Source organism: Dermochelys coriacea, chromosome 12 (assembly GCF_009764565.3).
Source record: "Dermochelys coriacea isolate rDerCor1 chromosome 12, rDerCor1.pri.v4, whole genome shotgun sequence".
Classification (NCBI taxonomy): domain Eukaryota; kingdom Metazoa; phylum Chordata; order Testudines; family Dermochelyidae; genus Dermochelys; species Dermochelys coriacea.
The window spans coordinates 7,842,917-8,057,812 of NC_050079.1; the positions used below are offsets into that span (position 1 = coordinate 7,842,917).

At 45.7% G+C, this 214,896-nt stretch overlaps 4 protein-coding genes across 27 annotated transcripts; all 4 read right to left on the reverse strand.

Annotated features, from left to right (window-relative positions):
- Positions 1–11,174: 11,174 nt before the first annotated feature.
- Positions 11,175–103,099, reverse strand: NLRC5 (NLR family CARD domain containing 5). 19 transcript variants are annotated; one of them, XM_043495216.1, is made up of 49 exons: positions 103,037–103,099; positions 91,962–92,099; positions 91,020–91,314; positions 88,356–88,421; positions 82,988–83,056; positions 77,697–79,452; positions 76,663–76,746; positions 70,905–70,988; positions 70,728–70,811; positions 68,094–68,183; positions 67,037–67,087; positions 65,098–65,163; positions 60,973–61,056; positions 59,537–59,620; positions 58,871–58,960; positions 57,972–58,037; positions 56,583–56,654; positions 55,106–55,189; positions 49,211–49,294; positions 48,458–48,547; positions 48,275–48,322; positions 47,736–47,807; positions 46,332–46,415; positions 45,188–45,271; positions 43,379–43,468; positions 43,181–43,243; positions 42,282–42,365; positions 39,935–40,018; positions 38,244–38,333; positions 37,456–37,521; positions 35,449–35,532; positions 35,254–35,337; positions 34,241–34,327; positions 33,178–33,258; positions 32,617–32,700; positions 31,516–31,599; positions 30,113–30,196; positions 27,646–27,729; positions 26,168–26,251; positions 25,483–25,566; positions 24,284–24,367; positions 23,121–23,204; positions 21,929–22,012; positions 20,646–20,729; positions 19,937–20,020; positions 17,027–17,110; positions 15,888–15,971; positions 14,367–14,469; positions 11,175–13,867 (listed from the first exon to the last, which is right to left on the reverse strand). In XM_043495216.1, exons 2-48 carry the CDS (start codon positions 92,067–92,069, stop codon positions 14,388–14,390), a joined length of 5,682 nt encoding a protein of 1,893 aa, XP_043351151.1. In that variant the 5' UTR covers positions 92,070–92,099; positions 103,037–103,099; the 3' UTR covers positions 11,175–13,867; positions 14,367–14,387. The 19 variants fall into 19 exon arrangements, 17 of the variants coding, with proteins under 17 accessions (XP_043351151.1, XP_043351157.1, XP_043351158.1 ...); XM_043495222.1 differs by having other exon boundaries at positions 91,923–92,099; XM_043495223.1 differs by lacking the exon at positions 103,037–103,099 and adding an exon at positions 100,222–100,399 and having other exon boundaries at positions 91,923–92,099.
- A 5,399-nt stretch (positions 103,100–108,498) lies between these two features.
- On the reverse strand, positions 108,499–132,162 carry LOC119841065 (cholesteryl ester transfer protein). Of its 3 annotated transcripts, none has more exons than XM_038368043.2 (16): positions 132,015–132,162; positions 123,677–123,791; positions 121,951–122,085; positions 120,847–120,917; positions 118,864–118,951; positions 118,663–118,732; positions 118,047–118,107; positions 115,459–115,550; positions 114,413–114,592; positions 113,073–113,123; positions 110,991–111,158; positions 110,227–110,294; positions 110,056–110,098; positions 109,888–109,957; positions 108,804–108,889; positions 108,499–108,711 (listed from the first exon to the last, which is right to left on the reverse strand). In XM_038368043.2, the coding sequence occupies exons 2-16, from the start codon at positions 123,712–123,714 to the stop codon at positions 108,637–108,639; spliced, it is 1,296 nt and encodes a 431-aa protein (XP_038223971.1). In that variant the 5' UTR covers positions 123,715–123,791; positions 132,015–132,162; the 3' UTR covers positions 108,499–108,636. The 3 variants fall into 3 exon arrangements, with proteins under 3 accessions (XP_038223971.1, XP_038223969.1, XP_038223968.1); XM_038368041.2 differs by lacking the exon at positions 132,015–132,162 and adding an exon at positions 131,229–131,340; XM_038368040.2 differs by lacking the exon at positions 132,015–132,162 and adding an exon at positions 125,326–125,540.
- Positions 132,163–134,748: 2,586 nt separating this feature from the next.
- On the reverse strand, positions 134,749–147,716 carry HERPUD1 (homocysteine inducible ER protein with ubiquitin like domain 1). 2 transcript variants are annotated; one of them, XM_038368822.2, is made up of 8 exons: positions 147,480–147,716; positions 143,510–143,587; positions 143,325–143,396; positions 141,349–141,482; positions 140,388–140,507; positions 139,483–139,821; positions 137,814–137,919; positions 134,749–136,608 (listed from the first exon to the last, which is right to left on the reverse strand). In XM_038368822.2, the coding sequence occupies exons 1-8, from the start codon at positions 147,624–147,626 to the stop codon at positions 136,441–136,443; spliced, it is 1,164 nt and encodes a 387-aa protein (XP_038224750.1). In that variant the 5' UTR covers positions 147,627–147,716; the 3' UTR covers positions 134,749–136,440. The 2 variants fall into 2 exon arrangements, with proteins under 2 accessions (XP_038224750.1, XP_038224749.1); XM_038368821.2 differs by having other exon boundaries at positions 143,325–143,399.
- Positions 147,717–156,560: 8,844 nt separating this feature from the next.
- On the reverse strand, positions 156,561–196,088 carry SLC12A3 (solute carrier family 12 member 3). 3 transcript variants are annotated; one of them, XM_043494948.1, is made up of 27 exons: positions 195,726–196,088; positions 193,277–193,423; positions 190,099–190,174; positions 189,401–189,496; positions 188,309–188,448; positions 187,265–187,375; positions 186,295–186,406; positions 183,981–184,111; positions 182,077–182,161; positions 181,105–181,259; positions 180,327–180,434; positions 179,183–179,306; positions 178,077–178,178; positions 177,244–177,399; positions 176,745–176,844; positions 176,148–176,259; positions 173,125–173,265; positions 172,391–172,497; positions 170,808–170,890; positions 168,762–168,839; positions 168,113–168,214; positions 166,518–166,629; positions 165,034–165,120; positions 164,028–164,163; positions 162,162–162,229; positions 160,280–160,439; positions 156,561–158,754 (listed from the first exon to the last, which is right to left on the reverse strand). In XM_043494948.1, the coding sequence occupies exons 1-26, from the start codon at positions 196,023–196,025 to the stop codon at positions 160,298–160,300; spliced, it is 3,111 nt and encodes a 1,036-aa protein (XP_043350883.1). In that variant the 5' UTR covers positions 196,026–196,088; the 3' UTR covers positions 156,561–158,754; positions 160,280–160,297. The 3 variants fall into 3 exon arrangements, with proteins under 3 accessions (XP_043350883.1, XP_038224199.1, XP_043350884.1); XM_038368271.2 differs by having other exon boundaries at positions 156,561–160,439; XM_043494949.1 differs by lacking the exon at positions 187,265–187,375 and having other exon boundaries at positions 156,561–160,439.
- Positions 196,089–214,896: the final 18,808 nt, after the last annotated feature.

A 214,896-nucleotide genomic window follows, 5' to 3' on the forward strand; every position in this document is an offset into this window, starting at 1 on the left:
CAATGAGCTTCAAGAAGGCAGAGTTTAGCCAATGCAGCAAATTGGTAGGTAAAATCCCATGGGAAGCAAATGGAGAACCGGTGTTAACAAAGTCAATTCAGTCAGGGTGGATGTGGTCCACCCCAATAACTGAGTAGGAGATGTCAATATCAAGAGAGGGAAAATTCCTTTTGTAGTGAGCCAGCCACTCCCAGTCCCTATTCAAGCCCAAAGTAATGGTGTTAAATTTGTTTGCATCTGTAATTTTCACTCCATGCATCTGAAAAAGTGGGGGTTTTTACCCACGAAAGCTTATGCCCAAATAAATCTGTTAGTCTTTAAAGTGCCACCAGACTCCTTATTGTTTTTATGTCAACACAAGTGAGCTAACACTGCTGTACTGACGCAGCTGTGCCACTGTAAAATGGCTCGTGTAGCCACTCTATTCAGATAGGAGAGCTCTTCTGTCGACACAATAAAACCACCTCAATGAGTGGCAGTAGTTATGTCATCAGGAGAATCTCTCCCGCCGACACAGTGCTGTGCACACTACCGCATATGTCAGCGAAACTTATGTCACTCAGGGGGGTGTTTTTCCCCCCACACTCCTGAGCAACATAAGTTTTGCCAACATAAATAGTTGTGTAGATGTGGCCTAACATAGTGAACATCAGTGTAAACGGGGTAGGAGCTGAGGCTAAAATAGGAAAGGAACAAGTTAAGAATTACTTAGACAAGATATATGTCTTCAAGTCAGCAGGGACTAAAGAAATACATCCTAAATACAATACTTAAGGAACTGTCTGAAGAGATCTCTGAGCCATTAGCAATTATCTTTGAGAACTCGTGGAGAATGGGAGAGTTCCCAGAGGACTGGAAGAGGGAAAATATAGTGCTTATCCATAAAAAGGGGAATAAGGATAACCCAGGGAATTATAGACCAGACAGCTTAATTTCAGTATCCAGAAAGACAATGGAGCAAATAATCAAACAATCAATTTGAAAGCACCTGGAAGAAATTAAGATGATAAGTAACAGTCAACATGGATGTGTCAAGAACAAATCATGTCAAACCAATCTAATATCCTTCTCTGACAGGGTAACAAGCTTTGTGGATGGGAAGCGTGGTGGAAAGCAATAGATGTGATATATCTCGACTTTAGTAAGGCTTTTGGTAATGTCTCACATGACCTTTTCATTAACAAACAAGAGAAATAAAGCCAAAATGAATCTACTATATGGTGGGTGCATAACTGTTTGGAAAAGCATACTCAGTGTAATTATCAATGGTGCACAGTCAAGCTGGAAGGACATATCAAGTGGGGTCCCACAGGGATCAGTTCTGGGTCTGCTTCTGTTCAATATCTTCATCAATGATTTGGATTGTGGCACAGAGAGTACACTTATAAAGTTTGTGGACAACACCAAGCTGGGAGGGGTGGCAAGCACTTTGGAGGACAGGACTGGAATTCAAAATGATCTGGACAAACTGGAGAAATGGTGTGAAATAACTAGGATGACAACAAGGACAATTGCAAAGTATTACCCTGAGGAAGGAACAATCCATTGCACAAATACAAAATGGGAAATGACTGCCCAGGAAGGAGTACTGCAGAAAGGGATCAGGGGGTCATAGTGGATCACAAACTAAGCTGGAGTCAACAATGTAATATTGTTGAAAAAAAAACAACCCACCAAAAAACCTAATCCACCCCCCACACTTCATGAACATAATTCAGGGATGTATTAGCAGTAGTGTTGTAAGCAAGATACAAGAGATACATCTTCTATTCTATTCAGCACCGATAAGGCCTCAACTGGGGCACTGTACCCAGAACTGGACACAATACTTTGGGAAAGATGTGGACAAATTAAAGAAAGACCAGAGAAGAGCAACAAAAATGATTAACAGATTAGAAAATATAACCTAGGAGGAATGATTGAAAAAAATGGGTTTTTTTAGTCTGGAGAAGAGAAGACTGAGGGGAGACAAGATAAGTTTTTAAGTATGTGTAAGCAGGGTCTGAATGAACTCTCCCCTGAAAGCTAGTTCGGGAGGGGGAGAGACTTCAGGAGCAAACTGTATTTACATGAACACACCTGCTCTGCATAGGTATCTAGCAGACAGCAGTTGTGTAGCTCCAAGTGATCGGCTTTGGCTGGTGTTGGGCTACAAATCACTTTAGTATGGAATGCAGGGGTAATGAAATTTTATCATCTTCATTGTATGACTAAAGGAGAGCAGAACTGTGCTGAGCTTGTTCTGATTGAGGGGTCATCCTCAGTGAAATGAACTTGCTAAGCCAGGGGCTCGAATGCCAGACCCGTGTAAAAGTAAGAGGTGTGGGGACAGGTGTCCCAGCCAGGAGATGTGGCCTCTCCCCAAAGGTCCCTGGTTTGGTTTAACCTGTTCCTTCCCACTGTTACAAGAAAGAGCTAAATAGACTTAATTAGGAGCCTTTTATTATTTTAAATGCTCAATCAAAGCTGAAATCACTTGAGATGGGGCAGTGTTTCTGCCCAGCCTACAAAGAGCTGAAAATTACTAAGAGACTGGTGTGCAGAGGTCACAGCAGACAAGCAGGTGGCAGCAGAAGGAGACTGACAGTCGACTGGCAAACGAGTCGCTGGTGAGGCGGTGAGCAGAACGAGTGGTTGGTGAGGCAGCGAGAAGCAGCGGCTAGCAGGGCGGCCAGGCAGTGAGGAGCAGCGGCTGGCGGGGCAGCCAGGCAAAGCAAGTGCTCAAATGTTAGAGCAAGCCAGGTGCCTTCTTCCCTGGGTGGGAGGTGAACTCACACAGCTGCGCTTCTGAACCCTGGGTCCTATCTGACCAAGGACAACCACTGTGAGTGGGGTGTGGTGCAGGAGCAGACAAGGGCACAGAAAAGGAACTTTTGGTTGTAGGACTCAAGAACATGAGGCAGAAGGCTCTTCCCCATGCATTCTGAAGTGGGTGCCCTGCTGACAGTTTTATGCTTATGAATCCTGCTTGTGGCATTTTCCCTAACTAATGTCGGGGACTTCCCTCCTTTCATTAAAAGTTTCTTTTCTACACTCAGACTCTGTGCTTGCGAGTGGAGAAGTATTGCCTCTCAGAGGCGCCCAGGGGTGGTGTGTAAATTTCCCAGGTTACTGGGTGGGGGCTCGAGCCGGTTCTGTGTTGTATCAATGAAAAGGAACCCCTAGATATTAAATCCGGCCCTGGTTGCTGCCAGCTCCACCTAGTAGAAGGGTTACATATGTAAAAGGCTGTTGTAAAGAGGAGCATGGTAAACTGTTCTCCTTAATCACTGAGGACAGGATAAGAAGTAATGAGTTTCAATTGCAGTAAGGGCAGTTTAGGTTGGACATTACGAAAAAGTTCCTGTCAGGGTGGTTAAACACTGGAATAAATTGCCCTGGGAGGTTGTAGATTGGAGATTGGAGATCATTGGAGATTTTTAAGAGCAGGTTGGACAAACACTTCTCAGGGATGGTCTAGATCAGGGGTCAGCAACCTATGGCATGCATGCCATAGGCGGCACGCAAGACGATTTTGAGTGCCACTCACATTGCCCAGGTCCTGGCAACCAGTCCTGGGGGCTCTGCTGCCAGCCTGGGGTCCTACCGCCAGTCCCCGGCACCCGGGGTCCCATCTGAGGGCCCCACTCAGCCCGCTGCCGGCCCCAGGGGCTCTGTTGCCATCCTGGGGTCCCAGCCACCGGCCCGGGCCTCTGCAGCTGCCCCCAGCTGTGGCCCACTGGCCCCAAACTAGGGCAGTGAGGGGTACAGACAGGGGCAAGAGGGGGAGCAGCTCAGCACCCCCACCTTAAAGATTGTTCCAGGGCTGCTATACTGGAATATTTTTGAGTCCTGATTTGCTGCTTACATCACTATCACATCACGTGGAACAGCGCATTGTATTTGACATTGTCTGTCATGATTTTTTTCCTCCCCACTGTAAGTTGAGGGGTACATTTGACAAAATGTCAGCTCCTAAGAAAGCAAGGTTAGATATCCATTCATTTCAGCCTTCTTGGACAGACACATTTGGATTTATTCAAAAAAAAGGTCCGACTGTTTGTGCTTTCTGTTGTGAAAGTGTTGTTTGTCGCACATCAAGTGTTCGATGACAATTTCAAATGAAGCACGAGAAAAACCTTTCTTGATGAAGCAGACAAGACTGAATCGATCAAAAAGGTGGTAGCAGGATATGAGAAGTAAAGCAGTGTTTTTAAATGCTTAAGTGTAAGTAAAAATCAAGCCACAGAAGGAAGTTACAAAATTGCACAGTCACAGTGCATTGCAAAAAACAGAAAGCCATTTACAGATGGGGAATATATAAAAGAAGCTTTTCTCAGCATTTCAGAGTTTTGGTCAATGATTTGCCAAATAAAGCTGCATATCTAAACTAAAAGAACTGCCTGTCTCTGCCAGAACAGTTGAGAGACACGTAAGCAAAATGGCAGAAAACATTAAAGAAAAGCAGACGACTGCATTAAAAGACACAGCAGTGTTAAGCGTTGCAGTTGATGAGAGCGTGGATATAAACAACCATTCCCCGTTTGGCAGTTGTTGCAAGATATTGTGCTTCCGATGAAATCCAAGAGGAACTTTGTTGCCTAAAACCCCTGCATGGCACAACAAAGGGGGAAGATATAGTGGAAACTTTTGTAAACCGTTTTGAAGAACAAGGAGTTGACATCACAGAAGTATTTTGTGTGACAACAGATGGTGCTTCTGCCATGGTCGGAAAACAGAAGGGATTTGTAAAGTTACTTGAAGATCAAATTGGCAGCCCGACAGTCAAATGTCACCGTATCATCTATCAAGAAAACCTGTGTGCTAAAATTTCTAATTCAGAGCTTAATAATGTGATGAATACTGTAGTGCAAATTGTGAATGTCCTTGTTGCTTGATCTGCTTTGACTCACAGACAGTTTCAAGCACTGCTAGATGAGATGGACAGTGCTTATTATGACAGGTTTCAGAGTAGCAGCCGTGTTAGTCTGTATTCGCAAAAAGAAAAGGAGTACTTGTGGCACCTTAGAGACTAACAAATTTATTAGAGCATAAGCTTTCGTGAGCTACAGCTCACTTCATCGGATGCAGTGAGCTGTAGCTCACGAAAGCTTATGCTCTAATAAATTTGTTAGTCTCTAAGGTGCCACAAGTGCTTATAATGACATTCCACTTCACAGCAACTTTGGTGGCTAAGTCGTGGCAAGGTGTTGGTGCGCTTTGTAAACTCTTTTGTTGCAATCAAGGCCTTTTTGTCCGAAAAGGGACAAAACTACCCCAAACTGGATGATGACAAATGGCTGTGTAAGCTCATGTTTCTAACTGACATAACACGCTCACCTAAAGGAACTCAACTTCCGCCTCCAGGGTTCAGGGCAAATGGTTCTGGATCTTTATGAAACCTGGAAGGTATTTGTTGTAAAATTAGCAGTTTTTTCTGGGGATATTCGAACTTCGACTTTCCGCTACTTCCAACACATAAAAGAGCTATCGACACGTTGCATTGTCAGCGTCGATGAGATTGGAATGTATATGCAAGAACTGGAAATCAGAATTTTCTGACAGATTTCAAGATTTTCAGCGATTTGGCTCAATGCTTTCTTTCTGAAAAGTTCAACGAAAGCGACTGGGATCTATCTGTATTTCAGTGGATGGGGGTTGAAGATTTTGAAATGTAGCTCATTCAGTTAAAAAGCTCAGAATTGTGGGCACTTAAAGCTACCAAGAGAGATCATGGTATTCTGATCTATTCTGACCTGCCAGTGAAATTTAACTATTTGAAGAAAATTGTGTTTGCAATGCTTTCAGCATTTGGATCCACATACCTATGTGAACAGGTCATTTCACACATGACATCTGTCCTCTGTCCCTCTCAGAGCTGGTTAACAACTGATCACTTAGAAGTCTGTTTGCAGCTTAAAGTATCCAAATACGTGCCAGACATTGGAAAACTCAGCAAGGAAAAGCAAGGGCAAGGATCACACTAAACTGACAAGATCTGCATTTTAATTTAATTTTAAACGAAGCTTCTTAAACATTTTAAAAACCTTATTTACTTTACATACAAAAATAGTTTAGTTATATATTACAGAAAGAGACCATCTAAAAACATTAAAATGTATTACTGGCATGTGAAACATTAAATTAGAGTGAATAAATGAAGACTTGGCACACCACTTCTGAAAGGTTGCCAACCCCAGGTCTAGATAACACGTAGTCCAGTCCCCGTGCAGTAATCCACAGAACCACAGGACACAACCAGTCTCCCCACATCCCACAAGGTTACAACAGAGCAGCTCTTCAATTCCATTGTAAAGTCACTATTCCCAGGGCAGCCACCTGAGAGTCATTAACCCCTGTCCCAGTCCCTTAGTCCCTGTCCCAGGGCCCCACTCTCCAGGCCTGTGATTTCCAAGAACTTCTGTCTCACAAGCTTTCCCCTGTAGCCCCAAACCAGGTCTCCCATGGCCTCTAGGATCCCCACAGCATTCCACTCTCCAGCCCTCCTCATCCTTGTGTCCTATCCCTGTTCAGAGAACCTCTCTCCAGGACCAACCCCTTATTCCTGTGCTCCCCCACTGGCCTCAGGCCCTCTGCCAGAGGGCTCCCTGCAGCGTTCCACTCCCCGGGCTTCCTCGCCTGCGAGTCCTACCTCTGTTCCTGGCATCTACCTTCAGAGTCTGCCTCTTGCTTCTGGGCCTGGCTTGCTCCAACCAAGCTAGTTCTTGTCCTTTGCACAGGGGCTTCTGCCCAAGCTCTCCTGTAACTCAACAGGGTTTCCCAGCTCTGGCCAGTCCTCCAAACAACTTTCCTTGGAGCTCATCACCACTTACTGCTTTCCTTCAGTTCTCCTATAGCTGTTTCCCCCCCGGCCCCCCCCGGGCAACTCCGTACTGTTCCTTCTGCCCTGCCTCCTCTCATCTATGGCCCAGGTATCTTCTCTTAATCCAGTTGGGAGGCAGCTTGCGAGTCACAGGTGCACTGGCCTCTTCCCACATACAGAGCCAATCGCCCCGTGACACCCCATTTGAAAATCCCAGCTGTATTCCCTCTAACTTCTAGTGCAGCGCTGCTTCCCAGGGAGCTGAAACCCTCTATTTCCCTAACCAAATGTTCTCCCCTTTCCTGAGTATTCAGGTCACAAAGGTCAGTAGCAAGAGAAAAGTCCTGACATCCGTGTACTTGCCTTGTCCTGGATTTGTCCTGATTCTTGTCCCAGAGATCCTTGGGGCTGTTCTTGTGTCCATCACATGAAAGAGGTTAGCTAGTCATAGCTCTGTGCATTTCAGACAGAGGTGAAAGTAAGCTGGTCCGGTCCAGTCTGGTGTGCTGGACTGGACTGGCTTCCCTAGGCTGGTGATTTAAATGGCCCGGGGCTCCCTGCAGTGGCCGGAGCCCTGGGCCCTTTAAATCACCGCCGGAGCCTTGCCACCACTACCCCGGGGCTCCGGCAGCTGGGCTCAGGCAGCAATTTAAAGGGTCCAAGGCTCCGTCCACTGCAGGGAGCCCTGGGCCCTTTAAAGCACCGCCCAAGCCCCGTTGATGGAGCCCTAGGGTAGAGGCGGCAGGGTTCCGGTGTGATTTAAAGGGCTCGGGGCTCCCCACAGCGGCCGGAGCCCTGGGCCCTTTAAATCGCCACCTGAGCCCCAGGGCTCCCAGCCGCCTCTGCAGCTAGTAGCTCCGGGGGTGATTTAAAGAGCCTGGGGCTCCCAGCCGCCGCTACCGCAGCCGGAGCCCCAGGGCCTTTAAATCTTGATTTAAAGGGCCCAGGTATTTAAAGGCCCTGCCTCTTCCAGTTGAGGCCACACCCCTGCTCAGGACTCTGGCTTACCAGGTATGTCCTTTAAATTACTTTCACTCCTGATTTCAGAGATAAGGCATTTCCCACAGATGCTGGTCCTTGCCACAGGGCTATGTGGCTATGTTCCACACTCTCAGCTTCTGGTTATTTATTCTTAAATGTTCCCATCTCAGGAAAAAACACCTCCCACTGTGAACTAAGTTCTGTGCTGTCTTCCTGAGAGGCAGAACTCCTGAAACAATAGCTCTGAAATGAGCATACTGCCCATATCAATCTCAGTGGGGCGAAAAGGCTGAAAACGAATGGTAACAATCTAAATGTCAACCCCATGAACTATTTCACTGCTGAACATCTGAGCAGATGCATCCAGCTAGTGTGCTCCTCCTGCAATCCCAAACCACCTCCCATGTCTTCCTGAGTGCCACAGACCTAAACTGTCTCCTTGCCAGCTTCCAAAACTCCAGCTTTCCCTGACGACTTCTATGATGTGGCAACATGTTGTCAGATGGATGACATAGTCTGGCCTATCATAGGCCATTACATTTCACTCACAGTGCTGGAGGCACCCTGTGATGGCAGGGACTTGATTTGGTGAGACATGCTCAAATGATCCTTGCAGATGAGCCACACCCCGTGCTACAAAGCAAGGCAACCACCTCCACTCCCAGGCCTCCTGCCAAGCTGACCTCAGGGAAAGTTCTTTCCTGACCCCAAATCTGGTGATCAGTATGACGCTGAGCATGTGAGTAAGACTCACCAGCCAAGCATCCAAAGGCTTAGCTACATGGCCCTGCAATTTGAACTATGAAATCAAAGCACTAACGCAGTCCTGTTTCAAACGGGACATTTAGCTCGCACCTGCCGTGTCTACGCAGGGCAGTTACAGCACCCCACTGAGATGGATGCAATTCACCTCCTCCCGCAGTCCGGGGCCAGAGTAGAGAAGCCCTAAGAGAGTATTCTCTGTATCCGTCTCCAGCTATGGCTAAGCTCTGCTGCTTCAAAGCCACGCAAACTAACAAAAAACCCAACCAACCCCCCACCCACCAAAAAAAGAAGAATGTATCTGATCAACTGTGCACTGGGAGAGAAAACCTTTCCTGATCCCTGCACCTGACTGGCAGAAGCCCTGAAGCATGAGATTTGATTACAGCCATTGTTTTAATGCAGAGCTGCGAGGGTTATAAGCATATTGAGGGCAATGCAGGCAATCCTGTCCTCCCATGAGGACATGAAGGGAATGAATAGGGGGAACTCAGGGATTCACAGATTCCAAGGCCAGAAAGGACCTTCACAACCATCCAACCCCTCCCCCTCCAATACACATGCTGTAGAACAACTCCCAGAAGCTGGATTAAAGCGTATCTTTTAGAAAGATACCCAACCACATTTTAAAGACGCCAAACAAAGGTGAGTCCATCCCCTGGGAAGCTGTTCTAAAGTTTAATCACCCTCAAAGCTAGGAAACCATCTAGTATTTCAAGGCTGAATTTGTTGAACTGCAGCTTCCAGCAATTGACTCTTGTTATGTAAAACCGGAAGAAAAAAACAAATGCAAAACCCCACCCCCAGAGATCTTCTCCACATGTAAATTCCTATTTACATGGGGAGCTGCACAAAATAAATGGAACTTGCTATGAAAAATAAGCAGGGACTGATTGGATTGTTTTTTTTTCATATTTAATTCAATACAAACCTGAATTTTAAAAATTCAGATGAAGCTGCCATGGAATTTCAAGAGGTCCACAGCCTGGAGAGGTCTTGAGCAGCAATTCGATCCAGCCTGCTGCAGAGTACACACACCTTGACTTTAGACAGGTGAGGTTGGAATGTGTGTGTTCAAAGTACAGTGTCTAGCCCTATTGTATATACCGTACTAGGTTTCTAGAATAGGAACAGATTTTTCGCTATCTCTTAGGTTATACTGACACCTCATGGTTTCGAAGGAATGGGGTTTGGTTTCAGCTCTGTGTATATACATGATGTATATATGATTTGCTTTTGTGTACATATGAAGTTTTCTCTTTTGCTGCTAGAACGACCTTGTGTATGAAGAAGGGCAGTGATGGGCATGTGTCTGGAAGTTGGTCTTGCATTCTATAAGTAGCATGCAGTGTTGTTGTAGCCATATAGGTCCCAAAATATTAGCGAGCCATGGTGGGTTTATTGGACTCTGTTGGTGAGATAGACAAGCTTCAAGCGGACACAGAGCTCTTCTTCAGGTTAGTTCAGTCTCACAGTTAGATTTAAGAGAGGGAAGCAGGAGAATCCCTAACACGAACAGATTTCCCCCCCCAGGAACTCTCTGATTGTTTTAAGTTTTTAAACGTTGGCAGTGTTGCCAACTCTTGCAAGTTTAGCCTGAGTCTCACAATATTTGGTGTGTTTCTTAGAAACCCAACTCCTGGAATCATGTGAATCTCTTTTGTTTAAAAAAAAATGGTATGTTTTTAGCTTTCACTGTTGGGGAAAAAAAGATTGAAACTGTGACCCGAGCGCTCCCTTAAAGTTAAAAATCAGAAGGTAAATAAAAACCTCAAAATTATTTAAAAAAAAAAAAACCTTGTGATTTTTGAGCTAATCTCTTGATGTTTGTGGACCTGACTCGTGACCTGTATGACAATACTGCATTTGCTTAATTAGATTGCAAATTCTCTGGGGCAGGGACCATTTACAGTGTGTTTTTAGGGACTGCTCACCATGCACCGTGTTTGTACAGCACTAGCCAAGCACAATGGGACCCCATTCTTGGTTTATCTCTAGCCCAGTGGTTCCCAAACTTTAACAGCCCATGAACCCCTTTCGCTAAATTGTGAAATCTCGTGAACCCCCTCCTAAAAATGAATATTTCCAGGGATTTAAGTTTCAATTTCCTCTGCACTCCGTGGGGTTCCTGCTGCTGGACCCCGTTGACCGCCCTGGTCAACTGAGCTCGGGCTGCAGGTCCCGCTGACCGCTAGGGCTTGGTCTGCCAGCCCCAACTGCCTGGCCCCGCTCTCCCTGGGGCTTGGGCTGCCAGGCCCACGCGGAGCGCTGGAGTTCAGGCAGCCGGCTCCCCTGCTGATGGGGGCAGGGCTCGGGCTGCCAGCCCCAACTGCCCGGCCCTGCTCTCCCTGGGATTCAGGCTGTCTGCCCTGCAACCGGGTCCCACCTGCTGCCTCCAGTGCCTCGGGTCTTCTGGCTGCCATTAATGAAATTTTTCTTGCAAACCCCCTGTAACGTTCTGCGAACCCCAGTTTAGGAACCACTGCTCTAGGTGCTATCGTAATAAACATGATTAATAACAATATTTATGTTCACAATGTTTTGACCCCTATGCAGCTGTTGTGCATTAATGCCTAAGCACCAGAAAGTGAAAATGACTAGAAACAGAACATGAAAGTAAGTCAAACTGTTTCAGAATCCCAGGTGCTCTTATTTATTCAATAATCACACATATGCTCTCAGTAAAATGCATAAAAATTTGTACAACAATGAATGTTTCCAACCAATGAAAGAGGAAAATAAACTGGAGTAGAATCTGACCCTGTCCAAATGTAGAAGTTACAGTGTTATCAATAAAACAGGCAAAGAAATCTGTTTTTACAAGAGCTATAATTTGTTTTTAGAATTTTTGTTTTACTGAGTGGGTGATAAGAGCAGAGAACTTCTGCAATAGCTGTTTTTGAAAGTGACAAAACTATGATCACAATTCAGTGCACAAAGCAGCAAATGCTTGTTTAAAATGCAGGAAGAAGCCTGCTTGACGTTTAGGTTCCCAGCCTGAGTGTCAGATTTTCAGGCTAGAAGAGACCATTAGAATCAGCTAATCTGATTGCCTAAACTTCTGGGAGAGACTGTGTAGGCAGAGAACAATTAATGTGTCCCACACATGTTCTCAGCAACCTGCTGAGGGCAGAACTCAAACTCACAGATGCTTCTTGGGTTCTGTGGCCACAGCAGATCACCTGGAGCCATCCAGTTGCAGTTTGCTGGGCTGGCAGTTAAAAAAATCCTATTTTCACTTGTAAACTAAGCAAATTACATCTGGAAATATGGAAAGGAAATACAACCCAGATCCACCAAAGTACATGCTTAACTTTGAGCGCATGCTCAAATCACACATGCTCAAGTGCATTACTGAATTTGGACCTAAATATGGAAGCTCAGTGGTGACTTTGGGCTCCCCGCCCCATCCCTTTTCAGAGCATAACCACTTTGCAACCAAATGAGTCATTTAAATTAAAAACAAATATGCACCTTGGGAAATTTAACACTGATCTTTCAATAAAAACAATCACTACTAATACTTCATGGAATAGTGGGAACCAGCAGTACATGTGCTCTTCACTTATCAGCACTCATCGCTCATCAATGCCTCTTTTAATAGAACAGAATGCAGTGTCCAATCCAAACCACTGCTGTAAACAAGTCGATAAATAAATCCATTTCAGAGGTTAAATATTTACAACAACATACAAGTCACCCGCATTGCAACGAATGGGTATAAATAAGGTGCTCAGCATGGCTCCAATCCTGCAATTGGATATGCATGGCAGACCCTTTGACTACATGCTCACACAGATCAGATCACAGGATTGGGCCCATGGAGGGATTGCAGCATTTCATCGAAAACCACGCGTGTACCCCTTCACCTCAAAAAGGTTAGTGCAAATTCAAATATAGGGCCCCATTTAGCATTCCAAGCCCAGCAAAACAATGAAAGCAGGATGAAAATAGGGAACATCTTTCTTCTGGCCCCACCCTGAAATACCTCACACACTGTATTCACAATTTTGTTCTACGCCATTTTGCAGCCTCCAGACTTTGCTCATTATGAAACGGCTACTTTCTCATTGAACCTTGATCTTCACGTGATCAAAATGTGAAGATTGATCTTTGTTTGCTTGACAGTAGGCTGATGTTCACACAGTAACGACAGGTTTCAGAGTAGAAGCCGTGTTAGTCTGTATTCACAAAAAGAACAGGAGTACTTGTGGCACCTTAGAGACTACCAAATTTATTAGAGCATAAGCTTTCGTGAGCTACAGCTCACTTCATCGGATGCATTCAGTGGAAAATCTGGCTCTCTCAATCTGTTTCTTCACTTCAGCAAATGGGTATTGTAGTTGTAAGAATGCTTGATAGAGATCTTCTAGGTGTTTGTCTCTGTCTGAGGGGTTGGAGCAAATGCGGTTGTATCGTAGAGCTTGGCTGTAGACAATGGATTGTGTGTCGTGATCTGGGTGAAAGCTGGAGACATGTAGGTAGGAATAGCGGTCAGTAGGTTTCCAGTATAGGGTGGTGTTTATGTGACCATCGCTTATTAGCACTGTAGTGTCCAGGAAGTGGATCTCTTGTGTGGACTGGTCCAGGCTGAGGTTGATGGTGGGACGGAAATTGTTGAAATCATGGTGGAATTCCTCAAGGGCTTCTTTTCCATGGGTCCAGATGATGAAGATGTCATCAATGTAGCGCAAGTAGAGTAGGGGCATTAGGGGACGAGAGCTGAGGAAGCGTTGTTCTAAGTCAGCCATAAAAATGTTGGCACACTGTGGGGCTATGCGGGTACCCATCGCAGTGCCGCTGATTTGAAGGTATACATTGTCCCCAAACGTGAAATAGTTATGGGTGAGGACAAAGTCACAAAGTTCAGCCACCAGGTTAGCCGTGACATTATCGGGGATACTGTTCCTGACAGCATGTAGTCCATCATTGTGTGGAATGTTGGTGTAGAGGGCTTCTACATCCATAGTGGCTAGAATGGTGTTTTCAGGAAGATCACCAATGGATTGTAGTTTCCTCAGGAAGTCAGTGGTGTCTCGAAGATAGCTGGGAGTGCTGGTAACGTAGGGCCTGAGGAGGGAGTCTACATAGCCAGACAATCCTGCTGTCAGGGTGCCAGTGCCTGAGATGATGGGGTGTCTAGGATTTCCGGATTTATGGATCTTGGGTAGCAGATAGAATACCCCAGGTCGTGGTTCCAGGGGTGTGTCTGTGCAGATTTGTTCTTGTGCTTTTTTAGGGAGTGTGCAAAATCAAACCAAAATCCCAAGTGGTCCCCAGTTTGTTGTGACTATTTTGCCCAGCCTTAGAAATGATACTGGTCTGAGGGAAGCATACATCATATTCAAACAACACATGGGAGAGTATTTGCAATAGGGTGTCAGGTTCTAGCTCCCTACACTGAGATGCAGAGTCCTTCTGACTCACCCTGGTACCAGTGTTATGGTCCTGTATAAAGATACAGAGTTATCCTTCTGACTCACCCCGATTGCCAGACCCAGTGGATCTTATTGGCTTCAACCCAGGCGTATAAACTATTAAATCTCTCTTTGAGGTAGAAGGGAACTAAGGCCAGGAACAGAGAGGGCTTGCAGGGAATAACCTTAGAACAACCAAACTCAGGAGGAAGCTGAGTTTGCGGTTTATATAATAGTTATTTGAGTTAAAAATAAAGAAAACCCATGTGTTCTGAAAGCAGGGCAAGAACGCCACATGCTTGCAGTGTTTATTTTTAGAATTCTGCTTTTTCAGTTTCTTTCAGCTCCTCTTCAGTGCAATTCCCCAGGGTAACAGTAACCTGCCCTACCAAATCAGCTCTTACTCATTTGCTGTTCTTCCTTTATCAAAAGAATGAGAAATGCAATCTTGCATCTTGCTTCGTAAGACTTTCTTCAATGTTCTTGGGTACCGGATTGCTCCAAAGCCTAAAATGACATTGCATGATTATCTGTGGTTAGAAATATCCCCAGATAACCTTCCTCCTTCCTGCTGGGGTGCAGTTCATAACTGTTTGCCCCTAATCCACAGGGGCTGATTGGAGAGGGAGACCTGGACCACTGGCACACACGCTCAGTGGTGAGAGGGGCCTGGGTGTAGCACAGCTTTAGAGGCAGAGCTGCAGCTGGCGTTGGGGAGCACAGAGGCTTGCGACCTGCCAGCTGGGGTGGGATGAGTTGTCTGTCTTGGGGGAGAGATTTCGGATTCAAAAGACAAGGGTTCATTGTGGTATCAGAAGTGGAAGAGCTGATCTAATAAACCCACAGAAAAATATTCCAAAATGTAATGAGAGGGAGAAATCTGGGATGCGGTCATTCCTAGGTGTAGCAGGGAACAGCAAGTGATGCAGGAGTGCTCAGCATGATACAGCAGCAAAATAGACCAATGCCGTTTGGATCAGCTTGTGCAAAGACATCACCTCACAAGACAGGGAGGGGGCCATCTCTCTCTCTCTCTCTAGCTCTGCTGTGGCTGCACTTGGAATATTGTTCTGGGGTCCCCGTTACCAGGCGGATATTGTCATATTGGAGGGAATTCCAAGAACAGCCACAAGAATGATCACAGGGCTGGAGGGACTAGGAAAGATGTTAAATGGAGTTCAATACGTAGAGCTTGGCTAAGCAATGACTCAATTTGGGAGAAACAAAGGAGTCTCCAAGCATGGGAAAGATGTAGTCACCAAGAGCGAAGATGGATTGTTTGTGGGAGAACACAAGGGAGTACAACCAGGTGTAACAAGATGTAGAAAAATGGAAGGGGAAATGCAATACCAGGATAAGCTTGCTGACAGTGAGATGTATGAAGCTGTCTAATAGCTCCCCAAGGGGAGTGGTGGGAGTCCCATGGAAAACCAGAGCAATAGAAAATGCACAATCAGGAGCAATCTCACACTGGGCAAAAGGATGGGCTAGATGAGACCTATGCGGTGGTGTTGTAGCTGTCTCGGTCCCAGGATATTAGAGATAAGGTGGGTGAGGTAATATCTTTTACTGAACCGACTTCTGTTGGTGAGAGAGACAAGCTTTTGAGCCACACAGAGCTCTTCTTCAGGTCTAGCCCAGCAGAAGTTGGTGCAATAAAAGATATTACCTCACCCACCACGTCTCTCTAGATGGGAACTACAAAGTCTTTCCATCACTTCTTGCTATGACTGTTTCTGAGAAGGGCGAGCTCCTCTGTGGGAAAGAGTCTGTCTGGGAAGCCCACAATGTTTTTAGGTCTGGGCCCAATTCAGTGTCCTAATCTGCTCCAGCGAACCCAATGCTGATTGGTCAGTGGGGCGCCATCACCCTTACAAAAATGCTACTGCCCCAAACCCCTGGCGCCACCTGAGATGCGTGCTCACCGTATGACTTGAATTCCACAACACTTGGCGAGCTCCTCCGCTAGCTTTTTGGCACCCTGGGCTGCAATGCGGTTTTTGTCCAGACTTTGAGAAATGGGAAAAGAATGCGAAAATGGTTTTCAGAACAGGCTAGAAAAAGACCGGCTAAGCTTCTGCTATGTACCGCAGCCTGCAATGCTCTGCAACAAAGGTCAGGATCAGAAGTTCTCCTTCCTCCTTTCTCTGTTTGCAAAAGCGAAGTGCACTGCGGCTGTTCACCATGGCCTCAGATTTGCTAGCATGGACCCATGCAGTTATGCAGAACCTCCGTGGATCCCACTCCAGGATCAGTGCCAAGGATTGTCAGGAAGGAACGTTGCAAACACGGCATTCTTGCTAGTGCCTGCGGGCTTGTCTTCACTGCAGCAGTTGGCTCAAGTGAAGTACACTCTGTTTTGAAGTGTGGTGGCTCTCGCTGGAGTTACTGGACTCGAACTAGTCTATCCTGAGTAGTAGTGACCACATATCAAAACATTGGGAGTTACACAGAGCGACTGGATTACCAGCACCCAGTGAGTAGATTAGCTGCTGATAAATGGCACTGTTGCATCTCCACTGCATCGCTAGCTTAAAGCACCACTTGACTCGGGCTAGAGATTTTTGTGTGTGGATGGAAGTTGAGTTCGGGGTAACACTCGAGCTATACCTCGAGCTAACTGTGCTGTGAAGACAACCCCTGAGTCACAGCCAGTGAAACTAAGCATGTAACAGCCTTAGAAACTGACACATCTAGCTGAAAAACCTCAAGAAAATTCCTTATTGAGCCAAATCCTCTCTCTCTCTCTTGCCTTTCATGGTAACTTTGAATCTCACCTAGTAGTCAACTGATATTTCTTTAGTGAATATAATTGCATGTTTACTTGCAGTGCATTATTGAGCTATTAGATGTCTCTCTGCACTGTGTAGAGTTCCAGGCATGGTTCGGTCCCTGGTAAACAAAGCAGACTAAGCAAGCACTCAAGCTGTGTGGAGGCCTGTTTTCTTGTGTCTACAGTTCATAGCTATTTCCTTTAACAAATGTCTCCTATTTAAGAAGGTCTATGATGCCATATATGGAAATTCCCCTGGGGAAATACTTGATATTGCCATGTCACACTCACTCTAGTATCCTCAGCCTTGCCATTCTCGGGAGAACCGTGGCCAGCTCCAGGGCACCTTCATCACCAAGGCTGTTCCACGACAATCTAAATAAAACCAGAAACATCAGCTGGTTGGTCACCTGAGGCAAAGGAAAGTGTAAGCCCTCGAGATACAGCAGCTGCGTTTTGGTGCATCACATCCCATCACATACTAGCACAATGATTTTGGAGACCCAAAGTTATGCAGTGAACCATGAGATTTTAGCAAGGGAAAAAGTTTATTTTGCTCCCACCCTATGGGGAAACTTTCCCCTGTCACAGCCTAAGGAAGCTTTATTTTCCCCTTGCTTTCTACTCTTCCCCTTGAGGAACTACCTCATGGCCGCAATATCTTTCTATGCAAGAACAGAACTGAGTGGGATGCTGCTCATTCTGCGGGCCTGCTGACCCAGGGAGTGAGAGACTAAGAAATCAAGACTCGAGTCTCCTGTACATCAGCTCAGAACATTACAACGAGGCAGCTCCTTGCTCTGTTCATGGTGTGAAACTGTCACAGCAGGCTGCAGCTAATGGGGCCCACAAGAGCACCTGTTAAATTCTCCTGCCTGCCCTTTAATCTGAGCCTTGTATAACAGGATTTCATTTGACCTTTCAGAGGACGAGAGGTTTTGCTTTCTGGTTTGCTACTGAGGGAGTTTTTGTCCTGACTTGAAGGGGAGAGGCTCGGACTCCAGCTGTCAGCACCCGCTGAGCAGGGGGACGTTCCAAATGGTGCAGTGGTGAGGGCCTATGAAAATGGGGGGCTGCCGGTTTGTTGCAGTAACTGCAACTGTTAGTCAACATCATAGCGTTTTTAGAATTGCTGCAGGTTTCCACACCGCCAGCCCTTGGATGCTGCCATCTGCGGCACAGACTAGCTCTTCTGCAACCGGCTCCATGCACCTTGCCGCAATGCAGAGGCACTGTTTCTAGCCTGGCGGTTCACCTTGGTGGCAGGGAGCTCAGGGAGCCGGCTGCAGAGAGGCTGGTTCCTGCCTCTGGCAGCAGCATCCAAGGGCTGGCAGCGCTGAAATGAGCCAACGACAGCTCGGCGTGGCAGGAAGCTGCAGCGCTTGCGGGGGCAGAGAGGGGCTGGATATGCCACGGCTGCCTCTGGGGCAGGGGTGCCCAGTCCACGTGCCCCTGCCTGCTCCGGGTTGCAATGGCAATTCCCTCCTGGGGTGAGAGGAAATAGGGCTGGCTCTGGGGCAGAATTGTGGCTTTGGAGTGATTACAACATGAATTATAAAACAGGGACATTTTGCAGGACCGGGGCCTTATATTGTAACAATTTGCTGGCCATTTAGGGAACTCACAAGTGTCGCTCTGTTGCACCCCATGGCCACAAAGCTTCCCAGTGACAGAAGGATTAGAACTCAGGACTGCCTGCTCCAAAACCAGAAACCAATAATACCACAGCTAAAGGAGTTTCCTTACCCACTAGCAGTATAGGAGCTGTGACACATAGCTGAGCAATTCTGATTCCAACCAATGGAAGGCAGTAACAGGCATACACGCTAACCAGTTCAATACATATAACCTAAGTGATTGTGAATGTAGAAAGTCAGCTGCAAGCGCCTGCTAGACTGTTAGGAAATTTGAAGTTGTCGTAATGTACACTGTGCAAAGTAGATGTAAAATGCTCCCGTTCTGATCTGGTAGCTTTTCATACCCACTTTACAATGGGACAGGGCAGCAGAGAATCAGGACCAGTAACCTGCTTCTCTTGCTCTCAAACAAGATGCCCTGATGCCGACAGTAAGGGGTGTACATTAAAGAGGAAGGTTTGGGTTTCATTTCCACTGACCTGCAATTTCCATTCAGGTTTCAATAAGATACTGTGATCAGGGGCAGCAGGATTGTAGAAATTTTGGTGGTGCCCAGAACCCCCAGGACTCCCCCACCCACACCTGCCTAAGGCTCTGGGAGGGAGTTTGGGGTTCAGGCAATTGGGGTGCACAAGGGGGTGGGGATGCAGGCTCTGAGAGGGAGCTTGGGTGCAGGAGGTGTGAGGTGTCGGGCTCCAGGAGGGAGTTTGGTGGTGGATGGGGTCTGGGGTGCAGGCTCTGGGCTGGAGTTTGGGTGCAGGCTCTGGGCTGGGGATTGCAGGCTCTGGAAGGGAATTTGGGTGCAGAAGGGGTGAGAGGTCAGGCGCTGGGAATGACTTTGGGTGCTGGGTGCAGGCTCTGGGCAGAGGGGGGTGCAGGAGGGAGTGGGTATGCAGGCTCTGGGAGGGAGTTTGGGGACAAAAGTAGGTGCAGGGGATGGGTGGGAGTGCAAGAGGGAGTTGGGGGAGGGGGTGCGGGGTGCAGGATGGGGTGAGGGGTGCAGGCTCTGGGAGGGAGTTTGGGGGCGAGAGGGGGTGCAGGAGGAAATTTAGGGGCTAAAGGGGGTGTTTGCAGAGGGGGTGTGGGTGCAAGCTCTGGAAGTGGTGGGGGGGGGAGTTCGATGCTTACCTGGGGCACTCCCTCCGGCAGCGGCTCCTAGGCGGGGCAGGCTGGGGGGGGGGGGGGGGGTCTCCTCATGCTGCTGTCTCCAGGCCCCGCCCCTGCAGCTTCCCATTGGCCGCAGGGGCGTTTGTGGGCGGGGGCAGCGGCACAACCCCCTCACGCGGGCTGCAAGGGCCTGCCGGCAGCCACGTGGAGCGGGCTGTTTTAAGTCGCCAGGGGGCAGCAGGTGGGGTGGGGCAGGAAACTTTGCTGGAGCCGGGCCCCGGGGCAAGAATATTCCTGGTGCCCGGGCACCATGGGCCCATAGAACTCGCCACCCGTGACCGTGACAGCAAGGCAGGAATGAACGTGCACCGTACCCAAAGACAGGCAGGTGCTCAGGAGTGTGCAATGGATATTCGGGCCCCGAGGCGATCTGTGTATACCCACGCCCTGGACTCACATGATCTCTTCAATGACAGGACAGCGACTGAAGCCCAGGGCAAGATGTTTGGAAACGCCGTCGCTGATTCCACAGAATTTCAGTCTGAAGGGAAGCAGGATTTGGAAATACAAATGGAATCGCTGCCCCCCCCCCATGGCCGGCAGGCAGTTAGTTTATCGCAGGGAAGGTCGGGGTCTGCAATCGCCCCTGGGGAACGTCCCCTCCGCGTTTTACAGCCCACGGCAGCGCGTCTCCCACCCCGGCGCTGCAGACTCCGGCTCGTGCTGCTAACAGCTGTGCAGACACTGCGGTGAGGGCTGTGAAACCCACCCCACCCCACGGCTTCGGAGCCCGAACGCCAGCCCCACTGAGTGTCCACAGCTGTGTTCAGCGTTGTAGCGTGAGCCCGAGTCTGTAGACCTGGGCTCTGAGACACACCCGTAAAGGCCCCACCCTTTGGGTCTGATCGAGGCAGGGGAAGTGCCTGTATATGCCCCCCCACCCCCGCCCATCAATCCGAGGCCCTGCCTGAGGCCAATTCTCCCCGCCCTGTGTAAATTGGAGCAGCCACAGATCACACCCCTGGGCCAGATCCTGAGCTGGCGTCAAGGGGCATAGTTCCACTGAAGTCAACACCAGCAGAGAATCAAGTCCCCCTGGCTGGGTCACCACTACAATCTTGTCCTGAGAACCACAGCTCCACTGTGCCTAACGCAATTCAACTTACTCAATCTTCCTGAGCCGGGTGAACCGTGGAAGCCCCTCTGACAGGGTGCGGAGGGCGCCTTCCCCAAAACCATTCTCTGACAAACTGCAAGGACAATCAGAATGCACTGAATGGTTGTAAGGAGCTGTGATCAGAGAAGAGACACTGGGCTGCTAACACTGGCAAAAAGCAACCCTGTTCCTTAACAAACAGCAGTGCTGAGGAGAGGACGGATGGTCAGCGGCTAGCTTGGGGCTCAGGAACCCCAGGTTCAAGTCCTGGCTCTGTCACAGACTTCCTGTGTGACCTTGAGCAAATCACTTAACCTCCCTGTGCCGCAGTTCCCCATCTGTACAATGGGCACAACAGCACTTCCCTGCCTCACAGAGTGCTGTACGGGTAAATGCATTAAAGACTGAGAGATGGGCCATGTCAGTCCCTAGGAGAGAGAGACGTTGCTTTGTAAAACACACCCTGGATCAATGGTTCACTCTACCCACTTGTTTGCAGTGGGAGAGAATAAGTCAAAGGACCGTCTCTAACTGGTCTCTCTGGGGCTGAACCGGGGGGGGGGGGTTATCTCAACCCTTTGGAAGTGTGAAGACATTGCTGACAGCTTGAAGTGTACCCTGGGGCAGAAGGCAAGTGCATTCTCACACTTACCAGCAGGTGGCACTCTGCTGTCATTTACCTTGAAGAGGTTGCTGACGAATAAGCAAGTGAACAGCATCAGGACAATTTAATTTGATGTCCCTGTCAGGTTTATTTTGGAAAATTATTTACTTCAGATGTAAAGAGTCGTGATCTAGAGGTTACAGAAGGTTCTTTATACTGAAAGAAAGCATCCCAAAGCATTTTCCATTTGCTGTCTGATTATTTTGGGTGTTACCTCCTGTCACACACGGCATCCCACATTTGGGCCTAGGCTGGCTGGCAGATGGTGATGCTAAGGGAGGAATATCCTGATACCAGTGTCGCAAAGAGGGAATATGCAGGGAAGGTCTCCCTGGACACTCTCTGTAACTCAGTTCATGAAGCAGGATTGATCTAAAGGCTCTGTGCATTGCACAGGGGCTTTAAACTCCAGGCCTCAGTGAAAGCAAGTGGAGTTTTGCCATTGATTTCAATGGGGCCAGGATTTCATCCTACATAGTTGTAAATTCTACAAGTTCTACACGTAACTGCATACTATTGTTTGTACACTTAGTTTTACATGGAAGCCAATATATAATCCAGAGAGACAGGCAGAGGTACACCAAGTCCTATTTCTTAAAACATCCCTATTAACTCCCAACCGCACCCACCTTATCTCTTCTAGCTGCTGGCATTCAACCAGGCCTTTGGCCAGCGGCATTCCTCCAAGTGAACCAATGTTATTGGACTGCAGACTGGTGAGAGAAGAAATTCAGACACAAACTTTTCCGAATAAAACTGTAACAACTCCTTTGATATGCGACTTCCTGTCAAAGAAACAGCTGCTTTTCTGGAACTGACACCCAGGATTCAAACGGAATCACTATCTTTGACATTTGCACCCTTCTTTATGAGACCTTGAGAACAGTGACAAACCAGTGATTGGAATGTGGCTAGCCATTTGTACTCTAACTAGCCACCCCAATGTACCCTTGTTCACCTCCATGCATCTGGAGGGTGAAATCTTGACCCCACTAAAGTCAAAACAAAACTCCCAGTTGATTTAAACAGGGCTAGAATTTCACACATAACCTCCCCTTGCTCATTCACAAAGCAGCTGTAGTTAAACAGAGAGATTTAGCTCTGCATGAATAAACAATGGACAAAGATCCTCCCAGTCACCATAAGAAGCAATGACCCCAGGAAATTAAAAGCCGCATGGCACAGCCTATTTGACCTATACCCATGGAATGGGGGAGTTTGGTCTAAAATAGTAGACAGAGAAATTAGGGTCGTTTAACTGTTTTGCTGCTGGGGCACAGCAGGGCAATGTTCTATTAATTAGAGGTTTGGCAAGACTTCCACGTGAGGGTTAAAAACTTAGCACTGCTCAGAGACAAATAAGAGGTGACAAATTAATGAAGGGCCAGATGGATGTGCCTATTTACCCTCTCATCATATGAGAACAAGGGGACACCCATTAGCATTAAAATGTAACATATTCAGAACTGATTAAAGGTCGTCTTTTATACATTTCCTAACTAACCTGTGGAACTGATTGCCACAAGATATTACCGAGGCCAAAAGCTTAGTGGGAATGAGGAAAAGATTTTATGATGGAATGACACTACTGTCAAGACATATGGCAATAAATAGTAATCAAACTATGTTAGGAAGCAGGTAGGTAATGAAACCTGGTCTTGGCAAGTCTTTGTTCACTTCATGCATTTTAGATTTGTTTAACCATGTCACCGATTCATTGTTCTCCTGCTTCCATGTTCAGTCTCTTTTTTATCAGTCCCAGTATTTCCAGGGTGCCCTGCCTCTTGGAATGTGAGTACAGAAGGGGAAGCAAGCACTTACTGAAGGATCTTCAAGTGGCCCATGCTAGGCAGAGAGAGGGAGAGTCTCGCTGCTGTCTTGTCTCCGACATGGTTCCTAGCTAATCTGAAAACAATATGAAACGTTATTTATGATGAACTAACAGGCCTAATTCCTCACTCCCACCCATGTCCTTGTATCTCCTGTTAATGTTAAGAGGAGCTGCACATACTGAGGGTAGAACATAAATGTCCTTACTTAACCCTTTGGAGACTGAATATACTTAGACACGGAAATAATAGTTATGCTTCATAATCCAGGCATTAAACAGTCAATTAAAGCATGGTGTAATTACCCTGTGGTTATACTTCCTGATACCGCTGTGATTACCACTAACTCATACAACCAGTAGGTTAATTAAATAATTCAAATCCTTGTTATTTCCCCTTTATCGACATAGAGATTAGGCCCCATTCCTTCAATCCAGACTGCAGGGTAGAAACTCAGTCAGGATCTTCAGCAATACAGAACAGCCCTCTGCTAGTTGAGCTAAAGGAGAAACTCCATCAGCTCCCAGTAGTAGTAGGCTGCTTTCCTCTATGTGCAATAGCCACTAGATGGGGATGTGACACTGGTGTGTTATGTCACCAGTACCCATGTGGCGTCCTGTTAACTCAACTGACTCACATGCACAGTGAGCTGACTGCACTGTATGACTGGAGCCTTATGCTGTATTTATATTTTTTGATGCATGAGCCTAGTCCAATATCCTACAGTCTGGAGGCTAACTGGGTGGGTTATACATTTTAACTGCAACAGAAATAATTTTCCCCACTCTGGTTAAAGATTTTTATTATTTCATAGGATATTGACACCTCTCTTCTGCAAACGAATAGGGAGTTAGATGAACAGTAATAAATTCAGCGATGGTCCTCGGCTAACAAAGTCTCAAATCATCCCCAATCCCCATTTTTAATATAGTAATAATTATACAGCTTTCATATTTATTTCATAGGTAACACATCAGGCAGATGTGTGGCACACTCTAGGCCCTGTGTTTCTGAAATCCTAGCTATTATTCTATGTAAGGCACAGGCTCGGGCTCCACTCCATTAACAAAGTCTGTACAGCCCATTGATTCCACTGGGAAGAACAGATGTGAAACCTCAGAACTTTGTACCAGCCAGTGTGAATGTGGGACTCACAGTAACTCCTCGACATGCCTGCAGTGAGCCAGAGCCTCCACGAGCGTCTCCCCTCCAGCTGGGCCAATACTGTTCGACGACAGGCTAAAATATACATGGAAATAGGCAGAGTCTGTCAATGGCTAAAAGGAGCCAGGATATACCAGATACAAATTAAGCCGTGGCATGAATGGCGCTTTTGCTGCAGATTGTTTCGTGGCTGAGTGACATGACAGGGAGCACAGAGCATCATAATAACAAGCTACCACTGAAGCAGGCCCAGAGATGCCAATCCAAAGCTTGGCAAGAGACACACAGGTCTCTCCATCAAATAGCTTGGCAAAGAAAGGCTTTCTAATGCATTAGGTTAGACCATCAGAGAGGATGTTACCTTGGCATGACTGACCCCGAGGACCACAATTGCTTCACATGGCAATAAGTGATGTGGCAGGCCGAGTTGTAGGAGAGAGATCTTTATTAAGCATTCTGAGTGGGCAGTGTTACAGGCCAAGGCATTGCAATTTATATGCAAGCAACCTGGCCCCAGCTTATCTTGCCAAGCCCCTGGTATCACACTGAACTAGAGCTACCCGACTCCTCCTTCTCCAGTCCCACTTATTATATTGCATTCCTGATGGCTGGTGAGCACTAGCATGGGGAGCCTATGGCTGCTTTTTCTCTTAGCCGGTATCCCTTTCATGGCCTAAGATTCGGGGCAAATTTCCTTACCAGCTGAAACTGGCCAGAAAGAAATGTCTCCATTTTACCCCCACTTTTGTTAGGAAATAAATGTAGTGGCGATGGGACGTGGTGCTTTGAAAGCCCTAGAGGCTGAGACCCTCCATGTAGCTACAGAACAGGTAATGCACAGGATAGGGAAGTGTACAACATCCCATCAGGCCAACACACCAGGGCATTCATTCCCTGTGGCATATTCAACTGTTGGCCTCTAGGTCTCCAATAACGGGAGAGACTTGTGCTGCTTTTTGCTACGCGGATACTTGTCCGCTAAAAAATGTAATTGAGATTACTGCACGACCAGAACATGGCAGCAACTTTCAATCACAAAGATCCTGATCCAAAGCCAATTGCAGTCGATGTGGGAGCCTTCCCAGTAATGTTTATGCAGGTCAAATAAAATCAGACATGAACATTCCCCCCAACCTTGGCTCTAACTCTAATTAATCCCATTATTCAACCCAAAATATAAAGCGACTCACTTGACTATCTTTAGATTTTGCATTTCCGGCAGGAGCTTGGCTATTTTTTCCAGACCAACATGTTCGATCTTGTTATGACTTAAACTTTAAAGGGAAAAAAAAGCCACATTATGAAAGAAAATGCCAAGTTGCCCACTGAGCGCAATGTCTTGTTTAATCGCTCTGATCTGTTGGAGGGAACCAAAATCATTTCACTATTCACAGCTGAATGAACTTCAAAAGTCAACAAAGTGTTTGTTCTTACTGCATCTTGCGTTAGAAAAGAGACCAAGCTTGGTTGCAATGAAGAAAACTAACCAAAAACAAGGGCTGCAGATTGGATCTAGATTGAAACTTTTCTAGATCTTGGGAGTGCTGGGACCAGTTCTCAGAGACAGTTACAATACACAGCCTCTGATCCAAATTTTGACAGAGGGTATTCAAACTTGGAGTTTCGGTTGAACCCATTATATGCCATTACATGTGCCAGCTGCTGAGCTCGGATCAGACCAAAACTTGCTCAGATTTTGCACCTGAAGTTTTGGTTTGATCCTATCTCTAATTCAAGTAGCCCAGATATTGAGCATTAGCAACCTCTGTAAAACTTGCTTCTTTCATATAACTGCACCTAAGAACATCCCCTGGCTTGAGCTCTATGATCCATCCCCATCATTAGCAGAGAGATTACAAGAAAGGAGGAACCCACTTGATTTCTTCCATATGAGGAGCATTCTTCAGAGCTTCTGCCAGGTGGGAGCAGCCTTCATTACCAATACTGTTATTGTTCAAGCTGGAGAGAATATTCCACACATTAGGCTGTTACTCAGTTCATGGCTTTATAGATAGAGGATGAAATTCACCTCTGTGCAGAGTGGCAGTGCAAGGTTTATGGGCCATCAGAGTTCCACTTAAGTCTTCAGAACAGGGATATAAATGGAATGCAAGTGGTGCATTGGTGTTGGAATTCAAAAAGAAAAAATAAATCTATGCACTGCATCGCCCTGCTTGAAAAAAACATGCTATCATCAGTCTCTGAAACAGCTGCATGTATCCACAGTCACCACTGAACAGTATACTTAACAGTGAAATGATCAACTCCATGGTCTCCTGGAACACAACTGTAATGCTATCGCTACTGGAGATTCTGATGGCTGTGCTAGTGAAAGACTCCTCTGTGCTCCCGCAAAGCAGGAAATTACCATCTTGGCCACATGTTTGTCTATTAACTGGACTTACACGGGAGTTTTTGTGGGCTCACTGGATGCATGTGAATTTTTACGGGTGCATCTGTTTTGCTCAGCTTTGCAAATCTGCCCCTGAATGTTTCCTCTTCTCAGTGTATTTGCTGCGAGGAGGAGGATGGACACTTTTGAAAATTTTAAATATTTTTTAAAATGCTGCTTCTTCATTACTTAGTCAATAAAAGTAGGGACTACCGAAAATAGCAGAGTAATGGGGCAAATACTGCAGCTGCTGATAGCATCCCTGCAGAATTGTAGAACAGTCCATCACCTTTTTGCTAAGATAGTTATCTCTTTATGTTTGTATTTATCTGACCCCCTCACTGTATTATCCCAGGATAGACTGGTGGCAGAGTCTTGTTAGGCTCAAAGCAATGTTTGGCAGCATGGGAAGGATTCAGACTGCAGTACCCGAGTGACTCAGACATTAACAAACTTATCCTCAGAACAAACCTGTGAAATAGGGATGGGATTATTACCCCTATTGCATAGAGGTGAAACTGAGGCACAGACCTGCTCAAGGTCACACAGGAGTGTGGCGGAACTGGAAAAATGAACCTCCATCTCCTGAGACCCCAACCAGTGCCATGTACACAGGCCCGTGCTGCAATGATAGCAGGCCTGTCTACAAGGAGGTCAGACATACTCACAATGGAAAGGTTTCAGAGTAGCAGCCGTGTTAGTCTGTATTCGCAAAAAGAAGGTGCCACAAGTACTCCTTTTCTTTTCACAATGGAAACTTTCCTTCTTGATTCTAGCACAGTGCACAGAACATACGCAGATTCCTGAGGACTAAATCTGCTCTCCAGAGACTACGCAGTAGCTAAGCTGGGCATCTCTGTGGGAAGCTCAGGGAATGAATCACAAAAGTTCCTTCTCTCACTAGTGTGTGTATGGCCCAGCTAACACTACAGGACGTGAAGGCCTGCACAGACATACTTACAGGAGTCTTTTCAGTAAAGGCATTTTGTGAAGTCCTGGCACCAGCATGAGAATGGCCGTGTCATCAAGTCTCAGGGAGCAGAGGCTAAGAGGCAAATGGACACAGGAATGAGTGTGCACAGATCTAAATGAATAGTTCACACACTGTGACCAGTCTGCTAGGCAGGAGCTGTCAAAGCAATGGGAGGCTGAAGGAGGCTAGCGTTAGCTCTCGATGGAAGCCATGTCATTATGTTGATCCGGCATGGTTAGGAAAGGGAAGCCTCTTAACTGTTGTGTAAACGTTTTGCAGCTCTGTATCCTGCAGAGCGTGGGGCTGCTGAGGAGACTGCAATGGGAAATACTCTTTTCTGGAGTTACAAAGACCCTATCCCCCTGAAGTCAATGGGAATTTTGCCATTGACTTCAATGGGCGTGGGATGAGGCCAAAGGTGCATAAAATACATCCACAGCATGAGAGGCAAGTTCTTCATTTCCTTTCAGCTGAAACTGACCCCAGAAGACATGGAGAAAAGAAGAGCTGCCTCTCTGAGACCTCAAGCAATTACAAAGGCTGAGTATTGCAGGGTCATTATTAACAGAGACGGGTAGAAATGTTTCTGACGTAAGAATTCTTCATTTTTGCTTCAAAACCAAAGATACCACGAAAGCATTTTGAGATTCCCTCACCTGCCAATACATTCACTTCTCAATGGAAATTTATGATGAGAAAGTTTATTGCTCATCAACAGGTTGTTTTGTCTGGTTGGTTGTTCTTTGCATTCCCAGTTTTGACTGGACAGCTTAGTCCCATGGTGGGATCCCACCTCCCTTCCCTCCCCCGGCCCAAAATGAAAATGTTCATTTTAGGATATTACCAATTTTTAAAGCAAATAAAAATTTGATAATGGAAAAATAACAGAGCTCCTTATATCAGGGATCACATAGCTTTTGTAACAGGTGGTTACTATTTTGGGAATTTGAACAAAATAAATACACTGATAATGATTAAAGGTTGGCCAATCACAACTAGGTCTCTTTTGCAGGTAACAAATCCAGGTTATAAATATGATTTATTGATACTTGTATGGAAAGTTAATGTATGTTAATAACAATAAAATTTTAAAAAACCCACTGAGATTTCCAATAACTGCTAGAACATCTTCTTTTAAATTGCACATCCTGTTATTTCATTGATGGTCACAACACTAGGGTTTATGTCTGATTGTGTGACATGGATGTCAGAAAATCCATGTATTAAGTGTAGAAAAATGAATATAAGCAACAGTGAATTATCAAAAATAAAACAAAAATCTGTGGAAAATTAGGAAAATAAAATAAGTCAGTCCTTTTAAAAACCATCTGAAATAAAATGTTTTAGAAATTCTTTAAATTTTCTTTTACCTGCTCTCATTATAAAAGGTATTGATTTTTCAATGTTCTTTACAAGAACCAGATAAAACAGGCAGGCTCAAGACACTAACAATTCTGCAACATTTAGCCTGTAAGATCTTTGGGCCAAGGATGTTGTTTTCTAAGGGTGATGCCTCTACAGTGATATGAATGATAAAATAATTTACTTTCCAATCTTTAGGTTGGAACACTCATGACTAGAGCTGAGCAAAATTCTTTGCAATAGTTTATTCCTCAAAAAATGTAGTTTGGAGTCGACTGAACTATTTATGAATTTGGGTTAAATTTGGCAAAGAGTTTTAGTTAGAAAAAGTCAAAACTTTTCATTTCTACTTTTTCAAAAGGAAACATTCTGACTTTTCATTTCAAAACATGTTTCATTTAGAAATTTAGCTAGATTTATTTTAAAAAACAAAACCAAAAAAGGATAAATACACCCAAAAACAAAATTAAAAAAAAAATTGACAAATTAGTTTCAGGTCAAAGATGTTTTGTTTGACCAGAAACAATTTTTTTCTGGATTTTTCAGTTCAGTCACAGAACCAAAAACTCAGTTCTTCTCTTGGCATTTCTCAGGACCATTGTGTCTTGGTCTAGTGCGAGATCTTGGTCTGGGTGCCTTCCTATGGCAGGCACTCCAAAACAGGAGGAGTCAGAAGTGTACCATGGGTGGTTGTACAGCAACACGCAAAAGTGCTTCTGTAAATGCCCTCCCCTGCCACTAGAAGGTGCTACCTTCCTAGATGTGGTGTATCTTCTAACACTGCAATGTGGTTCCTGAGATTACTCCTTTCTGCCGTGGGACATGGGTGTGCACACACACTGCAGAGGTACTGAAGACACCAAATCACTTGGCTTTTACACAGAACTCTGCTCTCCCTGCCCTAATCACACATTACTAATCCTGTGCTGCCCATCCTTAGTTGCAAATACTAAGAAATTCATACTTCTCCCCCAGCTGATGTCTACCAGCCATCTGTGTGGTTACACGCCTCCATGACACACAGCTTGTAAGTAACTGCAGTTTAATCATAAAATATAGACTGGCCTAACAGGGTCTAGGACAATAAACTTACTTAAGCTCTTCAATAGCATGGCATTGCTGCAACCTTGCAACCAGGTGTCCCATTCCGCTTGGCGTAACACTGCTGGACATCAGCCTGAAAAACCAATAACAGCACCGAATTACAATGACTCACATTCAGGCAGTCCAACAAGATAGGAGATATAGGAATCACTTCCCTCACCACTGACGTGCAGCTGCTTCTGGGGTGGAATGCAGAAGTTTTTTATCAGCATAAAACACAACCGGGAAGTTGGGAAGTGTTAACACAAATTGGTACCCACATACTAAAATGCTAAGAGCCTGATATTTCCAAATAGAACCATAGAGGGGAAATTAGATCACCAGAATGTAGTTAGTATTTGGCCAGAGTCCCAGGGCTGGTACTCGTACTTTTGCAAAAAATCCCAAAGGGTCTTTAGAAAGCATACATGGACATGGGATCTTGGCTTTGTACCCAAACATTACAGTTCTGCATTAATTTCTCCCCGTTAATCTTGAATCTTTTCAGAATTGGGGGTCTGCATAAAAGTAAGGACCCCTCAGGGCAAAGCTTTTGGAACGCGAGGAGCCAAAACACATGAGAAGAGTAAGTTTTTGTGATTTCCAGCTCCATTTTACAGACCCAAGAGAACTGGATAGTCCAAAATGTTGGGTGCTGATCTGTACTGACTCGGACTCTCTGCAGGTTTTGCCAACAGCAACAGAGAATGAGTCCCAAAAGATTGTATTGTGCAAAGATACAGTCTATGGGCCTGATTCTCATTTAGCTAAGGCCACTTTACACCACTCTGGGAGTATAAAGGGGCCTTAAAGTGAGAATAGATTATATTTATACCCTTAAGCCCCTTTTATATGACAGGAGCAGAATAAAATGGCCACAATGTACATGAGAATCAGGCCCTCTGTCTTTATATGTTTTTACTTAAAGGAAGGGGGCAGGAAGTGGTAATTTCTCTGAAACCTTGCACCACGACTAAATGCTCAAGTGCCCCTTTCCAAAAATTCACAGAAAAACATTCTAGAACATATGACATGTTAACATGCAGATGTGTGGAAGTTGCAACGTTCATGTCTGAATTCCAATTTTCCTACCCAATGGGGCTGCGGTTTGGTCTGTTACGAAGTGCCAGGCCAGCTATGGAGTTCTGATGCTGATTCAGGTCTGAACTTTTCTGCACTTCAGAAAAGAGCTTTGATCCAGGCTACTCCCAAGATCTCAAAGCTCAGAGAAATCATGAAAATACATGTTTGGATTTAGCCAGCTGCACAGATTGAATAGGAAGGAGAGAATTTCATGGGGGTAGTGGGCTGGGGAAAGGGCAAGTGTGGGCAGTAGGGGTATCTGCTTGGAATGAGCCATAGTTCATGAAGTAGAACATTCAACAGTAACGAGTTTTTTAGATAATTACGTACTCAAACTTTCTCAGCGTTGGAAAAGTCAGAAACGCGCTGGCTAGCATTGCTTCTTCAGCATCGTTAAGATCAATATGAGACCAGCTGCAAGGACGAAAAAGCACATCCTCTCAGCAACACACAAAGCTCTGAACAGCCCACAGCTGCCTTGTCATGGTGTGATGCTTGCAATTGTTCTGGTGAGTTAACTAATCAAGGGCAGCCTGGCTGCTGACTCACATCCAGGTCAACAGTCCATTAAGAAGCACTTCAAGGTATACGAAATAAGCCACATTTGCCCCCTTGTTGTTATAGCAACATAATTGCATTGTGATGCCAAGCCAAATGACCCCCGCATTCCCAGGCTCTGTTCTCCAAGCTTTCATAGTTCATGGAATTTTGAAGCCAGAGGGCACCATTGGATCATCGAGTCTGGCCTCCTGCGTAACACACACGGGGAGGAGCTTGGTTTCATCAAATAGCGCAGCTGTAACCTGAGTCTCTCTAGGTCTGACCACCCCAGGTTTTCTTGCATGAGTCAGCTCAGTCAAGGTGTTTCAAGCACCAACCAATAAAGAGCGAATCCTCAGCCCTAAGAGCCAACCAAGAAACGGCTGGCAGGGAGAGACAGGCCTTCTGTTGTGTCCCCGGGGTGCCATTTGGAATTCTCATACACTCTACAATGGCAGCAGAGCACGTATCACAAAGTGCAAAGCGTATGCGCCAAACCAAGCACGTCTTGCTAACATTCCCACGCCCTCGGTGCTCACTCGCCATAGGGCATGCGTGTCTGAGTGAGCTGTAGCAACGAGCTGTGGTCAAGCAACATGCAAGAACTGCATGTTAGATGGTACGTGTATTGCTGTGTCTAGCCACCTCCTTCGCTGGGGTCACTTAGGGCTAAATTCTGCCCGGAAGTTCACCCCTCTGGGGCTCCCTTTGGCTTCAGTGAGGTTCGACATATGTCAGGGGAGAATTGACTATTGACTACCGTTGCTTCTTCACATGATTTTCCAACTCCCCAGTCCCAGTTTCAGAGATGCATCTACTCTTTCCGTGCACCAGGACAAGAGAAACTATTTCCATCCTGAGATAAATTGTTACACTGCTTTGAGAACTCACCTCAGTTCCTGAAGCTGCGTGCATTTCTCAATAACCCTCTGGAGAAAGTGAATGTGCTTTGCTTCCAGCCCGCACTGGTTCAACCTGCAGGGTGCAGATACACACAAATGCGACCGATCAACGTCAATGACAAATCAACCCAGCTCATGCTTACACAGGGCCTTGCAGCCTGCAGCAATGGCCTTTCCATGCTATATGGCTGGGCTTGGGAGCGGAGCAGAGCTGCACAAATTCCTCCTTGATGTGCTGTGCCCATTCCAAAGTCTGGTGTAGAGTCAGGGGAACATGGCCCTTCCCCACCTCTGGGTACCCATAGCTAGAAGTCCCTGCATTCTTCCAGGCACAAGGACTGATTTCTCTGGTCAGAGCATGAAAGATCCTTGTGCTATCCCTTCCATGCATACCCTTGCAAAAGGAAGTGTCAAGCTGGCCTGGGTCTTAATGTATTCAAGGCTTCTACTTATTCAGGGTACAATAGGAAAGCTAATGAGTTCCTTTATTGGATGATCAGTCAAAGGGAGTAACCTGCAATGAAAAGCACAACCAGATGCATCTCCTCACCTGCTAACCACAGACTCCATCTTCTCCGTTCGACAGGGGAACCCCACGCCCACTCGAAGGAGACCTTTATCTTTTGATATCCTAGGAGAAGATGGAGATGACAATACATCACAGGCCCAGACCTTGCTGGGTGCATGATACAAATTGTTCCAAATGCCCTGTAGCAAAGTTTGTTTCCACAAAATGGGACAGAGCAGAAGAGCGCAGGCAATCAGAGTTTACTTGTTGAATGACTGGAAACCATCTATGCCTAAGGACTTGACAGCATTCGTCCAAAGCTGGTTTCCAAACACAGATTTTTATTTTTAGAAAAGGGATTGAAAACAGCAGTGTGACAGATGGTAATTTCCTGCAAGATCCCAGAGAAACCTTATTGAATTAAGTTAAATCTTACTGAATTGAGTTTTTGGGGTCCATTGTATAAAAATGCAATTGTTTATGTGTTCCTGTAGGCTTGTATGCAACTTTTCTAGAGAAGTGACTAATGGAAATGTTAGGAACTTCAGAGACCTGGATGGACTAAACTTGTCCTGAGCGTGCTAGGTCTGAGCTAAGGCTGTTATGAATTTATGACCATGGAAGAGACATCTGGATAGGGTTTGCCAGAGCCCATGTTGGAGTTGGGGTGATCTCTGTTAAGCTTATTAGCATGCACATAGATTCTTTTATTGTTTTAATTTTTTCTTTGTCATGCTTTTACCCTAAGAATACATTAACTTGCATAGGAAGAGTTGTAGCTTAACTGAAGGCTAAGGGGGTTGGACTAGATGACCTCCTGAGGTCACTTCCAAGCCTTGTATTCTATGATTCTAAGGCCATTATACTGTTGTTATTAGTTTCTGAAGAGAAAGCAAGCAGGCCTGCTTCAGCTGCCTGCCTTTGCTGGTGAATTCACAGCATAACCAGGGAGCTGTGGAGCCTGGGTAGAAGGGAGAGATGTCTCCACCCAAGCGAGGTGACAGCTGGGGACCAAGAAGCCTGAGAGCAAGTGTCTTTCCTGGACTGTTGAGGGGGAATTACAGGCCCTGGATCTGTGACAAGCAGCTGTTCAGGCTCCACTTACGTGATCTCTATAACATTCCCGTGGGGTTGGACAGCCATCTGCAGAAGGCTAGCGATACTTTCATTCCGCACCCATGGCTCTGCAATGCTGCAATTTCAAAACACAGTCAGCTTTGCTTTATTTCATAAGCATCGTTTATCTAAACTACTCCCATCTCAATGCTACATCTCCATATGTGTCTGTACAGCCCTTGGTTCTCAGCTCACCAGACACAGAGGGGCTACCTCGGGGGAGGAAGCACAGTACAAACTGGAAACAAGGAACGTTAACCTCAATTTTTTCTCTTTTTACCCCCAATATTTCTCCATTTTTCCCACCAGCTGCAATGAGAAGGCAGGATATGGTGTAAGACCTTACTCTCCACCACAGGGTAGAAGATGGCAACAGTAACAATGCAAAATACTTTGGGACAGGAAGTAAATAATTAATTATTCAAATAAAATGTTGCAGGGACAGGTTCTTTTTCCCTTTCCCCCTATGACTGGAGAGGTGTTTAACAGGTCACTTCACCTTGAATGGTCCCTTGAGACATGCGTTAACTATTTATGCTAAGCAAAATAGTTCCACCTTATGTTGAGCTGTGACACCCTGAGTACCATTCCCAGACCTGAAGAAGAGCTCTGTGTAAGCTCCAAAGCTTGTCTTTCACCAACAGAAGCTGATCCAATAAAAGGTATCACCTCCCCCATCTTGTCTCTCTAATATCCTGGGTACTGCCAGCAGCAGAGTGCCCCCTTATGCCATGCTGGACACAAAGAGTTTGTCAACAGTGGGAAATAGCCCAGAATAACGATTCCACAGTAGAACAGCTATTGTGCTCTAAATTCACAGCCCCGCTTATTTCACAATATCTTCCGTGTGCAGACAAACGTTAAATCACTGCTGACTCAGATGGCAACTAAATCCCAGCCCCTCTGCCTTCCATACTTAGATGTTATTTTCAGCAGAATTGGATCTTAGCTTATCAGAATCAAAGTGGGTTTGACTCACTGAGCACTGGAACCATTCTGTACCTTATTCGCAACGTCCCCAGACTTTTCCTCAGTGCCCGCAAGAGATCTTCCACCGCCTTGGTTGTCATGTTGTTGTTTGTTGATCTAGAATCATAGATCATTGCAAAGAAAGGTTTCAAAACATTTAAAACCCTAACAAAATATTGTTAGGCAAAGTTCAGTCTATGCCAGATTTCTCAGCAGTATGTAACTCACATGTACGCCGTCAGGTTGGTGCACTTTTGCAGTAGAGAGAACAGCTTTGGCAGGTGTTCTGGTTGAAAGTTGCACTCCGTTAGTCTGAAAGAATGGGGAAGAAAACTGTATTAGTTCCTTCTCAGTCATTAGTCCCTTTGATCCAGAAATCACAGGTATTGCAGCATCTTCTGAGAAAAAAGGAAGGACAGACAACATCTAAGTGCTAAAACTCTGTGAAAAAGATTTTTGGTAAAATCTTAAAAGAGTTCTTTGATATGCTATGATGCAGCCTATTATGATGGTTCTTTTCCTCTACCTTCCACAAAATACTCCTCTGTAATTGAAGCACAGGGATGGATAACTACTGACGATTAAGAGTTAAGAGATGAACAAGGGATAGCAGAGACTGGTGGGATAAAGAATTACAAGAGATTCGAGCTACAGAGGGAGTGTGTGCAGATTTTTCTCTCTCTCATATGAAGGGACTATTATTGCAAGGAAACCAGGAGGAAATATCTGATGGACCAATTTTTAAAAAGGGTAAATGGAATGATCTAGGTAATTATAGGCCTGACATCAATCCCAGGCAAGATAATGGAGCAGCTGATATGGGACTCGATTAATAAAGAATTAAAGGAGGGAAATGTAATTAATGCAAATCAACATGGGGTTTATGGAAAATAAATCCTGTCAAATTAACTTGATATCTTTTTTTGATGAGATTACAAGTTTGGTTGATAAAGGTAATAGTGTTGACATAATATAGACTTCTGTAAGGTGTTTGAATTGGTACTGTATGACATTTTGATTAAAAAACTAGAACAGTATAAAATTAACATGGCACAAATTAAATGGATTAAAAACTGGCTAACTGATAGTTCTCAAAATGCAACTCTAAATGAGGAATCGTCATTGAGTGAGTGTGTTTCCAGTGAGATCCTGCAGATATTGGTTCTTGATACTACACTATTTAACATTTCTATCAATGACTTAGAAGAAACCATAAAATCATCACTGATAAAGTTTGCAGATGACACAAAAATTGGGAGAGTGGTAAACAAAGAGGATTCAGAGAGATTTGGATCACTTGGTAAATTGTGCACAGGCAAACAGTCTGCATCCTAAAATGGCTAAATGTAAATGTATACATCTGGGAAAAAAGAACGTTGGCAACACTTACAGGATGGGGGACTCCATTCTGGGAAGCAGTGACTGAAGAAGATTTGGGCGTCCTGGTGGCTAAGTAGCTGAACATTGGCCACATCATCACACTGGGAGTTCAAGAGCTAATGCGATTCTGGGATGCATAAACAAGGGAATCTCAAGAAGGAGTAGAGAGTTTATTTGGTGCTGATGTGACCACTGTGGGAATACAGTGTCCAATTCTGGGGGCCACAGTTCAAGAAGAATGTTCATAAATTGGAGAGGGCTCCGAGAAGAGCCATGGGAATGAGTAAAGGATTAGAAAACATGCCGTATATTGATAGACCCAAAGAGCTCAATCTATTTAGCTTATCAAAGAGAATGTTAAGGGGTGACTTGATTACAGTCTATAAGTATCTACATGGGGAACAAATATTTAATAATGGGCTCCCTTAGCAGAGAAAGGTGTAACACGATCCAATAGCTGGAAGTTGAACTAGACAAATTCAGGCTAGAAATAAGGCATACATTTTTAATGATGAGAGTAATGAACCATTGGAACAATTTACGAAGGGTCATGGTGGATTCTCCATCACTGACAATTTTTCAAACTAGACTGCATATTATTCTAAAAGCTCTGCTCTAAGAATTATTTGGGGGACATTCCATGGCTTGTTTTATACAGGAAGTCAGACTAGATGATGATAATGGTTCCTTCTAGCCTTGGAATTGATGAATATGCCATTTGTTACAGATACTATATCATGCAATTCCTTAGGATCTAGAGGGCAAAGAGATGCTTTTCATTCTTCTCGCTAAAGAGGGGAAGACACTAGCTTTTTAAAGGAGATTGAAACACGCACAAAATACTCATACAATTACCTCAAAATCTTCCTTGGTTCATCTTCTCTTGTGAATTTGATGAGTGATGTTGCCTTGGAGCACAAACTGCACAGACAAGACCACACAAGTTTAGGATACTCTGCTCTTTGGACAAGTCTCCAAGGGGCCAGACTTTTAGTTTAGGTGCACAACTGCCTGTGCAAAATATGCCTGCAACTGTGTACCTGATATGTGTTTACATTTAGCATGTGTTTGCATGCAACTGTCTTAGGGATTCATTGCATTCAAAGCCTCTAAAATGAAAACTAAACAGCAACTGAAAAATAAAGAACTAAAGCAAGAACCTGCTTAGCAGATTTTAACGTTGAGCAAAATCAGTATTGCCCGTGGACTATACTTTTGTAAGGCATGAAAGAGATAAAAAAACGAACCCAAATTCAGTAAATCAAGGATTATTTTTGGCAGTGTCACATAGAAATTAGAGAATTCTAAAATGAAAATTCAGATTTTCAGATAACGGAGGTGGGCTAGTGCCCATCAGAAAATGTACATGTGTCTATATTTGCACACACAATGCCCAGATTTGCATATATAAAAAGGACTTGCACCTACGGAATAAGGTAATTGCACAGCTAACTTTGTCATTTCCATATGCAAAAGTTCATTTGCATATGCAAGAGTTCATTTGCATACACAAATTTACATTTTGTAGGAATGGGTGCATGCACACAAAAAGTTAAGCTGGCTGAAAATTTGGCCTTTGTAATCAATATATAAACTTTAGGATAATTAAGTGAGAAACAAGAATTAATGACAAGAAACCATACCTGACTTGAACTTCCGTTACATTTCTGCATGTGGAGAGTGTGTTGATTAGATACAGAACTCCATCCTGAGATATTTTGTTATGGCTGAGGCTACAACAATAGAACATGATGATTCATATAGTATTAGAAATCTCAGTTACAGCTACTGTTATATTTGATGCAATTTGGTGCTGTCAGCATAAGGCTATGTCTACACAGCAACTAGACACCCGCAATTGCGCTGTGCCAGCCAACTTGAGCTCACGGGCTGGAGCCTGAGCTCTGGGAGCCTCCCCCCTCGCAGGGTCCTAGATCCCAGCCTCTAGCCCAAGCCCAGAAATCTATGCAGCAATGAAACAGCCCCAAAGCCCGAGTCAGCTGGCATGGACCGGTTGTGGTTTTTCTTTGCTGTGTAGACATAGCTAAAGAGTCTTGTGCTGACATTTGAGAAGAATGAATATTTGCAAAGGGACACTCAGAGTTTTCAAATCTGTGAGAGACTAAAGGGTCTGTATCCCCTTTAATGCTTGTGTGTACCTCCCTTTATGCCTAACATATTGTGGCAAAGTCTCTCCTTCACTGCATGGGCATAACTGCACTTACATGACAGTCTCCTGCCTTTCCCATGCATTCATGGGTTGAGCAGCATCCCCGCCATCTCAAGCCGTATTAGCAGATGGGACTTCCTGCCAGGAAGTGCCACTAAAATAGCAGCTCTCACTGAGAGACTCCACCCACTGCAGAAAGCTGCTGAATGAATCAGGGGAGACTGGAGTTCTCTGTTTATCTGTGGAACAGGCACAGCTCAAGCGCCAGCCAGAGACTCCAGCCCGCAGGGGCAGATGCAGCCAAAGCTGTGATCTCTGTACATTCACAGAACTTCCTCCTGTTTTGTGGACTTTCTCTGCCCAGTGCTGACTGGCTGTTTGCTCCAACCCCAATAGACAGAAAAGAGAAGGGAATTGGGAAGGAGGGTGAGCGGAAGAAGGCAGTGTCTCTTCCCATCACTTTCACTCCACACTTGTCCCGCTTACCCTCTTTTCTCCTGCCTTCTTCTGCTCACCCTCCTTCCCAATTCCCTTCCCTTTTCTGTCTATTTTGCGTATCCCCTTCTAAGTAATGCCTCACCCGCCCCGCCGTGAATCTAACACGACATGGTTGACTAACATTTGCTGCCATCCCGTTGCTCACGCTGCTGGTGTGTTCCACCCCTTTCCCTTGAATGTCTTGTCTATTTAAGCTCCTCGGGGCACGGGCTGTCTCCTGCTCTGTCTGCACAGTGCCTAGCTAGCACAAGAGGGCCCCATACTTGGCTGACCTGAGGCACTATCATAATAATATGATTAATAATCATAATAATTAATAATAAAAGCTTCACAATACAGCCCTACCGAGGGCCTGATCCGACTCCCATTGAAAGCAGTGGAGAGACTTCACTGGGTTTTTGATCAGATTCTACATGACTCACTCCTGACCTGGAGGGACCACCAGGAACAGTCCCAGGGGCAGTCAAATCCCCACAGCCCATTGAATCCTTGGCCTCTCCAATCAGACAGGACAAGGGTGGCCACTAGTCCCACACGTGCTGCTATTTTTTAGGAGGCGAATGTCTCCCCACTCGGCCCCTCCTGTCTTCTGCTGCTTTTGGTGATGAGCTTGAGAGCAGGCGCACCAATGCTCTGAGTCCCCAAGTTCCCAGGGTGCTTTCTTACTTCAGCAAGCGGGAAACATGCATTTGGAGCAAGTGATCCAAGAAGCGTCTCAGCCCCTCGTTGCCGAGCTGATTCCCAGAGAGACTGAAAGGGAAGAGAACAAGGTAAAAAACAATCAACCAAATTCACGTGTGAAATTCAGGCCAGAGCACTCCCTTGCTGGGGTTCCCAGGTACTTCACAGCCAAACATCATGGGCCAACGCCCTGCCCAGCAGCACATGGTGGAAACTAGAACATGGGTGTTCCACAAAAGACATTACTTAGATTATCTACTAGGAAGTTCCTGTCCTGTCACCCAAGTCTCTGGCTAATGGAGCAGAATAATCTGGTACCCTCTTGACACATTACACCGATTGTCTTCAATGAAAGCACAAGGAGTTTGTTCAATGTATTAATCTAAAGGCTCACATGGCGGAAAGCATTTCTTACAATGCGTAAAACAGGCTGCCAATTTACAAATAATAATAATATCTAATTTTACACCCAGGTTCGCAGAGTTCCTTGGGGTCATCTTGCTCCAACCCTCCACCCACTGGTGACTGGGACTTCTTGAAGCCCAGCTCACATAGGAGACTCCACTCTGGGCCCTGATGGGAGCAACACCAGAGATCCTGATTAGTTGCTTCCTCTATTTAAGGCAGAAGGAGGAACAGGGTTGGAAGTTGTCCCTACAACTGGGCTCCATCCTGCTTTTGCTCCTCATCCAGTGCTACCTGCTTGTGTCTCCTGATCCTGAACATCTGTTTTCCTCATTCCTGGTCTCTGACTTGTGAGTCAAGATCTTGGCTCCTGACCTTCTGGTTCTGAACCCTGGCTAGTGTGGGGACCCTCCGCCCCTTCCCCCAACCCTCACTAATCACTAGGCCTGGCTGCCTACATCCCAGCCCTGAGAAGGTAGCCCAAGTCCCACACTGCACCATCTTTTCTCTCCCTCATTACAATGGGCATTTCATGGTATAGTCTCGATTGAAGGGACCAAGAACTGTAGCCATTGGCTAGCCATGTGCAGCTGAACAAATAAAAGCTGAGTTTGTTTACAGTTCTTCTGGGCAACTGGAGCACTGGAAAGCAAAGAGATTTTATACACACGACATTGTCATAGAAAACTACCTCACAAACCTAGCCTCACAGTGAGAACCCTGAGATAACAAAACTATTCAAGTCCTTTTACCAGTCGGGGTCTGATCCAATAACTCAAACCCATTGATTTCGGGAGGAGTTTAGGGTGCTCAGCACCTTGCAGGATTGAGCCGTAAGAGCCGGATCCAAAGCCCAATGAAGTCAATGGCAGGACGCCCAGTGACTTCAATGAGCAGTGGGTCAGGCTCTAAGACAGTGATGTATATTAGCCCAGAGCAGAAGCCTTGGTGAGATCAGGAGTCCCCAGCGCGGTGCCCACCGGTGCAATGGTGCCCGCTGGGATAGTTGTGTGCGCCCACAGGACACCGCGCTGCTGAAATGCTGCTGCCAAGCGCAGCCGCCAGAGAACCGCCCGCCGAAATGCTGCCGAGAAGCGTTGCTGTTTCTTGGCGGCATTTCGGCGGCGGGGTGTCTGGTGCCTGCCACAGTCTTCTGGGATAGGAATGTGCTATTCCCACAGAAAGGTTGGGGACCACTGGGTGGGATTGAGCTGTCTCCTGGGGATTCTGTGTACCAGGAATCTCCACAGATCCCCAAAGATGGAGGGAGTATGGGTTGGACCAGGTAAATGGGCCCTCCGGGTCTGGGTTAGGCCACGCTGAGAAGGCAGTGCAGGGAAAGCTTGCACGGCTCCTGCCTATGCCATTCCTGTTCTGAGAATATATTGAGGAGTTCTGTCTCCTGGCTGGCTGCCCCAGCACCTTTCACCAGCAATGAACTCGGGCGCACACTCCTAAGTTTCCATACACGGCAGACTCCAGCAGTCGCTTTGGGAAAAAAATCCTCACGCAAAGTGTCATTTTTAGGACATCACATCCCACACTTGCTGCTAACCGTTTGCAAGTTCGTTACACTTACCCGCCTCCTGCAATGCAAATGACAGACCTAGAACCCAAATGGCCAGCTTCTGCTGGTGGCCACACACACATGCAGTTTAGTTGTGACCCACCATGACTTTGTTACATAATGGACTCTTACCGGGGGAGGCACCTCTTCTCTAACAGATCAACTCACCCCAGTAAGCATTATGGGTTCCTTTCACTTCTCTCTTTGTTTATCTGCTGTTAGATACTGGATATCCAGACAGAGTGAGCCTATGGGGCTCATGAGTGTATGGAGACACCTATCTCTATCCACCCAGCTTTCTCTCACTGGCTCTGTTCACCTTCCTTTTAAGACCACAGTGGAAATTCAAAGCCCACTTACTCCAGTTCTGCAAGACGGCCACATTGTTCAAGGATTCGGCAGAGTTCCTCAACCTCGTTCTGACCGATGCTGCAGTCAGTTAGCCTGTTTGAAGACAGACGTGTGAGAAACATTTCCCGAGAAACTGCCTTGCACTGACTTAGCCTCTGCACTGAAAGCTACAAATTCCCAGTCGCTTGCTTGTACAGCAGTCTATGGGCAATGCCTGCATTAATTAACAAGACTATGTTGCCCTACCATTGATTGTAAAGATCTTTGCAATATCCATAAAGCCTCAAGACCTCTGTAATGATTATCCCCATCTTTCAGACAAGGAAACAGCTAGGGTAGGACCCACATTTTTAAAGGTGGTCACTGGTTGTTGGGTGTCCATTCTGAGACACCTTGAGCCTGACTTTCAGAGGTACTAAGTACCTCCTGCTCCAATGAATTTCACCAGGAGTTATGGGCACTTTTGAACATCACACACAAGGGTTCTTCAAGCTGAGCACCCAGAATGAGAGGCCACTTTTGAAAACTTGGCTACTAATGACTTGTCCAAGGTCATATGAGTCACTTGCAGAGCTGCAGTTAGAACCCAGAAGTCCTGACTACTAGCCTCCTGCTCCAACTGATAGATTACAAGGTGTTCCAGAAACACACCCTTCTTCTCATGAGACTGGATCCTGGACTTTTGTACAACATGCACAGATACATGGTGCTGCCCATGCAAGGAGTGAGAATAATTCTTATTCCCGATGTTAAAAATATCAGTAAGGATTACACACTATCTGGTGCAAATTTTATCCATGCTGTTATTTAGTCAAATGAGGATTCACTCGATATGATTTCAACAAATGCTAACATTTTAAATGCCTGCAAAAGAAGCAAACTTATAAATAAATAATGTAAGGCCTGACCTGCAGGATGTTTCTTGGCTTTCTATCATCCCCGCTAAATGCAAAGAAGTATTTTCGCTTGACCTGTAGCAAACACAAGCAAAAACACTCATTGCATCCACAGCCACATTCTTCAAAAAGAACAAGGCTCTCAATTCCACTAGTTGGAATTCAATGATGGCTGATTTGTTTGGGAGAGAGGAGGTCTCAGTTCCTTACCTGACTTCTACTTCTCTGATTCGCTCACACAGGTTGAGGGAGTTGGCCAGTAAGAGAGTGCAATTTGGTGAAAACTTGTTATTCCTAATACTGGAAGGACAAAAATAAATCAGTCTTCATCTTTAAGGAAGGTTGGTTCCATACACGTAGGACTTGACGGTCACTTCCACAAACTCACACACAGACATGAGAGGGCCTGGTTTCCAAAACTATAGGCATGAAACTGTGCTTGCCTTTGAACAACTAGATTCTCTACTGCATCAGCTCCAGTTTTATACTGCTGTAACTTCACTAATGTAAAGCTAGAGTAACACAGTGGTGAATCAGCTCCCTAGTTTGCATGTGTGATTTTTTTTTATTGCACCTGCAAATCCATTTGCACGTGTGCAGATCAGGTATCTGCACATGCAAGCGATCCCTTAGGTGGATAAGTGGCCATTTACACCTACACAACTGCAGCAGCTCTGTGCGCAAATGAGTTGCAGATACGCTGACCTACACGCTTGGAAAGTGACTTCTAAGTGACTGATCTCCAATGCTATACTGCAAGTCATTGTCCAAGTTTGGGTCAGAATTCAGGAGTTCATAGCCCTTGTTTCTTCTCGTAGACATTTTGTGGTAGGCTAACCCTAAAAGGTTCAAAGTTTGTGTTCTTTTTGGATAAGCACCCAGGAGCCTGCTCCAAAGCCAATGGAAAGACTCCCAGCGACATCAATGGGCTTTGGATCAAGCCCCAAAGCTTATCAAATAAGCCAAAACTTATGAGGCCCGGTCTAATCTACTCAGTTTTGCTGGAGCATGAAAAAAAATACCCCGCACTCCCAAAAATGTCATAGCTATCCTGACAAAACCCCAACACAAGTCTGCCGACACAAGAGTGTTTCTGTCAGCTTAGCTAATATCATTCAGGGAGGTGGTGTACTTATGCTGGGGGAAGAACTTCTGACAGCTTTCATTGTGTCTGAACTGGGGCAGCGTTTCTCAAATGCGGCCACTGTGGCTGCATGTGGCTACCTGGGGATTTTTCTGCATCCACAACAGCCTCCTGGGTGGAGATTGGGGCAGGGAAGCAGTGGTCCCTCCCTGCAGTGGCCAGCTGTTGGTCCTGGCTGCCTTGGTGTTTGCTGGCACCGACGGCAGGGGATCAGCAGCCTGCACCACACAGCCTCCTGGGGGTTCTGGACAGCACCTTGGCAGACACATGGGGCCAGTGTGTGCTCATCAGGCTTTGGGCTTTAGGCCCTGGGCTCCACCTCTGGGCTTCAGCCCAGGGCAGCAGGGCTTGGGTTTGGAAAAATTTTCAGAGCGGCCACAAGCGAGGGTTGGTGGCCACACTCTTAGACCACCAAAAAAGCTGTTCTGAGAACCCCTGCATTAGAGGGCTCTGCCAGCATAGCTATATCAGTCAAGACTTAGTGTAAACATGGCCTGAGTCTGCAATAATTGGGCTGGAAATCATGAAAAAAAGAAGTGTGGAACCTCCAGCACTTTTGCTTCCTGATGTAAATACATGAGAACAATCTTTCTTGTAGCATTTTGGGATTTGGGGATCTGGTGGCAGCCAGAAACCAAGAGTGGCATCCAACCATATCAGTATCTTAAAAGAGGTTTAGTTTGTGTTTGGGTGTGGAAATAGGAGAGGAATTGGAGTGAGTGAGTTTCTGAGTATTTCTGGACTTGGTTTGCTTCTCCCTATGTTAATGTAGAATGATTCAATGATTTATTAATGCTGGTAGGATATACAGCAGCATTACAATTTCAAAATGATTATTTCATGACATCCGTCAAAACAACAGCCCCAAATTTTACCTCAGTAGCTTCAGATTGTGCAAATTTGGTAGGGACATTAGCAGCCTTTCAATGCTTTGATCACTCAGCGCATTTCTAGATAATCTGCAAAGCCAGGGAGAAAACACATTGCAAGATTAGAAATGACTTGCAAGTTTCACAGTTAGAAGATATTAAAACAATATATTCCTGTTGAAAAATATAAACTAGGCTCAGAAATCCTTGACTTCAAAGGTTTAAGTTTCATTTACTGGAATATGGGAGTTACCCCTTCCAAGCAAAAAAAGAACAACAAAGGAAACTGTTTAGAAATGAAAATGGCTGGATCATTAGTTTTACAGACATCTTTATGGGTTTGATGCAGAGATCACTGGGTAAGAGTCTCTGGCCTGTTCTACACAGGAGGCCAGACTATCTAGAACTAGATCAGAATAGTCCTAAATGACCGTAACTATCTCTGAATTTAGGATAGGTAGGGGAACAGAAGGGTGTGCCTGCACTGCATGTGTCCTGGGGAATTTACACACAAATTATAGAATTCCAGGAAGCCAAATTCTGTTCTCAGATATACTAGGGTAAAACCAGATTAACTCCGCTGAGGTCACGTACAGGCTATCAGAGGGTAGATACTTGTATACTTGTGGTGCAGAGAGCCAGTTGAAGATCTAACACGGCACTGAGATCATGTGTGTGAGGGTAGGAGGAAGAACCACAGATGGAGAGACAGACAATTCTTTTGTGCCTTAGGAGGGGATTCCATGCTGAAGGCTGCAATGGGGGTGAGTCATAAGATTTGCATTTACATGGAGACAGAGGCCCCAAACACTCCATGCAACTAGCACTGAGGGCTGAAGGTGATACTCCAGCCCATAGGCTGGAAGAGCAGTTCTGGCAGGACGAGGGCATTCCACAGTCCTGCTCAGTGACCCTGGGTTGGGAGGATGGATTTCATCACTCCAGGCGCTCCATCTGCACAAAGCCTAGTTACTCCGGGCCAGAACGTCAACTGCTGTAAATGCGTATAGATCCAATGAAGCAAACAGAATGACACTGATTTACACCAGCTGGAGATCTGGCCCGTTGGTTTTATACAAACAGATTTCACTTTCTAGGAGCACAGGACAGCCTGACGTATAGACACACTTACACAATGCTTGGCACTTACTCAAGTTCTGTTAGTCCTGTGCATTTTTCAAGGATCTGGCAGAGCCTGTCCATGTCCTTGGGACTCACAGTGCATTCCCTAAGACTGAAGCAAACAGCATACTCAGGATCCTCAGATTTACCTTCTACAGCAGGGATGACATGGGAAATTCCATCTAGACCTTAAAGCCTCATGTTTCAGGCCAAGCTGCTAGCCTGGGGTTCAAAGCCAATCTCAGCCCCTCTACCTACTGCCTTGCTCACTTCACAAGTGCATTCAGAGTGACGGTTTTGCTGTTCTAAACATTCTGGGCCAGATCCCCGGGTGGTGTAAATGCGGATCGCTCAATTGACTTTGGCGGAGCTCTCCTGATTCACAACAGCTGAGCATCTGGCCCCATGTGATCATACCACTTTGTGAAGAGACTTAATGGAGCTGCCTACTTGGCAATAAAAATTCCTTTGGGAATCAGAACTTGTTTTCCCAATGTCAAATGCCTTCTTGGTTCCCTCAAAATAGGGCTGGGTATATTGCTTTCTCGCTGCACAGGGCTCCCTTAATGAGAGTTAGGGTTACATAACGAGGGAATGGTGTTGTGAGAAAGCATCTGCTTTTCCCTATAGACAGGCTTTCCAAGGCCTTCTCCTTAGCTGGCCTAATCCCCTGCTGCCTCACACTCAACAGTCAGTTACACCTGTACAAAGTGTGGGTAGAACACTAGTGTGAGTAGAGAATTCTGATTCTCACTTTGGCAGGTATAAATCACTCCATGAGAGCAAAGCAGTGGGGAATCAGGCCCTGTATATCTTAGTGATCATGGGAAACAGCTCCAACCAAGCCAAACACTTTCTATACAACACACGATACTGTTTTCTTAGCAAACTAGTTCATTTGAATTATGATTCTGTGTGTGTGTACAGGGGAGGAATAGCATAATACCCTATGGGCCAGATCCTCAGTTGGTATTAATTGTCATTGACTTCAGTGGAGCCATGTCAATTTACATCAGCTGAGGATGTGCCTCTATAGACAAGTATTTCAGGCACCCAGATCTCTTTTCATTCCAGTGGTGGAGGAGCTGGGAAGGTGAGGCCCCTAAAGCAAATCATTTAGAAAGATCTTCCCAAGAAAGCTCTTAGTTTTGGAACAGCTGTGGGCCCGCTAGGTCCCCACCCTTTTTCTCCACCTCTGCCCATGCTCTGAGAGCTGCGACTGGCCAACCAGAGGGATACAAGGCAGCTCTTTCAATGAGAAGCAGAATCTGCCACCCTATCTCTCTTTAGGATGAGAACGAGGCAGTGGACGGAGAGACCCGCTGAGGAAAAACACTTGGAGATGAAGGACTCCCCAAATGATTGTGACCCACGCATGGCTCTTCTGACATTTCTAAATGGGAAAAGGAGCCAGAATGGAAAGGTGCCATACCGAAAGCAATGGTCGTTTTCTAACTGTCGTGGATGAGCCTGGAACTTTCCTGCAGATCTGGTACGGCTGTTCCTGGGGACAGGGGTTTTGATACCATGTCAACTGCACCGAGTGCAAAACCCTGTGTTGTCTATGGGTAGCTGATGCTCCGTGCCTCGGTGCAGTGGCCTCACGCACCAGCCTCCCCTGGGCCATTGTGCACAGGAGCGAAGATTCATGCCACCCCACCCCTCCAACCTCTAGGGTGCCTTACATCCATCCACCACTTTGGTCAGGTGGCTGCCCAGGAGGAAGTGAACTCCCACCCCTATCACCCACTGCGGACCCTGTCACCCCACCCCGCACGCTCCCGGCTGCCCACCCCCATCCACACCACCCAGCTGCTCCCTGCCTCCACTATTCCCAGCCAGCATTCAGAGCCAAAAGGACCCCTGATTTTGACACCCCATGGAAACCACCCTATTGCAACGTGGACATCTAGATACTATGGGGATGGCACACAGGATATGCTTAGACAGACAGGAGGACAGGATCTTTACCTGACACTTTCCCAGAAGATTAAATGGACCGACTGAGCGTTTCCCAGGCTGTAACCAAAAGAGAACACCATGAACACGCAGTTGGGAGAGGTGTGCTCACGTTTCATGCACTGCAAACCAAGGTCACGTGTCTCAAGCAGCATCGCTGATGGGAAAACACAGCAACAAGAGCCCCGAACGTACCTGATGTCTATTGATTTAATATGTTCCAGTGCCGATAAGCACTGAGCTAAACCAAACACAGCACTCAAGGATATCTGATTGCCACTCAGCCTAGAGGAAGAGATGGAATAAAACCATTATTTTCAAAGGATTAAATCCCCATCCTCATTATCATTAATGATTTATACAATGCCATAAGATACAATAGAAATGGTCCTTAATCTGAGGAACTTACAATCTCACTGCAGCCGGGAGCATGCTTCCCAGCTTGCGAAGACAGACACTTGCTAGACAGTCAAGAAAAACTGAGCTGTAGCCAGGAATAGCACTGGAGGCAGCTCAGGCTAGCCGCTTGAGTACAAGCCCACCTGGACCACTGGCTATATACTCGGACGGCTACCACAAGTCATCACCCACGCTACCCCTGGCTACATTGCTATTTTTAGCACATTCAAGCTAGCGTGTGTGTGTCTAGGCGAGCTAAAAAGCACACTCGCAGCTGCAGTGTAGGCATACCCTAAGGGCCTGACGCTCTGCCACTTTGCACCGCCTGTCCACATTTCCATCTGTGCAAATGTAACTCAGTCCAAGTGAGTGTTACACAAATTAGGTGTCAAACACGCCTCTCCCCTTGTGTGTGAGTGGAAAAGTCCAGTTTGATAGCATTTTACACCTATTTTGCACAGATTTAAACAATTATCCACAGGGTAAGTCAAGGATGGGAATTAAGCCAAATATTTCAAACAAGCTACATAATGATGAGTGATCACTTACTTTAGGAAACTCACTGCCTTCAGCTCTGGAAGGAGTCCAACCAGCTTCCCAACTCCCTGGTCTCCCAGAGAGTTATTTGACAAACTAGGATTTAAAGGAAGATATTTCTTTTTCATTCAGAAGAAAATAATATGGTCTAGCTAATACTTAGTCCTGCCATGAGTGCAGGGGACTGGGATAGATGATCTCTCGAGCTCCCCTCCAGTCCTGTGATTCTCTGATTCTATAATATTCATGGTCTGTTCCCTTAATGTCAGTCCCCACACCGGCATCCTCGGATGCAAATCAAAGCAGCAGCTAGCTCATCCAGTCTCCTCCTTGCCTTTTTTGTCAAATAAGTTGACGCACTGTGACTTACGTCAGCCCTACTTTATAGTGTAGTCCAGGCCTCAGGCCTAAAACCTGAGGGGCGCAAGGCCACTGACAGGATCCAGAGCATTGCAACTCTAACTCGAATCCAGTCAAGTTTCCTCCCACTGACTGGAGTAAGTCCACTGAAGTCAACTGAGTTACACCTGTATGAGCGAGAGGAGAATCGTGCTCAGAACTTCCTCATCGTCTGAGGCCTGTTCAGTAGTTTCTGGAATGAGCTGGTGCTTCTCATCCCCAGAGGTCAGATGGCCACATCCATCAGGAGGATCTCAAACTGGCCCTCGTGTTACCAGGTTCAGCAGAGGAACCAAGGTCCCAGACAATGCATGAGTCCATGAATGAGTCCCAGACAATGCATGAATCCCAGACAACGCATGAGTCCATGAATGAGTCACAGACATTGCAACTTTTCTGTTTTGCAAAACATGCTGAGGTTTCAAGATCAGTTTTCATTACGATGCTGAAGAACAATGAGACCTTTCGAAATGTTGACCAAAAAAAAAAGAGCGAGCGTGACTTAAGGTGTTTGTACACCAATGCGAGGAGCCTAGGTAACAAAATGGAGGAACTAGAGCTTCTGGTGCAGGAAGTGAAACCAGATATTATAGGGATAACAGAAACATGGTGGAATAGTAGTCGTGATTGGACTACAGGTATTGAAGGGTATGTGCTGTTTAGGAAAGACAGAAATAAAGGCAAAGGTGGTGGAGTAGCATTGTATATCAATGATGAGGTAGAATGTAAAGAAATAAGAAGCAATGCAATGGATAAGACAGAGTCCGTCTGGGCAAAAATTACATTGGGGAAGATAACTAGTAGAGTCTCTCCTACGATAGTGCTTGGGGTGTGCTATAGACTGCCGGGATCTAATTTGGATATGGATAGAGCCCTTTTTAATGTTTTTAATAAAGTAAATACTAATGAAAATTGCGTGATCATGGGAGACTTTAACTTCCCAGATATAGACTGGAGGACCAGTGCTAGCAATAATAATAGGGCTCAGATTTTCCTAGATGCGATAGCTGATGGATTCCTTCATCAAGTAATTGCTGAACCGACTAAAGGGGATGCCGTTTTAGATTTGGTTTTGGTGAGTAGTGAGGACCTCATAGAAGAAATGGTTGTAGGGGATAATCTTGGTTTAAGTCATCATGAGCTAATTCAGTTCAAACTGAACGGAAGGATTAACAAAAATAAATCTGCAACTAGAGTTTTTGATTTCAAAAGGGCTGACTTTCAAAAATTAAGGAAATTAGTTAGGGAAGTGGATTGGACTGAAGAATTTATGGATCTAAGGGTAGAGGAGGCCTGGGATTACTTTAAATCAAAGCTGCAGAAGCTATCGGAAGCCTGTATCCCAAGAAAGGGGAAAAAATTCATAGGAAGGAGTTGTAAACCAAGCTGGATGAGCAAGTTTCTCAGAGAGGTGATTAAGAAGAAGCAGAAAGCATACAGGGAGTGGAAGATGGGAGGGATCAGCAAGGAAAGCTACCTTATTGAGGTCAGAACATGTAGGGATAAAGTGAGACAGGCTAAAAGTCGAGTAGAGTTGGACCTTGCAAAGGGAATTAAAACCAATAGTAAAAGGTTCTATAGCCATATAAATAAGAAGAAAACTAAGAAAGAAGAAGTGGGGCCGCTAAACACTGAGGATGGATTGGAGGTTAAAGATAATCTAGGCATGGCCCAATATCTAAACAAATACTTTGCCTCAGTCTTTAATAAGGCTAAAGAGGATCTTAGGGATAATAGTAGCATGACAAATGGGAATGAGGATATGGAGGTAGATATTACCATATCTGAGGTAGAAGCGAAACTCAAACAGCTTAATGGGACTAAATCGGGCGGCCCAGATAATCTTCATCCAAGAATATTAAAGGAATTGGCACCTGAAATTGCAAGCCCATTAGCAAGAATTTTTAATGAATCTGTAAACTCAGGAGTTGTACCGAATGATTGGAGAATTGCTAATATAGTTCCTATTTTTAAGAAAGGAAAAAAAAGTGATCCGGGTAACTACAGGCCAGTTAGTTTGACATCTGTAGTATGCAAGGTCCTGGAAAAAATTTTGAAGGAGAAATTAGTTAAGGATATTGAAGTCAATGGTAAATGGGACAAAATACAACATGGTTTTACAAAAGGTAGATCATACCAAACCAACCTGATCTCCTTCTTTGAGAAAGTAACAGATTTTTTAGACAAAGGAAACGTAGTGGATCTAATTTACCTAGATTTCAGTAAGGCGTTTGATACCGTGCCACATGGGGAATTATTAGTTAAATTGGAAAAGATGGGGATCAATATGAACATCAAAAGGTGGATAAGGAATTGGTTAAAGGGGAGACTACAATGGGTCCTACTGAAAGGCTAACTGTCAGGTTGGAGGGAGGTTACCAGTGGAGTTCCTCAGGGATCAGTTTTGGGACCAATCTTATTTAACCTTTTTATTACAGACCTCGGCAGAAAAAGTGGGAGTGTGCTAATAAAGTTTGCAGATGATACAAAGCTGGGAGGTACTGCCAATTCATAGAAGGATCGGGATATTATACAGGAGGATCTGGATGAACTTGTAAACTGGAGTAATAGTAATAGGATGAAATTTAATAGTGAGAAGTGTAAGGTTATACATTTCAGGATTAATAACAAGAATTTTAGTTATAAGTTGGGGACGCATCAATTAGAAGTAACGGAAGAGGAGAAGGACCTTGGAGTATTGGTTGATCATAGGATGACTATGAGCTGCCAATGTGATATGGCTGTGAAAAAAGCTAATGCGGTTTTGGGATGCATCAGGAGAGGCATTTCCGGTAGGGATAAGTAGGTTTTAGTACCGTTATACAAGGAATTAGTGAGACCTCACCTGGAATACTGTGTGCAGTTCTGGTCTCCCATGTTTAAAAAGGATGAATTCAAACTGGAGCAGGTACAGAGAAGGGCTACTAGGATGATCCGAGGAATGGAAAACTTGTCTTATGAAAGGAGACTTAAAGAGCTTGGCTTGTTTAGCCTAACTAAAAGAAGGTTGAGGGGAGATATGATTGTTCTCTATAAATATATCAGAGGGATAAATACAGGAGAGGGAGAGGAATTATTTCAGCTCAGCACCATTGTGGACACAAGAACAAATGGGTATAAACTGGCCACCAGGAAGTTTAGATTTGAAATTAGACGAAGGTTTCTAACCATCAGAGGAGTGAAGTTTTGGAATAGCCTTCCAAGGGAAGCAGTGGGGGCAAAAGATCTATCTGGCTTTAAGATTCTACTCAATAAGTTTATGGAAGAGATGGTTTGATGGGATAATGGGATTTTGGTAATTAATTGATCTTTAAATATTCAGGGTAAATAGGCCTAATCCCCTGAGATGGGATATTAGCTGGATGGGATCTGAGTTACCCAGGAAAGAATTTTCTGTAGTATCTGGCTGGTGAATCTTGCTCATATGCTCAGGGTTTAGCTGATTGCCATATTTGGGTCAGGAAGGAATTTTTCTCCAGGGCAGATTGGAAGAGGTCCTGGAGGTTTTTCGCCGTCCTCTGTAGCATGGGGCACGGGTCACTTGAGGGAGGATTCTCTGCTCCTTGAAGTCTTTGGACCACGATTTCAGGACCTCAATGGCTCAGACATAGGTGAGGTTTTTCATAGGAGTGGGTGGGTGACATTCTGTTGCCTGCGTTGTGCAGGAGGTCGGACTAGATGATCAGAATGGTCCCTTCTGACCTTAGTATCTATGAATCTATGAATCTATGACTCATCCCAGAACAGCTTGGCAGTTAAGGCACTTGCCTAGGGTATGGAAGGCCCATGTTTGGAACAGGCTTGCAAACCTGGCTCTTCCATGTCCCAGCCAAGTGCCCTAACCAGCAGGCTAGTCTAGATCTCTCTTATTCTCTTCCCCCCGCCACCAGAAAACAACTCCATCCTGGGCCTGACTTTCCCACTAAACAAATGCATTTCCACAAAGCATTTCAGGGTTGTCAAAATGATTTTTTGGATGAAAAAAAAAAGTTTTGCCACACTACAGGAGAATAAACTCCCCACTTGCCCCCTTCCTGGGCCAGGCAAGAGGCACATTGGCAGGGCAGTTAGCTGGGAAGGTTGCACTGCTGCCACTAACGTTATACCTGTTCTGTGAGTACATAGAAGACTTCAGTCTCCAGGCCATCCATGTAAATATGTATTTCATTAAACAATAGCAAGGCATCAGTTCCCATCTTCTCTCCTACCAGGAAAGCCATTTAAATGTGTTGCTATGCTGAGTTTGGCCTAGCAGTGGGGCTTGAAATCGCCATTACAACGTACTGCCTCTGATGCAGGCACTGTCCCTCAGGCAACATAATTAAAAGACAGGTTTCAGAGTAGCAGCCGTGTTAGTCTGTATTCGCAAAAAGAAAAGGAGTACTTGTGGCACCTTAGAGACTAACAAATTTATTAGAGCATAAGCTTTTGTGAGCTACAGCTCACTTCATCGGATGCATTTGGTGGAAAAAATAGTAATCTCCCCTCTGTATTTTCCACCAAATACATCCGATGAAGTGAGCTGTAGCTCACAAAAGCTTATGCTCTAATAAATTTGTTAGTCTCTAAGGTGCCACAAGTACTCCTTTTCTTTTTATAATTAAAAGAGTCTCTGTGGTACAGATAGCCATTTCCCTGGAAATATGCAGGCTTCATACCAATGCTCACTTGACTCATTCCTCGGGGCTCTGGCAAGAGGCCTGGGGAAAGTTGCATCAAGCACTGCCCCATCTCAGATAAAATGCTCCACTTCCAAGAACAGTACGGAAGCACACCGGATTCAAATTGGCTTTGTACGTGCTTTTGACCAAGCAACTTGATTGCTTGAATGCTTACAGAAAGTGGTCACTAAAAGATAGTCCGACCACACATTGTTGGGTTCAATGCAAGAACCGCTGGTTCTCTCGCCTGTGTTATACAGGAGGTCATGTTAAATTATCAGAACAGTCCTTTCTGGCTGTAAACTCTAGGAATCTCTGAAATCCTACATCTGTGCAAGTCTACAACCACAAAAACAAGAACCACCTCCCACTGCTAGCAAATGGAATGACCCCTTTTGTTGACACGGTAGAGATCTGTGCTTTCATGCTGAAAATCCTAGGTAAGCCATGTTGACGATCTAAACGTGAGCACCACACCCTATCGTGATTGTGCAAAAGAGAGGCACATTTTGCCTACATGCAAATGAACCAATGGAACAATTTGCTCCAGGCATGTGGTGGATTCTCCATCACTCCACGTGTTTCAATCAAGACTGGATGTCTTTCTAATAGAAACATTCCAGCTCAAATACATGTGAATGGGCTTGATGCAGAGCTTACTGGGCAAAGTTCTCTGCTCCTGTGTTGTGCAGGAGATTAGAGTAGACCACCACTCTTCTGGCCTTAAAATTATGAATCTCTGAACAACTAACCGGGGCCTATAAATAAGGCCCAACATTTAAAAATATTTATTATAAACAATAAATTGCAAAAATACAATTTAGCACTAAAAAATAAGAAGACTCACTCAAGCTCTGATACGCTGCTACATTTCTTCAACACAGTGCACAACTTGTCCAGATCTCTGGGGGGGAAACCACTGTCTGTCAGCCTAAGAGAGAAAGCAACCCCCCCAGCACCCCAAATCATGAGATAGGCTTAGAAATCATGAGATTTTAAAAAATAATAATTTTTACGTTCTTTTCATTGCCTTCCGGTGTTTGAGCCTTTTGTTTATACTCAGGTCACATTTTCCAACTTTTCTCTGCAAATATGAGGATTAGAAATGTACTTTTTCATACATCCAGGATCTGGGGGTTTTAAGAATCCCATGAAACTAATGATAAAATCGTAAGAGTTGGCAATGTTGCCATAACCCAGACAGTTAAACTGCATCTGACTGAAAGAGCGAGTTGTTCTACAAGAGACTTTCATAATCAGATTTAAAATGAGCTCTGTTTGGGAAACATTAAGGTAAATCAGCAAGAGCCACACTGAATTCCAACTCAGCCCTCTGAATACAACCCTGCATAGCAGCCCAGCACTGACTAGTGGATACGGCAGGGGGCCAGGTGACTGAGGTGCTATTCTGAGCTGTGTGACCTTGACCACGTCACATCACTGTTTTGTGCCTCCGTTTCTCCATGTGTAAAATGGGGATAATACATGTATGAAAGTTATGGGTAAAAATGCTATATGGACACTGAGCGTTATCATTTGCTAAGAGATGAAGCTGGCTCTTCTTTATCATTATTTATTTGTATTACAATAGCACATGGAGGTCCTCACTGAAACTGCCCCTGTGAACCCTATTGTTCTCATCGCGGTGCATACACATGGTAAAAGATTCTCACTGTCCCAAGGAGCTTTTCATTTAAACAGACAAAGGGTGAGATAAATGAAGGATGATTAGCCTCCTCTTACAGATGAGGAACCAAGGCACAGAAAAACTAAGTGACTTGTCCAAGGTCACACAGGGAGTCTGTGGCAGGGCAGGGATTTGAACCCAGCTATCATGAATCCTACTTGATAGCTATATCCAGATGCCCATCCTTTCTCTTGACATCCTGCAAGAGATATGAACACACACTGACTTATACAGGTTTATATAGTCTGGATTAAATCCAGACTTGGGTTTGAGTCCAGGATCTTCTTGCAATGCATGTCCCAAAACAAAAGTAACTGACCAGCTCAGCAAAGCAAGTTCCCACCTCTGACCTGCTGGTTGAAATACTAACCACAGGCTCGTTTGGTGAATGAGATCTCATAACTAGACATCAAAGTGGGTTCCTGCAGGACTGCACAAGCACTAACCACTGATCTGCCACTGCAGTGCATCCTAGACTTTACCCCCACACCAAGATGATAACGATAAACAATGAGAAGTGACTCTTCCTTTCAACAGCCTCATCAATGCTATTCACCATTTGAACTTGCATCAGAAATAGTTTTCTCAGTTGCAGACACCAAAGATCTCTGAACGCCCATGAAAAGCATCAAACTACCTTATTTTCCTTGAGACCACAGACTTCTGGCTCTCACCTCCACCTGACTGGTCCCCACTACGAGAGGTATCCCTGTAACAATAAACATGATCAGATCTGAACATGAACTGTTCTCTGAAAAGACAAGGTGAAGAGAAGAACTCCAGGAGTCATATGTAGATAACCAGTCCACAGGGAGCACTCACCTCCACAAGAAGCCAGCACAAAAAGTAAGACAAATTATTGGAAATATACATTGCTTTCCCTTGTTTGTAACGCCACCATGGATTTGCCACCATGATCTACCTGAAAGAGCTTGTCTCTGACCAGCTCATTTCCCTACACTTGTCTAGCACTAGCCTATTCTTCCTTCCAGTGGTTAACCAAATACTTGTGAGAAGGGCTGTTTGAAATTTTTCCATTCAAACTGGTTTGGGGCAGAAATATGGGTTTTGACTGAACAAAGATTTTTGTGAAAAATATCTGTCTTGCATGGAGAAATTTCCATTTTTCAGTCAAAAACAGAACACCCCAAAACTGAAATATTTTGATTCTAAAATGCCACTGTGGTACATCATGGGAGTTGCAGTTCAGGTATCTCTTGTTCCCATTTTTCTCTAGGAGCTGGGCTCTCCAGTTGGACTGTATCTCCCATGATGCAACATGGGCAACTGCCATGATGCACTTGTCACCCCTTACTAAGAAGGGAGACCCTGGTGCACCATGGGAGATGTAGTCTAACCAGGAATCCCAACTTATAGAGAACAGGAGCATAAGGCTCCCGAACAACAACTCTCATGAGGCAAATGGCAGCATTTCAGAATCAAAATATTTTGAATTTTTTTTTTTGCCCAAACTTTCTGAGACCATAAACCTCATTTTCTGACCAGCTTGACTTGTGAGTTATGCATATGATGACCCCAGAATTTACAGTAAGCTGAACTTGGTGCCATTCTATGTGAACATAGCTGTGAATCAGGTTTTGTAACTATTCGACTTGCTCTTCTGTTGTGTAACACAGCTGTGTGGTGTTAACAATTGCTACATTAATGACTTTTTATCTTAGCATAGTCTGCTATGCTTGGGGTCCTGTGGGATGAAATGTGCCGTCGAGATGTAAGACATTATAATCAGGGTGAGGGGAAACAGAGCGAGAGCAGGTAAACTGGGTAGGATGCTAAGAGAAAGCATCAAGATTAGAGTGAGTTGGGCAGCAGAGGGGAGACACTGTCAGGGTACACAGTGTACCCTAATGATCAACTAAATCATACGTTTGGATTCATTCCAACATGTAAATAACAGGAACATTTAAGGAATAGTTCGGGGGGGATTAACATTTCAGCCATGCTCTGACTTGTGTTCAGCACGGACTGATACACAGAACAAAGGGTCTGTTTCCATGTGATGTACCTGGAAAGGGTAGAAGGAAATTCTTTATCTCCTATAAACTTCAGGATTGCAGTTTGATGATGAAGGCTGTGGAAGAAAGAGATGACAAACAATGTCACACCCAGTTCACTGACTACCACTAAGTTATATTTTATTTACTCTTGATAATATTGTGGGTTTTCTCAAAATCACTTAGTCATCACTTCAAAGGTCAATTAAAACATTACCCAAGGCAGCAGTTCCAAGGTCAATTAAAATATTATCCGAGACAACCACCTATCTCACATGACTATACTTGAGTCTAATTATGCAATATGAATTGAATAGTTCAGGAACACTATCAAGGAAAAGGTCCTGTTGAAGTTACTACACTTAACAACACAGAGTCTTGTCTACAGTAGGGAATTTTAATCAGGGTTGCGGAGGGAACCCATCAGTGCTGCTGCCAGTTCAACTGCACCAGTGAAAATTTCTCTCTAAAATCCCCTGCTGCTGATAGAATAAGAAGCAAAAAAGGGGTTTTATGCGGACTCTCTGAAATCTGATTACTGTATCTGATTCTCTGCTAAGGGTTATGGGAGTTTACCCTGAAAAACACTGTTGATTCTGCAGGGTTATTCCTGCTAAATGGTACTGCTTTTAGCTATGAAGGAATACACAGCACTACAGAAATTAGAAGTGGATGGTCATTTAGCCCATGTCCTGCCAATACAAGAATATTCCCTGCCACATATTTTCAGTGCTTGTAAGGATAAATACAGATTGTGAGGCACTCAGATACAGTGCTTGCAAGGGTCATATAAGTACCGATAGATAAACTAGATAGGCTAAAGTGGGCTATACAAATGCCTTTAGATGAGACAGATTAGACAGATGAGATAGATCAGTTGAGTACAATTTCCTGATCTGACTTTGCATACCTGGCTTCAAACTCCACCGCATTCAAGCAGGTGTTCATGGCATTCAACAGACAGCAAACACCGTCCACAGATATCTGGTTGTTACTGACACTGAGAAAGAAAACAACCAGACAAGCAATGATTACCGACTGAAAAGCGTGTGTGCAATAACAGACCACGAAGGAAGTCATTAGAGGGACATGATGAACATTGCTCTCATTGCTGGAGGGGCGGGGGTAGAACACCATGCACATTCTAACATTTAATTTTTTTAAGTGGTCGGGATGAAAACAGCTGGAGTCAGTATTCTTGGGGACAAGGCATTTGATGCTAAACTTCTATATTCTGAAAGGATGAGACTCCGCTTCTGAATGCAATGTTAGAAGCATGTGAGCTACCTAAGATTTCAGAGGTTCCTGGGCCTTCGGCTGCTCCTCTGTATGGGGGTACATCTCACAAGTTTTGGGGGTACATCTCTTGCAAGTTTTGGTGACAAAACTTGCAAGTGTAGACAAGGCCCAAGAGAGGCTTGATTGGCTTCCTCCTGACTCAGTATTCCACCCATACTCCTATGTGAGGGCCAGGAAGGGTGTCAGCTTCCTTCTTGGTGGAACCCTGTCAGCTTCCATGTACAACAGCCATCATCTTCATCACAAGGTAATTCGGGGGGTGTAAGGCAATACTTACTCCAACCGTTTGGAAATATGTACTTTGGGGAGACTCTCTACCAGCTCTCTGCAGCCTTCATCACCGAGTTGGTTACCTGATAAACTGAGGGATTTTCCCATTAAAGAGGTTCATTCTGAACAATGTAAATGACACCAGAATCTCGTCCTCCTACTCCACGCTCCTCTTCTTGTTAATTTTCTTTCTTTCTCTCTTTCCTCTCCTGCACCTAACTCCCCTGCTTGGCCCCAGTAAAACTGTGCAAATGGATCTTTCAGTTTACTGGCAATTCCGAAAACAAAAACCTAAAACAAAATGGTTTCAGGTCAAACCAAAACCTTTTTTTTTTTAATTTTCAAAAAATTGAAAAGTTCAAAAAACGGTTCTGGTTGGGTCCAAGGAAACGTTTCATTTCAACCATTTTGATTGGTTTTTTTAAAATAAAATTAAAGGACATTTTGAAACACCAAGTCATTTCAAACCAAGAACTCAAAATGTTTTGTTTTGAAAACTTTGAAACAAAATGTTTTGATTTTTTTTTAATTGTAGGTTTGTTTTTTTTAACCAAAACAATTTGGCAAAAACCACATGAATTCTCAAAATATTCCACTGTTGTCAAACCTGCATTCCTCCTGCCCCCCCCCAAAATAGTTTTGGACAAATACGTTCTTCCTGCTCTAGTTCCTACATGAAGCGACCTCGGGGGGAAGCTCTCCCCTCAGTGAGTCCACTCTCTGCTTCACATTGCTTCCATGTGTGCTCCAGCCCCAACAAGAATCCTATATCAAAGCATTTGGGAAGGGAATGCGAGCCACAGAAAAACCACGTCAACGGGTGGCTGCAGTCGTGATGGGAGGGGGAAAACACAGGGTAAGAAAGACCCTCTAACCCTAATCCCAGCCAGTCAATGGGAGAGCTGGTGTTGGGGGCGAATCTAAATCTGTGGTGCTGAGCTGGGCTGGAGAATCACCTTGCCAGAGACATTAGATTTCCCTGAATTTCCTATTGCAAGCAGGTTACAATGAAATCTGTACAACCAGACCCTGCCTGTGCAAAAAAAAGGGGGGGGGGCAGTAGCTGCTAGTCCCCGCAATGGGGGAGGGCAAAGAGTGTGGCCATGGCCCTACCTCTCCAGACCTTCCCCACAGGCCCTGGCACATGCATTTGCCTCCCCAGCAGAGCATGGCCAACAAGGCTATTTTAAAATAGGTGTCTCTGGTTACATTCCCGCAGAGCCAGAAGCTGGGGTTTAGGCACCCAACTCCCACTGAAGCTCTCCGAAAAAACCCAGCGTGCCTAAACTCAGCACAACATGGCGAGCCTTCCCCCTCTGGGGTAAGGAACAAACAGTAGGTTGGTGATTTGACATGATTTCTCCCTCTCCCGTCCCACCTGCAGCAAGATCAACATGAGAAGGGACCCTTAGAAGGAAACAAGATCTTTCCTGATGTACTTACTCCACTTCCGAGAGGTGGGCGCAGCCCCTGAGAAGAGCAGTGATCGCCACTGCATGTTGTGAATTGAAGCTGCAATCCTGTAACCTACAGAGAGGAAGATTAGAGTAAATGAGCGGCGAAGACACAGACAGAGCAGGAGGCTGATATCAGAGTGCAGACAGTTCTCGCATCCCTCTTGAGATTTAGGGAGAATTCACATCTGGGATAAATGCAGAGAGGGCCAGTGGATGGGGCAGCAGACTGGGAGTCATCAGATCTGCATTCTGTTTCCGGCTGTGCCAGTGATAGGTCTGGGTGACCTCGGGCAAGCCACTTCACTCCTCTTGTGCCTCAGTTTCTCTAGTTGTAAAATGAGGATAATACTTTGTAAAAAACTCTGAGAGCCTTCTTTGACAAGTGCTATGATAGTGCAAAATTTTATTGCATAGTAAAGCTTCACCATCCTCCCTACAAGGAAGGGAAGCATTATCATTCCCATTTTACGAGTGGGGGAAACTGAGGCACAGAGCAACACTAATTGTAGGTTGTGAGAAAAAGCCTTCGCTTTTATGCAGTTTAAATTTGCTTCATTTCAATTTCATTCTCCATGCCTGTGTTCCTGTATTAGGAGAAAAGTGACTTCTCTTTCTGAATCCCAGGCAGGAGGCATTGGAAAGAGTAGGTAGCTGTTTATTTTAAAAGCCACGTTGAGAGGAAGGGAGCAGTAGAAAAACTCAAATTAGATTCTTTGATCAAAACAAAATGGTTTTTGGAACATAATCTTTAGAACATAGTCTCTAGACTGTGATTCCTTCTTGGCAGGGATTGTCTCTTCTAGGGAGGTTTATGGTGCCCAGCACATGAGGCCCTGATCCTAATTGGGGTTTTGGGGGGGCTACCAGAATATAAATACTTAATTATAATAATACCAATGATGAGAAAGAGTGACTGATAGCAACACTCAGATATTACGGTGATGAGTGATAAGACCCTAGCTAGGATTGAATAGACAAAGTGCCCGATATGTCTTCTCTATACTGTTTATTATCCTGTGTATCTTTATCACCCGATACCAGCCGATTCTGCGATTCCAACGCCCACCATCCATGGAGATGAGAGGAAGCAGGCTGGCTGCTTCCCAGTGCTCACAGACCCTTCTGCCACAGGTGAAGGGTCTGCTGGGCAAGTGCATGGCACAACAACATTGTGATACAAACTGACAACATGACAGCACAATGGACTGTTGTAAAACCACATCAGGTGAGCCTAGCTCACAGTAACTGGGGGCCATTGGTTTGGACAGCCTGGGATTTTTATATTTTAACCAGTCACCCATCTCCATTTCTAATAGGTCTTAAAGAATAATAAAACAACAAACAACCCCTCTGAATGTAATGATTAATACAATGACTGCTTTGCCTTTGTGTGTAACCTGTTCTCTGAGGATCTCAATTCACCCATGGAAACTCAGACATACTTCTATGAACAGGAAGATGAGATTAAATGAGCTGAGTAGAGACAGAACAAGGGGCTGATATCAACTGTTAACAGGCACTTCTAGCATCCATCCCTCTCTAGATCCATCGAGAATTCCCCCTTTTGAATGAATATAAACAGGCAGAGGGATCGGCTACCGGCTTGTGAGTCAGAAGGGTTGGGTTTTATTCTTAGCTCTGCCTCTGACAGTTATGTGAGCATGGGCAAGTCACTTGACCTCTCTGTGCCTCAGTTCCTCTACATAATGAGAATACTTTTGTACAAATCTTTGAGATCCTTACAGGAAAAATGCTATGTGAGTTCAAACTACTATTATATAATGAAGTCACACAATTCCCACTGTGATGTGGGTAATCATTATCCTTCCAATTTTACAAATGGGGAAACTGAGGCACAGAGCAGAAGGCTATGTGTAAGTTGTGAGAAAAAGTATTTCCTTTCATCAGTTTTAAATTTTCTCTCTTTCAGCTTCACTGACTATCCCCTTGTTCTTGTAATCTGAAAGGGTGAACATAAGTGCCTGAGCTATGTTCTCTATGCTGCCTATTATTCTGTGTACCTTTATCATCCAACACCAGCCACAGTGACCCTAATGCTCTGCGAGTCCATCTCACATCGCCATATGGAGGTGAGGGGAAGCAGCCTGGCTGCTTCCCGATGCGCGCCCAGCCCTCTCCTGCCACAAGTGCAGGCTCTGCTGAGCTAGTGTCATGGCATGATGACATCATGATACAAACTTCCCCATGATAACATGACATCACAACGAACACTGTAAACCCGTGTCTGCTGAGCTCGCTCACAATAACTTGGGGTCATTGGTTTAGGCAGGCTGGGATTTTTGTATTTTAACCACTTACCCAGCTCTATCTCCAATTGTTCTTAAAGAATAATAAAACAATAAACCCCCCTGCATTTAATGTTTAATAACAATTAGCATACCAAGCACTTTTCATCCATAGATCTCAAAGTGTTTTACAAAGGAGATCAGTCTCATCATCATTAATATGACTTGTTGCAATCTGTCAGCTGAGGGCCTTAATCAACCCGTGGACATTTAAAAACATTTCTAAGAACAAAAAGATTGGATTAAATGACAAGAATAGCAAACAGAACAGGGAACTGATTTCAACTCCCAATGGGCCCTTCTAGGAATTAGCCCTCTCTCGACCCAGAGGAAATTCACATTTGGAATAGTGTAGTCAGGCACAGGGGCTCAGTGGATGGAGTACAGGACTGGGAGAAAGGAGATCAGTTGTTTTTCTCCCTATAAAGTGGTCATAATACTTTCTGTAAAGTACTTGGGAATCTTTAAAGGCAAAGTGCTACAGGAGAGCAAAATGTTATTATATTGTTGTCTCACACCCACGCTATGATTTATCATCCCCTAAGAATTATCATCCCCAGTTTACAAATGGGGAAAAAGAGGCACAGGGAGGTAAATGATTTTGCCAAAGTCACTAATTGCAGAGCAGGTGATCGATCCCAGGAGTCCAGATTCACAGATACACTCACTTCCAGCCGTCTAACTTGCAGCTGGGTGGTACTGTAACACAACTGTGCTAGGGAACCAGCAAAGACACTTGGAATAAAGTGCTGTCTGTTACTGCCATGGACTCCAGTTTTGGCTTCCTGATCCAGGTCGAGCTTGCCATCAGCTGGCCAATCAGTGTAATTTTTGTAACACTGCTGCCCCCTGAATTTAGTGCTGGTGAAACATGCTGGATTTAATAGGAATGAACATAGAAGGTCAGACCCATGGTCCACCTAATGTGGTACCCCGTCTCTGATAGTGGCCAGCACCAGCTCCTACAGAGAAAGTGGCAAGAAACTGTGAAGTAGGTTTTTACGCAATAGCCAACTCCTAGGGAAATTTTCTTCAAACTCCTGCAGTTAGAAGGTGGCTTTTGCTCTGATGCAGGAGGGTTTTTTTTTCTCCCCTGCACAATGTTTGTTTAAAAAAATCCTTACTGTTATAAATCTGGATGCTCTCATTATCCTTATAACTATCCAATCCATTTTTACTCCTGCTAAGCTCTTGTCCCCTCAGTTATAGATAGTGGCAGGGAATTTCACACGCTAATTGTATGCTGTGTTAAAGAGTCTTTCTTTTCATCAGGTTAAAATTTGATGCCATTCAATTTCATGGAACGTCCCCTTGTTCTTGCATTGTGAGAAAGGGCAGATATAATCCCCAAGCTACCTACTTTACACATGCCATCCATTCTCCTCTTTATCTTCTTATGCCAGCCATGATGGCCACAGTGCTCTGAGAGTCCATCTCCCACCATCACATGGAGGCGAGGGGAAGAAAGTCGGTGGCTTCCCAGTGCACACAGCCCTTTCCTGCCACAAGTGCAGGCTCTGCTGGGCTGGTGTCATGGCATGATGACATTGTGATGCAAACTTTCCCACGACAACATGTGATGTCACAATGGAACATTGTGAAACCATGTCTGCTGGGGCCCTCATTTGGACAGGCTGGGATACTTTTAATTCCTAACCATTTATCCAGCCCTGTTTCAAACCATTCTTCAACAGTAATATCCTCTGCCTTTAACGACTAAGGTAGCTGTTACTTTGCCCATCTGTGCAACCCGTCACAGGAAGATCTCCATTCACCCATAGACATTTTAAGTATATTTCTTTTACCGTAACTTCATATTTATTTGAGTAGCATTTTCCTTTTTACGTGCTCTTCTCCTCAGATTTGGTGATCTGCAAAGAAACAAAATATTTACCAGCCTTTGAAACTCCATCATGAGACATTTGCACTGTTGAGAATATTTTCCATTTACACTGTGGGATACAATACGCACAGGGAAGGAATAAAGCTTTGTTGGAAGAAGTCACTGAGGGAACATTTACACAGCAGCGGGGGGTGTAATTCCCATCTTGGGTAGGCGAACTTGTGCTAGCTTTGATCGAGTTAGTGCGCTAACAGCAGTATGGCTGCAGTGGCATGGGCAGCAGGACGGGGTTAGCCATTCTGAGTGCATACCTAGAGTCTGAGATAGACTTATACTTAGCCCATGCCTCCCACCACCCACACCATCATGGCTACGTTGCTATTTTTAGCATGCTAGCACGATCAAAGCTAATGCACGTATGTCTACCCCAGCTGCAGTGTAGATGTAACTTGAGTCTCTTTCCAGGATTCAGTTCTCTGGCCCAGCATTGCCGTAGTGCAGCTGCATGGGAGTCAGGAGGCTAAGGATTGCTCATTGCAAAGGAAAACGTTCAACTACAGAGCACAGCATGTGACGAAAGGTGCTTTCCGGCTGGGGCATTTTCAGACTGATCCTCTAAGAGAAAAACAAGGACTCATATTTTGCTTGGTATTTACTGACCTAGGGCTAAATCCATGCTGTCCCCATGCATATGCAGAGGCATGAAAAGAGGCAACCAAGCAAGGTGCAAGACATGTTGCACCCTATTTATGCCGCCATCCCCTAAAGAAAAAATCAACATGGCCATGATTCAGAATTGCCTTGCAACCTCTACTGTCATTTACTCCCATGCAAAATGCTACCATTCTGGATTAACAGTTTTACATTCCCTTTTCACAGGTGTAAATGACTGCACGGGGTGCAGGGGAATTATGTCCTATTTCTCAGTGGTGGATTTAGAGGTAGCGGGGCCCTGTGCACAACTTCATTTTCGGTCCCCCCCTCGGGACCCAGGCAAGAAAAAGAACATTCTCTCTGATCTCTCCCCCATTTTTCATTCTTTTTTACTTCATCCTCCTCCTATATTATAAGTAATGGGAAGTAAATGAAAATAAAGTGAGGTACCTTGATTGGGGCAGATGGTTGGGGTGCAGGAGGGGTACAGGGGGTGGGGTCTTGGAGGAAGTTTGGGTGTGGAGTGCGGGCTCTGGGCTGGGGCAGGGCGTTGGGATGCGGGAGAAGGGTGAGGGGGATGGTGTTACCTTGGGCGGGGCAGCTCCCAAAGCACAGTTTCCGGCCAATGGGAGCTGCAGAGTCGGTGCTCAGGGCGGGGGCAGCTCACGAGACACTCCCCCCAGGGGCCACAGGGACATGCTGGCCACTTCTGGGAGCGAAGCGGTGTGGAGGGAGGGAGGCAGAGAGGGCAGGGAGCCGCCTTAGCCCTGCTGCTGGCACGTCTCTGCATGCCCCTTGTGGGGAAGGGGACAGCGGGTCTCCCCCACCAGGGGCGCGCAGAGACGTGCTAGCAGCCAGCCACTTCTGGGAGCGGTGTTGAGCCACCAGCCACAGCATGCAGGCAGCCTGCCTGCCTAAGCCCCGCTGCACCGCCAGCCGGGACTCGGGGGCAGGTTGTCAGATATTAGTTGGGGATTGGTTCTACTTTGAGTAGGGGGTTGGACTAGAGGACCTCCTGAGGTCCCTTCCAACCCTGATATTCTAGGATTCTATGATTCTATGATATTTGTTCTGCATTTTGGGGCCCACTTGCCATTGGGGGCCCCGTGCCACCGCATGGTTTGTTTAATGGCAAATCCACTCCTGCCATTTCTGGAGCCAGCAGTCACCAGTGTCCATGGTAGAAATGACTATTATTTGAATCAGAATTCCCTTAAATACTCACAACTCCAAGATCAATTTCTCACCTTGGGACTTCTCTGGACTGGCCAGAAAAATATATCACGATGGTGTCCTTCCTGCAAGCAAAATACACTATTAGGTTAAATGCTAAAGGATTAAACTTCTTATGCAGCAATGCTCAATAGGGGCCTGGGTCTGCTCTCCTTGAAATGGACGGCAAAGCTCCCATTGAATTCAGTGGGGCTGAATCAACCTTAGAAACGTGCTGCTCTGAGAGCTCTTAAGCTTATGAAGCAAAAGGGAATTTTGCAGTGGATGTTAATCAAAAGAATCACTGGTCTCAGCAAGGCTGGCTGGAAACTTAGGCAGACTGCTTCTTGGGGTTCCCCTTCTCTAGATACATCTCTCATGAAAATAGATCATTCCACTGATTGATCCAAAATGCCATAATTTACGGCAGCGATTTGGCCCTTTATCCAGCTGTGGCATGGAGCAAAATAACACAAATGTTTTCTGCAAGATAAGAAGGGTCAGCAGTGATTCAGTATCACGTGTATTGCATGGAGAAACTTGGAAAAAAGCAAACTGTGTCCAACATGACTTCCTTAGAGCTATACGAGGGATTAGTCTGGCTCCTGGAGTTTACACATGGATGTAAACTAGTTGTAAGATTTGTAATTTAAGTCTCCACTTTACCCAATATCTTGGACATGTGATAATATCAAAACCATTGTTCAAAGACATATCAAGTGCACAGCAATGCAAAGTCTTGCTTTTCCAGTGATTTTCACTGGTTTATAACTCATTTGCACAGACAAGGAATCTCACCGTGTAGATATTGCATGTTTTAGAAACAGAGTTTAAATTATGTTACATATACATTTTACATTGAAAAATCAATGTGTGAAATGAACATGTAAAAATCAATGCCTTCATAATTCCATATTGTATAATGTAACTGAATCAAACTCCATGTTTCAACTTGTCAATAAGAGGAGAGACTGGAACTCAATTTGCACCAATCTTTATTAAGGAGAAATTCTACTGAAAAGAGAAGTCAATTTTTAAAGTCAACAGTTAGAGAAATAAAGGATATATTTCCATAGCATATATTACCAGTACCTTATATGTAGTTCAGTAACATTTGGACAAGTAGTGGCTCCCTTCGCCAAAGTAAGAACAGACTTCACTGAAATATCATTATGGCTTAAACTGTGGATAACAGAACATCACAATATCAGCTGCTTGTATTTGATAGTAAGTCTCTTTTATTTAATACACAATCACTGCTTCTCAACACAAACACACACACACATGCACACACGCAAATCTAATGGATTTGTTGACCATTTAAAACTATACTGTTTGTTTTCAGCCAAAAGACATTTCTGTCTGTTCGCAATTGTCGTAAATATAAAGGGAAGAGTAAACACCTTTAAATCCCTCCTGGCCAGAGGAAAAACCCTTTCACCTGTAAAGGGTTAAGAAGCTAGGATAACCTCGCTGGCACCTGACCAAAATGACCAATGAGGAGACAAGATACTTTCAAAGCTGGAGTGGGGGAAGAAACAAAGGCTCTCTCTGTCTGTGTGTTGCCTTTGCCAGGACCAGAGCAGGAATGCAGGTCAAAACTCCTGTAAAGGGTTAATAAGCAATCTAGTTAAATATCCGTTAGATTCTGTTTTGTTTAAATGGCTGAGAAAATAAGCTGTGTTGAATGGAATGTATATTCCTGTATTTGTGTCTTTTTGTAACTTAAGGTTTTGCCTAGAGGGATTCTCTATGTTTTGAATCTGATTACCCTGTAAGGTATTACCATCCTGATTTTACAGAGGTGATTCTTTTACTTTTTCTTCAGTTAAAATTCTTCTTTTAAGAACCTGATTGCTTTTTAATTGTTGGTTCATTGTTTGAGTCTGTGTTCACCTATGCAAATTGGTGAGGATTTTTATCAATCCTTCGCCAGGAAAGGGGGTATAGGGTTTGGGAGGATTTTGGCGGGGGTTGGGGGGAAGACGTTTCAAGCGGGCTCTTTCCCTGTTATATATTTGTTAGACGCTTGGTGGTGGCAGCAATAAAGTCCCAGGGAAAAAGGTAAAATAGTTTGTACATTGGGAAAGTTTTAACCTAAGCTGGTAAAAATAAGTTTAGGGGGTTTTTCATACAGGTCCCCACATCTGTACCCTAGAGTTCAGAGTGGGGAAGGAACTGTGACAGCAATTCAATTCTATTTTATGGACTCTTTCCAAGGCAATTGCTGCCCCTGAGTTCAGAATCAGGGGCACTTGATAGATCTATAGGATAGTAAAATAGTTATGCACCATTTTCTGCTAAACTAAACACTTATTAATAATGTAGGTGATACAACTGCAATATCATAGGAATTTATGATAAAATATTTAATACTTACAGTATATTTTTCATAGTTTGCTGCAGCAAAATAACAGATGTAAGTACAGCACTTTAAAGAAATACAGTCAAGATAAAAATCTTATGCTTAAAAAAATCTAACCTGTTACTAGAAAAACTCAAAGGATTTTTTAAAAATATCATTTACTTTATTTTTGCTGCTTATTTAAGTTTTGGACTTCACTCAACTTAGAACATCAGACCCTGATCCTGCAAACACTTTTGCATAGGCATAAATTGACTCCAACTGACATCAGTGGAATTGCTCATGAGTAAAGTTATGTACACGTGTAAGAGTTTGAAGGAACAGGCCCTAAAATTAGCTTGGTCTATTTGGTAAATTTCACTCTCTTCTTTTTTCAGTTGAAAACTTGTTTCACTGAAGGCTCTTGTGCATTATGAGGCCAATGCTATTGTGTCACGGTTTCCACTTTCCAGCCTGGCAGAGGCATGTTTGACTCTGATCCTTCTTCCCCCTCACCATATTTGCATACACAAGTACATCCCAAGAAAACATTTTTATTCATATTAGGCTTAGTAAAACTTTGAGGCTGGGGATTATTTTCTTTTTTAATGAAATCTAATTGTACATAGCTTCCTAGATATTAAAACCCGGAGGGACTATTAGATTATTCCCATCAAATTTCATCCTGTTACTCCCATTCTGAGCCCGGTAGCTTGTGTTTGGCTAAAGCAGATCTTCTAGGAAGGCAACCAGTTTTGATCTAGAGACTTCAAGAGGTGAAGAATTCACTGTTTCCGTTGTAACTTGTTCTAATGGTTAATGGAAGGGGCCTCAGGCATTGACTGTGTCTCGGCCTTTCCTATTCCCCAGTGGCACACAACAGTTTAGTCTCCTGAGAACTAAAATGCTTTGGTTTAATTGAAGTCATTGGGCTCCATGATGTAGGGGTATTTGGGTGGAATTTGAGGATCTGTGGTCCAACCTTTTCAGCGGACAGAGGCTAGTTTGAGGCACCTCTGCAGGCCAAACCCAGTAATATGTGCTCTACAAAATGATGTCCTCCATGCGGCGTGACCTCACATGTATTGTAATGGTAAAGTCCCATTGTGCAGAGAACACCATTTTGTAGAGCAGGTCTGCTACAAGTGGGGGCAGACACATTTGGGGGCTGGACAAAATCATCCCACAGGCCAGCCCAAGGGCTGCAAATTGGACTGCCCACCTCCCTGTGAAAAATTTGTGCCCCTGACTGACCCCAGGGACTGCCGGCATTACTTCCTGACCTGATGTTGACCCTAAACTACTTGACCCTTTGACGGGATGATTTGCTTCTTCAGAGATGATATTTGCAATGGACTTAAGTCATTAAATCTCTTACTTACTCAATCATCTTTAACTTTTCCACTCTGGAAAGCATTTCAATCATCTTCCCCATGTCTTGGTCCCTCAGTCGATTGTCTTGCAAGCTGCAAATCAGTTTGCCTGGTTAATATCCCCCACAAATAATTCTCAGCTGATTTTAAAAGCATCGTTCGCCCCCAATAACGCAGATCACTCACTTTATTTCTTCAAGTTGAAGGCAGTTTGGAAAGACTTGTGCCAGGCCAGTTAGCCCCAGGGCAGTGATACTACCACCAGTTAACCTGAAAAACACAAAGCAGATCGAAAATGTCAGATCAATACAAATCCACCAGACTCGTGGCAGAAACAGTGTCTGGGACGTCCCTGGGTTCCACGTCCAGCATGTGACCAGGAGGAAGATGCAGGGGTGTGTGGCCTGATTCTGCTCCCAGTCAATGGAAGTTATTCCCCTGGGGACAAAGGGCAGAACTGGGCTCCAGCATCATCACTTTGGTGTGCATCCATCACAGCTTGCAGGAATTTGATTCCCTGACATTCAGTTTCCCTGCTTTTCAGTCTCTTAACATGCAAGGGAAAGCTGCAGGAAGTAGAGAGGAAAATACATCCCAAACTGCTTCCAAACAAAAGCTCAACAGAGCCAAAATGGAGCTCATCTTTCCCACCCTAAACTCTGTCCACTCCCTTCTTTCTCCAGCACCATGGACAGCACCCTCAGTGTCACTCAGCCCCATAACTAAGATTTAGTCACAAGTATTTTTGGTAAAAGTTATGGACAGGTCACTGGCAATAAATAAAGATTCATGGCCTGTGACCTATCCATGACTTTTACCAAAAATACCCCTGATTAAATCTCTATTTCTGGGGAGCTGCTGCTCCGGGGGGCTTTCCTTCAGTGCTGAGGGTTGACTGCCCCCGGCTGCTGTTCCCTGGGGATCATTCTCCAGACAGCTTCCAGGCACCTCTGGAGATGCTGCTCTGGCCACTTCAGGACCGCTGTTGCTCAGGCAGTCCCCAGGGCGCCCCAGGACCGCTGCTTGAGAACTCCCTGGAGCCAGCCGCACCGGGGCCTGCCGAGCAGTGGCCAGTGCGGCTGGCCCTAGGGACTGGCCGAGCAGCTGGCCCCGGGTTGCGCTAACAGCAGCCGGTGCGGCTGGCCATGGGGTGCCTGAGCAATCAGCCACACCAGCTGCTTCAGAAGTCACAGAGGTTGTGGAAAGCCACGGAATCTGTGAGAGAATCGCAGCCTTACCCATAACCCACGCATGGTCTTCTACTTGGCCCTCTCCCTCGGCCCTCAGGCCCAGCCATCTCGAAGGGCCTGGCTACACTTAAAGCGCTCGGGTACACCCAGGCAGTGGGTAAAAGAGGCCAGGGGAGGCTAAGCTGCCCCAATCAGCCTGCCTGACACCTTCGGCGCATGCTGCCACCGAAGGGTGGGCACCTTGGCTGTGGCCCTACCCACACTCTGCCCCAAGGCCCTGGTCCCGCTCATCCTCTTTCTTCAAGACCCTGCCTCTTCCTGTCCCCACCCCGCCTGCATGGGAGGAGGTGAAGAAGCATGTGCGAGCAGCTGGCTGGCCGACAGGCAGACGGGCGGGTGAGTGGCCGGTCAGCTGGGGTTGCAGGGGCCTGAGGGAGGCAGCAAAGCAGCACAAGCGGCAGGCAGGGGGTCCTCGCGGATGGGGCGAAGAGGCACAAATGGCGGGGGGAGGGGGCCTCGCAGGGCTGGGGGTGGAGCGTGGGCGGCGCTTCCAGGGGAGGAGGCTGAGCAGGGTCGGGGCCACCGTCCGGGGGCTCACAGCCTCCCCACATGGAGGAGTCATGCACCGCTGATGCTGGTACCCCTGCATCACTGCAGCACGTGTGGAGAAGATGTTCTATGCTGATGGGAGAAGTTCTCCCGCCAACACAGCACTATGCACACTACACTTATGCCAGCATAACTTAAGTCGCTTGGGGGGGGGGTGGAATATTCACACCACCGAGCAACATAGTTTTGGCGACATAAGTGGTAGTGTAGACATAGCCTAAATCTCACCACTTCTTCCTGCATGACATTTCTAAGATCCCATCCTTCCTCTCCATCCACTCAGCTAAAACTCTCGTCCAGGCCCTCGTCATCTCACGTACATTCTTTGGGGCAAGGGCTAGCTCTTTGTTCTGTGTTTGTACAGTGCCTAGCACAATGCAGCCCTGATCCAGGTGCTACCAGAATGCAAATGTAGCACTCCTTGCAGGCAAAGCATGGCTCTGCAGCGCTTTGCCTCAGTTTCCCTTCTCACACGCCCCTTAAGAACTTCACACAGTCCAAAAGGTAAAAATCAAATTCCCTTGCTGGGGTTCTACTTTATTAAGTCTAAATAAACTTGAAATAAAATCTGCCTAGCATGTACTTTCTCCCCTCTGATTCAGATGGTAGCCCAGACCTCAGCTCAGGGAGGTAAGGGAAAGAATGACAGAGTTACTAGAAGGGTTCCTGAAGAAAGTGACTGGGGAAGAAGCTGCTGGAGATGTTGCTGAGAGCCCAGTCGTAAAAAATGGGGAACTTGATGGAATAATTAAAATGTGTAAAAGGAAAGTCAACTGTATTACTTATTGTAAACTTTAGTGCCAGGGTTTGCCCGCTGTGCAATCCTGTCAGGAAAGAACGAGATTGCATTCATACCGATTTCTTTTAGTTTACATGATCAAGTGAAGGAGTAAGGCTAATGTTTGCAATCGAGCATGCTTATGCTATCAAGTTAGTGCTGAAGAGGCAGTAAACAAGAGGCACTGAAACCACACAATATGTGTATAAGGACACTTGGCCACAGAGTGGAATAATCACAGATGTAACTGTTCAGCTCAGTTACTCATACCAGGGTCCTATCATGGTTGTTAAGACAAGGAGAAGAGGCATGGAATATTTATACAGTTGTTCCGGCCTTCTGGAGAACAACAGTTTTTGAAGGGACTTTGCATTGTATAATGGACTGTTAAAACAAGTTTAAAGAGCACCAAAGATTACAAAGAGACTTTATATAAATTATATGAACTTTAAACTGGACATTTCAGCAGCTAGTTTGATGTTGATGGAGAAACTGCAAATTAAACAAGCATTAATTGCAAAATTGGCCAAGGGACACACCACAAGTGGTAAACAGAAAGGGACTTGTGGAGATAAGCTGCTGACCAGAGCAGGCCAGTCAGTGTTCAAGATGTGTCCCAAGATGGTTGTACCAACAGTTATGGCCTAACGTGTCTTACACTAACTGGTGTGACAAGATGTATTACACAATGAGACAGAAAAATCCCAGTCTCAGTTGCAAGAATTCAAAAGCTGATGCCTTGTTCCCTGATGGAATGGTAAGAGAGGATGACTCTCCTTTTGGTTGGATATTTTGAATCTTCAGAAGAAGTCAACATGCCAGAACCTCCAAAAAGAGGAACCAAGTTGGACCAGCCAGCAGAAATAGGATAAAACAACTGTTGTCCTTCAGCACATCACTTCTCAAAAGCCGAAGACATCTGGAACAGAGAAGACAGTTCCTGGGCCAGCAATCTCGGAGTCCTCCTGGTGACACCAAAGAACTATCTCAGACAGACCACCTTTAATGTCTTTTTCTATTTTCCAGTAGTTCAGGTTGCCTGTTAGCACACTGGGAAAAGACTATAGCTATATCTATCCTTTACTCAATCTGTGTTTGCATGTCAAGTCCTGCTGTGGACAATTACTGAGCTGAAAGGTGTTTTCTGAGCAAAGACCTAGTGATAAGTAACACAGAGACTTTCTTTGGGAGCTGTGATGGGGCATCTGCCCCACAATGGTGGAGAAAGGGTTAAAAACAGTATTGGGGAGGCTGCGCAGCAGACAACCAATCAGAAGGGGCTGCAGTGAGCAGCCAATCAGGCAGAGCAGGCCCATATATAAAGAGAGCTGCAGGGTAGAGGGGCAGTTCCCTCTTGGGAGCTCAGGAAGAAAAGGACTGGGTCTCTGAAGGGCTGAGGAAACTGCTAGCACCCTGGACAGAGAGCGCCAGCCTGACCGACTGGAAGACTGAAGCCCTGATCCAGGGGCAGAGAAGGTGCTAGGGCTAGGAGAAGTGGCCCAGGGAAAGGGATGGCAGGGGTTGAAGGAGACACAGCGTGTGGCTGTTGCCTAGAGGGTCCCTGGGTTGGGATCTGGAGTATTGGGTGGGCCCAGGTCTTCCTTGCCCCCACTTGCCACTGATGGGAGTGGCCAGTGAAGGGCTGTAGTTTGCCACTGAGGCAAGTGGCTAGAACCTTGGGCTGCAGCTGGCCACAGAGGTGAGTGGCTGGACAGAAGACTGCTGCCCCCCGGGAAGGGAAGGAGAATGGAAGGGGGCTTGACTGGAGGCCTGTGTCCTGAAGAGGGTGCCACAGTCCTTGAGGTGCTGTGGGCCCGGAGCAGAAGTCACAGCGGTGAGACACCACCAGAGGAAGGTGCCCTGCAAAAAGACAGCTAATTCCCAGAACGGCCAGCAAGAGGCACCATAGTGGTGAGTCCCGCCCTGTTACATGAGACAACCCAAATCAGTCAATTGGTCGCTTCCTGAAATGGAATACCTAATTAGTAAGGAAGTATACATGCTTGTGTGTGTGCTGTCACAGAATTACAGCATGCGTCTTTGTTTTGGACCAGGTTCCAACCAAGATTGTTGTAAAGTAGCTTTAAAACTGAACAAGTTACTGTTGTTAACAAAGATTGCAGAACTGCACATCTATCATATACCATAGTTAATGGTAGACTGCCTTTGAAGTTCTAGAATAAACGTAAAATGAGACCAGGGTTGACCTCTTATGCATAGATGCTTGCTATGACAATGGAAGGGGTTTTTCCATCACATAATAAATCCATCCCCTCAAGAGAAGGTAGCTAAGTTGATGGAAGAATTCTTTTGTCAACCTAGCAGAGTCTACACTGAGGCTAAGGTCAGCTTGACTATGTCTCTCGGGGGTGTGAATTTTTCACACTTCTGAGTGATGTAGCTATATCAACCTAAATTTTAGGTGTAGACCAGGCCTAAGTGTGCAAGCTTCTTGTACTGGACTAGGCCTATCAAAAATGTAGGGGTTTATTTTAGGTAGTTAGGAGTGTTAGACAGATCTTGGAACTAAGATAATTCATTGAGAAATAGGTAACAAGGATTTGACTGCTACAGGTCCATGGAGACAATGCATCATGAAATCAATGATACACTTGAGATATATTGATGATATTTTCATCCTCTGGACAGATGGCTTAAACTGTCTTATAGATTTCCACCACAACTCCAACAACTACTACCCATCCATTAAACTCTCTCTCTGTAACACGTTCACAATAGCATCAACCTCCTGGACACCACAATCAGCTTCAACAATGGAACCCTACAGACAACCCTAGACAAGTAACCCACGGATCACCACACCTACCTCCATAGACCATCCTTCCTATGTTGTACAGATATTAGGGTTGGTCAAAAATTTTCCATAGAAATGTGGTTTTACGGAGAGGGTTGTGGGGGGGGGACAAATAACTGGATTTTCAACTTAACTCAATTTTTTGAAGACAGTGTCTCTGTTTTCCTCAAAAAAATTTGACTTTTTTGAAAACCTGAAAACCAAAAAGCTTTTCTCCAAAAAGGAAAGGGAAAGTGTTTCAATCAGCTCTAATAGATATAAAGGATCTTTACAGCAGCATAATGTTATGCAAATCTTTTGCAGCTATCTCCTGGCATTTGGTAGCAATGCACAGAAGGTACCATATACAATCACATTTTTCATGGATTTCTATTTTTGTGCTGCACTATACAATGCAACAGATTATATTTTAGACAACATCAACCAGAGCAAAAGATTTAAAATACATATGACATAAGATGGTGGTACAAAATCCAAAAGGGAACCCATTCCCTATTCCTATTCAGCACTAGAGCAAAGTAAGATGGGTTGACCCTAATATTAAATGCTTACTCTAGTTTCTTCAGACTCTTGATCTTCGGTAAACTTTTGGAAAGAGCAGCTGCAAATTCATCACCATATTTCCTGCTCCTAAAGCTAAAACAATAAAAAAAAGTGGGTTAAACATGATAGAAAAAAATAGAGTTCTGTTTTGTTCTAACATTATCTATGATCCAGCCACTTTATTGCATCATTTTTATTTCTAAACATATTAGTTCTTTAAATGCAATTTCAACATAATCAAATGTACAAAGGGGGAAAGGCTTTATTGACTTGGTTACTAAGACACTTCATGCAGTAGCTGTTGCTAAACTGTGGAGACAGTATGACTGAGCATTCTGCTAGCACTATGATAAAGATAAGTAATTCCTAATTTAAGGACATTTTCAGCTCACGGTTATATCAGTGAGCAGTGAAAATCTGACTCTTAAGAACTGGAAAGGCCTAATGGTTCCTGTGTGTAAAGCTACTGAAGTCAATAGAGTTAAACCAGGGATGAATTTTGTCTGAATGCTTTAAAGCTGTTGGAGAAATATACCATTTACGCTATGGTAAATTAGTAGCACACAGTGACCTGGAATGCATGCAATCTTCAACGTGAACTTAGCATTCATAAAAGATATCAAATTGATGGCTCTGGAGATTGAAGTGCCTACTTTGCCCTCCTAGCCCCCGACCTGGAGGCTGTCAAGTACCAGCTTTAGAGATGCGATGATAGTTCACTCTTAATCTTTGATCTCTCCGCTGAACCTGCCCACTGCAATGGGGCACCTGTCCATTAGAAACTGGACTGAGATAATAAACTCATTTCGTCTACAATATCTTACAGCACTCAGATGGCAGCAAATTTCAGTTGCTATTAGTGCTGGCTGGCTGTGAACCAGCAACCCAGAGGTGAAATGCTTGGGACTTCACAGCTAGATATCTGAGCCCTTTGATGCTAGGTAATTTGGATACCCATTTCCCATTAATTTTAATGGTAAAAGGGCATAGAAATCCCTTCAAAATCTCAATCTAAATGCACATGTCTTTAATGCATTTCTTACCTCAGGTGCTCTATATTTTTACAGCTGGTTAGAACCTCCAAACAATCTAATTCCATGGGGCAGCCTGCAAAATCCAAGTGAGTCAAATCCTGGCCACAGTTAATGATGAAAACCAAAGCTGAAACATCTAGAGGTGTCAATCTAAAGTTTCTAAATTCATACTTGAAATTTAACTGGGACCCAACATGCTTGGCTAATTCAAGGTCTTGTGTTTCATAGGTGCAATGGCACAACTCAATTATCTTGGGTCCCGTTAGATTAGTAGCTGCCAGCTTCTTCAATGACTGCAAGATGGTGGCTTGCTTGTCCCGCACCCACGCCTGATTTTGTTCAGCTAGCAGGGTGAGGAACGTCCTACACTCTTTTGACGAGAGGCCTGAGAGAAAGATGTGAAAATTCTCCATGAATTCAGTCCTGGCTTCACTTTTTAAAGTCCACTTTGACTTCAGAGAGAACTTTTTCTTCAGGTAGCTTCCGTCAACTGAGTTATTTATCATCAGGTTCAGAGCGGCAAAGAATTCTTGAAGACTCAAGTGCACAAAGGCATGGCCGGCCTCTGGGAGGCTGTCACTCCTCTTCACCTCAAAGACAGTCAGCAACCCATGTAGGGAAGCAAACTCTTTCACATGCTTTGGGATATCATCAACATAAAACACAAGCTTCTTCTCTTCCAGGCCTTTCAGTGCAAGGTCACACAGGCCCAAAATGGCCGTCCTGTGGTGATTCAGCTGCGTGTCTTCACTCACAGTGCCCTCTGTCTGCTGCTTACTTATAAAGATGAGGAGCATTTTGATATAAAATTGGGTCATGGTCTGAGGAAGCTCGACCTTTGACAAACGCTTCCTGAGCAAATATTCCAAACAGACGCAGACAATGCAGCACAAGGCAGGGATCAAGCACATGCTCAGAAGCTTGCTGTTGTTTTTCAGATGAGCAATGGCCTGCTCTTTAAAGGAATGTTGGTGGAAATAGTGGCTGGCATACTCTTCAACCTTCTCACGGTCAAATCCCCAAATTTCTGCCAGCAGATCTGCTCTGTTTAACAGAAAGTCAGGTAATTTCTTAGGCCGACTGGTGACCAGCACCGTGCACCCAGGGAGAAGTTTTCCAAAGCACAAATTGGCAAACAGTTCTGATATGGACATAGGCTTGTGGAGGGCAGGGCTTAAACAAGGCGAGGATGGCTGACCTATGTTCCCCACAAATTCGTCCAGCCCATCAAAGATGAACAACATGCGCTGGGCATTCTCCAGGAGGTGCTGAAATACTGCATCAGGGCAATCTTCTGGCTGAAGGAGCAAGTCAAACAAAAGCTCCTTTAAAGTCAGCTTTCTGCTGATCAGATTCAGCTGCCTAAACTCAAAGAGAAAAGTAAACAGAAATTGATGCAAGGCTCCTTCTGCCCACTTCTGGCAAAGCCTATGCATCAGCATGGTCTTTCCCATCCCCGGTTTGCCAAACAGAAGGATAACCTTGGTGGTACCCAAGCTAACGACACTTTCAAACAGGTCTGAGACTTTCACAGCCGTGTCCACGCATTCCTCTGCTTCCTGCATGCCTGCCAAGTCCTCTCTGGGTTTGTCTGCTTTCTCCTTTAGTCGGGAAGCTTTACTCTGCCGGATGACTAGGTTGACGAAGGCTTGGCTGAAAGCTGGTGCCTGTACTTGTCCCAGGACAGCTGTTCCTGCTGCTCTCTCATTTCCATACCTTTGGCACATTGAAGCAATGATGAGATGCCGGTACCTTTCAGTTGAATCTGAGAGACAGAGAGTGTGTGTGAGAGTGGTAATGGGAAACAGCTATATCAGCTTCATGAAAAGTGATCTTCACCATACTAAACACAGTGAGACCGTGGAGCTGTGCCAGTTCATATAGGATCTGACCTGTTGCTTAACCACTGAAATACCTCCTGATTTGTATTGGGAGGTTCATGGTATAAAGTACTTCTTCCCCTCCCCCCCCCCGCTCTATTTGCAAAGTCCATGTGATTCTTTACCTATGTAATTTTTTTTTAAAAAAATCCATGCTTCAACATGCATTTAAAACAATAAATCCATACCAGCAGCCCAGCAATCGCAAAGCAGTATATCCAGCCCAGCAACCCTACACCAAGTAATTAGTAAACAAAGCAGCACTTTTGTGCGACCTTGCAATAGCAAACCACAAGCATGCATAATTGCATAGCGTTATTTGCCAAAGTAGCGTATCTTCCATCCTCTGCCTCATGGACCTGGTTTTATGGATTCACACTTCTCCCTCACCCAGTATGGGGAGTAAGACAAGCTCACAGCTCAAACAGAAGTTATGGGCTTGATGCAGAAATTACTGGATGAGGCTCTCTGCCCTGTGTTTGTGCAGGAGGTCAGACTAGATGATCATAAAGATTCCATCTGGCCTTAAAATCTATGGATCTATAAAATTAGCCAAGGGTTAGAAAATGTCCTCATTAAGACCCCAGTGGCTGTTTCAGAAATACACAAAATAGCCTTGTCGTCTTCTGAGCAATCTCATCAATTTTCTGTATGGAACTCAGCCCAGTAACACGCTGATTAACCCCGAGGAAAGGTGTTCTCTGTTGAGATCCCTCCCAGAGACACTGGACTATTTTTATTTCAAACAAGATCTTAGGGTGTTTTGTTACCCTGCCAAGAACACAGGGGATAAAGGGCAATGACTAGAACCTAACAGGTGATCACTCCCTTGAGGGCAGAGTCCCTTACAGATGGCATCTGCATGTGTTTCTCTTCTTTATTATAGATATTGTATGTAGTGATGCCAATAGTTAAGGTTGCTCGACATTTCCCATTATAAGACCCTTTTTTTTCAGTTTCTTCTAACTTTGCCAAACTTTAGGCTGAAATTTCCTATGCTGGATGTCTGCCTCAGGCTGAATCTTTTGAAAAAAATTCAGCTAAAATGGCTCAACCATTTCTGTTTTTAAAAAAATTCTTACAACCGCATTACTGAGCAGCTGTAGTATAGCCATGCTTTCAAAGCAGCAGGACTTGACATTTGACTTTTAGGTGGCCTTTTGCTGTGCCTGTGGAAAATTTGCCCAAATGTGGCCAAGTTATTAGCCGCCGAAAAAATCTCGGTTCCCACATGCCTAGTAGGACTTTGTTAGCGTTTGGCAGCTAAATTCTCTGAAGGTTGCATCTGCACTGTGGACGCTCCATCCCCTCATAGCTCCTATCTGTGACCAGCCTGCACATGTGCCATCCGCACAGAGCAACTGAGCATGTTCCAGCCAAGGCTGCAAAGGATGAGCTGGACTTCCCGTGACATTGCTCCTCCTGGAAGCTGATGTAGTGGCAGGCACTGGAATTGAGAGCAGGGAGACTCTGCCTCTCCTGTGTTCTCAGAGCTACCCTTGCTCATGTCCAGGTAGCATGGAGGAAAAGGAAGACACAACCTGGCTCAAATGCAGAGAGGTGAGGAATGGGGGTTGGGGAAGGAAATGAGCTAGAGCCAGAAGGGGAGGAAAGAGGCAGGAATAGAAAGAGGCAGAAGATGGAGTAGGGGCTGTGGAGAGGTCAGGATAGCTGCAGAGATGGGACAACAGGTACAGGAGCAGGGGGGCAGAGGAAGGAGTTGGGGGCAGGAGCTGGGGTGTTGATAGCCAGGTTGGTGGAGGGGCTGGAGGGGGAGCAGAAGGAGACAGGGAGAAGGGGCAGAAGAGTCCATAACTAGAGCTTACTTGCCTCCAGAACCTGGAATTGAATTCATGAGTCCTGAGTCTCAACATTGCCTTACTGTCTAGCAAATAGGTGTGAAACATACAGGTAAAATGTGTCTCCATTCCCCTCTAGAGGAAGAGCTGCATAAAAGATAAGTCTTCTACTGCTACCAGCTACTTCATTAGTTTGAATGGTAGAGGATTGTGTTGTGGATCTAAAAATCCCAGCCAGGCTGCTGACCGACATAGAGGATCAGTATGGTTCCACACGATAGAATTTTGCTGGGTTTTATTTTTTCAATTTTTAAATTTTTAAAAAACACTAGAAATTGCATTTTAAAAAAAAACTAAGTTAAAAGAATGTGAAGATTGCAAAGTCAAGCACCCAAAAGTTAGGCAATGCCAGAATTAGGGTTGCCTGTGCAACCTTAACTCATACCCACCTTGTGCATGTGCATTATGATAGTCTTTAATTACAGTCATGAATTTGGATCCTGATCTGGGATCAGAGTCCAGCCCCCTCCAAGCTGAGAGTTGTCTAAATCCAACATTTTGCTTTGCACCCATTTTGGTTTCCAAACAACTCTCAGAGTTCACAATGTGGTGTGATCAAGGTCTTGTTCTTGACCTCCTGAGACATGCCCCCTCTGAGAACACATTAGTACCTACTGGAAATGCTAGCTAGCTCCCTACAACCCCTGCTCTCTCCAGCTCCTTTGTTGCTTCCTATTGTGCACCAATGTAAATCAGCTATAATTTGGCCATTAATGTTTTCTGGGTATTGGTTCTGGCCATATGGACAACGTTGGTGGTGTTCTGTCTCACCTACAGTTTGTGGAAATTTAATTCTTCCTCAATTTCTCTGGGTTATGAAATCCTACAAAGGCATTTTCAAATGTGCCACACTAGCTCTGAAGGCTTATTGGAGTTTTGTATTAAATGTGCATGTTTCCTGAACTGGTTCCCCATTCTAAAAAAAAAAAATAAAAAAATCTTCCATGCATAACAAGCTGCAAGATACCTTCTGGGCAGGTAATTCCTTCAGAAGGTTTTTATTCTAGATTATTTTAATCCATTTTTTTCCAGAAGGGTTTTTATTGCACCTCTGAGCCAGTTTTTTGCAAACATCTTTGTTCTTTTTAAGATCAGTTGCATATGAGACAAGGCAGCTTCTCAACACAGGCTTCCCATAAGGATGATTTCTCAGTGCTTTTGATTTATTTACTGGCATGCAAGAAAAATAATGGGCCCTTGGGTCAATACTGTATGTGACTTATGCAAAGTCAATAACTTGGCATTTCCCCCCAGATAAGTATAGAATCTCAGGCTTGGAAGGGACCTCAGGAGGTCATCTAGTCCCACCCCCTGCTCAAAGCAGGACCAATCCCCAATTTTTGTCCCAGATCCCTAAATGGCCCCTTCAAGGATTGAACTCCCAACCATGGGTTTAGCAGGCTAATGCTCAAACCACTGAGCTATCCCTCCCCACAAAGGAGAAAATCCATTATTGCATTGGCTGGGAATTGAACGCAGGTCAACTGCTTGGAAGGCAGCTATGCTCACCACTATACATCAATACAAACATGCTCCTGTATCGTTTGAGAAATCCACATACCTAATCGTTGCCGTTTAGACTCTTTCTCATTGGGATGAGAATTGCTTCCATGACCATGTCTTTCATGTCCTGAAAGTTGAAAAGCAGCAAACATCTTAATGCAGCACTGTGAGTTTGAGATCACATGGTACATCATCCCATCAACAACAGCCAATCCAAACCCTGCAACTGCTGAGGTAAAAGCATGTGTGCAGTGCAGTCATATGTGGGGATGGATAATAGAACATCAACATAACCTGATTTGTGGGGGTAACACTCATTTGTGCTTCATGTATCAGGGAGAGGGTGTAAATTCTGTCACTTTGATCCCACAGTTGACTGGATGCATAAAAATTTCTGTGTAACATTAGAGGCTGTTTGTGGGTTTGAAATATCTTCACTGGCAACACTTTAAATTAAACGGGGTATTTATAAAAAAAAAAGTGTTCAGACTTAGAAAATGGTTCAACGGATTCTTTCACCATTTGTTAAGATGCACGGTGCTAAGACATATTGATCACCAACACATTAACCAGAAAGAAAAGGAGTACTTGTGGCACCTTAGAGACTAACAAATTTATTAGAGCATAAACTTTCGTGAGCTACAGCTCACTTCATCGGATGCATCGGATGAAGTGAGCTGTAGCTCACGAAAGTTTATCCTCTAATAAATTTGTTAGTCTCTAAGGTGCCACAAGTACTCCTTTTCTTTTTGCGAATACAGACTAACACGGCTGCTACTCTGAAACCTGACATTAACCAGACCATTCTCTGAGGGACTGTTACAAAGTGCACGGAGACTGCCAATATACATTCTTAGATTCCAAGGCCAGAAGAGTCCATTGTGAGCATCTAGCATGGCCCCCTGTACAACACAGGCTGTAGGAACTTCCCTGAATTAATTCCTGTTTGCCCTACAGCAGGTCTTTTAGAAAAACATCCAATCTTGATTTCGAAATTGCCAGTGATCGAGAATCCAATTGTTGCGATGGCCAATAGTCCTCATTGTTCCTTATTGATTGTCTGTCTGAATTTGTCTAGCTTCCATTTCCAGTCATTGGATCTCATTTTCTCATTGCCAGCTAGACTGAAGACAATACCAGTCAGCATCATAAGCAGCACCCACAGTGCATCAGCTGCTTAACAAAACAGTTTGCTTGGTTAAAGTACCTCAAAATTCCTAATTGTAATTTATATCCAGGTTAAAAGCTGGAGGGCTGCCCGGCTAACTGGGGTTTGATCATCTTACACTGGTCCCAATTGGAGCAGAGTGACACAGGCAATTTGCCGCACATAGTGGCGTGCAAATGGATTTCTACCTGAGCACTGGGGCGTTGGCAGAGGAGAACTCGCTGTACAGGTAACATGAGCCATGAAGTGGTAACCCACCAGAGTTCCAAGGACACCGTGGCTTGGAATTGGGAATGGGGGAGCCTCATTCAGTGGGAAGTCTTGAAAGCCTCCTAAGCTCTTTCTTGGGCTTGTTAGAGGTAGCAATTTTTTTCATGCAATCTAAGTGCATATTCCAGCCACACAACAAAGGCCATTCACCTTTAACAAGGCAGACTTGCTCTGGATCAGGGAGAGAGGAGTCCCCCTTATGAGCTGTCTAGTTACCGTAGTGTTTTCAAGTGTCCATCACCACAGTACGGCCAGGCACAGCAGGGGACGGATTCAGTTTTGCATCTGAATTTTCCTCCTTCCGGTTCTTTTTTTTTTTTTTTTTTAAACACTCTTTCCTAAGTAAGACAGAAACCTAATGAAGACTGAGCCAAACTTCCCAACTGAGGACATTCATGGGTGTCTGAAATCAGGCAGAATGAGTCCACCCCACCCAGCTGGGGATGTCGCCTGGCCTCTTGTGGTGGGTGTGTGTGCACAATTCCCCAGCCCCTGACAGAATTGGGTAGTGGAATTTATGAAATCTGACCTGTTACAATGGAACATGGTTACAGCTCTTTCTCAATCTGCACCCCGACCCAAAAGCCTTTCCTTAGATTTCTTCCAGGGTTGGACTCTGCATTTGCAGCCGCTCCTTCCAGCTGTCTGTCTCTCTCTTACAATTTTTGTCTGTTTTCAGTTTCTCTGTTTTCTGCCTTCCCTCCCTTCCATTCCCGCACATGCCTGCTCTAAACAATACTCATCAAACGCTCCTGGGTAGGTTCACATATTCCTGGTAGTTTAGGTCGGGGTTTATCCTTACAGTTATGTTAACTGAAAGATGTGTTCACACCTATCGATCTCAATGAGGTTTTAACTCACTCCATAACAAGGTTTCACCTAGCTCCTAACATTACTGATAAAGGATATCTCTCATTGCTATTAGATATTTATATTATAGGAGCCCCAATTGGGATCAGGGCCCCCCATGATGCAAGGTGGTGCACGCATATATAGTAAGAGGCAGTCCCTGCCCCCAAGAACTTACAATCTAAAGAGACCTGAGCTGGGCAGACGAAATTTTAAAGGGCCAGGACTTTGCCATATTGAGGTTTTGAAGGTATACAGAGACGAGAGAAGTGGATGCAGAGGTATAGGTATTGTAGTCTTATAAAAATCCTTTCCAACTGTACGTTATATAAGGAAATAGTGAGAGGTGGGTTGTGTAGGATGTGGTTTTGAATACATAGAAGATAGCGAGTCTTACGGATTCAAGACTGTAATAATAGATCCAAAAGCTGCACACTGAACCACAGAAAACAGCCCACAATGTCCTTAACATTTCCATAACCACACTGTGATTTAGGCATATTGGTCCCAATTTGCAGTCATGTTTGGGCACACACAAATGCATGCCAATTTTATGCAAGTGCTTACTCCATGTGCACGCACAGTTCTGGGGATACAAGGATTGCATGGCTATCTAGCTGTGTGCATAAACCCTCAGTGCAAAATGTAGGTGTGTGTTGCACATGCACAAATTACAAGATATCAGGACCACTGGCAATAGTGACTCAGAGCCACATTCTGCCTGGCACCCTGCAGGAGCTACATGTTCCTATGAATTTGAATCTCAGGCTATGTCTACACTAGAAACACTGCAGTGGCACAGTTGCTGGGGCTCTTCCGGTGCTGTAGTAAACTCACCTCTCCGAGAGGTGATTGCTAAGTCGACAGAAAACTTCTTCTGCGTGAACTGTTCACACCCCTAAGCTACATCGCTGGATTGACCTAATTTTCCAGTCCTTAGGGTATGTCTACACTACAGTGCCTCTACCAGCACAGCTGCGTAATGTAGTGTAGTCCAGAGTGTAGATGCAGCCTTGTTGATGGAAGGGTTTTTCCCATCAGTGTAGGAACACCACTTCCCTAACGTAGCTGCATCTGCACGGGGAATAGATCAGCAAAACTGTGCTATTCAATGGTGTGGGTTTTCTCACATGCATGTCCAATGTAGTTGTGTCAACCTAACTTATAAATGTAGACCAAACCTTAGCTAGTCTCTAAATTCACAGACAGACTTATGCCTGGCTGGAGCCCTAATCAGGAGTCACTGTATGAACCAAAGGCTCTGAACCGGGAGTAGGCCTGGCTTTGGCAGAACAGCAATGCGCCAGGTGTCAGTGAACCAAGTCAACACATTCCTGACTGGACAAAAACACATGGATCTCTCAAGTAACTGTGAAAATACACATTCTTAAGGGATGGTACAAGAACACATCGACCCCTCGTAAGATAAGGAGGGGATGACGGGATAATGGATGAGGATGTTCTAACTAGCAGGTACAAGGGTGGTAACTAACATCTGGAGTGTAATACGTAACTTGTTTGTATCCATGTATAGAAGGAAAAGTCCTACGGGGGGCATTGCTGTCCAGCCTAGGGGACAGCATCCTGGTGTGCCGATTAGCCTGGTACCATTGTTGCAGGCACACACATGTGAGTGTACATGTAACCATTGAGCCAGGGCACTAGGTCTGTGCTTTGTTGACAATAAACCTGGCCAAGTGCCTTCGTCACTGAACACAGCCTGTGGTCTTTCTTGACAAATAACACTGAGGTCTCCTGAAGGGGTAACCGGCATTAACTGCCAGTGCAGCTGGCATCGGAGCGCCGAGCACAGCAGCATGGAGTAGCTGTAACAAGTTAGCATCCCTAACAACTCTCCTCAGCACTTAACAACACTAATGGGAACTTCCTAGGCAAATGGAGAGCATGGCGGCCTTCTGATCAATTATTTCTCTACCATGCAAAATCATACTTGGCCACTGACTTTCAGCCTGTCCCTGCCCAAGCACAGAGCCCTGCACAGCAATCAGCTTGCACTGTTCTCAGACACTCATTGACACCCCAGGTTTCAAAAATTCAGCTCTACGTGCTGTCTGCAGATTTCTTTATGTTGCAGAGCACAGAATACAAAGGGTTCATTTCAGCATTTTTATTTCTACTTACATACACCTTTGGGACTGATGCAGCAATAAGGTTAGAGCTTTCTATATAAAAGCTAACCAACATCCAGCAAGCTTCTTCTGTTGCTGCTGGCTTGTGGAACAGTTGCCTCCCAGCTCAGGAAGTGATAGTGCTGCAGCAATACTTACCACAGCCTTTCTCCATCTGCTGTAATTCTCTTCATGCAGGTGGGTGGGGAGATGTGCTAGTGGTTTGAGTTTTAGAAACCAAACACCATTCGAATGAGCGGTGCTCACTGATTTCTTTAGCGGTGTAACAGCCAACTATTAATACACGAGGCTTGGCATGACTTCCACGAAATGCATGGTGGGGTCATATGTAACTGGGGTGTGTGGAGGAGTCTGAGCCTTTCCTGATATGTTGGATTAAAGGCCTTGCACTGTCCTTTGGACCACAATCCATAGTCAGGAAACCAGGCAGCCAAATATTAAGCTTCACTAAATCAGCATAAAACCAAATGGGTTTCCTCAAACTAACTCTCAGTGAGGCCAGTCATTCAAATGCAGTGAATTAGCCAAAGGGGGTCATGTTATAATGCACTGGGGCTAGGAGCTTCTCTAGACTGGAAGAACAAATCAGTAGACCATTGGCAAATTCAGGGCTTATTGGGTTTATTTGAAACACGAAGAAGGAAATCAAAACCTTGGCAAATCGCTGAGACATGTAGAGAATGAGAAAACACAGTACAAGGGGGTTCCCTCACGGGGTGTTTCTGTCTGGGCTCAGTTTGCGGCCTACTCTATGGTGGTTCAGACTATTGCAATGTCCTGGTCTTTGGCTGCACCCCCAAGTAGGGTTCCCACCCTCCAGGGTTGTCCTGGAGTCTCCAGGAATTAAAAATTATGTCATGTGATGAAACCTCCAGGAATACATCCTACCAAAATTGGCAACCCTACCCCCAAGACAGCTACCACTAAGAGAACTGGGAAGCTCCTAGAATGTTATCCCCTTGCATTCATGCCATAGATACCAGGCTTACCTGTAGGTTGAGAAGGAGACTGAGTACTTGCTTCTGCAAAGCCTTCTTGTTCCTGGTTTAAATTACCTACAATTATTAATTTAAAATAAAATTAGGATATTGCCAGTGCCCCCCTATAACGTGCTCCAAATGGATTAGCCTCACCTGTTTGTGGCATTACCAGCCTGACAAAACCAAAGGTATGCAACATGCAAACACACACACAGTGCTGCAAAGGAAAGCCCGGTACAATGCCTGACTAGTGTCTGATAGTCTGCTGTGTTGCAAACAGGCATGGGGCACTGTGTCCCACCTCATATGTGCCCTGACTCACAGTTAATCTTTTGTTCCCAGAGAGGTGTGAAGCTTCAACTTTTACACAATGCAGTTTGCTCTGATGGGACTCACAATATTTGCAGTACTAGACTTGCGTCAGCCTAAATTTGACCGACGCTCTCATTTGTCAGGTAACCTGATTACTCCTGAATCACCTGGTTTCAGCACCACTCCAGAGTGGAAGCCTGGAGATTCCAGGCTGATGCTAAATTTTCAGTTTGCCATGGATTTTTGTATTGATGATACATTAATGATTAATGCATCATAGCTGTCAAGGAAAAGGCAGAGGTTTCAGCAGCTGTTGGAGAATAGTTCAGGTTTTTGTTATCCAGGAATGTGTGGGAAATGTTTTTGGCTTGTGAGATAAGCACAACTGCTAAGCTAAATAGTTAACAATACAGAACTTATTAGGTACCAGAGTAAACACCCCAAAGAAATAAACAGGTGTTTTATTTCACAGCTGTTGCTTTAGGCTGCCTGCCTGCAGATTCAGACAGATATCACTACACTGGTTTGTACGTGGCTTCTGTTTGGCAGTTTCTCTTCACAACCAGGACAACAAAACATTTTCCTTTTGAAATGAAAAAGACTCTGGAGCAAAGTTCTATGGCAAGCAGAGGAGCTGGGGAAACTTCTGCAGAATCACAGACCCAGTTCAAGGTAAATGGTGATCACTGTATCATTAGTGATGAGTGAATCTCCTAAGGTCTGGAGCTTTGGTCTGGATAAAGCTCAGCATTTATCAGAGAATCTTTGGTCTAAAAAACATTAAACTCCCAAGAACAGACTCTTTCTGCTGTCATGTCCAGCATTTGTTATTTCTGCTCAAGCTGGAAGTACAATGAGATCAGTTCAGTATTATGGTATTTCCATTTCCAGGGCCCAGCTGAAAGCAGGAAGCAGAGAGATGCATGTAGAAGGTCCTTGCATTGTACTTGCGTGGTACCAAAAACCACGAACAATGACTATTTTAAATGATTACTTAATATTTGTATTACAGTAGTACTCAGAGGCACCCATCACAATAATTGTATTAGACACTGTGAAATTAGGGTGACCGGACAGCAAGTATGAAAAATCGGGACAGAGGATGGCAGGTAATAGGTGCCTATATAAGAGAAACCCCTGAATATCGGGACTGTCCCTATAAAATCAGGACATCTGGCCACCCTATGTGAAATAAACACATAAAGCCACAACTCCTGATCTAGAGATTTTACAACCTAAGAAACTTTAAAAAAACACCCCCACTGAACTCTGAGGCTAAACGTTGTTTTAGCTTGAACTCTGGAAGAAAGTACAAGTCAGTTCTTCTTTTTAGCCTGTGGCTGGATTTAACCTTGTTCCCCTTTCCTTTTCTGTGTGGGTTGCTCCTGGTGCACTTGGCTATTCATGGAGGCAAACAGGATTAATGTGCCATAACAAGACTGCATGCATGACCAGTCTGCTTAGATGAGCTGTCAGTTATTTGCATATCTTCCTGCTAAGCAGGAAGCTGAGGGCCGAGGATATCCAACTGCTAAATAGAGAAGATACTCTCGGTGGAATCCTAGATCTACTGAAGTCGATGGGGCTCAAGATTTCACCCAATGTGTCAGGAACTATTAAATAAGAGTTTGGTGTCTGTAACACTCTGTGCAGTGGAATTCATTGTCAATGACGACAGCGTACGTGGAGTAAAGCCACCTCCCATATTCCGCTGGATCAGACTGGGAAGACTTTTCTTTTGATGTTTGCAAAGGGAGAAAACCACCTCACAACTTTTGGAGGGCTATAAAGTCATAAAGATTGTAGGATAAATTGTTCCAGCAGGTGGGAGATTCAATTATAATGATTTAAACAACAATATTAATATAATTATGCATGTGAAATAAAATGACTGATGTATACATTATAATCACTCTTTGTCCTCTCACCAAAGCTCTCAGGATCCTTATGGGGCAGAACACATTGTCATACCACAGTCCCAATTTGAACTAGTCAATGCTCTGAGTCCTTCCAAAGCGATTTTGCCTCTGTGGACATTTCCAGTTTGGGAACTGGATGTTCAGATCATTCAGAGACAGGCCCTGATCCTGGACGGTACTGCACACCCTCAACTCCCAGTTAGGTCAACAGGAATTGAGAGCGCTCAGTATCTTGCAGGATCAAGGCCAGAACGAGAAAAGTGGACACGGTCCAAACTGATCCATTTACTGTATTTCCATCCTAAAACATCCACTCCCATAATGCAAAATTCACTCCTGCCATTGCTCTGTTGAAGGCACTGGGCTGCACCAGGGACAAAGTTCGCCCATCAGCTCTACTAGAGCTAGACCTAAGATCAAATCCCAGTTCTTTCTCCTTTACCTTCTCCTGAGGCACTCATGAGTTGTATCTCCAGGTCCATGGGGAGGTTGCCTTCCATGCAGACGCACTGGATAAACTGCTTCCAAATGATCGGCCCTGCATTCTCAAGTGTGTCAAGGAGCAACAAGACCTTTTTTTTGCAGTCAGTGATTTCATCCACATGGCTCAGGTCCATGTGAGGGAGGAAACCTTTAGCTTTCATAAGCAGCCACTCAGGGGTATGACTCAGGGACTCTACCAGTTGTGGCTGAGCGTTTGCTATGGCCCTCTGGAGATCCATATCCTCCATCTGGGGCTGGAGGGAAGAAACCGGATAGGTTAGTCGTGGAGTTGGGAATAATGGAAACCTGCCTTCACCCTAAGACTTCCAAATCACTACTGCCTGGTGTTTGGTTAGGCTGCTTATACAAAACCCCATCTCTATTGTTCCCTTGTCCATCCATCCCCCGCCATTTGTCTGTTTCATTCACCTGTTGTATTATTGTCAGAACCCTAGACTAGGAGCTCTTTGGGGGAGGGACTCTTTTTGGAGTGTGTGTTTGTACAATGCCTAGCACAATGGCAAGCCAATCCTCGTTTTGGGAGGCTCGGGGGCTACTGTGCTAGAAATAAATAACAGAAGCAGAGTCATGTATAACTTCATCATCAATAACTTCACTGATGGGGCAAGTTGGGTCATAGTTCACACAGTGTCATAAAACCAAGCGGCTGGGAGGCTTTGGACTCCAGGAGTGGGGTTATATTTTCCTATTTGGGAGACTGATGCCGCCACTTTTAGTCACATGCCATTGACTTCAGTGGGAATTGTGACACATTCATGGCCCATTTGGTGACACAAAACCTGCCGTGTCCATGTTCTACTCTCACAATCTCTTCTGCTCTACCCCATTGAAGATCTCCTACCAGCATCCTGAGACAGTCACTTTCTTTCTAGACGTTTACATTTTCAAACGAAATTGTGGATTCTCCTCCATTTCCTGTAGAATTACCGGCCCCCATAGACATCACACTTTCAATACACATCGGTTCTCGGATGCATGTTTTGGGCATGTAAGTGGATGATGTGTCCTGTGAGGCCTCCTATGGGGAAAGAAGTGGACTGTTAACAGAGCAGGATATAAATACGCACAAATACAAAATGACATGTGCAATTACCAGCGTTTCAGATTTAGGAGCTCTGTCTAGGAGAGCAGCAGGGGACTGGGGCTAGTACTGGGCTACAGGACCTTTCATCTCCAGGTGAACAGTTCAAATCCTGCTCATGCAAGTGGTGACCAAAGTGTTTTGCCCTGTGAGGACTGGGCTGGGAGAAATGAGTTAGTAGACTCAGTCTAGCTCCTTACACATTGGGTTTCATGTCAGTGTGTGTGAGGCAATTTTATCTCGAGATTAGAAGAGGGCAGAACTGGATTCTATTTTCAGCTCTGTCACTGTGTGACCTTCCGCAAGACACTTTGTCTTTTTGTACCTCAGTTCCCACATGGAGATCACAGCAGCCAAGGTGCTCTGAGGCTTAGTTCATGCCTGGATGGTGCTTTCAGAGGGGCAGTGCTACAGAACTGCGAAGCTCTAGTAAAGCCACCAGCCCACCACAACTGATTTGTGGGTTATTTTGGCAGGGAGGCTAAGAAAGGAAGAGGCCATGGAGACTGAATTACCTTCTATCCCCTATTGGGGGCAGGTGCATCCCTCCAAGCCCAGGGCTGAAACATACCGATGGTGGCTCAGAGTGGGGAAACTTGTACTGTTACTCTGATACCCTTCACTAACATTATTTAATCTATTTTAGGGCTTAATATTGGCCCCCATCTCTGTAGGATCTGAGACTTCCCCAGGTAGGCTACCTATACTTTGGATTGGTCTCCTAGGCTACTCATCTAACATTTTTCACCATCGGTCATTTCACTTGCCAACTAAAAAGATGAGACTGGATAAATGAGTCCCGGCAACAGCCTGAGTGTGCATTTTGTGCAAGCCAGGGAACATTCCATTGCAGAATTTGTTCTGTGCAATTCTGGGAGCATAAAGATGATGGGAGAAGACGTGAGTGAGTTTGCGGATCATGGTACAGACTAAGCGCCTGATCCAAAGCTCATTGAAATCAATGGAATGACACCCCTCAACTTCAGGGGGCTTTGGAATCAGCCTTACAACACTGCCTCTATTTCACAGAGGATGTGTATTTTTTGGCACAATCAGATTCTGATCTCAACAGGTGGAAATGCAGGGATAAGCATTACTATTAACTCACTGATACAGAGTTTAGAGGTGTACAAGTATCAGGAGTGTTAAACTCTAGATGAAAAGGAGTACTTGTGGCACCTTAGAGACTAACAAATTTATTTGAGCATAAGCTTTCGTGAGCTACAGCTCACTTCATCGGATGCATTTGGTGGAAAATACAGTGGGGAGATTTATATACACCATATAAATCTATATATATATAATGTATATAAATCTCCCCACTGTATTTTCCACCAAATGCATCCGATGAAGTGAGCTGTAGCTCACGAAAGCTTATGCTCAAATAAATTTGTTAGTCTCTAAGGTGCCACAAGTACTCCTTTTCTTTTTGCAAATATAGACTAACGCTGCTACTCTGAAACTCTAGATGAGAGTTGCTGATGTAATTTGGAGTCAAACGAAAGTGAAAATACACAGACCTTAACTCCCCCACACACAAAACAAAACAAGCCAAACTGACCCTGAAATCAAGGGAGTTACAGCGGGGATGTATTTAACTCTGCATATGTGTGTGCGTGTTTGTGTGTAGAAATGAACCAAAACAGCCAAGTAGCATCTGTCAATTTTAGTTTGCCAATTTTAGTTTAGTTTAGTTAGTTTAGACACGGTCAGGTGACAGGATCCATTTCTCGGAGTTGTTTTTTGCTTTCTTGATCTCAGATAGTCATCTCTTTCTAGCCAGTATCAGGCATTTGTAGCCTTTCCCCCCCAGCTTCTTCCCCCACTATCAGAAGTGCTTTTGTAACAAAAAAACAACTGCAGTAATAATAATCTGACAGAGCGAGAGGGGGCACCGTTCTGCAGAAACCACCTTCCAATCCGGCCATTACTGACTGGCTACACCCTCGTTCCTGAGTTTGCATTAGACCCCAGCCGAGTAGCCTAAGACCCAGCAACTTGTCCCCGTTTGCTGCCCTCCAGTTCCCATGCAAGCCATGGACGAAGGCCGGGGTTTGACATGGAGCTGGGGGAACAACCCAAACCAGAAACTCAAAAGTGAAAGAAGGCTGATAGCTGGGCAGGCTGAGAGGGACCCTTGCTGTCCCTATGGGGCGACCTGGGTGGCTGAGCATTGCTTACCACTGCAGGCCAAATTGTCTGGCTTGGAAAGGACCACTCCCCCTTCCCCTCTCTCTATAATTAAAAGCGTACCCCACAACACCAAAATATAGGGAGAAGGGAACAGCCCCATCCTCAGGAATCCAGAGGAAAAATACCAGAGGAAATCTGTTGTCAGGCTAAAGCCAGAGAGGCACAAACCTTCCCCACTGCAGATTGCTCCCCAGAGGGTCAATCTGGTCGCCCCCCCCACACCCCAATTTGCTGCTTGGCTTGGACTGAGCATGCTCACATGGACTGAGCATGCTCAATAACACTGCTGAAGCTGGATGCCCTCACTCGGGGCCCCCTCCCCATCGGCAAGCATGGGGTCGCCTTTGTTGCCACCCTCTCCACAATGTCTCTTAGAACAAAACCAACCCCCCCGCCCCTCCCTTCCCGGTACACTGATGGGAACAGGATTGATCGGTAACATTCATTTATTTGCAAAAAGAAAAGGAGTACTTGTGGCACCTTAGAGACTAACGAATTTATTAGAGCATAAGCTTTCGTGAGCTACAGCTCACTTCATCGGATGCATTTGGTGGAAAATACAGTGGGGAGATTTATATACACACACAGAGAACATGAAACAATGGGTTTATCATACACACTGTAAGGAGAGGTTTCAGAGTAGCAGCCGTGTTAGTCTGTATTCGCAAAAAGAAAAGGAGTACTTGTGGCACCTTAGAGACTAACTTAAGCTTTCGTGAGCTACAGCTCACATCCGATGAAGTGAGCTGTAGCTCACGAAAGCTTATGCTCTAATAAATTTGTTAGTCTCTAAGGTGCCACAAGTACTCCTTTTCTTTTTACTGTAAGGAGAGTGATCACTTAAGATAAGCCATCACCAGCAGCAGGCGGGGGAAAGGAGGAAAACCTTTCATGGTGACAAGCAAGGTAGGCTATTTCCAGCAGTTAACAAGAATATCTGAGGAACAGTGGGGGGTGGGGGGGAGAAATAACATGGGGAAATAGTTTTACTTTGTGTAATGACTCATCCATTCCCAGTCTCTATTCAAGCCTAAGTTAATTGTATCCAGTTTGCAAATTAATTCCAATTCAGCAGTCTCTCGTTGGAGTCTGTTTTTGAAGCTTTTTTGTTGAAGTATAGCCACTCTTAGGTCTGTAATTGAATGACCAGAGAGATTGAAGTGTTCTCCAACTGGTTTTTGAATGTTATAATTCTTGACGTCTGATTTGTGTCCATTTATTCTTTTACGTAGAGACTGTCCAGTTTGACCAATGTACATGGCAGAGGGGCATTGCTGGCACATGATGGCATATATCACATTGGTAGATGCGCAGGTGGGTGGACTCCTCCTGAAGGTCGAAACAGCAGCCTGGACTTCTACATAGAGTGCTTCCGCCGAAGTGCACGAGCTGAAATTGTGGAAAAGCAGCATCGCTTGCCCCATAACCTCCGCCATGCAGAACACAATGCCATCCACAGCCTCAGAAACAACTCTGACATCATAATCAAAAAGGCTGACAAAGGAGGTGCTGTCGTCATCATGAATAGGTCGGAGTATGAACAAGAGGCTACTAGGCAGCTCTCCAACACCACTTTCTACAAGCCATTACCCTCTGATCCCACTGAGAGTTACCAGAAGAAACTACAGCATTTGCTCAAGATACTCCCTGAAAAAGCACAAGAACAAATCCGCACAGACACAACCCTAGAACCCCGACCTGGGGTATTCTATCTGCTACCCAAGATCCATAAACCTGGAAATCCTGGACGCCCCATCATGTCAGGCATTGGCGCCCCATCATGTCAGGCATTGACACCCTGACAGCAGGATTGTCTGGCTATGTAGACTCCCTCCTCAGGCCCTACGTTACCAGCACTCCCAGCTATCTTCGAGACACCACTGACTTCCTGAGGAAACTACAGTCCATTGGTGATCTTCCTAAAAACACCATCCTAGCCACTATGGATGTAGAAGCCCTCTACACCAACATCCCACACAAAGATGGACTACAAGCCATCAGGAACAGTATCCCCGATAATGTCATGGCAAACCTGGTGGCTGAACTTTGTGACTTTGTCCTCACCCATAACTATTTCACATTTGGGGACAACGTATACCTTCAAATCAGTGGCACTGCGATGGGTACCCGCATGGCCCCACAGTATGCCAACATTTTTATGGCTGACTTAGAACAACGCTTCCTCAGCTCTCGTCTCCTAATGCCCCTACTCTACTTGCGCTACATTGATGACATCTTCATCATCTGGACCCATGGAAAAGAAGCCCTTGAGGAATTCCACCATGATTTCAACAATTTCCATCCCACCATCAACCTCAGCCTGGACCAGTCCACACAAGAGATCCACTTCCTGGACACTACGGTGCTAATAAGCGATGGTCACATAAACACCACCCTATATCGGAAACCTACTGACCGCTATTCCTACCTACATGCCTCTAGCTTTCATCCAGATCATACCACACGATCCATTGTCTACAGCCAAGCTCTACGATATAACCACATTTGCTCCAACCCCTCAGACAGAGACAAACACCTACAAGATCTCTATCATGCATTCCTACAACCACAATACCCACCTGCTGAAGTGAAGAAACAGATTGACAGAGCCAGAAGAGTACCCAGAAGTCACCTACTCCAGGACAGGACCAACAAAGAAAATAACAGAACGCCACTAGCCATCACCTTCAGCCCCCAACTAAAACCTCTCCAACGCATCATCAAGGATCTAAAACCTATCCTGAAGGACGACCCATCACTCTCACAGATCTTGGGAGACAGGCCAGTCCTTGCTTACAGACAGCCCCCCAACCTGAAGCAAATACTCACCAGCAACCACACACCACACAACAGAACCACTAACCCAGGAACCAATCCCTGCAACAAACCTCATTGCCAGCTGTGTCCACGTATCTATTCAGGGGACACCATCATAGGGCCTAATCACATCAGCCACACTATCAGAGGCTCGTTCACCTGCGCATCTACCAATGTGATATATGCCATCATGTGCCAGCAATGCCCCTCTGCCATGTACATTGGTCAAACTGGACAGTCTCTACGTAAAAGAATGAATGGACACAAATCAGACGTCAAGAATTATAACATTCAAAAACCAGTTGGAGAACACTTCAATCTCTCTGGTCACTCGATCACAGACCTAAGAGTGGCTATACTTCAACAAAAAAGCTTCAAAAACAGACTCCAACGAGAGACTGCTGAATTGGAATTAATTTGCAAACTGGATACAATTAACTTAGGCTTGAATAGAGACTGGGAATGGATGAGTCATTATTCAAAGTAAAACTATTTCCCCATGGTATTTCTCCCTCCCACCCCCCACTGTTCCCTGATATTCTTGTTAACTGCTGGAATTAGCCTACCTTGCTTGTCACCATGAAAGGTTTTCCTCCTTCCCTCCCCCCCCCCCCCCCCCCCCCCCGCTGCTGGTGATGGCTTATCTTAAGTGATCACTCTCCTTACAGTGTGTATGATAAACCCATTGTTTCATGTTCTCTGTGTGTGTGTGTGTATATAAATCTCTCCTCTGCTTTTTCCACCAAATGCATCCGCTGAAGTGAGCTGTAGCTCACGAAAGCTTATGCTCTAATAAATTTGTTAGTCTCTAAGGTGCCACGGGTACTCCTTTTCTTTTTGCGAATACAGACTAACACGGCTGCTACTCTGAAACCTGTCAAATATTTCCCCATGTTATTTCTCCCCCCCACCCTACCCCACCCCCCACTGTTCCTCAGATATTCTTGTTAACTGCTGGAAATAGCCTACCTTGCTTGTCACCATGAAAGGTTTTCCTCCTTTCCCCCCCCTGCTGCTGGTGATGGCTTATCTTAAGTGATCACTCTCCTTACAGTTTTCAGAGTAGCAGCCGTGTTAGTCTGTATTCGCAAAAAGAAAAGGAGTACTTGTGGCACCTTAGAGACTAACAAATTTATTAGAGCATAAGCTTTCGTGAGCTACAGCTCACTTCATCGGATGCATCGAATGCATCCGATGAAGTGAGCTGTAGCTCACGAAAGCTTATGCTCTAATAAATTTGTTAGTCTCTAAGGTGCCACAAGTACTCCTTTTCTCCTTACAGTGTGTATGATAAACCCATTGTTTCATGTTCTCTGTGTGTGTATATCAATTTCCCCTCTGTTTTTTCCACCAAATGCATCCGATGAAGTGAGCTGTAGCTCACGAAAGCTTATGCTCTAATAAATTTGTTAATCTCTAAGGTGCCACAAGTACTCCTTTTCTTTTTGCGAATACAGACTAACACGGCTGCTACTCTGAAACCATTCATTTATTTGTAAAGACTTTGAATCTCAAGATAAATTGACTGATCTCTGAAGGTCTTGTTACCAGGCCAAGTGGGGTTTGCCATCACAATTCATCTTGATGCATCAGCTTAATTGGTTAATTTGTCCTCCCAACTGTACCAAACTCTTTCATTCCTCCCAAACTCTAGCAACTTTCTTAACTGCTTTGGATACTTTAGTAGGCAAATTCTTAATAACAGTCCTTACTTTCTATGCACACTTATTATGCCCGCATTCACAGAACTGCTGTAATTAAGTCTGTCAGCATTCCCATTCTAAATCCCGTTTTCAGGGTGTATAACTTGGAAATGAACTTTTGTTCTGTGTTGAAATAAGAACATAGGATCGCCCACAGTGGGTCAGACCAAAGGTCCATCTAGCCCAGTATCCTGTCTTCCAACAGTAGAACAATGTCAAGTGCCCCAAAGGGAATGAACAGAACAGGCAATCATCAAATGTGTCATGAAAACATGCTGGCAAAAGAGCAAATAAAAATAAACCCTCCAATGCCTCTCTAATAGTCCTTAGCAATAGAGCGTCTCAAAAATTTTCCAATGGAATTGTTTCCCATCAGGCAATGTCTTTTTGTCTAAATTGAACCTTTCCATGGGAATGTGTCAATTTCAACAACAACAGTTTGAAATTAAGCATCAAAAATATTTTGATCTTATCAGAATGGAACATTTTGATGTTTCATTTCAAGATTACTTTTCATTATGGAATTTATTTTATGTTATAAATCATGATGTAACATACCATTTTAAACGACATCGGAACAAAATATCAGATCAAAATATTTTAATGCTATCAACAAGGAAAATGTTTTGATTGACCCAAATGATTTTTTTAAATTTCATTTTTGAGGAAACTTTGATATTTTTATTTAAGTTCCGATTTGGAATGAATTCCCATGGAACGGAAATTTTAAGTTTTGGCTGGCTCTACTTATCAATCTTTGGGACACAATTATTTAAGTTTTCTACCACTGAGCAATTAAATTAATTTTACAATATAAGTGAGTGACCTTTCCTCAACTTTGATATACAGGGACTACTAACATAAGTAAGGACTACTCATGCAAATAAGAGCTTGTAGGATTGGACCATAATACCACAGAACATGGTGCAGGTACTAATGGAAGGTCATTAGTCCAAAACGTCAACTCTTGTAAATAGGAGGAAAATTGTACACGAAGAAGGGAATAACGTGTGACTACAGCTTACAGTACACAAGATATTTTAATCCTTTTCTCCATATACAGCACTGCAAAATAAATGCACAACGCAACCCAACGGGTAGTGAGGGCCAAAGATCTACGTCCTGGCTCCGAACTTGGCAGAGGGACCTTTTCAGTCAAATGGAAACATTTTGATTTTTATCACAGCCTTTGTAATGCTTGAGCAGCAAACCAATCAAAACATCAGTTGAAAAAGCCAGCATTCACGCTGCTTGCCCCCCCCCCCAGCATGAAACATAAAACCAAAACATGCAGCTGGCCACCATGAACCTAAATGCTGCACAGACACCGGAGAACATGTACTTACCGAGGGAGAGAAAGAGACACAAACCACCGCAGAAATGGACAGAGGACTCCGAAGTAAGAGAGTCCCAAAATTGTGTCCTCTTTAGCTTTGACCTCTGCACATCCCGGTAACTACTTGCAAACTACCACAAACGTACACCCTCACACTTCCCTTACTAACTCTGATAAGGCACAAGGCCTAACTAAAACTGAAAGTAAAAACGATAAGGAATTCCCCCTTGGAACGGCCCTTTCCTGTGTTAAAAACATTAGGAATTCATTCCAAACATATAGATGGGAGACTAGGTAAAAAGAGCATCCATCCCTAAAGAATTCACCCCAAGGAAATCAACCAGCCAGCCAGTCTCCACTGGTGCCAACCCCAGCTCAGCCATAATGAAGGTTATGCTGGTGGGAGCCTCAATGTACATGTGGCTCTAAAAGCACTGATGGGAATCTCCCCCTAAAATTCCCAAGCATGGACACAGCCTCAAGGAATTGAAAGGGAAGGTTCTAAAAGCTCAGGGTTCTCGCTTTGGATATGGCATGAGATTAGGTAAGAGACTTGGAGACTTGGGCAATTTGTGAAATGTTCCAGGAATCCAAAGAGGCTTGCATGCGTCGAAAGAAGGGTCCTGAGGTTATTCTGTAATAGTTAGCCACAGAATGACTGCAGACAAACAGCTTGGTAAAAGTCCAAAAGGAGATCAGATATTACTGTTCTTCCACCGGCACACAGATATGGTAGGCCAGATCCTCTGGTGCTGATTGAATCCAATGAAGCTATGCTGACTGATACCAAATGAAGATCCAGCCGAATATGTAGTAATAATACCTAGGATTTTCCCCAGTACATCTCAAAGGCCAGTATCATTATCTGTATTTTACAGATAGGGAAACTGAGACATGGAGCAGGGAGGTGACTTGCCTAAGGTCACCTAGCAGGCCTGTGGCAGTGCTGAGAATAGAACCAGGTCTCCTGGTTCCCGCACTGATGCTTTATCTACTTGGCCACACTAGCACATGGTGGAAACCACACAACATAATCAGGTAATAATTAGGTTCAGCAGCTACAACTCCAAGCTGGGATAAAAGGACAAGAGCTGCTGATCCTCGTGTTTCAGGAAGAAATACTTATGCCTGTGTCTTGTCTACGGGAATCTGGGAAGCAAATCTCTCACCACTCTGCTAGCACCAGAGCAGCTTCTCCGGGGTTAGCAAAAACTGGGAGCACTGGTGTAGGCACGGTGCTGGTGTTTTTACCCCAGTGTTGTCCGGACTTTCTCAGAGCAGGATTAGATGGCATGGTGGGGAAAACAGTGAGAGAATTCTCTAATATGGTCAATGAAGACTCTGCCTCCAGGGTAGTGTAAACACAGCTGGAGCTCACTTGTTCATAGCAGAGGGAATTGCAAGCAAAGCAGTCCCTGTGAGAGCCCCTCTACTTTAGAATAAATTCTCCCCACTCCCTCACCTCTGCCCTCACCCCACCAGAAATTGCCCTTGTTTTCTGATCTTTCAAGCACACCCCACCTATCTGGGCAGACCTGACAGATACAGGGTTTGAATGTGGGTGGTAGTTGAGTTTTGGGGTCTTTTGTTGACTGGCTGATTCTGTGCAGAAAAAAGGCAACGGCTTTGCTCCTGGTGTTACCTCCGTTGGCTGCACAGAGTCTGGGGCAGTTGTCTTTATGCTTCTATATTGACAATAAAATAAATAAATACAAATCTAAAGGGGAAAAAGTCTACCTTTCTGACTATCTAGAGGGAGCCGGTTCTATAATCATGGGACAGGAACACTAAACCCCTGATCTCTCTGAATTATATTTGGGTGGTCCGAGAAATTTGAAAATGCTCCTTTTATCAAGCAAATGGAGCCATACGAGAGAAAAAAAAGTCAGATCTGAAAGCTAACCAGGTTCCAGTTTATTAAATACATTCACAGATGTTAAGGCCAGAGAGGGCTATTTTGATCATTTAGTGTGGTCTCCCCCAGAACACAGAATTTCAGTTACTCAGTGGAAGGACTTATTCTTTTCTACTATGCAAGTGAACAATACTCAGCCCAGTAACGTGTGACTGCATCTTTTAGAAAGACCTCCGGGCTTGATGTAAAAACTTCTCCAGGTTGATAAGCAACATGCATTTCAAATCAACGCTCCCCGACTATTTCAGCCATTCGCTTTTTAACCAGTCAGGGTAAATGTTTAAATTTAAAATACAGTAAGATCTAGGGGGAGAGAGCTTGAAAGAGTGGCTGCAAAAAAATAACAGGGACACTGAGGAGTATTTTGCTAGCTGCAACACTGACCGATTTAGCCCCTGAAAGTTTCAGGGAACAGAAAATTAACCTGGCACGATTTTAACCCAGCTGTTTCAAGGAAAAGCTCTGTATGGGCTAAGCATCCTCGCCCACTGTCCTACCCTAGGACTGTCCAACCTCAGAAATCCCATAAGCCAGGCTCTGAACTAAAGGCTGTATTCTGGAGAGGGGAGGAATCGCTCTTCAGCATCGGTCTGCGGGCAGTTTTCATGCCCCACCCGCGGGGAGCCGGCTCACCTGCGTGTGCTGATGCGGAGAAGGGAGCCTCGAAGGCTCCCTCCGGGCCGGGGGGCTCAGCGGCCCGCCCAGAGACGGAGAAAGTCCCCGGTGGGGTCTGTTGCACCCACTGGCTAGCCTCAGCTCCATCCCCCGGGGCAGGGCAGGGGCCAGGTGCCCCTTGGGTTGCAGGACCGCGGGGAAGGGGTCCCAGCCCGGAGCAGGGTGAGATGGGTGGCAGCAAAGGCCCGGGCCCGCTCCTGCCCAGACCCGGCACCGGCTCGGGGGAGACACTCACCCCGCTCCGTGGGGCGCCCCTTCCTCCGGGCTCCCCGCTCCGTGCTCATGGCCCCGCTCCGGGCCCGGCCACCCCACCCTGGAGCCACCGCCCCCTTCGAAAGTGAAAATAACTGAACGGGTGCGATAGCGGGACCCGCTTCCGAGAAACCATGTGATCCGCCCGCTGCCCGCTGTCCCGGGCACCCTCTTCCAGCCGCGGGCCGCAGCCCGGGCGGGGGAAGCCCGGGGAGAACCGGGGGCTCCCCGCGGCCGCGCTCCGTCCCGCCGAGAGACGAGCCAGGGCGGCTAAAGACAGGGCTGCGCCTCGCTCGGGCTCCGGCCCGCCCCGGCCCCTCGCTTAATCCGAATTCAAAGACTCCCTCCGCAGGTGTAAATGCCCAGCGCTCCAAGGGGTGATGATCACTCGCCTTACAGTGCGTATGGTCACACCGGCTGTTTCATGTTCTCGGGGTATATAAAGCTCCCCACTGTATTTTCTACTGGATGCATCCGATGAAGTGAGCTGTAGCGCCCGAAAGCTTATGCTCAAATAAATGTGTTAGTCTCTAAGGTGCCACAAGTCCTCCTTTTCTTTTTTCCAAGGGGTTGGAAACCCTGCATGCAGCCTCCCAGACAACCCGGCGGAGACCTGGGCCAAACTCTTAAGGTGCCCAACTACGGGAGACGTTTAGTCCGGGACCCCTGGAAAGCAAAGCCCCGGCCTGGCCAGTTGTCCAAAAGCTGCCGGAACGGGCATTTTGCAGGTGGTAGAGGCCGGGAAATCGTGGGGTTGCAGTTGGGTTTTGGTTTGCGGCGGAGGCTTGCTTGTCTGTGGAGACGCCGCTCTGCAGAGTTGGTGTCGGTCAGGGTCCAGCTAGGCTGGGAGCAGGATCCCCAGCTCCAGGACGCACAGATGAACCGGAGCGGGGGTACTGTGAGCAGCGGGAGGGGCCCAGGATGTGGGGCGGGGGGGCGAGCCCCAAATGTTTTAGACCAAAATTGATTATGTTTCCCCCTGCAAAAAATTCCATTTTGTCCAAAAAAAGCATTTGTCAAACAAATATTCCAGTGAAAAATTGTCAATCCGCTCTTTTTGCAGAAGCCAGTGTCCCTGAAGTGGTGTGTCCAGCACAGGCCTGACACAGGAGAGGGAATAGGGTGACCAGATGTACCGATTTTATAGGGACAATCCTGATTTGGGTTTTTTTTCTTATATAGACTCCTATTACCCATCCCAATTTTTCACACTTGCTGTCTGGTCATGCTCAAAGAGAATCACAGATACTCTGACCAAGTCCTTTCAGCCCCCTGTGTTCCCTGGAAGATACTACCTCCCTGCCTCCAGGGGCTGGCTGGTTTAATTCAGTAGGGTTGGAAAGGCCTCTGAGAGCTCCAGATGCAAGGCCAAACCGATTATCCCCTCAACAATCAGCAGCAGAGAAGCCAAAAGTGCAGGGAGCCATGCACCCCGCGCTCCAAGGGCTTATCAGGTGGTTCTTCGTCTGCGGGCACTGAAACTCATCCCACGTGCTGGGCAGCAGAGGGTGAAGCCAGTGTTTGTGAAACCCTGTATGCCCAGGGGAGAGCACATCGCTCCCTCTCATGTGCTCACACCGCTCTTATTTGTTTACTCATTTAAAGCAAATCCGAAACCTCGCATGGCTGGCCATGGGCATGGCTCCTGGGACCCCTCCAGAGTATTTTGATGGTGAGCAGCACTCAGCAGGGTGTTCAGAAGACATGGTAAGGGGGAAAGGGAGTGTGATCTGCAGGAACACTTAGAAACCCAGCTGTCATTTGGTGCAAGCTGGGGACCCTGCTCTGCAAAGTAGGTTTCTAAGGTGTTACCTGTCAGCTCTGTCTTCTTGGGGAACCAAGCTGCAGTATACATCCTGTCTGACTCACAAAGGACACCCCCACCCCCAGCCTCTGCTTGAACCAAAACCAATCAGAAGCCTTACAAAAAGTATACAGAATGGAGAATAGAGATTCCAAGGCAAGAACCACACTGAACTCTGGCACCAGAAAAGCAGGGAAGCCCTGCATGATGGGGGGGGGGTCTCTGCTCCAGATGTTAATGAACCCACGCCTGCACACACCCAGCTCAGTACTTACCAGACCAGTTCTAGTAATAAATAAATTGGCATCCAAAATACTGAAGCTGCCTAATTGCATTGTGAGCTCCCTCCAAGGATCACCGCCCATAGCCAGGAATGATCAGCTCCTATTGTCTAGCCTGAAGAAAACAACATTGCTTTACTCCCTTGAGCCATCAGTTTACCCATAAACAAATCTAATGTCTCCCTTGAACCATTGTTGTTTCCCTACAAAAACCCCTACCCACGCTCCAGTAAGTATTCTGATGCCTGGATCCAAAATCTGCATCAGCTCCATTGGGACTTCATCTGCTCCTGACTGACCATGCTAGGGGCTCTGCCTGTCTCCAGCACTCCGGACCCTCAGCTACCCCCACCACCCGGGCCCCCCGCCTGGTTCAAGCTTCACGGAGTGGTGAGAACCCAACTGTCTCTCTCTCTCTCTCTCTCTCTCTCTCTCTCTCTGTTCTTTTTCCTACCCTAGGTATCATTTTCTAACCCTGACTTGTGCAATCAGTTATAGTTTTCTAAACCTGACTTTGGTAATCAAATTTAAGCTAGATTTAATATTGTAACAGTTTTGTTTGTTTGGTTTCCCTATGGTTATTACCTGCCAATAAATAACTTGTATGGTTAAGCTGGTTGCTTCCCCCCTCCCTCTCTCTTGTAATTTTGGTTTCCTCATTGACTCTGCAGCAACGCTCCTCTTACCTAAACTAAAGATCCCTGTAGCGCTCAAAAATCCTGTGGGGTTTGCTCATCAAGTGGATTACAACCAGAACAATTGTAACGTGAAGGTGGGGATAGGGACATGCTGAACCTGGGGCATATGAGGGTGACAGCTTGGAAGTGCTGCTTGACCCAGCCTGCTGAGTTCAGGGACATATAAGGGGTCAGCTTGGGAGTGCCGATTGACCTGATCTGCTCAGACTCACTCTGTTAATGCGTGTGAGTGTGTGTCCATCTGATTCTGGGACTGGAGGAACCCGGCCCTGGGGAACCTAGGTCCTGCAGGATAGCTCCATTAGGTGAGAACTTGCAGAAGGGAGAAGTGGAGCTCCGTGTGAAAACACCAGTGACACAAGCAGTACATTGATAGAAATATAGAATCTCACTCTCCCCAGAAGAGTAACCCTAATAAATGAGCATACCCCAAAGTAACGGGCAAATCTGGTAACAAAGGGCCCAGCTCCGCTTGGAGCAGGATCCCCAGCTCCAGGACACACAGACCTGTGCCACTCTGCTGGAGCCAGCAGGCGAGCAACGGGACGTAGGGTGGCAGTACGAGCAGTAGGTGAAACTATAGGCACCTAATGTCTGGGAGGGGATCCTGCTGGGGGGCTCACCCCTCCCACTTCCACCCTCTCGTTGGATCCAACCTAGTGCAGGTAGGTCTCCTCCAGCTGGGAACTACACCCTGCTCCACCTAAGGTTATGTCTACACTGCAGCGCAAGCAACGTGAATGCGGTTTATGTAGGCACATCCCAGTTACCTTTGGTTGAGCTAGTGCAGCCAAATCCAGCAGTGCCCCTCCCGCCTGGCCCATTAGCAGGGCGAGCCTGTTACAAGCAGCAGGAAGTTGCAGAGCTTGGTGTGCTTGCAGAATGGGGTTGGCCAGCCGCAGGGAGGGGGAAGTAATCGGAGTTGGAAACCAGCTTACTGCTGTTTAGGCTTATACAATGAACGTTGCTCCTGACCACGCTGGGAAGCTCCCGGCACTGCCTTGCAGTTTTTGTGTCAAAGTGAGAGATAAAGAGAAAGAGAGTCCTGGGATCCCAGCCACAGCAGCGGGGGCTTTATTTCATGTCCACAGTGTGTGCTGCTGGTTGCAAAAGGGATGACTTTGGGTCTGGGCTACGGGAGCTACTTAAAATATACAACACCCCAGTGAGAACTAGCAGGGTTCTCCCAGCACGAGCGAGACCTCCGAGAGGGCTATTGGGAAAAAGCTGCCTGGGAAAAAGCTCACCCCCCCTCACGCGGTGACTAAAAAGGAGTCCCAGCGACTGTTTGACTAAAACCACCTGGTGTCTCTGAACTCGCCGAGTTATCTCGCTAGCACCTTTCCTTGAACCATCTCAGCAGCAGTTAGTGAAGTTTCAAACCCCCCTGTGAGTTCAAGAAATTCCCCGATTCAACACATGGGGAAACTGAGGCACAGAGCTATGACAAGACTTGCTCACACTCAAACAAGGCCATAGCTGAACTGGGTGCAGAATCCAGGCCAGTCAGTGCCCAGTCTCTTGCGCGAGCCACTAGGCCACATGGCCTCTCCACATGGGTTTGCCACATAAATATGGAAGCACACCACCAGAAGCAGAAATGGATCCTCACATTTCATGACCCCTAGTGGGGGTGGAGGGGGTCTCAAACTTCTTGAAGAAACCCTGATTTTAATATGCTTTCGTGCAATGGGAGAGAGTTCCGATCTCCTATTTTTATTATTGTGATAACCCTGTGATTCTTGGCATTGCATTTAGTCATAGAATATCAGGGTTGGAAGGGACCTCAGGAAGTCATCTAGTCCAACCCCCTGCTTGAAGCAGGACCAATCCCCAATATCCCTAAATGGTCTCCTCAAGGATTGAACTCACAACCCTGGGTTTAGCAGGCCAATGCTCAAACCGCATTTAGTATTTGTTCCTCCTGTTTTGCTTTTGAGTTTTTTCCCCCATATTGAAAGCTTTATAGAAACACGATGGCTAGAAAGAAGATATAATTGGTACAAAAGAAAAAAAAAAAAGGAGATTGAGCAGCACCAAAATATCATTGCACTGCAGGAGCATACAAAAGAATGCATAGTGCGGGGATCGGGGGGGGGGGGGTGTCCATCTATTCGTATCTTTTGCTCTTTCCTTGTGCTCTTTCTAGTCTCTTCTTTTTGCTGCTTGTAAACTTGCACCACTGGCATCACCATCCCTCTGTTATTGAGATGGCTAACACTGAACACACTATACCAGTTGCAAACGGTGTAGCAAGGGACTTTCCCCATCATCTCATGTCCCAGGATGTGATGCCTCTATATAAGCATCAGTCATTGAGACTGCCATATTACACTTCAAAGTCAAATCCAACTTACTGATACTAATACCGTGCCTAGAGAGTTCGGCATTACTGCTTCTGAGGTTACTCTCTAGGAAGTTAAGCAAGTCTGGTGGTCTCATCTCTCAGGTTTGTCAATATCACCACACTACATCCTTTGATATGACTGGTGGCTAGAAGAATTAGCACAATAAAACATTGCATGTCTAAGATACATCAACAGGGATGAAAATGGACCAGTTAAATCCTTCACTGGGCCTGGCTCTAGGTAGTAGGGCCAGATCCAAACCCACTGACTTAGTTGTTCACTTTCATAAGCACATTCAGAAAATCACCTAAGACTTTTAAAGCAACAATATCACTTTTAATGGCTGGGCTATAGGGAAGTTGACCCCAAAAAAGGACATAATTTTATTGGGTCACATGCATTCTTTCTATTTGTACAGTCAATTCCAGCACTCCTTTCTGAATGGATTCCTTCTATAATGTTTTCTTAAGAAAATCTACAAGCAAATGATGTGGGAAGCCAAAGTCCAGCTGTATAATTAGGTATCCCTATAAAGAGAGAGAGACCAGTTATACTAGCTCACACATTTGCAAGAAGCTTGCAGTGCTCTGTACATAGAAGAGGATGTAAATTTATTTACCTCCTTTGTGATGATCTCAGGATTTTTAATTTCAAATAGATTGAGTCCTTTGCTATTCATCAGAGAAGTTAAAGCTGGCTCGATCCCTATGAAATCAATAAAACCATCCCGTTATAGGTCCACTAACGGTGGTTTGCTATTCCCTCGACAATAAACACATTTAGTCAGACTGTTTGACTGCAAAGTAGAAGGGCAAACTTCCCAGGCTGGGTGTGATACCTCTGAGATCCCATGAACTTCAATTGTCCCTATTTTCACACAATGGGCCTGTTTCCACAATGCCGCTGCTTTTAAGCGCCAACATTTGTGCACTAGGCCTTGAGCCTCTTTTTGCAAGGGTCACTTTGCACAGGGAAGACAGTTTTTCACCTTGGTGAATAGGAATGTGGATCCCACATGGGGATGAACATTAGTTTGTGCCTTTGAAACACACACACACACACACACACACACACACCCCAAGGAGCTTTTGACATGCTGGAAAACATGAACAAATGAAACACACCAGAGTGTGATTTTTTCGTGAGTCTGATAAAAGTACATCATAAATCCATCAGTGATGCACTGAATCTAAGGGAAACTCAGTTTTGTGTCAGGTTTGCCAATGATGTGACTTTTTTCACACCACTTTACTGGCCACTTTATTATTATTTAACCACGTTACTGCTGCCTCAGATACCATACCAGGTACTGCCCCATGTACTTAGTACACTGTCATTAGATGGAAGATTTTCCAAAGAGACTAAGGGGGTTTAGAGCATCTCCCATGACGCACTACAACCAGGGGCTCCCATGGTGCACCACTTCTCCGCACCAAGAAGAGAACGGTGCATCATGGTCAGTGTAATCCAACCAGGGAGCCTGATCTATAGAGGAAGCACCCGAACTACAACTCCCATACAGCATTTCCAAATCAAAATATTTCAAATTTTGATTTTTCACCAAGAAGTCAAAGTTTTCCATGGAAAATAACTCATTTCTGAACAGCAACTATGGAACAACTTGCAGCCACTTCAAACGGCTGTTCGAGAACAGAACTGACATTGCATGTTCTGCCAGAATTTTCTCCAGAGCGTAAACTCACTTGAAATCACTTCTGGGATTCCTGCAACTGAGATGATTCTCTGCAGAAAGTGTCTTAGAGATTTGTCAGCCTGAAAATCAAACAGAAAACAGGGGCAATTGCAGAGATCTATAATGACCCCTGAGTTAGCAAGTCATCTTCCCTAGAGATTAAATGCTCTCTACTTACCCCAGCTCTCTCCAAAGCACATTTAAAAACTTTAGGCTCTATCCTGTAGGAAAATATTAACCAAGAAAAGATAAAGTCAGTGAGAAGCATCTGAAAAGGCCTTCTTTCCTTGCAGCTAGCACAGGCAAGTTAAGAGACCAGTGGCAATGCACAAGAGACACTGGTACCTACACAGAGTCAGCGAGATGCAAAACCAGTTTCTTTTCTACATACGCAGACTGGATTGTGACAGTGACTTCCTGTGAAGAGAAAGAGACAGTCACATGGTCTGTCTGGCTTCATCACCAGATTCATTGGAGGAAGAAAAATCATGATCATTCCCTTTTGCCAGTTCAGCATGGTAAAATCCTGTTGAGTCCTTCGTTACTAGGAGCTCTGGAAATGGAAACTCTGTGACTTGATCAGTGAGGTACGTGTCTAATAAGCATTTTTTATTAAGCCTGTACTGTATGGATAGGCACACAGCACTCACCAAACCCTTAAAGTCCCATCCATGCATGCCCTGGGCTCTGCTGTAGTTCTGATAAAGCCAATGGAATTCCAGACCAGAGATGTGTATGGCCCACAGAGTTAGCATTAATATAACACACTACTGAACACTTTTCCCACAGGACTCTCTAGAAATAACGTCATGGTCCCGATTTACATGTGTGGATGGGGGGCAAGGAACACCCAAGCTATCCTTGCTAGTGAGGACAAACCCCAAGACTCAGAGAGAATGGGGCGGGGGAACTAACAACTTCAGATTGCTATTTGTCTGCACCCCTCAGCACTCATTTCCTTTCCAAACAATGTCAATGTAATGACTTTAAAGCTATTATTGGTTTGATTGGTTGAGCACTAAGAGTATTTGTGATGCAATACAGAGCCTAGAGTGAGACATGGTCCCTGCCCCAAGGAGTTTGCAACCTAGATTAACTGAATAAGAAACTGACCTTCTCAGAATATAACACCACTGTGGGCTCTGCTCCTTGGGAAAAAAGGCTGAGTTCCACGGCAACCAATGACCTCACAATGGTCCCTTCAGGCTGGAGGGCGATTTCGGGAGGGGTGAGACTCCAGACCTTAGCCAGCGAGTCATTATAAGAAGTGCCTTGAAAAATCTGCAGGGCACAAGGGGGACAGGATACGGGCTAAGTGCTCAAGGCTTTTCTTAGGGACATGGTACTTGATTTCCTAAGTTATGCGGAACGTGCAACACACTGTAACCCTCTTATAGCCTCAGGTTCTTCTCAGTGCTACCCCCACCCCCAACCAGCCCCAGTAATTCAGTTGGGATCCTGGGGGAACGACGCAGGAATGGAGGTTAGAGAAATCCACTCCCTCCCCGCAGCTCTACAGCTGCTACTCCAGCCCAAGGGGCGAAGTAGCCTCTCATCCCTTTCCCCCAGCGTCCTAGAGATCCTATTGGGATCCGGGAAGTGCTAAAGGATCCCCCCAAGCCTAAGAGGGAGATCCACAGGACCTGGACACCAAATAAATCCGGGGGGCGTGAAATAACAGGGACAGGAGTGTGGTCAAAGGGTCAAACGAAGGGAACTGGATGGGGACACCGAGCAGAGAACCCGGACAGCGTCCACTGCTCCTCAAAGGCGTCAAGGGAGTCCACTGGGACACCACACAGAGGAACTCTGCCCAGATACGTGAATGGACAGAGGATCGGAAATAGGCCCCACAGTCACAGGAGACTCCATCGGCCAACCTCCTCGCTCTGGTTTTATAGATGGCCATTTTAGCTAGGGCTAGGAGGAGGTTGATCAGGAGATCCCGTGACTTTGTGGGGCCGCAGATAGGGAGTACATAAATAAGAAGGTGAGAGGAAAAATGCAACCAAAAACGTAATAAAATATTGGTGAGGAGCTGGAATAGGGGCTGCAGCCTGGCACACTCCAGGTATGTATGTGCCAGGGTTTCCCTCATGCTGCAAAAGGGGTGGGTGTCTGGGATAGGGGTGAACCGAGCCAAGTACACGCCCATGCTCACAGCTCCGTGAAGGAGCCGCCAACTGATATCCCCAGCGGGCCTTGGGATCAAGATGGAATATAGGCTGGCCCACCGGGGCTCCTCACCCTCCAAAGGTGGCAGGATGTCCCGCCATTTTGTATTGGGGAGGGACACGAGGGTGAGGCGTGAAGGGTGTGGAGCACAAGCGTGTATAGATGTTTCCTTAGCGCAGTCTGGAAGCAGACCGGCTGCAGCTCCTGCAGCCGGCTCACAGTGAAGGTCCATGGGGCAGGGGCCCGTGAAGGTCGGTTGGGTCCATGGGGCAGGGGCCCAATTAAAAGGTCCGGTGGGCCTGGGTTGGAGGGTGGGCAGGGCACACCCTCGTGCAGGACCCGGTTGAGGTAAACCCAAGCAGTGGGCGGCAAAGCGGCCTTCTCCTCCTGAAGTATGCGCCAGGGAGTACGAGGTCTGGAGAGCCCCATGCACTGAGCGTCAGGGGATCCAGCCAGTTTCCCCGGTCGTAGTCCAGGAGGTCTCCGACTCTTGTGACTTCTGCCAAGACCAACCTCTGGCGCACCGAGGGGGATTCCACCATCTGCACTCGAAGCTGGGGGTTGTGTAGCAGGGGCTCTGCGAGGAGATCTGCCCCCTCGGTGGCCGCCATGGACTGGTCGTTGAAAGCAGTTTCCAGGTCCGTAGGAGGTCCTGGTAGAAGACCGGCAGCCCGGAAAGGTCTCATGGAAGACCTTTTGGAAGCATCCTAGAGATGGTGGGGAGGGGGAAGGACCCAAGATGCTGCATAGTGGCAAATCACCCAGCCCCAACCTGTTCCAGCCTGCCCCCGGCCCCCAGTGGTTCTGTGTGGCAGGGGAGAATCAGGACCTCCTTGTTCTGTACTAGACTTTTTGAGTCCAGTTGAACAGGGCAGACGTTGACCTTCAGCTGGGTCATCGCCTTCCAGCTCAGAAAGGGCATTCCTTATGTGTTTCTTTTAATGGAATACAAAATAGTAAAGTGAATAAACAACAGTGCCATGGTCCGTAAAGTTAGCTCTGAACCAGCTCCATGGTTACCTCTTGCACAATCCCTTGGTGAGCCTCCGTGTCTTCCATTTCAAACATCTCCTTAAAGAAACAACACCAATGAAATTATGAGTTGGCTTGAGCACAATGTGTTCCCAACATGTCACCGGAGCTGGGGGGACCAAAGAATGCCCGTAGGTTGAGGGCAACTCCCAAGGAATTCTAAAATGTGGCTGAATTAATATGCAACAAGAAGGGCAGCCCCTGGAGACCACAGGGCAATGGTCTATCTTGAACCAACCAACCACAGGAACAATGTGTGGCTGGAGATCTTTGCTACCACTGAACCAGGCTCTGGTTTTGCTCTCATTAAAAGTAGGATAAATTACAATACATTGTTCCCCACATCAGCAAATTGTTCTGTCAGCTCCTTCTCCTACCCCTGTCTCTCTATCTGTGCTTTTTCACTCTGGCCGCTGCAGGTTTCACCCACTGGATTTTCCCTCTTCATCACAGTCATTCTCTCAAGCAGAGCCCAAAGCCAGTACCAAGTCTAAGCTGCAATACACCAAGTGCTCTTGTCTACTCAGAACTAAGTGTGGTGCAAGCTGGTATTTTGGGTCTTGTATCACCTTCTCTTCTGCAGTACTGCTGCGAAAACAAGACCCACAGTGTTTTGTTTTCTGAGGATTTCTTTTTTCTGTCTTAAGATGTGGTTATAGCCAATAAAGCGACTCCGTGTAAGACACTGTGAGGTTGCAGATTTCCTTTTCTCCCAATGATCCCACAGCACATTTTGCTTAGTTTACAAGTCAAAAGATTAATTTTCTATCTGCCAGTGTAACCCACTCCGTCGTGCCCAGCCAGCGGCAGATGCTGCTGATACAGCCTTGCTTAACAGCTGAAACTTTTAGCTCAGGAGTTTAGATCCTGAGTTCTCACTTTCAGTCCCCACTGCTGACAACCCTCCCATAGGACCAGTGTTATACCTGCACCACAGACTTAACCCCAGGATCTGAAAATCCAGCTAGACTCATGGCGAAGATTCCGCAATCCAAAAAATAAGATGAGTGTGTTGTTACCACGAAACAAAATAGAATCCACTTTGCTTTCCCATAGCTCTTTGGGGTCTGCAGGGGATTAGTAGATAGGACTCAGCAACCAACACACAGGGAGCAGGTATGGATGTCTAAGAAGGTACCACTTTTCTGACTATGATCACACTGTAGGCTGTGTCTCATTATAGGTTCCCTTCTTCTTTTGGAACCAGGTTGCACAGCAAATGAATGCTCTGAGAATTTTTACCTTCTCCCCAAAGTAGGGTGGGGGGAAAGGGCTGCAAAATACTATTTGAGTGAGAGAAAAAGTTAAAATAACCCTGTAATATTTACCCTTAACTCTTCCCCTGTGATCGTTAACACCAGACGTTCATCCAAGAAAGCTGCCAAGGCCAGAGAGTTCAGGACCTGGTCTGAAAACCAGAAGTATAGCATCCTGGACTCGGAGAGCAGAGATGGCGCAAACATGGAGTCACTGAAGACGACTGAATAGTTCTTGTACAAAAGCAGACCCTTAAAAAGGAAAGAGAATGCGTTGCTGGTGACCACCAATTAACCAGATGTCCTCACCTGGACACGTCATGCTTGGTTTGCAATGCAAAGGGCTAGTTGTGTTTATTAAAGCCAGATAGTATAAGCTAAGCCAGACACAGATGGAAGATGGGGCACTATACAGCCTGGGCAAAATAATCAGCTACCCTCAATACGTGCAGGGTGTAGCCAGCATGGATAGCTAATCCGAAAGGGACACGGTGGAGCAAAGAAGCCAGTTGCAGCTCCCTGATTTTAGGGATGAGTCTATACTGGCCCCATCCCCAGCATAGATGAGAGCAGCTCAAGGACCATTCTAAATCACAGCAGCTGGTTGAAGCCACAAGGGACTGTTATGCCAGGTAGGGACGGCGAGAGCCCAATAATGCTCCAGCCACACCCCCTTGTGACAAGCTAGCCATCGTATGTGAGAGGCGGGATAGATTCACCTGCACACTGGGGGAGTCCTCAAGAGATCAGTTAAGGTGGTGCTGGCTGGGGAGCCCGGAAGACTAGTCCCAGAAAAAAGAATACTCTGCACTTCTAGAACATCTTTAATCTGGGGGCCATACAACTCAATGCACCCTGGGAAGTAGGGATTTATTATCCCTATTTCATAGGTGGGGAAACTGAGGCAGAGAGTCATTAAGTGACTTCAATTATATAATGAATCAGAAGCAGAACCAGCAGGAGAACTCTGGAGTCTTCCTTCCTTAGCCCTTGCTCTAACTGTTAGACATCTCTGCCTTCTAGCCATCTCCACTCCAGGAGTGGGACAGAGAAGAGAACTGGGAAGAAATTAGTCTGAAATACCCCACCCCTCATTTGCCCCCCCCAAATTACTTTACCTTATGATGCGATTCCATATAGTTTGCCTTTATTACTGGAAACGATGCCAGTGAAATATCTACTCCTATAGCCCCATCCTGGAGGAAATTTGCTGCAGAAAAAAATAACCACTCATTTTACCAACTGTGCAATTTCACATGATCGAGGCCAGAATTTACGAAGTCCATTTCGAACACTAACAGGTTAACTCCTGCAGACTATTGGAAGATAACATAGCATAGCACTAGGAGTCAGGACACCTGGATTCTATTACTATCTCTGCCATGGACCTTCTGTGCCTCAGTTTCCCCACTTCTAAAACAGGGCTGATAATTCTCAATCCTTGCATTCCAAAGTGATGAGTGCCATAGAAAAACCTTAGCTAGATGGACATGAATGGCTTCAGTGTCTCAGGCCTCATACATTAGTTTAAGATCACTTGCTATCTAAATAATCTAATAAATATTATTTATCCATCCCTGTGGTGTCTGAACATGTAGGTCAAACAGGAAGGGTGGGATTTTCAAGCACATTTACATGACTTAGGAGCACAAGTTCTATCAAGTATTTTTTCCCCATTGGCAAATATTTTCCTACAGGACGGCACCTAAAGCTTTTAAACCTGCACAGAACTGGCATCAATATTTCATCTTAAGGGAGAAGCCGCTGGCAAACTGGGATGTCATTTTCAATGACTGCAATGAACATTTCATTTGTCAATTTCCGTTTGGTTCTCAGAAGAACAAATGTCTAAGGTGCTTTCAGGTGCCGGAACCCCTGAAGTGATTTCAAGCAAGGTCAGTCTTGGGGGAACGTTCTGATGGCGATGCCCACACACGCGACATCAGTTCAGTGTACAGACACCTGTTAGCTGGTCCTAATGGCTTTGTTGATGCCGTTCCAGAGCTGCTCTCATGGCGCAAGTGCCAGCGTTTAATGGCAACGTTGGCATCTGAAAGAAAACGTAGCAAGTACATGGGGCAGGACCTGGTCCAGCATCTGAGGCAGCACTAAAGTGGCCAAGTAATAGGACTCGCTAGTAGAACAGTGCAAAAAGAATCACACTATTGACAACACTGGCACAAAACTCAGTTTTCCTCACATTCAGTGAATCATTGATTCACGACGCCCTGACTTTTTTCATCCGACTCCCCACACACAAAAATCATGCTCTGGTGTGTTTCCAGACAGGTTTCCCAACATGTCAAAAGCTGGAGTGTGTTTCAGAGGCACCAGTTCTGTTTGTCTCCACACGTGACTCATTGTTCTATTCACTAATGTGAGAAACTGTCTTTTCTCATGCAAAACGGCCCTGGTGAAAAGAGGAGCAAGGTCTGCTGGGCAAATCCTGGTTCTTAAAGAACCGTGTTGTTGGCTTGGGGCCCGTTGTGTGAAAACGAGGACAACGGAAGACAGGCTCATGCTAGGCCCAGGTTCATGGGATCGCCTGGAGCAGTTTGCCCTTCTGCCGGCAGTCTGAGAGGTCACTTCTGGGTAAGTGACGTAGGTGAACGAGCCTTACTGACTTCCACTGGGGTATGCGCTCTGAAGTAATTTACAGGCTTTAGAAAAATCCAGCCTCAAGTCTCACACAGGTGTAACGCACACACCTCCTGGGTGTGGCGTTCTGCCCCATCTAGTGGCACCGAGACCACTTAAAGAGAGAGATAAAATGAGTCTGCTCTACAGCCTTAGCCAACAGCCAGTTGGCTTTCAGCTCTTGCAGTAGAGGCTCATGCACTAAGCTCCCGAGGTCCTTGGTTCGATCCTGCCTGCTGACAACCGAGGTCTGTTGGTGTTACACAGGCACTTCTAATGCAATCTTACATACCCGATGGGCTTGAGCGTCTCTTTGGAATCTGTACAACAATCACTCTCTCCTCCTGTTTTAACTCAGGGCAGGTCGACTCTGAAACCACTGGGTGTGACTGCAGTGCATATAGACGTGCCCAAGTTCACTTTGATATAGCTAACTCGGGTACCACCTGCCCGAGGCCAGGTCTACATTCGGACATGAGGTCAACCCAGCTACATCGCACAGGGGTGTGAAAAATCCACCACCCCGAGCAACGCAGTTAAGCTGACCTACCCTGCGACATACACAACGCCAGGTGGGGGGGGGAATCGTTCCTCCATCGACCCTGCTACCACCTCTCAGGGCGGTGGATTAACTACAGCGAAGGAAGAAGCTCTCCTGTCATTGTAAACCGAAGCACTTCAGCACCTCTGTAGCTTTCCGAGGGTAGCCTAGCCCTGAGTAATTACCCAGGGGCCAAGGCTTGCTCGCACAACCCACACTGAAGACCTAGCTAGATAAAAGCTCGTTTGAGAAGATCCACCCCACACGAGTGGAAGTCCCACTCCATAACTGCAGGGTAGATGGACCCTTAGTCTCCAGCCTGCGTCGTTTCTTTCCCCAAGCCCCCCACCACACAGGGGAGGAATTCCAATTAGTGCAGTTTTGGTGCTGCTTCCTCTCCCACGGCCATGTCTCGATCCCTGTTTCGCAGGGACAGGGTCGTTGTCTCTGTCGAGTCTAGCTCAACCTTAGTGGATTGTGTCTAAGAAAGGAGGAAGGCAGGGAAGAGAAAATGGGCAGAACACTTACCTGCTCTGTCCTGTATAAAATCTGCCAGCAGCTGAGCCAGGAAGTTAATTTCTTTACACACCTACAAGGGAAAAAAATTGAATGCATCGGTGTGGGCCAAAAAAACCCAGGTGTTGCCATGTGTCTAAATCCAAGTCTTGCAGCCTCTGAGGCTTCGGTGTGATCTCAGATGCCAGTTTTGCACTGGAGTCACCCCTGATTTACACTGCTGGGAGACTAAAATCAGCCTCCTGCTTTTTAAATGTGACCCTTAAATGTCTGACGATACCCTCTCTTTGGATACCAGCACTAAGAGGTTGCTGCTAAGCAAGGCAGGATGCTCCATGCCTGTCAGCTTGTTGCCAAAACCCTGCTGTCCCAGAATACCAGAGTCTAGAATTGGGAATCAAACCTGTTCCTGGCTATGCTGGTCCAGAGTATTCCACTTAGCCACCAGACCAGCCTCTAAGTATCACTGGGATCTCTCATAGTGCATAAAGTTAAGTAGGTGGCTACATCTTTGCAGGATCAGGCCTTTCATTATTATTATGTACCAATGCCAGAGGCTTATATGGCACTTTGTGGACATAAGACACAGCCTTTGCTTTTCTGTCATCTAGTCGTTTGTGTTTCTTACCTGGCCTTTTAGAACGAGCTTCAAGGTAAACGAGATGAAGTCTGTGAAGAGCTGTTTTAGCCACCCTGGCCTGTGGAGAAGAAATATTGTTACAGAAATGTGGGGGGCGCCCAATGGGATCGAAAGCCCATGGGAACGGTAGCGATGGGCCGTGCAAGCTGCCATGTGCACCACGATGCATTGCTTGAAGAGGGAACTCACTGTTTGTCTCCCTGGAGATGGAGCGTCAGCTTATAGAACGTCAGGTAGCAATCCGAGGTATCGGCCGCCACCCGGCCCTTTGCACACACTGCAGAACACAAAAAACAAACATGGATCAGAAAGGAAACAAAGGCACTTAGGAGTCTGAGGTCTGGTCTACACCTCATATGTGGGTCGACCTAGCTACGTTGCTCAAGTGTATGAAAAGTCCATTCCCCTGAGAGATGTAGTTAAGCCGATCGAAGCCCTGGCATAGACACTGATAGATCAGCAGAAGAATTCTTCTCTCAGCCAAGCTACTGCCTCTCCAGCAGGTGGATTAACAACAGGAGAACCCCTCCTATCACCAGAGCAAGTGGCTACACTGCTGTAGCACTCGCACAGTAGATATCCCCGAAGTGTTACTAAAAGTCAATGGGACTTAGGCTCCTAAGTCACTTGGATGCTTTTGAAAATGTTACCCGTGTCTCAACTCTGCCCACTAACTCGTTCTGTGATGCGGGCAAAGTCACTTCATTTCTCTGGGCCTCTGTTTGCCCCTCTGTACTATGGGGTGAACGCTTGCCCATTGCCAAGTAGTGTTTTGAGAGCAGAAGCACCTGGCTTCCTCTCCAAGGAGACTAGCAAATATCAACTACTCTGGCACTTCCTGCCACGATCTCGCTCATCTTTGACTTTCAAGTGACTCCCATATTATTGCAACCCCCACCACAACCAAAAGAGGTGTTTCCTCCACCAGAAATCGTTTTCTTCACAGAAAGTGATTTTTAAACATACTTCTTCCCCCAGCCTCCCAGCCCAAACCAATGAACTGTGGGGAAAAGGTTTGCAAATCATTCCATGTACTCAGCAACGCTGGCTACATTGCAGTTAGCTTGCAAACAACTGCATGCAAAAGGCTCCTGTCATTCATCTGATGAGAGAGACGACCGGCAGGAAGTTTCACCAAGAACTTCTGGGTTCTAGTTCTGCACGGACTAGCTGCAATACTTTGGTCAAGTTCCCTTCACCTCGCTCTGCCTTGCTTTTCCTGTCAATAAATGATGTGTTGCAAGGGATAATCGGCTTAACATTTGTGCAGGGCTCTACAAATATGACACACTATTGTCACAAGCTTCACGCTATTATTGCACCCGAGGCTCTTTGGAGCAGCGAAGCGGTGTCTTAAATCAAAGAAATAACCCAACCCCCTCAAGGTGGTTCAGTATGGCCTAATGGTGAGAGAATGTGGAAGCAAGCAAGGAATCCAACGCCCAGTCTGGGATAAGCCATTGACTCATTTTTCATAAAGTAAGTCACTTGATTTATTATACGGCACTCAGAAAGTGGCTCAAAAACCCAACTGATGCAATTTTGTGCAACTCACCCATGGGTTTGTTTCCGAGCGGTAGCCGTGATAGTCTGGATCAGCAAAACGAGAAGTCCTTGTGGCACCTTAGAGACTAACACATTTATTTGGGCATAAGCTTTCGTGGGCTAAAACCCACTTCATTGGATGCATGCATGAGTTTGTGGGTTTTTTGTTATCCTAAACTGCAAAACAGAGAAGAGGCTGGTCTGTGGCTAGAGCACCGGGCTTGGCCTCAAGTGATCTAGCACTATTCTCAGCTGTCCATCAATGTAAATCCATGTAGCTCCATCGAAACAATTTACACCAGTGGAGAAGCTGTCCCTTTAATCTCTCCGGACCTCAGTTCCCCCCTCTATAAAAGAGGGTTCCTTTCTCCGTTGTTGTGCCTGCCTTGCCTAGTTAGATTGTTAGCGTGTCTGTAAAGCACCCAGCACAATGGGGCCTCGATCTCGGGTGGGGCCACTCGCTGCTAGTCTAACAGAGATAAGCAACAAAAGGGCCATTATAAGCTTCTCAGGGCAAAACCTCATTGTACTGCATGGCAGGAGAGGTTACGCATAGTGCCTTGGGCTCAGTGAAGTTAATCCAGCTGCAGCTAAGGATGCTGTATTCCAGGCTGTGCTGCTACTTACTCAGTTTAGCGTTGATCTGGAGATCAATTGAGGATTCAATTTCAAAATCAATGGAGTGGGCGAGTTTCACACTGTAAGAGAATGGAAAACACTCAGCAGCAGTATCAGTCATAGAAATAGAAGTCTGGCACATAGACCCCAATGGCAATAGGTGCCTTCTAAACACCTTGAAGACATTAGATGAACTATAAAAGGAGTACTTGTGGCACCTTAGAGACTAACAAATTTATTAGAGCATAAGCTTTCGTGAGCTACAGCTCACTTCATCGGATGGACTATGTAGGACTAGTCCCATTTCTGTCTTTATTAGCCATTTCCCCCTTAATAAAGAGGGCAAGAAATTGTTTTTTAAAAAAAAAACATAACCCAGAATGTGCATCCTTCCCTTGTATTCACTCCCTGGGTTTCTTTGCACTGTGAGTTGCTAGTTGATGTCACATCAAGAATAGATGTGGTCACTGATGCACTATTCAGAGCTCAGACCTCCTTGTTTGTGAAGCTCTCTCACTTCCCCCACCCTCCTTTCACCTGCTTGTTCTCATTACCGAGTAGGATTAAATGGATACTGATTGTTTTGAGAATCCTTTAGGAAAAGTCTGGGATTGTTTACCTTAGAGAGGAGACAAAGGGGACAGGGTACATGTCTATACAATAATGAGTGGGACAGAGAAAGTAGATTGGGGATTTTTGTTTTTCTTGTCTCATAACACAAGATCAAGGGAACATTCAATGAAATCAAAAAGGAGGGACATTCAAAACCAGCAGAAGGAAATACTTTTGCACGACACATAATTAGATGGTGGAACTCACTGCCACAGGAAACTTTTGGGGGCTAAAATTTAGCACAATTCCAAAAGGGATTGGAGATTTATCTGGGATGTCAAGAATATCCAGTTACAATGAAAAATGATAAAATAATAATAATGTTGGAAGAGATATTGAACTCTGAAGCACAATCAATAACTATTAAAGACCAGCATGTGGGGGCAGATTACCCCACATCTGTTCACTATGGGCTTCTTACTTCTGGCAGAGACATGCTACTGGACTAAATGGACTTGGGTTTGATCCAATCTGGAAGTTCATGTGTTCTAACATACTTACAACCAAGCACCGGTGTAGCCATAACTCAGGGTCCCTTTGAAGGATGCTGTCACATTCTGAATTGCAATGTCTATGGCATCATCTTCCTTAAAATCTACCTCACTGTTTTCTATGGACAAGTCGTTGATCTGTATGCTAAAGAAGAAAATGAAAAGGGTGGATACATTCAGAATGCCCGGTGTGACCTGAATGCATCTTTTTTCTCCATTGGCTCTCTCTCTTGCTAACCTTACTTAACTCCGTACGTTCTCTGGGACAATTTCTAGGAGAGACACTACATAAAGTTGTTTTGTTGCATTGCAATTCCTTCTTGGTTGTGTGAGTAATAAATAATAATATAGTCTTGCATTCTTACAGTTGCTTTTGCTGGATTGTATAAATGATCAATAATAAATAATAATAATAATAAGTTAACAACATAGAATATAGCATCTTTCATCCCAGAGTGGTTACACACTCAACACCTCACTGTAAGTAGGAGTTGCTTTATCCACCCCTGAAATGTGTAACCCGTGCCCATGGGTGGCCCTCTGGTGGTAGCTGGGTCACATTTAGAGATTGATAAACCTGATACACTGTTGGCTGATACAGCTGACTCATTTAGCTCAGTCAGCCAGCCCTACACAGGAAAAACACACACACACACACACACACACACCCACCGCAGCAATGCATTTCAGAGCCCAGGTCAACTGCCTCAGGCTTGGGGCTGAAAACAGCAGTGTAGATGTTCAAGCTAGGGCCTGAACCTGAGATCCCTGTCAGGTTTCAGAGCCCTGGCTCCAGCCCAAGCCTGAATGTATACATGTTTATTTTTTAGCCCTGCAGCATGAGCCCGAATCAGTTGACCCACACTCTGAGACTTGCTGCTGTGGGTGGATTTTGTTTGTTTTTTGATGCTTGCTTGCTGTGTAACCGTACCTTTAGAGGCCCATGCTTTAAGACACAGAGGTGGCAGGGTCAATCCCCCCGCCTACAATCCACCCAAGGACGCAGCACTACAAAAGTAGCTCCGTCTGCAGCAACTGTTTGACAGAGCGCACAGAAACAACGCACCATCACGTAGCAAAGAATACTGCACCAATTCAAACAGCAGAGGACATTTAGGGGGGCAACAGTTAATTACTGGAGATGGGCCCAAATCAGAAGCCCTGGCCCAACGTACTTTGGGAAAGTTCAGATTCACATGAGTCCGGAGATGCGGGCAGTACTCTGAAACCCATCTGTTCTCAAAGTCCCCATAGCAGACATAGTCCATGGTGCAGTCTCTGAACTGCCACATGCAGCTCTGCAGGCAGTGGACACTGCGTGGGGGGTTGGACAGCTGTTTAAACAGTGCCACATGTAAATCAGTAACGAATTCAATCACCCTCCTGGGACGTTTCAGTCACCTGAACCTTTGGATACCTTCCCCCATTCACTTCACTCTCTTCCAATAATGTAAGTTAAACAGCTCACAAATAGCCTTGGTAGGTTGTTAGATCTCTAGCTGTGAGTGACTTATCCAATGGCAGAGGCCACATTATGCTGGCCTCTATTTTAATCAGGAAATACTTGCATGTGGAAGGAGCAGAAAAGGGCCTCATTCTCCCATCCATGATTTCAGACCGAGCGAATTTGAATCTCCCTTCAAACCTTCTTCCCAGGCACGTCCAGGACCTTATTCTTAGACCTGCTGCATTTCATGGTACAAAAGGGAGTTTAGAAAGTGCACGGTCGTACTTACTTCGTTAACCCATAGGCCACTTTGCCAAGAAACGCCATGGACCTTTCCCCACTGATATCAGGGTAGGTTGCATGTCTGAATGCTGCTTGAATGACCTGGGCTGTTTGCTGGTTCACTGGAAGTGGAACAAAGGGACAAGACAAAAACACAATGCAGTTGCATTTCAAAATCAGATGAGCATCTCTTGCTAATAGCATTAAAAGCTGTACATTTGTGCTTGGCACCTGGCATCCATCCGTGCAGGGAGAAGCTCCCATTAACTTCGTGGTAAAACATGGACTTAAGCGTGTTGCACAGAGGAAGGTCATAGGGATAGCACCTCCCTATGTCTGATCCGTTCTTTGGAACAGGGCATCCAGCCCAGATTTCACAATGAGACCAGATCATGCAAGGAGTTTAGTGAGAGCAAGTCTGATCAACCGAGCTCAGAGCAATGGATCTCACTACTGAGTTCCAGTGCTTTGCTATAGGGCTCTTCCCAAACACCAGAGACAACACAAAAGGACAGAAGACTTTCCACAATGGACGAGACCATTGGTCCATCACGACAGCATGGCCAAGATCATCTGATCCTGCCTCAGTGGCAGGTAACCAGAGAGCCTAATGCACCTAGCCAGGTGTGTAGCTCTGCACACAAGGATAAACAATCGCTCCTGACTCTTGCAGTTGATTTCAGTATACCATGGAGAATAAGATGAAATTACTAGGGTCATGATCATGGCCTGCACAGCTACAAAATGTTATTAACAGCCATAACATTATCCATCCCCTTTCAAATTCTAGCCACATGGTATCTCTCAGGCAGAATATAAGTGGCATAAAGCACTATTTCCTTCTATTGCTTCTAAATATACCAGCCATCAAGTTCATCCTCTATCTTCTTAGGCTTGTATTATGGAACAGGGGAACGAGAATAGACTGATCAGTTTTCACTCTCCCCTTCATTACTAAGGCTGGAGTATTTAAAATTAAGTACTAGCACCTTTCATCGGAGGATCTCAAACCTCTTTAGAAAAGCCCCTAATGCAGCAGAGAAACATTGTTTCCCCCACTGAGAAACCGAGGCACAGAGACATTAGGTGATTTGCCTTTGGTGCGGGGCAGAGCTGAGAATCAAACACAGGTCACCTGACTCTCATGCTGCTGCTTTAACCACTAGACCATGCATCCCCACATCAATTACTGTCGCTGATGTGGTTTTTTAAAAGGGTCTGGATAATTTCATGACCCCCAACAACAGCTGGAGCTATGAAAGCTAAGTTTATAATGGTCATTAAATGGTGTGGGTATAGATATAAAATGACATGTAAATCTATTGCTTCAGGGCATGAACTAGTCATCGGAGCAGTCAGGAAGGAATTTGCTCCCGAAGTACGGCATTGCACAATTGACTCTGAAGCATCAGGCATTGGCTAATGTGGGAGGCTATTGCTGCCTTATTGGCCCAGCAGTCTGATACAGCATAGGACGTCTCATTTCAACGGGATACTTAACAGTATGGTCCCACAGGCTGATTGCAAAGGCTTAATTATAAATGCAACTAGCTGGGGATATAGGGACGGATAAGGACTGATGTACTCGTAGCTGTCTGCTGTGCCCGCTGCCTTCCTTCCCCGAAGGGAATATAGCCCAATAAAGCAGAGACTTACGCACGAATGCTGCTGGCTTGGTCATTCTGCAGACGATCCCAGTGAGGTTCAAGGATGACTCTTCAAACGTACAAGCCCCTGATGTGCTGATAAGCGCTAGCAAGATCATGAAGAGCCTGACCATCATTCTCTAGGTGGAAGATCACAAGGACTGGCTGACCGAGTCCCTGCTGCAGCGCCAGCTCCTTTCCCATTCCAAACAGAGCTTTTTCTAGACAGGACATGAGCCACTTCCCTTACTTATCCAAGTCATCACACATTTCCTAATCTTCCTATGGCTTCCTTAACCCTTGCAGAGCCACTGCTCTGCCTTCAGTCCGAAGTAGGCAGTAGGTTTAGACAGGTCTGATTCTTTCCCCAAGATTGCTGTAAATCCAGAACAACACCACTGCAGCCAATGGACTTACGCTGGTCTGAGACCTGGATCAGCCCCATGGACAAGCATTCAGGGGGATAGTGTAGAGGTTTACCCATCACCCTTTACAGTTTGCCCTTAGAAGAGAGAGAATCCTTATTTTACAGTTATGAGCTGGCTTTGTCCTCCGGTAGCACCTTCCATCCAAAGCACTTTTTAGAAGGTACCGTCAGGATTCAAAAGGCCTCCCCTCAACCGGTGCCCACTGTCCCATCACCCCCTCATCATCAGATGTTGCACTTATGCTGGAAAGCAGTTTGTTTATACTCGTCATGGAGGCAGCCTTCTCTGGACGATTGAACGAAACCCTTGAATCTGAGCATCATAAGATACTGAATTAGAACTCCAGCTCTGTCGACGACTCGCTGTGTGGTTTGGGCACGTCTCTTCGTGCCTCTGTGCCTCCGTGTTCCCATCTGTAAAGTGGGGATGATAATTGGTGACCGGTGTTGGGAGGATTCGCACAACAGCTCTGATTAACCACAACAACAACAGAGAGGGGTGATCTACAGGTCTGAGCACAGGTCTGGGAGCCAAGCACTCCTGAGCTGTATTCAACTGGCTGGGACAGTGACTCGGGGTAAGTTACAGAGGCCAAAAGTTTTCGGATTTGGGTGCCAAAAGCCAGCAATCCAAGTCCATATGACATATGTCTATAACACACACACACATATGTACAGGAATAACTTCACTTGGCACACAACAGTGTGCAGTGTAGCATGCAGTGAAGTGAAAGATGCTGTGTCCCAGTGACACTGCAGGAGTCAATGTCATTACCATGGTTAGAATTCAGTATGTCTATTGGTGAGACGAGGGGGTCAGTTTCACGTCTATTCCCAAAAGGCAGAGCTCTCACGCTTCTGGTGCTAACCTTTTGAATCCTGATCCGTTTGATCAGTCAGGATTTTCTTGCTGCAGTTCGTAAATGGGACAGAACTTCCTTTGGGGAATTCCTTTGTTCTGATGTCAAAGGTGGTGCAGGGAATCTAGTCTGATTGTTTTTCTGTAAAGATATCCTGAGCTGGAAAAGTGACTAGCCTCTGGTATGGAGGTATTAGCGGTCATTGACCTGCAAAGGGAAACGAAGTTCAGAGAAGACTACAGACATTCAATGATAAGGAAAGTCATGCAGGGTTCCTGGAATGACCGGCTAGCTAGGATCTCATATTCTTACTAACAATGGGTTTGCATTGTACTTGCTCTCAGGACTGGCGTGCTAATCAGAACTCTCTCCCTCTGCAGAGTGAAGCAATGGCCATAGGTGTTGGCTGCAGACCTTTGTGTGAAGCCATCCCACTGGAGCTGTGTGGTGAGATGCTGGAAGTGCAGAGGCACCAGGGTAGGAGGGGAGCCCATACCACCCACTCCTCTAGGGGCATCTGGGACATCTACAGACTTCGACAAGTCTTGGAACAGAGCTGGATCTTTTAGCTCAGGTAGTAGAGGCTCATTCTGCAAGAATCAGAAGTTCCAGGTTTAATCTCTGCTGCCAACAACCCACCCAGGGACGCAGCATTACAAAAGCCTGGTATAAAAATATAGATACAGAAAGACAGCTGCATGCCCTCGACACCGGGGATGGATTTCATCTGCAATGAATTCATTGAGCAGCACCAGTTTTCGAGTCTTGTGTCCCAGGGTCATTGACCCTTCCTGAGGGCACAGCGGGCCTGGGTGGGGGAGATCATCTGCAAAGGGGAACTACAACGTTATTCTGGACTTGTGGCCAGGTATGAACTCAGTATGTGCCAAGGGCAGGTCTTCTGCTGGTTTCAGACCTCAGCAATGCCAGGAATAGCAAGACTCTAGTTTTGCTGAAGCACTTTCTGGAAGACTCAGGGAACTTTCTCAGCTCTTCCACAGAAGGACAAAGGGGTTGCATCTTTAACACTGATCTTTCTCCCCAGCGTTCTGGGGGATTTGACTAGACTTTAATAAAAACAAACGTAAATGTCTCATACAACTCCTTTCAATGGCTCAGATTTCAGACTCTTGGTCTTTATGGCATCCTTGTCTCCAATCCTCCAGCTCAAAGAGCAAGGTCAAGAGCCATTGTTTGAGAGGAAGGACCGTCCACTGGTTAAGGCACCAGTCCAAGACTTGAGAGTGTAGTTTGTAGACATCTTGCTGTCTTAGCACTCTGGCCTGTTCCTTGCTGCCTTTTTAAACCTGTTTAGTGCACTAGCCCTTGGATGTTTTTTCGAACAGCCATCCTGAACTGACAACGTGAGTGGCCTCAGGAACCACCTTGTACAGTTGCAGGGTTACTAGCGGGCGTTGACCTCCTGCAGGAACTGGGAGGCCAGAGATTTTCCAAATGCAATAACAAAAGGAGACTGTAACGCAGGGCTGCAGCTGGCACAACACGTCTCTCCCCGCCCCCAAGCAAAAAGCCCGAGCACACGCTCTATGGCCATTGCCAAGTCACACAATGGGAGCACCGTATCCAGTCCCTGGTCTGTTCTCAGCTACACCCACTCAACTGCCTTTGCTCCAGTGGGGCCAGACAAGCGAAATGAAAAGCAGCATTTGGCCCCTCTGGTCTTGCTGGCATTTATTTGCTGTGCCACTGGCATGAGAGGGCAAGCGGGAGGTATGGATCATGACATAGGCGAGCCTGCAGCTGGTGGGGGTTTATATGACAGTAGAACTTAGAAGTCCTAACCAAGATCAGGGCCCCCTTGTGTTAGGTGCTGCACATACACATAGTACAAGACATCCTGCTAGGGGATAGGGACTGTCTTGTAAACTAAATAGACAAGTGGGAGAAGAGAAATATCATCCCCGTTCACAGAAGGGAAACTGATGCCCAGAGAGATTAAGTGACTGCCCAAGGTCATCCAGGGATACTGCCGAAGAGTCAAGAATTGAAGCTAGTCCTCAAGTCCTAGTCCAGGGCTTTAACCACAAGACCATGCTTCCCCTTTTACGTGCCGCCTGAGCCAACGAAAGCGTGTTGCCCACCAGTGAGCGTAAGGGCCAAGGAATGGGACTGTCACCGATCTGCATTTTGACTCTGGGCATGTCAGTGACCCCCTGGGCCAGTTTCCCCGACTGTAAAATGGGGATAATCACACTCCTCCGAGGGGCAAGGGGAGGCTCATGCACTGAGTGTCTCCACAGTGTGTTGAGAGAGACGGCGAAAGGCACAGGTGGGCATTGGCTTTGTACGGACCCATCTGAAAGACGTTCGCATGTGAACGCACACTTCATTGCCTGGTCCTTGGTCACCTGCCAGCCACCAGTGCGGATGTACACACGGACGGTTCGGTTACCACGCTGGCTCCATTGATCTAAATTCCGTACAACAGAGCGATCCTCTCATTGCTACACTGCATCCGTTTCCCGAGATGGTCTTCAGCTCTGGGGGCTGGCAGCACTAGGGACTCCGTGATCCGCTGCTCTCTCCAACCTCCGGTTTCTCTGACCCTCCATTCCCCACCTCAGTGCTCCCTTGATCACTGCTGCGGGGCTGGGAAGATGGAGGATGACTGAGCCCGCCAGCAAAGCCAGAATAGACAAGTTTTGCTTCTAGAAGGCACAAGGGAGCTGAGCGAGCAGCGTCTGAGGCAGCTGGAGGCATCCCCCCACTGCTGGGTCTGTTCCCTCCTCCGAGGAAAAGTGGATCAGTGAGTGCTGCGGTGTTCAGTGATCGCTCTGAGCCACAGGAGAGGAAAGCGCTCCGCTTCGCTCAGGGTCTGCGTCCTAAACAGCCAGCATTGCTTAATGTTCTAGGGAAGCTCACAACACTCACTTCCAACTGGCTCTTGCCAGAGCCCCTTAAAGGTACAGTTCCCCACATGTGCCGACCCCATTGGCCATGGCCCCATTTCCTCCCCTCCAGAGCGAGCTGCAGAGATCTCCCCTGCATCCCGCATGGAATGCGAATGTTTGCAAAGTAGCATCTCTGCTGCCCTGCACCGTATGCCTGGTTTTGACCCTTATGCTAGTGTGGGTGGGAGTTCGCATAATCCACCCCAGCTATGGGCCAGAAGAACAGCGCTGTCAGCGAGGGGGTTTGGAGCTCCAAATACCCCAATGGGCACAGGATATCTGGCTCCTGATTCCAAAGCCCTAGTCAAGATGTCCTTGCTAGTTAACTCTCTAACCCATTTCTTTATGGAGATCACTGAACCTGTCAGAATCCACCCGATAGCCAGGCCTTGGAGAGCCATGAAGTGGGTCTTTCCACATTTGGGGAGCCCAGCTTGCAGCCGTGGGAGGGAATGGAGCCGGCCTTTTAACCCTGGCCCTAGAGCAGGGGCTCTCACACTTCATTGCACCGCGACCCCCTCCACGACCCCAGGAGGGGGGACCGAAGCCGTAGCCTGCCCGAGCCCTGCTGCCCTGGGCAGTGGGGGCAAAGCTAACACTCAAGGTCTGCAGCCCCAGGCAGGGGGCCTGTAACCTGAGCCCCGCCACCCAGGGCTGAAGCCCTCAGGCTTTGATTTTAGCCCCAGGCGGTGGGGCTTGGGCTTCGGATCTCAGCCTTGCCAACCCCAGTAAAACAGAGTCACGACCCACTTTGGGGTCCCCACCCACAGTCTGAGAACCGCTGCTCTGGAGCTACTTCCCTCCCAGCAGGTGAGGCAGCTGTTCTGTTAAGCAGCACCGCATGGCTTCTGCTCACAAGTGGGAGATGGCTCAATAGCTTGAGAGGCAGCTTGATCACACAAGACTGAGAAGGGACTCCTGAATGCTAATCCAGCTGAGACACTTCTTCCCTCTGTGGCCTTAGTCAAGTCACTTCCCCTCTCTGCCTTCGCTTCCCCACCTGTAAAATGGGGATAATATTTCCCTAGAGCCCAGGGTGCCCGTTGTGAAAGTTAGTGTGTATAAAGTGCTATACATAAGCATACAAAACTGTCTCATCTTCCCTCACCTGCTTATATGGACAACAGGGCCTTGAAAAAACCCTGACTATATTAGTGGCTATTAACAGACCTCAGGAGAAGCAGTTGACGCTGCCTCACCTGCAGCAAGAGGCCAGTAATGGCCCAGCAATCACATCCTCCACCCCAGCTGCATGATATTGAAGATTAAAAGTGCCCCAAAGAATCCTCCAGCAAACCCTGGCCCAGATCCCAAGGCCAGCCCTGTACACAGTGGTGTGATCATGGTGCACAAGAGCTGTTGTTTGCAGGGCAAAAACTTCTGAATACTCTTCGCACCCCCAATAGCAAGTCTGACCTGGTGAGCGACGACAGGAAAAGCAACTAACAGGAGGCATCTGATAAAGCCCCCCAGCCCCCTGCTTTGTCAAACCCCAGCCTTTTGGTTACTTTTCCTGCTAGCACATTGCCCTTCAGCCCATAAAGGAGCAACCCCAATACACAAGATGAGGAGGACCAAGGATTGAGAGGGCCTGAGCTGGAGCCACTTGGAGAGGACGGCAACAGGACGCTGCAAAGAGGGGAAGAACAGCTTTCTTTCATCCTTGTATAGTTTAGTCCATGCTGAGCAGGGTGGAAGCCCATGCACCACTTACCCCAGGCTATGCTCCCATTCAGGATTTTACCCCCATTGCGCTCTTGGAAGTCATAGAAGGGAGCTGGGCTCATAGTTGCAGGGAAAATCCTGGCCATTTTGGCTTCTGTCAAAGATTCAGTACTCGAGCAGGGCATGGCCTTGTGAAACTCAAAGAAGACTCCAGCTAGGCCGAGGAATTTACTGGGCAAATATCCAGTGCAGCCAATTTATGATTTTATCCCAAGTCTCATTGCTTTGGTGCTTTCCTTAAAGCCCTAGCTCTGGGAGGCCTGGAATTATATTAGACTCTCCCATGAAAAGAGCTCAACGTTTATTAACTCTCATGATTCTCAAGCCAGTCTTGTGATTTTGGGAAGTCTGACCCAGGATTTATGAATCCTTGGGGCTAGCACTGCTCAATATCTTAAATTCATGCTTGAATTCTTCAACAGAGGCAGGAGCATTCAAGCATCCAACTCTCTTCAGGTTTAACCAAAGGTAAATGACTTAGAGAATCATCAAATTTTAGTAACACCCCCTTGGCCAAATTAACACATTCTCTGTCTTGAGCTCAGCAGGGAGAGCCTGCTTAAGGTGTTCATAAAGGGGGCAAAACACAACAGGAAAAAGTGGTCAGTCAACTAAACATCAGATTAAAAAAAAAAATCCCAGATTCCTTACACATATAGGTTCAGACCACCTGGTTTTTCACCCTTCTGAGTGAGACAGCCAGAGAATGAAGTAGTTCACTATAAAAGAGTTTTTCAGATTAGACTTTAGAGGGCAGCTCTGTTTGACAACATACCTCTGTACAAACAGCACCATAAAATCCCATGGCTATCATCTCCCAGATCACGTCACATATTTGCACTACCAGGGAAAAATCAGGTTTAGTTCCTGACTAGTACTCCTGCAAACCTCAACTGAGAGCCAGCCTGGGCTTTGTTCTTTTAAACACCGGCAAGAAAGGCCAAATTATGCTTAGTGACACCTTTGCAATCCTAGCGCCATCAATAGATTTGTAGAGGTGAAACTGTTTACTAAGTTCCAATCTATCATGCTGATGAGACACAGTAAGGAATAGAATCCACCTGCCTCTCTTTGATGAGTTGTTTCTTCTGGGCTAAAGAGATTAAAAAGCAATAGAAACGTATTTTTGTCTCTGATACATGCACTCGGTGGATCTGATTATTTCATTTTATACAATTGCGTTTCAGGGTAACAGAACAGCTAGCTGTTCTCTGCTACTTATAGGTATAAAATCCCAGTAGGTGACTCTAAATATTCCAGTGATGAGCACATTAGCAACCTCTTAATAAGTTCAAGGGGAACAGGAGCTCACTTATGTCCCTGACTGAAAATTCTAGTACCTGTTCATAAACTGAGCATGGCTTTTCCCTAAAGGGGATTAGCATCTTTGGCATCTGGTAAAACTTAAACCACGCTGGGCCTGGATCATCCCCAATCATTTATATCTGAAGGAAGCAGGACTGATCCTCAGCTGGAGAAAAATGTCTGAGCTCCCATGGGATGACAATTCCCACCAGCTGAGGCTCTTCGCCCACAATCCCAGGGTAGGGACAAAACGTTACCAGTAGTGGGAGTGGAGAGGAAATGATTCCATGATGAGCCACAGCAGTTAGCTATTAGCGGTTACTGGGCTTGAGCAGCAATCAGTCTGATTTTAAATTCCTCTTTCCTGTGCCATGGGGAGCATCCCAGGCTAGCACTAGTATTTTGATTGCAGTTTTACACATTCGCTAAATTAATGAACTGCCACTTTAAAATAGCTGGAAAAACAAAAGCTTGAAATAATTTTAGAACCCAGAACTTAGGATCTCCCTGCCCTGGTTTCCCAACAGGGTCAAAGATCTGTTCACCGTGCAGGCAAAGTAGCCAGAAGCTAGGAAGGGACAGAGCGCCATGGAAAGCACTTGTCATTTCTTCACTCACTCTGCCACCTTGTGACTAATCCCCCTATATACAACTTTTGTTCTTTCAGAGATCTATTGTTTTCTAGGACCTTAGCCTGTGTCCAGGCTGCTAGTTGAAAAGCTACAGCCCCATTGGTGATGCAAACAGCAGATAAAGCGAGAAGTTATAATTGAACAGCTTGTTGTTGGACCAACCAGTAAAGCCTAAATTATGTATAAAAATTCTTTGCCCATAAACCTAGGGCTCATCTTCAACTTCTCCTCCCTTAGCCAGGCAGTTTCCACATCCTTCTGCTTCTTCCTCCAGAATGCGATGAGGAATTAATCCATTTTTCTGCTGCCAAAGCTCCCTTCAGACCCTCACCTCCTGTCTGTTCAGTAACCTCTGGACTACCCTTCTCTGCCCCCCCTGACCCCGCAGTTCTAATCATATAAGCCTCCCCCACAACCTTATCCCTCTGTTCTATCCCACCCCAGCTCCCCGCTTCCACACCATCAAGCTTCTAGGACCTTCACAACTCAGACCTGTTTTGCATCCTTACCTTGCTCCTCCACCCCCATCCTTATCCACCCATTTATCAGCCTCTCTCAATATCTTTTACAAGGCTCCTGGCACACTGCCCTACATATGGGCTGTCTTCCCAGACCTCAGCATCCTGGCCCCCACCATCTTTTTCCTTCAAAACACCTGTGATAATCCTAATAGGAAAATCAATCCATGAGGGTCTGATGGATGGGAAAAATTGACACTAATACAGCAGGTCCCCCTCTTTTATCAATGAGTTGGCTCCTTAGATGTACTCTTCAGGAGAGGGACTGTCATCTGATACAGTTCAGTTCAATTTTGCATAGGCTTGGCAAATTTTGATTTTATTATAATTCCATTAGATAGTTTTTAATCGCTTTAAATGGTTGCAGTTGCAGGAAATTATGAGGTGGCCAGGGCAGCCAATTTGATCAAATCAATTTGGGATGCCTAAGGCTGACTCTTCTCTCAACTTTCAGAGTAACGAATATAGTACAATTACTGGAGCACCAGCTTGAGTAACAGCAGAGGCAGATATTTTAAGAGAAATGTAACTGGATGTTTTATGCACATAAAGGTGAAACCAAGACCACCACCACCACTGCTTTAACTGACTTCTCCCATCTGAAAGGTTCAGTTATCAATGGAAATATTCTTTCAGCAGTTTGTGTGTTTGGTGAAATCAACATTTGCCAACAAGAGTAGCCTTTCCAAGCATAATCATGTCTACTAATGGGGCCTCTGCCCTACTGCAACATTATATACATATGAAAAAAGGCTGGCGGAGGCCTTTTCAGGCACATTACATTGGAACAATAAGCATGGAGATTTCTCACTGCTCTCAGGGATACAGATGATCATGCTTTATAAAGATTTGTTAAAGGCTGTATTACTTTATTTAACTTTTCTCTTCACTGCCACCTCAGCATATTTATAGGAGTGACAGCTTCCCACTAAGGTTGCAAGATTCTGAAACAGGAACTCTATTATGCAGTAGTGACGGATTTATCTAAAGCTCATTTGTTATAAGGAATGAAAAAAAAAAAAAAAGCTTAACTGCAATAGATAAAACACTGACAAACATTAAACTGTGTTTAATGGGTAGATGTAATATGTGCAAAGAACAGGATTAAGAATTTCAGTTTAAGTAATTACATGGTCAGCTGTACAGAACAAATTAATGCACATTAGCATGACAAGATATTTGCTTTAAAGCTTTATCATGCAGTTTTGCCATCTACAAGTAGCATGATTGACAAGAGATGTTAATCCCACATCCCAGAAAAAAAAAAAAACCCACCAGATGTTTACTTCACAATAAAACATTATCCTTGAGCTAAAACAATGCATTGCAAACCCATGCATGTGTCAAAGGAGCCTTGTACATCAGGTCAGCTTCCTGAAAGCCTCTAGAACTACTAGGAGCAGCTACAAGTTGTCTATGACCATTGTAACTTCAACTTCTTTTGTTCGTTCAAAGAAAAGCTATCCAAGGCACATTGGGAAACAAAGTTTTAGGCTGTGGAGGAGTAAATCTAGTTTTAAAATGTGCAAAGGCTCTGTTCATCTATACATGCAATTAGTGTCTGTGTGTGCAGAGTGCAAGTTAGGTGCATAGCCATCCATTTGCACAGGGCAATTGTCTGATTGTGGTCAAGTCTGCACCCAACTGATGGTTTTCGAAAACAAAGCTCTTCAAAATATTAGAAGTTAAAGTGAACACCATGAAGGAAGAAATCAGTACAGTGACAGTTGTTCCGGAGCAGTCTTGGGCTTGCTGGGATGCAAAAGCCATGTCACTTTTCTGTGCATCACAAAAGGAATGTAGCCGTGTGTCATGAACTTCTGGGATTCAGAAAGTTCTAACTGACAAAGGTAACAGGCCCTTCTGAGTTTAAGTTGACAGCAAAAAAGTGATTTTGGCATTGGTTTTTCTAACAGTACAGAAACTTACATGGATTGAATACAGAACCTCTAGACTACTTAAACTGAGCATCCTGGAAGCGGTTACAAGATGCATAGTGCATTCTACATGAATGAAGCTTTGGGATTTACAAGCAAGAAAAGGAACCTTTAAATGTTTTTTAAAAATACCTGAATTTGACAACTTGAAATTCACCCTGTAACTCAGCTGATCCATTTGGTGTACTTGTTTATCAAAGGCTCTGGTTATCTTTCATTTTCTGACAAAGTAGGTACTTACTGTATTACACAGTATGTCCTGCATAGGAAATTTACAAAGAAAACATGATTTGTCTTCATTTTCGTTTAAGATTAATCACTACATTCCTTTAAGCAATTTAGGGGTAAATCTTCCCTAGAAAAGTCTGCCAATACTTAACAGCAGTTCCTTGTTTTAGATGAGATACTACACTCAGTGTAATTTAAATAGCATTTGAAACATTCCAACAGGAATCAAGTAGCACTGGTAGAAGCAATCTGCTTCTCTTACATCTCCGACACACCTGCTTACCGTCTGTGCATTTAGGGCACTGCTGTACAATGCTAGGCCCTCTAGTTTAATGCCTGTTATACAGCACATTGAAGTTCTTTGGAATGAAAACATGGAAAGCACAGCACATTTTAGTCTATATGCTGTACAGGTTTAAGGCTTCTTGCAGCTTTCAGGTTGCTTAGTTGCTATAAGATGGGGAAATCCCACCGATACTTGTCATTTTAACTTTGGAGTTGGTGTCCAGAATAGTCAGGTATACATAAAAGAGTAATCTGCTGGAGTTACAGATGGGCTAGTACATCGACAGAAAAATCGGTTAGTTGGCCACAGCTGGAGGCCCTTCTGGCAGGAGCGATGCAAAGAAAGTCTTGAAGAAAAGCCAGGCTGCGTTCATAAATGAAGGACTGTCCTGCTGATTTTCTGGTAAAGCTCTTCCTTCATCAGGAACAGCCTCAGGTTCAGCTTCGCCACCTACATTTTCCTCCTGCCAATATAAAGTCTCTCTTATAAGTGGGGATAGTTGTTTTAACTTTAAATTCTAAAAACCAGATTCCTTTCTAAAACAAGCTATTTTAATTCCTTTCAACTGAAGAGCATAAAGAACCTCATTAACAGCCCTGACTACACTGCAATATTTCATTCCTTTATTACCCATTGTCCCAGAATTACAGATCAAGAGACCACATAGCTAAAACACAGTAAAGCCACCCACCATTGTCACCAGGGACAATACTGTCCTGTGCTAAATAAAACTATTTTATGACATATTTACAAGTGGGAATGATGCATCTGATGCACCAAAACAAGCTGTTGAGTCTGAACAATATTTTGATGTTTTAGTTGTAAATTGGTCAGCACAATTCCACACCGAGTACTAAGACCAAATGAAAATGCCAACTTGAACATGTCCCATTAAAGGCATATACAGAGAGAAACATTGTGTATAACCCCCCATACCAGATTAAGATTCAGACCCATTCAAGTTTTATCTGCAATTATGAGAGCTGTTCACTTGTAGCAGAGACAGATTACGGTGGGACTGTTAACACCTGCTCCAGTAGTGTTGTGTAAACAAGCATTGCAAATATTTGCCTCTTCCCAAAATATGAAAATTGTTGAGCCTGTTACACAGCTAACAGCCACAGTAGCCCTTGGCCAAGCAGGGATTTTCTGGAACAAAATGCATCAACTACAAATAACATTGATTGCCAGGGTTAAGTTTTAAAACCAAATACATTTCTACCATACAGCAAGAAAGATACTTTTGCTTTCATAGAAATCAAAGTATCAGAGTACCTATTACAGCGGTAACAACTAGAAACTGCAACCAGACAGAGCAGGAATTAACCAGATCCCTCCTGTTCTTTGCCTATGGCACGTAATGAATTTAGTCTCCTGAAGGCTGTTAATATTTTGGTCTAATTTCAGTTGGGTTTAGCATGCGAGTGGCTGTTGGTGGCCTCTAAAATACAGGTGGTCAGACTAGAGGAACTGTGGTCCTTCTGGCCTTGAACTCTGACTTAGTGAGAAAAGTAGAATAGTTTAGATATTTTACCAGGAAAAGAAGTTTCCAGCAGAAGATTTTGTAGAGAACATTATTCATCTTTACTAATACAAATGTTTGGAAAATGGAAACTAAACCCTTTCCCAGGATTTCCTGCTGTTGTATGTCAAATATTGAGCTAATACCTGTAAGTTATTGTTTTGGTCCTGGTTTATCATAGCTTGGGGAACCACATTGTTTGGAAGAGGGTGAACTGGCCGTCGTCTAAACGGAAACCATCCAGCATGGTGCCTGGAAGACAAGAACTCATGGTTAAGACCAGTTAGCTAAATGTTACTCCTGCCTTGCTACACTTCAGGCCTAGCAAACACTTGAATACGCACACAAGAGTAGACAGTTTGCTCAACACCCTGGGATAAATTCTGATTCGTTGAGGTGCTGGAGGAAGGCTCCCCAAACCTTCTCCGCCACAATCCCTACCACCCAGCATTATGGCAGCAAGGCACAGCATAGCATTCAAGAGGCAGCAGTGGATCCAGCTCTAAACAGGCTGGTGCATCACAGCCTAAGGGTCTTGATCAGGCCCCCATGAGGCTAGAGCATATGCTGCAGCATGCATCATGAGAACTAGGACAGAGCGCTCCTTTTTAAAGCGGCCACATGTACCATCATACCTTGGATTTCCCTATACCTGCCCTGTGCTAACAGGATAACTGAAATTGTGATGCTGTGGCATTGCTTCCTCATCCTGTGTGGCTTACAAACAGGGGTCATGACAGGCCACTAGGAAAACTAATCTCTTCCCCTCCCTAGTGGCTGCATCTTGTGCTCCAAAAATATAAACTTTTAAAATGCTGTACCCTCATTGCTGCTAAGATAAACTTCAAAATACTAACCAGATGTAATCCAATGCTGACTTCCTGAGTCTGCAGACAGCCTAAAATAGCTCTGAGAAGTGTGGACTGCTTCTGTTTGAATGTGTTAACTCTTAAGCCTACTTGTGGCAATTTAAAGATCTACACTAACGTCACAACTGATTCAAGCATGTAAAGGAGGACGACAATTATTTGAAGATCAGTGCAACATATTATGAGCATCTTCACAAGAGGGCAGAGATTGGGAAGTACTACAAATTACCTCCCCATTCAGAGCAAAAGCGGTCTGTTTGACTGGTAGCATTTTTTCTAGTCAAGGAAGTGCCTGAGGATTACACTGCATTCAGATTAGTTTTGCATGTTTAGAAGCAATCAACCATGGTAAAAAATGCTTAGCCATGTTTTATATAAAGGTATGGGATCAATTCCGCTACCAAAGACATGACTACACAATCTTTAGCCATGTTCTTTGAATATTAATCTGAACCAGTAATGTATGACGTAGAATGTTAATGTTTTATTGTAACTGACAAAACAATTCCCCCCAAAAATGTTGAGCTAAGAGTTACAGTAAGATTTGCTGATCCTGGGATAGATTTTGACATGTCAATCTAAGACCCAGTCTTATCAATTATTTTGGCTAGGAACGCGATTTCTTACAGTAATACTGATAACCCCTCGTGTGGCTACAGTTATACCAGTATAAAGGTGTCTTATCTTAGTATAGCACCTTCCTATCCCATATGGGATAGTTACACAAGTAAAGGCACTTTTATACTACTATGAATGCATCCACACTAGGGGGTTGTATTGCTTTAACTATACAACTATAGTTAAACTGGTACAACTGATGTATAAATGAGCTGTAAGAGACTTGATTACAACAAAGACTATCACAGTGCAGACAAACTGCTCCAAACAGCAGTCACCTGAATGACAAGTCACTGAAATGTTTACTTCATGAGACATGCATGCTTACAGGTACATCAGAACTGTGCCGCCCATAACCATGAGGAACCTGCTCAGGCTGGAGTAGAAGTAGATAATGTTGACAAAAACGAAGAACAGGGTTGCAGAATAAAGCCAGTCCAACCAATCTCGATTCATCTCCTCCTCCTCTTCCATGAGAGGACCCCCCTGGGCATTCATTTGCAAATTCTGATTGGCCCCTGCATTAAGCTGAGGAGGGGCGTTATGGTTTCCGGGCAGGTTTTGTGCAGGAAATGCATCTGGAAGGGGGGCTGGAGCTGCAACTGATGCCACTGGTATCTCTTGTGACCTTTGGGTAGGTGATCTATCAGCAGAAACAGCAGCCAAGCTAAAAAGAAGATAAAAGTAGTAAGACTTTGCCAAGCTCTGCAAAGGATAATAAAGCAGACATAAAAACTTGTTAATCTTAGATTCACGTGCAACTAGGAAGCAGCACGTGGTTAGAACAGTGACAGAAACCGGCCCTGTTTATGTCAATGACATGCCACGTGATGGGATAAGTTCAACTTTGTGGATCAGTTTCACCTTCTGTAAAATGGGGTAACAACCATCTTTGTAAAGTTGGAATACAGAGGGTTTATTTCAGTATTCCACTGTTGAAATATTTCAAAACCTCAATACTGAGAAGACCCGGTAGCAGGTTGGATAACAGTATCAAGTTTTGCAGCACTTAGCTTTATCTAGGCAAAAAGTTGCAAGTAAAACTAAACCTAATTACATTTTAGGAGCCACATTCAGCATTTATATTTACATTAGACATTTGAATCATAAAGGCTAAGTAACATGCCTTTCAACTACATTACACCTGAGGAAAAGAAAAAATTCTCTCATTAAGAAATAGTTAGAACATTTCAAGGCTCCCAGGGAGAATAGGAAACAAAAATGAAAACTTACTATTGCATGTAGTACTGTCTTGCATAAATCTGCTGAAACCAGGACATCTGTAGTATGTTGTAAGTGGTATATGCAGAGTACCCAGGAGCCACACCATGGGGAGGCTGAGCAGCTTCAACCCTTATTCAAAAGGGTAAAACACAGGATGTTTGTTTACAAAAGAACAGGCATGCCCACTTCCCCAAGTCTTTCCTTACTTGTACTATTAAAGAGACAAGCAAACAGCTTTTGCAATACTGTACATCTTATTGTGGGTAAAGCATCATATACCATACATTTTCAGTATATCCTGCCTTAAATCCGGGCTTGAAATACTGCAATCATTTTTATTAGAACACGATTGCAGAAATCTACATGTCATCCCAAAAATAAGCTGTTGTGAAATCAGACTGGGACAGGAAGACAGTCTTACTACCACTGGATCACAAGTACCATATTTCTGATTAAATGATCTGATATTCAGCTTTTAAGTTCAGTTCAGGTCCATTCAGATGGAATGGAAATGCTTAAGGAGTGTTCCAGAAAGTAATACTATGATCTCAGAGGAAAGCAAGCCCCCTCAATCTAATCTTCTTAGAAACGCACAATAGAATAGTGGAGACAGCAATTCCTGGGAGAAAAATATTGATCTCCTAACAAAGGATAATTAGTTGTAGGGGCTATCAACATAGAAGCTCCTGGATTCATATTTCCATGAAAATGTAACAATTCTACTTTCCCACATATAACAGTAAAGATAACTCTTCCCCACTGGTTGGAGAGGCATACATCCCTTTAACCCCTTCAGCGTCCACTTAACTATCCAGAAGAGTAGTATACATGGCTTATATTCCACTGACATCTACAACACTAAATATGGCATGAGGTGCTGGTATTCAAAGCTTAGATTGTCCAAAAACAGATAGTTGAACATGAATGGTCAACATTTTCAGAAAGTTATTGGCATGTGTGGCATATTTACCTAGTATTGGCTTCCCCTGTAGAAAGCTGGTTGCAGGAAGTCTCCCTTTGTCTCAAGCCATCACTTGAAGAAACTACAGAAGGATCTTGACCAGGTCCTGAAACAGTCTTTGGTTCTTGATTGGTTTCGTCAATCTAAATAATAATACAGTTAATATTTGAGCTGACTCAGCACAGTATCGGAGAAAAGTCTTCTATTCCAAAGCTAAGGACGGTATTGAAGTTCTACCAAATTGCTGTGCATTTGTACAGATCTTTGACAATGGCTAGGACTATTAATTTGTATTGCAGTAATGCCCATAGTTATAACCAGTCCATCCGTACATATTCTGTTTCTAACGCTCCTTTAAAGGTAACCTGGAAAGAAAAAATTAGTTTTGTGATTCTTTCCCCTGCCCCCCCATCTCATGATATGCAAAGGTCTGAGTAGGTTTTTTAAAATTTGAGTTTGCTTATGGGTTTTTTGGATTAGAAATTCAGATCCTCTGCTGGATAAAAAACAATAACTGGAAGACTTAGACTTGTCTACACAAAGAAGTTGCACCAACTTAAACTGGGGTAACTTTGTGCTTATCTAAACACAAGCTGTACTTCTTTAACGATTCCATTCCCATACAGGAATAAGTTATACCAGTACAAGCATTTCTATGTTTGTATAAATGCATCCATCCATATTAGATCATTGGACCACTAACTATACTGGTATGGTTAAAATGGTATAACTGGTGTGTTTAGACAAGCTAAGCATAAAAAAAAAATGTAAAGCTTCCTTGGGCCTTTTTATACACCATAAAGCAAAAAATGTTCGCTCTTTTTCCCCCCCTCCCCCCAATTCTTTTGCAGGTCCCCTTTAAGAGCAAAGATCATCTGTCCTTCTCATAAGTGTACTAGTTTGAGAATTTATTTTTAAATGTGTATCTAATTTTGGAGTTTATGAAATGAGGTCTTAAGTCCTAGCAGCACGTGGGTGGCTGCTCTGCAAACTTCTCTACAGAACTAGGACAATGCACCTTAATCAAAATGCAATACCTGAGCATTTCTAGTCCCAAGGATCTCTGCCTCTTGTGTTGTGACAAATATCCAACTGGAATTAGGACCTACTGTATGCAGTTCACTTTTGATTTAAAGAAGGGTGGAAATTTATGCCTTCAGATATGAAGCTTTTGCATTAGTTAATCATGCAACTTCCATTCAAGAAAAAAAAATTGAGAGATAATATGGTATTGTGTACTGAACAAACACATATTAAATTGAAATTCTAATGCTCATTTTTAGTTTCAATTTCCTCTTCCATATGCTTTTGAAGTTCTGTTGCCAAAGTAAGTCCCTGCAAAATTCATATGATGGACACTCCCTGTTCAAACGGTAATCACTTCCCTCACCCTCCGCATAACCATTAATGAGATTGGAATCAGTAATCATGGGGAAACAGGCACCACAATTTCACCCTTTGCATACAGCCCAGCCACCGTGTCCATCATTGGCTGAAGAGTCTACAATATGAGGTGTCACTAGCTATTTAATGGAACTAAATTACATGTGATTAAACATTTTGCCCCCCTCTGGCAGTAATGTCAAACCTCAGTTTCTAATTGTTTGCATAAACTTGAGTTGACAAGTTAGATACAAAGTGGGTGAAGTAATATCTTTTATTGAACCAACTTCTGTTGGTGAAAGATAAGCTTCTGAGCTCCACAGAGCTCTTCAGGTGCCATCAGCTCGAACTTAAACAATCCTTGCTCTGTGATTACAGTACTTATTCCAAATGTGTAAGTGTTCCTTCCCCCAGCCCTATTACAACTCTGAAGCAATGCTGCCACAACACTTAAAGTGACAGAACTTTTGACACATGAGGTTTGCCACCCTGCTTTGACATTATCAACCTTTACAAACATACAGTAATTAAAAAAAACTAGGTCACATTCCACAGATTTTTACTGATACTTTCAAAACCTAATGTAGGAAAAAACTACATACCTTTGAATTGGTTTCTTTCATTTTTGACAGATTCTTTGAATGGTACACCAGATGAAGAGCATGAAACTTCTTCTGCTAAAATAAAAATCAAGACCTCTTACAATCATTTTGTTTCATCTATTAAAACTTTGTTTGACCTCACTTGATACTGCAGTGCAGCTACCACAAACATGTAAATACCATACCTTGGGCAGCACATCTCTCAAATAAAGATGGTCAAGCAGCAACTTCCCAGAATAAATCAGCTTCTGGTCCTCTTCAGGCTTTGAGAGGAGACAAAATATACTGGTTACCAATCCGTCAAATGTCAAAAAAAGTTAGCGTCACATAAGAAGAGCGGGGTAAGTAAAAGCTGACTGATAAACAGAGGCCAAACACTGCTGTCAAATACACAAATCACAAATGCTACTCCCCCGCATTGAACAGAAGTTGTATGCATCTCTATTAAAGATTAATTCAGTCAATTACCTGTATGCAAATTTTGCATAATATCCTAGAGATTTAGACAAACGTATACATAACAAGGATAAAACAGCTGCTCCGGTATACGAAGTGACTGATTTGTAGTGTAGGCCAGAAACCCAGTATTTGCTGTTTCCACCACAATCCTGGCAAAAAAACCTCTCTATACTCCTTAAAGCAGAGCTTTGGGATATTGACCAACTTGAGCAGCACGGCAGGCACTTTGTAATCTTGTGACAATTTGCATTCTCCCCCATCCAGTAAGTTTGAGTAGCTCTTTACACAGAAATCCACCTGCAGGTGGAGCATAGTCACTGGGAGTTGCCCCAGAGCAAGAGAGCCTATGTTCCCCTCCCTACATGAAAAGGTCAGCTCTGTCAGCTTACAAAGCAAGAGTGCTACTGCCGCTTCCAAATTTAAGTCTTCAAAGCTACTAAAAAAACAGTCTTATGTAATTGCTACATAAATAATATATCTGACCAATGCTGATGGATACCATTTTAACACCCCAAAGCAACATATGAAGACCTCTAGGCTTCCACTGACAGTGGACATTTAGCAGAAAGATTCATTTTCCACAGCAGCATATCTTCACAACACGCATGGAATTTGCTCAGATTGTCCATCATCTGGCACTCGAAAGCAGGGTGGATAAAAATGGATTTAAATAAATCAGATTTTTTCATTCAAATTAAATAAGCAGGTTTAGTTCTAAAGAATAAACCTATTTAAAATTAAATTTGAAATTTAAAACCTAAGTTAAGGCCTAAATTTATAATCTATTGAAATCATTTAAATACAAAAAATTGTCTTAAGCAGTACATGTTTGAATTTCTTTAACACCTGGTAGCAAAGTACTGAAAGATGGAAGTCACTCGCTAAACACCTGGAACTAGAGTCTACTGAAGTGCTAAAATAGTTTTTGACAGCAGTAGCCTCTTCCACAGGTGTAGAGAGAATATATTCTTCATTTCAGTCTATTCACCTAGTTCATTCAAAGTTAGCAATTGGGAGTTGAAAAAGCAGGAAAACTTGTTTTCCTCTTCAAATCTACGAACAAAAACTAGTTGAGAGAAGATGAGATCCAAGTTATAAAATCCTGAAGGACACAGTCAACAGAATTAATCAGGTTAAATTCACTAAGTAGAGAGAGCACTTTATTTATTTAATAAAAATCAGTTTTAAAAGCAAAACTATTTGAATTTTAAATACTGTTTGTGTATTTTAATTGAATTTGATTCTGTATCCAAGTAGAGCTTGACACAAATCACAAGTTTAAAAAACCCAATCTAGTAAAAATAAAATAAAAAAAGGAAAGCATCATTCAACTTTTCCTAACAAGTAAAAAATAAGAATCTAAAAATATATATACATATATAATTGCTTAAATACAGATGTAGTAAATCCTCAGCAAAAGAGCAGACTTAGTGCAAAGGCTATATTTAGTTATAAACCAACAGGTTGGTTTCTAAAAAGGTTGATTCTCTTTGGTAGAGTAACTAGAGTGCAAAGCCACAATTAAAATCCATTACTTAAAATCAAGGTTTCCTGCTTGCTGATTGACAGCAGATTAAAACGGATTTAAATCAAGCCATCCTGCTTGAAAGCCCACTGTGAGCCGATGAAGTGAGCTGTAGCTCACGGAAGCTTATGCTCAAATAAATGTGTTAGTCTCTAAGGTGCCACAAGTCCTCCTTTTCTTTTTGCGAATACAGACTAACACAGCTACTACTCTGAAACCTGTGAGCCTACTGCCGCCCTGCATCATGTCAATTCATATTTGTACAAATGGTTATGTCAACTTATTTGATAAGTCTCAAGAAGCTTATAGAACAGTTATTTTGGGGTTTCCTATAGAGCCCATAACCAAAATATTTGACATAGTAAAGACATCTAAATACAATTTCACACTGAAACAAGCAGCTGGTTTTTTTCGTTTGTTTGTTTGTTTGTTAAGACAAAGTCCAAAAGATTTCTCTCAATCAATCTAATGCTTACAGGCAAAACAGTTTCATAGTTATTTCATGGACAAAGTTTCTTTTGACATAAAAATAACGCAGCAATGTAACTCCCTTGTCTTGCCTGGAACACTAACTTAAAAAAAGTTTTAACACTTTGTTACCATTGGGGGAAATACTAAGACTCCAATTACATACTACTTCAGCATCCAACAAGCTACTAAGCCACATCAACATTAAATGGCAGCTGAACAGGAAGAAAAATCAAAAAGCCCCCAAACAAACAGCTTCCCCATATTCTGAACAAGTTTCGCTTCTGTATTTACAACTTATTTCCATAACATATTTACAAAATATTTTGAATTGCACTAACATTTGCAACTAGCCAACCATGCAGAAGCAGGTGTTCTGGAATCCCGGTGTGGGGGGAAAAGAGGAGGAGGGGAGAGGAAAAGAGGAAGGGAACCACACTTTTTTTTTTTTTTTGCATCACATCAAACTTTAAAGATAGGTTTCAGAGTAGCAGCCGTATTAGTCTGTATTTGCAAAAAGAAAAGGAGCACTTGTGGCACCGTAGAGACTAACAAATTTATTTGAGCATAAGCTTTCGTGAGCTACATCCGATGAAGTGAGCTGTAACTCACGAAAGCTTATGCTCAAATAAATTTGTTAGTCTCTGCGGTGCCACAAGTCCTCCTTTTCTTTTTGCGAAACTTTAAAGAGACATCAAATAGATGCTGAAGTTCCCTGAACCTCTGAACACTTTTACAGACACAAAGTGGGGGACGTAATATCCTTTATCGGACCAGCTTCTGCTGGTGAAGAAGAGTTTCAAGCTTACACAGAGCTCTTCTTCAGGTCCTGAGGTAGGTTCTTCAGCTCTGTGTGACCTCGAGACTGTCTCCCTCACCAACAGAAGTTGGTCCAATACAAAAAGTTTTACTTCACCCAGCTCGTATGTCTAAAACGCTGGTACCAACAAAGCTACGACACGGCATGAACATTTTTGCCTCTTGTGGACAGCAAGGTAAACAGTGAACTCTTTTAGAGCCAAGGCTGCCATAATTAGCCTGTTTTATTTTTATTTATTTTATTTTAATTTTTTTTTTTTTTTTTAAGAGGGAGACAAAAGTAGATTGTGCAACGTAAACGACAACAGCTCTGCGGTAACACAAGCACTCGTCTCCGCTCCTGGAAGCGGCCCAAGCATGGGCTCTCTTAGTTAGGGCCCTACCAAATCCACAGTCCGTTTTGGTCAATGTCAGGGTCATGGGAGTTTAAAAATCGCGAAGGTCAGGAGTCCCGATATCGAAATCGTACATGTCACGGGGCTGTAACTGTAGGGATCCTGGCCCCAAAGGGTGTTGTGTGTGTGTGTGTGTGTGTGTGTGTGCGGGGGGGGTTATGTCACAAGGGGGGGGCAGTTTCGCCTTCTGTGCGTTCAGAGCGGGGCCGCAGAAGGCAGCGCAGAAGTCAGGGGGGCCCCCTACAATAACCCTGCCGCACCCCCCACAAACTAATCCCCTGCTGGGCCAGGACCCCCCCCCCCGCCGGCCGGTTGAGGAAACACCCACAGCACAGAGCAGCTAAGGGGGGGCCCCCCCCGCAGACGAGACGAACCCGGACCCCAGCTACTCCCCCCACCCCCCCCCCCAACTCGTGGGTGAAGAAGGCGGGGCACGACGCCCCCTCCCCCCGGCAGGGCGGGAGCCCGTGGGGGGGGTCCCCTCCTCACCGGCTCCTCGGGGTGCAGGCGCCGCAGCCGGGCCTTGAGCTGCCGCACGGTCCAGCCGGGCTCCCCGCGGAGGCGCAGGTCCGGGTGCCGCTGCGCGGGGCTCCGCACGAGCAGGTCGAAGGGCTCCGCGTCGCGGCCGGGCTCCATGGCGAGGGGCGGCGAGGAGACGGCGCGCGCCAGCGGCGGCCAACGACCGCCGGCCCCTTTTATACCCTCACCGCCCCTCGCCCCGCCCCCTGTTCGCCCGTGCGCTGTGGCTGCCGCGGATTGGCTCCAGGTGGAGAGCGTGTCAATACGTGGGCCTATCAGAGTGCACATTCGGCTGGAGGGTGACAGTGGGTGGGGCCTGGGGAAGGGGCGGGGCTGCCCAGCTGGGCTGGGCGGGGGGAAGAGGCTAAGGGCCACCCGTGCAAGGGCCAGGGGACTGGGTGAGCAGGGCAGCCTCACCTGCCCTGGTGCGGGCCACGGCGGCTGTGGCTCTTGTAGGGCCACCCCTGCCGGAGCAAACCCATAAAGCCGCCCGGGCCTGTCGAGTTCTTGCGGGTCTTGCTTCAGCCCAAGGCGCCATGGAAGGGGAGAAAGGAATCCCTTTCTCCCATCCTTTGTCTGTCTCGTCTAGGTGGAGTCCAAGTTCTCTGGGGCGGGGGCTGGCTCGTGTGCTTATACCTTTGAAAATCAGTGCTGCAGTAAAAAAAAAAAAGAAAGAAAAGGAGGACGTGGGGCATGTTAGAGACTGACAAATTTATTGGAGCAGAAGCTTTCGTGAACGACAGCTCACTTCAGCGGATGCCTTCGGTGGAAAATACAGTGGGGAGATTTATATACACACACAGAGAACATGAAACAATGGGTTTATCATACACACTGTAAGGAGAGTGATCACTTAAGATGAGCCATCACCAGCAGGAGGGGGGGCAGGAAGGAGAAAAACCCTTCATGGGGACAAGCAAGGTGGGCCATTTCCAACAGTTAAGAAGGACGTCTGAGGAATGGGGGGGAGAAATAACATGGGGAAATAGTTTTACTTTGTGTAATGACTCATCCACTCCCAGTCGCTCTTCAAGCCTAAGTTAATTGTATCCAGTTTGCAAATTAATTCCAATTCAGCAGTCTCTCGTTAGAGTCTGTTTTCGAAGTTTTTTTGTTGAAGGATAGCCACTCTCATGTCTGTAATCAAGTGACCAGAGAGATTGAAGTGTTCTCCAACTGGTTTTTGAATGTTATAATTCTTGACGTCTGATTTGTGTCCATTTATTCTTTTACGTAGAGACTGTCCAGTTTGACCAATGTACATGGCAGAGGGGCATTGCTGGCACATGATGGCATATATCACATTGGTAGATGCGCAGGTGAATGAGCCTCTGATAGTGTGGCTGATGTGATTAGGTCCTATGATGGTGTCCCCTGAATAGATATGTGGACAGAGTTGGCAACGGATTTTGTTGCAAGGATAGGTTCCTGGGTTAGTGGTTCTGTTGTGGTGTGTGGTTGCTGATGAGTATTTGCTTCAGGTTGGGGGGCTGTCTGTAAGCAAGGACCTGACCTGTCTCCCAAGATCTGAGAGAGTGAGGGGTCATCCTTCAGGATAGGTTGTAGATCCTGGATGATGCATTGGAGAGGTCTGAGTAAGTTACTGTTATACGTCTCTAATATTTGTATTGCATTAGCGCCTAGGGCCCCAGGTGCTTGGCACGGTACAAACATTTAACAAAGAGATAGTCCCTACCTAAAAGACTGTACAGCCTCAGAGTATGTCTACACTACAGTCTAACCCTAGAGAGAAGCAACGGGACTGAGACAGAGAGATGCTTTCTGTGCCAGTGTCTCACATACAACTGCAACAGACAGATTTCCTCAAATTTGGGGAATTATAAAAGGCGTCTCAGCAAAGAGCAGTGAGGAAAAATTGTGCCTGGCCCTGAAAGACGGGAGAAATGGCACTGCGCCACTTACCATCCTGACACCAGATCAGGTATGGACAGTAATAACAAATGGACCCTCAAACAGTGTGTAACCCTATACTGGCAGGACATACCTGCCCCTGACAGACACCTGAAGGGTCTTACACTTTAGCAACACGTGTATCTTGTCATCCTAATAAAGTCTCATTGAATTGAATTACTTGAGCTAAGCCTCCCTGATACCCTCCACAAACCCCAAACAACCCATAAACTGACAATCCTCTGCTGTGTCATCTCCTTTCAGTCCAGTAGGCTCAGATCTCTGGATCTTGACTCAGTTTCCCTGGAAACAGGGATGTCCAGTTCCCCTTGGCTCTCTGACAGATTCTGACATATCCATAGTGCAGATACTTGAAGCACAATTGCTTGGTTCTGCTCTTACTTTCAAGGGAAAGTGCCATTAAGTCCTAGAAGTCAAGGAGAACCTCCCTGATCTGATGCTGTTTAGTGCAGAATCTCTTTCCCATTCTTTGTCCCCTGTCGTAATTTTCTTCTGAACCCTCTTTCCTCCATTGACATCAATGGTAAAAATCCCATTAATATGAACTGGATCATGGCTGTAGTGTGGTTAAAAAAATAAATAAAGCAAGATATCAGTTTTATTTCCTAGCACAAAGTGTTTATTTTTTGCCCATTTCATTAGGTGCTCAGTTTTCTCTGGCAGCTGGAGACTGTTGCCCTGAGGTACAATCGGTTCACAACCGGTACTGTACACTCGTCTCTCGTGTGTGTCATTGGCGGGATTAGCGAGACAAGGAAAATGAGGTAATATTTTTTATTGGACCAACTTCTGTTAATGAGAGAGACAAGCCTGCAAGCTTACCCAGAACTCTTCTTCCAGTCTGTGTAAGCTTGAAAGCTTGTCTCTCTCACCAACTGAAGTTGGTCCAATAAAAGCTATTACCTCACCCACTTTGCCTCTCTAATATCCTGGGACCAACGTGGTTACAACGCCACTGCATACACTTGGACGCTTGTTATTTTTGGTTCTAAGCCAAGGTGAGCTACAGTGTCTTATCTTGGATTGCCATGTGTGGTTACCCATGACACAATTATTTATTATTTGTATAACAATAAGGCTTAGCAGCCCCAGTCATGGCCCAGGATCCCATTGTGCTAGGCACCAGGCAAACAGTCCCTGCCCTAAATCTCTACTGCCCTCCTCTACAAGGTTCCAGAGAGGGAGGTGGTTCTATCATTGGGGCACTATCCCACTCAGAAAAAATGAGAAAATAAAATTAGAGTAAAATCAGTTGAGCCTCATCCCAGTTCCATGATCCATCCACAGCTGATCAGTCTTTAACAGAGTAGCTTCTGGAGACAAAGGATGCAGATGGATGCCCTGCATTGTATAGCACCATCCAGGGGTACCAAAGCAGCAGGATCAGGTTAGCTGCTGTAGGAAAGCTGCTGTTCTTTAGTCACCCTGTCCCTGTCAACCAGCTAATAAGTTTCCACCAGTCTCTCCCATAAGCAGGAAGGTTTTGGCTTCTCCAGTCCTGATCAGTAGTTGGACTCCATGCCCTCTCCTGGGAAGTAAGGAGGAAGGAAAATGCTGCAGTGATGCAACCCAAGAACCTGATCCTCAGGTGATGCAAATAGAAGTCAATGGAGCTAGGACAGTTACCGCCTGCTGAGGATTTGGCCGTAAAACTCTAGCAGAACCAACTGCTGCTCTGGTTTTGTTCCTGGTGTAACTGGCTGAGTTCCCCTAGCACCTGCCTTCTAGCTTGAAGTGGAAGAGGGCTTGGCAGGAGAGACCAATATGATCAGGAATTTAAAGGGGCACATCTGTAAAGGCCCAAATCAAGATTTTTACAATGTGGCGTTGGCACACAGGACCATCCAAATATTAGGAGTGAATCTTGTGGGTGGGGGGGGTCTGTGTCCAGTGTAGGGTCTTTGGGATTTGAAGAGATTAGTCCCAACCTTAGGTTTCAGAGTAGCAGCCGTGTTAGTCTGTATTCGCAAAAAGAAAAGCAGTACTTGTGGCACCTTAGAGACTAACAAATTTATTAGAGCATAAGCTTTTGTGAGCTACAGCTCACTTCATCGGATGCATCAAATGCATCCGATGAAGTGAGCTGTAGCTCACGAAAGCTTATGCTCTAATAAATTTGTTAGTTTCTAAGGTGCCACAAGTACTGCTTTTCTTTTTGTCCCAAGCTTATTGTCAGACTTCCTGTGTGGTTTCAATAAGTGGCTGTCACTTCCTCCACACTCTGTTCAGCTTTCCACTGACCCATGAACTATGCCAATAATTGAAGTCACCGTGCCTTTTCTGCAGTCAAGATTAAACTCGAACATAAATTTGAGGGACAGAAGGCTGAGCACTTGCCTAGGCCGGATCCCACCTGCCTTCTGCCCCGCTCCTGTCCTAGATGTTTCCTGGACAGTTTGGAATGTCATTTGGAACCTCCCACCATTCGGTGTTTTTCCTTTCTCTGGGCAGGTTCTTGGGCAGAGGGGAGTCAGGACCTGGCCAAGTCATGGGAGTAGGATATTGGGGATCCCTCAGATGTTCTCTCTGCATGAGAGAATAGCCCTGTCTCTCACTCTGCATTTTGTTCCACCTTGCCACCGGTCAGGAGATGCAGCGCAGGAAGATCAAGGGATAATAGGATCACTCCATCCTAAAGGCAAGTACAGAGGCTGTATTGCTGTGTTTAGAAGCACTGGATTTTCTGTGGGGGGAAGGAAAGGAGCAGGGCTGGCTTATTATTTTTTATGGCTATATTGTTATTATATATGGACTGCAAGCATCCCATGAGCTCTTCTCCTCCTCCAAGGTAACGCCTCTGGGGATTTGAAGGTCACCTCCCCATGGTGATTCCTTTTCCAGTTGGCCCTGATGTCTTGCCTCTCACGCTGTCCTCCTCCCCCTTGAGTTAGCTTTGCTTTGCAGAGAGGCTCCTCTTGTTGGCCTTTCCTCCCCCTCTGGGTGTCACTGGTGTCAGGGGGTCCTTTTCTCCTTCTGGGTAGCTTCTGAGTTTGTAACACATCCTCTCATTCTCCATAGGATTGCCTCCGGTGTAGCCTTTCTTTCTTTGGAAAAGAATGGCTGTGGATGCAAACGTCACAGCTCTGGACAATCTCTGTAATAAAGTCCCCCAGAGGTGTCGGCTGTGCGATCTAGCTGTTCATGAGCAGACTCAGCAAAAGCGTGAGGAAGGAAGATGCGGTTGACTATTAATATGTAAGTAATATGGACAACCAATCCATTGTCACTCAGAGCATATGACAAAGGCATGCCCAGCATATGTCCCACAGGGACTGAGCACATGTCCCATTCGGCACTGTTGTGGCAGAACCCCTGGATCTCTATGCCTTGGGAAACCATGTCTTGGGAATTCTCTGCAGCTGAGCATGCTCCGTGCCCTCACATGCCCAAATAAGCATGTCTTGGATCACAAAGTCAATAGGAAAGTACTAAATATAGCAACCAAACCTTTCCGTTTGTTCCCAGAGCCCAAAAACTGCTCTCATACTGCTATGCATTACTAAGCCCTTTCTTTGCTACAGAATTTCTGTGACCACCTCCACAACAAGAAGTAAATTTGGAACCAGAGTTGAATTTAACCTGATCATATGGATGTGTACAACAGCAGAATGGCATTTTAGCCTTTCTGCATGATACAGACTCCTGACCTGGCAATGGTAGAAAAGGCCACAGCCTAAGCATCAGAGAGGGCTAGAGGACAAAGGCAGGGAAAGCCATAAACATGTCTGGCTCGTAAAGGACACAAGGAAGAACTCAGTGCTGCTAGGAAAGAGATGTCCTTCCAGTTCCACTATATAAGGATCCCAGGGGTTGGATTCAAGCCTTCACACAATGATTTAGACCTTGGAGAAGCTGTGGCTGGCAGCTGGTGTTTTTTAAGCTTCTTTTTAAATAGATATCTATAAAAAAAACCAGCTCTCCCTTTTCCACACCACACCACAAGGTAGTGCTCCTAAACCGTACAGCAACAACCAACAGAGTAGTTCTCACCATGTCCAGCTGCAGATGGAACTGTGGATCTTTATTAGATCAGTCAGAGCCCAAAGAAAGAGCTGTCAGCTCCAGGAAGCGTGAAACTGAGTTAGAGTGTGACGCCTTGTTCAGTCAGCTAGTGAGTCAGGTGTATGGTTCCTTTGACGTCCCTGATTCTGCAGGATGTTTGTTCAAACATCTGTGCTTTCTAGCACACTGTGTCCTGCGGTCTCCAAAGCACACTCTTCTGCCTTGTGATTAAAGAGAGGAGGCCCACACATCCACTGATTGTTTGCTTCCCTTGGTGGCAAATGCATTTTTCAAAGGCTGTGATCAGGCATGGAGTGAAGGGGATGATGCACTTGAACTTTATATAATTCTGTTACATTTTAAACATTTTAATCCTGGATCCAATTCTTTGCTGCTTCCACAAGTTCCAAAAAACTAAGATATGGGAGGGAGGGATTCTCAGAAAAACTGATTTATATCGGTTGTAGAGTTCCTTTAGGGGCTAGATCATGCCACCGGGGCACCGGCCTTAGTAGAGAGGCAATATGGAGCTGCACTGCCCCGTGCTGGGCTTGGGGAGGGATTCAGACAATTTCTTCTTGCACTCCCCACTATGCAGAACAGCCTGGTCCTCCAGAACCGCTGGTCTCCTCTGTGATCCAGTGTAGGAGGTGGGGAAGAGCCATGACCCCACCTCTTCCTCACCACTGCCTACCCCCTTGGGACAACGTGCGCTCCTAGAGGTGCACAGAGAGAGTCTATGATTGTCTGAGACTGAGATTAGTTCTTGGATGGGGTATGTGATGGAAAAAGGCTCCCCACACCCTCCATCTCCCCAAGCACCCGTGGAAGGGCCTCTCACCATGAAGTCCTGCATGATGAGGACATTTGCAGCAGTCCAGTTGTCAATGTCAGGTAAAGTTTTGCCCATGAAAGGATCCATGCTGTGTCCATGAAAGATCAATTAACACCTGTAAAGCTCTTTGAAGATATAAAGTGCCAAGTAAGAGCAAAGTGTTATTCTCATTAATGCCTGGAGCATTGGCATTTCCCAGGCTGCAAGCCCAATGCATCTATTTGAAGACATTACTGCGTACGGCTGCAGTTTCCAAAGGGTTTGAAAGTACTGTGCTCACAAGAATTGTAGGCCGCTATGCTCCATTCAACTCTTTTCTATCTCATCCTCAACAGATGCCAAGGTAGGGGAAAGGAGCGGACAGGGACTAGTCCTTTGACTCTGTGAAAAAGTGGCTGAGACCAACATTTTCAAAAGTGGCCGCTGATTTTGGGTGCCCAACTTGAGACATCTCAGGTTGTGGATGCACAGTTGCTCTGAACATCAAGCCCAAGCTGTCGAAAGATGGGCTCCCAGGAATTGAGGGATCCAAAATAAGTAGGAACGTCTGAAAATCTGGCTGTGTGTGCGCCAGTCCCACAGGCTGATGATCCTGAGCACTTTAAGCTAAAACAAGAACATGTATCGTTATTGATTATTCTATACTTAGCTTCATCTCTGTTTTGTAGTAATGCATACTTGGAAGGAACTTAGCAAACATGGGGTGACTAGCATGTGATCAAAATGCCCTAATGTACAATTAACTCCGATGTTCAAAAATACAAGGGCCTTTATGGATCACAAATCCAGGCTTGTGCTGATACAGCTGCATTCCTTGGCTTTATTCTGATTTCACTTACACTGGAGGACTTCAGTGATTTAATCTTGATTTAAACAGTGTTTACTGGTGTAAAACCCATCAGAATTAATTCCCTTGGGTGAGATTATCAGCTTGCTTTCAAAACTCCTGCTAATGCAAGATCCTAACCCTTGGAAATAAAAGATGTTCCCTTTTCAAAAGTACAGTGCAACCGAACAATTGTAATTCAGCAAAAACCTAATTAAAGACAAAGGGATATTGCCTGAATTAGGACTGCCCTATAACATCAACAGATGTTAAGGTTACTTTGCACTTGCATAGGGCTTTCAACCCATGGATCTCAAAGTACTTTGCAAACAGTAAAGAATTCAGGCTCAAAGCACCCCAGGAGGCATGGAAGAATCATTATCCTTATTATTTACACACACACACACACACACACACACACACACACACACACACACACACACACACACACACACTCTCTTAAAAGAAGGTTAAAGTTGCAAAGTCAAGCCCTCAAAAGTGAGGAAAGGCCAGAATCAAGGTTTGCAGTCTTGTAGCCATGCCGGTCCCAGGATATTAGCGAGAAAAGGTGAGTGAGTTCATATATTTTATTGGACCAACTTCTCTTGGTGAAAAAGAAGTTTTTGAGCAATACACAGCTCTTCTTCAGTTCTGGGAAAGGCACTCAGAGTGTCACAACTAAATACAAGGTGGAACAGATTGTTTATCATGCGTAGTTAACGTATACAGTGAGAGACCATTCAATTGGAGGTGGCCAGTTAACACCCCTGCAGTCCAAGGGCAAAAAAGGGGAGCTAGTGGATTACAGATTGTTGTAATCAGCCATAAATCCAGTGTCTTCATTAAAACCATGATTTTTAGTGTCTAGCAAAGTTATGAATGTAAGTTCCCAGGCTTCTCTTTTGACAGTGTTGTGCAGGTTTCCCCTAAGGAAGAAGGCTGAGAAGTCAGATAGGAAGTGATTGTTGTGTGAAACGTACACCCAGGAATGACAGAACGTTTGGTCTTTTATCGTGTTTCTGTCTGAGTTCATTTGAGAGCATAGTGATTGTCTTGGGTTTCACCCACCGAGTTGTGTTATTGGGACATTTAGTGCACTGCATGAGGTATAACATCTGTTGTGACAGGCATGTTAAGGAGGACCCACGGATTGTGAAAGGTGTGTTGTGGGAGAGTTTTGATCATTGTAGCAGTGGAGATACATCTGCAGCTTTGCATCTGTTGCTATGGCAGGGTCTGGGCACCACTTTAAGTTCTTAGGTCCTGGTCTGTGGGGAGCTTTTGTCTGATGATGAGTTTGGCAAGGTTGGGGGGCTGTTTGAAGGCCAGAAGAGGGGGTTTGGGAAAGATTTCTTTCAGGATGTGGTCCCCATTGAGGATGGGTTGTAATTGTTTAATGATACCCCATATGGCAGGTGACAATGAGGTCTGTGTGGTCAGAGGTTCTCCTGCCCCCGGCCATATTGAAGTAGTTTCTCTTGGGGTCTTTGGGTGACCTGTTCCATGATGTGATCTACTTCTCTTGTGGAGCATCCTTGTTCACTGAAGGTGGTGTTAAGGTGTGTATCCTGGAATTTCTCCTCGGAGCATATTCTGTGCTATCTGAATGCCTGGCTCTAGATTATAAATTTCTTGGTGTGTTTTGGGTGGTTACTGGATCTGTGAAGGTAGGTGTGGGGATCCATGAGTTTCTTGTCTATGGTTCTTTGTAATGTTCCATTGCTGAAGCTGATCGTGAGTCCAGGAAGTTGATATTGGTGCAGGACTGGTCTAGAGAACACTCTTCTAGCCTTCAAACAACCCCCCAGACTCACCAAGCTCATCATTGGAAGCAAGCTCCCCACAGACGAGGGGACACAACTCAAAGTGGCACCAGACCCTGCCAGAACAACAGATGCAAAACCTGCTGGCATTTCTCCATTGCTACAATGCATTATATGTACAAGGGACAGGATGGGAGCATGTTAATGTTGGCTGGAGTCTTCTGCGGTATGCACCAGATATAAATGCTTGTACATCTGCTATGTATTTTGAAAATAGATCTCCTTGTTTGTGCTCGTGTGCTGAAAGGACTTTTTATCCTCTAAGGATTGTTTGCTACAGATAAACTCTATAGGTAAGTGCATGTGACCTTTCATCAATCAGAAAAAAAGACCAGATGACGGAGTGGTTTGAGGGGAAGTCCCAGGAACTTAAACAGCCAGGACTCCTGTGGCAGCCGTTAGTCCTACTGAGAATTGGGTTCTTGGAAAGGGAGGGCGTGAATATTTGTAGAGAGCGTGAGCAGTTTGTGCTTTTAGTTGCACTTGGAGAGAACATTGCACCTGACCCCTGGACCTGACGTTTATCACTGGGGCCTCAAAATAGGGCCTGGGGCCAGCTGCCCTGCTGGTGGCTGATGTTTAAAGAGGAGGGGAGGCCTGAAAACAGATCCCGTGACCAGCAACATTATAGTTGGCTGACATTGAGGAGGAGCAGGCAGGCTGGGAGCTGAACATAGCAGCCCATCCTCTCTGGCATCTCACTAACCTCCCTCTCTCCTGAAGAATTAGCAACGGATTCAATGACTATGCTCACATTAGCGGATGTATCCGCTGCAAATAGCACTTTGCTTAGCACTTAGCACATCGTGCTTTGATGCAGCGCTGACCTCCCTGGCATTGGTCCAGCATATCACTAAAGCACATGCTTAGCTTTAAGCATGGGAGTCACCCTGTTAACATGCTTCAGTGCTTTGCTGGATGGCTAGGGTGACCAGACAGCAAGTGTGAAAAATCAGGACGGGGTGGGGGGTAATAGGAGCCTATATAAGAAAAAGATCCAAAAATTGGGACATCTGGTCACCCTAGAGCACACAGCACCTGGCAGGATCAAGCCCTGCCTATCTCTGGCTTTATGATGCAGTGGTGGAAAAGGCTGTTTCATATTCTAACTGGTCTTTAAGGATGACAATCTCAGCAGAGAGGCCAAGGATTTAAAGAGCCAAGGAAACAGAACCACGACAGCTGGTCCAAATTAAGACCCAGCATGTGGAAAGCTTCCATTGCTACTGCTCCAGGTCAGCCCAGCACCTTTCACCATCCCAAAGACACGAGATGAATTGCCCTGGCTGCCTCTGTCACTCACGTCTCTGAAGTACCAGGAGGGAGGGATTTCTCTCCCTGATGGAAGAGTTTACTGAAGCAGCTCTAGGTGGAAAAACACCAGCCTCCGGCTCGGCACTGGAGAGAAGTCCATTTGTGCTGCCCATGTCACACATGGCTGAAAACAATCCATGGGCCATTGTGAAAAGCGGAGCCCGGTACCCACGCCAAGGTCAGGGTGACCTAGGCTTTGCTGACACTAGGGTAGCATTCCCACCACTGGTGCAGTCTCACCGGTGGTTTCAAACATGGGAGCACTACTCCGGACAGGCATCAGCACCTGCCAGGGTTTTAAGCATGATATCACGCTGCCCTGCCCTGAGCAGGGTTACCCCTGGACCCCTGTCTTCACCAGTGCTCCCACCATGCTGCTGCTGGCAGAACTGAACCAGTGGGAGCAAGAACAGGGAATTTCACACAGCCTTAGGCTGAGGTGCTGACAGTCAGGCCAGGTGATGCAATGCCACCAGACAGAGTTAAGGCTCACAGCGATGCCAAGGTGTCACCCCGGAAGGAAATGGTAGAAGACAATAAGCATCAGTTGCCACTGTGGGCCACTCATTTCCCCCCGCGGGCCACTCATTTCCCCCCGCTTCACACATGGGCAGCCACTTTCCCTCACTCGACAGGCCGAGGGGTTTTGCGAGCTTAACACCCGTTTTTAATAGAAGAGAGGACTGCAGGGCGGCGTGTTTCATGTACCCCCAGCCAGGGTTCTGTGGGGGTCTAAGGAAGGCAGACAAGTGCTCTCACTAATGCTTGATTGAGGTGAGGGTAGGTCATTGAAACAAACACGACCAGGGAGAATGGCAGTATCACTGTCAAACCCTATGGTGAGCACATTCCCTGTAGCATTCACTCTGAACCAAATCTGCCTCTGACAGTATCTTAGAAGAAGGTTGATTAGAAATCTGGCCTGGGGATCAGGAGACCCGAAGTCTGCCACTGACCTGTTGTGTGACCTTTGGCAGATCACATCACCTCTCTCAGCATCGCCAGCTGTAAAATGGCTATAATAATGAGGGAGGCAGTGTGGCCAGCAGGAATGAGGGAATGGCTGGGAGTCAGAGTGCAGAGTTCTAATCCTAGCTCTGCTAGTGACTCACAATGTGGCCTTGGGCTTCTCACTTAACTTCTCTGCCTCAGTTTCCTCAGCTTTACTAAGGGTCGGCAAACCTGACTTACTGAGTGTCATGAAGATGGAACAGTTCAGATTTTTAACAGTGCAGTTTCCTTTGTGGGGACAAAGGAGACACAATATGTGCTGACACAGCAACAGAACATCCTGGAGCAATGTATGGTCATTGGCGCAAACCTCTATGCTGCAGTGCAGGGTTGTAATGCGGTGGGGTCTCCCTTTCCTTCCCCAAAATTCTAAGGCAAGTCCTGTCCCTATTAATTTTTCTTCCTGTTTTCCCTCATCCCCTCTCTCTTGTCTCACCAACCTCTTTCCTTCACTGACAAAGGAGCATACAGCTACTATACAGTTGGGGCTAGAATCTTTGATGACTTTCCCAGCTTCTAACAGCCAGCAGTCACATTCTGATTGGAATCACAGGGTCGTTTTCAGCAAATTAATGGGAAATAAATGGACCAGATGATATCTGGGGAACTGGAAGCCCAGTTCATTTGGGCATCCAAATCTTTTAGGCAGCTTTGAAAATCTCCCATAAAAGCTCTGACTTTCCCCCCATTACTGCCTCCTCTGTGTTGCCCAATAGGTCCCACCCAGGAATTTGCATTAGAGAACTCAGGAACACATTATTCCCCCCATACAACATTTGGCATGTGGTGGTATTAAGGCGCTCCTGGGATATGCAAAGACTAGGATCAGTGAGATCAGTTTTCAGGAGGGGGAGAGCAGAGTTGGTATAACCCAGTGTTAGTCATTTCCCATCAGTAATCCTTTATCAATGGCTGCCATCAGCTGAAACCAGGAGAGTTTGCTTTTACCAGTGACTAGCACCCGAAAAACCGGAAGAGTTCATTCCAAGGCCAAAACCTGGCCTGAAAAAGTCACATCCCGACCCACCGTGCATTCAACCACATTCTATTGGCAGTAAAACGTCAGAACATTTTCTTGGTTTCCTCTGGTCAGAATAACTGGGGGTCTCAGGTCTTGCGAGAGGGTTTCTAGCCAGGCCATATAGAGGGAGCTGGGGCATCGCCCCTTTCTGCCTATTGGCAAGGTTCTGGAAAGGAGAAGAACAAAAACAAGAGAGGTATAAAGTGGGGGGGAGGAGAAAACCCTTGCATTTATTTTTGCCTTGGAAGAGTTTTATTCCCTGTGTGTTGAGTCCATGTAGATTTGCAGATTATAGATCCACCTCATACACTAAAAGAAAAGGAGGACTTGTGGCACCTTAGAGACTAACAAATTCATTTGAGCATAAGCTTTTGTGAGCTACAGCTTACTTGCATGCATCCGATGAAGTGAGCTGTAGCTCACGAAAGCTTATGCTCAAATAAATGTGTTAGTCTCTAAGGTGCCACAAGTCCTTCTTTTCTTTTAGTGAATACAGACTAACACGGCTGCTACTCTGAAACCTCATACACTGTCTGCCACCAACGTTCTGTGTCCTGTCCACAACACTGATTCCTGTTCACTTTGAATTCTGCTTTCTTTGTCCTATCTCTGCTAGCATAGGAGCTGAGCAGAACTTATAAACTTGACTTGCCCTATGAACAGTCCTTGTGCTGCAGATATTTCCATAGGCAGCCCCTGTTTAAGATTAAGTTCCATGAATAGTTTGTGTCATGTCAAGCATTCACAAATGAAGAGCTGTGTTTCCTCAACAGGTCACTGTGACTACAGGCTGTGGGAAGGGGGGAGTTCAGTGCTAGTGACTTGTAGCTCTTACAATCAGGGCAAGGACCAGAAGAAAGTTAAGTGAATTCAGTCAGCTGGCCTTGACAGGAGAGGGGCTCGGCTTCCTGCGTCACACTTGTGACCGACTGTCTGGAGGGCTGAAAAGATTTCTGAATGAATGAGTCTCACAAGAGTCAAAATCTAACTCGGCATCACTGACACAGCGATACCTGCTCGCCTGTTTATGGCCATATGAATGTAGCCTCCAAAACTACACCAATAGGCCTTGTGGGCCAGATTTTCTTGTGAAATCCAGCCCTTTTGCACCACTCAGGAGGTGAAACAGGGGCCAGAAAGCAGATGGACCTCCCCAGTTGAGAATTCCCCCGCCATGTGGAGTCATCAGCCATGTGATGGACCCAGAGTAATCCACTCCTACACAACTCCCACACACCACCTTGGCAAAGCCAATATAACTGGAGTGCTGTTGCATTCCTGCTATTCTGAGCCTGAGATTGGCCCTTTTAGGGGATTCTACCAACTGGTATAGTTTAAAGCAACCTTAAGGCTGCTCTAAATTATGCCAGGACCGGTTCCAGCATCGAGCCAACCTGAATCAGGGAGCTGCAACCAGCTCTTTTGTGGCCCCTTCCACTCTTCTGGAGCAGCAGAGAATCTGGCCTTCTAGGTGGAGATTATATCATCAGAGGAGCAATTATCCAATCTGCACTGTTAGGTCTGCTCCAAACTGCTGCACTATCGTACAAACAAATTGAAAAAATATTGCATTATGCTATAATAATGAGCCCTATCTCCTATAATAATATCACCTATAGTGTATTAGGCCATCACTGTAGAAAACTAGTATTTTTTGGTGGGCTTTTCTGCAGATGCTGCATAGAAAGGGGTATACTTGGGGGCATACATGGACTGGTAGTGTCTGCTTAGTTGTTATTAGGTAGAAGGAAGAAGACTGAAGGGACTGTTTCCATAGTAAGCTATCTAAGAACAAGAATAGCCTGTCAATATACTGATTTGCTGGAGAAGACAATACATAAGAGGCGCATTATGGACCCTGATCACTTTGCGGGCTGCTGTTACTTACATGGCTATGAGAGCTGCATCCCGTGAGTAATCCAGCAAAATCTCATTCAGTCTCACTTGGCGAAGTGACTAAGGAGCAAGAAGTAAAAATCATGTCAGCACAAAGTCAGTCAGGCACCGTCCCGCCCGAGTGCCCGTGGATTTCCCTGATCCAACACCCGCCGTCCCCAGTGGGAGTCCTTCCATCGACTTCAGTGAGTCCTGAGCGCATGCTGCAGGGCTGTGGTTGTTTGCCAAACAGAGGAGAGATCTGTGACACGTGGGACTGTCCCATGGGATCAGTGCTCCAGTGGCGCCATGGAGCTGGGCCCATGCTCAGAAGGGGCCCTGGCCTGCTCTGCTTGCCCTGTGCCCCAAGACCCCGCTGGCTCCCCCCGCCCACCACTTGCTTTTCTCTGCCTGCCTGCCAGCCGGCCAAGGGCTCCTCTCTGCCCCCTGGCCCCATCCCCCTGGCTGGACCCGAGTGCACCTCTGGCTCCGGGCAGTCTCTGCTTCTTACCACCTGTAGGGCTCTACCTGTCCCCCTGGAGCTGGGCCACTTGGGACTGGTGCAGAAGCCTGGCCACTCTCAGCCAGGTGCGTGTCTGTGTCTGTGTGTGTGTTGGAGGGGGAACAGTGTGGAGGGCTTGGCTGGGTCCCTCTCAGCAAGTGCGTCTTGAGGGAGCCCGGCCAGGGCAGGTCCTGGTCTGGCTGATCACGCCACTCCTGAGGGGTCGGAGCAATTCCCGGCCCTGGGACCAGCCCCAGCTGAGCTGCCGGCTCAGCCTGGCAGACATAGTCGCCCCCCAGCAGGGCCAGTGAGGCAGGGCTTGGGGGAGTGGGTTTGGGGGGGTGCTGGGCTGTGAAGGGGCGGGGAGGATCTGTGCGTGTTGGGGCACTAGGGAGTGGGGGTTCTGTGGGGGGTGCTGGGCAGTTGTGGTGGGGCTGTGAGCAGGATCCTGTGCATTTGTGGGTGGGTCTGGGTGCGCGCTGGGCATAGTGGGTCCAAGAGGCCTCTGGCCATAGGGAGTCGGGGGGTGTTGGGCAGGGGGGCTGTGTGGTGCGGCATAGGCCTGCCCCTGAGGGGAAGGGGCTTGTTGGTAGCACAGGGCCGGGCAGGCCACTGTGCGTCTGGCAACTGCCCGTTTGTAAATAGTGCCCTTGCATTGGGCGGAGCAGGGCCACCCCTGCCATGTCATGCCCCATTGCTTCTGGCTGGCCCCTCGCCATGCTCCATTGCCTCCATGGGGCCCACATATATGTTTGGCGGCGGGCCCACAAAAGGTTAATCCGGCCCTGCATGGGATTAAGGATGAACCATGACCTCACCCTGGTTACTGGTGAGGCCCCTAGCGGCCAGGGCATTCCTAAAGTCAGCCCGGTCTGCCTGCTGACCTCGTCTCCTGCCAAACGATGCCGCCTCCCTTAACCTCTCCTGAGAGCCATTTCCTTCCAAACCCTTTGGTCCTTCCACTGCTTCAGCATGGAATCAGCATAAAAACCCTCTGCAGCCCACTCTGTTCTCCACAGCAGCAGACGAGCTCATGAAGGATCCAGTCTGCACCCGGTGAAGTCAACAGCAACACTTCCATTGACATCAGTGGGTGCAGGATGGAGCCCAGAGGGCCCCCAAATCATTAAGGGCCCAGTCCTGTAAGGTGCTGAATGCTATTGCCTTGTAGTGATTTCAGTGGGAGTGGAGGGTGTTCAGAAACCCACAGGAGGCATTCATGGCACCTTACAGGATTGGGATCCTGGAAAAGCCTGGAAGCAAGAAAAGCTTTCTGAATTGTGGATTAGGTCAGGAAAATCCTTTACATGAGTATTCCTAAATATTCTCCCTTGCCCAGCTGTTGAAATCTCCCAATAGCAGTGGTCATGTCCCTACCTTTGCTTTGTTTTTATTAACCTCCTCATCAGAAATCTTCCAGGGGCAGTCATGCCTCATTTCATTCACCACGGCCTCGTCCTTAAACCCATCGTTCAGCCTGAAGGGGGCGATCAGGTCATCAAATCTCTTGATGCTGCAAACAAACAAAGAGCATGATAGGATTGGAGCTCTGTCCTGACATTTGCTGTACTGGGTAAATGCTGCTAGGGTTTGTGAGCAAGCCGGGGGATCCCATTAGAAAGATGTCGACTGTTGTTTGTTTCTGTCTTCTGAAGAGAGATCCTGGATCAACAAGAGTGCTGGTCACGTCTGAGTCATCATAGATAGTTCCCTGAAAACTTCAGCTCAATGCACAGCGGTGATCAGGAAAGCTAACAGTATGTTAAGAGCCATTAGGAAAGGGGTAGAAAATAAGACAGAAAATATCATGTCTCTATATAAATCCATGGTACACCCACACCTTGAATACTGTGTGCAGTTCTGGTTTCCCCATTTCATAAAGGATATCATGGAACTGGAACTGGTTCTGGTTCAGAGAAGGGCAACAAAGACGATCAAGTCTGGAATGGCTTCCATACGAGAAGAGACTAAAAAGATCAAGGCTGTTCAGCTTAGAAAAGTGGTGACTAAAGTGGAATATGACGGAGGTCTATAAAAGCACAAATGGTGTGGAGAAAGTGAATAGAGAAGTGTTATTTATACTTTCCTACAATACAAAAACCTGAGGTCACCCAATGAAATTAATGGGCAGCAGGTTTAATACAAACAACAGGAAATACTTTTTCACACAACACACAAATTAACCTGTGGAACTCATTGCCATGAGATGTTACAATAGCTAAATGTATAACTGGGTTAAAAAAAACCTGGATAAGTTCATGGAGGATAGCCATTGATAGACCTATTAACCACCTGATATACCCACAATCAAGACACACACAGACACAGGAACCACATCTAGAGAATGAAAGAGGCAAAGACAAAAACTATAGCAATAACGTACTGTTCAGGGCGTGGTTTCTGGTTAATGTCTGGAAGGACATGCACCTCATGGAACCCAAGTCGGAACTTGCTCAACAGAGAGACAATCCTGTGAGAGAGAAAAAGGGGGGATTTTTTTTAAAATTACTCATTTTTTCCTGCTCAATATTTTACTGACCATCCCAGAAACTCTCTGAACATTTAAGACTCAAGAGAAGCAGAGCACTAGCCTGAGACTCAGAAGATCTGGGTTCTAGTCATAGCTCCGCCACTGATCTGCTGAGTAACCACTGGGTAAGTCAATTTGCCTCTCTGTGCCTCAGTTTCCCACTTTGTAAAATAGGGAAAATGCTACTGACCTCTTTGTGGAGCACTTTGAGCTCTACTGATGTAAAGTGCTAAAGAAGAGTATTATTATAAATATCTGTCTGATTAACAAGCGCTGCAAACACTAGGCCCACTCATGATAGTAAGAATTTAGCCAGGTAGTAAGTATTGGCACGGTCATCTTCAAGATGAAAAGTCAGAATCTGGAGGTAGCAGGGGGAGCTTTCATGGCATGGCCAATTTCTCTTTTTCTGGTCCACTGAGTATTTAACAATATCACCTAACTACCATATCTTCTGTAGTGGTATTCGGCTACTTTCCCATTTACTGCTGGCAGCTCTTTCTGTGTTCAGCTCCTGTAATTTCATGAACCACCTAGTTCAGGCCTCTTACCAGCGGGAATTTCATTTCCATGGCCCTAGGGTTTGCATTTTTAAAAATCATATTTGCATTTTTTATTCTCAACCCTTGTACTCTCAATACAATTTCCCTCAAACACAAGCAATGTTGCTTTAAAATAAACAGACAAACAAACAAATGGGGCAGATCCTCCAATGATGGAAATCAACATAGCTCCATTAGCTGGAATGGAATTACGCTGATTTACACAAGATGATGACCAGGACCATGGCATACCATGCAGAAGAAAAACAATTTTAAAAATGATCAAAATAAAAAAAAGTTTCTGACATTTCTAAAATGAAGAGAAGAGTGTTGGGTAAACAGCAAAATTCCAGACTTAAATCCCCAGAAGGTGCAGCAAATCTCTGAGATAGTCCAACCTGTGGGGTAGGTGGCAGGTAATTGTTATTATTTTGTTTTCTATATGCTGTGCCTTTACATTTCTAGGAATCTGCTGAGGCAAGCTGCCATTTTGGGCGGTTGAGTTGATTTCACAGTGGACACACAGATTGGGCTCTCCCATGGAGACTTTGCTTTTGTTCTTTCTGCCTTAGTTATTTCAATTAATCCAAAATACACGCTATTCAAACTGAATATACTGAGTTGATGCAAGGTGCACTCAAGTCAATGGAAAGACTCCTGTTGGCTACACTAGGCTTTGTACTAGGCACTTTGTGTACAGAAAATCAAGAGAAGTGACTCTGAATTATCAATGGGATTAGTGACAGCTAATGGTCTCACAAACTGTATTTGATCAATGCTCAGTAATGCACTCACGCCTTCCTCTCTTCATCCATCCTGTGGATCTGCCCACCAACAAACACCCGGGTTTTGCACTTGCCCCACCGCTTCTTGCGGCTGAGAAGGTACGGAATCAGGAGCGTGAGACCTGCCACAGGGAAGAGCACAGGGATTGGTTCTTACTTTTGGGGACCAAACAACTATTTAACATTCTGAATCAGAGATGGAGAAGACTCTGTGTGCTTGCCAGCCCATCTCCCCATCGGTGTGAGATTGCACCCCGGGATGTATTTTCTAGTGTACTGCTCCATCTAGTATTAAATATCCCCAGCTAAAAATCACACCCTGCATTGCCAGATCTCTGGGTTGCAGTTAATCACAGAAAAGGAGACTCATGCAAATATTGTAGTGCAATCTCTTTATCATGAAAGTGCAAATGTAAAATTATTATTTTTTACATAACTGCATTCAAACAGAGTGTAAAACTTTAGAGCCTACAAGTCGAACCATGAAGGGGCATACGAAGGTTTAGCATATCTGGCATGTAAATACCTTGCAGCACCGGCTACAACAGTGCATTGCGAACGCCTGTTCTCACTTTCAGGTGACATTGTAAATAAGAAGCGTTCTCTCTCATTAATGTAAATAAATATGTTTGTCTGAGCGACTGGCTGAACGAGAAGTAGGACTAAGCGGACTTGTATGAGGTGAATTGAAAAATACTCTTTTTTTACAGTGCAAATATTTGGAATAAAAAATAATAATATAGAGTGAGCACTGGAACAACTCCATTTGCCATTATCACATTGATTGCTCTGCTTGTAGATTGTATTCTTTTCTACTACCCCTTGTCTGTCCTGTCTATTTAGATGGCAACTCTTTTGGGCAGAGACAGCCTACTGCTTATGTCTGTACCGTGCCTTGCACAATGGAACTCCCATCTCGGTTGGTCCCTAGGTGCTACCGTAACAAACATGATTAACAGAAGCAAGTCTCTGTAGCCAGTGCTGCTGTCGAATGTTTTCTGCTCAAAATGATTATATTTAAAGACTCCTGTCGTGCTATCAGCAGCCCTGGTAGAAAGGGCAGTGCAGGAGAGATTTTGCTAAGAGAATATGAATGAGATTTGCAAAAAGAGTCTAAGAGAGTTGGGCACCCAAATCCCACTGGTTTCAATGAGCATTGGGCCCCTACCTCTCTTCGTCACCTTTGAGAATCTCAGGCAACGTCCTCAGTAGGCCACGCTGGCCAAGCATGGCAAGGTTTTGGTGGAATTTAACAGCACTGTACAGGAGCAGTACAGTGATCTGGGGGTGCTGACAACTGCTAGGCGGACACCGCTGAGAAGGGCTTCACCCTACGGAAAGCTGGAAATGCATGGGTAGGAACTGTCCTTCGGAGAACTTGACCCTGACACTGCTGAGGAATGACTGAGATGGATGACTGCATGGGGGTGAGCACCGCTGAAGAGGTCATTGCCCTGCAGTGGCCTGAGACCCAGCTGCAGCGCGGAAAACCTTCAGTGATCAGACTTATTCATGAGCTGAACGGAGGGTGGGATGGAAATAATGAGATAAAAATGTCCCAAATCTGTGTGCAGGCTGGGAGTATTTATTAAGGTCAAAGGTCACCTCCATCATCAAAGAGCCAGTAGATGTCAATAGTCTTCTTGCCCTGTTCAGTCTGGAAGATGGTGCTTGCTTGCTGTTCCGCTGTAAGGGCATCGGGATCCACTAGCAAGGGGGAAAGAACCCACAGCGTGAGAGACAGGTCCTGGAATTTGACTTGTGCTGTTCTTCCAACTCTCTGCAGCAGGTGGCAGGCCCTTCCTATTTACAGCCTGCAGGCTACGGCAAAATGCTGTCTAGGCCAGTGCTACTCAAAGTGGTGGTCCGCGGACCGCTGCCAGTCCGTGAGCCATCGGTTGCCGGTCTGCGCGCACATTGGAAAAAAAAATTGCCGGTCCCCCACATCAGATAGCTTGAGAAGCGCTGCTCTAGGCCATATCCTGTAAATGTATGATCCAGAGCAAAGCTTAGTAGCTGAACCCTATTTCTGTATTTGGTTGGACCAAAACGCTTGATCCAAACATCCCCAAACCCTGCTGACCCAAACTTTGGCAAAGTTCAGATTTGAACTTTGCAGCCAGGGTCCCTGTGTAACTAGTAGCCAAAAATCATTCAGCTAGTTGGCCCTGATATGGTAGAACATCATTATTTTTCACTGCAAGTTGGAGGGTGAGCATTTCATATTACAAAGATGAATGTGGTTAGAACTAACATGTGCCTGTCACAGTGGGTACCACACCATTTGCTCCATTCTCTTTAGAGTCTTCCGCTGGGTCAAACACCGGGTTAACTGCAAAAGAGATGATGAGAAGAATAAAAAAAACGAGCAGTACTTGTGGCACCTTAGAGACTAACAAATTTATTTGGGCATAAGCTTTTGTGGGCTAGAACCCATTTCATCGGATGCATGCAGTGGAAAATACATAAAGAAGATAGATATATAGATATAGATATAGATATAGATACACACACACACACACACACAGAACATGAAAAAATGGATGTTGCCATACCAACTGTAACAAGACTAATCAATTAAGATGGGCTATTATCAGCAGGAGAAAAAAAACTTTTGTAGTGGTAATTAGGATGGCCCATTTCCAACAGTTGACAAGAAGGTATGAGTAACAGTAGGGGAAAAAATTAGCACGGGGAAATAATTTTTACTTTGTGTAATGACTCATCCACTCCCAGTCTTTATTCAAGCCTAATTTAATGGTGTCCAGTTTGCAAATTAATTCCAATTCTGCAGTTTCTCATTGAAGAAGAATAAAGAATAAAGGCAATGGAGATGTAAAAGACAAAACAATGGAAGGTTCTTTTCACTTAGAAAACTATTATGGCTAAATCCAATGAACATTGAACTTACATTCATTTTAATTTTAACTTTAAAAACATCCTGAACAGAAAAGTTAAAGCTAGTTTAGAAAACGTTTGCATTTATAGTTGCAGCGTTAAAGTCTGCTGCATGTGTGCTAGTTTAGGGGAAAATTTACTTCTGCATAGAAAGCCAGCACAAAAAACAGACACCACTTAAATTCCACTTAAGCCCTACACTGAAGACTTAAATGGTCCATAGACTTCATGCCAGCCTTCTGCACGATAGTGAATTTCATCGTTAGCAAACCTGCTCGGAACCTAACAAAGATTTAAAGCGTGTTGAAAAGCAGAAATTAATTGACTTTAAACAGACAAAGTCCACTTCTGTCAGCCTCAAGAACTCCTGGGCACCCGTGACAGAGGGTGTTCCAGCTGCTCCTGAGGAGCTCGTTGTTATTTCAGAGATGGGCATGGCATAGGACTAATGTTCACTATGATGAATTTACCCCAAGGCAGAGCACAAGGCCCGGGCACTGTTCAAGTGAGTCTTAAGTGGTGCATAGACTTTGTGTGAGCCCTCTGCACGGGAGCGAATGGTCACCCTGTGAGTAATTTGCTGTCATGACACTGGCAATTCATTCTATAGCCTTTCATCACTCTTTGTGGGTGCGGTGATGAATTAACGGAGAACCAAGCAGCCAGGCTGATCTCAGACACTGGAGCTGTGTAAAGCAAGCTCTGAATTTTACAATCCCACCCAGAAATCTGTGGTGAGGTGGGGTGACTGAATTGTTCAGGGGGTTGCCTGCAGTCCTGAAGGCTGTGGGTTTGTCTTATTTGATCTCACACTGAAAGGCCACTTCCAGTTCACCCAGCAGCAAGATGGGTGATCCACTGGGACAGGGCCGTCAAAGGCGGTCAGATGTGATGCTGGCAGTACCACTCCCTTGTGTACCATTGGCTATGAAACTGACATGCCCTCACCATGTCAGCCCAATGAGCTAGGGGGCACTTTGAAATGACCCAGAAATATGTTATACACTTCATTTCCCCAGTGACATTCCCCAGTGCAGCCGCTCAGGTGGAACAGTGCAGAGTACTGCCATGAAATGATTTCGGGCTGGAAGTGAAGAATAGCACGTTCAGTTACAGTAACTGGAAGAAGTTGGGGAGTCAGAAGGATACTGGCCACATACAGTCAAAGTTCTGTGTCAAAGTTCTTCCTCTTGCGGGGAAATATTTGACACCTTGTTTAATTATTAACAGTAGAGGCACCCTTACTGATCTGCAAAGGGCAAGTGGGTTCGACTTACTGTGTTCATCCATTCAACTGATATGCCAGTGTGCACTCCCTGCTACTTAAGGCTAGGGATCTAACAGTCTCATCCCAGCAGCAGCTGGTGCAGTTCCTGCAGGTGTGGCTGCAACAGACACTTACTGTGAGCCTGGATCATTCTGGAAACATTTAGCCCTTCCTTCGTTCTCATTAAACATATTCCATACTTGAAGTCAAACGCATCGCTGGAATGAGAGCGAGAACACATACTTAGCACTGACATTCTTTGCATTCAATGGGACTCTAGGAACAGGCTCAGAGAGGCTGTCCCTTTAGTTCAGTATGCTAGCCATCTGACATTGGTCACTGTAGGAGACAAGACACCAAATGAACCTGACCTCTGAGCCTTTCCACTGAGGAATGCCTTTAAAAGCTAACCACAACGTCAGGTCAACTGGTACTGGTGTGATCACTGTAACTGAGGTTACTACAGAGCAAATCCTGCCCCCAGCACAAATCCCAGGGGGCCAGGCTACACCTTGAGGGGTCTCAGAGAGAGCCCGGAGACATGAACCCTTCCTACTCCAGCACAGAGCAGTCTAAGAGCTACTCACTTCAGTCCCAGGGCTGTGGTGTTCAGTGATCACTCCGTGCTTCAGGTGAATGCAAGAGCTCTGCTTTATTCTGTGTCCAGTTCCAACTGGCTGTGCCTAACAAGAGCTTCCCAGTGCCCCACCCAGACTCTGTCTGGGATGCTCAGCCCTTAAAAGCACAGGCCCCAGTACCACAGTGGCTGTGTTTCCCTTCCACACTGGAAGGAGGGGAGAGTGTGGCCTGTAGATCTTCCCAGATCATAGCGAGCTTCCAATAACCACTGCTCCATGGCACCCTTGATGCAACGGAATTGTCATCTTTCTGCTGCATCCAGAGTCTTCTCCACCCATGGAGAGGGTGGGCAGGATTGAGCAGAGCACAGAGTGTGTCAGATCCTCTTCCCCCACGTGCCTGGAAATGCTACTGATGCAAACGCTTGTATTTGCTTTGTATGCTACTGATGCAAAGCCCTTAATTGAAGCAAAGCTAAAGCAAACACATCCCTGGGATTGCCTTTGCCTATCAGATGTGGTCAAGGTAGCTGGTGAGATGTTGTCAGTGTATGAATGCAATAATGGGCAGAGCAATTTAGACGTCTGAGGTGCAGCTAAACTGTGGTGGTTGGAATCCACATAATTTAACACATGTTAATAAAAACAATCACGGTAATAATGCTTTGCCCTTTTAAAGAAAGTCACAACTCAGGGTCAGGTAGGTATTCTTATCCCCCTTTACAGAAGGAGAAGCTGGGGCACAGAGAGACTGACTTCCCAGAGGTCACACAGGAAGCTAGGAACCAGACCTCCATCCCGACCTCCTGACTCCCAAGGCCCCTGCTTTAGCCTCAAGCCCGTCCTTCCCCTCTGCAATGAGAGACTGGTACTAGCCCTGAACACCCACCAATACACATCTTGCTGACCAGCAGCTGCAACAGCCTTGTTAAGTTTCCAGAAGCTAAATAGGGAGGCAATGGAGGCTGCTGGTGTCAAACTTTGCAGTGAATTCATGAAGATGGATAGCCATGAACGCAGGCTAGTTCTACACCACCATATTCCTTTCTGAGTGTCCTCCAGTTCACCCAGAACTCCCTACTGTTCAACTGGGAGCAAACAAAGCAGGCAACACTACCATCAACCAGCCTCTCAACTTACTGCAGGATTCCAGTGTACTCCTCCACCGTCCTAGGGTGAGCTGTCTGCCAGTTCTTCTTGTACCCGATCACCAGGATATTGGGTTTCATCTTCCCAAGACCGGATGCCTTGGTTAATGGATATTTTCCAGTGTTAATAGGACTATATATACATCCCTGCCATACACACATGCATTTATTTCATCTGAAGGTATCATCACATGCTCAGACAGAGCCCTATAACCCATGAGCTGCTAAATGGTGCCTTTTAGGCCCAGTTCTGAGCAAGGAGTAGTGTGTAAACTGCACTATGCCAGGAGCAGTTCCGGGACCACCGTGTCTCAGAGACACCCCTCTGAATCGCAACTCCTCCTCCTTGCTCCCTGGGGGACAAGGATAATATGCCATTGGAATAGCTCAACAGCAAATTATAACATTGGCTCATGAGTGGAGGGGTGGGAGCCAAGGGTCCACTCATTCCCCGCCCACCTGCTCCAGAGATGGAATGAAGGGTGCTGGCTAGCCCATGAAGGGGCACCAGGAGAGTTTTTACTCCCCTCTAGTCCCTTGGACGGGCATGAACGCCAAGTCATAATCCATCCCTTAGCAAATCATGCTGGCCCCACTAATACTGACCTCTTCTCAGTGAAAAGGTTGAAGGCCCCTTGTAAGAAACATTGAAGAATTCCTTGATGCAAGATTTACAGCAGGGGACTGCAGTTCCTTCATGATTCCATATCCAGTTTAGGGCTTTACCTGCATAAGTGTTTGGGCTCCGCTTCTCAAGTCATCAGCTACCACGTCCGTATAGAAAGCTTTAATCTTTCTCTTGGTCAGCCACTTTGTGTGGCCATTGGAGGTGAGCCTGGATTCTGGCATCTTCTGCTTGCATGGTCCCTGTTATTGAGTGGGAGGAAAGGACACAACAGTAGCGTTAAGGCTCAGTGTGTTTACAAAATGCAAACCATTTTTAGCTAGTGGTTTTAAGTTTATCCCCATTAAATAATATGCTTTACTTTGCACCAAACAGCTTAATATCCTGCAGTCTCCTGAATCATATATGAGATCCAGACTTGGCTCCTGGAAATGTGGGATGACAAGAACAGCCATACTAGATCAGACCAATGGTCCATCTAGCACAGTATCCTGTCTTCTGACAGTGGCCGGTGCCAGATGCTTCAGAAGAAATGAAAATAATAAGGCAATCTATCGAGTGATCCATACCCTGCCATCCAGTCCCAGCTTCTGGCATTCAGAGGTCTAGGGACACCCAGAGCATGGGCTTGCATCCCTGCCCATCTTGGCTAATAGCTATTGATGGCCCTGTCCTCCATGAACTTATCTAATTCTTTTTTGAACCCGGTTATACTTTTGGCCTTCACCACATCCCCTGGCATTGAGTTCACCAGGGTGACTGTGCGTTGTGTGAAGAAATACTTCCTTGTGTTTGTTTTAAACCAGCTGCCTATTCATTTCACTGGGTGATCTCTGGTTCTTGTGTTAAATGGTTCTTACTCACCTTCTCCACACCAGTCATGATTTTCTAGACCTCTGTCATATCCCCCTTTAGTCATCTCTTTTCCAAGTGAAGAGTCCCAGTTTTATTAATCTCTCCTCTTAGGGAAGCCATTCCATCCCCTTAGTCATTTTTGTTGCCCTTCTCTGTACTTTTTCCAAGCCATCATTAGGCAGAAGTTCGATTAATCCTCATCACACTGCAGTGTGATTTGGAATACACGTTCCCCATCCCACACACACATTACATTAATAGTGGCTCCACAGGGCTCACTGTGTCTGTGTAAAATAAGGTTGAAAATAATTGGAAGCTGAAGACAAATCTTATAGGGCTAAATCCTGAAGTCCTGACCCATGTCCTGATTCTGTCTCCCACTGAGATCTCTGGCAAAACTACTGTGGACTTTAAATGATACCAGAATTCAGTCCTGCCTTTGCCAAAATCTCATTGATACCAATGAAGTTTTATGTGGCACAGGACCTGGTAAAATCTGTGAAAGGCCTTCATGATATCGCCTGGAATGCAGGTTTCATTGGTTGCTTTTAAAGAAGGACTTTTATGTATACAGATCCATATTCATATACCAATCCAGCTTTCAAAATCCCAGCCTCAGTGGTTTGCCCAAGGTCACACACAGCCAGAAATTGACCACAGAGCCTCATCTTGGTGCCTTTAATGCAAGATTATCTTTAGTAATACAATGTACTGATTATGCTCCTATTGATCAGGCTCTTTGTGAGCAACTGTCAGTCTGCTACACCTCAGGCAAAAATGAATACATCTACATCAGCGATTTGGTTTGGAAGAAATGAAATTACTGGGACAGAATGTTGTCCTATGATCAATGTCCCCTTTCAAAAGCAATGCCTGATTTTCACTTTGGCAATTCATCTGCAGCAGGAGGCCATTAGCCCATGACAACGTTGTAGCCTGTCACTAATATTGCTTAATTAGCCTGAGATCTTTCCAACAGAAATGGCTTTACTTTTTTATTTTTTTGTCATTTAACAGTTCCTAAAAATATATTTTTAAATCATAGGTACATGAGAAAGAATTGGGTTTGTCTATTTACCTCCAAGTCTTCTATACAATCCATCACCACAGTGAGAAAGGTGGAAGGACGCCAACATCCCAGTCAAACACCTCATCAAGGACCCAACCAAAGAACCCCCATGGCTTTTCATTCCCATGGAAAATATGGCCGACTTTTAGCTGCATCCCACAACACATGACAGATGCACCTGCCTTTTCCTTAAATGGGGACTGAAACACAATCCTATCTGTGACTTCAGAAATGGACATCAAACTACAGAATACCTCCTCAATCAACATCCCAAACCATCGTATCCCCATGAGATCTCTGCCATCCACTCCACATCACCTGAACCAATCCATTGGATCCTAGACTTGGACATCTAACAGTACTGTTTTTAAGACAGAAGAAAAAAGAAGACCATAGTATCTAAGTGACTCCCAGATGTCTCCATGATGAGATTCCTAGTGATGTTCATGGAGTTCCTCTCCCTAGTTAAAGGAGGCTTTGCTTGGAGATTATTTTTGGTTCTTTATCTTCAGGTTGTAATGCTCTGTCAAAGAAAAGTGTCTTTATCTTGGCTTCAGGGTGCCCCAACTCTGGACTACTCTAATTTCCTTAGGAAGCTTGTGCCACAGGTAAACCCCTCAGCCAAGAATGCTTTATCTCCAGCTCTCATGCACTATGTTGAGGGCTTTGCAAGCTGCATTGTGACAGAGGGGTATGGCAGCATAGGTGCTGGTTCACTCAGCGGTGGTAGCCTACTAACTTGCAAAGGTTCTGCTACGTGCTAACTCCTCAAAAGTCAGGGCATCAAATCCTGAAATCCTCTCTCTGGCAAAACTCAAATTGAACCAACTCCTTGGCCATTAATGAGGTTTGAACCCAGGACTTTCAGAGCTGAAAACATAAATCTCTACCACATCAGCTCCTTAGCTAGAGACAGTATCAACCTCATGACCCTCGTAGGTGATCCCACCACCAGAGGGAAACAAAGACCTGGAGCTTGCATGGGCTACATAAGGACTGGAAGAGTCATCCCCATGCATTTAACAACCCTGGATATTATTTTTCAAGGCCCTACCAGGGAATATATCACACAGCTTACTCCTTTTGTACTGGCAGTGAACAGATGCCAGATTAGGGTTGGTGTATCCTACCCCACCTTGCACTGCTGCTCGTGCTGCTCTTATGGAGGTGACAGAGAGAAGCTGAATCGAAAATACTTACTATCAACACATTCCCACAAATCATCAAGCTGAGGTTTTTGGTGAAAGTGCCCACAAAATCCACCAGGGCTGGGCGGAAGTTGGGAGGGCCTGTTAAGACCAGGCACTGGGGTCTAGAGAGGAAGAAGAAAAGATGGCTAGTAACTTACAGTAAAGAAGTCACTGCTAAGATCTTCTGGTGGAATTTGATCACTATGCCCCTGTACTGCTAATGGCACCCACCCAATCTACGCAGTATCTTTTGGATGCTTGGGTCCTTCACTATCAAACTATCAGATCCTCCAGGAAGTACACAACTGGGCTGGAGATCTCAGGCTTCCTTGCAAGGACTTCCGGTGTCTAGCTGGGCTGAAAAGACCATGAAAACTCTCTTCCTCTTCCATCCTTCTGGCCCTGGTTGCAACCCAGAGGAGCAGAGAGGAGCAGAAATTTAAACAAATTTACTCAAGCTCAGTTGAGTCTCATTTGGAGTTCAGTTGACTAGTTATGCCTTTGAGGGAAACATGGGGGACTTATTCAAATACATGAGCCCCTTCTGTGTTTGGGGATTAGGGCCATATTCCCTTGCCATCATCCTCCACACAGCACTATTACTTGCCTGTAGTTCTTAATGTGCTCGTTGACTTTGTTGAGTCTCACAGAATAGTTCAGGGCCAAGTTGTATGAACCTGCCTGCACAGACGAGCCCCAGTTCACTTCTGGAGAGGAACAATCATTCGGAACATATTAGACCATTTAAAAACAGAAATAGGAGTGATGCTGGCAATGAGCTGGGCACGTGCACGGGCTGCTTTGTTATTGTAGGGTTGCTCCAGAGATCCTGGCTGTGCATGCGTTGGTTTGTTTAGTTGCCCATGTGAAGCAAGTGGGAGGGTTTGGGTTCAGTTACTACAGCAGGCTTGGCCGCGTCATAGAAATCTCTCTCTCAGCTGACTGCCTTGCGGGCAGACCTGGCAGGGCACGTTGGCAGGAGAGAGCATGGCGAAATCTTGCACTGATGCTGCCCTGCTCCGAGACCAATAGACTTCCAATATCTCAGCCTGGCATTTTCACTAGAGCCGCTGTCTGCTTAAGAACAAGAAGCCCCAGTTACTCACCAGGCTTTTTGTAGAGCACATATCCCAGTAAGAAGACAATGATGCCAATGGCTATCAGGGCTGCCCACCAGGTCAACAGAAACATGATCACGACAGAGATAATGGCACCGAAGAGCGCAGCCCATTTGCTGTAATACCTAAAGGATGGTCTCCATCCTGCGTGGACATGACAAAAATACATTCATCACTTACAGGCCAAATTCTTCCCTCACACCTGGGGGAGGGGTCCTCCAGCCTCTGAGGAGAGAGAGTAGAACGGGGCACCCTATCTATCTTATCTGGCCTCCATCACCACCACACCTGAGCGCCTCACAACCTTTAATGTGTTTATCCTCACCACACCCCTGGGAGGCAGGGTGGTTACCCCCATTGTACGGATAAGGCACATGGAGGCTAAGCGACTGACCCAAGGTCACACAGGAAGTATGTGGCAGAATAGGGAAGTAAACCCACATCTCCCAAGTCCTAAGCTAGTGCCCGTATCACTGGCTCATGCTTTCTTTGTAACCCTGGGAGACAAAGGTGGAGTGGAGAGAGAACCTGACATCTCTCAGAGTAGGAGCAGACACCTGTACCCAACCACACCCACCCAGAGATACTCTGTTTATGGAACTGAAGATACTCCCCATCTCCTAATCACCATTGATCCTCCAAGCGTATCACCCTCTTCAGCTCAAAGAGCTTCTTACTATGAAACTATTGGGCTAGGTCTCACACCTTACCCTGATGCAGAGAGTGACCCTCCAGCCTGGTAAAGCTCAGAGACCCCTGACACTACCTCCCAGCCAACAAGACGGGTGTAGCTACCGAGCACCAGTGTAGCGATCACTCACCTGGTGAGTTGGTGATGGAGGCGTGGAAACAGCTGAAATTGATGAGTGCGTACGAGCACAGGAAGAAGTTGGAGATGATTGGGGCAATAGTGTTCAATTCCGCTACAGGGACGGGAAAGAGAGGGATGGCTCATTAGTGCACTGGCCAACTCAACCTCTGAGAATGGGAGAAAGGTGAAAATCAAGAAGAAACTGAGAGCCCTGGCTGATTGTTCCAGCTATCGTAGAGATTTCTAAGATGTCTATCAACATCTTAGGGGCAGAGAGATAGCTCAGTGGTTTGAGCATTGGCCTGCTAAACCCAGGGTTGTGAATTCAATCCTTGAGGGGGCCATTTAGGGATCTGGGGCAAAAATTGGGGATTGGCCCTGCTTTGAGCAGTGGGTTGGACTAGATGACCTCCTGAGGTCCCTTCCAATTCTGATATTCTACGATTCTATGATATTGAAGAGCCATTGGATATGGGTTCTACTTCCAGCTCTCTCTTTCCCTGTGTATTTGTTATGAAAGGACTCTTCCCTCTAATATTAGAATGCACATGGGGAAGGATTAGCCCCTTCGATCAAGATCAAACTTCAGTTAAAAAAGCAGCAGTGCCTTAATGGTTTAACACATGCCCTTCTGAGCTCCCTGCTCCTGGGAGGGAATTGCACTCAGTGCTGGCTTGGCTGGTCAGGTTTCAGTGCAACTGAAGAAGTAGCTGTCAGAATCTTCTTGCTGAGCGAAGGACAGAACTCTCTTAGATTTGACGTTTTGTTCCATGAAGGTAAGAAATATCTGGGCTTGATCTCCCCACACCTGGATGTAAATATGGAGTAACTCTACTCCAGACTAGCCAAGCATGTAAGAGAGAGCGGAATTAGGCTCTCCCAATCTACCTTGCGCTCATCCTTTGGTAGAATATAATTTTATCTTCTGGCCTCCTGTGTGTAGGAAACCTGCAGCCATTTTTCATACCACGGTGGAAGAAGTTAACAAAGGCAGGAATTTGGTTTGACAAAGAAAGAGCCACCTGGCACCACACTGATCATTAATCGGCCTGTAGAAAAAAAAGGAGAGAAAACTACCTACTGGATCTGGCAGCCTATTAAATCTGAGGCACTTACCGATAAGAATGAACCCCACTGCTATGATGTAGGTCAGCATGTAACCCCTGATCGGCTCGTTGTTCTTCCCATAGCCCTTCCCAAAGAAGTCGATCAGAGGGTAGAGCTGGTCCTTGCACAGGCACTGTGAAGAGAAAGAGATGTTATCTAGACTTGACAGGCACTGCAGACTATTGGTTAGAGCTGAGAGCAAGAGTCCACTGAACCAGGGTTCAGCTCCAAGCACTTTCATTGGCTCAGTGTATATCCTTGTTCTTGAGTGGATTTACTCCAGATTTACACAGTGTGAGAACAGAATTTGGCCCTCACCCTAGAGGGCTGATATATTTTTAGAACCAGTTTGCCCATTCCTGCTATCAGGTCCCCTTCACTTTGAAAAAGCTAACTGTAATAACTCTGACTTTCACTCCAATATCAGTGGTAACAATCCTAGCACACTTGTACTCTGCTGATGGGGCATTGCCACCACGGATGGCACTAAGGAAAGGGCAGGAGATGTCACCTTAATTATCTTAATTCATAAAATGAACAAAAGCAATGGGCCATATACGGCCTCATTTATACTCTTGCAAGCCCACTGAAAGGGAAGAAGCTGTATGGGAGTGACTGAGGACAGAATCTGTCCCATTAGGATTAGCCAAGTAGGAGCAAAGCCAAGGGGACAGCATGAAAAAGTAGCAATGTGCATAACCCCCAGCTCGTGGGCTGTACCGCATGATGGGATCTGCTGGAACAAAGCTCCAGGCAAAACCCCAGAAGCATCAAGAGTATCAAATTAAAGAATCTGTCCAGAAAGCTGGCAATTCCCGGTGATTAGGATGACCAGATGTCCCATTTTTATCGGGACAGTCCCATTTTTTGGGGCTTTTTCTTATATAGGTGCCTATTATCCCCCACCCCCGTCCAGTTTTTTCACAGTTGCTATCTGGTCACCCTACAAGTGATGCATTGTGAGGCCCAACCACGGTGGTTATTCAGCTTATTATAGAACTCACAGTGTCTACGCGTGGTGGAGACTCGGCCTGTAATTATGGCTCTGAAATGCCAGGGACCAGCTAGCTTGCCGTGGACTCATGTTTACTGTATACATGAAAGACAACACTGCAGATGTTTTCATGGTCCCCTGAGCATGCCACCATCTCACCTGGAAGACTTTGGGTGCTGAGACCAGGCAGGCCAAAGCAGAAGAGAGGGTGGCCCCGAAGATTCCAGCCGTGATCAGGGGGGCAAATCCAGATACCATGCTCATACTCTACAGAAAAAACAGGAGGCGACAGATCACTCCAGCATCACCCTCGCCTAACAGCCTGGGCTCCTTCCCCTGCAAGCCTCAGACTCTGACAGCCACCACTCAGATCTCCTCAGAGCACAGCTTATTACAGCCCAAAACACCCTACTTCAAAAGAACCTTATTAAGATTGCAAAGTCAAGCACTCAAAAGGTAGGAAGTGCCAGTATTCAGGCTGCCTGTGCAACCTTAACTCAGCCCTCTAGTGCATATGCATTATAATACAGTCTTTAATTACATGGTCACATGCAATTTTTCCCCCACAGGGCCCCATCTCGTTCATGTCACAGGAGGCTCTGGGAATGAATCAGGGTGGCATAAAGAAAGAGCCCGTTATCTGTAGGACCCCTTCTCCATTTGTTGCAAGTTACTTTTTTGAGAGAGAGAAAGCAGCAATTCAGGTAACTGTCCTATCACAGTCAGTGGCTACTGTCTGCATTGGGATGTGACTACTATTTCTGCTCTGAGGGGCGCTAATGCAGACCTAAGTGAATATAGCGAAGGAACTGGGGCAGGAAGGGGGTGAGAACCACCAGCCATGGATATCCTATGATTTCCCGCACCCCAGGCCAAAGTGACCAACCCAGTTTCAGCCTTCTAAGCCGAGCTACTGAGAGCACCAGAGTGACAGTACCTGGTAATAATTGCTGAGTCCATAGTTACAGCTCTGCTTCTGAGCACACTCCGTGAAGTTCCACCCATAGTCACAAGCAAGTCCTTCGCAGCCCAGAGAGCCAAAAGGAATGGAGTCATTCAGGCTCCCAGAGGCATCTCGGACCACACAGGCACCTAGGAGGGAACAGCTCCCATTCATTTCCCAACTGTCTTTTCCAATACGATGCATGATGCCCAGATGTGCTTTAACAAAGGTCCCTGTGTAATTGTAACCCTCTACTGAATGTGTGTTACAAGTGCCCTTCTGTTCCTGATCCACAAAGGAGATAAGTCTGTCACAGTCCCCATCTAGAGAGCTTTAGCTCAAGCTGTAGCAGCTTATGCTTTCCCCTCTGAACCAGGGACCTCCAACCTCCAATGCCCCAACCAAGATGGCAGCTATCACAGACTGCCCATTCATTTTGCCCAGTGTCCCAAGTTAATTCCTGGCTGCTCCTGGAATTAACTTGTACTAAGTTTTGTTTTTAAAGTCTGATACAGCTGAAAGTTATATGTCCACCCTGCATAGGCATCCACCCAGTGCTAACTAAAGCTCCCAAGGTTCTGTACCATGGATAGTACATACTAGGCCCAGGGTCAAACGTGGGTTGAATTCTTTGGAGACACTTGCAGGGTTGCCAACCTCAAGAGGTCAAAATTCCTGAGTCAGATCTCAAAAAATCATGAAATTAAAAAAAAATCATCAAACTATAATTTTATTAGTCTGTCTTTTTACTGTTTAACACCCCTCTACTCTGCACCCCTGCTGGTACCCAGAATCAGAATGGATATCTGAGCCAGAATGAATCAAAGTGCCCTGTGTCCCAGGATTCCTGATAACTGGAATTGTCCCATCCCTAATGAACATGAAAGCATTTAATTAACCATGGACATCTCATCATATGTCACTTCCCCACCACTGCCATGGATTAAATCTATGCATGTTACTTACCAATTGTAGCAGAAATAGCCAGATAGGATATTGTAGTCCAGAATATAGCCATCAGAGTGCCTTTGGGAATGGCTACAGCTGGATCCTAAGCAAGGCAACCACAGAGTTACACAGCAGCATTCCATAGGCACCCCAAAATTACCTTTCATTTTTGTAGCCATAAAGAAGAGAAAACACTCCTAGATACTCAAAAACCACAGGACAGCTTTCAACCTGATACTTGCATTGTCCAGAGTCTGGATTTCTTAACCTGCTGGGCACTCTGCAAAGCCCGCTTTCGGTGCTAGATGTTTGGAGGTGAAATGGGATTGATGGGCTGGCGTATTGGAAATCTCAGAGCGTGTCATACTAAACGTTGTTTAATCTACTTAAAGTGACAGTGACAGAGGATATTGCATGCACTGGCCCCATCTGGGAAGAAGTATCACAATGAGCGAGTGACAATAGAGGAACTGGACTGCCCAATGTGTCAGCGGTACAGAAGGAACTAAGGTTTAAAGTAAGGTAAGCCTCGGGTACAAGATAGGAGCTATAAAATCAACTAAACAGCTGTCAGGCTGAACAAACCTCGTAAGGATCCAAGGTGCCAGAAATGGCCCTAAACTTGAACTTTATAAACATGCCCTTACAAGGGAGGAGGGTGTGATCCCTAGTGAATAAGGAAGACAAAGTCGGGCTGTGCAGAAGCCTGTTTGTTTGTGTCTATAGTTTATTGCTCTTGTCTTTAATAAGCACCTCCTCTTCAAGAAGGGCTGGGATTCCATGCATCATGCAATCCAAACCCTTGGATCCAAATTCCAGAGCGTTCGGTGTGCCAGTCCAAATCAGCACGCTGGGCCCATCTATAACTGATTCAATTCAGATACTTATAGCCAAACTATCTGACATGCATCCGATGAAGTGAGCTGTAGCTCACGAAAGCTTATGCTCAAATAAATTTGTTAGTCTCTAAGGTGCCACAAGTACTCCTTTTCTTTTTGCGAATACAAACTAACACGGCTGCTACTCTGAAACCTATCTGACATTTGTTTGGGATGCAAAATGAGCTGGGAATCTCCTGAGCCCAAGCACTTTGGAGAGATTTCCAATCATTTCTAATCTGCGGCTAGCTCAACACTTCTGCAAGAATGGTCTTCCTCACGTGATTTTGGCATTCATGCCCCAGGCAGCAAGTGCAGAGATCTGTGGAAATGAAGAAACTAAGCTTAAACTTTCTCTCACGTCAAAAATAGTTCAATTTATTGCACGGGCAACTGATTTATCCAAATCAGTTCAACCGTTTCTGTGCAATAAATGTAGGTAGCCCAGTATTAATTCTATTCTCTTCTATGTAGAGTCTTGTAGCACATCCATCACTGTGCAATCTAATGCCTCAATCCTGCAAGAGGCTTTGGGCATTGGACCCCTGTGCTAACGTAACTGGGCCCCTATATGGCTGATGGGCACAGGATCAGGACCCAAGAACCTATTGAGTAGAGCTAGCTGGAAATGCAGTAAAAATGTATATATACATGAACATTTCTTGAAATTCTGTGTTAAAATTTTAAAAATGTCAACCAGTTCCATTGCTGCTCAAAAAATGAATAAAACATCTGTTGTTTTTTTTAATTATTTTTACTGTTCTTTCAAAATTTGGATAAAATGTTTGGAAAATAAAAAATATTTTGGCCAGCTCTAAAACAGAGATAGACCAAAAAATTACCCAAGTAAAGCAGGACCTGGATCCAAACCATGACTGCTCTTGGATTTACAAAATCAAAAGCCAATCAAGGAAGTTTTGCCAACTCTGGAGTTTGCCCATTTCTGACACACAGAGCTTGATCAGCACAACCACATTCCTGCCTACACAACCTGGGCCACTTGCCCTTGTGATGCTATATTGGACAGGAGTAGTAAAAACCTACCTTCAAATCACCTGAAATGTTGGCTCCAGCCAAGATGCCAGTCGCTGATGGAAAGAAAATGGAAAACAAACCAAAGAAGGTGCCATCTGGTCCGCGCCAATCTGGCACAAAGTTCTGAGCAAAAATAGCAGCTGGAGGAGAAAAATATTTTTCTATCAATTCCAATCTACTAGATCATTTTAATCTCGTTTCTTTCATTTTAAAGACAATGGTTGAAACAGTAGCTGCAGTGACGAATGGCTCTTGAGAGGCAACCTTGCAGCATTTCTTGTTATTTATACAGCACCCTAAAACATGCTATGTGCTTTCTTGTCATAAAGGTAGATCAGAGTTTACAGTCTAAGACTCTGCGTTTGCAGGCAGATCAGTGGGTTTGCCTACACACGTGTCCAGTTTCTTAAAGGTATTTAAAAGCAAGGCCTAAGTGATTTAGAGGATTATATTCCATTTTCAAAAGTGCCTAAATACCTTTACAAATCTGGGCCTGGGCTCCTGCACAGGTGTATGGATCTGCCCATGCCAATCTGATTGTGAAATCAAGGTCTACACAGACAACACAAAGTCTAAGGAGGACTGGGAAAGGATGCGTCATGAGCTAATTTCTTGTTTGCTATTTTTACCCCTCAATCTGTTATAGGGTCGGGCCTTAAAGTGGACAGGGCGGAGTCCAAATTAAAGATGCTTCCAGATATAAAAAATGATTCTGCCACTGCCTGCCTGGAGATTTTGCTCCAGCGGATAAGAATGATTCCCGCAGGAATGGAGAAACTCACTAAATGAAAGAGAAGCATTTCATCACAGCCTTAATTATCACGACTGTTTCATCCATTGATTCATCGAGCTCTCTCGGTGATAAGCCTTTTCCCTGACAATAAATGGGCGTTCTGTTTGACAGCAACAAATAGCCACATTTAGCCGATTCATTTTGATCCTTCTTATGTCAGAGAGTAATTTGTAATTAAGACAAATGCCAGTATATTTTATCCCCAGGAGTGAAATCAATGGGATCTGTGGATGCTCAGCTCCTATGAAAATGAAGCTCATGCAGTACTTGTATGCTTGGTACATGACACCCACAAGAACTCTAGAGTTCCAGTGGTCTTCCGCTCTTCACTCAGAATGAGGGTTCTAAGCGGTTTGCACAATCCTGAGCTGAAACATGTACTGGGCTGGGTCCCCTGCCACACGGCAGGAGCATTCACCTCTCTGCCCCTGGATGTAGATCCTTATGGGCCTCCAGCATCTTGCAAACGTTCAGCAGAACAATCAGGAAAGTGTCATTGTCTCCCTGGAAGCCTTAGTCGTTACCACACCGCACTTACTCAGAACAAGCAGGCCAGAGCGGGTGCTTAACATGAGAGGCTGTTTTCCTTGCAGGCACATAACAGACCTGAACGAGATACATTTCTGTTACATCTGCCCTACTCTCGACTAAGTGAGAACAAAGTGACCACATGGAAATGTTCAGTTCAGCACTGTACTAGAGCATTCATCTACATTTGTAAATAAACCATAATCATGCTGGTCCAGTAGAACAAAGCCCTGGACAGGATGATTTAGTTGGGGATGGTCCTGCTTTGAGGAGGGGGTGGGACTAGATGACCTCCTGAGGTCTCTTCCAACCCTAATCTTCTATGATTCTATGATCCAAAAGCCCATATAATCCACCAAAACTAACCAGGCCCTCTCCACCGAAATGGAACAGCAGCGATTATAGTGAGATGTCCGAGCACCAAGACTTCCTCGTTTTGTGACATGTAGTGGAAAACATTTGCTAGCACATTATCATAATTAAGAGTCCTGCTGAATAAAAAACTCTGGTGTAACCTTCACTGTGGTTTTGTTCCCATTCCACCATAACCATCAGAACTAAACTCCAGTTGACACAGTAAATGGACTGAAAATACATTCTAGCCAGCTTATGTGCATATCTGACCCCCACCACTTTAGTACACAAATGCCTCACTACCTTGTAATGGCTTTGGCCTCACAACCCCTCTGGGAAGTAGGGAAGTTCTGTTACCCATTCTGTACAGGTGGGGAACTGAGGCACAGAGACAAGTTGTGTGAGATCACACAGGAAGCCTGCTCCTGAGCAAGAATTTGAACCCGAGTCTTCCCAGTCCCAGACTGCCCCCCTAACCACTGAACCATCCTTCCTCTTCCATGAGGGGACACGTTTGTCTTCCCTGTTCACTGTTTGTTTGCTTACTTGCAAACCTCAGTCATTCACACCAGCTCTCCCAGCCATCCATGAGAATTAGTAAGAGTCCCTGCCCCCAAACTCCTGCCTCTAGGCACCGCTGGAACCTACCTCGGTAACTGAAGAATCCTTTTGCCTGCTTCTCCTCGGAGGCGGGAATCACTGTCCCCACTACGTAATTTACGAAGGAAATCACGATGACGAAGAAGAACAGCACCTGTGCCTGAGAGAACAAAAGAATCCAGCTGAACAATCTGCTGGCTGAGTACTTGCTGCAAATGCTGTACAAAGGGGTGGAGTGAAATGTACCGGTGAGTAAGTTTCACCCATCTGCCCACTGGGAATCTGCAAAAAGGCCCCCCTGAAGCAACATTCTGCCCTTGTGACTAGTAGGTCAGGGTAAGTAACCTGTGCATTCCTCCCAAGCTGCAATACTGCTTATACCCTAATGCTAGCTAATGCAAAGGAGCGACCCAACCTCTTCCCCCAACCTCTCCTCCGTACCATGCTTCCTGCTCCTCCTAAACTTGGGAACAGATGGTTCTCATCCAATCTAACAGGCTGAGCTAAGCATCAGTTCTGGCTAGACCTGTATTACAAGATGCAGCATGACCCTTGAGACGTGCCTAGCACAGTCTTCTGTATTTGTCTGTCTCTCTAGGTTTTCTTGGCCAGCAGGCTTTTGTGGCTAGTTAAAGGAGGCCAATAGCAGCATCTGAACAAATGAACCAGACAAAGGACAACATTGAGGCAAATGTGGTGATAAGATTCAAGAGAGATTTGGATATTCGTATGAATGAGAACAGATTCTGCAGTTTCAACAGTCAGAAGAAAATTATATCTGGGCTGACAATGCTTATGCTGCAGGGCAAAACCCAATCATCAGGAAGGATCAGGAAGAATTTTCCTGGTGGTAAGAACCTTGCAATTAGGTTCATTATTGGAGGGAGGGTATAGGTCCACTATTCCCTGAAGCAACTGGCATTGGCTGCTGTTGGAGGCCGGATACTGAACTAGCTGGACCATGGATGTGTTGTGGTATGGAAATTCCTACATTCATCCTAACAATTGAGACCGTTACCTTTGCTTCCCATTCCATTCCAGCCAAGGAAATCCCAAGTAGCACTGTCACTGTGATGACCCCGATGATGCGGATGTCATTCGTGGGATCTACAATTGGCGAGTTATGTTCCTGGGAAAGGAAGCCCAAGTCAGCAGTCTGCAGTTCTGGAAGCTGATGGCAGAGTTGAACCTAACCATACAGACCGCATCCAATTCCTTCACTTCCTTATGTCTTTCTGTACTTTTAAATTCCTCTTCTTATTAAAAACCAATAGAGAATGAAGGGGCCTATAAAACCATCATTCTTTTGTACCAACATTCAACCAGCTAAGTCATTTCAGTCGGCAGTGACCTTAAATCTGGTCTGCCAGGCACTTTTCTAGACTTTTATTTTACATTAAAACATTATGGACCTACTATTGACTGTGAGTTCTTCAATGCCAGGGCTGTGTCTTACCTAAGTTCCATAGAGCACTGCGTGAATGGATGGGTCTATATAATTTTGGGTGTGTTTAAGGTATGGATCTGTAAAGTTATTTATACTTCCTAAATAAACAGCTTTAAAATTATATTTAAAACAAATGTGAATCATTAAAAAAACAAATTTCCAATTTCAAACCAGGCAGGAGCAGGCTGTATGGAACAAGCCTGAACTAGCAAACATGTGGAATGGAAGAGCAACTAGGTCATTGTCATCTCTAATTAGCATGATTTCCATGGTTATTGATTGCTGTTGATTATTAATTGTTGGTTATTGATTTGAATATTGATAACTAATCAGTGGCTATAAGTGATTAATTACCAATCATGTATCAACTATTGATTATTAATTTGCTTATGATTAATGCACACACAATGGCATGTTAAGAGCAAAAAGTTTAATGACAGACAAGTTGAGGGGAAAGAGAAAGAACAAATACAGATTTTTTTTGTACAACTAGATTCACTGTTGGCAGCATGGCAGAAGTTGGCCTTTAAGAAGGACTTAAATGTTGACATGGTACAAGTCCTTGCGGATGAAATCAGGGGGGTAGGGCACCTTGAAACAACTCGGATTCCTTACCTGGAGCAGATCACGCACAGTTTCCGCAAAGCCCACCGTGTGCATGGCCACCGCCACAGCATTCGCAAAGGCAAATATGAGACCGATGGAACCACCCAGCTCTGGACCGAGGCTTCTTGAGATAAGGAAATAGGTGCCACCTAACACATGCCAGAAACATTCCATTGTTTAAATACTTCACACACAGAATTAACACTGCAGTACCTGAGATGATCACAGATATTCATGACCCAAACAACATGTCCTTAATGACTCTTTGTCCACTGCACAAACTAACAACAAGTAGACCACAAAAGCCCATGTGGCAGACACCCAGCTACATCCATGCATACAGTGATGAGTGACAATGACACAGGGAGATAGATGCTATAAGACGCTTAACATTTTACAAGGCAATTTATCAGGGTCTGAACAACAAAGTTCAGGAAAGTCTGGATCTGGAATTTTGGGACAGGCCAATCTCTAATTAAAAAGCATTAATTTTGTGCTCATAAAGAATCCCTTCCTAGGAGAAGGAAGAGTTTGAAGGGAGATTGGAATAGTTACTTAGCTCTAGACAAGAGCAAACCCTTGAGAAATCGGCATGAGAGAACCAGGTGTTGATAAGACAAAACCAGACTGAACCTTTATTTAACACGTCAGAGATTTCATATTTCAATTTCACCCAGGACTGCCCCCCCTTAGCCATAGACTCCACTACAAGTCATGTGAATGTCCTTGCTGAGCCGCTGCCTCTCCTGCCAGAGTGGTCCCAGAAGCAGAAGAGATGGAGGAGGTAGCTTGAGGAGATGGTGGCCCAGAGTTCTTGGAAGCAGGGAGCTGGGTCCAGGGATCCTGGGGGCCAGAGCCTCAGGAGGAGCCATCTCCCTTCCAGCCAGTCACTGACAGCTTCTATCACCACTTCTTCCTTCCCCATATCCAAGGACCAGCCTTAGGTGAGAGGGACTGCCTGGGATCTGTCCCCCTTCCCCTCCAACAGAGAGACTGGGATCAGCCGAGAGAGACCGGTGCCAGCTGGGACCTCTTCCTCCCCTCCTCCCACAGGAGAGACCAGGGCTAGCCCTCAGAAGAAAAATGGGAGCCAAGCACTACCTGATTTCACTTTGCCGTTGGTGGAGATGGCAGAGATGGACAAGCCTGTGATGCTCGTCACAGTCACAGACATGAAGATAATCACCCATGTGAGCGCTACAGAGAAGAGGAATTATTTTCACTTTGTTGCCTGGTGAAGAAAGCAATACCACCATCTCTGATTCTTTTCCTTGGTGCCCCATACATTGATCCATAAAGTCACCCTTCTCCTCAACCCACTTCTTCCAGGATGTCTATAAGGGCCCATGTCCTCTTCTGAGCCCAATTTCTATATTGCATCTGCCTGTCTATATCCCTAGCCCATCTTCTCCATTGCTGTCCCATAGACACCAAAGCCCAAATTTTTAAAGGTATTTAGGCATTGCTGAGTTAAGTGTTGCAACAACTAACAGATTTAGGAGCCTATGTCTTCTTTTCAGAAAAGATTTAGGAACTAAATCCCTCAGTCAATGGGATTTGGGCTCCTAAGTGCCTAAATAACTTTAGAAAATGAGATTTAGGCTCCTAAATCAGTAGGCTTTGCAATGGGGGCGCAGCAGCCCCTGAATAGCGTTAAGAATTGGGCCTAAGAATATCGGGAGGGACTGTTTTCATTGTGTCTTGAATAGTGCCAAGCACTCTGTCAAGGTTTACAATTATACAAATTATGTCAAATATAAAATTGTTGCTGGCAATATAGAGAATGGAGCTGCACCTACCAATTCCTGCCTGTGCAGTGATCCAGGGCAATCGCAAATAGAGAATCACACCCCAGATGTTCAGCATGCATCGAATCTAGAAGGAAAACAGCAACATTAATCTCATGTGATCGTCTGCATAGCTGACGGTACGCGTGAATAGAGAAACAACAGAATTGCCAGCTCAGACCAATGGCTCCTCAAGTCCAATATCCTATCTGCAATAGTGGCCACTGCCAAATGCTTGAGATCCATGAAGTGGAGTAACCAGCCCACAGGAAGGTTTCCTCCTAACCTCATCAGTCAGAAGCTGGTTTAAGCCCTGAAGCAGGAGGCTTCATTTCCCTTCTAGAAGTTTTTAAATCCTTCCTATTGCAACTCTGTGGTGTTCATGTTATCCATGTCTATGTTTAGCTCTTATCTAGCACTTTTCAACAGTAGATCTCAAAGAGCTTTACCAATCAGGTCAGGATCATCATCCCCCATTTTACAGATGGGAAAACTGAGGAACAGGGCAGGGAAGTGACTTGCTCACAGCCTCCCAGCAACAAAGCAGGGAATGGAGTCCAGGTCTCATGAATCTTAGTCCAGTGCTCCGTCCGCTTGGCAACACTGCATCCTCTTCAGAATCCTGCTAAGCTCTCGGCCTCAGTGATCTATCTGTGTTAGGTATTTCTATAACCTCCATGGCCATAGCCGAGAACATCACAATCTTTCAGTATATTTACTCTCACACCACCACTCTGATGTAGGCCAGGCCTCTTGCTATTATCCCCATTACAGTTGGAGAACACAGGCACAGAGAGATGAAGGCTACATCTATACTGCAAGCTAGGGGGGTGACTTCCCTGCTCATGATTGGATGTTTTGTTTTCCTAAAAGATCTGCTCTAGGAATTATTTTATAGAAGGTCTTTGGCTTGTGTTCTACAGGAGTTCAGAGTATATGAGCACAACGGCTCCGTCTGGCCTTGGAATGCATGAACATGAAGCTGGTGGGTCTCTACTTGGCATGGCTCATCCGTGGCTTCGCTGCCTCGGCCACACACGCCACTGCAGCTGCACTGCTATTTATACTCACGCGAGCTTGAGGAGAGCTAGCGCAAATACATGTACACAAGCAGGGGAATCACTCTCCTAGCTTGAGGTGTAGATGTAGCCTGACTTGCCCAAAATCACACAGGAAATCTGTTGTGGAGTAGAGGATTGAACCCGAGTCTCTCAGGGGCCAGGCTAATGCCTTCAGCACAGGACCATCCTTCCTCTCTACCTGAACATGCTACCTCTGATACCTTGTGGCAATGAGTTCCACAGACTCATTGTGCATTCAGTGTTAAAAAAAAAGGCATTTTTTTATTGTTTTTTGAATATGTCACTTTTCCATTTCGTTGAAGGACCCTTTTGTTCTTGTATTATTAGTAAGGCTCTGTGTTTGTCACGGAAATCATGGATTCCATGACCACCATGACTTCTGCAGCTGCACAGTGCGGTTGGCCTGGGAGCCACCTGAGAAGCTCGGACAGCCCCTGGGCCAGTTGCAGCAGGAGTTGGGTGTGGGGGGATCAGGACTGGGGATTGGGGTGCAGGGCACTGCTTACCGGGGGGGAGCTCCCCAGAAGGGTGACAGGAACTCCCCGCCCTCAGCTCCTAGCTCCATGTGCTGCCTCTACCCACAGGCACCGTCCCTGCAACTCCCATTGGCTGAAGTTCCCAGCCAATGGGAGCTTCAGAACCGGGGCTTGGGGCGGAGAGGAGGCAACATGTGGAGCTAGGAGCTGGAGTTCCTGCTACCCAGGAGCTGGGTAGGGAGCCTGCCCCAGCCCTGCCAACCCCACCCCCATAGCATCCGCAGTGCCCCCCTGGGCCTCACCCTCCACAGCACCCATGGCGCCTTCCCCGGGCCGCACCTTCCCCGAGTACCCGCGGCGCTTCCCCAGGTTGCATCCCCACGCAGCGCCCGCACCCCCCTCAGTACCCAGGGCGCCCCCCGGGCCGCCCCCGGAGTAACTCCCCACCCCCGCAAGTTTTAGTTAGGGGTATATAATAAAAGTCATGGATAGGTCATGGGCCATGAATTTTTGTTTACCGCCCGTGACCTGTCCATGACTTTTACTAAAAAGTGCTCATACTAAAACGTAGCCTTAATTATTAGAGCGGGTTAATAGAAATGTCTGATCTACCATCTCTAGACCATTCATTGTTATGTATGCTTTTATCACATCCCTCTTATCTGTCTCATCTCTAAGATAACTCCCAATTCAAATCTCTCTTCATATGGAACCCTTCTTATGCCCCTAATTATTTCATCACTGGTCTTTCACCCTGCCCCCCATTCTTTCTGTTGTATGCTGCCTGAAATAGGGTGACCAGAACTGAACAGAGTCTTCCAGGTGAGGGCATCGGTTTGACATATAATGAAATGAACATATTTTCAGTATGATTTCCCATCCCCATTCCTTACACCTTCTAACCCATTTGTTTGATTGTTTTTTCGGCACCTTGAGCAGAGACCTCCCTGAGCTTGCTGCAAAGATACCCAGTGGAGGCAATCAGGTTAGAACCTAGTAACGTGCAACAATTATTCAAATGTTTCCTTTGAATCTGTCTTCTACTTGCCATGTCACCCTAGTATTTGAGCATCTCACGGTCTTTAATGTATCTAAACTCACAGCAAGTAAAGTGATATTATCTCCATTTCACAGGTGAGACACTGAGGCACAGGGTGTCTCTGTAACACACAGAATGCCTTCAGCAGAACACAAAATTGAACCAAGGCCTCCAAAGTCCTAGACTGATCCCCTGGACCATCCTTCCTCCCTACCTACATTACCTGCCATTTGTCAAGTTTGAATGTCACCTGCCACCATGTGGCTTAATATAATGGGTCATACTTGGCAGATGAGGCAACAGGGTTGCATAGATCTGTCACAGTAAAATAAGACAGATTATACAGTGAACCCAGGGAGAAGAAAAGTTCTGCACTGAATTTCAAACCCAAGCCATTACCCTCTGTATGGTCCCATTGAAGTCAATGGGATGGCTTGAGGAGTGATCTACAACTTGGGGAGAGTGAAGGTGGCGAGATCGGGTTGTACGTGAATTGTTGCCAGCATAGGACCCAAGTTCTCCCATTACACTTCCTTCTGGTCTGTAGGCAGCAAAAAACAAAAAAAACAAAAAAAACAAAACAAACCACTCACCATCACCCCTTTCACCCATCCAAATCGGACAGGCTCTCTTTGAGGCTTTTCCCCACCCTCACCACCATCTTCCTCAGTAGTTTCGTCACTCAGGCCGTTACTTCTCTGGGGCTCGTACACAGGGTTGTGGAGATGACTATTGTCCGACTGAGAAAGCAGAGAGAAATCAAGTCACAACAGGGCATAGAGGTGGGACAGAAAGGAAGATGTCTGGGACCATATTAGACCTTGTCAATTTTCAAACCTCTGTTCGAAATTTTTAATCCTAGAGGTAAGCAGCAATGTTGTGCTAACAAGGTTTGTCCGGGCAGGACCTGTCTCTCACTAGGTGTCTGTACAGCGCTGAGCACAATGGGACCCCAATTTCAGTTCACACCACCATCATACAAATAATGAATAACACCACCCTACAAGTAGAGATGTACTCCTGTTTCTCCTTAAAATACTGTAAATCAGAACTTGCAAATAACAATAATACCTAGCTTGTATATAGCGGTTTTCATCAGTGGTAGCAGATCTGGGGAGTGGAGTCTTTGGGTTTTTTAGTTAGTTAATATTTGTATAGTGCTGTAAAAATATAAGGAACTATGGGTGAGATTTTCACAATCTGTCTGTTTTAAGGATTGACGTGGCCCCCATCACTATCGGACCTGAGGACCTCACAATCTTTAGTGCATTTATCTTCACACAATCCTGGGAGGCTGGAAAGCACGGTTATCCCCATTTTACAGATGGGAAACAGAGGCTAAAGACCAGATTTTAAAGGTATTTAGGTGCTTAAAGATGCAAGTGTTTTCAGTGGGATTTACGTGCCTAGGTACTTTTGAAATCCCCCATAAGCAGCTATTTGCATCTTTAGGTGCTGAAATACTTTTAAAAACACGGCCCTTAGTAAAGGTGATGGGACGCATGGGAAAACCACTGTTCACAGGATGCCTCAAACGGAGCTTTCATCAGCAGTGCAAGGACAACTGAAATATCTCCGGGCACGGGGGCAAGATGATGACAGATTACTGCTTGGGTCTGTGTCATGCTGGTACGCCCCTTCCCAATAGCTGGAGTAAAAGAACTTGAAACACCTTGTCTGAAATTACTGAACCTCCAGGACTACTTTCTTAAGAGCTTTGGCAACAGAGAAGGGGGTTCTGGGTTGGGATGCAGATAGATACCCATAAGGCCAGAGATTTTACAGACCATGGAGCCCTATTCCCCCTCCAAGTAAGAGGTACAATAGTGGGAGCAGTTTAGGGACAACTCGCCCTGCCCAAAGTCAATCTGTTTGCTGGATAAATACAGGATTTGAGTCTGTAGGTCCATCAAGCCAGGAACTTTCTGCAGCACTAATTTCACTTGAAAATAAAAAACCACAAGCATACCTCTGTTTGCCGCAAGGTCAAGGTAAATGACCATAACTGTGCAGAGAGACTTCAGCAGCATTCCTTCTATCCCCCAGGACAGAAAAAGGATGGGACATGGAAACATAACCCTACGCCACCATTTATGAGGCAGATTCATGGCCCAAGATCTCAGACCTGACTTTGCTAGGAAGCAACTGAGTTTTGCAAGTCCTCTGCCAGGCCATTTCTTTTCTTTATTTACTTGAGTTTATAAAAATGCTAAAAAGGGGGGCACCTAGCTACATGTTCTTGGCACCCTTGGCATAACTTAAAAATACATCCGAATGCAGGTGACCCTCCCAATCCCCATCCTGGCCATTACAATTCTTCCCTAGCTGCTCCTTGCCGTGCCTGGAGGGAAAATATGCTCTGAAGAGCATCAGAAATGGGATGTTTTAGACCAAGGAAGGGGCAGATTCCAAAGCTGGAGACAGATTTCACTCTGCATGGATACGATGGAAGCAAGGCCTTGTTATTATCGGAAAGCAGACAGGCTTCTTCTTCATATGCAGTAGAATGACATCAATGGGAAAATATTGCAGAGCATGAGGGTAGTTAGGTTACAATACTACCGCAGGTTTGTTTTATGTTTGGGAATATGAATTTTACAGCAATATTCATTGTTCATCCTATATGCCAGTGTGATTTACCTCTGACCTCTCAGGAGAGTGACACAAGCTGATGGAGTCATGAGCTGATCCATCTGCCTGATATTTAAGTCTCAACAGCCAACATTTTCTCCTGGTGGAAACAGGGCACTCAGCGCTCCGAAGTTGTTGGTTGTCTGCAATAGAGCTGGAGAACCATTTGCAGTAACCTAAAGCATCAGAATTCACCTTTGTTGTTGGTTAGTAACCTGATTAAGAACAGATCACGATTTCCACCCATGGTTCACAGTTATTCAGCGACTCTTTCTATGACCCGTGTTTGCAGAAGGCTTATTTCAAAATCTATGTTTCTTCTGCAGGAATAGAGATAAGTACAGAAAGAGCATTCGCTACACACAGCCTAGAGCACTGCTCAAGTAAATCGAAGCCTGCTACATAGCTTACCTTCAAGAAAGAATGTAGATCTGCCAGCGTGGGCCTAACTTTATTGGTTTCACCCACCGCCTTCGTGTTGGCATAATGTTCATAAGTTGGCACAACATCCACTGTGTTGTAGCCAAAGGTCCTCATGTAGAAAGTGCTCCTGTGGGTGAGGTGGCTGGGATGGGGAGCCTCGCAGGTGGCAGGGGCAGGCTGTCCATAGTGAGGTTTGCCGCTGTCCTCGGTGCTGATCAGGGTGCTAATGGTGAACCTGCCACTGGCATGGGCCAAGTCAGTTAGTTCTGTGGCTGGCAATTCCGCCATTTCATCCCTGCTCTTCTCTCTGCCTGGGTCTCTCTTGGTCAAGTGATGGGGAGCTGTGATGCTATTGGCAGCACACAGGAGCATATGGAGACTTTATACACAGCGAAACCAGAACGAACCAACTGGCCACCACTTAATCAATTACTCACGGGGAAAACTAATTGGCTTGAACCACTCGGAGCTGGTCATGGGAAAGAATAGCCTGAGGGAGTATCAAAATGCCTGTTACCCGAATCGCTGACTCCCAGTGCCTGATCGGGGCTGCGATAACAGATTGGAAATTAAGTCCCAAGGACAGATCAGTGGGAGAATGTGGAGTTATGTTTCTCCTGCAGCCTAACCAGGTACATTCTGTTCCCGCTGTTAGGTAAAAACAAAAACAACAGCTCTCTCTCGGGAATATTGCCCCAGCCTGAACGGCCTCTGTAAAATGGCTACAGAGGAAGTATATTGGCCTTTCCCTGGGTTTTTCTTGTCACTGCCCATGTGACTCAGAGGCTTTCAGGTAGAGCTGCTGAGTTTAAGCCTGTCAAACAGGAAACATCTAGACTCTCTGTTATGTCATGTAACTTCATGCAACACACTGTGTCAGATTCAGCTATTTACAGTGCAATTTTAGTTTAGACAGCACCTTCTCTACACACCAGGAATCCCAAAGGTCTTTGCAGTGTGGAATAGGGAAGTTGTAGAGTTAAATAAAACGAGAGAGAGAGAGAGGAGTTGAGCAATGGCTCAGGGAGAAAAATGTCTCCCTCAGGGATCTGATGGAGAGAGGAAAATGTGAGGAGGATACAGGGAGAGTGCTCCAGATGACAGGCGAGGCAGAGTAGAAAGCTCTCCTGCCAACGCCAGCAAGACTGTGGGAAGTAACAGGGAGGAGGCTGACATGGGATAAGAGACCTCACATGGCCCGGTGCTGAGTGCCTTCAACTCCTATTGATTCAGCGGGAGCTCAGAGTGCGCAATACCTCACGGGAGGAACTCAGCCGCTTGTAGGCTCTTGTCTGAGCAGAGGGAAATTGTAGATGTGGGGTAGAGTTGCTTGTGATTCTTCGTATGCGTGGGACACAGGAAAGCAGCATTCTGTGCATGCTGGGGTCCAGAGACATAGGGCTGTAGCATTGCAGTTCTCATCTCAGCACTGGGGGTGGGAGCACCAATGATTGATCTGTCTGATTATTATACACAGTGTTCTCCACTCATGTGCAGTGCCTGGGGGCAAAGCTGTGAACTTATCTCCCTCTGGCTCCCATTACCCAGTGTCTAAGCAACTAACAATCTTCAGTCCTCACAGCAACCCAGTGAGGTAGGGCAGTGCTATCACCCCCATTTTACAGATGGAGAACTGAGGCACAGTAGGACTAAATGACTTGCCCAAGGTGAGGTCATTCAGAAGAGCAGGAATTGGACTCAGCTCTCCTTGAGTCCCTGGGTTGGTCCCCTAACTATTGAGCCATCCTCAGAAGGATGGGCAGGTACCCAAGAGTTAGGCATTTAGATCACGGGACAGTTATGTTCCCTCTAGTGAGCACAGGGCCAGATTTTTCAGAACTGCATGCGATCAAGCAGCTCTCTGACAAACTGTGTATACGAGCACATCCTTCATCCACATGCCATCACCAGCATCCCGTGTGCACATACTTGGGCCATCGGAAGGTGGCGGGTATATTTTATTGGCACAACAAAAGCTGGGATGTTGTGTTTTTGTAATGAGTGGACAAGTACATGTGTGTAGTGTATAATCTGGAGCAATTCCCAGAATATGGATCTCCGCACGGTGCGCAAATAGCTGGATTTGGCAAACAGGCATGGTGTAAAAATACAACATTTTACCAAAAAGAATTTTTTTTTGCTGTTGCCTGCAAAACACTAGGAAAGGTATTTGAAGGCAGCCTGCACAGGGAAATAAAGTAGGCTTTGGGCTCATTTTCCTTCTGTATGATATAAAGAGAAAACCTGAAGTATTTCTGTGCAAAAAAAAAAAAATTGGGTTTTTTTTAGCATTATAAATCCAGATCATTTCTACCCTGGGGGACTCTATGGTGACTGGAGAGCTAATGAAATAAACATCTCAAGAGACTGAAAGGTGAACAGTGATAGGGAAAGGGATTTTAAAGTAAGATAATTTAAAATTTTGCTTTTGCTAACGCCAGTAACTCAATCTCTTGGGAGAAGTGATTTTTTTAAAACAAAAAGTTAAACTCTCCTGGCCTTTGGGTTAAAGCATGAAAGCTCATGAGACAAATCTCCATGACTTCCACAACCTGGAAACACCAGCTAGACCAGATAAGAGTGGCTCAAGTTGGGTACATGGCTCTGGATTAAAGATCATGAAAATCCAGGACAAATATACAGATCTGAGGCAGCACTAGTGCTGGAAAGCATTATGCAAGCACCTTTCGCAGAACTCGGCCAACCTGCCTTGCTCCTAACCTGCAGCATCTCCCTGAGCTGCTCATACCACACCGTGCAAAAGAATATGACAGTTGTGTGACGGGGACACAACAAACCAATCAGATATTAATGTTATCTTCCAATTAATCCCCCCTCATTGCATCCTTCCACTGGCTCCTCCTTCATCACAGACACAAATTTCTTGCCTTTACTTTTAGGGCTCTCCCTAGTTTGGCCTCACTGTCTGTCAACTCTTGAAGCCAGATGCTGCTTCTTCTGTGCCAGCGGTGCTAGCCATTAGGACCCATCCATCAAGTCTCTTTGGGCTTTCTCCCATGCTGCCCCATATGTGCAGGAGAGCTCCCATGAAGCACCACATTTGTCATAAGCAGAGACATTTGTCATACCGTATGCTCAGATTGTAAAGCAGGGACTGTCTTATCACAGGTGTGTGGTGCCCAGTCAAGAGGGCCTTGATCCTGGACTGGGATCTCCAGGCACAGCCACGATACAAATAATAAAACCACAGTGAGAAATTAAGCCCCAGTTCACCAATGTATTTAAGTCCCTGCTTCACTTTAAGGACTTGACTTAAGCACATACTTTGGTGCCTTGTTCGATAGGGCTGAGATTTCTCACGTTTACTGCTAGGCACGTCTGGAGTGCTTTGCTGACTCAGGGTGGTAGGGCTGCTGGGAAGATTTGTGAACCCCTAATCCACACAACAGGTATAGTACTAGAGGTGGCAGCAGTGTGGGATTCCTGCATGGGGTCCCACTGATATGCTCCCACCTCACCATGCAGAGCCTGGACCTCACGCAGGAAGAGCAACCTACAGAATGAGACTGGCATCAAGGGTGCCCATTAGCCAGAGTGGCGGCGACTTACTGTGATGTGGAGACCAGTTAATGAACCCATTCCATACAGGGCATCAAACACCCTTCATATGGTAACAAGTCCTGGCCTGGCCTCAAGCGAGTGACCTAAAGATGAAAGACCACATAGACCATTAACAACCCCCAGAACCCAAAATTGCCTTTCAAATGGGCTTCTGTATAACTGATGCTTGAAGCCTGTGAAACTCCTACCGGCGCTAACAGGCGTTACCCAGGTGCACTGAGAAGTGAACATACCCCGCAGGGACTGGATTATGTACTTTGCGTAAAGCACTCACACCTCAAGGGAGCTGAGTAGCTGCAGTTCCTGGACTTCTAGGTACACTATTCAGCACCGCTCAGGATAGGGCCCATATCGGATATACTACGGAGATGCTAAGGTAATCTGTCATTATTATTTGTCTTGCAGTAGCCCTGAAGGGCCCCATGCAGGGATTGAGGCCCCATTTCTAGAAACACGTCTTGAAAGATCCAGAGATTATGGCCCCAATTCAGAAAGCCATCTAAGTGCAGGCTTATTTCCTTTCCTATTCAGGAGAGATCCCAAAACCAAGACTCAGGTTCTGCTGGCTTCAATGAGGGGGACAGCTCCTAAATTTCAAGTTGACCTCAATGGAGCGTAACCATGCACTTAAAGACAAGCATGTTCTCAAGCGCTGCCCTGAATAGGGATGGGCTGCCTGAACTGGGGCCTAAATGCTGATCTCATCTGATCAAACAGAACTTCTGAACAGGACAGAGGTGGGTGTACGCGTGTGTGTGGCGGCGGGGGGCTCTTCCAGGGACTGAACACTGGGAGGCTTGTTCCCGAAGTCACATGTCCATTTAAAAGCAGTTACAGATAAGATCTCTCAAGACAGCAAATAGAAGTCAGGTCATAAAGTTTGAGTGCGACACCAGAAAAGCCATTTGAAATTCAGCCCTGTGTACGCTGGCTGGCGGGTTAATGGAAAATTCAGTCTGTTCTCTGGAGTGCCTCTGGCGATCTTTTGTATTCACATTACACCTTTCACCTGCCTTCCTTTTACTGGGGGTTATTTCCTTCTGGGTTGTATTGTTTTATGTACTGGCCCGCAGGGAGCTAGCTTATGCGCCTCTTGCTCCCATGGGTGGGCTCTTACTTATGTGAGGCCACCTGACAGCAATGAGCTTACGCACTTTGGTAAGCACTCCCTCGCTTGGGTAAAGGTTACACAATCTACCCCACAAGCCCCTGCGTAATGCAACACTAACCTGCATCAGCATATTCATCCCCTTTAGACATTTCTGGAGCCTCGCAAACCAGCCACCTGTCTGTAACATTACTGTGCATTCAGTTGGTCCCCCTCTTTCTGATGGGTGCGGATGAAGGGTCCAAAATGCTCAGGCCAAGGGTGGAATCTGAAGTCCACTGACTCTCAGGCTGACAGTTTAAGCTTTACCCTCCCATCGTCCATCTCCTCCAGCAGAAGGGAAGCCAGTACTGCCGGCTGGCTGGGCTTGGGAGAGGAAAGAGAAAGGACTCAGGTTCCCAGAGCTGTGAAGGCAAGAGGCTTGTTAGACGTCCAACCATAAGTGACTGAGGAAAATGCTCTTTTGGGGGGGGGGGAACGGGCTGAGGAAAACTGACAGGCCCCACTCTCCAGTGTGCGTGTGGGGTCACTGTCTCTCTCCTGGGCCGGGGCAGAGGGCAGGCCTCAGGTGAGGAGCGGAGCCCAAGCCTGCCCCACACTCAGCCCACAATGGTGGCTTCTGTCCCGCAGAGTCCCACTCCGGCCCTTTGGCTCTCCCTGCTCGTAGATTTGCTGTGGCAGGCTCCCCAAAATGGGGGCTGGGTCTAGCCATCAGATCACCCCAAGAAGACAATGAGAGGAGGGGAAATGTCACCAGCCCTGTGTAACACTCCACAGTGATGATGGGACGCTGATGTCAGGGTTAAAGGAGTGAGGGGCCCTGTGGGGAGTTCCTGGGCAAGCAATATGGGGCTGGAGCAATTGAAGAAGGGAGTGGAGGGGATTGATGCAGTCAGGAATTGGGGACATTTGTGCTGATCTGTTCAGACTGAATGGACTTGGATGCTGGGGACAGAAGAAGGGCCCTGAGGGGAATAAGGGGTGCAGCGGGGGGGGGACCACGTGCTGAGGCAGAAGACTGGTGGGAGGGAAGTGGTTTGGGGCCAGTGAGGGATGGGGGAGCTTTTAAGAGGTGGGTTTACTGGGGAATAGGGAGCAGTGGCAGGGGAAGATTTGGGGGTAGGGATGTGGGGCTTTGGGGAGTGGAGAGAGGGTTTTGGTAGGGGGTGTTTCATTGGGGTGTTTTTGGGGGTGCTGCAAGGGGTGGGTTTATTTGAGGAAATGGAGTAGGTATGGCGGGGAGGTGGGATGGGCAGGGAGCCACGGCAGTGAGGGGGCAGGTTGGATGTTGTGGCAGGATGGTTATTAGGAAGTTTATGGCAGGGGGTGGGTAGGAGGCTGTGGGAGGGAGATGATTTGAGGATCTATTATGGGGGATTTGGGTAGGGGTCTGGGGGAAGGGCATGGAGGAGTTCAGGGAGCTGTGTGGCAGTGCCACTAGCTGCGGCTGGCTCCCCGCTCTGCACCCCTATCCCCGCTCCTCCCTCTCACGCTGGCACCAGCCCCAGCTCCCCTCCCAGGCACCGGGGGAGAGATGGACTCACCGCCAGCACACCAGGGACAGGGTTAGCTCACTGGGGCAGACTCTGCCTGCAACACCCGGCCAGGCCTCTGTGGTCACAGTCTCGCCACCCGCCCTGGCTCCAGGGTCCCCGCCTGCTTGTCCTGCCACTGGGCAGCTCAGCACCATGTCCAGGCACCACCTGAGGTGGGGCTATCCCTGCTGAGCTGGGCTGTGCTCAGGCCTTGGGGTGGCTCAGACTTGGGGGGGGCTAACCCCCTCCAGCCCTAGCTATCTGACCATCCATACACATTATCCCGGTGAGATACCCACAGCTAGAACCGCTGGGTGCTGTCAGAGGCCGTTCAGGTTCACCTGGGAGAAGTTAACCCACTGAGCAAGGGGGAGGCAGCCCATTAGGCAGGGAAGCACCTGAGCATGATACATGCGTAAGGACAGCAGTCAGATGGGGGGGGGGGACTGAAGAGAAAGGGTCCCTCCAGCAGGCTGGGGCGAAGCTGCCTGCCCAGCCACGGTTCCCAAGAGGGAGGAGCTGTGCAGGAGGCTGGGGAAGAGGGCAGAGGAGAAGTGGTAAGAGGTAGCTCAGGCCAGGTTCTGTTCCAAACAAGGACCCCGAGTTGGAACCCAGTGGCGTGGGGGGGGGCCTGGGTTCCCCTAAACCCCAGGGGAGGAGTGTAGAGAAGGCTCTCAACCCTCTCGACCGAGGGCTGTCAAATCCCCTTGAACAGGGGTTCTCAACCCGTTTACCAGCATGGGCCACATATATGGCCCACAACGTGTTACGTGGGCGGCATCCAATACAACCTGTATGGCCCTGAGGATGTCACATGGGCCGCAGCTCTGTGCCGATTGGGCCGCAAGCGGCCCGCAGGCCACAGGCTGAGAACCACTGAGCTAGAGCCACACCTCCCCGTTCACCTGCAAGGGACAGAGCCTACTAAGGACCTGGCTAGAGGGGTGGCTCATAACAAGGACTTGACGAACAGAATTGGATGTGGTGGCATACGGAGGATGGAGTCAGGTAGCACAGCTCCCCATCTGGCCACAAGGGGGTAGTAATAGATAACAGCCCCTTCTTGCAGCCACAAAGCTTAGGGCATCCCACCCTCAGGGCCAGGAGGAATAATCAGTCGTCATTAGAAGGGGTGACATTAATCAGTCAACTGCTCCATAGGCCCAACCTGCACCATGTAGAGCATTGCAGACCCGCCCCAGCAAGGCACTTAAGCAGGTGGTTAATGTTAAGCAGGTGATTAAATTTAAGCATGTGTTTAAGTGCTATACAGGATCAGAGCCAGAATACTTGATACCCTGCAGGATCAAGCACCAGCCCTGGTAGAGTTCACTTGCACCAGGCACTTGGGCATACTTTTGTTCAGTTGTTTCAAATAAAAAAAAAAAATCTCCCAAATTCTAGCTGGAAGGGTGGGGTTTAGTCCAGTACACACCCTAGGGTAAATTCATCTCCTTCTAGGTTAGACTACATGATCCAATGGTGCTTTGCGGCTTCAAACTGTATAAAACTTCAGATTTCATGGCAGGCCTCGTCCCCTAACCCAGCTCAGAGGCTTTCCCTTTGGGGTGTTGGACAGTGAGATGTGGTCTTTAATTTCATTTTTTCTGCCCAATGCATGCCTTGTGGACTATGAGGCTGGTTGTACATAAAGGAGACCTCTGCTGAAGGTCTCAGTTCAACAAAGAACTTTAAGCTAGTGCTTGAGGCATGCCCGAGAGACACTAGGGTACTGCTGTAACGGCTGTCAGTACAGCTTGATTTTATGATCTGACCAAAATATTTGTGAATTTTTTTTTCATTTTTGGAAAAAGAACCATTTTTAATTTTTCTCAATTTTTTCAGTGTTAGACCAGTTAAGGCGACTTCTTGGTGCTGGGAGCTGTTTGTATATACCGTAAGAGAGAGTTTCTGCCCCAACGGGCTCTCACTAGACAAACAAAAAGGAACACTATCCCAATTTTTCTGATCAAACGACTTGCCCAAGGTCACCCAGACAGCCTGTGGCAGAGCTGGTAAACTGAAGCCAGCTTGCCTGAGATCCAATCCAGTGCAATAATCACAAGTCCATCTTGCCAGTGCAGATCTGGATCCAGACTTCCTGAATTGAGTCTGTCTCCAGTAAATACAAAATAACCACTACTCTCGAGTGCTAAACAAAGATAAGGAGGGAAACTGTCTGGGGCTTGGGGGCCTTTCCAGTGTCTAAACTGCAAATCTCTCGGCAAGAATTACATGCAAGCCACACGGCAATTAGAGGGAAATAAAATTGGACAAAACCCTTTCCAGGTAAAACACTGCATTATGTGAACTTGCCTTCTGGGTAGCTGTCCAGTTACAACAGACGGAGAGGCCCACAATCTGTGAGGGAAGAAAGGAAGAGTTTCCGAGGAAGGGAGGCAATGACAGGGGAAACTGAGACAGTGCGTAATAGCTTCAAAATTCAAAATGCTACAGCATGACAAAGGGCAGGAAAAGCTGCACAAAATGAGATGATTTGCGGCTGAAATTATGCATCTGCGGTGGAAAACCGATGGCTCAGAGGGCTGACAATAGATGGAGCAGGTTCGTGAAATGAATCATAGCCAGGATCTGCAATGAGTAGTAGCTTGTATTCCGGCAGTACCTAGAATACCCAACCAAGATGAGGACTGTCTTATGCTAGGTGCTGTAAATTCACACAGTGAGACACACTCCCTGCCCCCAGGAGCTTGCAATCTAAGCAATGAAGAGGAGGTGTATTATTGTCAGTGTTTTACGTATGGGGAACTGAGGCACGGAGAGATTGTGACTTGCCCGTGGTTCGTAGCAGAGGCAGGAATTGAACTCAGGCTGCAGACCGCACCCTTCCCACAAAGCGCCAGCCCTGTTCTCTACATGGTGCGCCACTGGGACGGAGACTGTTCTACTTCATCCAGACGTGCTTAAGCAGGACACCTCCCTGAGGAGCAATTTAAACCCAGTGCTATGTCTTAATGGGCGCCTCACTCTCCTGCTGGTTCTGTCTGCTTGCTCCTCAGCACCTCAGGCTCCCACCTACATATGAAATATGCGGAGAGAGTATAAGCTGCCAGGACCTGGCTGTTTGCCCTTCCCCTGCCGACTCACATGTGCTACCATCCAGGCAGGCATAGGTTTGTGCTACCATCCTTGCACTGGGCAGGCATTAGGCTTAGTCCTTGGCTGAGCACAGCATCACCTCCACGAGCCTGTTCAGAAGTGTTATGACCATCTAGCTACCCCAACGGCAGCATTATTACGGAAATAGTAACTAACAGGGGTGAAGGGCCGGCCATCTGATGGCTGATCACTCTAAATTACCCCAAGGCCACAGTCCAAATGGCTGACGCTCGTCATGGCACCAAACGCATTCCTGGAAGGTGCTCAGATGCCAGGGTGATGGGCACAGTATAGGAACCAAATAGAATATTTCACTCTGGGATGAATGCCGAGCCTTCCTGAGAGTAAACTTAAGTGAATGCTGAACGTTGAACTAAAGCTATGCCCCAGTTTGAGTCTGAACTCTGCCATTTCTAGCTGCATACGATAGCTGTTGGTTGGTAAGGGTAGAGGCCTGGCTTGACATGGGTGAGGCCTCATTTCTAGGGAGACAGGATTAGGGAGCTAAATGGATCAGCGGGCTAAAAACAGAGTGTCTACACTAGCTAAGAGAAAGGGAAGCATCCAGGGAGGGAACCATTTTCGATGGACAAGGTAACAATGGATAAGATATGCCTGGAACGTAAGGTGAGGTAGAGAGGAAGTAGTACATGGCCAGTGTGCGGCCAGAACATGTAGTGCAAGGATTGGTTCCTACAGAGACCAACCAATCCCAAAACATGTGAGGCAATGTCCAGTGAATGTAATATACTGTGTAAATATAAATAAAGGAAGAGGTCTGCCATGTATACCCAACCCCTACGTTTGAGTCTACTCAACTCAGCATGGCTTTAGTGTATGCCAAACAAAGGAACCGGAATCGAACTGAGTTCTTGGGGAACCGAGTGGAAGAGGCCTTGGGGGAACCCCAAGAGAGAGATGCTCACTTCTCTTTGCCATTGGTTTGGAAGAGACCAGCCTCTGTGGGAGAGACAAATCCCCCAGGAGCTGAGTGTTGGAGATGTAGCACTGGGAACCGAGGCCCTATGAAGGAAAGTCAGTGGCTTACTCAACGTCCTGACCCTTTCCGGGGCACATGACCCAGAGCTAACAAGCGCTTGTCCCCTGAGCTGCAGAATGATTCATCAGAAGGCAGCCTTTTAATCTGAGACACCGTCGTTTGCTGCCCTGTGAGGTTCCAGCCCCATGCTTTGTGCCTACCCAGCAGTGCTTATCAGAGCATCCATCTCAGTACAGTTATTTCCCGCAGTCTTTCTTCTGACAACTGGCTCATAAAATCCCTTTAATTATGCTGCCTAGAAGTGCCTGTGGACACTTAACATGGGGGCCTCCGCAAGGGACCACACAAATCAGTGTCTTCAGGGGAGCTGACACAGAGGGTAGGGGAACGGTTCAGCCGCCCTGCCATGCATAGCAGACGTGGCAATCTCTACCCCCTGAACAACACTGGCCCAGGCAGGCACGCAGTAAGGCACAAGGAGCACCAGGCTTTCCTACAGTTCCCTATCAGAAACTGTTACACAGCCAAAACCCTTAGAACATTACTCTCCTGGAGCAGATGATTGGATCAGACCCAGTATCTTCTGTGCAGTGGACACTACTACTTAAGGTGACTCCAAAAACAACAGTAGAATTCCATTCAGCAGCTCCTTGAGGACCAGCCCCTGGACTTTACTGGGCTGCGCGCTAGGGAACAGAACGCGGGCAATGCATTTCAGGGACTCCAATCAAGGGATAAATGCTACACCTGGTTCATTCAAGCAGCATGTCCAGTAGAACAAACCTCTATTCACGGAGTTAAGAGAGGCCAACAAATTTCTGCTCCGGGGCCTTTGTTCACTTCACGCTGCTTCCTTTGGTCCAAAGCAAAATGCCTTCCTGACCCATGAAGCAACCGACAGCTTGAAACAGAAGCGTGACTACCCCCTTAGCACCACCAAGTGCTCATACTAATGTGCATAAAAGGATCTGTTTTTAAAAGAGAGCTAGAGCCCTCCCATTAAGAGACAGCCTCAGGGCTCACAAACTGAATTTAAACCTTTCCCTAAAGCTCTACCTGACTAAATTGCATTGGGAGTCGCTCAGGATCAGCAGAGATCACTCAGCTCTACTCTGCCGTAACCCATCCACACCTTCAAAATTTCACTCCCGCAAGTTCATCAACTTCCATTCAAAAGAGCTCCAGGTCAGGAAGTCTCACACACCTTGTAGGGAAGGGCTTTATTTTAGCAGCATATTTAAACAAGAGGCATCAGCTTTTTCCAAGGACATGTGAGTTGTACATTGAAGTTGGATCCAAGTGGTGTACAATTAGAGCAGTTGCAGCAGTTCCGGTGGAGGAACGCAGAAGACTCCCGGCGCTGGTTGCGTAGCGAAGTTGAGTGGTATGATGCAACCCTGGTGTAGTGAAATAGCCGGATAGTAGGATGAGCTTGTTGTCGGCCTGATTCACAACACCAGCTGCAGCAACAATACCTTACGCCATCCTGTGACTCCAGGACTCTTCTCCACTTCTGCAAACCGCTTCTCAGTCCCGTGGCGCACTAAAGCGGATTGCAGAAACCTTTCAACAAACCGCCCCCTGTGGTCACAGCTTACTCGTTCCTTCCCTCCCCCCGCCCCAGCTATTGTATCCCTTTGCCATGAGCTGGCATCTTACCACCTCCTGCTATTTCTTACAATAGCAAAGGAGTTCTGGAGCTAGCCTTTGTTATAGAAGGGGAAAACATTTGCACTGGCCCAGCCAAAGCCTTTCTAAATGCTGGCTTCGATTCCACATAGCAGCAACCCAGTGGCATCAAAGTGACAAAACACAACAGTAGAATTCCATGCAGCAGCTCACCGAGGAGCAACCCACCCACTTGATTGGGCTGCGTGCCAGGGAACGGAGTCAAGGCAATCCATCTCAGAGACTCTAATCAAGGGATAAATGCTACACCTAGTTCATTCAAGCAGCATGTCCAGCAGAACAAGCCTCTATTCACAGAGTTAAAGAGATGCCGACAAATTCTGCTCTGGGGGCCTTTGTTCACTTTGTGCACTTTCCTTTGGTCCAGTCTGGCTGTTAAACAAGACAAATGAACCTTAATCTAGTTTAAAAAGAGAAACATTTCAGTGCGTTATCTACGGCTTGTTTTTAACGTTCTGCCAGCAGAGTTTATTCCTCTGAGCTGTTAACAATCGGGACAAGGTTTTAATTGACATGTTTCCATCTCCTCTGGCGCACGCCGGGGAAGAGGAAATCTGCACTGGAACGGAGAGACATTGTATTACATAACAACATACAAGCAGGGCCTTAGCATTGAAAATACACAGTGCAGAATGAAACAATGTCTGAAACCAAAGGGAAGTCTGAAAAGGGAAAATACAGGAGTTGTTCAGACAGTTTCTGAATATCTTACAGGGCAAGCAAAAACAGCCCAACTTCCCCACCCACCCAGGGCCCATTCAGACACTAGAGGGATGAGGTCTGAACCGAATGGCCCAGAATTAGATGGCAACTCACATTCCAGCAGGATCTGAGCACCCCTCTCCCCAGGTATTTAAATACAGACCTAACAACAACAATCTCTTTTTCTTCTTTCCCAGCCTGTGGAGAAATAGCTTGATTAGTTGGAAGGTTTTGGGGTTCCTTTTTTTGAGGGAGGCAGGTTGGCATGAGGGGGGTTTACAGCATATTGAGGGAAAGCTTAATCACAGAAATGAGTTTTGCATTTTGTTCTGAAAGCAGTGAGCCCATCGGTTTCTCTTATCTCTTGCAAGGGACAAATCCACAGCATGGATCCCACTCATGTGCTTGCAGGTGTCACGCTAGGGGCTGAGATTGTCATTGTGCCAATGGAACAAAGTTGTGGGAGGTTAGCATTGTGGTGGAGGGAGAGACAGCCTCTCACCTCGCTCGTTAATCCCATCCGGATTGAAAGCTCTGAAGATCAGGACAAAGACCTTGAACTGGAATCTGTACTCAACAGGGAGCCAGGCATTAAACCCAGAAGCCAGTTTTTCAGTAGTAGTAGATACTGACACAGGCTATTGTCAGCCATTCTATGCCAACGGGAGAGAGCTCTCCCGGCAGTAAAATAAAACCCCCTCCACGAGCGGCAGTAGCTTTGTTGGTGTAAGCAGCTCTCCCGCCAACAGCACTGGGCACACTACCGTTTATGCCGGCGAAATTTGGATGTGGGGTTTTGCCGACATAAGTGGTAGCGTAGATGTGGCCAGATGGACAGACTTTGAGAATTACATCAGCGCAGCAACTCACTCAGAAGCCAACAAACATTCATATTTTAAATACGTGTTTCTCCTTTGGTGGCTGGTAAGCGAGTTACAGATTGCCCTTCAGGGCCCTTCACTGGCTTTGTGGTGCCTATAAACTGATTCTCATCTCACTTACATTGGCAGAGAGGCAGCGTAACACCGCTGACACCAGATATATCTTGTGTTACCAGAATCAGTGTGCCTGATTGGCTCCCATCGGTCTGTCATATATACTTGTATCAGACAGCGTGGAGAGCACTGAGCAAACAGATCTGGCAGGATCGATTTACCAACATCTCCTGTCCCAGGCAGGAAAGGAGCCTAAACCCATTTCCTCTCAGCAGCCAGGATTGTGGTGAAAGAGAAGAACTAAGCAAGTGAAAAACATTATCACGCTGCAATGCAATCTCATCCCCTGCTGCTGCAACATCAGGACATAGCAATAGATATCTTGTGGCTCCATCAGATGGCGAAGTAGCTGTAAGGGACACTCCTATAACAGAATAGAATACAAGATAGCTATTGACTTCTTTAAAAAGGACACATGTATTTTTAAAAACATAATGGAACTGATTATCCAAACTAGGCTTTCTTCCTGTCTGGCGTTCTGCATTCCGGCCAGGCAGCTCACAAAGCAGAAACAGCATCAAAACCCAGATTCAGCAGAGCACATAAGCATGTGCTTAAGTCTCATTGAAATCAATGGACAATCGTGTTTAAATGCTTTGCTGAATTGGAGCCTATATTACTCCACATAGAGCCTGAACCAGTGGGGAACATATTGACATTAGTGGGCCATGGACTGGTACACTTTGAGAAGTGCTAAGTAGTCCTCAGTATTATTCGAGCACAATATACATGATGGAAAACACCAGATCTCAACTGGGAACACTTTTAAACAAATACCCACTATGAGGTCGACATCTGTATAGTTATTAAAAAAAAAATCAGATAAAGAAACTGATCTGCAAACCTTTTGGGAGAACGCAGGAAGATGTCCTGGAAATGTGTTTAAACAGACTTTCTCCTCATTGGCACAAGGCGAAGAGTTCTCACAAAGTGAAGCTGTGCGGTTCAACTCAAGCTCATGCAAAGGTTTCTACTTACAGCCCAAGGCTAATCTCAGTGCACTTCCCGGAGAGACATCTGAGAGGCGATGATGGCCGGCAGGTTAGTCAGCCAGAGGAATAACTGCAGGCCAGGGATCTTGACAGCCAGAAATAACTCACAGTTTAGCTTAGGGAGCTACAGCAAATGCTCCTTACCCAGTTCAACAAATGCTTGGGGGGCGGGAATGAAAAAAGGATATTTACATTTTTAACTGTTCTTTTACTGGGCAAGTAACACATGTTAGAACTACACAGTGATGATTTTTAGCTTTCCTGCTAAAAAAATGTTCCCTCTATGTAAACCCCTCAGCCTTCCCCTGCAAAAAATATTGTTTAAAATGTCCTTAAACACATGCCCACTCAGAGGTAGCAGTCTATTCCACTGTCAATTAACTAAGTCTACAAAGCTAGAAGACCTGTTATACTGAAGTCAAGATATTGACAGATGTTTCATTAAAGAGATGTTACAACCAGAAATGTGACGTGTAAAATGGCACTTTCCTACTCAATAATGCTGCTCCTGTTTGTCGTCAGTCAGATCTACCTACTTCAATAGCAAGGTTTTGTTTTTTTTTTTTTGTTTGTTTTTTTACACACCTGTCACCACTGCATCTCTAACATAGCTAAGAGAATGAGCTGCATGCTATTGAATATTGAGGAGCCCTCCTTGGAACTGCTAACTTAAGTTCCAACTGGAGAATCTTTATGGCTGGGGATGAGGCACAGAACCAGAAAAAACCTCCCGGTATGGTCAGATTCCAGCTTTAGCTCATAGTGTTGACAGTTGAACAAAACCCCAAACCTCATCCTTTCACTTATACCCTGAGAAAATGTTACAGGGGTTCACTGGGGGCAAACGCTCTTCTCGGAGACAAATGAGCAGCGCTTCATTGACTCCAATGGCGTTTCGCCAATTTACAGCAGCAGAAAACTTGGCTCATTAATGGAAAAAATGACACCCAAAGTCACTTTCCGGAAAATAACTGTACTTTAGTTCATTCAGAGGATCTGGCAACATCAACAGTTTCAGAGAAATACTTTGGCCAGTGGAAGTTTGTACTCTTTAGATTAAGGCCCTTCATGCAATACGGTTTCCTAGAAAGGTGATTCCACAACCTCCCTCGAAAGCCTATTCCAGTATTCTCATATCCTTATTGTTAGAAAGTTTTTCCTAATATCTAACCTTGCTCCATTTCTCTTATCACCGGCCTCTCTAATGGCCCTTCACATAGTTCAACACTTACCAGGTCCCTCCCTTCAGTCTTCGTTTCTCAAGACTAAACATGGCCAGATTTTATTTGTTTTAGATAGTCTCCTTCAGCAAGAGATCTCTCCTTCAGAGAGAGCTTGGGCGCCACCCCACCCAGGACATCTGGGTTAGGATGCTGGCTTACGAGGACAATTGAAAAAGATCAGTCTAACTCAGTTGGTAGGACCAGGCCTTTTGTTGGCGTTGCCCCAAACATCATGGGTCTGAAGTTTACCAGAATGGTAGCGAACTAGGGCATCATAATGGTATCTTGAACAATGGCTGGTTTACTCTTTAGGGGAGAACTGGTACTGTGCCTTTGAAAGACACCAGTTAGTATCAGAATAGAGATGGAAAAGGGTTATTTGATTCAACCAGACCATTTCTTTGCCAGCACAGGATTGTTCCCTACAGGATACGTATAGAATCACAGAAGTTAAAAGAGCACCAGGCCCAACATGTGGCTCCAATCTCCACCCTGTGATGAATAAGCTCATGTTCCACCAGCTGAGACCAGACCTCACCCTGAGCACTGATGACCATATCTCAGAAAAGGAGAGGACTATATTTGAGAAGATGCTGTGCAAAGTAACTAGATCGGAAGAGTAAAAAACCCCAACCAACCAGCAAACAAACAAAACACATGGGAGGGAAAAGAGCTTCGCCAGCGACAGTATTTCAGGGCAGGTCACACAAAAAAAGCTGTGAAGGGAATTTAATATTACAAACAAACAAACAAACACACACACAAACACACACAACGTCTCCTAGCTAAAGTCACCAAAACTAGAGAGTAAATTAAACACCTTAAGAAACCTGGGAGCAATGGTACAGAAGCAAAACACATTTCATGCCAAGGGCAGCTGAACATAGCTGTAACAAACAGAAACCAGGGAAAGGGGCAGAGAGAAATGCAATAAAATGTGTATTTGGAGCTTCTTAAGAAAAGGATAAAACTGAAAATAGGTCGGCTGAATAAAGCAGAAAAGTTCTTTTCTACATGGCAGAGTCCCAAGGGAGCAGAAATTGAAAGCTTCCCCCTTCTCTAAGAATAAACTTGTAACCATAAGATTTAATCTCAGATGTTTACAGCAGTTGCAGCTGAGTAGCAGATGGAGAGTCACTAGGGTCCTGATTCAGCAAAGCAACTAAAGCCCAGCCCTGTGCAGCAAAGCACTGACTTACGGCACAACAGAGATGGATTTACTAGGTACAGAATACTGCACAGCAGACAAGTCACAGAGTCTGCCGTCCTGGGAACATAAAGGAGAGTTATTGTACAGGAATTAGCACCACCTGCACTGGGCATGGATGGGAGAAGAGACCGGGAGGTGCTTTTCTCTTCCTGGAGAGCAAGCGGGCCCATGAAAAGCAAAGGGAATGGAAAACAAAAGCCCTCTACTTATGTCTATGCAGTCCTCCCATCAACGATATCAATCCCTGACCGGAGGAAGGTGGCATCTGGAAACGAGGGCAAAACCACCCTCACTCTGGACATCTGTAACTGTCCACTAGCCTCCTGCAAGGGCAGGGTTACAAAAAGAGCAACATGCTCGTGGGGTGAGGCCACCCCACTACACTTGGGAGATTTAAGCTAGACTATGGACAAGATCTCCAAGGTAGAAAGACTAAAGCTGAGCTACTTTGAAACCTATAAACCTAACACAACAGTGTTATTTCACTGGTACTTTATTCATCAGGGTGTCCCCTCTCTCCTTGCACATCTCACTGCTATTCATCATGCTACACTGAGAAATTGCCTATCCCCTGCAACTTGCTAGGACTCTGATAGCACTGAGTGCTAGGATGGAACTTTCCAGGGTTAGCATCATGTTTTCTTAGCCAAGGGTCTTCATCTGTGGGATCTATTTCCCTGTCAGTTCCCCAGAGACGGGGCATGTGGGCTGTTAAAGCACAGTGCAAGGCATCCCTGTTTCAGCCCAGCTTTCGGCTAAAACATATGCTTAAGAAGAGGCCACTGAGGCAGGAGTTACAGCCACTATGACATGGAAGGAGCAGCTTAAAATGAAGTTTGCTTCAATGGGTCTGTTTTTTGGTAATTATTTTGGGTTCAGGCTGTGAGATCATAGCCATGTAGGGCTGGAAGGGAATCTCAAAAAGTCATCAAGTCCAGCCTCCTTCACCGAGGCAAGACCAAGTAAACCTAGACTATCCATGTTCGTCCAACTTGTTCTTAAGAACTTACAGTGATAGGGATTCCACAACCTCCCTTGGAAGCCTGTCCCAGCGCCTAACCTTATAGTTAGAGAGTTTTTCCTAATACTAACCTGAGTCCCTCTTGCTGCAGATCAATCCCATTACTTGTCCTACCTTCAGGGGACAAGAACAATTGATCACCATCCTTTTTATAACAGCCCATAACATATTTGAAAACTGTTATCAGGTTCTCACCTAAGTCTTTTCTCAAGACTAAATATACCCAGGTTTGTTTGCTTTTTTAAAAAAGCTGTTCTCACAGGTCAGGTTTTCTAAAGCTTTGATCATTTTTGTTGCTCTCCTCTGGACTCTCTCCAAATTGTCCATATTTTTCCTAAAGGGCGGCACCCAAAATAGAGCACAGTACTGCAGCTGAGGTCTCACCAGTCCCAAGCTGAGTGGGACAATTACATCCCATGTCTTATATATGACACTCTTGTTAATACACCCCAGAATCATATTGGCTTTTTAGCAACTGCATCACATTGTTGACTCATTTTCAATTTGTGATCCACTATAATCCCCAGATCCTTTTCAGCAGGACTACCATCTAGGCAGTTATTTCCCATTCTGTAGTTGTGCATTTGTTTTTTCCTTCCTAAAAATGTACTTGTCTTTATTGAATTTCAGACCAATTTTCCAATTTGCCATGGTCATATTGAATTATATTCCTGGCCTCTAGAGTGCTTGCAACCCCCCCACAGCTGGTGTCATCTGCAGATTTTCTAAGCATACTCTGCATTCCATTATCCATTAATGAAAATATTGAATAGTACCAGAACGGATACCTCTGGGACCCCCAATAGATGCATCCTCCCAGTCTGACAGCAAACCACTGATAACTACTCTGACTAAAGTCTTTCAGCCAGTTGTGCACCCACTTTATAGTAATTTCATCTAGACCACATTTTCCTACTTTGCTTAGGAGACTGTCACGTGGCACTGTGTCAAAATCCTCACTAAAATCAAAATATATCACATC

Bases quoted from the DNA above. Each gene is read 5' to 3' on its own strand.
- NLRC5 (XM_043495216.1), bottom strand. From the start codon at position 92,069: ATGCCCAAAACATGCATCCGAGAACCGATGTGTATTGAAAGTGTGATG. The intron at 67,088-68,093 runs GTACTGGTAATA...TTTTGCTTGCAG, and splicing joins GTTACTGAACTACATATAAG to GAAGGACACCATCGTGATAT. The intron at 20,730-21,928 runs GTGGGTGCGGTT...TTGTCCTTGCAG, and splicing joins CAGCAGCTAGAAGAGATAAG to TTTGTCAGAGAATGGTTTTG.
- LOC119841065 (XM_038368040.2), bottom strand. From the start codon at position 125,452: ATGATGGTCAGGCTCTTCATGATCTTGCTAGCGCTTATCAGCACATCA. The intron at 122,086-123,676 runs GTAAGTACGACC...TTTCTTCTTTAG, and splicing joins GTGGCCTATGGGTTAACGAA to CATACAGATCAACGACTTGT. The intron at 118,108-118,662 runs GTAAGAAACACA...TTTCCCTTGTAG, and splicing joins AGCTCGTTCTAAAAGGCCAG to GTGTGTAAAGAAATTAACTT.
- HERPUD1 (XM_038368821.2), bottom strand. From the start codon at position 147,626: ATGGAGCCCGGCCGCGACGCGGAGCCCTTCGACCTGCTCGTGCGGAGC. The intron at 139,822-140,387 runs GTAAGTTTTCAT...TCTTCTTTTTAG, and splicing joins AGACAGTACTACATGCAATA to CTTGGCTGCTGTTTCTGCTG. The intron at 136,609-137,813 runs GTATTAGCTCAA...TTATATTGGCAG, and splicing joins ACCAAAACAATAACTTACAG to GAGGAAAATGTAGGTGGCGA.
- SLC12A3 (XM_043494948.1), bottom strand. From the start codon at position 196,025: ATGGCGGAATTGCCAGCCACAGAACTAACTGACTTGGCCCATGCCAGT. The intron at 188,449-189,400 runs GTAGTGCTTGGC...GGCATGTGTTAG, and splicing joins CAACGGCAAAGTGAAATCAG to GTGGCACCTATTTCCTTATC. The intron at 172,498-173,124 runs GTAAAGCCCTAA...CCATTAACCAAG, and splicing joins GAGCCCAAACACTTATGCAG to GCATCCGGTCTTGGGAAGAT.